Source organism: Peromyscus leucopus, chromosome 6 (assembly GCF_004664715.2).
Source record: "Peromyscus leucopus breed LL Stock chromosome 6, UCI_PerLeu_2.1, whole genome shotgun sequence".
NCBI classification, from domain to species: domain Eukaryota; kingdom Metazoa; phylum Chordata; class Mammalia; order Rodentia; family Cricetidae; genus Peromyscus; species Peromyscus leucopus.
Genome location: NC_051068.1, coordinates 116834420 through 117104565, shown reverse-complemented (window position 1 = coordinate 117104565; position 270146 = coordinate 116834420). Strand labels below are relative to the sequence as shown.

The following is a 270146-nucleotide window of genomic DNA, read 5'->3' as shown; positions in this document are numbered from 1 at the left end:
CACAGATGGTAGGTCCATGTTCTAAACACAAGATTAGCCAACTGAATCTAGAAATATGTTTTAATACATGAAGACCTGGGTGGATTTATCCAAGAAAACAATATTGATTTAACAGTAGAAAAATGAGTCAGAGATTGACTAAACAGAAATTTTAATGCTGATAGGTACAGAAAACATTTGTTTAAAATGTAACATTCATGACAACACATTCTTAGCTCCTATAGAGAAGACCCTTTTTAACCAATGAAGGGCATCAAAAAGGCATGGTCATGTCTGTCTTAGTGACTTTTCTATTCATGCAATAAAACACCATTGCTGTGGATATCGTTCATATAAATAAAACACTGATTGGCCAGTGGCCAGGCAGGAAGTAGGTGGGACAAGGAGAGAGGAGAATTCTGGGAAGCGGAAGACTGAGGAGAGAGACACTGCAGCCACCACCAGGAGACACAGTATGTACAGACTCTGGTAAGCCACCAGCCACGTGGCAAGGTATAGATTTATAGAAATGGGTTAATTTAAGATAAAAGAACAGTTAGTAAGAAGCCTGCCACGGCCATACAGTTTATAAGTATTATAAGCGTCTGAGTGATTATTTTATACGTGGATTGTGGGACTGCGGAGCTTGGGGAACCTGGAGAGAAGCCCTCCAGCAACACACCATGACCAAGGTAACTTATTAAAAGAGCACATTTAATTTTGGGCTCACAGTTTCAAAGGGTTCGAGTCCATGACCACCATGGCAGGGAGCATGGCAGCAGGCACTGGGCAGAAGCTGAGAGCTTACCTCTTGAGACACAACCATGAGGTAGCACACTTCCTCTAACAAAGCCACACCCCCTAATCCTTCACAACCAGTTCCACCAACTAGGGACCTGGTTATTCAAACAGAAGGGCCCATGGGAGTCATTCTCATTGAAGCCACTACAATGGCAAATATGTAAGAGATTTCCTCTAGGACGGGGAACGGCACTGTACTCATTTAAATAGTGCAGGAAACTGCACTTCTGGAAAACAAGGAGCCACACCATGACGCTCCCATCACCCTGCCCAAGAGGGTGGTTTCAGCTTGTGGCGGATTCACAGAAGGGCTAAGCAGGAAGGCGACACAATCCACTTTCCTCGTAAGAAGATAAGGAATGGACTAGAATGGAGAGTCCCCTAGCCAGAAACCCCCTTAGGAGCTCATGGTAATAGTTCAAGGTGAAAGATGAGATGGCCCTGGATGTAAAACATCGTGTGAAGATAGAACTGAGAAGCTCACTGAATGGGAAAGGGGAGACAGAGAAGGAGGCCACAGTTATAAGTCAGGTTAACGGAGGGAAGGAGACTGTGAAGTCAGCCAGAGATTGTCATTAACCAGCTGTGTGCCCTCCAACAGATGACAGGACTCTAGGAGAGCTTCATCCCCAACCAGGCTGAAGCCACATATTGGGAGCACACAGGGGCTGGAATTTATTGTTGTTTCAAAGCACCAGGCTGGTCTTGAACTCCCAGCCATCCTGCCTTGGACTTCATCCAAGGAGCTTGTGCACTCCTCGGTGGTTGCACCTTGAAGCACTTCACTGGGAGGTGGAATAGATCCGAGACAGATCCGAACCTGTGGAAGGAGAGAAGATAGGATGGAATACAGATAGACTGCACCTCAGTCTCCCAGCATCGCCTCGGTTACACATCCTCCCTCGGACGCCATGGCTTCTCCCTCCCTCCCTGCCTCCCTGTCTTCCTGCCTTCCTCTCTCTCTGTGTGTGTGTGTGTGTGTGTGTGTGTGTGTGTGTATGTGTGTGTGTGTGTGTGTGTCCTCTTGTGTATGTATGTGGGGGGGGGTGCGGTGCATGCACACACTGTATGTGCACATCTGCATGCCCATTTGGTCACATGGAGTCCAGAAGAGGACATCAAGTGTCCTGCTCTATCACTCTTTACCTTATCTAGTTTTCTTTTTTTTTTTTTTCAGAACATAACACTCTACTCAATAACTAGTCACCCAATGTTTGATTATTTAGATTAAGTGCAATTATCATTCACCTTTACAAATTGCTTTCTGCTCACCAAGAAATGTGTAATTGAGCCAGGATGTTTTCAGGCCCGCCGATAAGCACATCATTTGTGTGAACTTTAGGTGAAAAGGCAATTAACTCCAGAGGACTGTGGCCATGTCCTCTGCAGGTTTGCAGAGCCTCCATAGTAAATAATTAACAGCTCCCTGTGCCCTTCTGCCCCTGGGCATGGGCAGTGGTAGGTGACATTCTACCTTGTTGCTAGGCTGCCAATGCCAGGGCAGATACTAGGTAACAGAGCTGGGTCCCAGCAGGAAATGGAATCTCCGTGAAGGGCAGATTAAAGCCTGTCTGGTGAAGTCACTCCTTGCGTGATGGCTGAGGCGCTGTTTAAGGATCACTGTGGGCAGAATCCCACACACCTACTAAGTCAACCCGGGAAGTTCACTGAGGAAAAGACACTGAAGGGCCAGTGCGATTGCTTCCAAATGCCATCTCATTAACAGATACGACTTGAAAAGTGGCAAATAATATTGGTGATACTTCCTTGTACCATGGCAGTGCTCTGGAGCTGGGAGATCAGAGGGCAAAGTGTCCCTTCAGGCCCACCCCGCCAGTGTTCATGAAAGTCTGCCACATTTTGTTTTTTTCTTCTGGAGGAAAAAGAAGAAAAGTATAAAATGCAAAGTTTCACACTTTCTTCTCGACTAGGAAGGCATGCATAGTCTCAGTGTAGATACTGAATGGCCCCACCACTCTCAAGCCTCAGTATTCGACAAAATGTGTGTGTGTGTGTGTGTGTGTGTGTGTGTGTGTGTGTGTGTGTGTGTGTTGCAAGCATCTGTGGTATGCACAGGAATGTGCACATGCCCATGTTCACGCATGTGGAGATGAGATTAAGACTTCCGCTGTCTCCTATCGCCTCCCTCCTTGTTACCTTGAGAAGATCTCTCACTGAATGGGCGGCTCCCAGGCTAGCTGGCCTGGACTGCAGACCCTCACTGCCCTGCCCTGCTGTTCACATTAACGCTAAGGATCCCAGTTCAGGCTCAGTCCTTGCATTCACAGAGCAAATGCTCTTCCCCACAGAGCAGCCACTCTGGCCTCTGGATAATCATTTTGATCTTTTCTTCACTCAACATGTCCAGATAATAAGTCCCACTGCATGGAATTATAAAAAAATAAATAAATATGAGAAACTATGTCTCAGAGTCCTGGAAAGGTGAGGCACGGTCCCACGCTGTTCTTCCACCTGAGACTGTTCCAACATCCAAGTTCCACAAGGGAGTAAAGTGAGCAGCCTATGTGCATCTCCAGTCTTAAGGGTCACCCGAGCCATGCCTCAGGGGCAGGTACTTCAAAGTCATAGGTGTGTAGGACAGTTACATGCAACATCTCTGGGGGTGGTGCTTCAAGGTCACAGACAGACCAGCTATCCACTACATCACTACTGTCTAAGCTATAAAATGTAGCTGGGGCAATGTCAACAACACTGTACTACTTTGAATGCTGGGATGACCTGAATCACAAAGGTCTACACACAGTTACTACACTGTGGTGTGCTGTGGTGTGACTCCGGACAGTCAGTGGTTAACATTCACCTTATCAGGATGTTCCATTCACACACCCCACTGGATAAATAAGCAAGCAGCATCCATTCATAGGCAACTAAAACTCTGAACTTAGAAAAAACGAGAACAAATCAAACTTTTTGTTATAAAAGGTAGGGTGACCTTTTATATATTCCTCTCAATTCTGTGTCCACAAGGCAACCACATAACCATCTCTTGACTGTATTTTAGTCTTGTCTTTGTTCACATTTCTCCAACAGGCCATTGGAGCCCAGCACCAGGAAGAAGTCAACCCCACAGAAACCCACTGGCTCTAAAAGGGAACTTTCATCCATAGAGGAAAGTCTAAGAGTGTGCCCATCAAAATGTCGGTCATGTTTGCTTCTGAGGAATGCAAAGAGAAGGATTACTCTCAGTGAGGAGTCTGTTCTCTCCACCCCCTGTTCTGGCCACTGAACTCATGCCATCAGACTTAATAGGAAGTGCCATTACACACTGGGCTATATCACTAGTCCTGAAGCCCAGTTTTAACAAAGATCAGAACCTAAATAATCTCTTTACCTGCCACTCACATTGTTTCTAAGCAACACTTATTTAATAAAAGAATATTGTACTTTACATGTGTGAGTGTTGGTCTGCATGCAAGCATGTGTATCATATGTATGCCTGGTGCCTGAGAAGGCCAGAAGGGGACGTGAACCCCAGGAACAGGAGTTATGAATGGCTGTGAGCCACCATGTGAGAACTGGAAATCAAACCTGAGTCTCCTGCAAGAACAGTAAGGCCCTATAGGACAAGGAGCCATCTTGCCATCCCTTAAAAGTATAATTTTTTAATACTTGAATGTTTCTCTCATGCCTTTGGTGACTTGAGAAATCTTTACAGATTCCAAGGTTTCCTTCTAGCAATCTGAGATTTTTCTGCTTTATATTCAGGTCTATGACTCATTTTGAGTTAACTGTTACATATGGATGGACAGTTCTCCTCTTTTATTTTGTACATAAGTATCCAGCTGTTACAGTGTTGTTTGTTGAATAGGTCATCCTTCCCCTCTGGATTGCCATTGCTGTCCACATCAGTCTGCTCCTGAATTTATGGTGCTGATGCTCTGAGTAATAGACCTCCTTGACTATTACCACATCGGTCAACTTAAAGTCAGCTAGTGCTGGCCTTCCAATTGTGCTCTTTCAGTTGCTTTGGTCAGTTTGGGCTTTTGTGTGTAGATTTAATATATTAAAATAAATTGTATGAAGTCAAAATCATATATAACTCAATAACTGGCATGGGCAGTTGAGATAGCTAATAAAGAAGCCAAGGGATCTCACAGCTAAATGAATCAAGAAAAACTACATTTTCCTGTCACTTCCTTGGGAATAGTCTTGGAAGAGACTTGTTTCATTTTGTGATTCTTTTTTTATTTTAATGAAAGTAAAATGTAGCTGAGCATGGTAGGGGTTGTTTGCAATCCCAGCACCCAGGAGGCAAAGACAGAATTGACCTAAGTTTGAGTTCAGCCTGGTTTACACAATGAGACTCTGTCTCAACTATCTATGTGTTATTTTTTAGTTCAGAAAAGGCACACACACACACACACACACACACACACACACACACACACACACACACACATCATTAATACCCTAGGATTTTCATCAGAAAAGAGGCCATGTTCTTCTAGGTGAGCAGTCAGTGAGGGACAAGTGGAAGAGGAGGACAAGAAGGAGGCCAGAGGAGGAGGTAAAATCTCTTGGCATGAGAAGCAAAGCATTGACTATGTGAACTATCGGAGCTCAAGGTAGCTAGACCGGGCTCATGGCCACCCGTGCATCAGAACAGAAATATCCATCAGGAGAGGTGAAGAGATAATTAGCAGGATACCTCAGAGCAGCAACTGCTGGTGAGTGTTGGAAAACCATTGTTGGTTTTGGCCGATAACACAGTTCATCATTTCTGGTTTTTGCTCATCTTGCAGAGGCTTCCCACGTTTGGTCAGTCTAGGAGGAAGCAATAGGAGCAGTATGAGGCGACAGCTTCCTGCACTTTTCCTGTTTCCTCACAAGGGAAGAAATGCTAAATCCCGAGGCAGGAAAGGATTGCTTTCCACTTTGGCTCCCTCATTTACAGCACCCCAAGTCAAAGGCTGACTTACCTGAGTGAATGGAGGAGTTAGGTATCCTCCACACTGTCCCACAGCCAGCCTGCAGCACATTGTGTGGTTTGGGGTTTGTTTTTGCTTTTTGGTTTTGTTTTGGTTTGGTTTTTGGTTTTGGTTTGGGTTTTTTCGTTGGTTGGTTGGTTGGTTGGTTGGTTGGTTGGTTGGTTGTTTGGTTTGGTTTGGTTTGGTTTGGTTTTTCGAAACAGAGTTTCTTTGTATAGCCCTGGCTATCCTGGAACCCACCCAGAAGACCAGGGTGGCCTCAAACTCCCAGAGCTCCACCTGCCTCTGCCTCCTGAGTTCTGGGATTAAAGGCGTGCTGTTGCGAAACATTTGTACACTGTGTTAAGATGTGTTGCTGTGATCTGTGTAATAAAAAGCTGAATGACCAATAGCTAGACAGGAGGTGACAGGTGGGATTTCTGGGGAGAGAGAGGAAGAGCAGGAGGAATCTAGGCTCTGGGTTTCGACAGCAGACTCAGAGCAAGTTGGATGTGCCGTACTGAGGAGAGGCGACCGAGCCACGTGGCATGGAGTAAAAATATACATATGGGTTAATTAATTAAGTTATAAGAGCTAATCAAGAAAAAGCCTAAGCTAAGGCTACGCTTTCATAATTAAGAATAAGTCTCCGGGTCATTATTTGTGAGCTTGCAGCCCAAAGAAAAATCCGACTACAGTGTTTACCACCACTGCCCACTGTGTATATTTTTTTAGGATTTGCTTTAATATATATATATATATATATATATATATATATATATATATATATAATGTACATATATATACGTACATGTATGTATTAATGTATGTGCATGTGCATAGAGTACACTCAGAGGCCATAAAATCATTGTGTCCTCTGGAGCTTGAGCTATAGATTCTCAGCCATCCTATGTAATTGTTAAAAACTGAATTCCTTGGCCCTCTGAAAGAGCAGCAACCACTGAGCCATCTCTCCAGCCCTGGAAGAAGAATTGGTTTGTTTGTTTATAGAGCCAACAGGCTTTTGCACTAAGTCTGCCAATGAATAGGCAAGAGCAACCAAACCACAGAATTATGAAGGTCATTTGGGCTGGGATTTGCAACACAAGCTACCGCTCCCCTCCACCAGCTGTTTCCAGGTGTGCATACCTCACGCCTATGTCTTAGTTCTAACCTTAGGAGAGAGAATAGGTGTGTCACATGTGGGAGCCTAAATTACTCAGGGTCAGAGAATCTGAGCTTGCTTTACCCAGCAGGCCTGCGTAAGGAGAGGATTTGGCCACGGGCGTGGTTACCAGGTGTTTGGAAGGGTCTACACTTGGCTGTATGGTGTGCTTTGATCTTACAAAGGGGAGGTCTTCTGCCTCTCCCCTTGGCATATTATAAAAAGCCCTTTGGAATAAATGAAGGGGATGATGGGTATTGACCCAGGCCCTCCCGAAGCTATCCTGTGTCTCTTTCTCCTTGTCATCTAGATCTATCTTCCTATCTGATATTTTCCTATTCCTCTCTCCTCCACCTAAGAACCCTTCAAAAGGCAGGAGCAGGTCAGAGCAGAACTCCCACAGGCTCTGACCATTGTGGGTCTCCCAGCACCTTCTGTTAAAGTAGATTTAACTCAGGGAAAGATTTGCTGGGACACAATTAAAGTGTTAAATACCGAAAGGGAGAATGTGATACAGGCAGCAACCCTTGAAGAATTCCTGCACAGACATCCAGTCAGCAAGGACCAGGCTTCAGCTGTTTCTACCAGCACCCTACAGAGGTCATGAAGAATGAGCCATGCTGGGGACACAACATTGGATAGGCTACAGACAGACCCTCTGGAGTCTCCTGTTAGGAGACTTTCACCTCTGCATTGCCACCTCAAGATGAGACTGGATAAATATTTATGTGGACAAGGTGCACTAAAGCTTAAACAGCCTGGTAGCCATGTGCCCAACTGCAGGGCAGCTTTGACTTTTATGTCCCTCTTTTTTGTGATAGAAAGGAGGCAGGATTGAGACCATAACATTCCCTCAATTGCTGTGTGTATTCAGCTCAAGATGTATATCACCATACATTTAACAAGTTATGAATTTATTTTTATGTGTAGGAAAAATTATGCTTGTTAATGACAAGTGATACTGGTTTTCTACTCGGGGAATGATAAGGTTTACCCTAAATTTTACTTTTAAGGGATGTTTTTTAATTTTAAAATTACATGTTTCTATGTATGTATTGTGTACCATAATGTGTGTGGTACAAGCTGGAGGAGTCAGCTCTCTCCTTCTACCATGTGTGTCCCAGGGATCGAACTCAAGTTGCCCAGCTTGGACCAAGTGACTTTCCCTGCTGCCTCAGTCAGTGTTCTAATGCAGTGAAGAGACCCCAGGACCACAGCAACTCTCATAAAGGAAAACATTTAATTGGGGCTGACTTACAGTTCAGAGGTTTAGTCCATTGTCATCATTGCAAGAAGTATGGTGGCGTGCAGGCAGACATGGCGCTGGAGAGGTCGCTGAGAGTGCTACGGCAGGATCCGCAGGCAGCAGGAAGAGAGGGGGCCATTGGGCCAGGCTTGAGCTTCTGAAAGCTGAAAGCCCACCCTCGGTGACACGCTAACTCCAGCAAGGCCACGCCTCCTAATAGTTCTACTCTCTTTGGGCCTATGCGGGCCATTTTCATTCAAACCACCACATCCACTGAACCATCTTGCTGGGACTTAAAAAGATTCCTCAAAGAAATAAGTATATCAATCACAGAGGAGAGTGGTGGTGCACGACTTTAATCCCAGCACTTAGAGGCAGAGGCAGGTGGATCTCTGTGAGTTCAAGGCCAGCCTGGTCTACATAGTGAGTTCCAGGACACCCAAAGCTACATAATGAAATCCTGTCCCCCCCCAAAAAAAAAAATTAAGATAGATAAGGATAGAAACATGATCAAGTAGTCATATAAAATGTTCCTTTTTATGCATGAGTTTTACATGTATTATGTATGTATGTATGTATGTGTACGCAGTACATGCCTGCAAAGGCCAGAAAATGGCCAGATCCTCTTGGAACTGGAGTTACAGTTATGAGCCTCCATACGAGTGTCAGGAACCAAAACCCCATCTGCAAAAACAAGTGCTGTTAACCACTGAGCCATCTCTCCAGCCTAAAATGTGTATTCTTAGAGGTGGAAGAGTGTTCACCATACTGCATTCAGCTCTATATTTCAAGCTTCTCCATGCCCATTTTGCTTGGCTTTGAGCGAACGTAGCACCCAGATCTGTCATGTAGTTTCTTCTTCCACACTGAACCATTGCTAACTGGAGGAATGAGGAAGACTCGTCAGGAAGTGGGAAGTTTACAGGACTCAAGCTTGGACACCGCAAGGCTAACAAGACCGGATCCTGAAGTTTGTAAGTAGAAAACAGTTGCTGGAGGGAGGAGAGTCTTCACGGAACTGCCTGCAAGTCATGTAGGGAGCTCCAACGGTGCAGCTTCCTGAGTCGTTACCAAGGCAGGGGTGGGCTTTCTGAGGAGGCAGCTGCCTCTGAGTCACGCATGCTCCTGTATGCACGTAAGACTCGTCAAGTTACTTGTTGATCAAACCACACTAGTTGGAATCGGTTTTGTTTTGTTGTGGGTGCTACCTGGAGTGAACAGACGTTTGTTCATGTCTCCCCAGGAAAAGTCAGACAAGATCAAATGCAGATTCATAACCTTGGACGGCCAACGGTCTGTGTGCTGCCATTCCTTATCTGCCAGTCTAGACAAGCAGTCCTCACTTACCTAACCATTCAAACTCGCTCCTTGGTTGGAGTGAGTTCGACATGGCCACAGGGGGAAGAGGTTAGGCAAGAATGGACGGCAAGTTGGCAACCTATGTCTTGCTTCTTGAGCAAAGGTCAAGAACAAAGGGTTGCTGTTCGTTATCTGGAGCTGGGGAAGTACACAAGTGACAGGTTGCTCTGGTAATGTCAAAAAAACACGCTGGATGTGAAAGGGGGTTCCCTTGCTTGACTTAACATGAACTACACATTTCTACAGCTGGAATTTTAACTTCTCCATGGAACTTTATTTTGATGAGTGGAATTTCCACAGACCAAGATTTCACTACACCCAGGTCTCCATTAGGCAAAAACAGACACACACAAAGACTTGAAAATGTACTGAGAGGCAAAGATGAAGACAATCCAAGCCAGGGGCTTAAACACTGAACAAGGCATAAACTGTCAAACACAGTGTCTGTCCCCTGTATGGTTTCTCTGCCACTCTAGTAAGGAAGCATTCTACTTATAAGTTTACAAAACTACCTCCTTTTAAGAAAGCAGAAATTAGAATTTTACATTTCTAGAAAATAAAATCTATACAAACTCAAATGAGTTGAGCCAACATCAAAAGGGGTATATCTTACTACCGTTTGTGTAAAGAAAGATCCATTTAAATAAAATCTTCCTTAGAGACCTGTCTTGTGGTAAGATACACCTTTCCACTCACAAGTCATTTAATCGTTCTCACTCTGCAACAACTACTACCAAAACTTAGCAACTAACTTCTGTAAGTGACTAATTCCCTGTGGCCGTCTTCATCCCAAGATTCCCAACAAAGATAAGTCATCAAGACAAAAAGGAAGGTGCATAATGTATCATCAAGGAGCATCTTCTACCTGTGTCTGTGTGCCCATGTGTCATGTGTGTGCTAATGCCCATGGAGGGCAAAAGAAGGCATCAGATCCCGGGTGCTGGAGTTACAGGCCACTCAGAGCCAGGTGCAAAGCAACAAGTGTTCTTGACCACTGTGCCGTCTTTCAGGCCCAAGGAGTGAATTTTCTCAAGTCACATATGCAGCTGATAGCCCTTAGCTTTTGTCGTTCCTCAATAAAAAGACAACCACTCTAAAAGTATCTTTTGCAGTCATTCACTTTTTAATAAATAGCTGATTATCTTCTAAGTTATTGCCCTTCTAGGCATATGGCAATGAACTAAACATACAAGATTCTTGTTGCCATGGGAACACTGTTTACATTAGAAAGGCAGAGACAGATAACAAGATAACTTCAGATAAACACTTTGATGGAAATAAGCCAGTGCCAGTAGGTGTGATACAGCATATAATCTTTTACTTTTTTAACTTATTTATTGTGCACATGATACTATGCATTTATGGAAGTCGGAAGCAGTTCTCTCCTTCTGCCACATGATTTCTGGTAGTCACACTCAGGTCCTTAGGCTTAGCAGCAAGTGCCCTTTCCTGCTGAGCCATCTCCAGCCGGCTGTGGTTTGAATGAAAATGCCCCGCCCCCAGTTTGAATACTTGGTCCCCAGTTGGTGGCGCTGTTTGGGGAGGTTTATGGGGTATGGCTTTGATGAAGGAAGTGTGTCACTGGGGCCGGGTTTTGAGCTTTAAAAGCCACGCACCATTCCCGCTTTGCTCTCTGCCTCCTGCAGAGATGGTTCAAGATGGTGAGCTCTCACCTTTCAATTCCAACCACCACGTCTACCACTTTCTTGTCATATTGGCTCTTAACCCTCTGGAACTGAAAGCCCAACCACACCCTTCCTTCTATAAGTTGTCTTGGCCATGGTGTCTTATCACAGCAAAAGTAACTAATGCGTAGCCTCTTTGAAGTGACATTTCATCAGAGACAGGGAAGCCAAAAAGGAACTACCTAAGTAACAAGTGAATACAAAGCTTCCCAAGCTGAAGGGCAAGTGGAGAAACCCTGGAGCAAGTGACATCCCAGGATGACAGAGTACAAGGAACAACAATACCCAGGAAGTGATGTATCCTACCTTTCCAGATCACTTTAGTCCCCACAGGTAACAGGGGCTGTGGACACCAAGAGGGAGCAGTGGCAGCGGATATGGAATGGCAGAAAGACATTAGACTGTCAGCAGTGACAGAGCAAGTGACAGGTTGGAATCTATCACACTTGAATCTTCGATGGGGGATGTAGGGGTAGGTGGACAACACTAACGTGGGAGCAACCGGGTGAGACAAGGAATAGTGAAGGGTTGGGGACATTCGTCAGTTTGGCCTGCTTAGCATTCAGATTCTTCCCTTGTAGACAGAAAAGTTCACCACCATACACTTTGGGCCACAGTGGTTCTAAACCTGTGAGTCGCGGCCCCTTTGGGGGCCCGAATGACCCTTTCCAGGGTTTGCCTATCAGATTTCCTGAATACCAGATATTTACATTACAGTTCAGCAGTAGCAAAATTACAGTTATGAAGTAGCAATGAAATAACTATGGTTGGGGGAGGGGGTCACCACAGCGTGAGGGATGAATTAAAGGGCTGCGGCATTAGGAAGGTTGAGAACCACTGCTCTAGGGGAAGGATACAGCGAATTCCTAAGCCCTGGGGACGGGGAACCAAACTGGTGCCTTTGTCAGGAAATCCACTTCAGAAACGCTGCAGGGCAGTTCTGAGCACCGCACAGCATGGGGACGGACCTGCTTCCTCTTTTCAAGCTTGATTCCTGTGACTGCCGTTCTTCCTAATATACGTTGTTTTAAAAAAAAATTGAAGCATAACTTATAAAAATCAGAGGTAAGTGTGCAACTCGAGATACAATCACCTCTGAAACCAACAAGGCCAAGATGTAAGAGTGTGTCAACACTGCAGGAGAACCTGGCCTCTGACTCACGGCTTTAAAAGTTCCTTTTCTGCCTGAGTTAGCCGGTTAATTTTTGGCTAGGTCAGAGTGTAACCAAGAACTCCCACTTGCAGCAATCCACCGCTCATCAACCAGGAACCAAATGGACTTTTGCAAACTGGTCAGGAAATGGGGGTCAAAGGTCATTTCTCCTGTATTTGGGTGAATCAGAATCCAATTAGGATTTATGGGCATTTCTGAAACAGGGTTTAACTAAATAGTCCTGGCTGGCCTAAACTTGCATGCCGGGCGGTGGTGGCGCACACCTTCAATCCCAGCACTCAGGAAGTAGAGGCAGGTGGATCTCTGTGAGTCTGAGGACAGCCTGGTCTACAAAGAGAGTTCCAGGACGGCCAGGGCTGTTATACAGAGAAACTCTGCCTCAAAAAACCTAAACAAACAAATATAAAATTACTCTGTGATCAGGAAATGAATTCCAAACCCATTTTCTTTAGGGTCCCTAACATAAAACTACACATTCTGCCATTTTCCGTGGATGGTTAGTACATGAGATATAGCATCCTTAGAGATGCGCAATGAAGCCTTTTGCTTCCGGAGTCTGGTGGTGACTGAGCATCAGCACCAGATACAGGGAGTGTATCTCCCTTGTTAACAGAACATCATGAAGCATTTCGATAATGGCTGCTACCAATACCATCTAACCTAAAGACCACTTTAAAAGGAAATCAGTTTGGGTTTTTGGTTTTTAGACAAGGTCTATATAACCTGGCAGTCCTGGAACTTGCTATGTAGTCCACACTGGCCACAAACTCACAGAGATCCACCTGTTTCTGCCTCCTGAGTGCTGGGATTAAAGGTGTGTGCCATCATGCCTGGCCATTTTTTTTTTTTTTAAATGACAACTCCCTTCTATTGCTTGAACTATACTTCCAAAGCCTACAGGCAGGTTCTTTTGGCTCCTACTTCAAAATTTATCCATAATTCTCTTTGTAAGGTAATAGTCTTGCACGCATGCACGCAGGCACGCTACCTGTATTGCTGCTTCTCTTCTGAACAACCATGTTTCCGTCTTAGCTTACTATACAACTGGAAAGACTATTACCTAATGTGAAATGCCTTCAATGTTCTAACCTAGTTTCAACAGGAGACTGCAGCCCAATCAAAATGAAGAATGGGGAAGAAATGAAGGTCCATAAGATCTGGAGAGATTCCAAGTTTATCTCTGGTGTACCCTGCTCATGTTGCAGCAGATGCAGGACCCCCAGGATCTCAAGCAAGCACTCAGAGACTGTCATGATTGTATAGATCCAGAGGCTGATGTATGCGGGTCTTGTTCGGGGCAGTGACGGCTCACTGGGTAAGGTGCTTACTCCCAAGCACGATGCCTGGTTTGATCCCTAAGACTTCCACACACACGCCATGTGAAGTGTGAGTCTCTCCCACCCAGACACACACACACACATGCACACACACACACACACACACACACACACACACACACACACACACACACACAGTGTAATTGTTTTAACGCTTATGTAAAAGCATCTAAATCTGGCAATTCTGGAAGCAGCCATGCAATGAAAAAGGCCTGTAGCTCTGACACTGATTTAAACAAAAAATGTTTAACATAATCAAGGCTACAGGGACATATCAAGAACTATTCTCATTAAAAATAAAATAAAATAGGCCTTGAAGTATTTCAGACTCCAGAAAATTCCAATTTTGGACATATCAATGCTATATATATTTATGGATAACTCATGTAAGAATATGAAAATGAAGCCGGGTGGTAGTGGCGCATGCCTTTGGTCCCAGCACTGGGCAGGCAGAGGCAGGAGTTCGAGGCCAGCCTGGGTTGACAGAGTTCCAGGGCAGCCAGGGCTACACAGAGAAATTAGAATATGAAAGTGATCCTTAAAATCAATTATAATAGCATGACACTGTTAAAATATTTTAATAAAAGTTATAGTTCTGGAGCCACTTACTTGATTTATTTAGTGTACATGACACAAAAGGAAGAAAACAGAGATATTTTCCCTATAAAACATTTAAAACTACTTTGTTTACTCATGATATTACCCATTGCATAGTCTCTGGTATTTGTTACACAAAGTTTAAAAAAAAATGAAAGTCTCATATAAAAATAGTTATTTTTCTTTATACTAGTGGCTTTCAAATTAAATATCTGGATGTTATGTGTATGACATAGAAGAGGTTGTTACATTAAATACTTTCAGATTTAGGAAAACATTAAGAAACCTGTCACACTTTAAACTTGGTAACTCAACTTGCATTCACACTCTTAAAATTACACATTCTGTAAAGTATAAAAGCTCTTTTTAAACACATTGCAATTTAATTTTTAAAGGCTTTCTAAATTTACATTTTTCAAATGCCAGTATGATTTCTGTAACAACTATCCCATAGATGTTCTTAGCCAAAATAAGTTAATTTAAAAAAAAAAAAAAAAAATTTAACAGGTAGTATCCTGGCAAGAGGACTTCTTTAGAAGCAATGGCAGTTACGAAGTCAACATCTTAAGCGTACCACTACCAATAAATACTTGAAGCATAACAGAAGACAAAAATGCACAGGACAGGGGACGTTTCTGTCAGTCAGGAGTGCAGCTGCTTGATCCCTAAGTAGCTGAAGGCTTCGGCCTCAAGTGTGACTTTTCCCAGGGATACTGCGTCTATGGAGCAAAGTGGAAAGGCTAACATTTCTGCTTAAACATTTCTAGTGTGCTTTTACTCAAGTGGTTTTTATGTAACCTGTCTTTTAACTTAATCTTTCCCTGAAGAACACATTTTTAAGCTAGTAAATTTGGCCTCGTGACATCGAGTTTTTAAAATACATGGAATTCTACAGTCAACCCCTTCCCTCACTGTAAACCTATCTATACAATGTACTTATAAATATATACATATTCTCAGTCATAAAAATATTTAATTTTCATAAGCTTAAATAATTACTGAATGTTAATACAAAATACATCACTATCTGTATAATTTTACATTTATAAAAAGTTTTCTTATAGCAGCATTCGTATTGCAAATGAAATGTGACCAAATGACATTGCACAAGGACTCTGACTGCAAATCAGCCTGGCGAGTGGCAGGGTCCTCTGCAGGGACATCTGTCCCCACCACAGAAGAGCAGTTCTCACAATGCACCCAAGACTCGAGGGGAAATAACATCCCTGATCCTTAGAAACACCTCCAAGTTTCCTCCATGCAACCAGCAAGGTTTATTAAAATGTCCCCCAAAGTCCCAGTTACCTTTATGCCCCCTAACAGTTCTTAACTAAAATAATCCTATTAATGAAGAGTGTTTATAATTGAATCACATGAACTTATTAGGAATTAACTTAAGGTTTAAACATTAAAAAAAAAAAAAAAAAAGTCATGAGAGGAATAAGAAAGGAAATGGAGAGGCTTGACCTGAAACTTGATGACGTCATCACAAATTAGCCACCCCCGCCCCCAATCTCAAACACTCATATTCAGCTTGTTCTTGCTGAGCTCCCGTTCCAGATTGCCAATCAAAGTATCGATACTTTCTTGCAGATCTCTGAGGTTAGCTTTCTGATTCACCGCGGACTCAATCGTCTCCACTGTCAAGTACGTCTGAAATGTGCATGCTGCAGACATGGGGATTTGCTGCCCAATCATGACTTCTGCTCCATCCACTTTGCAATAATCTCTATTTTCTCCATCTTCTAAGGGAACATCATCATAATCCAAATCTTTGAAACTGTCTTTCACATTTGAAAAATAGTTTTCCCCACAGCTGCTCCAGTCTCCTGCATAGCGATTGCGGAGTGGACTCTCTAACCTGGCCGGCCTTGGCCTCAGCACCCCCGAGGAATCCGTACTGTTCAGATTCAATACACACGGTCGCTCTTTCTTTCGCCTCAGATAATTCAGAGATGACTGCTCCAGGCACAGGCTGTCTGTGGGTTCTTTGACAGTTAAACGTTGCACTAGAAATGAATACATGTACTTTAGTAACAGTCACTGTCCTGAGAAAGACAGCACACAATGAAGCCATTTAATTATCAACTACGAACATGCACTTGAGACATGCGTTCTATTGAAAGAAAGCATCCTATGGTAACTTTTCTACCACCAGATATAATTAAGATCAGGCATACAAGCTAGTAGAACGTTCAGTGGTACTACTTCATGCTAAATAAAAACACTCCCCAATGAAACTCCCAACGCTGATTAACTTTCTGTGCGAGTTAATTGTTATCTAGCTGTAATTCTAAGCCAGTAGCTTCTCTTACATTAAAGACTACAGCAAAAAGCAGGCAAGACAGGGTGCATGGAACAAGATGCTCCTTTTCTACAAACATCTAGCCCAGGCAAGGCGTCTACAGTGATCCTTCTGGCTCTGACCTTAGCGGGCTTTTTTGCAGTTAGCAGTGTGTCATCATTTACCAAGCAGGCCAAATCTCACTTTGATAAAATGCATGAATACTAGACTTGGCCATTGGTTACCTGAGTGATTATACAGCATTAGCTACTAATAGTCTTCAGGGGTTTTTTTGCCTGGAAATAGCACAGATATTTTATTTTCCAATTTTGGTTAGAGATTTAACAACCTCAAATAACGTTCTTTATATTCAGACTGTTTTCATCTGAGATAAGCTGCATTCTGCCATCTTGCATTGTACTGATCATGCAGGAGATGACAGACACACGTGACTTCATACAAAACAAGACTTACGTTGCTTACTTAGGACAAAATATTTGTCTAAGGTTCTTCTGCATATAAAATAGACTGTGTAAAATGCTAGGACATAGTTATTAAAGATTATCCACATTACCTATCTCTTTCTGCTTGTTTATTCTGTTCTACCTCTCCTTTATAGCTCCCTCACTAAGATAAGGAGCATAAACCAGTGATAACATCGATTTTGCAACATAGAATGAAGCTTGGTTTCCAAAAGGAAACAACTTAAAAATGATACACATATCTTAGTCTTCCACTTAAAATAATATTCCCAACATTTTGCAGAGATATTTTACATATTTCAACTTTTATTTTAGCAACTGTACATGGTATGTTTTTAACATTTCTACTGATTTAATTTTTACCAATTTACTTTGAGTATGAGTGTTGTGCCTGCATGCATGTGGATGTGCAGATATGTGCTTGGTACCAGTGGAGGAGAGAAGAGGGCATCTGGTCTGATCTCACTGCTTCCTCGCTTTCTTCCTGTACCCCCTGTGCTATTCCTGTTCTCACCCTCTGCCAAGCAGTCAACAGCACACTGGAAATCTAGAGGAAATCCACGTCTCTTCTGCTCAGCCAGGACTCTGCTGAAAACACTTTTACAGTTTCTTTGGCGAATACTCAAGAAACCATGAAATCCTTATTTTACATTAGACTACAAATTCCACTTCTGAAACATCGCTATGGCTGTCTTCTTAAACTACTGATACTGGGATGTTTTCCTATAAACTGATAAGGAAAATGGCTAAACTTCACCCTGAAAGAGAAGGTCTGCCTTTCACCATGCTGACTCTGACTGCCTGTTTTCAACAGAAAGTGAAGAGGCCGCCAATTAAGGGTGTTGAAAATGTAACAAATACTTCAAAATGTAATAAATACTAAGAAACTTAATTTTTCCTTATATCTTATACCAGTAGATTTTAGTTCACTATATTACTTTCATTTAGAAAACAGCATCTTTATTTAATAGAACTATATTAGGTGACGGTTAGTGCTGGGAACTAAGAACATGGGGTAGGTAAACATCATCTATGATCTTACAAATTTTACAACCTAGGAAGAAGTAGGAACCCTGCCCCAGATGTATTCATCATGAAGAATGAGGAAGAACAACATACATCTACATCCCCACTCTGAAGGTAAAGATGGACACACAACAGCATCCAGGGTTCTTCTCAATCGAAAACCCATTGTTTTTTAAATGCTCCAAACACAAGACATATAAAAAAGACTGCCCTTTAAAAGTGTAAATGTTTCTACCGTTCCAGGACCCCTTGCTCACCCAACTGCAAAGCCGCTGACAGAGAGAAATGAGCAGGGTGTGCTGGACAATGAGGGCAGGGTAGTGTTGTCCCCTTCAGGGGCTAATACAACAGGACTTTATGAACAGAAATCTCAAAGCAAACTACCTTCTTACCCCAAATAAGGGGGGGAAGATCAACGGTAACACAAAAAGCAAGATGTGTAGGAAACAGAAACAGAAGAGGATGAAGGCAACCCTGCATGGCCCTGAGCGGAGGAAATCCCCCGAAGAATAGTTAGGCTGTGCGCCCTTCCACTGAATGCACGGGACGGCTCTGGCATTCTCTGTCACGCCTCCGTTTTCACAGGCCCAGTAACTGCTCCTTATCGACATGATGTCCACTGTTCCTAAAATCCGTAACAGGCAATTTAAAGGGGAAAACTATTGTTTCCCCTCATTCTCTGCCGGGTTCTGTCTTTTGTCTAGGGTACTTTCAGGGGAAATAACAGGTTATAGAAAAAGGTTATGATTACAACCCGCAAGGAAAGTCTTTGGAATAAGATGCTGAACATGAGACAGTTGTTTAAGTTATCACTGAAAGACAGTCCAGGGCTGGAGAGATGGGTCAGGGTCAGGGGCACTGGCTGCCCCTGCTGTGCACACAGGTTCAACTCCCAGCACCCACAGGACTGCTAACCACTGTAACTCCAGTTCCAGGGGATCTGACCCTTCTTCTGGCCTCCACAGAAATGCACACGCAAGCAAAACGCACAGACAAAATAAATTAATTCTAGATAAAATGCAGTCAGTAATAAATCTATTTAAATTTACATATACAGATATGTGTGTGTGGCACAGAGAAGTGGGGGGCAGGGCTGAGAAGACGGCTCTGTGAGTAAAAGAGGTTACTGCACAAGGGTGGGAGACCTGAGCTCCATCCACAGGACCCACAAGCGGAAGGAGAGAAGCTGTCCTCTGACCTCAGATGCACGTACATATCTCCACACATACACACACAAAATAAATCAATGAAATATAAAAACCAAGTTTTAACTTATTACTTACGTATGTTTTTTCTGCGTGTATGTAATATGCACTATATGAATAACTGATGCCCACAGAGGTGAGAAGAGGCACCAGATGTCCTGGTGCTGGAGTCAGAGATGGCTGAGAGCTGGCATGTGGGTGCTGGGAACTGAACCTGTCCTTCGGGTCCTCCGGAAGAATAACTAGTGCTCTACCCACCGATTATCTCTTCAGTACCATGCAAACCAAAGTTTTAAGACCAAAATAGCAAAGACAATTGCCAGCAGGAGCTGAAGTAATTTAAAAATAACCATCTGTATAGTGATTCTGTCCGAAAGAATGGGCACGGGCTGGAGAGATGGCTTGGGGTGAAGAGCACTTGCTGCTCTCCCAGAGGACCCACATCTGCTGCCTCACAATTGCCTGTTTAACTCCTGCTGCAAGGGACCCTTCTTCTGGCCTTCTCAGACTCCCATATACATGAGCACATCACATAAATAAAAATAAAATAAATCTTAAGACCACAAAAAGAAAGAACAGACTTAAAAAGAAAAATGCATTTTGCTTCATAACAAATTAAATAAAAGGTGAGAAAATACATTAATAATTGAGTATTAGGTGCTAAAAACTGTGCTGTACCTTAAGTATACCCTTGTACTTAATTTTCACACAAAGTCTATAAACTCAGCTTGCCAAGGTCAGAGCACTGTATGTGGTCCAACCAGCATTCCAACCCAGGTCTAACTACATCCAAAATGTGTACAATGGCTCAAATGTCTGCCACATTATGAGCACACGCAAAATATAAACAGCAAACGCTGCAGAGCAGGTGTCAATTCTTCGGTATCGAAAACGCAAAAATCTGGATTTCCGCCCCCAATTACATCCAGGCACTTTAATCATCAGCTAACCCGCTATCCCATGGCTGCTAAAGAAATGTCCAGAGACTCCTTTACCTGGCCAGAGCTGGAGCAGGTAATGAAGAACTTCGATGTGTTTTTTAAAATCCAAAGCACTTGCGAGCTCTTCAGAATCGGTGAAGACTCTGTTGTTGTGGGTCGAAGTCTCTTGCCTCTGGTTAAGCAACACTGGTCCAAAGCACACAGCCAAATTCTGGCAAGTCATCTTATTCACTTCATGGTACGAAGCTACTAATTTCAGATGATCCAACAACATCTTTAGGGTTGCCTAAGTATGTCCAAACATAATTTAATCCACTGAATGGCTAGATGTCCACATAAAATATTAGTAATATATTCTAAATTCCAACTGGCCCCCTTAGGAACTCTCTCCTTCACCCTCTAAAGTGATAACAGCAGCTGCTGCTCGTTTAAACATAGATGACCCTGGGGTTACATGAGGGACTGCCACACGAGGAAGCCTGACGTTGGGAACGGGGCTAGGACCGTGGGGATCTCCTAGGAAAGGATGATTGTTAAAGGCCAACATGCTTCTCTTGTTTCCTCATCATGCTTTTTAACTAATATTTTAAACAGATAAAATTACAAAAAGGGAAAAAATAATAGAATTTATATATATGTCCTAAACTAGGCATGGTAGTGCATGCTCTTTATTCCCAGCACTTGGGAGGCAGAGGCAGGTGAATCTCTAAGCTCAAGGCCAGCCTGGTCTACAGAGCAAGTTCTAGGACAGCCAGGGCTACACAGAGAAACTCTGTCTCAAAAAAAAAAAAAAAAAAAAAAAAAATATATATATATATATATATATATATATATATGTATATATGTATATACATGTATTTTCTGAAAAAATACTGTTTTAAGTCTTTAATATAGGAAGTTGGCTCAAAAAAATTATTTAAGTTTTATGCATCTATGGAAAAGAGTGATTTTTTAAAGTAGTATATCTTATCAACATTTTAAGAAATGAGTTGTAATTCCTTTATAAATTATATTAATGAATGTGAATTTAGAACTGCTATTTAGGGGCTGGAGAGATGGCTTAGCAGTTAAGAGCGCTTGCTGCTTTTGCAGAGGACCAGAGTTCCGTTCCTAGCACTTACATCAAGCAGCTCACAATAGCCTGCAACTCCAGCTCCAGGGGATCGGCACCCTCTTCTGGTCGCTGTAGACACCAAGCATGCATGTGGTGCACATATACATACATGGAGGCCCTTGTACAGACACATAAATCTTTTTTATATATAATGTTCCTTAGTTCTCATTTGCTAGAAATTTCCTTCACTTTCATTCTGTGTTTTTTGTTTCTGTAGCTCAGGCTTTCCTGGAACTCACTTGTTCTCCAGGCTGTCCTCACAGAGATCCAACTGCCTCGGCCACTCAAGTGCTGGGATTCAAGGTGTGCGCTACCACTGCCTGGCTAATAAAATAAATCTTCTTTTCTTTTTTTTTTAAATGATGGGAACAAAAATATACCTAAAAGCGAAGCTTCTGGATAAAATAAATCTTTAAAGCAGGACTTAGAAGGCACATTCATGCCTGGGCTAAAGTCATACACAGAAAACATAAAACTGATTTCTAGATCTATTTAAGAAGTTTAGGCAGGACTAAACCCAAGTGCCACAAATGTCAGAGACCTAAAGACCATGTGTAGTGACGAAGCGTGAACAGTGACCTCGTGTGCTAGCTTTCAGGGAAAATGTCTACCAAGTATACTTACCTTCTCAACGTCCGGCAAGCAATTCAGGAGGCCAACGGCGAACTGGGAGTCACTGGACTCGTTCTCACAACCATTTGACGACATTTTCAAGGGACTTTTCACCATTGCATCTAACACGGCCTCATACAGCTGCTTTGTTATCAGTGGAGAAGGAAGCTCTCTTAGATAGTCCTTGAGAACACCTGTAAAAGTAGACCAGAGACAGCAGTGACGGTCTCCCAAGTGAAGTATGTGCAGTGAGTGCTTTAAAAATGCAAAGAGCATGGCAGTCAACTTTGTCAAGATCTGAAAACAAGACAAACAACAACATAAAAAGTGTCACCACACACTGACGATTTTCATTGCCTAAGTTTCCTTAGTAACTAACTTTGGAACATGCTAGAACACAGACGTAATTCCCATAGCTTTGTTCAGTCGTGATGAAAGATGTCCTTGATTTGTAAGCCCTACTGACTCTGCTCCCATGAGAAGATCCTGCATGTGCAAAGAAAGTAACACATACTAATCTTAGTTGTTAACCGCTCAACTATCCGAATTTTGAACTTCTAAACTTTTAATGGATATTGAAAGGGTACCAAATGTCCAAAGCCTTTGTAAATCAGCAAGGGACATCAACATATCTCCTCTCTAAAGCTGTTGCACTTGTATCTTAAACAGATAGATCGCTAGTCTCTAATGCTACACTGTCATACAAAAGGAAAAAGATCCTTCCTAATGCCAAGCAAATTAAAACAAGAGTCACGGACAGAAGCCATCGGACTTGTCATTTGTAATTCAGCAGCAAGGGGACGTGCTTCTTTGCCAGGCGAGGGCTTTACCATCAAGTGAGTCTTGGTGACATCGACTGAAATAGGGGGCACAAAGAGAAACTACCGTTCAGCAGGTAGGAAGGGTGTCTATGGGACATGGACGTTTGCTCCATACACAACTTAGGAGGCTTAGGAAGACATGGCCAGAGCTGGACCTGAGGATGCGCCACTTAAAGGTGACTGTGACTCTGGAGGTGTAAGGATCTGAAGTGCAAGCTCATCTTTTGTCACACAGCAAATTCCAAGACAGCCTGATAACCAAGTCCCCATCTCCTACCCTGGCCTGACCCCCAAAAGTGTGTACACAGGCATGTGTGTGTGTGTGTGTGTGTGTGTGTGTGTGTGTGTGTGTGTGTGGTGTGTGTGCGCACATGTGTGTGTATTTGTGTGACTGAGAGTATTGGGAAGCAAAATAACAGTGTCAAGAATGGACTAGGAAGTAACTCCAAAGGGAAGAGCTCTCTCAAACACAGCTAAGGAAGAGTAACAAAGATCCCATGTGGTTAGAAAAGGAGGTTTCAGGGATGAGTAGAGGCATATATGTTGCCAAGGAAGACGAGGAAAAGCTGCTTAAGACAGACCCTGAGGTATCACATGACACACAACAGTAACTAGGTTAGGTAAGACTGGCCATGAACGCCATGGGGAGCAGTCCATTCCAGCACCACCGCATCATGATCTCCGGCCTGGGCCCATGCCCCTGTATTTATAAACAAATTCCTCTGGGGAGTCCACTGCAAAGGGTTTTTGTAGCGAGGTCTAGGAGACAATGACCTAGAGGCAATTAGAGATAAGGACCAAAAAAAGAAGAGTCGTGAGAAAAGGAAATCAGCTGCCTTGGCAAGCAGTTACAGGGAGTAAAGGACGGAGATGAATGGTTAGATGAATGGGCAAGACAGCAGAGAGGTCTCCAAGGCCCAGGAGAGGGACTGTCATCATCTGGGGAGTCCCCAGGGAAGAAAGCAGAGACTCCTGAGAAAACAGGAAGGGACGGAACCAGTTCACGCTGTCAGGAATTCGTTTGTGTCCGACACCCCGGGAAGTGGGAAGGATGAAGAGAAGCACTAACAGCGGTCAAGGCAGAAGGCACTGCTCCCACCCAGGACCTCCATCTCTGTGACGTGAGGAGGAGACACCTGCACACTGGAGAAGGGGGGGGGGCACCGAGGAGTGGGGGGGAACCAGTGGGGGGGGAGAGAGGAAAGAGAAAAAAAAGGAATCCGATACATGCTTGTGGGAAACAAAACAGGTACAAAATTTTACTCAGAAAACTAACACTATCTCTTGAAAAAAATTATAGATCTTTAAAAATATATATATAACTATAGTCCGTGTTTACACACCTGAGGATAACACCCCCCCTTAATCGATTACAGAATCAATGCAGATCCTAACAAAATCCCAGCTAGGAACAAGGAGCATAACTCAGTGCAGAGTTTTTGCCTAGCATGTACAAGCCTTGGATTTGATCACCATTATCACCAAATAAATAAAACAAAACCCAGCTGGCTTTGTCACAGAAACTTATAAACTGATCCTAAAAATTATATATAAGAAATTCAAATAAATATCCTGGAAAGGAAACTGTGAGCACTAAAACCTGCCAATTTCAAATCTTGCTGAGTTTTCATCGTCAGTGTGACAGGAAGGCATCAGGATGCACAGCCCCGCAGAGCAGGAAGGAGAGAGCATCATGGGGGCTGCAGAGGAGGCTCAGTGGTCACAAAGCGCTTGCTGCTCTCCCAGCACCCATGTGGGAGCTCACAGCAGCTCTACCTCCAGTTCCAGGGACTCTAACTCCCTCCTCTGGCCTCGGCAGGACCCACACACGCACACAGTGCACGTGTACACGTACACACACGCACACACGCACACAGTGCACATACACACACGCACACGCACACAGTGCACGTGTGTACACACACACACACACATACACACGCACACAGTGCACGTGTACACACACAGGCACACACACACACACAATGCACGTGTACACACACACACACACACACACACACGCACGCACACACGCACACAGTGCACATACACACACGCACACAGTGCACGTGTACGCACATGCACACGCACAGTGCACGTGTTCACACACACACACACAGTGCACATGTGTACACACACACACACACACACAGTGCACATACACACACGCAAGCCAACCACTGACACACAAGACAAACAGGAAAAGAAGAAAACGGTCAAATGCAGCAGGGAAAAAGACTAACAGAAGCTAGAACAAGCCTATGTCCGCTTGCTAAAGACTAAAACACTCCTTACAAAACGCACAAAACTCAAAAGTGAGTGACTGATCTAAACGAGAAGTAAAAATCATGAAACTCAGAAGAAAATGATGAAAATTTTCATGATCTTGGGTAACAAAGCTTCAGATACAACAGCCAAAATTTTAAGTGGAAAAAAAAAGTTGGAATCATCAAAACTTAGACATTTTTGGTTTCAAAGGACACCATCAAAAGAATGGAAAGACAATCCACACAATGGAGAGAAGTACAAAATACTAGCATATCATTTATTAGATCAGGGATCTGAACCAGAACATACAACAAAAACTTCAGTTTTATAATATAGGCAAACGTAAAAGGAGCCAAAGTTCTGAGTCAAGAGTTCTCTGGGGTAAACAGTCAAAAGGGCCAATAAATCAATGACACATCAGTATTTGGAAATAACTAGAATAAAACGTCCAAAAGAACCATCATAAAGGACAGTAAACTGCTAAGAGAAGTTAAACACAACACTGACAGAGAATGGATGGTTTAAGGTAGATCATGTGATTTAACCTTAAGATATCAATTCTTCTCAAATTGATATTGTAATCATAATCAAAAGCCCAATAAGCTTTCCCATCCCCACCCCTCCCCCCTCATCCTGTCCTCTCCCCCCATCTCCTCATCCTGCCCCACCCCACTCCCCCACCCCCTCATCCTGCCCCCACCCCACTCCCCCACCCCCTCATCCTGCCCCCACCCCACTCCCCCACCCCCTCATCCTGCCCCCACCCCACTCCCTCACCCCCTCATCCTGACCCCACCCCACTCCTCTACCCCTTCATCCTGACCCCACCCCCTCATCCTGCCCACACCCCCTCATCCTGCCCACACCCCCTCATCCTGCCCACACCCCCACAGCAGAGGCCGTGCTAAGGATAGGAATTGAACCTCAGGAGGCCATCGCTTATCCACGAAGAGATTCCTGCACATTATATAGAACACAAAGTACCTATGCCAGCAAAAACGGAAAACAGTGAAGCTGGGATCTAGAGCTCCTCATCGGTTCCCACCACGGTGACAAAGTATCTGAGACAAGTCACTTTCTGCCATTGTGTCTGTTCTCTTGTTCCATGGAGTCTCTCTACACGGCCCTGGCTGGCCTGGAACTCACTATGTAGACCAGACTGGCCTTGAACTCACAGAGATCCACCTGCATGCCTGACCCGAGACAAGCGCTGTTTCAAAGAGAAGAATTTACTTTGGCTCAGGATTTGAGGGGCTTCAGTTCATGGCTGGCTCCGCTGCTAGGCCTGTGGTAACGCAGGAACACGACAGAGGGACATGGAGGAGGAGAGCTGCTACCCTCGGCTGTCGGGACACTGAGAGCGTGAGACAGACTAGGGACAAGAAGCAACCTTGCAGGCCACATACCGAAGACACAGTTCCTTCAACCAGGCCACGCTTTCCATTTTCCCACCCTCTCCCAGGAATGGTATCAAATTGCAAGTCCACCGTTGACTGAGCCAGAGCCCTCATGACTCATCACGGCCCCCAAGGTCCATCTCTGAACACTTTGTCTCAAGGGACACTTCCAATCCAAACCATAACAGTACCTGAAAATTCAAGTCTCACTGCGTAACTTAAACAATTCAGACAGTGTGGCTTAGGCATCACTAGACAGCCACAGGCTGATTACAGCTCAGGCATGAATGTTCACAGCAGCTTTACCTGTAACAACAACCCCAAACTGGAAACAAGGTAAATGTTGGTCAAGAGATGAAGGGATGCACCAATGGCATCATCCACTATATCCAAAGAGTGGAACACTGTCTGGCATAGACACTTGGAATAACACGGAAATTTCAAAATAATTTTGCTAGTAAACAAAGCCATGCACTTCTGTTTGATAATAAAAAGGAAAAGTCCCTCCTGCATGGTTCTATTCTAACTTCTAGAAAATGAAATCAATTGACACCAACAGAAAGATCTACGGCTGCCTGGTGATGGGGGCAATGGGTGATGGTGCCACAGGAGAGACACGAAGGACAGAAGGTGACACTCGCGATACTCACCGTGGCTACAGCTTCATGGTGCACACACATGTGAAGACACCCAGTTGTATACTTTACACTCATTTTATTTTATGCCTCAATAAAGCTGTTACGTAACACTAACCACTGGCATTGCAGGGTGGGAGCTTTGCCAGATGTGAGAAACCAACAGGGGCCATGGGAGGACACTCGGGACACGTGATGGCAGTAACTGAAATAATGGAACACTCTAACAGCGGGGACCCAGGAGAAAGCACGAGCACACGTAAACGAAAGGAGACTGACTTAGTGGAAAAGCGACTGGAAAATGCGTGAGCAAGCCTGAAGGTCGGCAAAGAAGAGAGCTGGAATGGAATCAGTTCAAAACGCTGGGGCAAATGGATTCTGGATGAGAAGAACCAGGTCAGATCTTAGGGGTGAGTCACTGAGTTCAAGCTGACGTCAAGGTCACCGGCACAAGGACAGGGGCACATGCCGATTCCCGCCAAGCACTGGAGAGGCTGAGGCGGGACTATACATTTGAAGCCGGTCTGAGCTATTTAGTGAGATGCCGTCTCAATAAACGAGCCACTTGGGATAACAAAGAGCGAAGAAGCTAGTGTTCTGAACTTGTTGTTTGCATGTTATAAAGTCATTTAAAATGATGGAAAACATAACCAAAGATTTAACTAGACAGACTTCACACATTCAATTCTGTACCTGTTCTAAAACAAAACGCTTTGTCTGGAGCATTCCATTCTGTTCCAGACAAAACAACTACTTAAAAACATTAACTCTGAACACACAGTGGCATTCACCTCATTCATCTCTTGTGTTTAGACTCACTTAGCTATTATTTTCCAAAATTTCAGCAGAAATGTGAGTTCATGTAGAGTAAACACATGAGGCAGCTTCATCACTGGCCAATTCCCAAGCCCACAGCACTCTCTCTTTGGAGGCACAGCGGCCCTGTGTGTAATTTATCCCAATTCCAGTGCTATTTCTCAGACAAATCATTTCATTGTTTTTTGTACTTTTAATCAAGAAAGAAAAGAGCTCCAAATTCTTTTGAAAAATAGCTTAGCTGAAATGGAACAGTGCAAATAACAGAGGCCATAACTATGTAGTTTGTGGCTTTAGACTCTCCTATTTAGAAAAGAATGCTACAAACCAGACCTTCACTAACCTATGTTCATGTCTACAAACATTGCAAGTACCCAAACCAAGGATCCCTTCTTAAACAGCCCACGCAAATCACACCTTTCATCTCTAAACACTCAGCATCACTCCGATTTTTAAGCTAAGGCTTCACTGAGACAAAAATTTACTTTTGTTTATATTTCCCTGGAAATAGCTATCTATAAAATTTTCCTTTCATGAATTCTTAAAGTGAATCCTTTGCTAATTTTACAAATTATATATTATCTCATTTTTTTTAAAAAAAAGTAATAAGCCTCTCTTGACCAAAACCTTCGTTTCTGGTTTGTTAAAAATTCACACGACCCAGGTATGGTGGTGCACAGGGGGAAAGGCCGGCTGATCCCTGTGAGTTTGAGGCCAGCATGGTCTGCATAGGAAGCTCCAGGCCAGGCAGAACTGCACAGTGAGACCCTGTCTCAAAAAATAAACTGAGGGGCTGGAGATGATGGCTCAGAGGTTAGGAGCACTAACTGCTCTTCTAGAGGACCCGGATTCCATCCCCAGCACTCATGGCCTGCTCAAGACTCCTGTAACTCCAGCTCCGGGGATCCAACACCCTTACACAGACATGCAGGCAAAACATCAATGCACATAGGTAACAAATATATCACTTCTTTAAAGTTCAAACAAAATACGTGAAATATTCATAAGAAAGGAAAAATATGTTCGTTTGCTTCTCTTAGTAGTGAACTGCTTGAGAGCAAAGTTACATCATTCAAGATGAGGGGAAACACTCCACAGAAATAAAGCCACTCAGCACCCTGAGCCAGAGCCTCAACTATTCCTAAAGCTGCGACCCTAAAAGTAAACTTCAATTACAATATCAATACATAGTAAGTGAATTTCCTTAAATTCTTACCTAAAATTAAATGTGTATAAAATAAGAAAACAAATTAGGAGAGGTAAACATCCCTACATCAAGAAAGAGACAATGTTAAGACAACAGAGCACACAAAACTACCAAGACACACTGCAGACAGAGGGACCCACGGACAAAAGGGTTTGAGGTCAGGTTTGCTGCTCAATAATCTTGGGTCGGAGAGGATCAAGTAAAGGGGGCAGAGGACAAGTCTGGTCAGGAGCTGTGAACTAGGAAAAGCAGGTGAAGGGAACGGATGGGCCTCCCAGGCCTCTGCTTCTGCACTGCCCCCAAACTTCAGTAATGCAGAAGTAAAGCCACAGGGAACTGTGGGTGACAAATCAGAGCCAGATCAGCGGTCTGGGTGGGAGCAACCTCAGACTCCACACCTTTCCCGCTCTCCTCTGGACGCCTCCACACCACAGCGCTGCCTCTCACCGTCCGTAACCTCTGCTGGCTCTGCCTTCCCAAACTTTCTGTCTCCTCCGAACTTTCCAAGGTTCTTCCTTCTTTGCCTGCCAGCAAAGTTTAGAGACTGCTCACGTCCCGTCTTTTCAAACTCTGATGGACAATCCCAGGACGGAATTTTCTGTGCCAGTTACTCGCAAGCTCCCATTTCCCAATGCCTCACAACTGCTGGTACTGTTTCCAATGCTATACACTGGGCTGTAGTCACGACTGGGACACAGAAGTCTTCTCATGCTGGGCATGGTGGCCCTGACCCATAACTCCAATACATGGAAGGCTGAGGCAGGAGGATTGCAAAGTTGAGGCCAGCTTGAGTTACCTAATGAGACCTTGTCTCCGGGAGGGGAAAGGAACGCCTCAATTCCCACTGTGGCTTTCCCTCAGCAGCAGATGAGAACTTTCAACTCTACCCGATCTCTCCATTCACATCTCCCACTTCAAAAAACTCAATGCATCATCTTTCGTAACATTTCTGGAGCTAAAACATTATCGCTGTTCCAACGGTACATGACCAACCAGGTTTCAGAATCATTTCTCTTTCTTGGCTTTGGATGACTGTCACCCCCCCCCCACCAACCCCCCTACCCACCCCCACCCACCCACCCCGCCACCTCATCTCATTACTGTGATGTTGGGAGATCGTCATGGTTCCCTGACCTTCCTCTCTTCAGTCCCCCACATACAGTTGCCAGATTAACTTCCCTCAAAACAGTCTTCAATGACTCCACTTCCCTACCCCAAATCCTTAATGGATCCCTTCTGCCTATTAAATAATCTCAATTCTCTAATCAGATAAGCCATTTTCTTCCCACCAATCACCTAAGTGCCAGTCAAACTGAACTTCCTGAGGCATTTTAGTTCTCTCCATGAAGACACGGGTCTGCTGTAGTGAATTTAATCCGGTCTCACTTCCCCCATCGCGGGCTGTTTAAGAATGGAGCCATAGTTTCATACCTCCCCTCAGAAAGTAACACTCAGTAGTCCATGGGGAAGGAAAGGAAGACCGCGGAACAAAACCAAGTCAGACACAGGCAGGCGAGAAGAGCGGATTTCCACTTCTTTCCCGCAGGTACGGTCTCTCCAGAAGGAACACAAACAGAGTCTATGTTTACCTGTTATCACATTGATATCTGGGTACTGGCTTTCACACAGACCGACAGCTTTGCTATCCTTCTCAAAAGCCTCCCGAAGCTCTTTCTTGACCGCTGCCGAACCACACAATCGGTACAGGCCTACAACCTAGAAACAAAACGCCATGTTACAGAGACGACAATGAAGGAGATGGCATAAATCACAGAAAGCTGGCGATCGAAAACACCCAAACGTCATTGTAACACCTCCAAGGCAGCTTCTGAGATCTCACACTAATTGATCATACAGTGATGGAAAGAAAAATAAAGCCTATTTTAGGTAAAACAGGTTAAAAAAAGGTAAAATAGAGTCTATTTTAAAATTCATATAAAAGTTACATAGTGCCCACTCCAAGACCTACAAAAATGTACTTATTAGGTAAACATTGCCAGTCCTTTTAATTATTAAGTCTTCAGAATTCAATACACACCCAGGGAGAGAAAGCCAACCTGGTCTCAAAAAAAAAAAAAAGAAAAAGAAAAAAACCCTGATTAATCTACTAGATTCTTTTGAAAGATTAAATCTCAAGAAATTTAAGGAGATAGGGATGGGGAGGAGTCCAGGTAATAGAATGCCCTGGGTACAATCCCCAGCACCTCATAAAACCTCGGAGGTGGGGGGGAGGGAGTTGGAGAAGGAATGAATTAAGGAAGTAAGGGGAGTCGCCTATACTTTCAAATCCAAAGGTTATTTTCAGAAGCAGTCACCCTGAGTGGAAGGAACAGTTACAGAAAACAATTTCACAATAACGAGACATAAACAATCCTCGAAGGCTTGAATTAGGAATCTGCATAGAGTATTTTAAGGGATCTAGAAGACGAGGAAGACAGATGAGATGACCAGGCTTCCTGATGACTACTCTCTTCTGAATCATTAAACAGCTAACAGACAACAGCAGAGAGGTGGGCGTGGTGATCCAGGAAATCATCACCAACAACACCGGCAGATGGGATCCAACTCAGACCACCAGCTGTACCATCTGAAGCATGGCCAAAACCTGAATCTACTTCAAGAAAATATTCATGTGAAGTGCGCCTGCCTGCAAAAGGATCAACAACACACAAAGAAAACCAAGGAATGTGCTAGAAAGACACTTCTCATTTTCAAAGTCGTAACTAATACTGAGAACAGCATGTTAGGGCTAGCATACCATCTCAAGAAACATGGTGAAGACACAGGTAGCTGAACACACATGGTGCACAGACATACAGGAAGGCAAAACACCATGCATATAAAATAAAAATAATTAAAAGGAAAATCCAGGTATCTGGCAGACATAAAATCTAGAGAAGCCACCTCTCTGTCATAGTCCTGACTAGCAAATAGAACCCATTTTTCTGGGAGAAACCCACAGTTAAAGAAAGTTTGATATTTCAAGCTAAGCTATGTTTTTAAAATGTATAGGACAAAGAAAATAAAGCCCAAATGATAAATAGGGTCAAGGGAAATGCTTCCATAGTAAAAGAAACCAACTTTCTTATAGTTCTTTTGATAAAGGCCCATTTAAGTATCATAAAATCCTATAAGAACGATTTATACCTACGAACTTGAATATGAAATAAACCTAAGACAGACTAAAGTACTATTTAAGACAGGAGACAATAAGTTGATCAAACGTTTTATCCCCAAAAGCTCAAATTACAAACACAGATTTTTAAAGGATAAAGAAGTAAAGATCAAAGCCAGGCGTTGGTGGCGCACGCCTTTAATCCCAGCACTCGGGAGGCAGAGGCAGGCGGACTCTGTGAGTTCGAGGCCAGCCTGGGCTACCATGTGAGCTCCAGGAAAGGCGCAAAGCTACACAGAAAAAAAAAAAAAAAGAAGTAAAGATCTGATGTGTACATCAAAGGAAGGACATTTAGGATACAGCCCTCAGTTCAGAGGCTGACTGAGTCACAAACACGCTTCAGCCACAGTGGACGGGCCATGACTGTGATCTCTGGAGTGACCTTTCCCATCGGAAGCAGCAGAGGCAGCAGTGTGCAGAGCAGCCACAAAAAGCACATCCATGCCACCTCCTCTCTTCACACGAATCGCAAGAACAGTTAGTAACAGAGGGCAAACGGAACTTGAGCTGTGGTCATGTGCAGCAGGCTGCACAGGACAGGCTTAACAAGCCTCTTAGTCTCTCAAAACAAAAACTTCTTAAAAATATGCAACTTTCTGAAATGATTCTTAGTTATTATTTGATTATGTGTATAGGCATATGCCTACATATATGTCTGTGCACTATGCAAATACCTGGTGCCCAGGGAGGCCGGAAAGAGGGTGTTAGGTCTCCAGGAAATGGAGTTACAGACAGTTGTGAACCACCATGTGATTGCTGGGCATCCAAGTCCTCTACAAGAACAGTCAGTGCTCTTAACTATTGAAGCATCTCTCTAGGCCCGACAGACTTGTGTGTGTGCGTGAGCGTGCGTGCGCGCGCACGTGCGCGCGCGTGTGTGTGTGTGTGTGTGTGTGTGTGTGTGTGTGTGTGTGTGTGTGTGTGTCTATGTGTCTATGTGTCTGTGTGTGTACATGAGTGCAGGTCCTGAAGTGTCAGGGGAGCTGGAGTTACAGGCAGAGATGAGCCACCAGACATGGGTGCTGGGAACAGAACTTGGGTCTTCTGGAAGAACAACAAAAACTCTTAACCACTGAGCCATATCTCCAGCCCCTCAAAATAATTCTCACAGGATACAGTGGTGTACACCTGCTATATCAGTACTTTGGAGGTGGAGGCGCGAGGCTCACGAGTTCTGGGCCAGCCTCAGCTCCCCACCTAGTTTAAAAACAACATATAATTCCAAATGCACTGCCGGAAGCTTTCAGGCCCCAGGAAATCTTTATTTGGTTACAGTCACTTAGTTATCTGTTCTGAGTGTGCACACATGTGCCATCTGTTACGCATGTGCGCCAGTGTGCCATGGTCCACATGTGAAGATCATTTCCTCCTTCCACCATGTGGGTCCCAGGGATCAAATCAGGTCAACAGCCTTTACCTGCTGAGCCGTCTCCCTAGTCCAGGAAAGCTTTCTTAAAACAAACCTTTCTAAACTTTTATACTAGTAAGAATCACTGCTAAAAATAGCAGTCTTTGTTTTTCCTTTTTGGTTTTTTGAGACAGGCTTTCTCTGTGTAACAGCCCTGGCTGTCCTATAGACCTATAGACTCGCTCTATAGACCAGGCTGGCCTTGAACTCAAGAGATCCACCTGCGTCTGCCTCCAGGGATTAAAGGCGTGAACCATCATCACCCGGCAAAAACTTTATGCATCTGCTTTATACACCTTTCAGAAGATAAACTAATAATATAGTACTGCTTGGGCTCCTTATTTTAATTTAAATTGAAAAGTTTCTATTTAATGATCTCTGAGCGTCTACACAAGGTGGGGGTGGGGACAGAAGAGGAAATGAAAAACCTTAGGAATAAAATGTATTTGACTGAAGTTGGGCTGTAATGTGAATGGCTTGCTCCAAAGAGACACCATAAACTAGACAGAATCATGTGTCTGGGTAGAGTTCTTCCAAAAGGCTACACACCCTACTTCTGGTTACCACTTTCAAACTGTGTTACAAATAAAAACAGGTTTTGTTTCTTCTCTGAGTTGCCTTTGCCATCCTATTTTAGAAGTGTGGAAAGATGTTTCTATGGTTCAGAGCAAAGGCTGCTCCTCCCAGAGGGGCTTGGGTCAATTCCTACCACTCCTATGGCCACTCACAACGGTCTGTAAGTCCACTTCCAGGGCCTCTTAGGCCTCCATGGGCCCCAGCACATCATGCAGGCAAAATACCCATACATGTGAATAATAAATTTTTTTTAAAGTAGACATGTGTTCTTATCAGTAAGAGCTTTCCTTATCTCACGTGCGGCCCCAGAGTAAAAGCCGGTAAGTCTGGACTTCTGAAGAATGAACTGAGAGAATAAGGATGAGGTTCATCTCAGGTCTGAAGCCAGATGCTATGACCCACTGTTGGAACGCCCCCAGAATTTCAAAGCACAAAGAAATGTGTCTTACAGGACTGAGCCTTTCTGTGTTATCAGCTTTTCTAGACAAGTCGTTGTAGAGAAACCTAGTCCTTTCTAGTCCTAAAGCCCATGTGGTTCTGTTTCACAACATACACCGTGGAATCGTCTAGCAGGCTCTCAAATCACGGGCAACGAGAGCTACGATGTGAAACATACTCCAAAAACCATGCAATACAGGTCCACCAGGGCTGGGGAAACGTCTAGATTTTTCTTTTCACCCTTCCCTTGAGCTCCTTTTCTCGAGACTTAACAATCAGTCAATAAAGGAGAGAGGAGAGAAAGGGAGTAATACCTGACAACCCCGCCTTTCAATTTCCACGATACATTTCTGTATCAACAGCGGCACCATGGAGCCCACATTTTCTTTCTCCACAACTTTCTGAATGTCAACACCAAACATGACTGATTCTCGGTTTTTATCCAGGCCATGCAGAGAATTCTCCCACTGTTCCATGAGGGTCACCTTGGCATAAATAAGGCCTCTGGGTTCCAGTTTGACAGCCAGGTGATGGGTCTTTGTCACCCTGAATAAAGAGGGCAGGACAACTGTACCATGACAGCACACTCGGTTTCTCCTTGGGGTGGGCTCCCAGCTGAACACCACCAGTTTCAAATGCTGCGCATTTTCGATCTCTATGTTGAAAGTGTGGTCCATGTCTAAAAACGTCGTCCGACAGGTGAGCAAAGCTGTCCTGGCTTTGTTGACCGAGTCTACCTGAATTGCACAAAAGACATCTTTTGAATCTAGCCGGGGTGGCTTTAAGCCCTCTGCGCCGTACAAGTGCACACTCATGAGCCCTGATATGTACTGGGAGCACTTGGGCTGGTCAGCGAAGCTGTAATGTCTAAAGGCGTCTATATCTATTTCATTCTTGCTACAACTGCTTGCAGTGCTTTCTCTCCCTTTTCCAAGTCTGTGCTCGGACGCGTGCTTGCTAGATTTGGTTCTGAGTTCAGGCGAGTCTCCGTCACTGAGGTAACCGCCCTTGCAGGCATACTTGGAGCTCCCAGTGGCTTTCTTCTGGAAGCTCTGCTGAGACGAGACGGTGGTATCGAGATGGTACCGGCTTATCACATTCCTGGTTGGGTTCCCAGAGGACAGGGAAACGCTATGAGGCAGCTGGCGACAGTTACATTTGGACAACGAAGGGGTACCATCCGGACTGCTTATGTAGTGCGAGGCTCCCCTGGCACCCAGCTTCCGGCTGAATTCTGGCAACCTCTTCATTTTCATGGAAAGTTTCCTCACGGTGCGTGGAGATTTTATTTTATCCGGCAAAGACCAAGTCATGGAACCGCCTTTCTTCACAGGGCTGGGGCTTGGAGAAGATGGCGCCAAAGTTCTCATTTCAGTCCTATTGGTAGGAACTAAGATCCCAGGGCCTTGAAAAGGAGACAGGAAAACATCATAAAGAGAAGAGCACCAACTTATTTCTACTCTATAAGCGAGCTGATTCTCATTTTCACATTTCCCTCTGCAGTACACTCCAGTGAGTGCAGATCCTTAAATGGTGGCTTAAGTTTTGGAGGAACTGGAGTAGCCTTTATCTCAGAACATTCAGCTAGAAACAACTCTTAACGTCACAAGGCTGCTCTGTATTTACACCCTCTAAAGCCAAGTGTTACACAGAGCAGTGTTGATTAAAAAAAAAAAAAAAAAAGTTAAAAACCCAAGAAGCCTGTAATTTGGGCAGCAAAGAGGCCTTCTTTGTTTTAAAAGTTTGTTAGGATATTCTATATCAACTAAACTTCCTGGTAAGCTGGTTCTGGCGAAACACTGATAGAATATGTTAAATGATAAACCTTTTCAGTTAAAAAGGACAGATTAATCAATTTCATTTTTGAGTCTGTACAGTTCTTACTATGTTTTCAAATTATTCAAACAAAATAAAAACATGTTCTCAAGCCAGGAGGCGGTGGTGGTGCATGCCTTTGATGCCAGCAGTTGGGAGGCAGAGGCAGGTGGGTTTCTGAGTTTGAGGCCAGCCTGGTCTATAGAACAAGTTCAAGGAAGCCAGGGCTACATAGAGGAACCCTGTCTTGAAAAAACGACCCCCCACTCCCAAATTCAGCATCATCCCAATTATTACATATTCAATTTTCAGATTTTGTCTACTCCTTTAGATAAAGATCTAATAACCTTAATACCAGAATCTAATCTGAGCAAAACGTTTCAGGATTAAGATGAACATGTGTATTTGCTCAGAATCAGTAGATTGAATGACCTTTCTTTAAATGGCTAACATGACAGCCGCCTTCCGTCCGTCCGTCCGTCCGTCCGTCCGTCCGTCCCGGTACCCTAACAACAAGTACTGTTTTTACACAGAAGGAGGACTATTGTAAGTATGCATGCTGAGCTTTCTGGTAAACAGCTAGTAAGGAACGGGGTGCCTGCATACCAGACAAAGCATCCCTTGTACTGCCCATCACCAACAGTCCTGCAGGCTCACTGGTCTAGAGTACGCTGTAGTAACCAGGCCCTGCTTTATGTAACATCAACCAGAAGGGCTGGCTACTCACCGTAGTAAACTGCTCTGGGCTTCCCTAAACTGTTAAGGCATTTAATCATCGGATTCTCTTTACAAACTGATAATAAACAGTCCCTAAGCTGTTAACTGTTAAGATGAAATATTTCATATGTTAGAGATTCTACTGCAGTGAAGAGGGAATTTGTTAAAACACAAAGTGTGGGGCCGCAGAGTCAGCTCAGTGAGTTACGTGCCTGCTTGATGCCTAAGCATAAGAACCTGAGTTCAAATCCTTGGAGCCTGTGAAACGTCAGGTGTACTTATGCGAGTCAGTCATCAGTGTCGCTACAGCGAGCCCGGGTGGGGGTGGGGGGGTAAAGCCCAGCCTGGCACATGCAGTGGTGAACAATGAAAAGAGACCTCCTGCCTCAGACAAGGTGGAAAGTGAGGACGGACACCCAAGGTTCTCTCTGACCTCCACGAGTGCTGTGGCATGCATGTGCCCTGACTCACACACACACAATTGCTTTGATTTTTAAAATTCGAGAGTTCAACTACTACAAAATTCTATTGTCACTGAAACTAGAATTATACCAAACAAATCACACAACAGCTATGAGAAGTAAATATAACATGAAAAATGCTTAAATATACACATGTATGTACCAAGCTAGAGTGCTGGATCCTCTGGGAGCTGGAACTACAGGCGGCTGTGTTGGGAACCGACTGGTGTAGGTGCTGGGACCCAGACTCAGGTCCTCTGCAAGAGCAGCCCACTCTTAACGCTGAGCCGTCGCTCTCCAGGCCCGAAACGTCTTCACTTTATAAGGACAAGGTATAACATACAAACAGCCGACATCATCTGCGTTTGTTTCAGGGACTATCAAAGACTTGACAGGAAAAAGAAAAACCAGGTGTACAATCACTCTTACCTGTAAAAGCAGATCTCAACACCGGGCTGTCCTCTGCCATCATGCCGTCTTGTGTCCTGAGTCGTGACCGTGGCCTGAACTGCTGCCTACCTCCTGCAGAATGGACGGAATCGACAGGATGAATTCCATTTGAGTGTGTGGTCTGGACATCACCTGTGTGGTAATGGGCAGGACACGGCAACTCTTCACCAGGAGGCTCAGCCTTCCTCAGGTCTCTAGCAGACAACATGTTCACACTGAGAGCAGAGAGCTTCACTGTGGCAGCATTCGCCTCCTCAAGACTCAAGACACTTGCTATGCCCAGCTCGTCTTCCTCGGGGATGGGGTTGTACCATATTTCTCCTTCGTCATCAGCATCGTTATCCTCGCTGAAGTCTAACGAGCAGGTTCCCGACACTGGAGAGCTGGCAGCGTCACAGGTCCCATGTGTGCAGCGGTCCTGGGGGGACTTACGGAAAGGCTGCGATGACCCACGTTTGGGGGCAGACACGGGGGAGAGGCAGAAATTCCTTCTGTCTTGACATCGCTTACTCTCTTCCAGACTCTGAGATCTCAGGGTGCTCTGATACAGCCAATTGCGTTTCTTTGAAACGGTGATGTGGTTAAGCGGCTGGTGACCTCTAAGCTCCGCATTATCCTTTACGTCTTCAGGTTCTCTTCTCTTCGAGGGAGAGCCATAGACATTTTCAAATAAGTCTGCTTCAAAGGAGAAACAGAGAACATAATAATGTCGGGTATAGCAGGAAAGGCATGTCACTTCAGACCAGCTATTAAAATGCTTAAAGATAAAAGTGATATTTGCTGTGGGAAGTTCTGTATGTCCTGTGGGAGCTCATTCTCGGATTCCTCGTGGCTTTACCCAGCAGGTCCGCATAGAGGATGATCAGGACCACGGGCCTGAGTGCAGGTGTCTGAGATGATCTGCACTTGGCTGTGCTGGGGGATGGTCTGTATGTCAAATTGCTCTGATTGGTCAATGAATAAAACCTGACTGGCCCGTGACTAGGCAGGAAGTATGGGCGGGACTAACAGAGAGGAGAAATAAAAGAACAGGAAGGCAGAAGGAGTCACTGCCAGCTGCCGCCAGGACAAGAAGCATGTGAAGATGCCGGTAAGCCACGAGCCACATGGCAAGGTATAGATTTGTGGAAATGGATTAATTTAAGATATAAGAACAGTTAGCAAGAAGCTTGCCACGGCCATACAGTTTGTAAGCAAAATAAGTCTCTGTGTTTACTTGGTTGGGTCTGAGCGGCTGTGGGACTGGCAGGTGACAAAGATTTGTCCTGACTGTGGGCCAGGCAGGAAAACTCTAGCTACAGATATTAACTATTTTCACAGATCCAAAGCAAATCACAAAAACTTCAATTTTTTTTTCCACTGAAATAAAATTTCAATTTAAAAATCCAAGTGGGTATACAAGTATTTTGAAATTCTAAGAGGGGGGAAAAATCCCACCAAGCTAACACTGCCTTTATTGTAAAATACGATAGTGCTCAAGTCTCACCCTAAGCAAAATATGTAATTTATAGAAAGTTTCTAAAGAATGCTTTTTTATACAGCAGTATGCTTTAGTTGATATCTGAATAATATTCAACTCATTGTTAAAAGGACCAGAAGTCATGAGAAAGCACAAGTAACATTCTTTTACTTTCATGAAGATTAATTTTTAATAAGTCTTTAAATTTTAACAAAAATTAAAAACTTTAATTAAAGCACAATCATAAGGAGTAGATAAATATTGAACAAAGTAACCCTTCCCCCAATCCAGTGAAGACCTCAGTTACCCACATACGGGTATGTGTCAATACAGTGGTACAATGTTCTAAGAATGCTACATTGCTTGCAATTAAAGAAGTTCATGCTTCCAAAGAGTTGTGTTAAGTGGCAGAGACTAAGCTAAGCAGACTTTATCAAAACAATGGTTCACTGCACAGAAAGCACAGCCACGCTTGTGGAAATCTGGGATCACGTCATGTTTTTAAATTATTACTGTTATTATTACAGTATTATTAAATTATAGTGTTATGACAGTCTGAATGTATATATGGCTAGTTCATCTTGTTACAGCAAATAAAACAATGATTTAAGAGCAGTGATAACAACACATTAAGCTATGAGAAGCTTCGTAACAAACAAAAAGTTAGGTCCATGTATAATCAAGCCTTCCATCTATTGAAAAAAAATCCTTTCAAAATGTATATTTACCATTCTCTTTTTATACCTAAACATGTACCCAAATGCAATTAAAACAAAACCTTCATCACAAACTGAGGTTCAAGTTCAAATATTTCCAGATGCGTAATCTAGACTAGCTTTTTGTCTGTTTGTTTGTTTGTTGTGTTTTTCGAGACAGGGTTTCTCAGTGTAGCCCAGGCTGGCCTCGAACTCAGAGATCTATCCACCTCTGCCTCCCGAGCACTCATTGGCTAGGCTAGCTCTTAAGGGCTCCAACTATGTGAGTCACTGGTCTACTCAATGAGTGACTACTCAATGCAGACAGCAGAGAGAAAGCTGCACCGTAACTCTGAATCCTGCCCCTCTACAACCGTCCTGACGCTGCGGCCCTTTAGTGCAGTTCCTCATGCTGTGGTGACCCCCAACTACACACTTATTTTTGTTGCTACTTCATAATTGTAATTTTGCTAGTTATGAATTGTAAGTAATATCTGTGTTTTCCAATGCTCTTGGGTGACCCTGTGCCCCACAGGTTGAGAACCACTGCTCTACAGCAATTCTGTGTGAGTGTGAGCGGTATCAAAACTAAGTCTGTCTAACCTAACACCAGCCAGCACTCCCTTCCCCCAGACCACACGTCCCACTAACAGTAGGGAAGCGCCTCTCTCTGAACATAAGACATTTGGCATTTTACCTTATAAGGTAGCTGCTCATAAAAGACTGCTGCTATGTCTGAGATACACTGAAAACTGTAAAAATTCTACTCAGAATAGCCAAGTTCTTGTCTGGGCTTACCTGGCTGGTAAACAGAAGAGGCAGCTCTCCAATCCTGACTCTTCCCTTGCAGACGCATGGGAAGAAAGACCATCTCCACCCTCCAGGACTGGAGACTCAGTAAATACCTTGAAATAATCTCCTTCTTAACATTTTGAATTAATGAAAACCCCACTCAAGCGTCTCTCTTTGGGGCTGGAGAGATGGTTCAGTTATAACAGAGTATTTACTGCTCTCGCACTAGACCTAAGTTGGGTTCCTAGCACCCCATCAGGAAGCGGAGAGCCCTAACTCAGCTCCTCTTTTGGCCTCCATAGGCAACAGTATTCACATGGACATAGATACATACACACATAATTGAAAAATAAACCAGGCTGTGGTGGTGCACACCTTTAATCCCAGCACTTGGGAGACAGAGGCAGGTGGATCTCTGAGTTCAAGGCCAGCCTGGTCTACAGTGGGAATTCCAGGGCAGCCAGAGTTACACGGAAGAAACCATGTCCTGAAAAACTAAAACAAAAATAAAATTTATATTTTAAAAAATTGTTTCTTCGGCTCCCTCTCCTTCACGAAATCCAAAGACAACAAGAACAAGGACAGAAGTTACTAGGGCTTTGGGCTCCCAGGGATCACGTGCTCTTGCCCAGTGCTCAGAAATCTAGATCTACCTCACATTTCAGTTCATGTCTCTTATGTAATAACATACCAGATCTGTCTGGGACACTGTTTACACATAGCTCTGACACAATTACGAAGTTGAAGCTAGTAAGTCGCAACTTGTTTATCTTCTCAGAGCTCCTTAACACCACCCAAAGATACATTATTTTGTTCTATCATTGTTTTTCACATAATATACATTCCACACTATTCCTAATGGGCATCAACATGTACTACATTCCAAGGAACTGCAGTAAGAAAAATAAAGCTATTAGCATCTTATATCTAAGCAAGTTGACGTGTTGAATCAAAGTGTAATACCACTAAAAGGTACAACTACATTGTGAGACACTCACTATTTTTGTTATCATGTGTGTGGTATATTAGAGTGTGCAAACATGTGTGTGCATCCACGCAGAAGCCAGAGGCTGGCATCAGGATCCTCTGGAACTGGAGTTAGAGAAGGCTGTGAGCATGGTGAGTACTGGGAAATGAACTGGGTCCTCCGCAAGGACAAGGAAGGCTCTTAACCACAGAGCCTCCTTTCCAGTCCCTCCCATCTTGCTTTATTGAGACAGGCTTTCTCACTGAACTTGGAAGGCTGTGTGTGTGTGTGTGTGTTGTGTGTGTGTGTGTGTGTGTGTGTGTGTGTGTGATCTCCTCTCCCCTCCCTTTTTATGCTAAAAAGTAATGCCTAATTCAACTGCACAAATTTTAGAGTTAAATCTTGATTCAGATCATATATGTACACAAGATGTAAGTAAACATAAGTATGACAAAGTTGCAGGGCAAAAAAGCACTCTATTGAAACTATACCTGTTAGTTGCTATAATTTCCAGGTTCTAACTAACATGATTTCATTTTGAAAATCTGTAAGAATGCAACAGTGGCAATTTTGGGAAAGTTTTTCACTGAGAAAAGCAGGCTGCACAGTAGTAAACTCACTTGAGCCAATTTTATTTTCTCAATAATTATTTCATAATGAAGACAGATGACACAGTATTACCGGGATTTAACTCTGCATCAGCAGACTAAGCAGCTTACGTATTTCATCATTAACTGGGATACAGCATCTGCAGGTTATCTTATCACCATTCTAAAATCTTGGGAAGAAAGTGGTGTCTTTCCTTCTCTTTAAAATCCCCAAATAAAAGCATTGTTATAAGCATCAGACACTGAAGTCTATGCTTAGGTTTTGTTTGTTTAAGAAAACTGAACCTGGGGCTGGAGAGATGGCTCAGCAGCTAAGAGCACTGACTGCTCTTCCAAAGGTCCTGAGTTCAATTCCCAGCAACCACATGGTGGCTCACAACCATCTGTAATAAGATCTGGTACCCTCTTCTGGCCTGCAGATATACATGCAGGCAGAATACTGTATACATGAGAGAGAGAGAGAGAGAGAGAGAGAGAGAGAGAGAGAGAGAGAGAGAGAGAGAGAGAAAAGAAGAAGAAGAGAGGAGAGAAGAAGAGAGAGAGAGAGAATTGAACCAGCGTGTGCATTCCCAGTGCATTCCCAGATAAATCTGAAAAGAGGTGGAGGGTAAGGAAAGACACATTTTCTTTTCCATTCCTTGTGACTGGCAATAAAAACCCTGGGGCAAATGATATGCTCACATTTGAGACTGAAAAAGTAGAAAGGAAAACTTTGAGACTCTTTTCTTTTTTGTTGTTGTTGTTTGTTTTCGAGACAGGATTTCTATGTGTAGCTCTGGCTGTCCTGGAATTCAACTTTGTAGACCAGGCTGGCCTTGAACTCAGAGATCTACCTACTGGGATCTCTGGGATTAAAGGCATGTGCCACCACCTCCTGCCAATAGAAGAAAAGGGGAGAAGAATAAGTAAGTATCGCTGGGGGTGGGGGGACCTCTCTAGTTCAGCCTCAAAGCTCCCCTAGGCCTAACTCCTCAATCTACTCACATTCTGGCTGGGTAAGGGAGTATGCTCACAAAGCCTGCCAAGTGCCTTCACTGTGCAGGATTACTTTAATATTCTCACAGCAGCCCAAGGAAAGCAGCTGAGTATTTTGTCTAAGGTCAAGGAAAAATTGAAAGTCTGTGGAGAAGTCTACAACCTATTAACTACGGTTCCTCCATGCCCACCTCTCTGGCAGATTCCAAAATCTCCAGTACTGATTGGTGGGATCAATTCAGACAACCGCTCAAATACATCACGTTATGAGCACTACCTACTGATTCATACAAGACTGAAGCAGAGAGAACTCTGTGCTCTTCTCTAACTGGGGCCAGTGTAAGTATCAGGTATTAAACAGGGAAGTCTTTCCAAAACTGAGGCACAAGAGAACTCCAGACTCTTACTAAGGAGTGGCCGGCCTCCCGAATGACACCATCTGTTTACTGAAAGCCTGTTAAAATGCAGAAGCTCGGGACCCTGCCCACACTCTACACTCTACGGAGGTTTTCCGGGAATCCACAGGCACATTGTTTGAAAAGCATCCTTCTCAAACAGCAAACACCAAACCTTCTGCAGCAAGGGCCTAGAAAACAGTTCTCAAAGGATCCACGGAAATCTCTTTGATTGGGAGTCACTGACTTATAATAAGCACAGAGCTTTCAAACCAACAGGACACCATTTTCTGCTGATTCTGTAACTCTCCCAAGTTTTCCAGTCACCAGCATCCAGTGTTCCATGGCACTCTTCCAAAACAACAAACAAAAAAAGCTGCACTTGCTTCCAAAGGCCAGAACGCCAAGCTGTCCCACACGGGATTTCAAGCGAGAAGACTCAGAAAACGCTCACATGATGCTACTAATGTTAGGGGTGCTGGGAGAGGGGGAGGGGTTGATGCAAAGACAATAACAGAACCAGAAAAGTAGTGGATGGGAATCTGTAAACTTCACTTAAGACGGTTAAAGATCATACCAGCAGGGGCGTCTGGAGAGACGACTGAGCGATTAAGAGCGCTGGCTGCTCTCCCAGAGGACCTGGGTTCTATTCCCAGCCCCCACTTCACATGGCAGCCAACAACCATCTGTGGGCACCCGGCACACTAGTGGTGCACAAACAAAATAGTCATACACGTAAGATAAAAATAAATAAATCTTAAAAGGGGGAGAGAGGGGAAGGGGGTGGGGCAGAGTCAGTCATAGTGGCACATGCCTTAACCTCAGCACTCCAGAGGCAAGCAGATCTGTGTTAAGTTCAAGGCCAACCTGATCTACATAGTGAGTTCCAGAGCTAAGACTCTGTCTTCAAAAAACAAACAAAAAAGATCGTACAAACCGAGATCTGGGGATGTGGCTCAGTGGGTACAGTGCTTGCCCAGTGTGTACAAAGCCCTGGGCATGATCCAATTGGGTATGGTCATGCACAGATCTGGAGTTCAAAACCAGCACTGGCTACAAAAACCACAAAAAAAAAGATCATGCCATCTAATTCACACTACCTTAAGATTTTTAGGTTGACTCATTAACAGCTGCATACCGTGTCTCTGCTCACAGGAGAAACTCCGGCGTGAAAGAGGCTCAATGAAGGAACAGCCCGAATAGCTCCACCAATGCCCCAAATATATCTCTAAAAATTAAATGCTAATTAAAACTAAGACTTATAATGAAGTACAGTTGGCAAATAAACTATGATTCCTTCATAATTTTAAGGCTTGCAGAAACTTGATAATATTTACTATGTGTAATGACTTTAAATTTCTTAAATAATCATCTCAATTAGGAACAAATTGGCCACTCTGTGAACGCTAACACACTTAAATGCATCAGACTGCCGGCATTATACTTCCAGCAAGAGTTTGTTTAATGGGTCCTGGTGGAGCCAGATATCAAAACCGAAAGCCACTTGTTTCCATGTCATATAGTCTCCACACATTTAAAAATACTCAGATTAGGTGGCTCCATCCCTTACAAGGCTACTATATTCTGAATTGTAATCTTATTTTGAAAGAAAATATCCTTATGAATCTTTAGAAAATGTGGCATAAACCCTTTAAAACACCTACCTTCTTTTGTACAACTAAGAATGGGCTGCTTCAAAACTAGACTTTGTATAATTTTTCAAAAGAAAACAGTTTTGAAATTTTTATTTTATTCTCTTTTTTGTGTTGGGGGAAGAACAGATCTGTAATCAAACCCAGGTCTGGACCCTAGTAAGCACATACTCTACCACTGAGCTATATAAACCCAAGAAAACAACTCAAAAGAGTACTCCAAGTAACATCAACTTTAAGTAAAGGGTATATACAGCAAGGTTGGAGAGATGGCTCAGCGGTAAGGACCATTTGTTCTTGCAGAGGACCTGGGTTCAATTCGCAGCCCTCACAAGGAGGCTCACAGCCACCTATAATTCCAGTTCCAGAGCATGTGATGCCCTCCAAGGCACCAGGCAGGCATGCAGGGCCCATAAATACATGCAAGCCCCTATATTCATAAATCTTAAAAAATATTTTAGTTAAAAAATGAACTAAATTAAATCATCACTAAATTCTTTTAGAAGTTTTAAAGACTGTCCTAGAACCCAGGCCCATCTTCTCTGCACTCTGAACTGTGTTTTATAAAACTCCATCCATCTCCTCAGGCCAAGCCATTTAATGAAATTAATTGGATCAAGCCTCTAGAGAATTCTGAGTCTCTTGGACCTTATATGGAGAGGTTTTTGAGTCCTGAGAACTGAGTTTGAATTCCCAGGGCTGTGTGAATCTGTGTACAGCAGTGATGTGAGTCTGTACACCAGCAAGACACCTTCAGCAAACTCCTTTCTGTTGAGTGACAATGGCCTTATCTTGGATGGGGACAGAAGATGAGAGTAAAACCGCTGTAAGGATCCAGAACGGTCCAGACCAGCACACCATCAAGAAAACCTTTTAACCATCCACATTCTTAGATACCAGAACAACTATTTTATTTTTACTTCCTCAAGAATAAATGTGCCGGGCGGTGGTAGTGCAGGCCTTTAATCCCAGCACTGGGGTGGCAGAGCCAGGAGGATCTCTGTGAGTTCGAGTCCAGCCTGGTCTACAGAGACCCACCTGCCTCTGCCTCCAGAGTGCTGGGACTAAAGGTGTGCGCCTCCACACCTGGGCCGGATGTGTATGCTTTCCGTGAAACCCTCAAATACTTCAAATTACTATTCTTAAAACTCTTCACTGAAAGTTCCTGTATTTAAGGGGGTATCAAGATGCCACTTGGTTTTGATCTGTTTCTTTCACGAGAGAATTTTGATATTTACAAGAAAATTGAGAGATTTCTAAAACTGATAACCTAGACCTTCAGTGATTACTAAAAACCACACGCATACCAAACCCAGGAGCGTGACTACTATATACGGACAAACAGACTTAAAAAGTTTTTTCCTACTATAAATAGTGTTTCCTAAGTTTTCAAGTGACCTTAGGAGCTTGGACATGGACCTGAGTGACGTTTATTTTCATTACAATATCACTACCCCAGGTTTTCTACAAGTGAATGAAATCTTAGCTCTGGGTTTAGTCTGGTTTGTGTGGTGTGTATAACCAGCATGCTCACAGGTATACCTGAGCTCAAGTAAGTGTGAGCGCCTGGGTGAGAAAAAGAGCCTACTAAGTAAAATGACAGTTTATGAACCCTGAAATTCTACCTTGGATCGAATTCAGGTTCACAAACTTCCCAAGTCTTAGAGTTTGCTTAGAGCTACAGAGAAAAACCAAGGCAGTGCCTGCCATTTCAAAACCTACAGAAAAAGCCTGAAAAGAACATTAACATTTACTCACAGTTGTCCTAAGGGAGGAGACACGCTGTCTCTTGGAGAAAAAAATCCGAGAAGGGAAAGGAGGAAAAGCAGGAAGGGAGAAAGAGGAGGGAAAGGGAGAGGGAGAACACTGATTTAATGCATGACATTGGCAGTCACGCGACCGTCTACAAAAACACTAGCAGACCACCTGATAAACACCTGGGCGGCGGTTCTCAACCTGTGGGTCGCGACCTCCTACGGGTCACATATCAACCAACTATTTATGATTCCTAACGGCAGCAAAATTAGTTGTCGAGTAGCAACGAAATAATTTTATGTTTGGAGGTCACACACATGAGTAGTAAAGAGTCGCAGCATTAGGAAGTGGCTCTGGAGGCTCACGGCGTTGCCGGCAAAGTGTCCTACCTGTCAGTGTGAGTCTTTGGTCCGCGGTCATCGAGAGGACGTGGTTTTCATGCACTTTCCAACTGCCCAAATTTGGAGAGGTTGCCTGAGCTCCGGGAACTTTGGGTGCTGTCCCACGAGCACGACCCTTCATCCCCAGGGACAGCAAGCGTCCTTTGTACATCCACCTCTGCAGCTTCTTGACTGTCACCGCGGGTGGCTTGAGGAGGGGAGGCCCCTCGGGACGATCCTCTTGGCTGCTGGATACCCCAGAGGTCACCGCAAGATCCCTATAGGGACGCACCGAGGACCGGCTCGGGTCCTGGCAGATGGAAGGCAGGAGGGCGGCGGAGGCAGCAGCCGAGTGGCTGCCCCGGCTCCAGCCGTCCATCCCACCTCCACGTGGCGGGAGCTCGTCCCTGTCCCTGTGCGCACCGCACGGGATCCAGCTGTCGCTCGCCCACCGCTGGAGCAGAGGCGGCTGGGGGCTGACGCGGAGGCTCTCGAGACTCCTGCAACTGGACAGCCTCATCCGAGGACTCGGCGGCCGTCCAACCCCCGACTCCTTCGGAGGCGACCGGGGCGGGGACACCTGCTGCGAAGGGCGGTCGCCGCCTCGGGGGCTGCAGGCTCGGCGCACGGCTGCGGCGTGGGGGAGAGGTGGCTGCTGGCCCCGAGCCCGGGCTCCCGCGGGTCCGCCCCGCCGCGTGCCCGAGTCAGGGGGCAGGTCGTGCATGGCCTGGATCAGCAGATAATAGGCCTCTCGCAACTGGGTCTGCAGCCTGCCCGTCTCCAGGCGGCCGCCCTCCACCCCCGGGGAGGAGCCCGCCGCTGGGGAAGGCGAGGCCCGCAGCGCCTCCGCCCCCTCGGGCGCGCAGCCCGCGGGCAGGTTCTCGTAGTAGTCGGCGCCCTCGTCCTCCCCGTCGTCGTCGCCGCTGCTACCCTCGGGGCCCGGGATGGCGTGGGCGAGCGCGCGGCCCAGAGCGGCGGCCTCCTGAGCCCCGCGAGCCCCTGGACCCCGCGCGCCTGTGCGCACCCCGGCCTCCCACGCGGGCTGCTCCATGCCCGGGCCCCCGAGCCCGCGGGGCGGCGGGCGTCCCTCGGAGAGCGAAGCCGCCACGGTGTCGGCGCGCAGCTCCAGCGCCCCGGGACCGCGCCGCTCCCGGAGCCGGCCGAGCGTCCTCCGCCAGGGCTCCGCCATGCGCGCCGCCTCAGCAGCCCGGCTCGCCCGGGGCGCGGGGCTGGCTCCGAGTCCCGCGCGGGCGGAGGCGGCGGCTCTCCATGACCGCGGCCGGTCCTCGCCAGCTCCTCACATACTTGGCATAACTCTGCCGCGGCGGGCCGGAGGGGGAGGGCGCGGGCGCCGCAGCGCGCATGCCCCGGAACTGGAGCCGCGACGGGGCGCGCGGGCCGCTCGGCTGCGCTGCGTTCCCGAGGTGGGCGCTCCGGGGGCGGGGCCAGCGGGGCGGCAGGGAGGGAAAGGTGGAGCGGGTCCGGCTGCCACCCCGCCGCCACCTTCCCACCTTCCCCAGCCCCTCCCCGCTGCCCCCCGCGTGAGGCGTGGCTCCGGTGCAGCAAGTCCTAGCTTGAGAGTTAACAAAGACTGTTTGGACGGATCGAGTGTGAGTGCAGGTGTATCGCACTGGAGCGAGGTTCCAGAGATGTTCCGATCAGTTCCCTCCCGCCCCCTCCCCCGAGCTGTTGCAAAGGAATCTGCGAGCCTGGAGAGGTGGCTCGGCTGTTAAGAGCGCTGGCTGCTCGTGTAGAGGACCCAGGTTCGATTCCCAGCCCTGGTGGCTCACAGCGGTCAGTAACTCCAGGACCAGGGGTTTGGATGCCCTCTTCTGGCCTCAGCGGGCACCAGGCATGCGTGTTGTAGACAGCCGTAGACGCAGGCAAAACAACCGTGTACATAAAAATAATGAAAAAGGAAGTTTGCAGCAATTCCTTTTTGATAAGTTTTAAAAAAAAATCCTTTATGTCTTAAATGACCTCGGTTTCCTCTCCTCTAAATCTGTTTTTCTTTCTGCAAAAATGATGAGAGCTCACCCAACGCTAATCCCTACATCAAACAAAACATGTTAAATCGAGCCACAGGGATCCGAGTCCTGGGTACAACTACCGAATTAAAAACACTAGTTTACAACTTTTAAATATAAAAACGCAAATTCTTCGTCTCAATTCAGTGTTAGGAGACAGCTGGATTGAAATAGAGAAAGGGTGGAATTTGGCCCATGTTCAGTGTAGGGATACCAAATACAAGTCCCTCACGCTGAATTGACCTTTCAGTGATATGCGCCAGTGTTACCATCATCCCTGATTTCAGCTATACGTTTTAGTTTTCATAATGCACAAATATCTAGCCCATACCTGCACTTAGTAGGTACTCAAGTCCTCAAAAAGCTGTGTTTTCTGCACCATCCTCTAAATTGGCTTAGATCTGTACTCCATTTGTTAGCACCTATCTTTCTGCCTCCTGGAATAATGTCTCCTACATCCGTATTTGTGGAAATCTTAACCATCCTAGGCGTGATGTGGTGGTATGCATGCTTGTGATCTCAGCATTGGGGAGGAGGAGGTGCAGGACGGGACACTTGGAGGACAGCCTGAACTGTTGAGTGAGACTCTCTCAAAAAAAAAAACTAAAGGAAATGACAAGATGTTTCGGCAGGCAAAGGTGCCTGCCTTCAAGCCTGATTATTTGAGTTTGAGTTATATCCACAGGACCCACACCCGGGAAGGTGGGAGCCCATTGTTTTCTAACCCCACACGAGCTGTGGCACACTCACTCAAAAACATAAGAATATAAGAGGAAGGGGAGGAAGGCTCTGCCCATCCTCATTTTCACCTGCCTTCTTCGCCATGAAGTCAACGCCAAGCAGGACATGAGCTCAAGTTCTACCAAACTCCAATAGTCCTTTATTACTATCCAGCATACACACCACACACACACACACACACACACACACACATATACACACACACGTCTTTGTCATATTTGTTGAAACAGATTGTTGTAGCTACTTAGTTTTACATAATTTCTATGGGTGTTTTGTCTCCTTATGAGAAAATTCAAAATTCACCCGCTTCCTAAGGACAGAAACTGCTATCCCCTGTTGCATTGTGGTGAATACAGCATCTTAAACACTGTACATGACGAACAGCGGTGTCACAGAAAACAAGTAGCCTCAGTTTCCAGTCTATTGCTCAACTCTCCACTAGACCATAGTGTACTGGTGTTGTTTTAAATTCTTTCAGTAGCAATTAGGAAAGACAGTTTTAAAAATAATCTTAATATGAAATGTTATGCTATGATGTTCATACATTAGAACTGACAATGCTGGTATATTTTTATTGCAGGAACCCAAGGCTGCTTCATGAATAAAAATATTCCCAGTGACTATTCCCACAGGAAATGGCTGATAGCAGAGCTGCCAATACTGCGTTCTATAAACACAATTTGATCTCTATCTCAGAAATTGTTCCCCTTCCAACTCTGTTGCACAATCTTTTTATTCTTTGTAGTTAACAGAGTTTAAAATGCCATAAGCTGCACACACACACACACACACACACACACACACACACACACACACACATCTGTATATTGAACTCTGTCCTGAATTCAACTTACTAACTTGTTCAGAAGTCATGAAATTCTCTGGTCAATGTAATATGCCATGCTTTGCTTTAGGCATTACTCAGAATATGGCACACCACAGTGAAATTCAATACTACTTAAAACTGAGGATGTGAACCGTATGGCTCTGTTGGTAGATTGCTTGCTGAGCAGGCACAAACACCTGGATTCTATCCCAAACGCCAAATAAACGGCATGTGGTGACCAATGCCTGTGATCTCAGCACGTGAGAAGAACAGGCAGGAAGAGGAGAATTTCACAGGTCAGCCTGAGAATGTTCTAGAAGGTGAATTCACAATTTTAACTCTATTTTGGGTCACAGAAATTAGTAATACAGCTGTGGCCATTTAACACTATTTAATGGTCTTAAATATATAAATCCTATTTTTCTATAAGTGTATTATACCTCAATAAGAAGTTTGTAAACATGTTATTCTAAGGCAACATGCCCACAGAACTGGCGTGATCTACAGTGTATTCCACCAGAGCAAGGTTCTGATCTTAGGTTGCTCGGTTATCTCCATCTCCTTGTCTGTCTAATCTTGCAGATTCCCGTGGAAATTAGGGGGTGACCAAGACATTTCCAGTGCTCATGCTTGTTTCTCAGAGGCTTGGCAGTCCCTTGGGTGCCTCGTGAATTGTCAGCCAGGGCATTGGCACTGTCACAAAAGATTTAGCGCTGGGATAACAGGGCTGGGAGAGGGCGGGAAGCCAAGCAGGCTAGGACGGCCCATCTAGGAGAAGGGAGCAAACAGGCAGGCTGAGGCACGGGTTCATGAAACAGTCGTGGAAGGGACTGTAGCTAAGTGTGTTACAATCGTTTTCCAGACAATCTAGTGTGTTTGTGTCTCACTCTCTCAGTCTTCCGTTGTAGCCGGAAGTTTCTCTGGTCCCACCTGGCCCCACAGTCCCACAGCTGCTTATAAAATAATCACTCAGAGGCTTAAGGTTTTTTTTTGTTTTTGTTTTTCAAGACAGGGTTTCTCTGTGTAGCTTTGCACCTTTCCTGGAACTCACTTTGTAGACCAGGCTGGCCTCAAACTCACAGAGATCCGCCTGCCTCTGCCTCCCGAGTGCTGGGATTAAAGGCGTGCGCCACCACCGCCGAGCCAGAGGCTTAATATTAATTACAAGCTGTATGGCCTATGGCTCAAGCTTCTTGCTAGCTAGCTCTTATAACTTAACCCATTTCTATTAATCTATGTATCACCACGTGTTCTGTGGCTTTACCTGCATCCCATTACATATTGCTCCTTGGACGGCAGGCTGGCGTCTCCCACCCTGCCTTTCTTCCCTCACTGTCTCTTTTGGATTTTCTGCCTGGCTCCATCCTGCCCTGCCATAAGCAACTTTATTATTAGGCAATTGGATCCACACATATTCACAGCATACAGAAAGACACCCCACAGCATTCCATCATACTTGTAAAGGAACCAAAGGCACCTTTAGCCCTGGAATTTTTGCAGGTCTCTCTTCCTAAATCACCTCACCGGAAGCCTGGGGTGCAGACCTGGCTGGTCTGCCATGCAGCTCCCTTGGTACTGAGTAAAAAGTAACGAGCCTACAGCTGATCACATTGACGCCTGACCTGGATGGCATGTTCTCCATACAGAGGTTTTTGATTAACATCTGGCAGCTTGCAAAATTCCTGTTGTTCCCCACCTTCCTGAAAAGTAATGAAAGGAAAACTTTTGCTAAATTTGCATGTGTTTTCTAACATTTAGAAACATTTAATGTTTTAGAATACTCATGGACATTTTATGTTACCTAATCTTATGTGATCTATATTTATTACTTGCTCAAGTTCACCTCGATGAGATGGAAAAACAGACCTGACATCTGATTGCAAAGCTGCTAAACTCCTGTGGCATTTCCTAGAACATAAATAGATCTAGCCACTCTTCCTGAGACAGTGCTTGCTCTTACTTGAACATTCCTTGCTATAAATATAAATAGTTTAATATAATATGATATAAGTAGTTTGATGTTTTATGATTTTGTGGGAAACACAACTGAATGTTTTAATTTCTCTTAAAGCAACCGTCATCATGGCTGTTAGAACTACAATCTATATTCCCATTTATCTGTGAGTTTATTTTGAAAAAAAAAAAACCCACAGAATAGAATTTCTTCCAGGAAAATGGAGTCTGATTTCTAAAGTAGGACAGTGCAGTTTAGTATTGTCATAGTCATGCTTGTGATTGTTTTTGTGGCCAAATACCCAGTAAGACGATGGCTGAAGGAGGAGGAATTTTGTTGGCTTACAGCCTGGGGGCACCAGTCTGCAGTGGGACATCCTCAGCAGCATGCTGCTTGCTCACATTTCAAAGCAGGGCAGAGATATGAGACTGGTACTCAGCCCACCTCTTCCTTCCTTCCCCCTCCATTACTCCATCCAATCCCAGAGCACACGGATGCGGCCACCAAGTTCAAGTTAAGTCTTCCCATCTAAGTTAATCTCCTTTAAATGTCCTCACAAATGCAGCCAGAGGTATGTGTGTCTCGGGAATCTCTCGGTGATTCTGAATCGGGTTGACAAAGAAAATTGGCTGGCCATCATAAGTTGTTTTTTGTTTTCTTTTAATTCACCTTACTTAATTTTGAAACAGAGTCATAGATCAGGCTGGCTTCAAGCTTCTTATATAGCCAAAGATGGTTTTTAACCTTCATCCTTCTGCCTCAGATTTCCAAGTGCTAAGATCATGGATATATGGGGTATATGCCACTTCTCCTGGATTGTCACATGGATTTCATTTTTATTTTATTTTGTTGTGGTTTTGTTTTTCATTTTTGTTTGTTTTGAGACATAGTCTCATTATGTAGTTCTGGCTGTCCTAGAACCACTATGTAGATCAAGCTGGCTTTGACTACACAGAGACCCACCTGCCTCTGCCTCCTGAGTGCTGGAATTAGAAGTGTGAGCCACCACACCTGGCCACACAGGTTCTTCTAAAGATTTATGTTTAGTTCTGTGTATGTGTGTGTGTTTGCTGAGTGTGTGGATGTACGTGGCGAACAGAAGGGGCAGTGAGGTGCCCTGGAACTGGAGTTACAGGTGCTTGTGAGCCACCTGATGTGGGTGCTGAGAACCAACCGGTCCTTGGAAGAGCATCAAGCACTCTTGGCTGCTGAGGCATCTCTGCAGCCTCAGTCACAGTATTTCAGAAGCAAAACATATGTAGCCCTATGATCTCAAGACTTCAGGTGAGTCCCCCGTCTCCATCTTGTTTGGAGAGTATTTCATTCTGTAGCTCAGGCTGGACTACAATTCACTAAGTAGCCCAGGCTGTCTTCAGACTTGCAACAATCCTATCCCAGCCTCTAGAGTACTGAGGTAACAGGTGTGAGCCACCATGCCCAACTCAGATGAGATTTTTTTAAAATTATTTCTTTATCATTTAGAAGTAAATATTGAAATATCTGTAAGGTGATATGAAGCCAAAGATTTACTTCAAATGATTGAAAAGGAAAGGAATGTAGGATGAAGATGGGCTTTGAGTTCAATCTAGGTGACAGGTAGATGAGGGCTTCATTGTTCTAGAATTTTTTCTTCAGGATGTTTGAAATTTTCCTATATATATATATTCAATTTTAACAGGAATAATATATATTTTATAATATATTGTATTAATATGTTATATTAATGTTATGTTAATATACTAATATATATTTTAACATTATATATATATATATATATATTCAGTTTTAACAGGAATCAGTCATTTACAACAGGTCCTAGCAGCCTTTTTTTTTTTTTTTTTTTTTTTTGGTTTTTCGAGACAGGGTTTCTCTGTGTAGCTTTGCGCCTTTCCTGGAACTCACTCTGTAGACCAGGCTGGCCTCGAACTCACAAGAGATCTGCCTGGCTCTGCCTCCCGAGTGCTGGGATTAAAGGCGTGCGCCACCACTGCCCGGCCCCTAGCAACTTTTTAAAGCAATAAAAGTTTGAAGTCAGACAAATGCACAAAGCAAAGAGAATCCTTGAGTCACTTTCCAAAGCCAGAATCCCAGGGCAGACCTCAAGTGACATAAGGAAATATTGGCAATCAGATGGAACTCATTCCAATCCTGTCTTCCCCAGTCACATGCTCCCAAGCCTCCAATCATGAAATCGAACCATGACTCACCTCTGCCAATTCCACACCATGATGATTCTTTCCTTCTAAAAATCTGCAGCACTTCTGAAATGCATGGCGTCCAGGCATGTCCAGTCTTTCCATATTGATATACAAAGTTCAGGCTAGAAAACTGCATAATCAAGTTACTAAAAACAGTTGAAGCCGGGCGGTGGTGGTACACGCCTTTAATCCCAGCACTTGGGAGGCAGAGCCAGGGGGATCTCTGTGAGTTCGAGGCCAGCCTGGGCTACCAAGTGAGTTCCAGGAAAGGCGCAAAGCTACACAAGAGAAACCCTGTCTTGAAAAAACAAAAAAACAAACAAAACAAACAAACAAACAAAAAAAAAAGTTGAAGAAAAATCTCAATATTTTCAAACATTACTAAAGAAAACTATTGAAGAAAAACAAACAAACAAACAAACAAAAAACAGGATCTCACTATGTAGCCCAAGATGCTTTGAACTCAGAGATCTGCCCCCTGACCTACTGGAATTAGAGGCTGGAGTCACCGCCCCTGACTAAAAATCTCAGTGTGTTTAGAACTTCGCGCTGTGCTGCATTCATTTGCCCTGCCACACGCTGCCCCGATGCCTGCACATGCTTTGGGGGCTGTCCCATGGACTTCACCTGCACATGCTTTGGGGGCTGTCCCATGGACTTCACCTGCACATGCTTTGGGGGCTGTCCCATGGACTTCACCTGCACATGCTTTGGGGGCTGTCCCATGGACTTTACCTGCACATGCTTTGGGGCTGTCCATGGACTTCACCTGCACATGCTTTGGGGGCTGTCCCATGGACTTTACCTACACATGCTTTGGGGGCTGTCCCATGGACTTTGGCTTTTTTGTAGAATAAGTCATGACAGCTTATTCTGCTTTATTCCAGCATCTACCTTATTATTTTATTTCTATCATTTCTTGTCATCTTGGTGATTCCATTATTTACATAAGGATACACCCAACACCCTGGCCTATCTTCCTTTCTTTCTCTCCTTTCTTTCCTAAAGACAGGGCCTCGCTTTGTAGCTATGGCCTACCTGGAACTCGGAGAGATCCTCCTGCCTCTGCCTCTCAACCAAGTGCTGAGATTAAAGGCATGTGCCACACCTCCCGGCCCTCCTCTTTTTTTTTTTTTTTTTTTTTTTTTTTTTTTTTTTAACTTTTCTTGAACGCAGTTCCAGAGTCACACTTTATCACACCTGGTCACAACCCATTAGCTACAACTCCACACACCACTTCCTCAGTTCTAGCACACCTTCTTGACACTCGGATGACATGTGCCTTGATCACCCAGTCCCTGTTCTTTCTTCCTCTTTCCCAGGGGAAAGGGCTCATTCCTTGTATATAATCCGACTCTTCCTTTTCCACTGCCCTGCTCACTCCGTGAAACCTGTTAACCCTGGTTCAAACTAATTTTTCTCCATTCTTTGCATTTGCACCAGAGGTCCACCAAGACCGCCATGCAACACCCCCAAATATCCAAATCCATCCTTTCTCTTGTGTGTCTCGACTCTCTGATAGACACCTCCCTATCTCCACCAACCTTTCATTCAGTTGTGACTTTTCTCCTTGTTACCTTGAGTCTTAGTCAGTGTTCTATTGCTGTGATGAGACACCATGGCCACGGGAACTCTTATAAAGGAAGCATTTAGTTGAGGTTGGTTTACAGTTTCAGAGACTTAGTCCATTATCATCATGGCAGAGAAAACAGCAACACACAGGCAGCCATGGGCTGGAGAAGGAGCTGAGAGTCTACATCTGGATCAGCAGGCAGCAGGAAGAGATAGTAAGCCACTAGGCCTGGCTTAAGCTTTTGAAACCTCAAAGCCCACCCCCCTAGTGGCTCATTTCCAAAAAGGCTGCACTTCCTAACGCCCCTCTCTAAGCATTCAAATATGAGTCGGTGGGGGCCATTCTTAGTCAGACCACTGCATTTGGTATCAAGTACTCACCAGCCCAGAGTAAGTTTTTCAAGTAACTTGTTTGGGAGCCTGGCCTATCCCTACAAAACACATAAAGAGCTAGAAGGGATGGCATGCACCTGTGACCCCAGAACTCCAACAGAGAAATGGGAGCCAGAAACAGAAGAATCTGCCAGATGCCTGCAGACTACCTAAGCCTAGCGTTCACTGCTGTGCAGCAGAAAGAAGAGAGAATAGGATGTCCGCCGACCTCCACACAAGCTCTGTGGCAATTCAAATCCACACTCACACACACACACACTCACACATATACACTCTAATTAATTAATTTTAAAAGTAGTAAAGTAACTTGTTTTCTAAGGGTAATAGATTCAAAGAATGAGATATTTAGATTTGTTTATGTTTGGGTAACTGTCGATGTTCTCCTACCAGGAAGTTCAGACTATTTCTTTGTGCTGAAAAATCCCATCTCTAGTTACCAAGCACATAACAGAGCAGTCATGACCAAGGGAATTTCCCCTGGATTATATTTACATATTCCTGAAATCATGTGTTACTCTTCAAATCTGTATGGCCTGCCAATTCAATTTTCGTATCCAGCTTTAAGCTCTGGACACCAGACTCAAGTTCCATTCCCATTCAAAAATGCACCTTCGTGCCCATTTCACTAGCCAGTTCATCCATGAATGAAAGTCCTTCACACATTAGTGATGAATCCAAGGCGAAGATTAGGACCATCTATTTTGTCATCATCATAGACAAAAATCACATCTCTAGTGACTCACCAAGGCAGATTGATGACGGTTTTCCACGATGCACCTAGAGATGCAAAACCACTTCAAAGCCTTGTCTCATTGGAGTTGCTATCACACTCCTCATTCTGGTTTTTCAACCGAACCTTCCATTCTGTGTATTCAACTAATGACTTCTTAATTAAAGACCTGGAGCCACCATGGCCACTGACAGCCACTACAAAGGTCAGAGTCCCTGTGAAAAGTCAGTACTTACTCTAAAAAAGAGGGCGGGGTTGAATTTTTTCAAAGATAACTTGATCTTGCGTTGCCATCATAGAGTTCCAAACTCAGTGCCTTCTGGGGCCAGACAGGCCCTGCCAATACGGGCACAGATCCAGGTGTGTAGCAACCAGACTGCCTAGGGAAAGGGAGCAATGGCTTCCTCAACCCCAGGAATGGAAACCTACGAGAGCCCATTCCTTATCCTGTCCTGTGTTCTTTTCTATCATCCTTGGCTGAGGAAGTGAGTTTTACATCCCTTTTGAAAAATATTTCATTTCTTTATTTTTAAACTTTATGACTATGGGTACCACATGGATACCACAATGCATGCAATACCTGCAGAGACCAAAGGAGAGATTTTGGATCTCTTGGTATTGGAGTTACTGGTGTTTGTGAACTACTGTGCTGAAAATTGAACCCAAGTCTTCTGGAAGAGCAGCCAGGTGCATTCAACAACTGAGCCCTCCAGCCCCTAAAGATTTTATTGTTAATTACATGTGTATTTGTGTTTGTGTATGGTTATGTGTACATGTGGACAGTGCTCATGGCCAGAAAAAGGTGTTTGATCCCCTGGAGTTATAGTCCTAGGCTGTTGTGAATTGCTGATGTGGGTGCTGAGAACCAAGCTCAGGTCCTGTCAAGAGCAATACACACTCTTAACCTCTGGGCATCTTTCCAGTCACCGTGTTTTGTTTTGTTTTGTTTTCGAGACAGGGTTTCTCTAAGTAGTTTTGGAGTCTGTCCTGGAACTCACTCTGTAGAGCGGACTGGGCTCACACTCACAGAACCTGCCTGTGCCTCCCGAGTGCCGGGAATAAAGGTGTGCGCCACCACCGCCCGGCTGTCACTGTTAAGGTTGCTGTACAGGATAGTGTGGGACAGGTCAACCACGTACGCATGCTACTTGCTACCTTTTTTTTTTTCTTTTTAACTTCTGATCTTCAGGAAGTAATGCATAGAAGTTTCCAGAAATTTTTTTGTTTTTTTGTTTTTTGATTTTTGTTTTTTGAGACAGGGTTTCTCTGTGTAGTTGTGGAGCCTGTCCTGGATCTCCCTCTGTAGACCAGGCTGGCCTTGAACTCACAGAGATCCGCCTGCCTCTGCCTCCCGAGTGCTGGGATTAAAGGCATGTGACGACACTGCCGCCTGGCCAGAATTTTTTTTAAAAGCACTAAAAACTAAGTATCACAATTTTAAATAATCTGTCAGCCTTCTGACCCCAAGGGCTAACATGCATGGTGATGAGCAGGTGTTCTCTTCTGGTCTTACTTGACCACAGCAATCTCAGTCCCAGCATGAAGCCCCGGGAGGTGCAGAACGCCATCAACAGTGCAGTATTTTAACTTTACCTCCGAGTCTCGCCCAAAAGTATTGAGGGTAAATAAACAGAATGAACAGGACTGTCACCATGTTCACATGTTCACGAGGAAGCTGAGAGCCTGAGAGCAAAGCCTGCTGGTGATGGCTGCATGGACCTGAGGAAGAGCCTGCCTCGGTTTCCCAAGCTGGGCATGGTGGTGCACACCAGTTATCACAACACCTGAGAGGCTGAGGTGAGAGGCTCTCTGGCCTGAACTACACAGAGGCCGCATCTCACAAAGGAGCCAACAGCCTAACACACACACACACACACACACACACACACACACACACACACACACCGCCTCTTAAATTCCATCACATTTGCAAGCATTGTTTTATCTGATGGTACAAGTATGTGTTAGGGCACAGGTAACTTAGAAAGGTGGAAAAACAGAACTGAGCAAAAGGCAAAAGCCCTCACGTAACCACTCCAACACACGCACAAACTCAGTCACTGAAGTGGATTCTTCTCGTGAGCAGTTGCTACTGGGAAAACATGGTTTTAAATGCTTCAGTAATATCATTAGCAGTATTCAAATAATATTCTGGTAATAAAGAATAATTACCTTAGAACACAGTGTTTTATTGTTAGCGTATTTTATCTAATATATATCTTTAAATTTTTTAAAAAAATAATTTAGTGATCCAATAGGGATGCCGTTTTTTATCAAGAACTCTGGGAGAAGGGGAGTGTTTTTCTTTAAATGGAGAAGACATTCACTAATCTGAAAACTTTTTTTTTTCACTATGCACACCAGTCGGCAACCTCATAATTACATGCCCAAAGATTGTTCAAATAAAAAGGGAACAAAGCCCCGACAAAGTTCAATGCCGAAGTCAAGACTGCCTGGAGGTACGAGAAGTTTTATGTCTCTGTTTACCCCAGGAGTAAATTAAATGGATGCGCGTTTAATACATGAATCATGGTTATATTTAGTCTACATGCTACAGACAGGGAGAAAACAGGAGAAATCTTTCTGATAAAATGTAGCAATGAAAACTGAAGGTACACCCACAGGTTTGGATACGTGCCCCGGAATGTAGTCATGACAAGTTCAGTATGAAATAACTGTGGAGCCGAAAGACAGACTGGGTTTTAGAGTATCTGGATATCGCTCAGTTATGAAGCCTAGCTGGTGTGCTTGCGGCCCCCACACGAGTGCTATAAAAAGAACAACAGCTGGATTGCAGATGTCTGGAGTCTTTCAGTATCTCTCAACCTGACTCAGGCCTCAAACCTGGAGCCCGCGAGGGGAAAGCTACCTTAGTCACCGTGCTTGTGACTGTGAGAAAATACCTGCCTGCCAGCAGTTCTTGACGAAGGGAGGGTTTTTTTGCCTCGCAGTTGGAGGGTACAGTCCATCACGGCAGAGAAGGCCTAGCAGCAGCAAGAAGAGGAGATGGCTGGTCATATGGCAGCCACAGCCAGGAAGCAGACTGAAATGAACGCTAATGTGGGGCTCACTGTCTCCTGCTCTCCAGACCGTGGACCAGCACCTCCCACATTTAGGGAGGGCCTTCTTACTCAAGTAACACACTTTAAGTCTTTCTCAGATCTGTTCCTAGGTTTGTCTCCTCCTGCGTGCTTCCAGTCCTTGCCAACTGAATGATCGACATTAACCATCCCGGCTCCCAAGGAAGCCCCTCTCAAATTCTCTTACAGAGCTGGGTGGGAGCTCCTGACAGATGGCCGCTCAGAGAAAGTGCAGAAATCCTCAGGGCTTCTCTCAGTTACCTTGTGCTCCAGCTTCCAAGCAGTCTGATGGTGATGGAGACCACCATGGGAGCCTCTGGTAAGAAATACTGAGAGGATAGGACAAGCCCACGCGGTTTATTTCTCTCTAGACTTTTGCTGCTTCGTTCTGAATGCAAGCAGTTACATAACTGTACAGCACAGCTCCATAACTAATTGCTTTCCCTTGACGGCAAGAGAACCAAAATGAGGAATAATAAGGACTTGGAAAGTACTGGAGAGGCCAAGGAGGTGGATTTTCCACCTGAGTTCACCACTGAGCTATGTACAACCAGGTCTGTGTACAACCAGAGTCTAACCCCCAAACGTTCTGCTACTCGGGTCTCACACTGACCACCAGGTCACCCATAGGCAGGGCCGGTTGAGTAACGCAGCAAAGTTTTACAATGCTGGAACCACAGTCTACAGTTCCTGGGTTGAAACTTTCGGACGTAACAAAACTGCGTCAGTTGCTGAGGCTGGAGAGATGGCTCAGCAGTTAATACACTTGTTGCTCTTGCAAAGGACCTGGGTTCAGTTTCCAGCACCCACAGATGGTTCATTATTTTCTCTAACTCCGGATCCCCGGTTCCTGAGGATTTAACGCCCTCTTCTGACTTCCACAGGAACTGTATGACAACCTCAGAATCTTGGAGGCATACAAAGAATTCTTTCTATTTGTGGATAGTCAGATCCAAGTAGTTCACTCCCAGGCAGTGTCTGCCACCTGGCAGAAGGTGAAATAGTTGCCCACAGCGTGCCTCTTAGGGCCCATGATATTCCTAGCCACATCCCAGTGGGCTAAGGAAATCATAAGAGCTTGGCTGTGTAAATTTCTCGGCTTTTTCTAGTCCTTGTACTTTGAATTCACAGACAGTTCCTTTGGACCCATGCTGTGACTGAAACAGTTTCCTCAGACCCTGCTCTTCACATTTGATATCCCCAGTATTCCGGTCTCTTAGACAGCTGCTGCCCACTTGCCTCCGTGATCTGCAACTTGGAAGTGTCCTCACGCTTCTCCTACCCAATGGTCTACTTGTCTCCCAACTGTATATACAGGAACCTCAGCAGAGGTTCTTTGTACCAGTAGGCAGTTTAGATCAGTCACTGGGCTCTCTTCCAATACAGCGAAGAAAAAATCAACATCTTTGGGGATCCTTTCTTCGACAAACACTGAATCCTTTATCATCTCACTGGCTGTTACAGCTCTGAGAAACCTGGTGTCCTCTCCCCACTTTACAGATGAGAAGCCCGAGGAGCAGAAAAGGAAGGTAACTCACACAGAATCACAGAATTGGTAAGTGGCTTTCAGAGTTCATAGCAAAAACTACAACTGTTTTCTTTCCTCCCTCCCTTTCTTTCCTGTCTTTTTTCTTTTCTTCTTGTTTTCTGTTTGTTTATCTGTTTATTATTGTTGTTTTTCTTTTTTGAAACAGTTTCTTTGTATAGCCATGGCTGTCCTGGAACTCACTCTGTGGACCAGGCCAGCCTTGAACTCAGAGATACGACTGCCTCTGCTCCCGAAGTGCAGAGATTAAAGGTGTGCGCCACCCATGCCCAGCTACAACTGGCTTCTAAACTGAGACTTCCCTTTCTCTCTGCCTGTTCCTTCCCCAAACAGCTGACTCCTTCTCCCCCATGCTGGTCACAGGCTATATCCTTTACCAGATCTTGGCTTCTATCGTTGTCTTTAGGAAGTCTGAACAGGTTCGTGTTAATAGCTCTCCTGTGTTAAAATTTTGTCCCAGGTTTGAAACATAGTTGTTAGTTCACAGTCTTAGGGGAAATACCCAAGGAGAAGTCAAACAGATTTCTGATGGAAGGGTTCCAAACAGACTTGGTATAGGAAGCAGCAGCTGAACGTTGCCTGGGGAGGGGAGAATGGGGAATTCCATACTTAGTGGAACAGCATTTGCGAAGGCGCTGAGGAATAGCTTGGGAACAGCAAGCTGTCTGCTTCGAGTACAACATGAAGTCAAACGCTGGGTCAGAGGACAAGAGAGACGAGGCATGGGAGAAGCCAGGAGGAAGATGTGAGGCAAGGCTGTCCATGAGAAGAAGAGGGAGTGCTTTCCCCATGATGGAAATCACACTGAAGTAAGTAGCAGTTCCTGCCAAGGGCTGTCATGGCTGAGGAGAAGCAAGGCTTGCATTCCATCGTGTTATGTTAACAAAATAATGAGCCAAAATATAAACTAATTCTCCATGCAGACATTCCAAAACTGCTCTTGGAGAAACAGAAGACCCAGAACATGTGTGAATGAGGTCAAGTACAGGCCAAGACAGATAGACAAGAGGTGTTAGCAAGATGACATAACTGTAGAGCCTATGAAAAAAAACACAGTCCGTCCCTCCCTTCGGGAAAATGTGAGGCAGATGGTGTTCTGTGCCACCAGTGAGGTGATTCACGTGGGATCAGAGGAAGTTCAGATCACACTTCAATGGAAAAGGCTTCAAGAAATACATAATGGTTGGAGTTCGCTCTAATTTCTTCAAAATCCTAGAAATAATAAAACTGTGTCCTCTAAGTCTGAATGAAGGATGACTGCACCTCGGTGACCACCCCCACCGTCATCCCCGACTGTGAGTTATTACGCTGACATTTCTGAGCCGGTCTCATAAAATCAATAAGCGCTATATGGCTTTTGATTTCCCATATCCAGGACAAGAAACGGGATGATATTATTTGTGGTCCTTTAAGATGCTCACTTGGCTCAAGTAGATTCTTGGAGCATGATCCGTCTGTTTCTGCTTGGTCCCCTGGGCACACTGCAGAGCTCAAAAACTTTGCTGTCATTTAATTTTTGATTAGTGACATAATTTTGGTGCAAAAGGCTGCTTGAGTTAGTTATGGGTTTCAATGCAAGCTTGTAATACGAGAAGCTCTTTCCTGAGCGTCAACAGATTCATCATCACACTGGGATGTCGCTGTCTTCAGCAGTGGCGACACTGATGGTGAATGTCCCTCCCCTGCCTAAGTCTTTTTGAGTCTTAGTGTTGACTGAATACATTCTGAATTCCTGAGCTCAGCCTATGAGGATGTGGCTTCTACCACCTTTTGAAAAGCCCTTACTGTGTCAATCTGTTCTGGCTGCCATAAAAACAAAAAAAAAACAAAACAAAAAAACAAAAAACCAAAAAACCCAACCAACCAAAAACCTCGTAGCTGGTGGCTTACAAGCAACAGTCACGTGCACAGTTCTCCAGGAACTCAAAGATGGAGGTGGCTGCTTTCCGGCTCACGCTCAGCGCTTTCTTCCTGTGTCCACACTTGGCAGGTGGGTCAAGAGCCACTCATGGCCTTCTTTTCTTTTAAATTATTTTGCAATTACATTTTTATTTTTTTTGTGTGTGCACACACGTCACTGTGTGCATGTGGAGAAGAGAGGAAAGGACAGCTCTGGCGAGTCGTTCTCTCCTTCGACCACGTGGGTCCCAGGGACGGAACTCAGGGTTGTCAGGTTTAGCAGCAGAGAGTACCTTTTACCCTCTAAGCCCGTGGTGAGCTTCTCCACCTTCCTAACGCTGAGACCCTTTAAGACAGTTCCTCAGGTTGTGCTGACCCCAGCCATAACATTATTTTCATTGCTACTTCATAGTTACAATTTTGTTACTGTTTTGAATTGTAACAAAAGTATCTGATATTTCCGGTGGTCATAGGTGACCCCTGTCTGCCCCAAAGGGGTTGTGACCCACACATTGAGAGCCGCTGCCCTAAGCCATCTTTTCCTAAAGACTCAGATCCCATTGGAAAGTCCCACTTCCTGATACCAACAGCTTGAGGGGTAGATTACTGCAGAGGAACTGGGGCGGCATTCAGACACTCAGACACTACAGTAACTTTTCCCCATTGCCAGTTTTCATTCTCTGAAAGGTTGCTGTTAACTGTCAGTTTGACGGTACCTGTGGGCGATTGTCCTGAGCTCCTTAGTTGAGGTGGAGGACCTACCCACTGTGAGCAGCACCATTTCCTGGCTGAGATTCTGGGCCAGGCGTGGAAGAGGAGAGCTGAGCAGCAGCTTGCACTCAGTGCTCTCTGCTTCCTGGCTGCAGACGCGGGGGACCAGCTGGCTCAGTCTGCGGCCATCGTGACTTCCCAGCCACAGTGGCCGTACTCGTGACCTGTGGGCCACTGTAAGCCCTTTATCCTTGAGTTTCTTTTCTCAGAGTGCTTTATCACAGCGACAGGGGAAGAAACTAAGACACCCTCCAGCCATGCTGGTTATCTTTCTATCTCTCAGTCCCGCCAGAGCATTTCCTGCTCTGAAGAGACTTTAGGGCTAGCTCCTGTCCATCCTTCAGAATGTGTCTCTGATGTCACTGTACTGACACAGAGTGATCACAGCAGGTATGATTAAACTGTAATAATCTTTTTTTTTATTGATACGTTATGTTTACTCTCTTTCTCACTAATATGCAAACTTTGAGAACATAGGGACCAAACGTAGGCAGAACCTAGCCTGTTTTCAAGTCTCAGTTCAAATATTGTTTGTTTGTTTGTTTTTGTTTTCTATTCTCGGGGCCTGACAAATAGTCAATAACTGAAGAAAGAATGAATAAATACAAAAGGAGACAAAGGGAAATAGTTTGAAAATAAATATATAAATACTAAGACATGAGGGGGAAATTATGAAACCACAGAACCCAAGCTGGCAATAATAGGCCATTTTTAAACCTCGTGGTTTAAATGGTAGAATGGAGAGCATCAGTTGCTTCAGGTTGTTATCAAACAACTGATTTTAAGTTTGTTTATTTGTTATTAAAACTGCAACAGCTTTTTTCTCAATCAGACAACTAGGCAATACTTGTCAATACTCTCCATCTCAGAGTTAGTAAAAATAAATATTAAAGCCAGGTGTGGTGGCACACACCTTTAATCTCAGTGGGAGGCAGAGGTAGGTGGATCTCTGAGTTCCAGGCCAGCCTGGTCTACAGAGCGAGTTCCAGCAGAATCAGGGCTACCGTTTGTTTTCAAAAAACAAAACAAAACAAAACAAAAAGAATAAATACTATAAAGTTCTTTCAACTTGAATATATGCCACTAAAACATTATCCTTAAAAAGCTAATCATGTCCTGTAACCCAAGCATTTGGAAGATGGAGACAGAAAGATTAGGATAGCCTCAGCTACATATCAAATTCAAAGCGAACCTGGGCTATATGAGATTCCCCAGAAGTCAAAACAAACAATTTTTTAAAAATTGGCATCTATAACCAAATGCTTCATGTTCGGGAAGCTGAAATAGGAGGATACTATGAGCTACAGTCTATGTAGTCATAGATGGGATCTTGTCTCAAAAATCAATAATCAAAATGACAGCAAAGAAAACCACCCCCCAAAACCAGTTATTTAATTATCAACTACCATAACAGAGCCAGTTCTATTGAAGTACATATATGTTGCTATGTACATCTGATGCTAAATGTTTGGAGTAGCTGTAGTTGTGAAGTTCTATTTGACTTTGCCTAGTGCTAACATTAATACATGGATTGATGAAATGCCATCAGGGAAAGGAATATTTTACGAGTCCTTATCATTCAGGGTAACAAACTGAACCTTGCTAATGTGAACACAACCAGCTGTCACTTTTGCTCACTTCAAAAGGGAATGCTATTCGCATGAGGACGTCATCACCAGAAAGTTGTAAGTACAGGTGCCATTTAAAATCGTTTTGCGATTTGATGAATGAAAGTCCAATCTTAACTTCTAATCTTCTTTATCCCTAGCATCCTGCCAAATGACCTCCATAGGAAGAATTTATATCTAAATATTACTTTCAGCCTTTTAGCCAATTTTCCTCTATTTTGAGAATAAAACAGGGCAAAACTTGCCTAGAAATTCATTCTATAATGGTGAATGTCAAAGATGACGCCAACTTGCTGGCATTTTTTTTTTTTTTCAATTTCACAAATTGAAAACAGCTCTCTCAACAATCAAGAAGAAACTACAACTTTTGGCACTAGAAGGAAGAGCATCCTTCTCCACAGGCAGAGAAGGGAGAGGTCATCTCAACCCAGTCCTTCCAGCGCAGAGCGCCTGAGTCCTTGCAGGTCAAAGGCTCTGGCTGGTTGGTTACTTTAGGACTGCTCTCCAGAGCTGAAGCTGTAGGAAAGGCCTCGTTCTCATTGGCTGCTATGAATAAAAATCGAATCATTCCATCATGTCTTGAGAGAGTTTTATGGAAATGCCAGGCATAGATAGCTTCAAGCACAGCAGCTCTCTGAATGCGTGCCTTGGGAGCAATGCTAAGCCACGTAGTAAAGGGCGTCACTATGGCTGCTGAGGCATATTTGTGTGACAGACTGGGCTGTTCAGGCTCCTACAGGTCAAAGCCTGCAGTCCTTGAAAGGAGAAAGCCGGGAATTCGCCCCGCCTGGCCTGCAGCTCTCCCCAGCTCTGTAACCCCACTGAACCTGTCTGGCAGCTCAGAGGCGGCAGCGCTGTGCCTGGCAGATAAGACCCTCTCGGGAAGCCTGATGGCTTCTGTCAATAAGGAAACTGCAGAGCGCCACTGGAATTTTCCAAACCATAAAGAAAAGAAAAAAAAAAATCTCCGGTTTGAAAATGTGCAGATAACCAATCATGACCGAGCTGCTGAATAAAACTTTTATTAAGGAACGATAGACCACAATTCTGTGCTTTCTAACAGTCAGTCATATGCAAATCCCACATCTTCTCCTGGACAGAAGCAGCTATTGTTTGCTTCCCGGTTGCATCATCACCAGAGACTTAAGATCTCCACAGCTTTCAGACGCAGTTCAGACGGGGCCGGCTCAGGTTTCACAATTAGAGAGTTAGGGCAGATTCCATTTAAGTACAACGAATGTTCTTCCCTCTAGAAAGGTCGATTTGGATTAGGTCAGGGAGCAAATGACTATCTCACCCATGGTCCATGAGAAAGGGAGGCTTCCAGCTGGAGGAAGGACTGCCTGGTGCTCTGGAAGCCCAGATGTGGGGGCTGACTGATCAACCCACCGCTCCTTACTAACCCTCCCCCGGGACCAGAGCACCTCCCCCCAAAAAGTGCTGCTGAGTCTAGACTTTCCAAACCTCCTAGTCACTGGGAGAGAGAGATTGATGGGCACTAACTGCCAATAGGTCCGTCACGGTGAGAGAAAGGAAGGGTTACTTGGAACTCGGTGCTAAAAAGGAGCACAGTAAGAAAAAGTAAGAAGTAAGAAGTAAGAAAAAGACTGGACAGACAGTAGAGGGAGGTCTGGCGCGTCTCAGAGAGCCCAGGGGAGCCAGGAGGAGGGGTCGGGGAGGTGCCGCTGGCTGCCCTGTTGAAAACAGGGGCCTGTCTCTTAGTGTCTTCAGTCTGTCAGGGTTTATTCCAGCCCGGCTTTCACTAGTGCCTGTCCTTTGCTGATGGCATGCTTCAGTGTAAGGTGGAGTTCCTCCAAGTTGTTAGCTTCTAGTTGATGGACTGTGCTTCGCTTGGTTCAAAGCAGTGATATATACGTATGAATCAACTCAAGAGAAGTTACGTGTGCTGGGGATACAGCTGAACTGATGTGGCTCAGTCCCAGAGAAAGCGAGTAGAAAGCCTGGGTTTCATCCCCAGCAGAACAGGAGGCCAGATGTGGAGGTGCGTGCCTGGGAGGTCAAGCAGAGGGCAGAAGTTCAAGTCCGTCCTTGGCTACACAGTGAGTCTGAGGAATGCCTGGGACACGGGAGACACTGTCCCAACAAACAACTGTCTGGTGACTCAGGCCTGTAGTCCCATCTTCACTTTGGCGGCTGAGGCAGGAAGATTGCCATCAACTGGGGGCCAGAGCATGGTAATTTCCAAGCCGGTCTAGGCTACCTAGTGAAACTTTGTCTTGAAAAAGCAAAAGCAAACAAAACAAAATTTAAAATATGGTAACAAAGCTCACAGATCGGGAGAGGACTCAGCGGAAAAGAATGCTTGTTCTGTAAGCATGAGGACCTGACTTTGAATCCCCAGCATCCAAATACCAAAAAGAAAACCCCACCAGAAGCACAGGCCAGTGGTGTGGATGCCTGTAACCCCAGCCCTGGCTGGAGACACAGGTCCTGGAGCTCCTGGCCAGCCTGCCTAGCTGAAAAGGCGATTTCTACCCAGTGGGAGACCCTGTCACAAGGCAATGAGGTGAAGGTTGACAGAGTTAGACAAGCCTCCCGCCTTCTTCCGGCCTCTGCCTGCACACTTACTCTACCATTTTTCCAGGCGAAGGTTTACTTACTTTTAACTTTTTAAAGATTTGTTTTAATTTTATTTATATGAATATTTTGCTCGCATATATATAAGTGTGCCATGTCCGTGCCTACAGATGGTTGTGAGCTTCCATGTGGGTTCTAGAAACTGAACATAGGTCTCTGTAAAAACAGTAAGTACTCGACCTCTGAGCCATCTCTTCAGCTCCTAGTTTATTATTTATTTTAGGATGGAAAACTTTAAACACTCAGACATTCTCATTGCTTTAAATTTGCTTTAAATAGATTAGGAAATTAGTCAATATTACCTAAGTATTTTCATGACACTTCAAGTTTCTTCTTAAATTAAAGTCTAATTTAAGTAGAAGCTAATTGAAAATTTTCTTTTCTTTTCTTTTTCTTTCTCTTTTTTTTTCAATTTTAAAAGGTGTATATTTCTATATTCAGGCAGTTTCCATCATTATAACTATGTAGGGACCTGACATGGTGTCACTCTGTAATTCCTGCTAACATTTTGGTGACTACCTGTTTCAGTTCCATTTCTGCTGTGATTAAATACCCTAACAAAAGCACCTGAGGGGAGGAGGAGAGGTCTACTGTAGTTCACCATTCCAGGGTACAGTCCATCAGTGCTGGGAAATCAAGCTGGCAGGAACGTGAAGCAGCCAGTCCAATCACATCCTTAGCCAAGAGCAGAGAGAAAAGAATGCACACATGTACTTAGCAGACTTCTCTGCTCTTAGTCCAGGGCCCAAACTTAGGGGGTGGTGCCGCCCACTTTCAGGTTGGATCTTCTCACATCAGTTGAGGCATCATCTCACCAGCCTTCCCTTTCTTAATATATGTCTCAAACCTTTCATGCTAAGTTTATCTGAAGAATTAATTTATAGTTGCTTTGTTCATGAGAATGAAGGCTTTTCTCTTTTCTATTTGTCAGTGGCTATTTTCAAAGTAGAAAAAAAAAAGCCATACACTTTTCTGCAGGGGGTGTTGAAACAAATTCTACGTGCATATTCCTTGCGTAGTAGCTGAGAGCATTGTAACTCTGACCCTTGAGTCTGACGGGATGGGGACAAATCCTGATTTCACTTCTTTCTTTGGGTAAGTTCCGGAGTTTCTCTGGCTGTCAGTTTCCTTGCTTACAGGGTTGTGAAAGGCATTATAACACATATTAGGCATGTTCTGGTCTTAAAGACTGAATATTCAGTGATACTCCAAACAGACAGACTCAGCCACAAGCATAGAACACTCTGCAGGGGGCGTATAAGAGAGCACTTTGAATTTTCTTACGGTGTGCAAGGAAGTAAGAGAGAAAATATATTTGTCAGTTGAAGTGGAAAGTCCTATTTAGCTGTTCATTGTGGTTTTCTAATTGGTTACGTTTATTTTTACTGTTTTGTCAGGTTTTGTTGTTGCCAGGTCTGGGAGTCATTGCAGCCCAATGGCCTTCCAACTGAAAGATTTTCAAGAGAGGACTAGATTAATGTACACGTACGAAGCTCTTGGGAAACATTTCGTATGTTCTAAATCTCAAAAGAATGTTAGCTCTTACTGGCCTGATTTCAATCACAGAGCTCAATATGGTGGTGGGTGATAGTGACCCCAGCACTTGGAAGGCTGAGTCAGGAGGATTTCCAGTTTAAAATAATAGCACCCTATCAAAAAACAAAAACAACAAGAACAAAAAACAAAAAAAACAAAAAAAACAAAACAAAACAAAACAAAGGTGAAAGTGTCATGGAAAGTTCTAGAAAGACCCCATTGTGATAGATAGTTAGCTATTGGTTCTTTCATTGACTTTCATTTCAAAGACTTACATATTCTAATTACATCCTGTATTGGGGAAGGACAGGGAATATAATTGTATAACCAATGCCAGCATAACAAAGGTTTATCTCTCATGCCACATGGCCAATGTGTTCCACAGAGCCCCTCCAGGACCCAGCTTAAGAGGGATTTGCAGATTAGCAAAGGGCTTGGAAAGTCATCTTCCAAGCAGAGAAGCGAGGCAGGCACAGGCAAAGAGTGGCGGCATTTACCACGTCCACGGTACACATTACACATTACCACCTTACACGACACAGCAATTTCCACTTGTGGTGAGGCCTTTATCCATTAACTTTTAGATTTGTCTTTGTTTGGTTTTTGAAACAGGGACTGGCCTTAAACTGGACAAGCTAGTTTAAGAAAGATGACCTTGAAGTCCCCATCTTCCTATCTCCATCTCTCAAGTGCTGGGATTAGAGGCACCTAATAGTACACCTGGCTTTTGTTCACTAGTTCATTGAAGGGATGGTTTAAAGCATATAATAAACATTTCCGTCAAAGTTGTCCACTTAAACAGCATTACCGTTGAGGTTTATATTCCCGACAAAGGTCACTCCACAGTAACAACACTGATAAAGAAACCGTTGGGACTCGTTATCAGTTAAGAACTCTAGACCCACAGAGAAAGAAGACAAAGAAGCAGGCCACAAAAGGACTCTTGCCTGGACTACCTCCTGTCGTAAAAGAGTTCCTAGGCTTGTCTCACGTTTAGAGATGAGACAATGAGGCTTAGAGAGCTTCAGCAGCTAGCTGGAACTTACGATTACTAAGGGACAGGACTAGAACACCAAGGCCAGGTACAGAGTAGCTGTGACATACGCTATGAATGTCAGGTCCAAAGGAAACTCCACGCCCCCCCCCCCCAAATTCTGGGGCTGTTCTGTTCCCCTCTGCCCAAGAATCAAATGGCTGTTGGTGGTGCCTATCAGCATGCCAAAGGGCATGCTGGTCTTCAGGCTATCTCAGTACAAGCAAGTACCTGGGGTTCTTCTCACTCATCCTGCTCCTACTAAACTTCTCCAGCTCATGGCCTTCCCTCCCTCAGCATCTCATTTCCTTATCTCAAACCCTGCTGTTTTGGCCTGTGCTCTTGGTTCTCTCTTTTGTCTTCTCTTGCCTGCCCCCACCCCTGTCATCTCCCTCCCTCTCTTACTCCCCTGTCCTCCTCTCATTGTCCATCCTGTCTGTTGGCCATGTTCAATTGTGGGGGACCCAAAACAACTTGACCACACAGCTGCCATGACAGGCTTACTGACAGGTACCACCCGGTCCCCAGAAAAAGCCACAAGTTGACCCCATCCAAGAGAGCCAGCATCTAAGGGGAAATATCTGACATTCCAAACATTCCCAGCACATACCTGTACCCCTAGAGAAATGTCAGCCAATCAGGGTCCTGAACCCTGGAAATCCCTTCACTCCAACCTCTGCTATGATAAAAAAAAAAAAAAAAAATGCTACCCCACCCGGGCAGGCCCGCTGCATCTGACTGACAGAGAGACCAAACTCAAGCTTGAATAATGGCTCTTTGCTTTTACATATGGGATTCAGTCTCTGTGGAGGTCTTTTGTGGGTCCCCTCCACCTGGGTATAACAGTAATTATGTCCTCACTTTATATAATAAACAATCTAGGATCCAAAGTCTATACAGTCCTTTCTAGTGGTAGGTAAAATGCTGCCTCTGTTCAAGTCAGTACTGGGAACTTCTTAGGGTTCTTGAAAAGAACTACATGTGTTAAGATATAGTGAGGCCAGAGCTGGAGAGATGGCTCAGAGATTAAGAGCACTCGTTGATCTTCCAGAGGTCCTGAGTTCAATTCCCAGCAACCACATGGTGGCTCACAACCATCTATAGTGGGATCAGATGCCCTCTTCTGGCATGAAGTCGACAGAGGACTCATATACATAAAATAGATAAATACATCTTAAAAAAAAAAAAAAAAGGTCTAGTGAAGCCATACAGTGATTGAGAAGCTGTTAGTTTCCTGCCGTATCCGTGACTCAATGTGAGTGAACAATCCATGTCTTCGGGGCAGATTTGCTTTTCATAGTCACTCAGGGACCTAGGCTTCTTTCTGGATGTTGTGCCCAGGTCACAAGACCCCCAAGCAAGACCACCACAGAGCTGATATCCAATGCAATCACACAGAGGTTTTTAATAACAAAACAAGCAAGCTTGGTCCAACATCCCACACAGCGGGTGGAGGAGAACGCCCTGAGCACTCACTTGAAGGGGTTTATATAGGAAAGGTTTACATGCAGCTTGGGATTGGACGAGGGGGCTAGGGTGAGGCAGTTCTTTGAAGTTACTGGCTGAACTATAAGCATGAGGTTACTGAAGGCTAACAGGATTCAGGGTGTCTACAGAGACATACATTTTTTGCTCCCTATGTTCTGCTTTTGCTGAACCCAGGATATATACATTCAGATTTATTGTTCCAGTCCTACTCTCCTCTGAGGTCAACTTCTGGCCAGTTGAGTCCATTACTCCCCATATCTTGTTTTGACAAGTCCAGGGATACATAGATTTATTGTCCCAGCCTCATAAGTTCAACTTCTGGTCACTTCTAAAACTGCTGGTCAGCAAATACCTTTGGAGGAGGGGAGGGGGAGGCGTCTCTCAAGATGGCTCCTGACTTTTCCCTTTCACTGGGAATTTCTGAATCACTTTCAGGGCTTGTCACCAAAATGAAACTACCACAGCCAAGGTCTAGCCAGTAAGACAGGGGAAGACACTGTGGAGTGGGTGTATCCAGGCTCTGGCCTTGAAATGCTAATGAAAACAAGAGGAAGGAAAAAAAGAGAGAGAAAATGACTTTGCTTTGTCGTTGGAGAGATGCTGAGTGGGAAGGAGGGGATTGAATCAGTCACAAACTTAAAAATCATTTCATCGGGGTAACAAATACCTAAGACAATCAGGTTACAGAAAGAAAGTGTGCTTTGACTTATGGACCAGAGTTTTCAGCTGGTGCTTACTTTGGCCCTGTCCTTTGGGCCCATGATGAAGCAGAACATCTGGGCACTAAAGAGCTAAGGAGCTGGCCCAGTGTTTCCTCCCTTCAAGAGCGCAATGCCGGGGACATCACTTCCTTCCATGAGGTCCTGTGTCCTGAAGGGTCCATCACCTCCCAGTCATGCCGTGGGCTGGCGACTGAGCCTTCCAGCACATGAGCCTTTGGGGACATTTAAGGTAATGTCAGGGTTCAGATTGCTGTCTTCCTGTCCTCTCTCTGCACCTTCTTTTATCACAAGTGTACTTAGGCATAGGAGAGCCAGAGGGCTTGTCAGGAGTGAGCACCCCAGGGTGGAGTGGAGAATGAGTGCTGGAAAGTCCTTACCAAGACATCAGGGCAGAGGGGATTCTGGGCCTGAAGGGGGATGCTGAGGCTGAGAGTCACGGGTAAGTTGGATTTCCTATTTAGCCATTAACAGTCAGAAAAATATTTTCTAAGCCACATAGAATGGCACACATTAGTAATCTCATCACTGACACAGGATGCTTGCTGACTGAGCACTGAAAAGCCGAGGCAGGGGAATTGCTAGTTCAAGGTCAACTGGTACTACAAAGGAAGTTTGAGACCATGATGGGCTACACATTGAGACCCTGTCTTAAAAAAACAACAAATCAAAAATATTTCACCTGTTTTAATAAATGCAATTTTTAAGTATACATCACTGTCATCGAGGTTAAAACCCAAAGTGGTATACAGAACGGCAGAGAAGTTTCACATAATTGTTCCCATTCCTGCTCTGGGCAATTAAAGAGGGGCTTTTATCCTGGCCACTGTAGAGGAAGAATTTCATTCGTAAGAAATGTTTCAAAGATAAGGCAAGGGTCGGAGAAGGAGGGAGCGCCCTGGCAGGGAGGGATTAGAGGCAGGCTCAAGCTGGTTTGATCTCTGACAGGATGGGACTCTCTGCTGTTTCCTGCCTACACTTGGGTTGTGGGATTTTTGTTTGGTTTTTGAGACAGGGTCTCACTCTGTTGCTCACGCTGGCCTGGAACTTGCCATCTAGCTCAAGCTAGCCTTAAACTCGCAGTGATCCTCCTGCCTCCCATATGGAATGCAAGGCTTTCCTGCACTCTGCCGAAGCCCTAAGCCAGTTAGGCAGGTATGATAGATGTGGCCAGCTAAGAGCCTAAGAGCAGGTCCCTGAACTAGTGAAATATGGTTCCCTGACCAGGATCCTGTGACTCCTCCTGGGAGATCCTGTCTTGTCACTGTGCTTTTTAACCTCCAGATTTAATTTCTGAGGAGCTGGGGCGTGGAGTTTCCCCAGTCCCACAAGCCGTGGGGAGCAGGCACCTTCCTTCTCTAGGAGGAGATGTGCTTTTCTCCTTTCCCTTCTTAGGGTAGCTCAGGTTTCCCCCTGCTGTGAGGCAAACCCAGAACTAAGGGACTTCCTAGGGCTCCAGGCAGTGGCATTTGTTCCGTAGCCTCTGGCTCCACCTAAGGTTTGTCTCTGCTAATTGCCGCACTGTTTTAGTAATATAGATGGAGGCGGGGGTGGGTGAGGTGGGTGGGGGTGAGGGTGGGTGTGGGGTGTGGCGGTGGGGGTCGATGGGTGGAGGTAGGAGCGAGCCTGCTTTGTTTCTTCCTGACCTTCTCTTCTCACCCCGAATTTGTCTTTCATCCGTATCAGTCATCAATTTCTCCTGCAAAACGGCCAGGTTGTCAATGGGAACCCTCACAAGTACCGTTTTTGGAGCAATCTAAAAACAGGAGTATAGCTTCTGAGAAAAGCTGAAGGAGGACACAGGAGAAACGCCACGTTCTTGTCATAAAGGGCTAGTTTGTGGTGAGAAGCCTGACATTTAGAATTTCAAGGTGTACAAAAACTTTGAAAGTGGCTATTCAAATGCAGCCTCAAGAAGTTAGGTGCAGAAGCTGGGCACGGTGGTGCATGCTTATAATCCCAACACGGGGGAGGTGGAGGCAGGAGGATCAGGAGTTTAAGGTCATTTAGCCATCACAGAGCACGTTGGAAGACCACCTAGGCTCCAAGTGACACCCCACTTCACCCCCAACAGGAAGTTAGGAGCTTGAATTCAAGCAAACCAAACAACTCTAAGTATTTATAATTTCATGTTGAAAACTGAGAAAAGCAGTTCTATGATCAACACTGTTACTGAAGACTGAAAATGTCCACCATAGTGTTATTTATAGTGGTAAAAATTTTTGGAAGTAATTTTATCGTCTGATAGCTAAATGATAAAAAAATGATACAATGAAGTTGAATAATCGTAAAAGTTTTAAAAATTATTTAGTGTGTGTGTGTGTGTGTGTGTGTGTGTGTGTGTGCACCTGAGTGTATATATGTGTACCATGTGCATGCAGGTGCCCTCAAAGGCCAAAAAGAAGGACATCAGAGCCCTGGAACAGATGATTGTGAGCCATTCACTATTGGCGGTAGAACCTGAACCCAGGTCTTCTGCAAGAACAGCAAGTGCTCTTAACTGCTGAGCCATCTCTTCAGCACCCCAAAAATAGATTTTTAAAGAATTCATGTGGTGCCAGGCAGTGGTGGTACAAGCCTCTAACCCCAGTACTGGAAGGCAGAGGCAGGTGGATTTCTGTGAGTTCAAGGCCAGCCTGGTCTATAGAACTAGATTCGGGACAGCCAAGACTACACAAAGAAAAACAAAACAAAACAAACAAAAAGAATTCTTATGGCACTGAAAGGTTACATGTAAGAGATTAGATATCTTGTCTAGCAGAAGTACATGATATATATAGAAAATTAAGAGAATATTGTATAATAGATTTTTTTGCCTATAGTTTTCCTGTTTCTGTTTTTAGAACTTCTACAGTGAGAAAGTACCATTTTCATAATCAGAAAAACTTTTGTGAATATTAATATTTCAAAGAATTTATATGTAACAATGATATAATGAGAATTAACTGAAGCAACTGGACTTAATAATAATGTGTATTTTTGGTACAAAGTGTTCTGGTTTTTGAAAAGACTAAATATGTTTGTAGCAAAAAATAATAAAACCAAAAAATAAAAAAAAACCCAAACCCAAGAGTGGAGGGCTTTGTGTGTGTGATTCTGTGACATTCAGGTCATTTCCCTAGCTTGTGACATCTCTGTGGGGACAATGATATGCATTCTCACTTATTTACCAAAGTCCCACAATTCTGATTGGAAAAATTAGTTGAAATCATGAAAATAACAAAAAAATTTGAACGCTCCATCAGCTCCTCTCTTCAGTGTCGGCTCATGGGATCTAAAACCCTCCAGAGCAAAAGAAACGAGGCGCCTGCTCTGGGCTCCTCAGCCTGGGTGACACAGGATCACCTTCTTCGGGTTACAGGGGAAACAGAAGTGGAAAAAGAGCAGACAAGCCAGGTAGCTCATAACCAGCCAGACCCACTGGGTGAATTCAGCATCCTCGAAGACAGGTAGAAATACGGAGGGCACCTACTGGTTTGCCTAGCAAAAGCCATTTACCATGTAATGTTTTAAGTTAGCATCTCTAGTTGGCTCAGGAAGGACCTGGAAATATGTTTTCAAACAGCACTAAAATCTCTTCCCACCCTGAACCAGCAAGGCTGGGGCCCGTTGGTGTGTGGTGGTGAATTCCATGCTTCGGTTCAGAGTTGAGCCACTTATGTCTGGGCTCCGGAGACTGGAGAGCCACGGTAAACCCCTTTTCTGGGTGGCAGCTGGGCACAGGGTGAAGGGAGCCTGAGAACCCAAGAGCACAAACATGAGGAGTTATTATCTTCCTTTCCCAACTACGGAGCAGTTAGGAAAAATTAACCCTCTCATTTGTTAACCTCAATAACAGGCTTTAACTGATCTGTAGCCACGGATGGCACAGATAATTGCACTAATTAGTTTGGTAGGGAGAGACAGAGGGGTAGGGTGCTTTGGGGAACACAAGCAATTAAGCTGAATTGAAGGAGGAGGAGGGGAGGGGACGGAAGGAGGAAGGAAGAAGAGAGGAAGAGGAAGGGAGGAAGGGGAAAAGGACAGAGGAAGACAGGAGAGAAGAAGTAGAAAGAGAGAGGAGCTGGAGGAGAAGGGGAGGAGGCAAGGGAAAGAGGGAGGAAGGAAGGGAGAAGGATGGGGAGGAGGGAGAGGCTAGAGTGAGCTGATTTACAAGTTTGATGTATAGGCTCCAGGTGGATGGAGGAAATTCTACTGCAGGGCTCTTGGGCTACTTTCCATAGTTAGGACAGAATCTGAGGTGAAGGCCCAAGGCTGACCATGGTGAGGAAAGGGAGCTTTCTATAGGTAGTAAGAGAGCCACCACAGGTGTGTGTGTGTGTGTGTGTGTGTGTGTGTGTGTGTGTGTGTGTGTGTGTGTGTCCAAAGTTAAAACTAGGAAAAATAGCAACAGGGTCTTAAAACTTCCACAGTACTGACACCTCTAGAGTTACTTCTGCGTTGGCTTGCTTGTCCTTTTCTGGCAAGATCACTTCCTTAGTTGGAAGTGATTCTTCTGTTATCCCATGGCACTTTCCCGTGGGATTCTAAATTTAAAGTGTGAATACAAACTCCAAGGCATGCCAGAGAGGGTTGCTGGGATCTGAGTGCCCTTTAGAAGCAGAGGCAGGTAATTATGCTAGGAAAACAGCTCTCCTCTTTCTTCAACGTTGTGCATCAAATCCTGTTTCTATTCTTTTTTCAGGAAACGTTAAACACAGGGCCAGAGAGGGGAGTTTCAGCCCCAGGGTACCAGAATACTACAGACATTTCAAGTCTGGGTTGTAAGCCTGTCATCTTATGAACCTAAAAGAGAGGTGATGCTCACACCCAAGACAATACCAGCTGCGGGAAGGCTGCCCTCACACATCCTGTGGGTACTGGTGTCTAGGTGCTACGACTTTAAACTCAAGCCCTAATTAGAAAGGAAAGGAATACCAGCAGACTTTCAGGGAGAGGTTGTGGTTGCCTGGAGACCTTTGACTTTGCAAGACAAAATAAGGGATAGTGGCAATCTACGTGTCAGCCCTGGGTCTGATCCCCAGCACTGCCATACATGAATACGTGAAATGCTGGATATGCATATTCACATCGTTTGTCTGTCTGTCTGTGGTAGAGATTGAACCCAGGGTCTTGTAGACTTTGTACACACCAAATAAGCACTACTGAACTACATCCCTACCCTTGAAAACTGTTATTGGAAGGAGGATATAGTCTCAGACTTGCTGCTTTAAGGCTCTAGTTAAAGATCTCTTTTTTTTTTTTTTAAATTTATTTTAAGTGCATTGGTGTTTTCCCTGTGTATATGTGTCAGATCCCCTGGAACTGGAGTTACAGACAGTTGGGAGCTGCCATGTGAATGCTGGGAATTGAACCCAGGTCCTCTGGAAGAGCAGTCAGTGCTCTTAACCACTGAGCCATCTCTCCAGCCCCCTAGTTAAAGATCTTTAAAATGAAAAGCCTAAGTCCTTGAAATGTGCATTAACTTTCCTAAATCATTTGCATGTTGACTTTGTGTTAAACTGGTCCATCTGAAAGAGGCTTCTGGCACATTAGATCAATACTGCAATATGGCTCCTATGGTCAGTTTTGGATTTGTTAATTTAAAAAAATTGATTTAACTTTATTTTATATGCATTGGTGTGAGGGTCAGATTCCCGTGACTGGAGATAGTTGTGAGCTACCATGTGGGTGCTGGGAATTGAACCTGGGTCCTCTGGAAGAGCAGCCAGTGCCTTTAACTGCTGAGCCATCACTTCTGCCCTGCTTTAATTCCTTAGTTATATGAACCAAATACACATGAATTAACTAGTTACAGGTGACTTCTGGCATTCACTTCTCAGTGTAGTGAGTGCTCTGGCCCTGGAGCCGCACTGCCCGAGTCTCCCTTGAATAAACTGCTTTTTGCTTTTTATTTTTAAATCTTTAAAAGATTTAAATGTTGATGTGACTGCCCCCCCTTTTAAACATAAAAAAAAAAAAAAAAACTATGGGGAGAGGTGCACATGTGAATGTAGACTGGAGGACAATTGTGGGAACTGGTTCTTGTGGGTTTTAGGGATTGAACCCTGGGTTGTCAAGTTTACAGTTTACTAAACCCACTGGGCTATCTCCTCCACCCATGTAAATTAGTCTCTGTACCGCATTTTTTTCCCTTGGGAAGTAGTCATAATCCCTCTTACCAGGTTAAACATGTTTGTGCATCTCGTGAAGAACACAGCACAAAGCCTGGCCCACAGTCAGGATCTGGTGTGTTTTGGCTAGTAACTTGGTATTGAGGAGTGAGGTAGTGGGCAGATAGAAATGAATCCAAGAACACAAAGGAGGGAACACTTGAACTCTGGGAAAGTCGCCTGGGTCTCCGGAGAAGAGCCAGACCAAGCAAAGGGTATAAAGCAGAACATAAAGATGCATCTGAACAGCACATCTGGGAACTGTAAACCATCTCTTGCAGCTGGATGAAGAGCTGTGTGAGAATATCATAGAAATGGGAGGATGTTTCCACCAGACCTATGAGATGGTACAGCATGGGGCAGAAACCGAAATGTGGGAGGTGGTTTTTGACAAAGCATGTGGGGCCTTTGAGACAAGTGGAGATAGATAGAGCTGGATATACAAGACTGAGGCAAACAGAATGGAGTATGCTAGTCTAGCGAAGCTGGAGGAGGACCCAGGGAATAAAGGGCCTAGGAAGGAGACAGACTAGAGATTCGTTTTGCACTGCTTGCTGTACACAGAGCATTGACAGGAGCTGGCCAAAGAAAGCATGCAGCGCAGCAGCCGCCAAAGCATTTACCTAGCATGGACAAGACTTGGGCTTCACCCCCAGCCCACAAAATAAACAAGGTGCTCAGTTAAATTGGAATTTCAGATGAATTTTTAATGTGTCTTATATCACATATACTCAGACTCAAATTTAACTGGACATGCTCTTCTTTGCTGAATCTGGTAATCTTTCATAGAAGAGCCTATCTTCAGCATATTTAATGAGGAGATGAAAAAATAATCACACTATAAGGCATGTATGGTATGTTAAGTGCAGCTGATAACCAGGGCAGGAAAAGACCGCCCCTAACAACAGAAGTGTATGTGGAAGAGATAATGTTCTTGGAAAATGCCTGAAGTCTGCTGAGAGGTCAGGTAGTTTAATCTGACTCTGGAGTCAGAGTCCTGAGTGAATCTGCTAGTCTCCACTCACTGGCTGTGTAGCCCTGTCCAGTTCTTCTAGCTGTCTTCATTACAAAATAGGATACTAATATCTACTTTACAGGACCATTGGAGAGAAGTATGCACAAGGCACCTAAACATGGGAGGCTCTCCCTACATGCTAATCCCTACCGTGAATTAAAAGGTCACAGGGCAAACAGGCTGCTTGTTACAAACACTTGTTAGTGGCATACAATAATAGCAATGTTGACGGAAGTAATTTTATTTCCATGATCATCTATTTACACTGTACAGACACTAATGAAGAGCACCCACAAGTTCACAGTACATTACAATATATTTACTTTAAAAATAGATTCCTTTATAAAAGGTCCAAAGAACATTGGCATGTCCATGTGACAAAACTCTCAAAGCCTGTCACCAATTCTGTGATAGCCAGAATGCTTCCAAGTACTGTCAGTTCACAATCACAGGTCACCATTAGAGTTGTAAATACACACAGGTTTTAAATAAAAACCTCAGTTCTACAGTGGAAAGTCTTGAGGCAATACTTGTTAGTTCATTAACATAAATACTCTCATGGAGATGTCTGTCATGAGAACCACAAGAGCAAACACTCCAGCCAACGACACATCTCAGGAGCTCTGTAGCCCAGTGTTCTCGCCACTGCCCCTCTACTTCTTCTTCTTGGCTGCTTCTGGCTCCACTCTTCGAGCTTTAGATGCACGCTCATCTCTGTCATCATCTTCAAGTAGGAAGAAGAGAGTGTCATTAGTGAGTCTTTAAAAAATCAACACAGAACACTCATTTATTAGCTTTATACCAAAAGCTCATCAGCTGTTTGAAAGCTTACCAATAAAAACTAAATACTAATTCTTAGAACCCTGATATTAAACTACATATGGAAACAAGCATTTTTTTAAATTACAGCAATACAACACTTGTAAATTAACTTCTTAGGGACATGTTAATGTGGCTTAATTTATCTTTTTTTTTTTTTTTTTGGTTTTTTGAGACAGGGTTTCTCTGCGTAGCTTTGCGCCTTTCCTGGAGCTCACTTGGTAGCCCAGGTTGGCCTCCAACTCACAGAGATCCGCCTGCCTCTGCCTCCCGAGTGCTGGCATTAAAGGCGTGCACCACCACCGCCTGGCCGGCTTAATTTCTCTTACTTCACAAAAACCAGCTTCTTCTGAAACAGCTGGTCGGTCCCAAACTTCCCAGTGCACATACTGCATCATTTAGACACACACCACACTTCGTGAGAATGGAGCAGTTTCCTTCTACAGAACATGCATCACCTGTTAGCCTCACTAAGTGGCCAGCAGCTGTACTTTTCCTCTCCGATTTCCTCTCCCAGTCTTATGATCAACCCACCGTATGTTCTGACGTTAAAAGCACAAGTGAAGGGTCAGAGAATCTCACAGGTATCTGTTCAAATTCTGGACCATTCCTTCCTAGACAGTCAGAACATCTTAAAAGCAACAGGGTAAGCAGGCTCCACCTTCACATTAAGGAAAATCTGGATGAGGAAGACTACAGAACCTTACAATAAACAGTGCCCGCTCCCCCACTGCTATTGTCTATGGCTACAGAAAATTTCCATGAATAAAAATGTCATGCCTGAAAAAGTGGACCTTTTCACTCTATTTGTAAAAAATTCAATTATGTGGTTCAATGTACACAGGCTGGCACAGACTAGCTGCTAATTCATATCTCCCTAAGCAAATGTGTGATGCAAAGAACTCCAGCCAGGTGTGGTGGTGGTAGGCCTACAGTCCTAGTACTCTGAGTTCTGAGACAGGAGGACTGCTAGGAGTTTGAGGCCAGCCAGCTATACATAGCAACATCCTGCCTCATCGGTGGCCCCACTCCAGAAGAATTCCGTATAGATACACACAGCTTCTGACTGCCTTACTTCCATGGTACCAGGGACCAAATCCCATAGCCTTATGCCTTCCAGACAACCACGCTATACTGACCACCCTTAGCCTTGACTTTACTCTGCTTTCTCTCCCCTCCCCTCCCTTTCTTTCTACGGAGCCTAGACTTGCCTGATTTCATAATTCTCCTAACCTCAAGCCTTCCAGGTATTAAGATTACAGACACAAGACTCCATGCCTGGAGGAACTTTATTTTCTTGATCAACAGCATACCTAAAGTCCAAAAGGTATAGTATGGTGACATATAAAATATTTTGATGCCTTAAGATCTTCACATTAAAAAAATTAGGGAAACTGCCGGGTGGTGGTGGCACACGCCTTTAATCCCAGCACTCGGGAGCAGAGGCAGGCGGATCTCTGTGAGTTCGAGGCCAGCCTGGGCTACAGAGTGAGTTCCAGGAAAGGTGCAAAGCTACACAAAGAAACCCTGTCTCAAAAAACAAAAAACAACAACAACAACAACAACAAAAAAAAAAAAAAAAAAAAAGGGAAACTGCCAAGGTCAAATCACAAATCATGTGACAAAAATCTGTAATCCGGGCTGGGTCCAAATGCCTGAACCTCCTGCTTCCTGAGTGTAGGGAAAATTGGTGTGAAGCCACCATACCCACTTCAAGCAAACAAACTATGGTTTTTAGCTGGAGTTTAATTATCAAATTTACCTTGAAATTATTTTCAGAAATAGTAATATAAAAGTTAAAAGCATTTTTTTGAAGACTACTATCAAGCCACACTATTAACACACATTAAAAAGGGACATTTCTGCTTTTATCCTGTCACTTAAAACAGGTAAATCTACTGATAAACACTGAAACCACTTACTACTACAATTGGAAAAAGGAGTTCCCATGAGTGATCAGAGCAGGAGAGCTCCTGTCCCCTAGCGTCAAAATAAGGTACTGCCTTAAAAACCAGCACAGAAATAGCTTTCTGCTTTTTTGTTTTTAAAAAACTAACCCTAACAGCACAGACACACTGGTGTGAAATATAATTTTCCTATTACACAACTTGAATCACCCAAGGTACACAACATTAACTTAACCTGTGAACTTTTACAATTAAAACAAAAGTTAAATAAAAATCACTTGCTCCATTAGCTGGCTTTACAATTATTTGTTAATAACGCTATGAAAATCTAAGTTTTATTTCTCTGTATTTCATGGTCACTAATCAAGCAGCCCTGGAAAACAGTGAGAGGCAAGGCTGGATCTAAACTTTCTCAGATCCTCTAAATTCTGGAAATCAGTGGCAAAGAAGAACAAAGGAAGAATATATAGGATAGCCATATAAAAGCAAGGTAACTCAATGATGAATTTAAAATATAATTAAGTGGGCAGACTTTCCAATACACGCTTCATTAATGACAAGCTATAGGTAAACAATGTTGTCAGGGGCTGGGGAAGTGGTTCTGGACATGAATTTGAATCCCTGTAGTCTCTGCAAAAAAGCCTGACCAGTTAAGACATCTATCTAACCTCAGTGCTCCCATGGCAATGTGGGAGGGACAGAGAATGCCCAGCTCAAAGGCCAGCTAGACATAGTATGCACGCATGCATATATACATACATAGCAGAAAGTCTCAAACAAGGCAGAAGACAAGGCTGACACCCAGGGTTGCCCTCTGACACACATACAAAAAGAAAATGACAGACAAATTAGCATGGCAGCCTGCAATGACAAAAAGTCACTTCTCAAAAGGAAACTAGTGGCTGGGGATGTGGCTAAGTTGGTAGAATGCTCACCTAGCATGCACATAATGTTCATGCAGGGTGGCACACACTTTTAATCTCATTTTGGGAGGTAGAGGCAGGAGGATCAGAAGTTCATGGTCATGGCTACATGCTGAGTTTCAGACCCAATCTCTAAACAGGTGGAGGCATTTATTACAAGAGTTAGATTCAATAACCAATGCTTAAATCCAAATTAACAATTTAAGATTTGTCAGCCGTTGTTGGCCCACGCCTTTGATTCCAGCACTCAGGATCCTGGGTCCTCATGCCTATGAGGAAAGCACTTTATGACTGTGCTATTTCCTCAGTCTCAGAACAACCACTGAGTCATATGTTCCAGCTTTAACCCAGAAAAACGTTTGGTCTTTGTGTCTTTTCAATTGCTGACATTCATTTTCTGATCAAAAGAACAGAATTAGCTATGGAAATGTGGGCGTTATTTGCCATTATTTGAATTTCTGGTAATTGAAGCCAAAAGTTAGAAAAAAGATAATCCTTGCTTACTTGACTATAATTCCTGGCCTTTATCATAAAGGTCCAGAGATGTAAGAACGCTAGACTACTGCAACCTGGATTATCAACTCTGGTCCCTTGAGAAGAATGATTACTTCTTAAACTGTGAAAACACGATGTGACCAAACCTTAGCTTAATAAGGCACAGATGCTATCTCAAGGTTGAATTTGAAGTCCTATTTTCTCAGTTCCCAATGGTGTGAACTCAGGCAAATTCTCTCACGTCAGACTGTTTCCTCATCTACAAGACAGTGATAATGAACTATGGGTCACTCTTGTGTCAGGCTGTCAATATTAAATTAGGAAACGTGTATGAAACATTTACTCCGACCTTGGACAAGTTATAAGCTCTCATTCTGTATTTCCCTGTTCTGATTTTATAAGACTACATAAGGATTCCTTATTCAAAAATACTTTTTAATCAAAGTGCCATACATAAGAGGTATTAAAATTCACACTTTGTTTAAGATCTTCAATAAAAACCTTGACATAGTATATGCCCACAGTCCTCGCTAGATGAAGGCAGGAGGGAGTTCAAGGTCATCCTCAGCTACAGCAGGAACCCATCTATTAAATGTCTCTCTGTAACGCTGGTCCTTGTAGTGGAAGATCAGAAATCTGTTTAACTAAAAAGGCAAATGGCCTTTAATGGTCTAAAATGCTGAGCTCAACTCTACAGTCATTCAGTCACAATGTGCTACTAACTATGGACCCACACAGAGGACCAGATCCGGGATTTCGTAAGGGAGAGAGCATATGAAGAAATAACCACACACAACTATGATGAATTAGCAGCACTGGCACATCCCAGGTAAAGGAGAAGAATTACTATCAAGAGTGTACTAGAAACTGTTTGCATGTTGGATTTTGTAAGATGAATGGCTTTATCAGCCCAGAGTTTAAAACGTTCAGTCTAGACTAAGGTGAAAAGTACATTAAAGCCAGGAACCCATATGAAAGTGTGCTCCACTCAGTTCTAAATTTCAACATCTTCAAATGCTGGAATGGAGCCCTTCAAAAGGATGGTGGTGAGGGGGACTGGGTGGGTCACAAAGAAAGTGCCAGCTCTCTTCTGTTGGTGGAGGTTTTGGGGCAAGCCAGTTACACAGTCAGATATAAATTTTAGAAGCTTGAGACACAGAGAAGCAGGGGTAAGAGTTTGCAGGCAGAGATTACTGTGGTAGTCCAAGAAAGAGGTGAAATTATGAGATTACCAACAAAGGCAAGAAAATCAAACCAGACTATGGCTGTCCCATGCACAGCTGATTACATTCTGACGTCCTCATTTCAGCTCTACCGCACAACTGTCTTAGTAGAAATGAAGCCTGCAGCATGTCCCAGCTGCAGTTCCCGTCACCCGTGAATTAACACCCGCCGCTCTAATAAGGCACCCTACAAGCATGTACCCTGGAGACTTCCGAGACTACTTTCAGGCAGGACACATTCTTAGATCTTAGCAGAGCAGAAGCTGGGAGTGGTGGCCCATACCTTTCATCTTACCACTGAGAGGCAAAGACAGGCTGGCCTCAGAGAACATCCAGGTTACACAGCCCTTGTCTCACACAACATAAAACAAAAACCCCGAAAGATGGAAACGACTTCTTGTTAGTATCCAAAGTCAGGTCTTCCAATCAATCCACCAGGGTCTCAATTTTGCTCCCTGAGTGCGCACTCCTTAAAGAAGCACCATGGGCTGCAATCTTGACAGCACTCTTACCCGATTCCACGGTCTCCTCCCCTTCCGGCAGAAGCCGGGCTTTCTTAGCATTCTGTGGGGCATCATCACCATTGTCCTCATAGATGTTCGACCATTTTATTGCCATGTCCAGCTCCGGCGGCGGCGGCTTCTTCTCAGTAGTGTAGGTCTCTGGGGGTGGCACATAGTTGGACTTCCAGACTTTGAATTCCTTTGGAGGCTGTTAAGTAAGCACATGAAGAGGCCCTGTGACGAACCGAGGTCCCCGCGATGGATACGAGCGCGCATGCACCTCCCTGCCGACTGCTCATCTTTCCGGCTGGCTTTTTTTTTTTTTTTTTTTTTAAATCCTTTAGGCTTAAAAGACACCCTTTTTTTTTTTTCTTCTCCTTCTATCAACATCACAATACTGTTCAGTGAAAAGTCACAGGGTTCCCTGGATAGATAAAGCTAATAACTTTTAGTTACCAAAGAAGGATCCAGTCTCAGATACTACGGCCAGGCTGACCCCTCAGGCGGCTGCGGCAGACACTGTCTTGGCGGCAGCAGCGCAGGCACTTCGGCGTCAAAGGGAAGGGGTCTCGGGGAGAAGCTGCAGCGGGGGGCGGGGAGTCACCACCGTTAGTCGTCGCCCGGCTGGGGGCCCCGAGCGCGGAGGGGCGGGCCCGGGCTGACACCCCCCGGGGTCCCGGGGCCGTGGGGACGCGCGGCCCCCCGCGGCGTGCGTGCGTGTGTGGGGGGCGGTCGCGGGGCCCCGGGGCGGCCGCGGGGCCGGGGACCTCACCTCCTCGGGCGCCTTCACCACGTGCCGCTCCCAGTCGATCTGCTTGTTGAGCGGGTTGTAGAGGAAGGCCGGCCGGGTCACGCTGCGGAACAGCTCCTCGGGGCCCGGCAGCCGCTTCTCCGCCGGCTTCCCGCGGCCGCCCGTCGTCGGAGCCGGCGCCGCCTCCTTGCGACCCCCGTCTTCCGGCTCGCTGTTCTCCTCGCCCGACGAGTCGGAGCTGCTGCTCCCGTAAGCCGCGAAGTAGCTCAGGGGGTCCTTCTCCTCAGCTGCCATGACGGCTGCGGCCGACCACCCTCTCGGCCGGAAGCCGGAAGCTGCGACTGGCCCCGCCCCGTCGCTGGACCGGCAAGTGATGCATTTGCGTCCCCTAGCGGCGGTGCTGCGCACCTACTCCTGGGCGGAGGGAAAGAGGCTGGAGGCGGGGATCCCACAATCCCGAGCAAGGTTACTTTTGCTTTTCCCCAGAGAACCCTAGGATCTGTACCAGTGGCCACAGCCAAACTCTCGGCTGGTAATTATGGCACAGAAAGGCCAGGCATAGTGAGGCATGCCTATGATCCCAGGTTGAGGCGGGTGGGCTGCTGCAAATTTGAGGGCCAGAGAGGTGTACACAAGGGGCTCCTTGCCAGCTTAGTACTATGTAGGAGACACTGTCTCAAAACAAAACGACAGTAAGAACAAGCATGGAGGAGTGGGATCGCACACTTCTCACCCCAGCCCTTGGGAGGATAGGGCAGGAAGATTGCCACAAGCTAGAGGCCAGTGTGGTAATTTTACCCCCTCTCCTAATGAAGTTGGTATCATTGTATCTATTTAGATCCCAGTTAAGGATCCCTGGTCAAAGTCGACACATTCATTAACAACTTGCCATTCTGAATGATTTTTTTTTTTTTTTTTCCTTTTTTTTAGACAGGGTTTCTCTGTGTAGCTTTGCGCCTTTCCTGGGACTCACTTGGTAGCCCAGGCTGGTCTCAAACTCACAGAGATCCGCCTGCCTCTGCCTCCCGAGTGCTGGGATTAAAGGCGTGCACCAACACCAGCCAGCTTTATTTATTTATTTTGGTTTTTCGAGCCTTTCCTGGATCTCGCTTTGTAGACCACGCTGGCTCGAACTCAGAGATCCACCTGGCTCTGCCTCCCGAGTGCTGGGATTAAAGGCGTGAGCCACCACCGCCCGGCCTTCTGTATGATTCTTAACTTTTTTTTTTTTTAAAGATTTATTTATTTATTATGTATACAGAAGAGGGCACCAATTCTCATTACAGATGGTTGTGAGCCATCATGTGGTTGATGGGAATTGAACTCAGGACCTCTGAACTCAGGACCTGTGGAAGAGCAGCCAGTGCTTTTAACCTCTGAGCCATCTCTCCAGGCTGATTCTTAACTTCTGAATTCTATGGGACAATGCAGTGAGTTTGATGATGGAAGGGGCTAGACTGCCTTGTTCATGTTTATATTCCTAGTATTTATTTTGGTGGCTGTCCACGGACTACATCAATGGATATTATTGGGTTATAATTTATGAGAAAATAGGTCTAAGTGTTTCCAAAATAAGTTCCATCCAAGTACCTAGACTGACAGAGACAAAAATGTTCTCAAAGTACAGAGTGCTGGCGTCCCCCAAATCATCCTCAGTTCTGGTGTGGAGGTGCGTATTTGGAATCTCAGCCCTGGGGAGATGACAGTGAATGCCTGAGGATCAGACATCCCAGGCCACCACAGGTTACTGCGAAATTCTGTCTCAAAAACCAACCAACCAGGAATGAGAGCAAAATGGATAAGTAAAACAACAGAATTTCCAGAAAACTCGAAAGCAGCATCAAGATGCTGGGATGGCAGAGTCTCTTGGACAGGAGATAGAAATCTCTAGCACTACAAATAAGGACTCAAAGAGTTGATTAGCAGGGGCTGGTGAGATGGCTTGGTCAGTGACGTGCCCGCTGCACACATCCGATCACCCAGTGTGGGTTCCCAGCACCACACAGAAGCGGGATGTAGTGGTATACATTTGTAACTCTAGGGCATGGGGGAACAGAGCCAGGAGGACGCCAGGATCTGCCAGGCTAGCCAAACGGTGAGCTCCAGGGTGAGCCAGTCGCTGTCTCAAAAAGTAAGATGGAGGGCAACTGAAGACACCAGACATTGACCTCTGGCCTCCATACACAGGCGCGCACGCGCGCACACACACACACACACACACACACACACACACACACACACTACACACAGTTATTTAATAAACAAGTGAAAATGTAAACAAAACTAAAAAGCTAGATTTAAAACAAAACAAAGAGCTAGCCTAACTTAATAACTGCCACCACCATCCTGGCCTGTCTAACCCTTCAAGTACTATGCTAAGGATGAGTCTCTTCATGGAACACCTTGAAAAGCCTGAAGAGCTGAAAGCAGCCCGAGACTGCTCTGTTCTTTATGCCCCAACAATAGACATTCTAGAAAAGGTCAATGCTTGCTAGGACTGGGATGAGGGGAGGCTGAACAGATGCACCAGGAAAGATTTTTTTAAAGCAGTGGAATTAACTATTTGGTTATGACACTTTTTGGGTAGATTTGTAATACATATTTCTAAAAACTTGCAACTTATACAATGGAGGACCCAAATATGGACTTTGGTTAATAACAATGTATCAATGTTATTGGCTCACCAACTTTAACAAGTTATCAACCCAATAAAAGAAGTATGGGAAACAGGGAGGAAGAAGTATTTAACAAATTATTTTGCTCAATTTTTCTGTTAAACCTACAACTGTACAAAAAGCATACTTTTTAAAAAAGCAATAAAAAAGTGAATGCGGAGGTATGATTTGTATACTGTGTTAATCTGGTTTTCCTGAAAAGTAACTTTTTACTACTGTATCCATTAACTTAGTAACAAACTATATCCAACTGAGTCACATCTTCTCAATTTATGTTCCCCTCTTCCTCCTCTTCTTCCCAACACTCCCTCACCCTCACCACTTCTGCAGACAGTCTAGACAGTGGACTCTGGCTGACCTTGAACTCACTGTGTAACCTCAAACTTACAACGCTCCTGCACCCAAGACCCTCCTGCGCCCAAGAATGTACACACACACATCTGGCTTTGAAATACTGTTTTCTACTTTAAAAACCAGTATAAAAAAGGGTCAGACATTTGGAAACCAGACATTTTGAGTTTTTGACTCTGAAACATCACTACCTTAAAAAAAATTTTATTGTTAATAGCAACTTTTCATTTCTTAATTTTTAAATAATAGAAATATACAGGAGGTGGGTATCAGGAAATATGTAAAATTATAATTTAAATGAAAACAATCAGCATTTTTTAAATGTGTAAAGTTAGTCAAACTTTGTAATACAATAAAAACTGATGTAGCTAGTGGCTGCTTGATGAAAATATTAAAAACACAATTGTCACACATTCCAAAATCAATTGTGCCAGTTACTTTATAGACAGACTGTGGATTCCAGACAGTCGCACCAATTGGCAAGAACAGTCCAGAGTGATTTTTGACCAACTGAGGTCACAGGTGGCTCAATGCCATCAGGTGTTTCTTTAGAACCCGAAGGCTTCTCAGAACCAAGGAGTGGGAGATCCTCCTTAGCGTTTGGGCAGCTTGTCCACGGCCTGGCTTTACTGCAAGTCAGAACAGCTTCCTGCTGAAATGTACTGCCAGGTCACTGGGAAATGATCTGAGAATTTGTAGCATAAGTGTGCTGAGAAACAGTATTCTCAGCCCATGAGTTGATTTCTCAAATTGAGAAGTATTCTGATAAAATTAGTCTTATAACATAAGAGTTAAAAATACTAAACATCTAAAAATTAAAAAAAAAAGACAATATGGAAAAGTGTACACCCGTGATTTACACCCAGCTACCCCTAGAGTGTGCTCTTTTACTCTAACAAATCCTATTTACAGAGAGTGTACACTGTGATTTAAAAGACACATATCGGATATGAGTGAACTTTCTATAAACTGTGAGTGGTTTTTATAAAAAGATCCTATCATTTACAACTTTTCCATCACTATTAAAAGACTAGGCAGTGATGTGTCACTGGCGTGAAAGAGCACGTGATCGTAAGGGGAGAAAGATTTCACTTGAGTTTCCACAAGATCCTCCTTCCAAGCGCAGATCTGGGGGCAAAGGGGGGGCCCCGGGGTCCCCAGGTCGAGGAAGGGTGGTTGAGGAGAAGCTGCTGTTTTCAGTTCTGCCAACTTCCAGGACTGGCAAATTCAGAGATGACTCGGTAGAGAAGAAGGGGGTGGTGCTGGATTCCCCCTCGGGATGGTACATGACAGTGGACGCCGCTCTCTGTTTTTCAGAGAAGTTGCTCTCATCTGAGTTGGACCTGGAAAGGTTGTTGGCTCCAGCTGCAAAGGGCTCACAGCTGCTGCACTTCAGGCCTGCAACAGAACAGAGAAATGCAATGAGAAAGCCTGCAACAGAACAGAGAAATGCAATGAGAAAGCCTGCAACAGAACACGCAGATGCAATGAGAGAGGAACCAGCAAAGGGACGCCCCCCACCTTGTAACTTCTCAACGACTGTGAGCTAGTCACAATACAACCCAAATTTGTTGTATGAGACAGGTCTCCTGTAGCCCAGGCTGGCTCCTGCCACCTCCTCCTCTGCACTAGGATTTCAGCTGCAATTCACAAACGCTGTCATCAAAATCCACTCCAGTCTCATTTGCTTTTCTAACAAGAACACTCCGATTTACATATTCAAGCTAAGGACACCATCTCAAAGCAGCTAACTAAATGCCCACTGTTCACATTCAACGATTACTTGCATAGTTAGTTAATGGCTGAAGGATGGTGGTGGGGTAGGAGGCGAGAGATGGCCAGATGTTACGAGCACTGGTTGGCCTTCTAGAAGACCGAGTCAGTTCCCACCATCCACATGGTGGCTCACAACCATCTGTAACTCCAGTTCCAGGGGATCTGATTTCTGGCCTCTGCAGGCACCAGGCACATAAATGAAGGCAAACAGCTCAGACATATAAAAACAAATCCTTAAAAAAAAAAAAAAAAAGCAGCTCCTATAATTTTTCATAAGTGACTTTCACAGCTAGTTTTTTTCCCCCTGTTGAGAGAGGGCTTTACCGTGTAGCGTAGGTTAGCTCTGCACTTGTTAAGCAGCCCAGGATGACCTAGCACTCTAATTCTTGCTGCTTCAGCCTCCTACCATTTTTATCTAAGAAACATTCATTAGCATTCTGCAAAAAATATTATTACTTGATAAAAATAAAATGTAGTCAGGCATATACTCCAATCTTACAAGCCAGTCAATGGCAATTAGTGCTTCTTGAGTACCAGGATGTTAGAACTGAAGAGGATTTAGTGGTCACCTGAGACACTCGCTGTTACTGTTAGGGTTGAGAAAACAGGCATGAACAGGTGCCATGCAGAGCGGGGACTGCAGGTAGACAGCGACTGTCCTATGCCTACCACAGAATTCTATCATGTCCTACGGGTCTACTGGAACATTAGCCCCAGCAGGAGAATGCAAACACCATCTTAGCACTTAGCACACAGTCAATGGAGCTGTCTACAGGCAGAGGAACCCCTGGGTTGACAATTAGAGGTAAACCCAACAAAGTCTAAAAGCGAATTTGCATGCCATCTTTTCTGCTGATAGTTTCAGTATTAGAGACAACCCTTCCTCCATGTCTCTCTCACTGGTTTTTTGAGACAAGGTCTTAGAGAGTAGCCCAGGTTGGCCTCAAAAAAATCAGTCCTTCTGCTTATGTGTCCCAGGTGTATACCAGCAAACCTGACTCAGACATTGTTTATAAAGCTCATGAAGGGGAGACATAAGGAAGACATCTAGATTTGAGTTTCTTATGGACAGCTCCTTAAATGACTCACCGCTCTATCATCAATATCAAGAACAGCAGGCGCAGTAACAGCCCAAGCTTACGTGTGTGTGTGTGTGTGTGTGTGTGTGTGTGTGTGTGTGTGTGTAAGTAAAACTCAGTGTTCTGGAGAAATGGGGCAGGGGTGGGAGGAGCATCTTGGGGATTTCAACTAAGCAGACAGTCCTACACAGCACCCCATCAGAGAGTGCCCTGGGCTGAGAGTAAAATGGGAGGTGACTTGCTCCTTTCTTGCTAGTCTCAGGTCCCATGCCTCTCACAAATGGACTGGTTTTAGGTTTAGAGTCACATATATTTTATGCATGAGTCTTATAAGCATGTGCCAATTACTGCTTTTGATCAACTGGTGGGAGAAATCACCAAGAAAAGCTCAGCTAAACTTAAAATTCATCACCTTTAGCTCGTTCTTAGGTTGTTAGTCAGGGTCTCTGCTGTGGAATAATCCATTTGACTGTGAAGATTTGGTGCTGTGATTTAATAAACAAACTGACTCGCCAATAGCCAGGTTAAGGTTAGGCAGGAGAGCCAGACTAAGAGAATGCTTGGAGGAAGAAGCAGAGGGAGCAGGAGATGAACAAGCCATACTAATAAAGTTACCGCCACGTGGCACAGCATAAATAGAAATATAGGTTAATTTAAATGTAAGCGTTAGCTAGTAATAAGCCTGAGCTATTGGCTGAGCGTTTATAAGTAATATTAAGCCTCTGTGTCAGTTATTTGGGACCAGGTGGTTGGGACAGGAAAACTCTGCACACAGGTCTCATTCTACATACCAGGCTGACCTGGAACTCACAATGTAACTCAGGTTGGCTTTGAACTTTTGGCAATCCTCCTGCCTTGGCTTTCTAAGTTTAGGAATACAGGCATAAGCCACATAGCTCCTTTTCTTAAAATGTAATGTAACCGTGTTTTCTGAGTTTATTTCTGAATGGATTACATTTATGGCATAGTTTAGAAATAAACTTCTACAAACACTACTGTTAAGTGAATATAAATACAGCCAACTGGGTTTCTATCACTTTTGTAACATGATAATATATCTGGCAAGAATGTAAATTGAATAGAATTCTGAGCCTTAAGCTTTTGGAAAGAAAAGGTCGCCTGTGACTTTTGAAAAGTGCTGTTAATTCTTTGCTGTACAGCATTAGTTACCTTTGAGATGCTCCAGTTTTATATTCCGTAGCTTTAGCACTTCATCTGTTATCTTCTGAATCAGGAAGTTCTGTGTTTTCTCCCTGCGAATGGATTCTACAAGAGTGTCCAGTCCCTTAGGGTTTTCCTGTAAGTAGTCTAACAACTTTCCAGCTCTTTTTCTACTTGAAGTTCGGCAAGAAATTTCCTCCGTGTCTTCTCTACTGAGTATTTTTTTTGCACGTAGATGATCAAAATGTCTCTCGGCTATGATTTTCTCACACAGGTAAACACGTAAATTTTCTAAAGCCTAAGAGAAAAAAGAAAACATGCTTCAACATTATTTTGTAACACGCAGGAAAATCACAGAGGTGACCGGTCATTAGTTAGGAATCTTAACTAGTATGAGGCAATGTTCTAAAGTCAGGAGGGCTGGGCCTTTAAAATGCATGCTAAGTAAGATGATGTCTAGGTGGACACAAGTGGGTCCCACACAGTCCTCACAAACTCTGCCCAGTTCTGTTCCATCTTTCATATTTCATAGCCCCTGAAAACTAAGACCCAGTAATGGGAAGAAGGCCTGCAGAAACAGGAAGTCTGCAGATTGTCACCTAGTTCAGGGTTAAAAATAAAAACAAACTTCTTTATATTCTAGTAACTATCAAGTAATAACTTCAGAATTAGTACCAGAGAGGACAACTTGGTGTGGAGTCTCACAATTTGCAACTTTTTAGTGTTTGTTATTAATTATTACAGCACTTCAGTATGAAACCATTAAAAACCCACAAATCTCTGAAAGGCCCTTATGTCTCCGCCTTGAGGTCAGTTTGGAAAGCTATACAACCCACTGAGTCAGTCTTTGTGGGAGGGGAAGAAAGGGATGTAAAGAGAGGACCATAGGAGGGCCTGCTGGAGAAAATCAAGAACAAGGAGACTAGAGGAAAGCCCAGATGAAGGGAAGCTAGTTCAGGCTGGTCTTTAGTTACGTTTTTACCTCCAGTCTTCATTAGTGTTAACTGAAACACAAAAACAAAAAAGTGCACACATCAGTGGGGTAGCATGTAATTAATGCTCATGCACACACTGTGGAGTGTTTAAATCAGGTCCACGTTTGTCATAACAAATGGGAATGATAATCTGACACATGACCCTGGGCAAGTCATTTAACTCCCCTGTGCCTGTTTCTGCATGTGACGTGATAGTTCAGAGGAATAAATTAATATATGCAAAGTGCTTAGAAATTGCATGGGACAGAGTAAGTGATTGGTTCTGTTAGGGACAATGATAGTGGTGATTAATTTGACTCACATTTTAATGAGTTAATAAGGCAGTGGAAGATTTCAGTAGAGCCTGGTTAGAAAATAATGGCAGGAAAGTTGTCTCATAGGTTTTTGTCTACTGAATTCCCACACGCATTTATTTATCCACACAGCAAACTTTTTATGTCTAAGTTCCTAGCATGGATATAAAAAGATGAACGAGATTTTCACACTGGATACAAAGGGCTCCTGGGGAATACACAGCACACACAAGCCAGTATGATAAGACCGTGTGATACAGCTCCAAAGAGAAAGATCTTCGATCAAGAACAAGGAGAGCACAGGTGTGCAGCTACCTCCAGGCTCTGGGGAATTTACTGAGTCATGAAGACGTGCAGTGGGAAGATGCTCAGCCACATGATGCATCTGAAGGTGGTAAGGAATGACGCTGGGAAGGCAAACTGGAGTTAGATCATGGAAGACTTTTATAACATGCTGAGCAATGTTTCTTGTAAGCCAGAGGAAGAGTCATCAAATGTGTATAAATAAAAAGCAATAGGGAAACTTTTAGAAAGGACTGGAGAACCAAAATTGGGGTCAAAGGAAACAATTAGAGAGTTGTAACAATGACAGCACAGAAAGCATTCTGAACACACTGAACACTGTGGGTGTGGAGTGAAAGATTGTATTTAAAAGATGAACTTGAAAAACTTCTCCTATGGTCATTTTATCATGTATGCTGGCAAGTCACAAATGTTTGTCTGTTTTCCACTTTGACATCTCAAGGCATTTCAACATGTGAAAACTAAGTTTATCTTCCTTATTATTTTCCTAGTCTCAACTCATTTGGAATTCCTACAATCCAATCAACCCCAGTTCTTCTCCTTCCCTCCTGCCAATCACCATCACTTCAGCACTACTGCTGACACTCAGGTCCTTATATCCTGTAGGGACCGTTAACAGAAAAGTAACATTTCCTAATTCCCTCCTCTTTCTCAACTCTCTCTGTCATACATCTACTAGAGTTTTACAAATTTTCAGAGAAAACAGAACTCTGAACTGTTATATACATTACAGCAACACTGTGTTCTGCCTATGACTTACTGGGTATTCCTGAACCACAGCACAACAGTTAAGGAGTTGAGAGCCCTGGGACTGGGAAGATGGCTGTGGTGAAGAGCACTTGTTCTTGCTGAGGACCTGGGTTTGCTTCCAAGCATCCACATGGAGGCTTACAATGATCCACAACTCTAGTTCCAGGGGATCTGACACAGAGGTCTGTCTTCTGACCTCTGTAGACACCAGGGACAAACATGGTATATAAACATTCACACAGTCAAAACATCCATATTAAAAAAAATCTAAGAAATAATTAAGAAGAGCATGGCTCTGGAATGAGATAAACTTCTGTTAAAATCCTGAATCTGCAACATACTTTGATAGGTGGTACAAATGACTTAACCACTGTACCTTCAGGATCTTCCTCGACAAAATACGGATAAAGAACTAAACCCATCTAGGAAGACTAACTGGGATGGTGTGTCCAATATCTCTCTCTCTCTTGTTTTGTTTTTGGAGACAGGGTTTCCCTGTGTATCCCTAGCTGTCCTAGAACTCACTCTGTAGAGCAGGCTGGCCTCGAACTCACAGAGATCAGCCTGCCTCTGCCTCCTGAGTTCAGCCTAGTCTCTTACATACAGTAAAAGTTCAACCACCAGTGACTATTGGATCATGGTAGGCAAGATTCTTGATAGTACGGTTCTGGCCTATCTCTCCAGCTTAATTCAGCAGTACTCTACCCAGGACTTTGGCTCCACCTACAATTGAGGACTGCCACTGTTTTACGCTGTTATGTGTCTGATTTTCTCTTTTCATACCTTAAGCTCCTCCTCATCTTTTAAGACTGAGGTCACTGGTCATCTCTCGAGAGCCTTACCTTAACATCCAGGATGAGCCAGACCCAGCTGTCTTGCAACACCAGATTCCTACTTCTTTCTCTCATCTCCCAATCCATCCCCAGACATTTCTGCTGTGTCTTAGTGCTCTTCCTGAAGTCACCAATGACCGCCCCTGTTGACAGAGCCTTTCCACCGTCATCTTATTTGGCTTCTCAGAGCAGGGACACAGCTGCTAACTCCTTCCTCCAGACACAATTTCCTTGCCAAACAAGTATGACACTGTCCCCATTTTGTTTTGATGTCTATGAAACTTTTCTCTGTACCTCTCATCCCCTCTCTGGGGTTCTGCTACATGGCCCACCTGGCCTGGAACTTGTGATCCTTCTGCCTTAGCCTCCAAATGACTAGGACTGCAGGACAGCACCTGAAAACTTCTTTTTACAGGGTCTCAAACACCTCATCTGCTAGTTCTCAAGTTTTTCAGCATCATGCTTGTATTTCTACTTTAGAGCTATCTCCTGATCTTCAGAACTACTCTTCCTCAATTTCAGTTTGTGGCCAAGTCCCATTATGCTCTTAAAATGCACCTTGAACTTCTGCCTTCACCCTGATCCAAACCATCATCATCTCTCAGTATATATTCACAGCCTTTTCCACTTTTACTCATCTTCTAGGGCCACAGAAAAGGCAGAAAGATCTTTGAAAGTCAAACAAACAAAAATCCTATTGATTCCTTAGCAAGCCTGTACCAGCAGAAAAAAAAAAAAAAACAAGTCCTTCATGAGTTTACTTAGACCACCTTCCTCATTGTATTTTTCAGCTTTAATGACCTATCTATTTAGAGCAGGTAAGAAGCAGGAATGTTATGTTTAATGCTGTAGACATTACACTCCAGAGTGCAGTGTTTTGGATGAATGAAAAAGTCATTACAATATTTTGAAATTATCATTGTATGGCTATTTCTCTTCATTCCAGAAATTGAGCTATTTTAAAAACAGGATTTTGTCTTGGTTCTTAATTTAACTGTTAAAATCAAATAACATGATTGACTTCAGAGTACCATGGAATCTCTATTTATTAAAATGAACAAAATTAAACCAAAAAAGGACACAGATGAAAAGGGGGAGGAGCACTGGAGACACAGGTGTCCCAGGGGATCCCCACTAACATGAGGAGGACACGTACCAAGACCTCAGGGGATGTCTGAAACCTCATGGTACCAACCCCATACCCAAGCTCTCTGCCATAAAAACTAATCCAACAATCAAGACAGCTAAGGGGCTGACAGGCAGGTAACACACAGTGTGACGCACCGGGGAAAGGTGCAGTGGGATGGTGGTACAAGATCTTACCATGCTACTTAGAAGAGTGCTCAATTTGTACCATATCGACTTATCAACGACTTATCAAATTCCTGTTATTTTGACAACAGCTGACTACACGCAACAGAAGCCACAGAAAGCAAACCCGGCAAATGACAGAGCCTTGTGTAAACAACTTCCCACCATTGATCAAGACAGACAATACAGAAGGAACACCAAACAGTTTTGGAGGAAAAATAATGAGAAGTTCAATTTTTGAAAATATAAGAATAACTTGTACAATACTGAAATGTGATTCCTAGTAAACACTTGGAAATAAAGGTCTGGAGTTTAGAAAGAAGGAAGTTGAAGTTATGTGGATGAATTTTTAAGCTTGTCATAAACACTTTTGACAATAGGATAAATATCGGAGAAACAATCGTTGCTATAGACACCTTGAAGCTCATCCATAGTTTCTCTACAGTTAAGAACATCTGACACAGGTCTGAGCTGGAACTGCCGGGGTGGGTAACGTCAGCGACCCACCTGGAGCAGTAACAAAGGTCTGGAGCACTCTTCTCCTCTGTAGCTGCAGGCAGGTCTTGTCCTGCTTTGCCAGCTATACAATGGAAAGCAATTCTCTTCCTTACAGGTTATTTTAAGGATTGTGAGAAAATTCCAAAACTGTGTGAAACAGAACTGGGAGCACAGCCACCACGCTTTAAGTGCATGGTTTACTGGCTTCTTAAATAAGACTATAGCAGTTATTAAAGATCTAGTCTCAAGTAGAATGTAAGGCTTTCCACAGTAAATGCCCTTCCAACTCCACTGAACAAGGAAACCACAGCACAAATCCCAGTCACACCATTTCCTTCTGGTAGTGAGCACGCTAATTTTAATTATGGGTACAGTGCAATAAACCTTACAAGGGGAAGGTATCGTAGAAAAAGGGATCTGAAGCAGACCAACGTCTTCAACAACCTGCTGTCAAGTTTGCAGACTTTCAATAGCACTATGGTGCTAAATTAGAACAACTATTGTTTTTAATGTGAATTCACGTATATTATCTAAATGGTGCTTATCTGATATTTTTTCTGGCAAAACACGTAGCTAAAGGAAAAGGAAAACCATGTCGTGCCTCAAGTCATTTTTCTCAAAGATTAATGTGTATGTGCAGTTCTGCGTGGTCTAAGCAGAGGAGCGTAATTTAGCTAATAACTGAGTATTTTCAACGTTTACCTGGGCACCAAGTCTCGCTAGACGCACGCACACCCCCTTCATTTAAATACGTGGGCGTCCCAGTACTAGGGGAATTCCAGGCTGACTTTCAGCTGGCGAGCTTTCCGCAGCCCCCCGGACAGACGAGTTTCACCCATCTGCTCCATCGCCTGGGGACACCTGCCCCGGCCGGCGTCTGCTCGGGACAGAGACCTCCGGCGGCCCGAGGCCAGCGGCTCCCGCGGGGGTGACGTGGGGTGGGGGATCAGCCGGGTGGAGAGCCAGCGGCGGGAAGCGGACGGCAAAGACACCCCCAAGCCGGCGCCGACAGGCTTCTCCGTGGACTCACAGGGCGCTGGTGGGTCGCCTCCAGCCAGCTCCCGGGATGCAGGCAGGTCGGCGGGGCCCCGACCTCGCCTTCTTCCGACCTCAAGTTCCTCGTCGCTCGGCTCCGGGTTTCCGCTTTCCTCCGCCCCCGCCCGCCCGCCCGCCCGCCCGCCGGCCCCGCTGCGCCCAGCCCGGCCGAGCTACTCACGTCCTTCTTCACTTCAGTCAGGTCCTCCTCGGTTAGGGACGGCGCAGGAGCCTCCATGGCCGAGGCCCGGATGGCGTCCTTCCGGCCCGCGCCGCCCCGCCCAGGCTGGAGGGCTCCGGTCTCCGGGAGTCAAGCTGGGACTTTGGGGACCAGGCACAGGTCCCGGGGAACGACCCGCTCCGGAACGCAGAGGTGTGGCTCTCAGCGCCCCACTTCCGGTTCCGCCCCTGAGGCCTGAGGCGCCACTCCCCGCACTCCTCAACGTCCCTAGGCTACAAGGCCCGGCTCAGGCGCCACCCCTCAGCGAGGCGGGTCTACGTTCAAGCCCCGCCCCACACGCGGACTAGCCAATCCGTGCTAGCCCGCGGTTCTCCTCGTCCCTTCTTCCGGCGGGGCTTCGCCCACGGAGGCCGTCTCTAACCACGCCCACTCGTTATTTGCATACGGTTGCGGATTGGTCTCCCAAGAAGGAGTCGTTTCCGTGGGCGGGGCCTTGGCCGCGTCAGTTTAGCGGGATCTCCCCGCCCTCGCAGACTCCTCATTTGGGTGGAGTGTGGGCTGAGCTGGCTTCGGTTGGCTTCTCTTTTCCAGATGTTGCGGAAAGATTTCCTGTTGTTGTGCTGGTCCAGGTTTTACAATTGCTTGATCGTACACAAACGCCTACAGATAGACAAAGTCTACACGCACACACAATATAACTCTAGTATTGAAATGTTTGAGGACCTGGTCCAGGGCCCACTGCCACCCACGACCTAGCACCTTCCAGGAGCAAGAGGATCATTGGAACGGAAACAACAACAACAACAAAGTAAAACAAACAAACAAGCAAATAAATAAATAACAAGAAAAGTGTTAAGATTAAAAAAACCTGCAATCCCACCATTTTAGCATCTAAAGCAATGTTTGGGTATTCTTAAATCACTGTTTGTTAGGAACATTTCCCCTTATTAACCTATGCAATAGAGATAACATTTAATAAGCTTCTAGGGCCTCTAAGAGTATATTTAAGGTTCGGAAGCTACTTGGAGCACAGTTGCACTCTCTTGTTCGTTTTTTAGGGCTCCTTGCTCACTAAGCAAGTGTTTTAGGCATCTTGTGGTGGGGAAGTTATTTTGTTGGAGGCCAAATGGCTATTTCCAGAATGCTATTCTAATCTGTTGTAGCAGCATGTGCAAAACATATGAGGTGGTGGATGAGGAGCTCCAGATAGAGTCCGAGGCCGGAAATGATGATATGGACAGTATGGTGACTCTGCCAGTGTAGGTTCAAATGACAAGAGGACCAAAGGAGAACTTGGGAACCCAAATCTTTACCTAAAACAAAAGACCCAGAAATGGCTTAGAGCCACACCCCTGTAGTTCTGATGAGAGCACAGGACTCTTGGCTTTTACATTACACGTCTTTTTTCACACCATAGTACAATAGAGTCGCTTTCTGTGTAGTTAGTCATTCAGTGTCTTGGTATAACCCAGCTTGCTTGATCATTTGCCTTTCCAGTAACAAGCATTTGTGGAATGCCAACTAGTCTACTACACCGTAGACATTCTTCTAGGTTTTGGTGAATAACACAGATCAAACATCCCTTTCCTTAAGCTGGGGTGTGGTGGCAAAAACTAGCTAGATGTGTTGTCCAATCAGTAGCCTGCATCTGGCCCCAGGATAGCTATATAAATTCGACTAAATCATAAACTTACTTAAAACATTATGAATTTTTTCTTTTTTACAATTTTTTTTTACATCTTGAATATGTGGTTTTTGTGTTTGAACTCTGTAGATGATATTATCCTGTCTTAAGATCAAAATATTGGACATAGGGGTCTGCAGTTGGGAGGCCAAGATCAGATTGGCCAAGTTCAAGGTCAATCTGGCTACTTAGTAACTTACTGGGCCAACCTGTGCTACATAGGCGCACCCTGTCTCCAACAAGCAGAAAAACAAAAATAAAATCTGTTTCCTCATGAAATTTATATTATAGCATGTGTATGTTTTGGGTAGAAAAGGTGAACCTTTGGAAAGTTTTTTGTGTAAGGTATTTAATGTGTTAGAAGCTCAGAAATGCTAAGAGGGAGAATAAAGAAGGGAAATAGGAAGGGTGGTGAGGAAGACCTCACGGAGGGAAGGGATACATTTCCCACCTGCAGGAAGTGAGGGAGGAGCCCTGCAGACAGATGGAGCAAGAGCTCTAGGAGTGGCAGCTCCACCAATAAACAGGCTCTGTGTGATGGGGCGATGAACTCTGGTGTGCCACGGTCAGAGTTTAATCTGACTTTGCTCTGAGTCATTCAGGTTTACTCTGAGTCAGAAGGGAAGCCACGGAGGCTTCAGAGCAGAGGAGTGACAGATGCAATCTATGATTTGAGGATCGCTTTCACTGTTCTAGGAGGGGAGACAAGCTGGGCAGCTACTGCTGGAATGTAAACCCCAGGAGGTAGAGGTTGGGGCTAGGTGCGGGCAGTGAGAGAGCAGAGAACACCTGGAAGAGAAGGGGCGAGGCGATTGGAGTTTGTTTTGAAAGGCTCACTGTAGCTATCAAAAGAGAACAGACTGCAGAAGGATGGAAGAGAGAAACTTCTATTCTCCATCTACCCAGGCACAGCGTGTTCGCCATGGTGAACACTCTCCATCATCACTTTTGGTCGTGGAAAATTGCCAAGCAATTTTCCTTTTTTCTTCCTTTGCAATAAGGTCTATATTGTTCAGGCAAGTGTTGAACTGGATTCGAGCCATCCTCCAACTTCAGCCTTATGCATGATCACGGCCTGCAGTTCTCAGCCCTCAATTTCTAATGCATTCTCATTCTTCCATTGGGAAACTCATTTCTTCTTTTTCGCTGAATCACAGGGCCAGACTATAATTGCCTCAAGCAAACATGCCTGGCCATTCTTTGTGATCAGTTCCTCTTCCCAACCACTAACATGAACCTGCATTTCCATCTCAACTTATACGTGTACCCATGGCCTACTCTGGAGCACGAGAGACCTGATCCATGTACTGAGGATGCAGTTTAGATGCTGCAAACACAGGCATGATGCTGGGACAGTGAGGAAATTGTTAACAAGTTTCTCAGAACGTTTCCTCATTGTTAAGGGACACAACACATGAATGTATTTTCAAAGAAGATCATGTCCTAGTTGGTGTGAATTTTGGGGAGATGCTGTCCAACTTACTACATAATTAGCTGTATAATCTTGGAACAATTAATAGTGATCAATAAAGGGAGTCTTTATAGGAATGCAGGGGAGGGAAGAATAAAACATTTACAGCTGAGAAGATGTGAGACAAGCAACATCTTAAAAGCAAAGCTTTAAGCTGAGTGGAGGGATTTTACCAGTGGAGTCTTAACTACTTAATGATTTATCCCAAACTTCCTGTTGGATATAAGATACTGTGTTGAACAACACATTTAATTCCAGGTGATTGTGAACTAGAAATCTCTTGTAAATAGAAGATGAACGTGACTAGCTTTGAGATACATAGATCTGTCTGGGTGTTAATGGCAAAACAACGTGTGGGGAAATTCCCCTGTCCCAGCATGGAGACTGGGTGAGGACACATCTCCAGAGGTGGTTCCTCACTTAGGAAGGAGGCCCAGAGGGTGCCAGACTGTGAAAATGGATGAACTTCCACAATTTTATCCTGATAACTGTGCCTCTAGTAGACTTCTTATCTTCGCTCAGTAGGTAAGAAAGCCGAGGCTTAGAAAACGTGATTTGCTTAAGGACGTTCTCCTAGCAGGTAGCAGAATCGGGATTTCTACTCATCTCTCATAACAAGACCGCTGCTCTAAATCACTAGTGGTACACTGACTGTCAGGACACAATTATTCAGAGAGACAAGGCAGCTTGAGCAGGTCCTGGAACAAGGCAAAAATGTGTAATGTATTCAGGTGTATTGTCTAGGCAGGATCTAGGAATAACAAATCCAGGAAAGTTATCATGTGGTTGTCCAACTTCCTAAAAGAGAAAATGAACAACTTAAGACTGCCTGGGAAAGGAGCCCTAGGTCCTTAACAGATTCCCGACTGTACTCTGACAGTCTCGCAGACTGTTGAGTAGAAGGGGCCAGAAGTGAGCTCAGGGCTTAGGAAGGTAATTGATGGAACAGGACACACAAAACATCGGCACCATGATGAGGAGGCCACAGCTTAAACTATGACAGGAATCAGTATTCCATGCATGGATATTTGTATCCCTCTGTGAACATTTGGATTGATTCTGCATATTTTGGCTACTAGGAATGACTATTATGAACACATGCATGAAGCTGGGTGAGCATGTGCTTTCATTTCTTTTGGGTACAGACTTAAGAGTAGAATTTCTGGGTCATGTGCTAACCATACTTAACCTTTTAAGTGGAAGTGGCAGTTTCAAAACTTCTCAGTTGGTCCTGGGACCTAGAACCAATGGCATCAATAGAGCTGTGAAACGAGGGATCCATCCTAACAACTTTGGGGAGACATTCACAGAGTCTCCATAATCACTGAGGATCTGTGTAGAAGAGGAGGTGGCTCTGAAGCTGATTTCTGGCTGATTCTAAGATATGAAGGACTGTTGGGCACAGGCGGCCAATGTGTCTTAGTGCCCACACTGCTTGCAGTTCTGCTTGAGCTGACATTTACACCAATGGCTTAGCAATGAATACCAGAAACAAGGGTTTTCAAGCTTTTTTTCTTTTTTTTTTTTTTGTGTATGTGTGTTTGTGTGTGCATATTTGTCTATGGCTCCATATTACATGTATGTGCCCATGCATGTGGGAGCCAGAGGGCAATGTTTCAGTGAGCGTGTGTGTGTGTGTGTGTGTGTGTGTGTGTGTGTGTGACATGATATAGTTAGTTCATGTGTAGAAGTCAGAGGACAACCTGTGGGTATTGGTTCTCTCCATCCACCATGTGGGTTCTGGGGATGGGATGCCAGTCAGGCTTGGAGGCCAATGCTTTTACCTTTGAATCATCTTGCTGGCCCCACCTTCTCTTTTGAGACAAATTCTGTGATGATTTTAGTGTCAACCTGACAGAATCTGTACATGCCTGAGAAGAATTCTGTGGATTAGGCTAGCCCCTGGGCATGCCTATGACAGATCGTCTTGATCGGGTTGATTGGGGTAGGGAAATCTGCCTGAATGTTGGTAGCACCATTCCCGGGACTGAACAAAAGGGACACAGGGGGCTGGGCGCTGATGTTCCCCTCCCTCTGGCTGCGACTGTGGATGCTCCGAGCTCCTTCTACAGTGACCTCTTCACTGTGCCGGGCTACAGCCTGGAACTATGAGCTAAGTAAACTCTTCCTTCCTTACGCCGCTTTCATTGGGGCATTTTATCACGGCAACAGAAGGTCTCTGGCTAGGATCCGGGGCTCACAGATTGGGCTAGATAGCTGGTCAGTGAACCCAGGAACCCACCTGTCTCCACCTTCCCAACACTAGGATTGCCACACTGGCTTTGTACAAGGCACTGGGACTGGAACCTAGGTCCTCATGCTTTCCGGGCAAGCACTTTGTGATTGAGCCGTCCCCTCAAGCCCCAATCTTTTTTCCTAATTGTAGGACCCCCTCTTCCAATAAAGTCCTCACAGAAGCTTAAAGATAAAACAGAAAGGATGGAAGTGATCCACATGTCACTGAGGAGAGGCTGGCCTGTGGCTGGGCCTGGAGAGGTTTTCTTTCTTGCCTACCTGCCCCTCCACCTTTGAGCCACCCCAGAACACCTAGTGCCTTACGAAACATTGCTTGGAACTGCTGGGGCATTTTCTCTAGCTTGTAGATGATGCAAAACTGAGAAGAATATAAAGTAATTTAATGGACAGACACGGGGTGAAAATGAGTTGTGATAGAGATCAGCAAAAAGCAAATGAAATGCAGTAAGAACTATAGTTCTTTGTGGTGAGTTACATCGAGAAGTGATGTTTTCTTCATGTAGGGCACACACAGAGACACAGACACAGACACACAACACAGAAAACTTGCTAACCCCCCCCCCCGTGTGTGTGTGTGTGTGTGTGTGTGTGTGTGTGTGTGTGTGTGTGTGTGAGAGAGAGAGAGAGAGAGAGAGAGAGAGAGAGAGAGAGAGAGAGAGAGAGGAGGGGGGATTGAGAGAAGGCAAATGAGAAGCCAGAAGGTGGAGTGTTTGGCCTTGGTGTTGAAGGTGCTTCCGGCTCCAAGCCTCTCTATTCCTCCTGTCAGAGCCACATGTACCCAGAGAACCCTGCAGAGGCTTGGCCTCAAGAGTAGAAAGCTGCTCGTTTTTCTTTATCCTAGCCTGGCACCACTGTGAGAGAAGTGGGTAAGAGCTCGCCTATTTGACTAATATTTAGTCTACTCCTCCACTAGACCACAGCCTCAGCAAAGCTGGCACCTTGTCCACCTTTCCAAGGATGCTCCTGAAACAGTGCCCAGCATGTTGATAAATAAATGCTGAGCTGAGTAACTAAATAGAAAGATATTCTTTTTTAAAATCTGGATTTGTTTATTTTGGGAGGTCTGGGGATGGAACTTAGGGTCTTGCTCATGCTGGACAATTACTGTAGCTCCAAACCGTATCTTCAGACCTTTCCATGCTCTTCTGTTTTGAGCCAAGGTCTCTATAGGTTATCTTGAATTCACTCTGTTACCCAGACTGACCTTGAACTCGAATTGATCTTCCCACTTCAGCTTCCTGGGCAGCCAGAATACGGGGCTATGCCAGAAGGCTCCGCTTAGAAAGGCATTCTTGATCCCTCTGGGGTAGCATGCTTTCCCCATACTCACAGGGCTCCGACCTTATATAATGACTTCTGTGACACACCAGGAAGACTACTGAGAATTCAGCATTCAGAAGCTCTTCTGGTCTTAGTTCTAACACACTTGCACCTACCCATCTCTCAACCCCTCCCCCACCCTGGACCCCTCCTCCACCCTGGGTCCCCCTCCTCCACCCTGGACCCCTCCTCCACCCTGGGTCCCCCTCCTCCACCCTGGACCCCTCCTCCACCCTGGGTCTCCCTCCTCCACCCTGGGCTCCCTCCTCCACCCTGGACCCCTCCTCCACCCTGGGCCCTCCCTCCTCCACCCTGGACCCTCCTCCACCCTGGGCTCCCTCCTCCACCCTGGGCTCCCTCCTCCACCCTGGGCTCCCTCCTCCACCCTGGGCTCCCTCCTCCACCCTGGACCCTCCTCCACCCTGGACCCCTCCTCCACCCTGGGCTCCCTCCTCCACCCTGGACCCCTCCTCCACCCTGGACCCCTCCTCCACCCTGGCCCCTCCTCCACCCTGGGTCTCCCTCCTCCACCTTGGGCTCCCTCCTCCACCCTGGACCCCTCCTCCACCCTGGGCTCCCTCCTCCACCCTGGGTCCCTCCTCCACCCTGGGCTCCCTCCTCCACCCTGGGCTCCCTCCTCCACCCTGGGCTCCCTCCTCCACCCTGGGCTCCCTCCTCCACCCTGGGCTCCCTCCTCCACCCTGGACCCCTCCTCCACCCTGGACCCCTCCTCCACCCTGGGTCTCCCTCCTCCATCCTGGGCTCCCTCCTCCACCCTGGACCCCTCCTCCACCCTGGACCCCTCCTCCACCCTGGGCTCCCTCCTCCACCCTGGGCTCCCTCCTCCACCCTGGGCTCCCTCCTCCACCCTGGGCTCCCTCCTCCACCCTGGGCTCCCTCCTCCACCCTGGGCTCCCTCCTCCACCCTGGGCTCCCTCCTCCACCCTGGGCTACCCTCTCCTCCACCCTGGGCTCCCTCCATCCACCCTGGCTCCCTCCTCCACCTGGATCTCCCTATCCACCCTGGGCTCCCTCCTCCACCCTGGGCCCCTCCTCCACCTTGGGCCCCCTCTCTGTGGTTTCTGACTCACACCTCATTTTCTGGTTTCCAGCTTTGCTTTCTTCTGTCTTGAGTCATTCCTTTACCACTCACTGTATCAAGTTCAGGCAAGTTACATAACTGCTCTGTGCCCAGGTTTCTCATCCACTCGGCTAACAATGCTCAAATAAGTGAGGAGTAAACCCAAAACACTGGGAATCAGAAGCACTGAAGCAGAAAGAAACTGCAACCTTATCTCATAAGGTTGATGGATGTAAGGAGGTAGCTAGTTTCTTGCATGAATCCCGCAGGCAGATGTCAGCCATTGCTACTGTCTCATTATTTTTGAGACTTACTATCGTTATTAACAATCTTTCAGATATTGTGTTTCTCAGTCCCATTTTGATGATGACCTTGATTCCCCCTCCTGCAGTTTTTCCTCTCTGCTCTGCTGCCTTGATCCTACCCTCTCTGTCTATACCAGTTCCCTCTGGCCAGTGCTCACACCACTGGCTGGCCCACAGAGCAGAAGCAAAAACCGCTGTTGCTAGTGCATTGACGTCGATCCCATTCTTTTGATGGAGCGGCGGTTGGGTATCTTGTTTGCTTTTGGCCGTGCCAAGCTGATGAATGTGAGGGTGTATCTGCAGCCCCTCAGCTTCTCGGCAGTGAGCTCTCTTTACACGACATAACCTGCTGGTACCAACTCTAAAAGTCAACCTGGGCTGCTGTCAATATTAGTTTCACTCTATCAACCACCGGCAGCCTTGTGGACTCGGCTGTTAGTTTAAACACATACACTTCCTAGAGGAAGTGTGTCAGCTTGCTTTTAATAGGGATAGCACTTTGATTTTGTTTCCTGAGCAAAAATGATTGCATGTGCTCTTTCTAGTAAGAGTCTACCCACAGATGAGCCATTGTTTCTCAATGCGTATGTTCCCGAGGGAGGGGTCTTTAGAAAGCATATCGCTGGGTTCTGGAGCGATAGCTCAGTAGGTAAGAGCAGCTGCTGTTTTGATTTTTTTTTTTCAGAGCTGAGGATCGAACCCAGGGCCTTGCGCTTGCTAGGCAAGCACTCTACCACTGAGCCAAATCCCCAACCTGCAGCTGCGGTTTTGTAGAGGCCCCGATTCAATTCTTAGCACGTATATCAGATGGACCACCAATTGCCTATAACTCCAGTTCCAGGGATTTGCCACTGTCTTCTGGCACTGCTAGCACTTGATGTGTGGGGTACACACACACACACACACACACACACACACACACACACACACACACACTTTTCTCTCTCTCTCACTCACACATACTTATAAATAAAAATAATTTAACCTTTCTTTTTATTTTCTGTGTTCTGCCTGCATGTGTGCCTGTGTACCACACGTATGCCATGCCTGTGTGCCACATGTACATCATGCCTGAGTAAGCCAGAAGAGGGCAGTGGATTCCCTGGGACTGTAGTTACAGAGGTTACAAGCTGTATGTGGGTGCTGAGAATCAAACCTGCATCCTCTGGAAGATTAACAACTGCTCTTAACCATGGATCCATCTCTTCAGCTCTCAGTAAAAATGATTTTAAGAATTAAGAAAACAGACTGTTGATTTAGGGTTCTTATTTAGAAGACATTTTAGTTTTTGAAATTTGTTCTTTGAAACTTTGATACATATATGCAATGAAATCAGCTCATATCCCCTCATCCACCACTCTCCTCCAGCTCCCTACGAGGCAGAACCCTTACGAGATGGGAGCCCCATGCAGACAGGAGCCTGAAAAGATGAGGAGTCATCTGAGCAGAATTTACTGCATGGGGCCAGTTGAGAGAAGAAGATGAAGATCCATGGGAGGGAATGTTTCAGAATCCTTTGTGAAGTCTAACCTCAACTCTATTACCTTAAGAAAGAAAAAAATGAAAGAAAAAAAATCCATTCACATCTATCATTTTGTTGTGCTTAGAATTTTCAAGGTCTTTGTGTGTGTGTGTGTGTGTGTGTGTGTGTGTGTGTGTGTGTGTGTACTTAAAATGGAAATCTCATGTTGCATCTTCTAGCCTTTCACTCCCATTTTCCTGACTCCAATGCTCAAGGCCTTCCTTTCAGCCCTGAAAAGGGCAGTTTGGTCTCCATATTATAAAACACACGGTTAGGTTTATGGCTAACAATCTGGCCTATTCTAGGAAGTAAGCACCACAAGGGACAGAGGTCTTTGTTTTATTTTTGGAGATATTTAAGATGTTAAGGACAGGGCTTGGTTTGCAATTATCTCTTAAATGAGTGCTGATCGAAGTGGAATGAGCAAAGGAAAGCTTGTTGGGTGTGCTGAACACTGCAGAAAACTCCAGTAGGAAGAGACCAAACTTTCTGTTTTCAAAACAGAAGATCATCGGTAACCTTAGAGAAAGTAATTTCAGTAGCATGCATGGTGGGAACAAAAAGGAAATGTTACTGCTGGTATTTTAAATTCACTGTTTGCCCAGAGTAATGTAGTTTGGGAATTATGGCTAGCCTTGTCTTATGGTATTTTGTTCACTTGTCTGGTTCATAGATATTGAAAGATATTAACTTTTATTTGGTGAAATAAAGGCTTGAGAGAAGCACTGTGCCTGGAAATATCTCAGAGGACTACTTCGTTTTGCATAAAAGAACTGGAAGGGGAGTGTAAATAAGAAGATTTCCATTTCATCAGGCGAAGGCATGACAGGAGATTTTGTTCATCTGTGAAGACATTTTGGGGTCAGGCTTCTTCTAGGGATATTTCAGAGCCAACTGACGTGAAATCACCTCTCAGCTTTGCTGCGCACCTCTCCGGAGCTGGCTTCCGTGTTTGGCATCCTTGTAGACCATGCTCTCGCTCCTTAGAGGGATATTTCTAGAGGACCATTCCGGCAGTGCTGGCGACAGCTGCGTCTCAACGGGCCACTGCTTCTCCTTACTGTTCTCAGAGATACAGATGGAGAGTTCCCGGAAGTCGTTCTGTGTGACAGGAAGAAGAAGCCTCAGTTCCCATGTCACTCAGGTGTCCACACCTTCCTACCCACACCTATCAATATTTACATTCCCATCTAAATATAAAATGATGATAGCTGGCACATCCCCGACCCTTTGGTTTGGTGACAGGAAGTGACTTCAGGGCCATCTTGTGTGAGTGAGAGGGGTCTTCAGCTGGTGAGTTTCAGATCGGCTCTTCCACATACCCTGTCCAAGCAGTACTGTGGCTACTGCCACCACCACTGTGGCTTCAGGGAGGGATGCTCCTCTCCTGTGTAGACTCAGAAGCAGCCAGCCAGAAGCTGTCCTGAGTTGTTGCAGTCCAGAAGTCAGCTTGCTGTAACTCACCAGGCAATACAGCAGCAACGGGAGGATGTGGCTGTCTTTGGAGCTCACGGGTTTAGAGTCGTCTGTGTTAGCCTGAGATCCAGACTCTGACTTGGGAGCCAGTGGTTGATTGGCCACACAATCCCAGGAATGGAGGAAAGAAAAGTCTGGATAAGTGCGTCGGTGGAAAGAATACCACAGCAGCCAGTTAGGACTCAGTCTCATGGAGAATGCTGTGGTGTGTGTGTGTGTGTGTGTGTGTGTGTGTGTGTGTGTGTGTGTGCATGTGTGTGACCCTGTGGAGGACAGAGGCCATCCACTTTGTTCTGAGACAGGGGTCTCTCACTGGCTTTGAGCTCATCAATTAGACTAACCTGACTGACCAGTGGGCCCCGGGAATCCTCCGGCCTTTCCCTTCGTAGAAGCTCACACCACCAAGCCTGGCTTTTTATACAGGTCCCGCGACAGAATTCGGCTCTTGTGCTTGTCTGACAAGCGCTTTACCCATGGAGCCGTCTCCCCAGCCTGCATGGGGAAGCTTTGACGGATAGGCTGGAACTTCTTTGACCACTGTGGTAACCATTAACCACATCTGGCTGGCAAACATTTGGACTGTAGTTACTCAGAACTGAGCTGTGTTCTAAATGTCGACTACACATTAGAGTCCTACCTAGCACAGTGCCACGAACAACGAACACCTCATTGTTAACTTTTACAACAACTATGTAACCTTGTTATATTTTAGACATGTGATGCTAAGTAAATGGCTGAAATCAACTTCAACTGGTTCATTATTTTTATTTTTCTCTCATATATTACACCCTGAATTCAGTTTCCCTTCCCAGGTCCACCCCCTACATCCACTCCCCCTCCATTTCTGCTCAGGAAAGGGCAGGCCTCCCATGGATATTAACCAAACATGGCACGTCAAGTTGCAGTAAGACTCCTTGTATTAAGGCTGGATGAGGCAACCCAGTAGGAGGAAAAGGGTTCTAAAAAGCAGTCAAAAGAGTTGGAGACAGCTTCTGCTCCCACTGTTACGAGTTCCACAAGAAAACCAAGCTGCACAGCCATAACTATATACAGAAGGCCTAGGTCAGACCCATGCAGGCTCCCTGATTAACGATTCAGTCTCCGTGAGCCCCTCTGAGCCCAGGTTAGTTGATTCTGTGGTGTTCTTTGGTGTCCTTGACCCCTCTGTTTTCTGTAATTTTCTTTTTTGCAGATTCCTGATCTCTGCTATGGAGGTCTCCTGTTTCATCATTCTGATGAACCTTCTGATGACAATTATACTAAGTATAGCAGAATATCATTAGAGATCATTTCACTGAATTTTTTCTTTTCTAATTGTCCTGTTTGGTTCTATCCTGGGTTTCTGACCATCCAGTCTCTGATTCCTGGCCCTCTAGGTGGTGCCAGGGGTTGGCTCCCTCTTGTGGCGTGGGTCTCAAGCTGGACCAGTCATTGGCTGGCTACTACCATAATTTCTGTACCACTTTTACTCCAGCATATCTTGTAGAAAGGACAAATTGTAGGCTGAAGGTTTGTGGCTGAGTTGGTGTCCCAATCCCTCCACTGGAAGCCTTTCCTGGTTATAGGAGATGGTCGGTTCAGGCTCATAGCCCCTATGAGTCATATCTAGGGTCACACTTGGAGATTCCTGGGAGTTTCTGTTGCACTAGGTTTCTAAGTCATCCCCGAGATGTCTCCAGATTCCTGTTGTCATTCCAGGTACTCTCCCTCCATCCTCCCCCATTTGATCCCTCCTGTTCCCATCCCCATCCAGCCCCAGTCCTCCCACAATGTCTATTCTAATTCCCCTTCCCAGGAGCTCCAAGCATCCCCACATCGAACCCTCCTTGTTACTTAGCTTCTCTGAGTCTGTGGATTATAGCATGGCTCTCCTTTATTTTACAGCTAATATTCACCTATAAGTGAGTACATACCACGTTTGTCTTTCTGGGTCTGGGTTACTTCACTTGGGATAATTTTTTTCTGGTTTCATCCATTTGCCTGCAAATTTCATGATTTTTTTTTTTAAATAACCAAGTGATTCTCCATTGTGTAAATGTACCATATTTTCTTTATCCATTCATCAGTTCAGGGACATCTAGGTTGCTTCCTGTTAGTTCATTTACTTTGTAAGTATGGTTACTAAATGTGAAATTACATAAATAGCTCACGTTATGATTCTATTCAACAGTGGTGATATAGAACATGCCTCAGAGTTATCCACTGAAATTCATATCACAGGAGCAGGGTCCCTTGGTCAGCTCAGCAGCAGGACATTCATAGTTTGTCCCTAATGGCTTGAAACTAAGCCAAATTCAGCTACTCCTCCCATTTCCTTTTACTCATGAAAGCCCACATCTGTCCTCTGTTCCTGTGAGAAATCACATGAGGCAGTTTGATTGAGAATGGCCTTCATAGACTCAGATGTTTGAATACTTGTTCCCCAGTTGGTGGAACTGGTGGGAAGAACTAGGAGGTGTGGCCTGGTTGGAGGGCGTGTGATACTGGAGGTGGGCTTGGAGGTTTCAAAAGCCCACACCATTCCCAATGAGCTTCATGGCTTCGTTCTCGGGTCTCAAGATGTGAGCTCTCATCTACTGCTGCAGAGCCATGCCTGCTTGTCTGCTGCCATGCTCCCTGTCATGATGGTTATGGCTCACCCTCTGAAACTGTAGGCCCCCAATAAACTCTTCCTTCTCTAAGTTGCCTTGGTCATGGTTTCTTAATACAGCAATTAAAAAGTGACTAAGATACCATGTGGACAGGAGGCTGTGATTTCACAGTCCTGATCCTTTCTGTGGGCCAGGACAATATTGGAAAGACCTAATTCTGTCTTCCCACCTCCTCCAGCTCTCATGCCCTTTGCAGGTTGGTGGTCTCTGGTTGTCTTCACTTCACCCTGAGGATCTTCCTCTCAGTTCAGAAAACCAGAGATGACTCACTCACAGTTTTAGGGGACTCTTAAAGAGTCTAAAAGGAGTAAATCTGTCATGTATATAAGTTCAACAGTCAGAGCTGGCAAGTGCTGGGTGCATAACAACAAAGTCAGCCTGTGGTGAGCGTTGTGCATGGGCTGCAGACACAGGGAAGATTAGCTACACCCCAAGACAACCACCTGTGCTCTACCCTTTTTCTTAGGTCCTCTGCTCCCCCACACCATGTAGAAAGGCCTCCTCCCCCACTTCCTTTCCAACAATTCTGGTCACTTGAAAGTAGCTGGATGGAAGATTTTGTGACCTTGATTTCATGGAATTGTTCCTGGGCAAGATGTGTTGGGCAGAACCAGTTTCGCCCCTCTCAACAGACCAAGATAGTGGTAGCCACACACCTGTGATGTACTCCTTAGAGTAAGGGTATTTCTCCAAAGGAAACATTTTCTTTAGAAATGAGATGCATCTCTCTGTAGTTATAATTTCTGACATTAATGTTGTATAACAGTATTTGCCACGTAGTTTTAAAGCCCCATCACCACGCTACCTCCTTGTCGGTCCTTCAGATGAGCTGCTCAACAGAAGGAAAGTTGACGTAAAGACGATATCAATAACAATTTACAAACCCCAGGTGGTGGGTTGATCTGGTGTCATCTTGTAGCATATACAGGGTTAAAACTTCAGCAAACCTCTTGAGTTCTGACTTAGTCATTGAGACAGGCAGAGGCTGTGTGAGCTGGCTTTGTCGCCCATGAGAAGTGTGTTCTCGATGCTTTGAGACTCAAGAAGACAGTGACCATCTTTGTTTCCGTCGACTTGGTCTTGTTTTGTTGAAATTGTTGGACTCAGATAGGTGCATTCCTGAAGTTGTTTTCTCAGGCGGTGAAAGTGATGAGAGAGGAAGGTGAAAAGCCGCCCGCAGGATTTCTGCAACATTTGGCTTCCCTGGTCCTGGTCAGGAGTTCAACAGTTCTCTGTCATTGACCTGTGATCTTTGCTTTAGTTTCACTAACACTGGAAACAAGTGTTTGATGACCTTTGTGCCCTGCAAATATTTCAGAGTGTGGCTTCTTTTATTCTAAAATTCTGGTGCTAGGCGACAGTGTGTTAATGACAGGGAATGGATGAAGAACATCTGGACATCTGAAATGAAATGGCAATAAGCTTCTCGAATATCAGAGCCTGAATTATCTCCCATCTGTTGACTAAAACAAAGATGGCCACTGTCTTCTTGAGTGGTTCCCAGCCAAATAGCCCTTTCTCTGAATTCCATACTATCACACCCAGACAATATGATCAGTCCTCCCTAGAGTGACTTTTTGCCCCTGTTCACAAATGCCAGTTTGTGTATGCAGAACAAATCCCATCTCTGCTGGCATACCTGTGGGCATCTGTTAAAAAATGCGCTTCTCATTGTCCCATCGGAAACTGTCTGTCCTTAACACAGATGACATGGCTGGAACCACTTCCAGGAAGGTTCCCTCCCAGGTCACCACATTCCTTATAGTATTCCTTTGAGTGTTGAAAGAAAAAAAAAAGGCTTGACACATTTCTCACTTTCTTTCTTTCTTTTTAGATTTATTTATTATGTATACAGTGTTCTGTAAGAAGAGGGCACCAGATCTCATTACAGATGGTTGTGAGCCACCATGTGGTTGCTGGAAATTGAACTCAGGACCTCTGGAAGAACAGCCAGTGCTCTTAACCGCTGAGCCATCTTTCCAGCCCCATTTCTTTCTTACATAATCTACCAGTAAAGATGCTTCTGGGCCCCACATGTTAAAAGGCCAGGTGGCCATGTCTACAAAGGGTCCAAGAGCATGGCTTCCTTCTAGGTTTCTGGGTGATTTAGTTGCTTTTGTGATCACTGTTGATAAGAGTACTTGATACAAACAAGTTAAAAGAACAAAGATTTATTTTGGCTCATTGCTTTGGAGGGCTCAGATCCTGGTGTTTGGTCCCATGTGCTTGGGCAGAACATTATGATGGAGGGATTATGTAGTGAAGAAGTTCTTTACTTTGTGGCAGACAAGAAACAGGAGGATACTGGTAGGGACCATGGACCATGGACCATGGACCTGGGACCAGTTATGACTTCATGAGATATGGCCCCTGTGGTCTCTCTTCTTCAGTTGAGCCTCACCTCCTAAAGCACCACCATATGAAAACTAGTTCCCCCATCTGAGAACAAAGCACTGAAAATAGGGCCTGTGGGGACGTTTCCTATTTTAATACAGCACGAGATCTCTGCCCTTGAGTGTGTCAACTGAATGATGTAAAAGGAGACATGGTCTTTCAGTCTTCCCTCTCCTTCTCCATCTATTCAACTGATACTTGTCAGGCACTTCCACTTGCCAGAACCTACTTGAGATCCTGAAGATAGGTTCTCATGGGATTTGTGTTCTAGTGGAGGGAGCCAGACAATCAACAGCTAAAATAGTATCAGACCAAGGAGACTGGGGAAGGGATTCAGAGTGACTGCATGTATGTACACATTGCCTGTGTGGCCATGCCTTAGGAAGGATATCCGGAAGTGGCACTCTGAGTGGAGATACTGAATGGAAGTGGAAATAAGAGAGAGGAGCCATCTGGAAGTGTTCGGGAGTAGCTTTCCAGAGAGGGAACTAGCGTTCAAGGATGTACTGCAGGATGCTGGGACTACCTCCGACCCAGCTTCCCTCACTTCTTTGCTCATCTCAAATATGATCTGAACTCTCCAGTCGTTAGGAGCCAGGTGGAACAAATCCAAAGATCAGGACAGCGGTGTTCCTGGGACAGATTCACAGACTGAGGAAGGAGAACGAGAAGTAAGTAATTAGAATATGGATGGTGTGCGCTTCATAGGAGAAAATATGCAATGTTGTTGCAAGAAAGAGGGGAACACAGACTGCCCTACATTCTTCTGAGCACCTACCTGTCTGATAGCTGCCTCCTCAAAGTAGGGGTAGATCTCTGAAGAACCTGAAGGGTCCTCCCACACCCAGTTCAGTTCTTTATGTCCTGAGTACCCTGAAAAATTCCACAGTGACAATGCAGCAAAGACTGTACAACCCCAGAGAGAACTGGAGTCAATTCAAGGTGCTGAGGAACAGAAACAGGAGGTGACTTTTATTTGCAGTCCCAGAATGCTGACATAAAACACACACACACACACACACACACACACACACACACACACACACACACCACATATAACACACATACAACACATACACACAACACATATACACAACACACACACAGCACACACACAACACACACAGCACACACATAACACAATACAACACACACACACACCACACACACACCACATACATACAATACACAAACACACAGCACACACACACACAACACAGCACACACATAACACAATACAACACATACACACACAACACACACACAACACATACATACAACACACAAACACACACCACACACACACAGCACACACATAACACAATACAACACATACACACACACCACACACACACCACATACATACAACACACACAGCACACACACAACACACACACACAGCACACACATAACACAATACAACACATACACACAACACACACAACACATACATACAACACACAAACACACACCACACACACACCACACCACACACACACACAGCACACACATAACACAATACAACACATACACACACAACACACACACACACACCACATACATACAACACACAAACACACACCACACACACACACACACACACACAGGTCAAAGATAGGCTGGGGGCAGAGGGAGTCACTGGCAGTCTTCCCTGGGAATGTGTGATCCAGGAAGGAAAGCTTCACAGACAAGGACAAACAGACAAGTGCAGAGTGAAGCTCTTGGTGTTTATGTAACTGATCAAAGGTTTAAAGCTGAACTATGTATTGACTTAAAAGTGTGACTCATTCAAATGGAACAGACTTTTAAACACACACACACACACACACACACACACACACACACACGCACGCACTCTGGGGGGGGATTAGGTTTTTCCATTTATTGTTGTTGGGCCATGTGACACTTAGTGACATTGAAGTCCAAAAATATGGATGCCTCCAACAGTGCACGTCTGTGTGAGGGCAGGTTGTATCCTTCACACTGCTTAAAAGGAAACAGTAGACTTCTCAAGGCACTGACCCCCTGTGCCCTCAGAGGACAGCTGGTGTGAGGAGGTGTTGGGTGTTAGGTAAAGGGGGGAAGTGACTGCAGTGCTGGGGGAGTGAGTGTAGCCAGAAAGGGCTCTAAAGAGAGGCTTTTACTTTCTCTTTCAGAACGCAACAGAATGCAAGGTGACCAGATGGCCGTCTTGAGGAACACCGATAAACACTGTCCTAAAAAGACTGGGAGAAAAGAAAGGTCCTTGGCTAGGCCTGGTTCATAGCAGATGTGCTTCTGTGCTCATGGGTTTCAGAAGGAAAGCCGAAAGTTTGGTCCAACGTTTTGCTTCCTCCTCTTGGGCATGTTCTTGTGAGTCCAGGTTTATTCAGCTTCCCCAGGTAGCCTCTGACCCCATAGGGATCTTGTCCTGGCTCAGCTCTGCCTTCCACAGTAATTCCTAAGTCTGAAGTTCCGATTGCTTATGGCTACAGGAAAGGGCTTCCCACTATGCTTTATCAGTACCAAGTACAACTCTTTGGACTTGAACTACTTGGGTGTATTTCTCAGTAGGTTTGGTATGAACTAAGGGAGGTATCGTCGCTGAGACACCTTGAGGACATCTCAGAAAGTCTTCAGATCAGGCAGAGTGCGAGTACCTGCTGATCTGAAGAGACTGTTCTTATGTTTGGGACAAAGGGTGTACAACACTATTTATGATTCACTTCTCAAGGCAAACATCACAAGGGCAGATGCTTGAGTGCTGGGTCATCACTTTGTGGTTGAGCTACTCACCAGAGGGGGTCACGGTAATATACACCAAGGGAAGAATCCTCACTCAGGAGAGTCATATCTGCATTTCAGTCATACTGGAAGAGCAGCTAGCTTCAGAATGCTGCCAGTTCCCTCACAGACTGGAGTGTGTATAGCAACTAGCATCAACCAACTAACTCACTAACCAACCCACTGGGCAACTATCCAACCAAAACTCCAAGATAAACCCAGCATTTTAACTGACGGTATTCAGGAACACAAAGGGTAGTTCCTGTTCCAAAAATAAAATGATGAAACATGGGTTAGTGTGTGTGTGTGTGTGTGTGTGTGTGTGTGTGTGTGTGTGTGCATGTGTGCTATATACATTGTATGTGAGTATCTGTCACTCTCCACCTTATTTGTTAGATTTTATCTACGTGTATGCATATGTGAGCATGTGCATGTGCATGTTGGTACCTATGGAGGCCAAAAGAGGGCAAGAGCAGCAAGGGTTCTGCTGAGTCGTCTCTCCAGCCCACATCTGGTGCTGGGGATCTGAACTCAGGTCCTTATGTTTGTGTGGCGAGCACTTTACCCATTGAGCAATCTGTTGGGGGACATTCGATCACACTCTGAACCCTGAGTTTCAATTTATGTCAATTAAATAAAATTAACCTTGGGTCAGGAGGCTGAGTTAGCAAATAAATGACAGAAAGTAACCATAGAGCATCAGAGGGCATCTGGAAGAGATAGAGAGATGCATGGGAAGTAATAGGGAGGGATTTGGAGTGGCATGGCTTTTTTTGCTTGGTGGAGCAGAAGGACAGAGGCACCAGCAAGGAGAGAAGGTCAGCTAGTTGCTACTCAATCTCTCTGAGCTAGCAGGTTTTCACCCCAGCCTCTGATTCTCGAGTCTTATTTATAAATAGAATGATAGAGATTTAGTTAAAGCTACCTTTAGTGGCAGAGGCAGAGCCAGTGCCTCTGGGAACAGAATTCCCACCAGGCTACAGCTTGAGTGGCCCAACCACTGCCGGAGAGGCAGACTGGTAGTTGTGGAGTCACGGTGGCTGGCTGAAATAGTAGTGGATTAAGGCACAGCCCCTCTGCTGAAGAGAAAACAACAGCAATCCTTTGAGCCTCCTGTTTGCTTTTCTGAGACAGGGTCTCACTAGGAATCCCAACCTGGCCTTGAATTTATAATCCTGTTGCTACAACCTCCTGAGTGCTGGGATTAAAGATAGGTGCCTCCAATCCCAGAAATCTTTTGGCATGGAGATATCTCACCTCCACACCCAGATATTCCACCCCACGCCCAGATATCCCAAGTTCTATATAAAAGTTTCCAGTTAACGAAGATCTATTAACACTCACTGTGACTTATATCAGAACCTTGTGGTATAATGGTGATTTCCATTCCAATGAGGAAACAGAAGGGACCAGACGGAGGACGTAGGAAGCCAGTTAGTTTATAGTCAGTCTGTGAGGCCAGATTCCTGCTATCCCCATATTCGACCATCCGTGGTTGCATAGCACACACTCATCCTTGTTTTATTTACCCCTCCTCGTTCCCATTCTTGGTAAGATGTTATCCTTCGCACAACAGGAGAGTAATATAAGAGCACTCCTCGTACTGTTGTGCAACATTTCTGCAAGTCTCAAAATAAAAATTTTAAAAAGGGGCCTGACATATTCGTTTACTGTGCGTGTTGAATTTTGCAATTCTGAAGAGACTCATAAAAGCAGTGTGTCTGGCTAGGAGCAAAGCAGCATTTTATTAAAGACCCTCCCTAGCCAACCTTGTGGTTGTTTTTCTTCTTTGCTGGGTCTCGGGATGTGCAGCACTACACAGCATGGCTCCTCTTGTCGTGCCCTGTCCCATGCCCATCATCATTGTCCTACACACTGACTTTCCGATAAATAGCAATAACCACAGTTCTTCCAGATCTAATTCCCTCAATGTTCTGATGACCATTTCTGCCATTCTACCTCTTCTCACCTAAGCCCCCAGTGTAGCCTGGTTCCCCAGCCCACCCTTTCTGTTCTTTCAACTTCCACAGGCCACTCTCCACTTACAATTCAGTCAAGGTCAAAGAGGCCCTCAGAGAGCCATACTTTCAATGACAGTAGATGGTACGACATGTCTTCAGGTCCAACCAGAGAAGCCTCATGATTTAATATCTGCATCAGCTCTCCTGCCAACAGCATGTGTGGCATTCTGAGTACATGAACCCTGAATAGGTGGTTGTGCCGTCTGTCTCTCAGCAGATCAAAGGGAAGGGTGGAACGGGGTAAGGTTAGTTTGTAGATTACGACACTTCTGTCAAGGAGAACTCCATGTCCATTCTTTCTATTGGATGATACTGTTAAACCTTCACTTCCAGCCTCCAGGCGCTCCTAAGCAGGCTGGCTGTGTTCCCCACCATCTCACTATTTGAAGCATGGCCATGAAAGAGCTGGGGGGCTGTGATAAAGAAGGGTGTGGGATACTATGCAAGCTCACTGAGTGTTTTGAGTGCGAAATGTCTCCATAGGCTCATGTGTTTGGACTCTTGGATCCCAGCTGGTGGGGAAGTTTTAGGAAGTTATCAAACATTTGAGAAGTATGGCCTTCCTGGAGGAGGTGGGTCACTAGGGGAATGGGCCTTGAGGATTATAGCCTGGCTCCGTTCCGGCTTGATTTCTCTCTGTGTGTGTCTCTTTCTGTATCTGTCACTGTCTCTCTCTCCACACTTCCTCTCCCTCTGCCCCTCCCTCCACCCTCCCGCCTCTCTCCCTCCTCAATGCTAGGGGGATGTAGTCCCCTGACTCTCTCACTTGTACAGCCACAAGCCATAGTTAGAAATATAAGCCAGAGCCTCTGCTCATGAGAAGCCGTGATGGCATTTCCTCCACCTTCTTCCTCTTCCTCCTCCGTTTCCTCATCCTTAGCCTCTTCACTGTGGTAACTATTTCTTGAGCACCACTGGTCGAGACATTCTATGTACATTGCTCTTGTCTAACTCCAATTCCAACCCCAGGAAGTAGGCTTTATATACCTATTTCACAAGTCTTTGTCAGCGCGTGCCTCTCAGGTCGCAAGGCTCTCTTCCCAGACGCATCTAAGTTGTGTTAGATGACAATTAGAACTATTGCAGAGATCACGGGTGGCTTTGGTACCGCAACCACCGTGATGGTTCAAGTAAATAAGGACCTGATTCTGGAGTTGCCTTCCTGACCACCTGGCTGCGGAGATGGCAGATGTGAGGCTTGCTGGGTCGGCGCTCAGCTCTCCATGCCTGGTGAAAGCCCCACATCTGGGTACATCCCGAAAGCTTCCCCATGTCTGGGCACATCCCGAAAGCTTCCTGCCTTTGCCTGGCCTTCTTGGTGCCATGTCCGCAGGTCTCACCGTAAAGCAGAATCAAGGAAAGCCAAAGACAAATTTCTCTTTCACAGCTTCCTGAAGAGCAGACTTCTTGCAGGTTAGTGCATTGGGGTTGGGATAGGCATCCCCTGTGGGTGGCAGCACCGGTCCTTTCCTGTTTCTCCACGCCAAAAGATCCATCGAGAAAACAAGCACGCCACCACCGGAGGGCGCCACAGCCCCACAAGTTTTTCCTGCAAAAACTGAAGTCCGCAAACATGGTTGTTCAGATGTCTTTTGTTTCTGAGGGGGAAAGGTGAGATATATATTAATACGGAAAAGCAGAGGAGAGGAATGTGTAATAAACACTCTGACAGTGCCTTGCTATGACATCGTTTGAGATTTTCAGCTCTATTGGAGCACTTGTTTTCAATGTCGGGCAGAGGACAATGCTGAGGGTAAGGGCTGTGCAGCCAAACAGAATTGGGTGACAGCCCCAGATCCATGCTCGTTAGCTCTATGATTACCCACTTTGCTCAGTGATTGACTGTGACCTAGAAGTGTAAGTCAAACAAACCCTAAGCGCTCGGTCTCAGTGTTTTATCATTATAACAGAAAGGACACCAGGACCCGTGAATCCCATCTTTTCCTTATGAACCCTGGGGTTCCAGGTGTGCACTCACACGCACTCACACGCACTCAACATTTACAGATGTGCTGGGACCCACACTCCAGTCCTCATTCTTAGGCAGCAAGGGTTTTATCCACTGGGCCATCGTTTTAGCATGTTTACAGCGTTTTGTTTTATTTCGACCAAGAAGGAACTGGCTGTTGCTGATGGTGGGTTGTGGTCCAAAGGTGAACAACTGGAAGTGAGAGGAAGGAGCACATGTGTGTTGGGGGAGGGGGTGTATTTTGAAGAGTAGGATGGACAGGAGCTTGCCATGCCAGGAAAGTGCCACTGGAGAGTTCAATGTGGCAACCGTCTCCTTTGCTTATGCAAAGACACTGAGGTTCCTGCACATAGGGACCCCCTGACCTGAACTGCTCCGCCCACACTTCCCTCAAATGCATCACTTCGAGCTAATTTCACTCCCATCCACTTTTGTTTCTTCAGATCACCGTTCACCCCAGAGGGAGGGGCACAGCAATGACCCACCTGTGATGCCGGGTTTCAGAACATGACGGGAAGGCAACCACTTTAAAGTAGCTGGGCTCCCATGTTATCACAGGGAACTTGGCATGCGCGGTAATTACATGCACTTGAATTTTAGAAAATGAAAGCGAAGTACTGTTTTCTTTCTTTCTTTTAGAAAGGGCTGTGATGGTAAGAAGCATTCCACAAGGGATCATTCATGTAGCCCTATTTTCAGAGTTGGACTCTGTCAATGCGTTTTAACCACGGAAGAGAAAGAATTCTAATTGGGGGATACGGTAGTTTCAGGAATGGCAGTTTCAGAGCCATGTAGTGGCAGGTGCTGGTGAAAAGCTGATTAATCCCATTCAGTGAATAAGAGGCTCCGTTGTACGGCAGCACAGAGGGCACCGAGCACTTGGGTATAAATCCTCTCGGCTGACGTTCCCAGCCATTCTGAGGTGTGTGTGTGTGTGTGTGTGTGTGTGTGTGTGTGTTCTCTGAGGGCCTAAAGAGGACATCAGATGCCCTGGAGTTGAAGTTTACAGGTGGTTGTAAGCTGCACAGTGTGAGTTGTGAGTGCTGGAACCCAACCAGCAGGTGCTCTTAACAGCCGAGCCATCTCCCCAGGCCCAAAGACTATTATTGTCACTAAAGTGGCTTTGTGAGATATAGCTCATCCGCTGAGAGTGTGCCCTTCAATGGTTTTAGGTATATTCACAAATACGTGCAGCCATCACCATGACTGGTTTTCAAACCTTTTCATCGCTTCATAAGAGCACCCCATCATGGAGTACCACCCACTCTGTCCTTTCCCTTCTTCTCAGCCCCCCCCCCACTCTGCTGATTTGTCCACTCTAGACACTTCACAGTAACGGAGTACATTAACACACGGCCTCTTGTAACTGGTTTCTTTCACTCAGCACAAAGTCTCCAGGCTTTGCTTGGGTTGAAGCAGGTGTCCTTTCAAAGGGAAATAATTTCACACTGTATGGATATTTTTGTTTGTCCATTCATCAATTGGCTTACATTTGGGCATTTGTATTCTGTTATTTTGAAGAGTGATAATGAAAACATGATGTACAAACTTTTGTATAGAGATATGCCTCCGTTTCTCTTTGGTACAGATCTAGGCATGGAATTGCTGGGCCATAGGGTGGTTCAGTGTTCCAGGGTTTGAGACCTGCTGGACTGTTGTCCAAACTGCATTTTACATGACCATTAGGAGTGTGCAAGGCATTTGATTTCTCCACATCCTTGCTTGTTATCTAAGTGTGTGTGTGTGTGTGTGTGTGTGTGTGTGTGTGTGTGTGTATGTGGTGTTGGATGGGCACATGCATGTTTAGGTACCCTTGCCTCTGAGTGCCTGGAGACCAGAGGAGGGCATCGGGTGTCATCTCTCCTGCTTTTTACTTTATTTTTCCCTGAGTCATGGTCTCTCACTGAGCTTAGAACTAGGCTGGCAGCCAGCAAGGCCCAGCAATCTCCCTTTGTCTTCTCCCAAAGCACTACGGTTTCAGGTGTGAGTACGGCCACATCTGGCTTTTTATGTGAGTATCTGAGATTCTAATTCAGGCCCTCACACTTGTGTGGCAACCCATACTACATGGCAATCTCCTCAATCTCTTGTCTGACTGTTTGACTCTAACCAACATCTAGTGAATGCAAAAGAGTATCGCATTGTGTTTATTTTTTTTAGATTTATTTATTTTACGTGTATGAGTGTTTTGCTGACATGTATGTCTGTATACCACCTGTGTGCCTGGTGCTTGAGGAGTTCAGAAGAGGGCATTGGATCCCTTGGAGCTGCAGTTACAGATGGTTTTGAGCCCCCATATGGGTGCTGGGAATTGAACCCAGGTCCTCTGCAAGAACAACAAATGCTCTTAACTGCTGAGCCATCTCTCCAGCTCTCGCTGTGAATTTAATTGGCACATTCCTGGTAACTAATGATGCCAAGCATTTGTTTACATGACTATTGGCTATTTATTTGTGTATCTTCTTTGGAGAAGCATCTCCTCAATCTTTGTCTAATTTCAAACTGTCTTTTTTATGATCAAGCCACAGGAATTCTGTATGTATTCTAGATATGTCTTATTTCTGGTACAGTTTTTAAATACTTTTATTTAGTAAATTGTCTCTTCATTTTCTTATCCACATCCTTTGAAAAACAAACACTTTCAGTTTTAATATGTCAAATTTGTTTGTTTGTTTGCTTATATGTTTAGTGTCATTTATAAGAATCTAATGACAAACCCAAGGTCATGAAGATTTACTTCTAGGTTCTCTTCTAAGAGACTTATTTATTGTGATACACGGTCTCATGTAAGCTATGTTAGCCTTGAACTTGTTATGTGGTTTATCACAGTCTTGAGCTTTGGATCTCTCTGTTTCCACGTCCCCAATGCTAGGATTATCTGAATGCACCACTAAGTCCAGTGAGTGCGGTTCTGTGACTCAAACCCAGGTCCTCGTGCATGCTGAGAGAGGGCTGTTAACTAGCTCACTCCCAGCCCCATCTTCTAAAAGGTTTATATTTTACAGTCCTTACATTCTTGAGTTTTGATCCATTTTAAATTAAGTTTTGTCTGTGATATGAGGGGAAGATATTGCCTCACTCTTTTGCTTATGGGTATCTATAGCAAATTTTTCTTTGGACCATGAACTCCAAAAGACAACATAGAGACGTATTATTAATTATGAAACCTCAGCCTATAGCTTAGACTTGTCCTACTGGCTCTTATAACTTAAATTAACTCATATTTTAAAACTACATTTTTTTTTCTTTTTTTCTTTTTCTTTTTTTTTGAGACAGGGTTTCTCTGTGTAGCTTTGAGCCTTTCCTGGATCTCACTCTGTAGACCAGTCTGGCCTTGAACTCTGCCTGGCTCTGCCTCCCAAGTGCTGGGATTAAAGATGTGCGCCGCCACCCCCCGGCTAAAACTACATTTTTTTTTTTTTTTTTAAATGTGGCTCAGTTACTGTTACTCTGTACCTCCCCATCCTGTTTCCTGACGTCTGGCTGGTGACTGCCTTTTTTCTTCTCCCCTGACCTCTGTCCCCAGAAGTCCCATCTAATCAAGGAGCAAGAAAAGGAGGAGCCAGCCCCCCAGCTACAAAGCCAGACGAGGAATAAGAAGGAAAGAAAAGAGATACAGAAAAAGAGAAAGCTCATCACACAGACTTTTAAGCACCACAACCAGCTGGCACAGAAGGCCTGGAGAGAGAAACGAGCGCGGCAGGAGACTGAGAGGCAGGAGAAGGCAGAGCGGGCAGCCCGGCTGGCCAAGGAGGCCAAGGCAGAGACCCTGGGCCTCAGATCAAGGAGCTGACCGACGAGGAGGCAGAGAGACTGCAGTTGGAGATTGACCAGAAAAAAGATGCAGAGAATCATGAGGTCCAGCTCAAGAATGGCAGGCAGCCTCGACTCACCAGGGAAGCAGGATGCTGAGGAGGAGGAAGATGAGGACAGAGGAAAGCTGAAGCCCAACCTAGGTAACGGGGCTGACCTGCCCAACTACCGCTGGACGCAGACCCTGTCGGAGCTAGATCTGGCGGTGCCCTTCTGAGTCAGCTTCCGGCTGAAGGGGAAGGACATCCAGCGGCGGCACCTCCGGGTGGGCCTCAAAGGGCAGCCCCCGCTGATTGACGGCGAGCTGTACAATGAAGTAAAGGTGGAGGAGAGCTCGTGGCTCATCGAGGACGGCAAGGTGGTGACTGTGCATCTGGAGAAGATCAATAAAATGGAATGGTGGAACTGCTTGGTTACCAGTGACCCTGAAATCAATACCAAGAAGATTAACCCTGAAAACTCCAAGCTGTCAGACCTAGACAGTGAGACTCGCAGCATGGTGGAGAAGATGATGTATGACCAAAGACAGAAGTCCATGGGCTTGCCCACCTCTGATGAGCAGAAGAAGCAGGAGATCCTGAAGAAGTTCATGGATCAGCACCCAGAGATGGATTTCTCCAAAGCTAAATTCAACTAACTCCTGTGCTTGCCTTCCTGAACTCTTGGAATTGGCCCCTAAATTTCCTCTCCCACCTTTTCCTGGGACCTGGGAACCTTAGGGCTGGGGCAGGCATGGGACTTCCCGGGCATGTGAGCTCCGGGGCTTCACCGGAGAAGGGCTGGGTCCTGGGGGTCCTCTCCTCCCCGTTTGGCCTGTTACACATTAAAACTATTTACCCTGCTCAAAAAAAAAAAAAAAAAAAAAGAAAGAAAGAAAGAAAGAAAAGCCTAGCTATTGGCCTTCAGCTCTTTATTAAACCAATCACATCTTTACACAGTGTAAAGGAATGTTCCACAAGAGGTATCAGTTTTTTCTTCCCCCTATTCCATAGCTTTGGTATTCCTGTTGAAAATAAGCTGACTGTGGGCCCATGGATTTATTTCTGGGCTCTCAAGTCAATCACTCATCTGTAGTCTACCTATATGCAATCCTACGCTGCCTTGTTACTTCTGAAGTTTTAAAATTGGGATGCATGAGTCCTCCATCCCCACCCCCACTATTTCAATAATGTTTTGGCTGTTTAGGGACCCTCGTGCTTCTACAGAATTTACCAAAAGTTCCAATTTTCAAGGTTGGAGAGATGGCTCTTAGCAGAAGACCCAGGTTCAATCCCCAGCACCCATGTGAGAGCTTAACCTTCTTTAACCCCAGGAGAGGTCTTTCCATTTGTTTAGTTCCTTCATTTCTTTCAGCAATGCCATGCTGTTCTCAGAGAATATGTTTTATCCTGCTTGGATTAATCGGTTAATCTTTCTAACTCTGTTCCAAGTGGAACTGTCCTCTTACGAGTGTGTCTGTTCATCCTGAGTGCAGAGGAACACCACTGACTCATTTAAATACTGGTCTTGCATCCTAACACGCTGAGCTCAATTGCTATTTTTAATACTTTTTCACCAGTTCCTGAGGATCTTCTGGATAAGGAGTGCATGATCTGCAAACAGAGGTGGTTTGACTGCTGCTCACTCTGTTGCAAATGAACTCAGTTGTTCTTTAGAAAAGGTCTGAACTCCTTCTTACGGTTCTTCTGCTAGACAAAATGTCTGAGCTGGACAGGGGTGGGGTGGGGAATGGGGTGTGTCAGGAAGAACCATCCAGTGTTCTCTGACACTCTGGTTTTGTTGCTGAGTGCTGAAGGAGGTCAGTCGGTAGACTCAGGCAGGAATTTTTTGCTTGCCAGCAGGGCAAAGATGTTCAAGGATACCTCAGTTCTTATTAGTGCCATTCCCTCAAAGCCCAGCCTCCACCCTACTGGAGGGGGTTGGGTGAAGGAAGACCATCCCCCCATCTCCAGACTACACTTTCCTGGGCTGGGACCAGGGCAACACTCACATCTTGCCCCTCTTCTGGAGGACAAACTTCACCTGGGGAGCTGTGTGATCCTGAGAGAGCCTGGTTCCTTACTCTGTCAGGTTGCAATGGGGTTCTGTCTCATTGAACTGGGAGCGGGGAAGGAAGGGTGTGGGCGCTGGTTCAAATCCCACAGTTGCTCACCGACCTCACCTGCCTTTTCATCCCTCCTGCCCTCTCTCCTTTTCATTTTCCTCTCCTCCTCTCTCTCTCTTCTTCCTTTCCTCCCTCCCTGTCATTCTCTATTGGAGGTCATACCCGGGGGTGTACACCCGCTAGGCAAGCACTCTGCAGCTAAAGAAACATTTGGTCTATCTATTCATGACTACTATCAGTGCCTTGAGATGCTGTTTTTCTCTTTAGAAGTAATTTTTATCATTTCTCCCTCAAAAGTGGATTCTTATACTGCAGGCCGAGTGTAGAGGCCTTAATATTGTCATTTGCTAGATGAAGACAGTGTGTGTCTGTTTGGAAGTCTGAGGTGATAGAGGGGACTGGAAAGTCACCTAGGGCCTAACTATGGACTCCACTCTGCTGGTGTTCATGCTGCCCATGTCCAGTGTTACTGCCTGGAACACTCTCTACCGCCACTCTCGCTCATGGGTCTTCTGTCTGCTCATGGACACCCCAATGACAGGGACCTCACTGATTTTAAACTAGTATCCCCATGAGTAATATGACCACATAAAACCAAAACAGCTAGTTTTCCATCCACACCGGCTGGATGTCTAAACAGGAAGTCAAACGAAAAAGGTAGGCACTTCAGAATTTTAAACAACTTCGTGTGTCCTGGAAACAGCTGCAAAATGGCAACCTGATGTTTGGAACCAAGTGCCCACGAGGTGCTCCTAAGTATAGAATTAACAGAGTGCTCATTACAGAGAGGCGGGACTTGCGGGTCTGGGACGGGGTGATCTCTCACTCCCAGGCCACCCACACTGTGCTCTGCGGCTGATTTGGATACAGTCATTTTCTGATACTGAGTGAAGGAGGACCCAGGCACAGAACAGGCCTGCAGCCCAGAACAGTGCCAAGAATTAGGATTTAAATGCCAGCTTGTGAGACAGTATTGGCAATGCGCCACCTCACACCCCCTCCCGGAGACAGGCTTGTTTTTCATCATAGCTCGGTGAGGATGTCCTCTGACCTCTCCAGCTCCCTCTTGCTTGTCTCTGCCAGCTCTTTGTTGTGGGAGGCTGGCCCCCTGAATCATCACCTGCACCCTCTCAGTAGCCTCTTGCAGCCAATGGAGTGAGCAGTAGATCAGAGCTCGGCAACAGAGGGGCTGCCCTGTGTCTTCTCTGCTTGGGAGTCTGCTGTGTTCCAGACTTGCCTTCTGGTCCTGCACCATCTCCTGTGCTTGCCCTGCTGAGCCTAGGAGGAGGGCTGCAGGTGGCTGGATTGGGGTGTCTCATTCAGCCTTTGTATAGTCTTCAGCATTTAGACCTCTGAACAAGATCTTCATGAAACTCTCTTCCAAGTTACTGTTATACTCGTCTTTGAAGTTAGTTAATTCCATTTCCTACTGGACTCCATTTTAAAAATTCACCCTTTTTTAAAATTAACTTTAAAATTAATTTATTTAAAAGGTAGGTTCTTACTAGGTAGCCCAGGCTGGCCTGGAACCCAGTGTGATTCTTCCACTTTTAGCTCCTGAGTACTGCAGTCACAAGTGGGAGAGAGCTTGCCCTGGTAACAATGTTCTCTCTGTCTTCCCATTATTTTTAAGCCAAAAGAAAGCACAAGAAAGAAGGCCTGATGTTTCTGTCCTGGTGCTCGCCTAGAGGATCTTATGTACTCATCTGGGTCCCCAGCAAACAAAATCCATGATTTGTCCACGTCCTGCCCTGGAATTTTGAACCTCTGTTGGGCACATGAATCAGTGTTTGTTCCACAAACTCCTTCCAGAAGTAATAAAGCTAACGTTTCTACAGAGCTGAGCTCTTGCTTGGAATAGAACTTGTTTGCTGTCTGAACTTTTTCTGGGACCAGTGTGGAATAAGCAGTTATTGTACTTTGCTGGGGTAGAGGGCATTTCAACACACAACATGTAGTATTCTGATTATATTTTGGAGATAGCTGTCCTCTTAGGGGAGAGCTCCAATTTCTATTAGTAAGCTTTTTTGTCCATGAGTAGGTACATAAAACTACCTTTAAAGGGAGAAATTGTTAAAGGACCAATTGATGATGTGGGTCAAGAGGTACAAATTTCAGATACATGAGATGAACAAGTTCTATATTAGCCACAGGATCACAGCTAACATCAGCCATAGGATCACAGCTAACATCAGCCATTGGGTCACAGCTAACATCAGCCATAGGGTGACAGCTAACATCAGCCATAGGGTCACAGCTAACATCAGCCATAGGGTGACAGCTAACATCAGCCATAGGGTCACAGCTAACATCAGCCATAGGGTGACAGCTAACATCAGCCATAGGGCCACAGCTGACATCAACCATAGGGTGACAGCTGACATCAGCCATAGGGTGACAGCTAACAATACTGCACTGCATACTTGAAATTATGAAAAAAATGAAAGATTTTAAACATTCTACATAGAGAAAGTGGCAACTATATTATGTAATTATTTTATAATTTATATGTACACCAAAATATGAAGTTATAAAACTTAAATATATACTGTTTGAATTTGTCTTTTATCTCAAACTCAACAAACAAACAAACAAACAAACAAACCTGGCTAGGGAAAAGCAAACTGCCTTCTTAGGCCCATGTTAACACACCAAAGCACTTTGAACTTAAAATAAAGGAAATGAAGGATCTATGTATAAATAGAGGGGGCTTTCCAACACCTAGCAATGTGCCGCGGCTTTCATGTCACAAGGCAGCCTAGGCTGTGTGCTACCAAGTGTCTCCCTGGCATAGTCCTTTGAGTCTTTCCTTTATTTATAGTGACAATAGCATACTTGGCAGCTCAATGGTCTCTAACAGCCGATAAACCCAGATACCATGTGCTAAAAGTAACCCAGCTTTCCCTACATTGGAAATATTGGCTTGTAGCGGGAAGGAGATAGGAACATTCCAACTTCTCTAGTGGAACAGGGGGATGGAGCCGTCACATCCTATGCCAAGGACACCTGTGAATTCACCATACAAGCTGTCAGGTCAGTTTGGCAGCATCAACGATGAAAATCCCCAGTTATTTCTGGAGTGGTTGATTGATGTTTCAAATAGAAGTTGACATTTTGATGGGATCCAAACATGCGGTGATAGGAGTTAATGAGGATAATGATGATGCTAATGTTATTTATATTATACCTTCCTTCCAAAGAAGCCCTTGGTTCCCTTATCTCATTTGCATTGAAAATGTCCCTTTGGAGTCGGGAGGCAGATGTTATTAATCTTTTTATTTTTATTTTTTTTCAGGAGCGCAAACGGGGGAAGAGTTAATTGCTTGGCTTTCAGGCTCCACTCGGATAGTAAGAAGAAATGTTGAAATAAACCAAACGTGGGGAAACCAAACAGAGAGAAGCATCAGTCTCTCTCAGTTTCCGGTTGTCAAGCTCCACTATGACTGGGTGACACAAATGTCCTGGGGGAACCCTAACAGACCGACAAGCGCTGTCCAAGTCCTGGACCTCAGTCTGCAGGGCCCTTGACATCCCGTCCTGTGCTGTCTCACCATGCTCTTATGTTTATCAATTTTAGCCAGATAGATCTACTTGCTTGACCCCACTGTCCTGCATACTCTTTCAGCTTATTTACCTTTTGCATGTCTATGGGTGTTTTGCTTGGATATGTGTCTGTGAACCATGCGTATCTCTCTGCACCACGCGCATATAGTACCTGCATAGGCCAGAGGGCACTGGATCCCCTGAGACTGGAGTTACAGACATTGAGACACCATGTGGGTACTAGGAATTGAACCTGGATCCTGTTGAAGAGTAGCCAGTGCTCGTAACCGCTGAGCCAGCTCTTCAGGCTCCTGGGTACCCTTTCGCCATGCCCATCACTCCTCTTGTGCCTTTAGTGCTTGTCTTCCTTGTCTTTTGCTGCATGCCATCTTCAAGAAGGCAGGAGCTGTGACTCTCCCTCTCGAGAGCACAGGCAATGTGACACATATAAGGAGCACCTGCTTCTGGAGTGAACACCATGTGCTCCCACTGTGCTTCTGCTCAAGCTGTTCCTTCAGCTTGGAGCCCTGGTGCTCCCGCATCAACCGGCTGAAGCCAGAGCAGACTCTGGCTCTCCCTAGAGTCTTCTGGCTCTCCCCAGCCTGGGAAGTTCAACAATGAGGAAAGGAAGTGCAGCAATGGCGTATCAGTCTAGGACCTCCCTCGGCTGGACCTGTGCGCATGAGCCTGGGCCCTCTGCTTGCAGAGAACCATGAACTGCTTGTAAACCTCATTGTAAGTCATGAAATAAGTTGCATCCTTATGTAACACAACTCTGTCAGTCAAAACATGAAGTCGTCATGCCTTGCTCCTTAGCAACCACATCTTCTTCCTCTTGGACCCGTAAAAGAAAGTCTCACATAGTAACCTGGTGCTATTTGCCACTCCAGCTCAGATATCCTGCTGGTCTCTGATAATGTATCTGGCTTGTACTTTTATTTTGCTTTTGAATAAAGAAAAATCTTTGCCTTTTCCTATTCATGTGCACATCATCACTTTTCTGAACAAGACCTGGAAACACCCAGTAAAGTCACCATCAACAACCCCTTGTCCTTTTTTTTTTTTTTTTTTTTTTTTTTGGTTTTTCGAGACAGGGTTTCTCTGTGTAGTTTTGGTGCCTGTCCTGGATCTCGCTCTGTGGACCAGGCTGGCCTCGAACTCGCAAAGATCCGCCTGGCTCTGCCTCCCGAGTGCTGGGATTAAAGGCCTGCGCCACCGCCGCAAGGCCAACTCCTTGTTCTTTAATGGTTCTTATGGTGCCTGCTGTTCAATCTGGAAATCTGTGCACTTGAGGTCTTACCTCCTTGCCCCTTCCATGCAGGCAGCTCTCAGAAGACAGGGACCGTGGCTGAGGGCCTGGCAAGGGTAGACACTTCCTGAGTGTGTGCTCACTTGTCTAAAATCACTATTGGCTAGGATTCTTCAGTACCTTCCCATTTCTAGAATTGCAGCTTATTGTGAGAAGGTATTTGTTCACTTGAAAAGCTTCGAGCGAGATCAGTTAGGGAGTCCTTGCTATGCAGGCTTCCCATAGAGAGAACCCCCTTTCCCTGGGTGAGGAGATCTGGACTCTGGCACTCAGTGCGGGTGGGGTTCATTTCCTGTTGGGTCAAGAGCAGGTTTGCTGAGATGGTACCTGGCATGAGCAAATTTTATGCCTATTGGAAATGTCAATGTCAACCTAAATAGTAGAGCATTCACGTAAGTACATCAATGGAGAAGGTATGAGCAGATCAACCACCGCCCCCAAGGAGATCGAGGACTGCTTTGCATATCTGGTGAGTACTGCCATGTAGCATCCCATATAACAGGACTGAACTAACTCCAGGGCTGTGTGGAAGCTTCTAAGTGGCAAATTTTGACAATCTGATGAGCGCTAATAACAATGTGAACATACCAGATGTGTGTGAGCTAAAGATGTCATTTAGAAAGAGTCATTCTGTAACTGTACTGTGGAAAACATTGGGGGATGTTACAGCGGATGATATACATGTGCCTTACTGAGGTCTAAAGAGGCCTTTAATCTATTGCTGAGCAAAGAAGACTCCAGAACATTACAAGGATGTTAAAGTATTCAAAATTTACATTAACATCCATTCATAAATGTGTGGTATCTTCTGAAATGTTAACAGTAGTTACCTATGGGTGATGAAATTTGGGGTAGTCTGTCTTTAAAATTTTAAACATATCTTATTATTAGCACCGTATTTGTGTGAGTACATGGATGGGGATGTGCACGCCACCTTGCAAGTGTGGTCATCAGATGACAACTTGTGGGGTCCGTTCTCTTCTTCTACATGGATCTTGGGGGTCAGATTCTGTTTTCAGGCTTCTGTGGTGAGTTCCTTGAACTGCTGAGCTATTTCGTTACCTCATCTTTACTTTTTTTAATAGTATTTTTTGTATTGCTTGGATTTTATTTCTACAGTTATTTTTTTTTAATAAAACACAGCTCTTTCAGATTAAAAAAAGTTATTGGAATACAAAAGCCTCATAAAAAATAACCTTCAAGCTTCCTTAAAATGATTACTGTAAGGCAAATGAAAAACAAAACTCATTTCAGAGCAATTTTATTGCTGTATATTCACTGTTCACAGAGCTGGGTTTCATAAAGACATTTTCTTGTAAGTATATCGTGTGCTTTGGCCACATCACTCCTCTATCTTCTCCTCTCTCTCCCTTCCTTCCTCTTGCCACTCCCTTTTATTTCCCACCATGAACAAACAAAGAGAAAGCATCAAGCTTAGCCACAAACTGAATGTCACAGCATGGGAAAAGAAGACACGGACAGCACTGGGCACAGCACAACTCACACTTTATTCTGTCGTGACTGGTATACATCAGGAGTGGGCAGCAGGACACTAGTATTGGTGCACAACTCCTCTGGATTAACGGGCTGTGGGAGGCATGGCTAGCGTTGGCACACAGACTGGAAAACCATACATTGCCCAGAAGATGACAAGCAAGAAGATAAAAAGCACAGACGTCACACGCCACGGAACTCTGGATTCTGTAGCATGTTAAAGAGCGAATAATTACAAGGACTGACATGCAACCCTACATCAGCCACACTGTTACAGTAGACTATTCTATTTTCCCTTCTTAGAGACGGAGAGGTGACAGCCTTAGTAACTGGTCCCTAGTAGCACTCAGGAGCAATTAACACACTGTAGAGAGATCTGCCACGGATTCCTATAGCAACCCACCACAGTTAGAGATGTAGTGCCAAATAATAGGTTCCTTCTAGATCTTCTCATTAAACCAAATCATACTGACTCAATAATTCTAACTCGACTTATACTGACTTAAATATAGTTCCTCATGTCTCTATAACGCCAAAAAGCAATTTTTTGTTAGTGTTTCCATCTTTGTAAGTCACAATGGACAAGAGGGGAACCTGGGTAATGGTGTCTTCTCTCTTCAGAGATAACATCACACTGAGGAGCACATCAAAGAAGCAAAGCTACTGTGCTGCAAGTATTTTGAATTTTCTTGTCATTGAAGTAGCCAGCCCAATTTGTGATGGAACAGAGCAGACTGAGATGGGGGAGAGGCACTGCTTCTGAACGATTTCTCAAAACGGACAAGGAAAGAGGGAGCCGACGACAGGGGATGGAAAACCACCTTTGGTAGAAGAAACCGTCCCAGTGAAAACCTATTCACGTGTAACCGACTACACAACTGAACGTCCTGTAACCAGGATGACAGAAGAACACTCGTGACAATCCCAAGTGGGTTAGGTCAGCTCACACTGGCTCAGCCAGTTGGTTTCCTGTGGTTGGTTTTGAGATGGTCACCTCTCACAGGGAGAATCTCTGCTTTTTGCCAGTGTAGAGCCAAATTTAATCTCAAGAGGCAACCATAATTGCTGAGAAGAATTTTTCTTTATTAACTCGGGCATGTGGTTCATATTCATTCACCCTGGAAAAAAACATATTATTCACCCATGATGAGATGTTTTGAAATATGATAGTGACCAAGATATGGTTCATTCACAGGATGTACTTAGATATTTGCATGTGATATCAGTGTAAAGTTAGGCAACAAGAAAGAGATGGACCAGACGTCTTCAGAAAGTTGTCAAATAAATGTAAAAGAGAAATAAATGAGTGGTGAATGATGTCTTGATTTTCACAGGGGTTACTCACTTCCATCGGCTGAGGGGGAATGCAGTAAAGGCAATTCTCTGTTGCTCATCAAGATAAGAACACTGGTCACAAAGAGAGGAGAGGAGAGGGAGGTCTGAAGTGGTCTTTCTTTGTCTTCCCAGCTTTACATATTGAATGACAAACTTAGGCTACACGGCCAAGGTAGAAGTGACCAGAAGTTTGATGATGTGCCTGGTTGGGTCACCACCGTTCCTTGTAAAGTACCATACTCCTGGCCTGATTCTTCCAATGTTAAGGAAAGGAATGCTCTCTTCCTTTGGTGTGACATTGTTCTTTGTAAGAGACCTGTTTCAGCCTTATAAGAGCTGAAAGTTGTGTAATTTGAAGGCTAGAGAGGAAAGAACGTTCAGCCAAATTCCACAGTAGACATTCATGGATATTTCAAAGGAGACTAATACATTGTTTGAGGTTGACTTTAGGAACCATTTCCTGATTGTGCTCCTAGACCATGGGTGGAGGCAGCTCCCTCTGACTCTTAATAGACCATCAACAATCATTTCAGATGCCATGCCTCTTTTGAAGGAAATGACTTTTCAAGATCATGATGATTCTAAGGGGGTAGATACAAGGTGAGTCAGAAAGAAGCTGAAAAGGGGGGTGGGGTGGGGTAGAGAAAGACTTTCTTCCATGCTCCTATAGAACCAGTCATGAGGCAAATTCACAGCATGTGACTCAGTCTTTCTAAGATGTGCCCTCGGGGTTTTTCCAGGCTTCTTGATCTAACAACCCATACCAACCACTTGCAGCTGAATTTACCTCCCTAGGTGTGGTAACTGTCTCTTAGAGCATTCCGGTTGGTGCAAACCCTATCAGGATGTGTCTCTGTGAGGTCCCCATTCCCCAACCAGCCACTCTGCTGCTGGCCACAGTTCTGCTGAGGACGCACTGTGCTTCTTTAGGGGGAGGGCGGGCTGGTGGTGCTGGAAACGTGGCCGTTGGGCAGAGGGGAAGGAGTGCACAGTGACATGGGGTGGACCTTCAGGACGGTCCAGCCAGAACGCAAGACCTTGGGTAAGTCCAAGGTCAAGGTGCCTGCGGAAGAAGGGGAAGGCCAAAGAAAGGCCCAGGAAGAAAGGGTTTTTAAAGTTTAGAAGAGAGGGGAATGGGAAAAACCTATGGGCCAGGGAATTTCACAGGAACTAAATGTGATTCATGATACGGGGAAGAAAAAAAGTCCCTGCTCACCTTGCTGATCAGGAAGATAGTGTTTAGAATACCCTGCAACTAAACTATTTCCACACTAATAACACAAACACCGAACTGAGTGTTTCCACACTATTTATCACATTTCAATAATTCGTTAGTTCTGGATTTTCTAGGTTGCTTAATTCATTTAGTAATCCACAGGTTAGGTACCACCGTGAGGTGAAGGAGGGTGTGGAAAATGAAGCAGTTAAAATCGTAATTAATTTTGTTGTCTGTAAACAAGAGTTAGTAGCACAGTGGCACAGGAGATTGTCAAGGAAAACAAGAGGAGAGGGGCAGAGTCATCAGCCTGGCCTGGGCCACCTCGCTGGCCACCGGGGAGCGGCTCTGCTGCTCAGGAGTCTGTCTTCTTGTTAATAAAAATGGAAGAGCAGGTGAGCAAACCGTCCACCTTTTCCATTTCCGAATTGCTCACAGGGATCAGCAGATGGTCCTTCAGCTTCTCGTAGACCTGCAGACACAGGGGATCAAGAGGGAAAGGGAGGGAGAGGGTCAGAGCCCGGTCTGTGTCACCACTCTCGGGCAGAGGACGAACTCAGTCTCTACATCTATGCTTCTCCGTCATTTGAGCTCAAGTCCACGTGTCCACGGTCCTACCCCACAGATGGTTGACCGCTGAGTCTCTGCTTTAACTTCAGGGTGAGGGACGGGCGGCCAACATGGCTGTTGCTAGAGCTGCCTTTACGCTGCCGCTGCCGTTCCTCGATTACGTGATAATCAAAACCCCGTGGCTGTGTGCTTAGTTTGAACGCCCCTCCCTCCCGTCACTTTAATGCACTCTTAACTACACCTTCACGATCCTCTCCTTACCAACTCGACTAGAAGACTGCGACAGCATGTAAGTGAAGTTCGCACTGCCGGGCACACTGGGTTTAAATTAAAGGTGTGAATTTTATAGCATCTTTCAACCGTAATGGAAAGTACGTGTCAAAACATCTAATTAACAGTCCACAGATTTTTTTCCTGTGATCAAAAACACACTTAAAAAAATAAAATTACTTGAAAACGCCGCTTAAAAAACAAGCTGCCCTGATTCTTTCAGAAACACCATGTACCTTAAAATTCAGCCACGCCTGTTAGAGTGCGGGAGCCACCTGGCACCACATCCAGTCCCCCAACTTGCTACTGCCATTTCCGTGAAGTGACATCCCTCCTGAGCTTGTTCACCACTTCTACAGGGCAGTCACAGGGACTAAAGACAATGTGTAAGGCACACAGCACAGTGTCTGACCCAGAAAGGCCCTTGGTGAACAAGGGTGTTACTGACGTTGTTCTACTGTTGATGGACACAGGGCTGAACGGAGAGGCAGTTAATGACATTCGGTTGCTAGGTGATTAGTGAGGCGGAGGAGGCATGAGGCCCTCAAAGTAGGCTGTGTGGACTTGCAGCTTGCTCATATTGCAGATTCTAGGCTGGGGGCCCTGGAACCTGCATTGTTAACAACCCCAGCACATAAGAGGGTTAAGATGCACTGTTCATCCAGGAGCTACTTTAGTCCTTGTCTGGGGTTGGGAGTCCTGTATTTTCTTTAGGTTTACACTTCTGCTATGGGAAGAGGACAAAACAGTCCTCTGCATTCCCCCAAGCCTCTTTTCCTGTACTAACAGAGTGACCTCGATTAGAGGATGAACCTGGTCTAATACAGTCCTGCCGACGCAAAACAGAGCGAGGGCTGGAGAAACAGTTCAGGCACGAGGACCTTTGCCAGGAACGCGTGTCGAAGGAACTGGGTGTGGGGATGCGCATCTGTAACCTTAGCACGGGGACAGTGGAGACCTGCGGCCTGATCCCAGGGCTGCTGGCCAGGCAGCCTAGCTTACTTGGTGAGTTCTAGACCTGGGAGAGACTCTGTCTCAAAAAACAAAACCAAAGAAACAAAAATAACAAACATAAGCAAAAAGGAGGTGGTCCCCGAGGTGAGATCAAGTTGTCCTTAGCCTTCCACATATGCGCGTGCGCGCGCGCACACACACACACATGTATACATACACCCACATACATGTGCGCACACACATGTACATACTCACAAGCCAATAGCATAAAACAATGTGCAGTATTTTCAAGGCATAGGACACAAAAAACAGTGTCAATGATCACTGAATGTTCTTCTATAGTATTTGTTATGAATGCCATATTGTTCTGCACAGAGATGATCTCAGAATGTCTAGAAGTTAGAGACCCTGAAGACTCAGTGACTAAGCTGGTTATGTACTCCATGATGAAACAGGGAAAAGTAATGAGACGGAAGACTGCCCTGAGAAAAGGGCGATTTCCTTAGTGGAGGAAGAAAAATCCAGTCCAGAGACGCTGGTTGGCTGATTACCTTCCTGCTCTATCTTCCTACCACTAGGAAGTGTGGTCCCCTCTTTTCAAAACCCATTTCTGCTCCTCTGCCTTGAGAAGCAAGTGACTCTCTGCTTAAGGTAGCTCCCGCTGGATGCATACTGGGAGCCGGAGCATAGATTTAGGGGGAGTTCTTTTTTTTTTTTCATTTTTATTTTTTGAGACAGGGTCTTGTGTAGCCCAGGTTAACCTCAAACTCTCACGGTATAGCTGAGGTCGGGCTTAAACTTCTAATCCTCTGCCTCCTACGCCTCAAGTGAGAGGATCACAGGTGTGTGTCACCACACCTTGCTTGTGCACAGTGCTGAGGATTCCACTCAGGGCTTTGTGCTTGTGAAGCCAGAAGCCAGAACTGCACCTGTTAAGCTATCTCCACAACCCTCGGAGCTCTTATCTGAACAACCTGACTGGCAGGCAGCAGCAGCAGCATCCCACACTGTGTACGTACGGCTGACCAACGGCATGGAGAAGAAGTAAACAAGCAGTTCCTCTGCTTTCCACGATCCTTCCTGCTGTCTCAGGGTTTTGATATGTATAGCAAAATGGACGTCCTTTTTGGTCTCATGGAGCGCCATGAGAAGGTCCTCAGAGAGGCTAGCAGAGGTGGTGCTTTTACCTTTGCACTCTCTGGGTATTCTTCTGGGGTTCGATGCAGTAAGACGTGCCCTTTGTTAGGGATATTTAGATATATACAGTTGGCGGCCATGTCGTCAGGCACGGTGAGCTTGTCATAGCGATGGTCACTCATTTGTTGCATGATCTATAAAGACAGACAAAGCAGGCTTAAGTGGAGCTTCCCACACTCACACGGAGGAAGGCATAGGATGGGACACAGACCTGGAAGGGTTGCTTTAAATCACGCCATATCCTGGATCACCTCTGGTCACCCGGAACCAGAAGAAGAAAACCAAGTGTTCTCGTTCTCTTAAAGCTTGTGATTATTTCTGTAGTTAAGGTTTGAAACTAATCTGTACTTTGGTTTATGCTCCCAAGACATACCAACAGTACATAAAATGGTCAGGTGCAGAAAGTCTGGCTGGAGGTTTGATGACATTCAGAGCTGAGAAAACATGGCTGCCCCGGCCTTAGTGAAGACAGATCATTACAACCATCAGAACGGTCATTAAGAGTGGCCATAAACATGCACAACACACAAAATTTGCCTCTCTGTGTACATTAGAGTCAATGCCCAGGTTTCTAGGACATCACGGTTTTAAGTAGGTGGTTACACTGCACTGAGAATAAGGTGGGGCACTGGGATAAACACTTGACACTTATTATTTAGTCTCAAAACTTGTATTTTAATGTTTTATCAGCATTCAGTAGATGTAATAAGGAATTTCTCTGTGACATGTCTATGCATGTAAATACTATATTTTAGTCACGCTCACCACCCCCATTACCTCCTCGTGTGCTGTCCGCTCCTGCTGACCTCCTTTCTCTTTCCAACTACTCTTCCTCCTCCTTTCCTGCCTCTTTTCTTTTTGATGAGCCGAAGAATTCCCTTAGCCTGTGCCCGTATTTGAAGTGCCGCCCATGTTTTCTTCTAGAAGTTATGAAGTTGTGGGTCTTACACTGGAGTCTTTGATCCATTTTGAGATTTAAACAAATTCTGTACTACTAAAAAGATCTTTCTTAGCCATCTGACTCTGTCTTTTCTTAACCTTCACAGCTGAGACAACACCAAAGATTACTAGAGAGAGGTCCAGTGACAGGAGACCTCAAAGAGATCCATAAAAGATATCATGTGACGGTCACTGCTACCTAGTCAAGCCTAGACACAAATAAACAAAACCCAGAAAATCCGCCTTGCTCACTGACTTAATTCCCTGAGTATCAGGGAGAACCATGAGCAGGTTTTGGCTGAATACATTGAGGTAGGGTGCTCCAACCTCTTTTGCTTTGTAGTTTAACTCTTGGTAAACAGATGGCTCATCGCACTATCTATCCACAGGAAAAGAAAACACAAGATGAACTGAAGGAGAAAGAAGCAGGGCTAGACTACATATCCGGGCTCTCACTTGATCTCCTCTCCACTTGAGCGGGGTGGGCAGATCTCCCACCCGTCCACGGGACTCCCGAGTGCCCCAGGGTGACTACAGGGCAGAAAGATCATTTTCAGTGCTCATTCCTCGTGTAGCAGTGAGGGAACACACTGCAGTCTCCGAGGTTGTGGACTTCAGGAAGTGCCAAGGAGAGAGACTAGACTTCCTTCCTGTCCCGTCCCTCCCCCACATCAGCTTCCTCAGGGAGCAGTCCTCTCTTCTCTGGCCTTTACTTCAGTTTTCTAGAGTTGATGGCATTTATTTGAAATTCTAATCTGCTTTTCCTCACTCTTCCTCATAACTTTTTCCTGAGCTTTATGCATTCTGGATTCTGAGGGGGGCATTCCAGAAATTACTGACATAAGAGTCACAAGCCAAACCAGAATAGTTTGAAGATAGTTTCATTTTTCTTTCATTATGGGAAGAAAAGAATAATTTTCTTAATGGGGAAATAATTTAATGCTGAAGATATATGAAGCAATTTACTGATAAATTCTGCTGAGAGTTATTCTTAAAATAAACGCCCTAACAAAACCACTAGAGCTACCTCAGGAGAAGCCTTCCAATTAATTTATCAAGGCCTCCTTGGTTATCGTTTTGTGGCAAATTATAAACCGTGCCGTAAGAAATGACTTTTAATAATGAACAGGCTATGGAGCTGTGAACAGCGTTGTTCAGCTCAAAGTACAAACAAAAGCTCCGTAGTCTGTCTTTCTAAAGGGCTTCGGAAAGGTAGCTGTAGACAACAAACAACTCTTCTTCTTCACGGAAAAGCCAAAGGCGCTTATTCTAGACATGAAGAATTTCTGCCACGTTAGCTGAGGACCAGGTTTCCTCTTTCCTGTCTGAGCCCGTTCCTTCTCATTGTTTGCGAGCTGTTATTGTCTGAAGGGTGAGATGGTTTGCCGTTTACTCACAGCTACTGGGTGTGGGAGGCACATGTACACACGCAATGCAGTGAATTTGCTGTTCAGGGAACTTAGAGAAGGTTCAGGGATCACATCTCTTCATGCCTTGCATGTGTGTGGGTGTGTGCACTCATTCGTGTGTGTGTGTGTGTGTGTGTGTGTGTGTGTGTGTGTGTGTGTGTACCACAGGTAAGCTTACACTGTCCACCCTGGTAGGGCAGCTCTTCAAAGGGCCCAGGCTCCCAGGGACCATGCAAAGGCAAGGCCAACCAACAGACTTTCTCCTTCTCAGACACTCAGTCTTGTGAAAAGGTGAACATCATCTTAAGCATCTCGAGAATGCAGCTGTTGGGGTGATTTGTGTTCCAGCTTTTTTTTCTTAAGAAGGATGGAGGAAGTGGCTGTGTTCCAGCATTCTTGGTAAAGGGTTCTTTTAACAGTAAGGACCGAACTTCCTGCTTGTCACAGCACCCCACACCAGAACGGAAGCAGAAAGCACCTAAAGTGTCCACACGTCACAAATTCCTCCTGGACCAGATTCCTCTACATCCTGAGGGGCCTCGGGCTCAATTGAGAGAAGTCCAGCTAAGTGCTGTGCTTTCCAGTCTGTGGGGGAAGATATGCAAAGGCAAGCTGCAGTTCAAATGCTGTTTCCAACTTCTACTTCGAGTAACCTATTTAGAATGGTAATAACTGGGATTGGAAGCTATTGACATCTGGTCCAGCATCATGGGGTGTCCCCTTGGGGGCCTAGGCACAAGGGCTGTGTAAGGCAGCAGATAGATGGATACAAGGATCCTCTAAGTGCTGCCTCCAGGAGGTGGCAATCCAGTGATGCCAAGTATCGGAAGGTCTACCCTTCTCATGCCACAGCAAGAAGGCACACAGTTCTAGAGAGGAAGCGGCTTTGGGCATTGTCCTGGCCACAGCAGCATCCTGTGTGTCTCTCACAGCTGCTGGCTTGGAGGCACTGGCCTTGCTCCTCAGAGTGGAGTTGTCACAAAACAGTGGGAACATTCTGGCTTTCAGCCTGAATCTGCATGGCCAGTCACATTAGCCAGGCATTTCCGGCAGTTTCCCACATTTCTGGGAATTTTCTCATTGAAAGGATTGGATGGCAGCCCCATTTTTCTGCTTCTTACTCATGCCTTCTTTGTATTATAGCAATTACATTAAAAAAAATCCTGGACTGTGTGGTTGGACAGAGCAATTTAAGACTTAATTGGTCAAATACTGAGGCAAAGAGATAGAGAAGGCATTTAAAGATGTTTAGGAAATATTCCAAACACATTTTTGGCTTGCTCATAATTGATCTTCCCATGTATCTATATGTATGTACCCATCTCAAAACATTAAAATGAAATCAATATGAAAAGCAACTAATTATAGAGCCCATCAAGAGATACAGTATACAATGCACAATCACTTCTCATTGCTGCTAGGTATCTGAAATAACTCTTTATTGATTTATCACGCATCAGGAGTTTATTGAAAGCCTGGCAATGTATAGTAGGCTCCACGTCCTGGCAATCCTTTTAGGGATGAGCCAATATAACTACAAATAATATTATAGAATTCCTACCACGTGCATTTTATGGGCTCTCAGAGATGCGCTCAGAATAAACCCATCCCGAGAGCCATGTTTCTAATTAACTAAGTAAACAACCGTACTGAGCACTAAACCCGGGGCAAGTGCTCTACAGCCAAGTTCCATCTCGTTCAAAGTTCTCTCTCTCTCTCTTTTCTGTTTCGAAACAGGGTTTTTCTGTGTAGCCCTGGCTGTCTTGGAACTCACTATGTTGACCTGGCCGGCCTCGAACCTGCCTCTTCTTCCTGAGGGCTGGGGTTACAAGTGTGTGCTACCACTGCTTGGCTTCAGATGTGTAATTTAAAAATATTTTTAAAATTTATTCTTTGAAGGTTTCATAATAAATATACAATGTATTGTGTTTGTATCACCCCCACACCCCTTTTCCTCCTTCTCCCCGAGACACTCCTCTTCCCAATTTTACTCTGCCTAAGAAAAAAAAAAGATAAAACCCACCAAATCCAATTAGTGCTATCCATATGAGCATGAGTGTGGATGCATCATGGACAACCTACCAGTGGCCATACTCCCAAAGAAAAATGACTCTCCATCCCACAGTAGCCATCAACTGCCAACAGCTCCTCAGCTAGGGGAAGCCTTAAGAGTTCTTCCTCATCCATGCTGGAATGTTGGCTGTCTTGATCTACAAGCAACCACGGCCTAGTGCAAGCGTTCTGTCACGTGATGAAGACAGCATTCCGCAGCACTTCTCCGTATCCTCTTTACATTCTTTCTGCTCCTCATTCTTCAGTGTTCCCTGAGCCTTGGTGGAAGGGTGACATGCATGTGTCATCTAGGGTGGGCCCTCACGGTCACTTGTTTTCAGCACATGTAATAGCTATGGCTTCCTGCCTTAACTGCTGCCCACTGTGACGTGAAGCTTCTCTGACCAATGCAGAAAGTATCACCTCCTTTCTGCCCTGATGGGCTCAGACAAAGCAACTTTCAGAAAGGAAGGGATCAGTCAACCAAGGCACAGAAGGCAAGGTACAGCGCTGTGGGACAGCAGCAGAGGGAGGTGAGTGCTAGAGCTCAGTCCTTTCTCCTTTACACACAGTTTGAGACCTGATCCCACCCATGCTCCCACCCACACTCAGGGCAGGTCTTCTCTGCTCAGTGAAATCTTTCTGGGAACACTCCCATCGACTCATCCAGAAGCATGTTGCCACGGGGGTTCTAAATCCTACAGGGTTGACAAGATAACCATCCTAGTGACTGAAATCCCACCACACAGCTGATCTTTAGGCATCTTTATTGGTCGGGAAGAATGGAAAACATTCAACTTCTACTTATTGGTGTGTTTATTCTCTTTCTCTTCTCAATTTGTTTCTCACAGCAACCCTGTGTATGGGGTAACATAATCTCTATTGTTATGTGAACGTAAGCCAAGGTGGGGAGAGATTCAGTCCTACGTCCGAGGTCATTTGCTCCTTTAGACTGGCAATCTAGGTTTCACGCCTGGTGTATGTGTCTTCAAATGCCTACCTTCATCCTGACATACAAAACCACCATCTAGTCACCTAAGAGACTACACTCACGGTATTCACTGGCAGCCTGGGGTGGGATACATTTCCTATAGAATTTTCTTGGCATTTGTGTATTTGTAGAAGTTTGTGTGTAAATGTTTTCTACACAGACTGTCTGGTATTTGAAGCCATCTGAATTTGTATCTGGCTTTATATGGTTTGGTTTCTTTGGAGCTATTCTTTTCTTTTTCTTTTTTTAGTAAAAGAAAGAGCAAAGCCTTTGAAAGGGAAGAAGGAGTAGGTGAAGGGCATTCTGACCTCTAGAGCAGAGAGGAGCAGGTGCCAAGGTGAAAAATGGCAAACAGCCAAACCCTATTCACAATGCACCCTGGATCAATTTGGCCATTGTGACACCACACTGGCAGTCTAGCCTGCCCGGCAGTGGAAGGCTTGCCTGGAGATTAGAGTCTGTGCACACAGAAAAGCCTTCTAATGGTATTGTGTCCACGTTTGCTCTAAGGATGGACATACAGTTTACAAGAAACACTAGAATGTTCGGTGCTCTTCACAGGAAATGTAATGTGTGATGGACTCTCACAGATCCTTTCGTTGAACTTGCAGAGCTTATGTATCCGAGGGAAGTGACAGATGAGTGTTGTGGCTATGAAGCTGCTGGTCGGCAGTTCTGTTTACGGTAATGAGTAATCCCAGTGAAACAAAGAAGAGATTTATGGGAATTTTGTTTGCGATGGTGGGAGTGAGTTCTCTGATGAATTGCACAATCGTCTGAATACTGGAAAAAGATGTCATCGTTTCTCTCTCCATGGAATGGCTAAACACAGAACACATTTTTAAGTTTTCTTTCCCCCCTTGGAATGGGGTCTTGCTATATGACTGAGGCCAGCCTTATACTTAGTAGCTGGTACTGCAGGCATGTATCACCATCTCTGGATTAACACAGTTTTTAACTGAACCTGCATCACTCAGATTTTCTCTGTCATTTACGCACAGACCAAAGAATCTTAAATTAAGGGTTTGACACCACCTGGGGTCATGTCACTGAAAGTGGGAGGCTCATTTATTATTTGGTTTCTAAACGCACAACAGCTAAAACTTAATTCAAAATCAATGTGTGATGAATCCAAGGTGTCTCTAGCAATGCCACCCACACTGTCTTGCTTGACTTCACTCTGAAGCCTTGAACTTGAACACAGAAATGTGAGCTCAGCACTGCACATGCTCTCGTACCACGCCCTGCCAACGAAGGCTGCATGGAGCGCCTCAGACCCGAGACAGCTGTGTGCTCCACACTGCAGGGTCTTCACTCTGCGATGCAACATCTTCTGCTCTGATAGAAACATAAAGGTTTAATTACAGGAAACAATGATGGTTACCATTTTGCTGCATGTAAGTATCAAATTATTTATCTTTGGGTGGCATTGTGTTAGACAAATGGGCACACCCATCTTGTCAGAGTGCAAAATTGCTTTGACCTTTTATTAGTGGTAAAACACAGGTATCCCAAAGAACTTTTAATTTTTTGGTGTTGTTGTCTTTTTCAAGACAGGGTTTCTCTGTGTAGTTTAGTCAGGAGTTTTTTTTTCTGGAACTCACTCTGCAGTCCGGGCTGACCAAGAACTCACAGAGATCTGCCTGCCTTTGCCTCCTGAGTGCTAGGATTAAAGGTATGTTCCACCACTGCCTGACCCAAAGAACTTTTAATATTTTTTTAACTTCATTATCAGCAAATGTTTAATTTGTGTACCTATTTCATATACCTATTTACCCAGGGCTGTGTAAAAACGTCTCAGGTGAAAAAGACTCATGAGTAGAAAAGCTTAGAAGCCCTGGTCTAGGTGGTCTATAAAACAAGTCAAATCCTGATTCATAGCCCTTGCTGATTCCTGTAGAATAAATATTTCCACTGGTCAGTTCTGAGTTACCCATGTGCATCAATGTCACACAAAGAGATAATATACACAAATAACCCCAAGAACACAGCCAATGGTACAATACAGTACCGGAACCAGGAAGTTAGAAGTTTGGACTATTTTTTGCCTGTTTTAACATACTTTGTTTAATTCTAAGTATATATAATATAATTTTCAAAATGTGTGTCTGTTCTGTCTGTATGCTTGTGTACCATGTGTGTACCTGATGTCTGTGAAGGCCAGAAAAGGGCATCAGATCCTCTTGGGAGTGGAGTTATGGGTAGTTGCGAGATGCCATCCAGGTGCTGGGAATTGAACCAGGGTCCTCTGGAAGAGCAACTAGAGCTCTTAACCACTGGGTGAGCCATCTCTAAAAAAAAATCTTTTTTGGGGGGCGGGCAATGCTGACATATGTAGGCCGTTGGCCTCCAGCTTAAAGCCCTCTTGTCTCTGCCTTTCACAGGCTGGGAGTCCAATTGTGTACACATATCCAGCCACAAAATTAATAGTTAACAGCAGTTATGTTTAACAGCCAACTTAAAAAATTCTCCCAAACTTTATAGTCAGCTCTGAGAGGCTAGTAGGAGCTCCCATCAGCAAAGAGCTTTATGAGACTTGGTTTCTGGATGTTAGAATAAGTGGCCTACTGTGGGAAGCTACTATACATTGATGTCAGTATAGGTGGCCTACCATGGAAAGTTACTACAAGTTGATGTTAGGCTAAGTAGCCTACCATGGAAAGCTACTATAAATTGATGTTAGGATTAAGTGGCCTACTGTGGAAAGCTACTATACATTGATGTTAGTATAAGTGGCCTACCATGGAAGGCTACCATAAGTTGATCTCAACATTTTATCAACACCATAATAACGTTAGTTTTGAAATCTGGCTTACAGAAATTTTGCTTCCCACAGACAGACTGTATTTGGGGACTAATGTTCAATAAGCTCAGGCAATGCACTGATGGGATGAAGTATTATAGTTACTGGAAGGTGAGATGATAAACTGGATTTACAAAATGGGATCCAAGACTCCTTGGAGCTTTCAAATACACAAGACAAGATGAAGTGTTTCTCCGTTGACGTGCAGTGATCGGATGCTTGAAGCTCAATTGTTCTATGGTTGAAAATAAAGCGAGAACCACAGGATGCTGTCTTTAACTAGGCTCCCACCTTCTCTACATCACCTTTCCCTTGTATTTCTACTCGCCATTTGGTTAGACTTGACATATTTTTATAATCATTTTTGTGAAATGGGGTGAAGTATTATATAATTTCAGACAGTTCTTTAAATCATGCTTTTTTAAATGATGAAACGATTATATAATATTTTTTCCTCTAGTATGCTTTTTTTGGAGACACCCAGAGCCTCACATTCAAAACTTATGTTCTACCAGTGAGCTACACCCTCAGCCTTCCACTACAAATATTTTGACCTTTGTCTCTTTACTGAAAGCTCTGGGGAGGCTCCTCACACAGAGCTCTGCCTGACATATGGTGGGCATCCAATCTATATTTGTTAACTGCTAAATAAAGCATGATCTTAAACAGTGCACTTCAGCATCTTGCCAACTCCTAATTCCTCCTGCCTCCTGCTGCAGCTAGCTCCCTGCAGGACACTCCCTCAGCTCCAAGCCTTCGGTGAGGAGCATGGAAGGGCCTCCAGCTGGCACTGATATCGTACCCTTTTGTGTAATCATGCTGGTTAGGGAATCTCGGACTTCAGTCAGCTCTGGATGCTTTCTAGAAACCCTCCTCAAATCCTCCCTGACAAGTATCAGGGGTGGGATTAACCTCCTTATCCAAAGAACTATTTGGGTTTCCTGCCTCCTTGTACTGCTCCTGCTTGTAACTCTGTATCTGCCTCTTTTTAGGCTGCAGGACGACAGGGCTGGAAAGGAAGGCAGACTTCCTTAAGGCAAGAGTCTGTCTCCATGCCTAATAACGACAAGTGAAAGAAGAATGCTCACCGCAGACTTATGCATGTTAATATGCAAATGCTACCAACCCAGAGAAGGGTGCTATACGGGAAACCGCATTTCCCATTAGAAGAAAAAGGAAAAAAAGCAGGAAATTTTAGAGAAAAGACAGCCCTTCACAACCACTTCTGTTCCTCTAATCTGGGGGAGCATAGCAACACAGTCTAAGAATGGAATTGTGTGAGGGGAATTCTGAGTGCTTGTAAGAAGACAAGACAAGAGTCTTGTGGCCTCAGTTTCTTCAAAAGCATGGAAATGCTCTTGGACTATGCTTTTGTGCCCCTTCTAGTTATAGCAGATAGGAGTGAGTAACTTCCGACTATTCATTACAACTGGCTATTGTTATGTGCCATTGTTACGTGTTATCGTTTATGTGCCATCGCAGCTTGCCCTTGTGATTGGACACTTTACTCATGTGACTTCCTGTATAAACTGTCTGATGCTCTGAATAAAGTTGACTCTTGCATGAGTCTCATGCCTCATTTACTGGCTCCATTCTTCCAGGTCTCTCTGCCAGCTAGAGTGGTGAACAGGAGGGCAATGACAATGTAGGGTTCCATTTATGAGCGTCTAGAGAGACAATCCTCTAGAGCAGTGGTTCTCAACCTGTGGGTTGTATGAGGTCGCATATCAGATACCCTGCATATCAGATATTTACATGATGATTTGTACCTGTAGTAAAATTACAGTTATGAAGTAGCAGTGAAATAATTTTATGGCTGGGGTCACCACATCCTGAGGAAATGTATTAAAGGGTTGCAGCATTACGGATGTTGAGAACCAGTCCTCTAGAGTAACTGTACTCAGTATGATATTCCTCCCTGACTTTAGGTGGTGTTTTCTGCTCAAACATGTAGCAGTTTACTGTAGAAATGCTTTTCTCCTCCTGCCCTCCAATGCTCAAACCAAGAACTGGTGCCTGGTGAATCCCAGACACAGCCAGTGTTGCTGAGAGCGGGCTCTATGGATCAATTTGCCTCAGAGCTCCATCTTGGTCCATCAGGATTTCTCACGGTGAACCTCAGCAATGTGGTGTGCAATTTAAAGGTGTGCTCTGTGTAATTCCTGTGTTCATGGCATTTCAGAGCCACTCATAGATTATTCAGATTAGAGTAGCATTATCCTCACACCTAAAAGGTATTATTACTGTTCCTCTGGATGATAAAACTACTAATAGCTGACCTACATTGGGCTCTTACCACTTGCTAGGTATGGGTAAAAATGAAACAAATGACTGGAAAACACAAGAAAATTATAAATCCTCAGTACCTTTGTTTAGTTGTGATTTGTCTTATTTTGATCTCTGTAACCATGAGTGGCCTCTGGGTATGTTTGTGGTCATAACTTTGAACTTGGTCCTACTGCGTGAAAGGATAAAGAGATAGGCTGCTGGGGCCTATCTCCAAAGCTATCTTTTATATCCTGAAGTAATGCTGTGAGAAATCCAGGAGTCCAACACAGTATAACCACCCAGGGTTCGTAACAGGAAACAAGGTTTACAGATATTCGTAAAGATTGCAGGGCTAACATGACATCTGGAAGATGGGAATAGAGAAGTAAGTGACTACTGAGAGAGGGGGCTAGCAGTGGGGGAGGGGGGCTGGTGGGAGTGCAGCTGCCCTGGAGAAGGAAGTTCTCCACAAGGACTGGCCAAGAGTTCACAGTCAAAACACCACCTCTGACTTAGTGCCTGCATTTGACCACACGCTTTACTGATGTGCAGCCAAGTCAGAGGGCACCCATCAACACCAGAGGCATTTAACACATGTGACTTCCTCAGAAGATCGGTAACCCAAAACTCAACCGTCCTCCTTCCAACCGAACCGACACATTTCCTAATCCCTTCAACACCAGAGGTGCTGCGCTTGGCATGGCCGGCGGGTCACTGAATACAGGGGTCACAGGGGCCACACTGTGATGTACAAGTTTAGCCCGTGAGACAGGCATCATCCTTTTATTTATAATTTAATCTTTTGCCAAGTCAGTTAGGCCAAGAAAACAAACCGGAGGCTGGTAAGGATAGAAGATACGCAACTTGATTTTTGTTTTTTGGATGGGCTCTGACTACGGGTAAATACAAACTTAAAGAAAATGATGGGAAAGAGTGAGGGGTGACAGAGACTCCACAGTTGGACAAATGCTGACCCCAGTGCTGCCAATGGAAACTGACGTGGAAGCCAGCCCGCTAGTGTCTTAGACACTGGATGTCCTCCAGAGCAGCTGTCCTCTGGACATGTCTGGGTATCACTCAGTTCCCAAAACATGAATCTAGGTCAGTGAAATGCAGCAACATCCTTTGCCCAGTGATTTCTGATGGTTTGTTCCTTTGGAGGAGATGGGGACCAGTTCAGAGGCACTGGGAAGGTTTAAAGTCTTTTCCAAATCCCCCCAAGGTTGCCCTGTTCTGGAGGTTTCTTCGGCTCAGTTTGCTCAGCACTGTTCTTTCCTTCGAAGTCCCTCAGCCACAAGGTCCAGTCCCTCCTCACCTGGCCTTGCCGTCTGCAGTGCCCTGTCTATCCTCACAGTGTCGTCCTTCTCAAATATTCCTGAAAGACGACATCTGACTAGTTTTACAAGAAGCAATCACTATTTCTGTTGAGTCATCACAGCACAGCATCTCTGAAGGACCACACTCTGATTTTACCCTTCTCCTAAAAATCCCTAGGGCTGGCCTGATGGTGCATTCAGAAGGTTGAGGGAGGAGGATGGTCAGCCCGAGCCGAGGACTGAGATACTGCCTCAAAAGACCAGACAGACAGACAGACAGACAGACAGACAGACACACACACACACACACACACACACAGAGAGAGAGAGAGAGAGAGAGAGAGAGACATCCACACCCAGACAGACATAGAGACAGATGAAAGACCCACAGACAGAGACAGATACACACAAAGACAGATACACACAGACACACACACACAACATTTTTAAGCTCTCCACAGACCATAGGTAAAAAAAAAAAAACCCAATTCCTGTGACCAATAAGGACAATAGCACATTAGGTGAAACAGTAGGCCTCCTTTGAAATAATCCTTATCAAATGCTTTACAATTACACAGATACTTTTTTTTTTAAAGGTGGTTTCAAACCCTCACATTTAATGGCAATTACCTTGACTGGCCATCATGGAGTTCCCAGCAGGAAAGAATGATGCTCTCATTTCTTAGCGAGGCTGATTCAACTTTTTTTTTTTCCTCCAAGAATAGACTGAGTACATGGGGTCACATGGGGAGAGCTAGAGGAACAGCCAGGATGACAATCCATGAATTTAGATTCTGGGTTCTCTGCTTTGCCCTGCTAGCTGGCTTGGCTCTGTGGGAATTCATGCTGCTTTAGTAAAATCAACATGGGATCACTTTTCAAATTCTCCTCTTCCATCAGAGTGGCTTGAAACTCACTTTTCCTGCAAAAATTTTCACACAGCAAGCTCAGGCCCTGATATTAGGTGTGTGTGTGTGTGTGTGTGTGTGTGTGTGTGTGTGTGTGTGTGTATGTGTGTGTGTGTTGGGGGAGCTGCACAAAAATATAGAAGTATGAGTCATACATAGGCAAGCTTCCTATTCTCAGAAAAATGATAACATTTGTTGAGTTTTGGTAAAATGGGATATTTTAGAAAGGAATTTTCGCATGTCAAATGGATGGAAAGCTGGACTCTAAATGATTATCTAGTTAGGTATTATGTTCCCAGTTTAGGTCATGTTGGATTTTTAGGCAGCAATTAAGGTTAGGATTTCTAACCCCCATGGCTTTAGTTTGCTGCTTTCTCTATTTTGTGTCCATGTCACCTAGACATGGCTTCTTCAGTGGCCCTTTATCTCTTATCTGGGATTCTAAGATAGGTGCCTAAGAAGTTGCTCATATCCTTGAACCAACATCTCCTGTGGAACTGGGATCTCTCCTAGAACCTGGATCCTCAGAATTTTCTGAGACTGGCAAAGTAATGTTTTCAGAAAGGCCTTTCGATGATGTTAGGAACTGCTAATTTGAGGTAATGTTCTGACTTTTACTTTTGTGAGTCTTGGATTGCAAAGCCCCATGGGAGGGCATGTGCCTGACCACGGAGAGATGCCTGAATTCCCCTTGCAGTACCCCCTGGAGTCAGCACAGTACTTTTGATGTTCCAGTGTGTAATGGACATACTGAACAGTACTTTCAGCATAATGTCTTCCCCTTTTCTCCATTCTGTCATTTTCCTGAAAGGCCAGTAGAAAAAAGAATGTGCATATCATTTTTCCCTTCCTCCCACTTGGCCAGTTTTTTCTTTTCCTGCTTGGGCTGTTTTAGCCTTACAGCTTCAAATTATTTATTGTCTTATCATGCCAAAGCATTTGATTTTGGCCACCCCAGCCTCGCTGGCACTCAGCACCGGGAATACTGTCAGCTGGGGAACTGCTGCCCAGAAGCACACACGGTTGGTAGAAGCTGTTTGTGTACTGTTTTAATTTCTCAATACAGATGTGGTAGACAGAAAGACACCACTGCTCTGTGAACCTGGTGAATCCACCTGGAATGGACGCCCAGAGAGCAAGGCTGAATTAAACCGCAAGAGGATGGACAGTATGTGTGCCTTTTACAGCAGAGGCTCTAAGTGGGAACGCTGGTGGCTGCCCCTGTAATTCTCTGGAGCAAGCGCAAAGACAATGTCTTTATTTTTCCATTTCAATCACTCGGTTAAGACTAGTGAATTTTCACTTGTCCGCTGGCTTTGCCATTGTTGCAGTGTCATTAAAGGAAATTCCAGACAGTGAAAAAAACATGTAAGTTCCAAACACATCCAGGGTTTTTCCATCTTAATTTTTATATGGCCATCTATAAAATGACATGGACATTTTTGGACATAAAAATCAATGGTGAAGCTGAGTCAAAACAAGAGGAAACATGGTCTGAGTGACCTGCATTATACAGTTAGTCATTCAGAGAAAAACAAGCTCTGTTCTACGCAATTCAAATGAGCTGCAAAGCAGGCCTGTCTTCCTTCTAGGAATCTTACATATGCATTCAGTTATTTCAGGAAGTAGACCAGAAGCCTAAAAGACGTTCCCATTGAAATGCACCCAGAGCATTTAATTTAACATTTCAAGCCTATTGGAATTCCACTCACTGTACTCCAGTTCATTTACATGCCAAAGATATGAAAAATGGAGTGGAGGTCTTATAGTTCTTTCTACTTTTAAAACAACAATTTATTATAATATAAAAACCAGAATTTTTATTTCTATGTTTTTGGAGACAAGGTTATACTATGAAGGCCTGGCTGACCTTGAATTTGAGATCCAAGGATATATTTCCACACCTTGCTAAGAACAAAATTATCAATAAGAAGGGAGGGAGGAAGGAAGGAAGGAAGGAAGAAGGAAGGAAGGAAGGAAGGAAGGAAGGGGGAGGAAGGAGGGAGGGAGGGAGGGGGGGGGAGGAGGAAGGAAGGAAGGAGAGGAAGGAAGGAAGGAAGGCTGGTTTGAATGTCCTAAGGAGAAAGCAACTGCTCTCCAGCGCAGAGTAAGAAGCTAAGAACACTGCTGTGTCTCCTGGCCAGCAGATGGCAGAGACATTCAACAGGCCAGTCCTGTGTCTCTTCTAGGCTGGGTCAGCAACTTCCTTATCAACTAATTTTCTGAGTTTTAGCTAAGAGCCATGTGGTGGTTTGAATAAGAATGTCTTCATAGGTCTCCAGTTGGTGACAGTTTGGAGAGGTTTAGGAGGCGCCACCTGGCTGGAGGAGGACCATCACGGTGGCAAGCTGTGAGGGTTCAAAGCCCAGCTACTTTCAGTTTCTCTCGTTGCTTCATGCTGGCTTGCAGTTCAAGATGTGAGGTCCGCTGCCATGCCTGCCACTCGTGCCGAGCCTCCCGGGCGCGATGCACTCTCATCCCCGTGGACTGTAACCCCAAAAAACCCCCCCCCCCCCCGTTCCTCTGTCAGTGCTATTGCTGTGGTGCTTCATCACAAGAGCAAGTGACCGCTACAGGTCACCACTTCTTCCCTCCGCTCTCTCTCCCCCTCCGCTCTCTCTTCCCCTCCTCTCTCTCTCCCCCTCCACTCTCTCTCCCCTCCCACTCTCTCTCTCCCTCCACTCTCTCTTCCCCTCCTCTCTCTCTCCCCTCCTCTCTCTCTTCCCCTCCTCTCTCTCTCTCCCCTCCTCTCTCTCTCTCCCCTCCACTCTCTCTCTCTCCCCTCCACTCTCTCTCTCCTCCCTCCTCTCTCTCTCTCTCCCTCCCCTCCACTCTCTCTCTCCCCCTCCACTCTCTCTCTCCCCTCCACTCTCTCTCCCCCTCCTCTCTCTCTCTCTCCCCTCCACTCTCTCTCCCCCTCCACTCTCTCTCTCTCCCCCTCCACTCTCTCTCCCCCTCCACTCTCTCTCCCCTCCACTCTCTCTTCTCCTCCTCTCTCTCTCCCCTCCACTCTCTCTTCCCCTCCTCTCTCTCTCCCCCTCCACTCTCTCTCTCCCCTCTACTCTCTCTTCTCCTCCTCTCTCTCTCCCCTCCACTCTCTCTCCCCTCCTCTCTCTCTCCCCTCCACTCTCTCTCCCCTCCACTCTCTCCCCTCCACTCTCTCTCTCTCCCCCTCCACTCTCTCTCCCCCTCCACTCTCTCTCTCCCCCTCCACTCTCTCTTCCCCTCCTCTCTCTCTCTCCCCCTCCTCTCTACTCTCTCTCCCCTCCACTCTCTCTCTCTTCCCTCCACTCTCTACTCTCTCCCCTCCACTCTCTCTCTCCCCCTCCTCTCTCTCTCCCCTCCTCTCTCTCCCCCTCCTCTCTCTCTCTCTGAAAGTTTCTTCCTTTTCTGTCCTTTTACTTTTCCTCTCTGACTGGAGGACTGAATGCTACCAAGGAGATTAAGTTAGAATTATTGCAAGTGTCTCCTGAGGGCGGTTATTAGAAACTGTCCTCCTGTGACAGATAGCATGTAATTAACCCAGGCTTGTGGAGAGGAAGGTGATTGATTTTAGATGGAACTAAAAAAAGAACACAGTAAAAGATGGCACAAAATTAATTTTCATGTCTTCCTTTATTAAAAAAACAAGCTAGTCTGTGAGAAAGGTGGGGATCATGTGGAGGATGAAGTAGGGGTGTGGGAGGTGGACCTAGGTTCACCTGTAAATTAATCATAGTCCACTTCCAACAACAGTTGTATTTTCATAACACACACTTAGAAATTGCTTTTGCTAAAAGTACTGACTTCTCACTTGGGCCCACAAGAAGACTTTATTAGTTATTCTTGTTGCTGTGATCAATCGCTTGAAAGGAGGATTTTGGCTCATGGTTGAGAGGAAGGCATGCTGGAGTTTATGGTAGTGGGAACTTGTGGCTAGCTAGGACTCCTCTCATCTTGGTAGGCCAGAAGTCAGAGAGTAAGTTGAAAGCAGAGGTAGGCTATAAACTTTAAGCTCTCACCACAGCTCAATTCTTCAGCTAGGCTTTATCTCCTAATAGTTCTACAGCCTCCAATAATAGACCATGAGCTAACAACCAAGTTTTCAAACAGCACCTGTGGAGACACATTAGCTGAATGTGGGGCAGAGCCTGGCATCTCTGAGGCCTTTCTGGGTCTGTGTCCTCTACTCTGAGTTATCTGCCTACCCTGCAAGCCAGCCTGTCACTCACTCACCCTCCTTTGGGCTGAAGGCACAGAGATCGGTGGTTGTCCTGTCCTTGAGGTCACCTTGGCTTGTAAGAGGAGAAGAACATCACAGTACAGACCGCCCCTCAGATGAGGACAACTATCCATGAAGGTAAGCTGTCCCCTGGAATGGCAGTAACTATTTCCCAAGAACTACCTTATCCTTGGAAGCAGGGAGGGCTTGCTTGAGTCACCTTGCTGAGTTGGAGTCCAGACAACACTCAACAAGCCCACACTTAGATCAAGGCAGATAACATATATGCTTCTCGTTCCCTGTCCCCATTCTTCCTCTGTTTAAGCCTGACACTCACGAGTCCTCCATATGTGGACTTGGGGTCACTAGCTCCCTAATAAGATATTCCTCCCATCATGATGGAATGTTGATGGGCGCTACCTTGTGCAAGTGACCTCTGTGCTGTGAGCTCTCCAGTGAAATGGTCATGCCATGTCCAGTAGACAGTGTTTTTCCATACTATTCTACAAGTAGATTTCTTATATAAATAGTTAAGCAAGTGCTCTGTATAAACTTTGTTTGCTTTACCACAAGACCTAGATTTATTCTAATCATGTAAATTGGATACAAACATAACAGTCCTCATCAATAAGACTGAATACTCAACTGAGAGATAGATACTCCCTCCTCCTGGTAAACTGGGAGAACTAGAGCCGTTAGCAACATCACTACCACCTACTGTAAAGCAGTCCAGTGTGCTGCACTCTCACAGACTCAACCCTTTACTACTAAGAGTACATGTAGTTTCCCTTGTTTGAATGTGCCCCCTCGAAGAACAGGTTATAGAATATGGACCTGTTTGTGCTCAGTGACCTTGCTCTATACAAGACCTCAAGTAGATCAACCAGGATTTGGGTAGTCTGTCTTTCTTTCTTTCTTCCTTCCTTCCCTCCTCTTATTGTTTTTTTGAGACAGGATTTCTCTGTGTAGCCTTGGTTGTCCTGGAACTGGATCTGAGGACCAGGCTGGCCTTGAACTTACAAAGCTCCACCTGCCTCTGCCTCCCGAGTGCTGGTTTAAAGGCTTGTGCCACCACCTGGAGTGGTGGTTTCTTTGCTGATCTTGAGAACTACACTGAGGGGTTTTCAACATCTCTCCCAAGTTTACGAGCTTCCTCGGAAGTGTGCCAGTGTCACTATGGGCACACCCTGGGGATTCTGAGAACTAGAATGACTCAAAGGGACAGACAGTGCACAGTGGATTTACTCACATCGTTTCCTACTGCCTCACAGGACCCAGAGCAGTGCAAATGGACCCCCAAGATGGAGTGACAACACCCCGGATGATACTGAAGCCATCAAAGCACTTCCAATGCCCAACACGAGAAAACAGAGCTTTCAGGACTAACATGTCGCTGTGGACTTTGGGCTCCTGGATATGGCCTAATGTTCCCTAGGCTTCTAGATGGATGAGCTCCCACTCATTTGAGGTGCTTTATGGGTGCCCCTTTTTTTATTTACATTTTTGCTGGAGGAGAGGCTCAGATTTGAAATCAAGTTGCATCTAGCCTCAGTGAATTCCAATAGGCTATTACAGAATATAGATCTCAGACACTGTTGATCTACTAACAACAAATGGAAGACGATTCTAACAGTAAGGATGGGTATGAATTAAAATTTACAAAGAAAGGCTGCAGGCCCAATAACAAACTCCTCTTTGGACAAGGCACCTTCTCCAACAGTGATCAAAGTAGAGAACTTACAACCGTTTTATCCTACCTAAGTTAAACTACAGAAAGAAGAGGCTAATTCACACCAAAATCTCAGTTTCACTACAACCTAGATATATACGATGACCACATTCATCAGAATGCACTTCATTAATCGAGAATAGATAGGAACTATGGCAGAGTGTTTCAAATACAGTAAGACTAGTCACAAACCCCTGGGCTCCCAGCTTTACATGAACATGTGAAAAAGAGGTTTCAGATTCAGCAGGAAGCAGATCAGAGAGGAATGACAGATAAAGAAAGCTTTTGGTGTATGTGACTCACCTCTGTTTGAATGGTTTGCCCTTTAAAGAAATGCCCAAGCAGCTGTGGCTTCTTCACCAAGACAATAACAGAGACAGCCAGGTTGGTGAGGAAAACAGTATTTGGAACCAAATCCTCCTCCCTGAAAACAGTCAGATTCTGGATACTGGCAAAAGTAATTGTGTACATACATACATACACACACATATATACATACACATACATATATATACATACATACACACATACATACATACACACATACATATATATATACACACACACACACACATATACATAATACACAGTAGTAAATAATTGGAGAGAGGAGAGGCTAGTGATCAGCAGAACCAACCTCTGGTTAAAATTAGATAATTAGAAAAGGTTTTCCAATAGTAGGGCCACTGAGTAGGGCAGGAGCTATGGTTTGATTCTGGGTGTCTCCCAAAGGCTCACGTATCATAGGCTTGACCACCAGCCTGTGGTACTACTGGGAAGTGGTGGAACTTTTAGGATGTGGGGTCTGGTGGGAGTAAGTTGTATCACTCTAAGACGGTGCTTTTGTGGGAGATCCTGGGTCCTTGGCCCCCTTTCTCCCAGCACCCCCACTGCCCTCAGGTGAGTGGCCAGGTTGCCCTGTGTGTGCCTCTCCATGGTGTTGACTTGCCATAGGTCAAGTGACCATGGATCAAAGCCACCAAAACCGTAAGACTTTAATGCTTTGAAGTTGATTTATCTCAGGTATTTATCACAGCACCAGCAGGCTGATGAGAACACAGTGGGAAGTCAAGGAAAGGAGAGTCAAGGTCCAGGAAATTAGAGCCTTGAGGCAGAAGACTCTACTCAAAATGTTTATTTCATCGAATCTTAGTATTTCCACCTATAATATGGGGGAACAGCACACCAGTAATGCTTCTGCTTTTATAAGTGATTTATAAGTGATATATGTGTTTCTATCTCTCTTCCTGCATGTCTTTATTAGTATGTCTATCTTCAAGCCAGCAATAGGACTCACCCTTTCTTAGTTTTATTGGCAGCCTTACACAGGAACCAAGCTTTTCTCAGATCAGATAAATGGACATCTCAGGTCACCTAAATATTATGTCACTGACCACCTGCTTCCGACCTGAGACCATCCCCTGTGGAAAAGCTCATTATTTTCCGGCTGAGTCTGTCATGTTCTCACTACAAAGTAAAAAGACTTTTTTTTTTTTTTTTTTTGATATTAGGAACAGGACAGACAGGCATTCACCTACTCCCCAGGCCCATGGTTTAGGCAGTACATTTGCTGATGGAAAAATGATCTCCAAAGAGTGCCCTTGGAGCTTGTGGGGGCTATTTATAGCTTCTGACACAGAGGGTTTCATGTGGAGGATGGCCATCATTGTTCATACTCAGATGAATTCGGCAGGAAGGACTAGGAAGTCTCCCTAGAATGTTCTAAGAGATACCATCGTACAGAACCTGCCAATGGCAAGAGAAGGATGAAGGAAAATGGGACACACACACACACACACACACACACACACACACACACACACACACTGAGACATTCGATGGGAATTGGGATGTGAATCTACTTTTTGGATGTTTGATTTTGCCAGCTTATCAGTGCTCCTCATTGCTGGCTGCAACAGAAATGCTCACCATTTTTGGAAAGAGGAGTGCTGGTCCAGTGTCTCTGAAGGAAGGACCTTTCTACTCAGAGATGTACAGGCACGCAGACTCTTCACATGACAACTTTCCTTCCTCCTCTGCAAATTACGACATCTGTAGATCCCACCTGCTCCAGCCAGAGGCTGGCAAGCTGCTCACACCTCATGAACACGCTTTGCTCAGTTTCAGCTTATATGATGTCCCCACCTGGAGCACACTCTCTCACTGAATCCCACCCTGGCAAATGCTACCCATTGCTTTTGACCTACTTCTAGTCCCATTTTTGCCAGCGGGCTTTCTCTGGGAAAGCTATTAGGGAGCTCTCTGCTTTGCTTTGGCCTTGGAGTAGCAATCCGCATCTTTCCAGACAACGGACCCTATCATATCATCTCTCACTCTGTTGTGTCAGTTCTCCAGACAGAGTCAGCACCCGCTGAGGCAGCGATCACCATGCGGCTGGAATTCGGACCTAGTCGACTCACAAGGGCGTAAGGGCTACTTCTTTTCTACTTTGTCTAGAAGGGTTCTTTGTGCTCATTTACACAAAGGCAGGGTTCAAGCCAGCTTAAGTTCCCTTTCCCTTATAATCGATTCCAAACACGTGCAGACCAGCTCGGCTGCCGTGGACAGATACCACAGTTACTCCCCAAGGAGAAATACCATCTTCCCAGGTCCCCTGGATGGTACCATTCATCAAATGCTTTCTTTGGAGACATTATCTTTCCTCTCCACAGAAAGCTGACATAGTTCTCCAGATGAAGCCAAACAAAAGGCATACTCTCCAGGAGACCAGAGAAGCCGCTCTCACAGAAATCAAAGCCAGCAGATAATTCAGCAACAGCTGTTAGAAGCCCTAGATGCGAATGCTGTCGCAGATACAGTTAGGGAAGAAAGGGGAAAAGGCTGGATAAGCAGCAAATTCCACAGAGGGGAACCTGCTCCAGGCAGTGCAGCTCCTGGGTTTGCTGAGGAAGAGGAGGAAAGATAGGAAAGAGCAAAGCAATACACAGCATAGACCGGGGACACAGGTCGCCCTCACTCTCTTTGCTTGAGGAGTCCCTGGTTTGGGGTTCATAGATGAGTCATGTATGTTGACATGAAAGGCCACTTCAGAGGAAGGGGCCAGTCTTGTGACCTCAGCAATGCACTCTAGTTTATCTCGTTTATCAGCTCAAAGGAGACAATGCCACTTTACCCCTCATCAGGATTAGATTCAGGCTCTGTAAAGGGCCAGACAGGAAGGAACTCAAAGGATAGATAGTAGGATCTGGTCTCTGTCCTTCCAGAGCCTGCAGATTATCTCCCAGGGTTGAAGCTACAGCCAGAGGAGTGTTATCACAGGGAAAACATGGCAACAATGGAAAAGCCCTCATCATCCATGGACTCATAGATCTAGTCTGTGACCTCAGAAAGTCACAATATTCCTGGGCTTTCCGGGATTCACCTAGAAGCTTTCCTGTGCTAAAGTTTATCATTCTAAATAAAAGTGAAGAAGGCAAGCTTTCTAGATTCTTCCGAGTCACAGCTTTCTAGAAGGTCCTTATGCAGTAGTCTAGACACAACAAAAGGATAAGAATATTGTAATAAGCCCTTAATGTACCAACTCCCCTGCCTGAGAGAGAGAAAACACCGCAAAGATCCCTGGCACATCCCCGGGGGTAGAAACGATGAATTTGATGTTTATCATTCACAAACCTGGTGAAGTGAGGAAACTTGACATGGGATAAAGAATGGTTACCACTGAAGAGCCCTTTCCACATTTAGGGGCTCTTGGCTCTTAGTGAGAATCAGAGCAGACAGTACAGGTGTCTCAGGTGCCCATCCATTCAGTTCTTGCTACCCCTGCCCGGTGTCTAGCCTGCGGCCAGCCACAGCCTGCTGCACCAGAAGCACAGTTTTGTGTTTACCTTGAGGGCCTTCTGCGCAGGTTCACTGGACCCTATTGCAATCAGGTTGGGCCCAGCCATGCTGCAGAAACTCTTCAGATGCAAAGAATCAGCCACAGGGACCGTGGAGACGGCGTAGTCCTATGCAGACAGACGGACAGAAAGACAAGTGGATTGTTACCGCAGGGTAATTCTCAAGATTGATTAAAAACTGCCATAACCACGCTTGCTCCTTTGAAAGCTGCCAGTCTGGGGGGTGGGGATGACTCACAGGAACTGGTATTGCCAGTTCAACGAATTCTGGAAGAAGAGAGCAGTTTCCATCCAGAGTTTGACCATGTCACCAGCTTTGCTAGTTCCTTGGGCTGTGGAGCAGGCTATTCTGGGAGGGCTGTTTGAGTCCCTTGTGGACATTGTGGGTCAGCCAGAGCCTCACATTCTCATAGGGAACAGAGGTTCTAGAACAGGGGGAGGGACACGAGCGAGTGTGTGTGTGTGTGTGTGTGTGTGTGTGTGTGTGTGTGTGTGTGTGTCCTTTACTAAGCAGGCTGGTGACCCTCTTCTCATGAGCAGTAGAGGGACCTTGAGGGAAAGCACAGGCAAGACCTGGCACAGTTTTCAGCATACAGTAAGCACCCAGCAGAGAAGACCCCACATTCTAATCTGAAAATCAGATTTCATGTCAGACATATCTGGATCGCCAGGCTTTACTTTTTTAAAGTGATTTTGTCAGGAACAAGTGATTATGTACAGGAACATGTGTTAGTGTCTGCATGATTATGCACAGGAACATGTGTTAGTGTCTGTATGATTATGCACAGGAACATGTGTTAGTGTTTGTTATGTATTTTTTTGATTTAGATGTTTGTTTGTATGATTATACCTTTGGAAAAGCCAGAAGGTGAACTCACTAACTTTCTTGTTCCTGAGAGAGCTCAATGGATCCTAATTACTGAGAAATTTGAATTTAATAGACTTTAAAATGTCTAGCAAATGTACAAATACTAAGAATAATTTTTAAAGCTGGTGAAATATAAACACAATTACTCATGACATATTGATTCAATGGGGCTATGAATATTTATTAAGCAATTACTCTGAGCCAGGCATAAACGATCCTTCACCTACCTTAAAAGTATCAGCCAAGATTTCAGCGCCTCGTTGATTTGTCCTTTTGGAAAGGCCCACAAAAAATTCTCTGCCTATAACAGATGTGATGGAACATAATGAGTCAGTGTCTAGGAGCTGGAAGAAGGGGTAAACGGGTAGTGGTCCTGAATGGGGATGGAGTTTCAGCTTGGGAAGATGAAGAATGTCTGGCGATGTATGGTGGTGGCTGTCCAGATATTGAGGGGACTCACTGCTTCTTTACTGTACCCTTAAAATGGCCATGAACATACAACACAACACCTATACCTATGGTTCACGGAACATCTCAGAAGATGGGCTGAAAGATTCTAAGAGCCAGAGGAATAGGACGTCAGCTGGGAGATAGTGTTCTTAGACACGACAGGGATGCTGCACTCAAGAAATCTCAACAATGTGGTTCAGGGAATCCAGTGACCTCTTCTGGTCTCCACAGGCACCAGGCATGTATGTGGTACACAGGCATACATGCAGACAAAACACCCATACACACGAAATGGTAATAATTGAATAATTCTGGGAGGATTTAGGGGAGGGAAAAGATCTGAAATATCCTTTTGTCTGAATATATTGTATGAAAAAAATTTAAAAACTCACAAAATGTACAAATAAATAAACAACCAAATCTCCTTTCCTCTCCTATGTCATTCACTTATAAGAGAAACCAGGGCTTTCCTCAAATCCACAATCCTACCATCCAGATTTGGCTGCTGACTTCCTAACACTGTTTATCATTTACACTCTTCCTTTACTCTTTGAATTCTCAGTAAATCGATAGTTTCCAAGAGACAGTTAATTACATTTTCTCTTTCTCCAGAGGGGTCCATTGCTTCACACAAGGCACGTGACCAATGGCAACAAACATTTCAGTGAGGTAGGACTAGAATGATCAAGTCCGTTACATTTTCCCATTAAGTTGCCACACAGTGGTTTTAGTCTCTGCTGATGCCTGGGCACAGATCCACTTTTTTTTTTTTTTTTTTTTTTTTTTTTTTAATTAGAGATCTGCATTTACATTTAGAATTTTAAGAAGACAAAAAATTGATCTACTTGAAACATAATTCATAAAGGAAATACAGGCTAAATGCTTTCCCTTCTACAACTACAGCAGAGCTGGTCATCTCCAAACTTACAAGAATGGCCACATTAAAAATAAATCCAGCCGGGTGGTGGTGGTGCACGCCTTTAATCCCAGCACTCGGGAGGCAGAGGCAGGTGGATCTTTGTGAGTTCGAGGCCAGCCTGGGCTACCAAGTGAGCTCCAGGAAAGGTGCAAAGCTACTCAAAGAAACCCTGTCTCGAAAAACCAAAAAAAAAAAAAAAAAAAAAAAAAAATCATTGTTATCTACTAATGAGTCAATGATTAAATCATAAAAATTTAGGAAACATTTAGAACTAAATAGTATTAGAAATACTCATGTCAAACAGAGATTATCACCGTGTGCGGTAGATTAAGTCTGTAATTCTAGTACTGGGGAGGTAGAGGCAGGAGGATTGGAAATTCAAGCTCATCATTAAATATAGAGTGAATTTGAAGCTAGCCTGGGCTGCATGAGACCTTGTCCTAAACAAATATACAAACAAACCAAAAGCAGAAAAAAGACTTAATTAAAGTAGCATTTGAAGGGAAATTATACATTAGAAAAGTGTACATTTCAAAATTGATAAGATGAAATGCCAATTCATTATGTAGGGTAAAAAGGGATAGAGTATAAATAAAGAAATTTAAAAGAAAGAGACAAAGAGAGATAGAAGAAACACAAGAGAAAGGGTTCACAAAAGCCAATGTTTAGTCCTCTGAGGAGAGTAATAAAGGTGACAAACTTCGTCAGGGGGAAGAAACCATGGGAGGCAGGAAGGTACAAGCATGGCAGATGAAAAGGGAGTCTAGTTATGATGGCTATGAAGTTTGAAGAGACATTAAGAATGATTTTATAACCAACATTTTGAACACTGAGGTAAAGGAGATAAAATCAGAAAACAGGACTCACCGACATGGGCCCAGGAAAGCCTAGATAGTCATACAATCATTAAAGTGACTGAATCAGGCTAAAATCTCCCCACTAGTGAACTGCCAGGAAGCGATACGCAATATAAATCGTACCAATTCCAGAGAACAGAAAAATATGAAGTATCCCCCAATACAATATTTTGAGAGTAACACAGCAGTTTAACCAAAACCAGATGAGGAAAACAAGAAAGAAAAAGTATAGTCCATGGAAGCAAACGCTTTAGATACATGAGCAAACTAAATCCAGCTCTGCATGAAGAAGTGAATAATGATGGGTTGATTTCATCCCTGATATGCCAGATTGATCATTTATCAGAAAGTTGAGATGGAAAAGGAAAATCATATAACTATCACAATGAAGCAGGAAAGAGTTTACCAGGTAACCCTGAATCCAAATGTTGGCCTTACAGAATAGCTCTTATGCCTGAGCCCAGCAGACAGGGACAGAAGTGTTGACAGTAGTAACAGACAAAATCCAAGAAGCACCCACACCACACACCACTAGCAAAATGAGTCAATATTTGGTGGTGTATTCCTTTCTACAGAAAACCACTCAACATAGAAAACTACTACATTTACATCTGTCAACTTAGGTCAAAAGCAGAAAAATCACACAAGAATTCATATCATGGACACTACAGCAGTAGGAACTTACAAGAAGAGCAACAATAAATGACACATAACTTAGAAATACATATACTGAGACAAACTCCAAAGAAAGATCAGGAAATGATCTACAGACTGAGAGAATGGTTTCCTGAGGCAGGACGAGGGGACCACATGGGGTTTCTGTGGTCCTGGCAGGATTCTGTTTTATAAGCCAGGGGTGGGCATGCAAGCGCTTATTTTATTATTGGTCTTTAAACACCACATACACATTTATAACTCAGTTATATGAAATCTATATTTCACAAAATAAATAAATAAGGGGACAAATTGATGTTATCTACTGAAGGGAAACGAGATGGAAACAATCTTGGCCAGTAGCTGCTTTCCTGACTGACAGATTTCCCAGCAGGAAGTGGAATTGGAAAGTAGCTCTCCTTCTGTCCATTTCCTGATAAATTATTAATGAAGCTTTGAGTCATGGAAAGAAGGGGGCAGAAAGCACACAGAAAGCGCCACAGGCTCTGTTAGTTACCCAGCTCTGCCGGGTCTAAAAACGGAGAGGCAAACTCACATATATTGGGAATGTAACTGGTGGTTCATGAGTTTTATACTTAAACATAGGAAAATTATAGATTTTATATTTTATCAAGGAGAGATGGAGGGAGGCCTGGGGGGAGACCATGGAGGTGCAAGTGCGGAGATGAGAGGACAACCTTGGGTGTTGATCCTTGAACTAATCACTCTGCATAAGGCGGGGTCTCCTGTGCAAGTCAGGCCCGCCAGCCCCCAGCTTCTGGGGTTCTCCTGTCTCTGTTTCTCATCACACTACAGACGTGCTACAGAGGTGTGGTACTGTTTCTAGCTTCATGTGGCTTCTGTGGATTACAGCTCAGGTCCTCACGCTCATCAAGTCATCTCCCTAGTCCCTTATCTCAGTTTTGAATAAAGTAACTCTTAGGATGTGAACTTACAGAATGTGAGAAGAAAGGCTCAGACAGTGTCAAGGGTAAGGCACCATGGTCAGCGAGCAAAGACAAGGGGCTTGATGTGCCGTCGAAAGAACTTTGACCAAAGGAAGAGATGCCTGATGTATGGTGTGGCCCACACAGCGGGGACTGTCAGGTGTTACTGTGCATGAGCTGATGGATCAGCTCTGCACTGTAAGGAGGTGGGGTTTACACACCTAGTGTTCCACAGAAGCCCATTTTCTAAGAGCAAACAGGCTGCTGCTCTGGTCTGTAAAAAAGAACGAAAGTACTGTCTATGAGAGGCATGGAGACCATTCAAAGGGGATCTTACTGGGAAGATTTAGAGAATGGCTGAGTTGGCTTGGACATAACCAGAGCTACGAATGTCCAGTCAGTTCCCTTGACTCCTCATTCTATGTTCTGAGGGCTCAAGGTACATGCAGCCCAAACTCCAGAGGCAGGGCCCTTGCCTATGTCAGGCAGTGCTGGCTGGGCTGCACACAGCACAGCTTCCTGGGGTGCTATCACAAAAGCCATGGTTTGAGTATCACCCCTTGGAGATGGGCAATACAACGGCTTCCGCCACAGGCATAGGACACCAGGCAAGGAGATGCTAAAATGTCACACAACAAAGCTGCTTCCTCCTCCCATTCCTCTTTCTCCAGGAACATTCATTAACAACAAGGTGGGGGTATACTTTGATTACATGTATATGGGATTCATGAACTAGACTCAGACTCACTCCCAAGAGTCCAATGCTCTCAGTGGTCATGTGAGGCTGCTTTCTCTAATCCTCCAGGACCACCATTTGTATTTGAACTATGGTGGTGAAATCTTTGACATTTAAGGGCAAACAAAATCACACTATAAATTAAAATTCTAGTAATTATATTGTTCTTCAGTATAACCAGAATGAGTCTGAGAATAGAGATTTTACTTAATAATCCATCATCAGAAAGAAATGGAAAGGTTAAATGCTATAATTATTGTTTCTTTAGTAGCCATCTGATATGGATTCTGGTTAGCTCAATAATAATACTAACATTTATATTTCACTGAGTTATGCTGACACAAAGCCAAATCAATTTTCATAGAAATTTATTTGAATTCATCTTGCTATCTGGAAAGAATTTATTTAAAAATGATGTTAATTTTGAATTAAGAATTTTTAAGTACAAACCCAGTATATGATTACACAATAGAAATACTATGCAACATATAAACTCAATTGTAGAAAACATGATACACATCAATAATATCCTTATAAAGAAAAACCAATTATGCACATGAATGTTCTGGTAAAAAGGACCTGAACTGCAAAGAAGCATGAAATATATCTAAACATTACAATGATTATCTCCAAATGGAAGACCATTCTTTCTTCTTTTTTTTTTTTTTTTTTTTTTTAAAGATTTATTTATTATGTATACAGTGTTTTGCCTGCATATATGGATGCAGGCCAGAAGAGGGCACCAGATCTCATTACAGATGGTTGTGAGCCACCATGTGGTTGCTGGGAATTGAACTCAGGACCTTTGGAAGAGCAAGCAGTGCTCTTAACCTCTGAGCCATCTCTCCAGCCCCATTCTTTCTTCTTTACTGTGATTTTCTGAACATTTTTAGATCCTTGCACTTAGCATTTATTAATTTGATGACTAAAGAGACATATTAATGAAACAAGCAAGTAGGAGTCAGGTATTAAAACAGAAAATCAATGTACGCATACCTGTGAACAAGACATCACCACCATCTAGGGTTGCGTTTTCGTCTTTCATCTCTACTATGTTGAGCTGAAGTTTTTCCAATGCCTCTTTCATCATGTCAACCTGTTGAAAGTAAAACAATTCATGTTAATATCGACAACTTCCTACTGTGAAAAACCGACTCTCCACAACTCAGCACCAAAGCACATTCCCAGATGTATGTACACACACACACACACACACACACACACACACACACACACACACACACACTCATTCTTTTTGTTTTTGTTTTTTTTAAATTATTTATTTTTATTTTATGGGTACTGGTGTTTTGCCTGCAGTTATTTCTGTGTGAGGGTGTCAGATCTAGGAGTTACAGACATTTGTGAGCTGCCATGTGGGTGCTGGGAATTGAACTCAGGTCCTTTGGAAGAGCAGCCAGTTCTCTTAACCACTGAGCCATCTCTCCAGCCCCCACACACTCATTCTTGTAGACACAAAAGTGCATATTGTATAGATATACAGGAGGCAGCATGACCAGTCATGATCATTTCTAAGAGGAGAAATTATTTGCTAGAATAATTTGTTTAATTATTGTTTAAAGAGTTGGGGGGGGGTGGCTCCCGCTTGCGATCCTAGCACTTCAGAGGCTAATTCAGGAAGACTGCTGTGAGTTCGAGGCCAGCCTGGTCTATAGAATGATACAGTGTCTCAAAAACAAAATAAAAACCTGTTCAGTTCCTTCTAGTGTAAGGTTGACTAATGGTATAGTCTCTTCTGCCTAAGAAGGTGAACTAGTTAGGGCACTGTTGGGGCTGACCAGTTAGGACAATGAGAAGCCAAGAAGGCAGGAGGTCCACCCAGTTCTCCTGTCCTTGCAAGAGAGCACAAGAATCAACTGCAAGCCTAAGTTAGATGGTCAAAATCATGCACACTGAGAGCAGTAACTGAAGACACAGTGATGACTAGCATTTCGGTCGAGAGGAAGGAGTCATTGGTTGCTTTGAAAATATTTTCTAAAATGGCATTTACCCAAAGCTTCTCAGTAAATATAAGCTGACCTGTTGTTAAAATTTATATTCATGTGTTTCTAAAAATTCAGTTCCTTAGAGATTATTAATGAATACAGTAACTGTTGTCAAGCCAAAGAATATTGGGAAATGATGGTCAGGGACTCCCTGGGTCTAGGGTTTATCTAGCATGGAGATGCTCTGGGCAGCATCAGGGAACACTACGATGGAGGCTTACTCTACTGTTAATTTTTTATTTTATTCATTTATTTATTTATTTGGTTTTTTGAGACAGGGTTTCTCTGTGTAGCTTTGCGCCTTTCCTGAAACTCGCTCTGTAGACCAGGCTGGCCTCGAACTCACAGAGATCCGCCTGCCTCTGCCTCCCGAGTGCTGGGATTAAAGGCAAGTGCCTTCACCGCCCGGCTACTGTTAATTTTTTAAATTATTCTATTTTGAGACTAGCATGTCACTAGGTAACCTAGGTTGGCCTTGAATTCATGACCCTCATACTTCTGTCTCTGAGTACTGGGATTACAGGTGTGTGCCCTCAGAAGTTTACACCTTAATTTATATCCCTCCAGTAGCTCAGCAAAAGCAATTTCAACATTTTCTAAGGCTTATACAACCTTTAAAATGGTACCAACCCATTAAGAAGACATGAACAGGGCTAAGAGAAGAGCAAGAGCTCACATCACACTGGGCAGGCATTCCTGCCAAAATGCTGAGTACACAGTGCAGACTGTCAGTGAAGAGAAATCACTACAGATGCTGCTTCTAAACTAATAAAAATATGGAAATACTCTGACAATACTGACAGTCACACATTCAAAACCATTTAAGCGTGTATAAAGTAGCCGGGCAGTGATGGCGCACGTCTTTAAGTCCAGCACTTGGGAGGTAGAGGCAGGTGGATCTCTGTGAATTCAAGGCCAGCCTGGTCTACAGAGTGAGATCCAGGACAGGCACCAAAACTACATAGAGAAACCTTGTTTTAAAAAAACCAAAAAAAAAAAAATGTACAAAGTAAAAGTAAACACATCATCTCATCCTTGTCCTGGAACTCAAGCTAAATTTCCACACAACAGAGTGACTCAGAACAATAAAAATTATTTCCATGGACAAAGTGGTCTTTATACAGTAAATACTCCAGTGACTTCTTTTAACAGGAAGGTGAATTGTCATGTCATACAAACTGGAGCAAAACAACATTTACCATGACTTGGGAGACTCGGAGCCCAGGCGCTCACACACACGTTCACTCCTGATGTCAGCTTTAGTGTGTGTGGAAAATTCACCGAGTGTAAGCAGAGAGGGCATGAGAACCAGGCCCCGGTTCCCCTGTTTCTATTGCGGACACTGCTGCTTCTGGCAGAACTTAATGTTTCAGTACCTGGGAATTCAGCAGCAACACAGATTCTGCTTGGAAAAACTCATCTGTAACTAGGACGCATCGCAACTGAGGAACTTTATTCAAACTCTTAAGAGTTAAAGGACAGAGACAAGCTGGGTATCAGCATTGCGCACTGGTTTCCCAAACACTTCCTCCTGTCTTTCACGTCCTCTGTCGTTCAAGAGTGAAGTTTTATTTTCTCCTGCTTTTGAAAAGCGATCAGTAAAGATCATGTATTAAGACATATTTTTTTCCGTTTGAAAACTCTGACTGCAAGTGTAGAGTTAAGAAGTTATTGGATATTTATGAAGATAATTCTAAAGGAAAAATGATTTTAGAGGATAAAATATTGTGGTTTCTTAAAAGTGAAACCAGGTATACTGACATTACAATAAGCCTGGATTTTGTGCAAGGGAAGTAAGCACCTTTTAAAACCTACTCAGTTGCTGTTTTATCACCATCACTGGGATGGACATTGACATCTGCATCATAACGTGGATGACATTAGATTGCTTTCAGAGACAATGTATGGAGAAGAGTTTAAGAAAACTGAAATATGACACAGACGGTTTTGAGAGGCCCAGGGCTGTGTGGCATCAAGTTGGGGATGTTAACACTGGGGAGGTTTCTAACAAAACAGAAAACTGAGCCCTGCAGGCTGTCCATTGAGAACTGAGTGCTCCTGGCGCAGAGTTCCAGGGAAGCACACACAGTCTCCTACAATAGTCCCAGCACTGCCCTGACACACAACCTGGAGCAAGCCAGCTATTCAGGCCATTAGACCATAAAGTGTAATGACAGACGGGGAAACTTTTACAGCAATCGATCCAACCATGAACCTTCAAAAAATCTTCTTGTTTCGTGGTTACACAGACATGGCTAATGTTGATCTAATTTATGTTCAGGAGGGGAGAGAAGAAAAAGCAACCAATTCTCCACCTTTCACAGACACTACCTCAGCAGTGGAACTCCAGGCTACTCAGAGAAGTCATCAGAGCCAACAGTATTGATTCCATAGGTTGAAATGAATGGGCCCCGCTAGCACATGTGATCAGAAATCAAAAGGAAAACCAGAGAAACCTTAGCTTATGATCCTACTCTACTCAAAAGACTGACAAGTGCTTTTTAAAACAGATTCATTTTATTAGATTTATTACATATACAGTGTTCTGCCTGCATGTATGCCTGTATGCCAGAAGAGGGCACCAGGTCTCATTATAGAGGCTGTGAGCCACCAGGTGGTTGCTGGGAATTGAACTCAGAACCTCTGGAAGAACAGCCAGTGTTCTTAACTTCTGAGTCATCTCTCCAGCACCCCAACAGGTGCTTTAAGTCACTAAGTCACCTCTCTTGTCTGGGTTAATGTGCATTCTGAACCTCTGTCTGCTCATCTTTAAAGTGGGTTTTTATTGGTGCTATCACCAACTTCTTAAGCTCCCCCGTGACCACTAAACTCGGGTAAAGCTCCTACCATACAGAACTGTAATCACACAATAAATATCAGATATGACTTTTGCTATCTTGGTGAAGTATCAGCCTGTGTGTACACGGTGACAGACATTTGGGCTGCAAATCTGACCCACGAGCAAAAAAGCTGCTGCTTTTCCTAAAATTCAGACAAGTTTCCATGTTTTACAAGTGTGTGACAGATTCCATTTGCGTTCCCCAAAATAAAACAGCAATTCTTCCCGCAAAGCCAACTCAGAGAGGGCGCGCGCACTACAACGAGGATAGGTTCGTGTTAAAAAACCTTGCAGATTTTATATCCTCCCAGCTCCAGGAAGCTGTGTGATGAGACCCATTTCTTATAATCTAGTCTTTGAGCTAACCTTCAGCAGGTACCACACCAAGAGGAAGGTGGATGCCCCACAGGACTCAAAGAAGCTGGATGCCATGTCTCTTGTCTTAAATCCTAGCACTCTAGAGGCAGACTCAGGGTTAGGTAGCAGGAGGACTGTGCGTTTGAGGTCAGTCTAAGCTACCTGTGAAGTTCTAGGCCTGCCGGAGTTACACACAGAGATTCCTCCTGACTAAAAACAAACCAACCAACTGCCAACAAAAAAAAAAAAAAAGAGACCCAATGCATCAAAACCAACCACCACCACCAACACACAAAAATCTCCTCAGTAACCTTTCCTGGTGCTGTGCTGAGACGTCCCCACCTTCAGCAGCTTAAGGGAGAAAGGACTAAGTTTGTCTCAGTTGGAGGTTACAGTTCACAATGGAAGGGAAGTCACAGCAGCTGGACACGAGGATGCTGTTAACTCCCACTGTCATCCAGCCCTGGATCCAGACCCGGGGATCGGCTCTGCCCTTGCGTGCATGCCTGCGTGCGTGCGTGCGTGCGTGCGTGCGTGTTCCCACTTCAGCTAACCTAGTCAGCATAATCCCTCACAGCACCCCCAACACCCCATCTTGTCACCTACATGACTCCAGATCCTGTCTAGGTCAGTTAACACTGTTTATTACACAACCCCAAAGGGCAACAGCCATGAAAACACACTGTGAGTAGGTTATGGGCACACGGCCACTTTAAACGATCTAATCAGTCAGCTCTCACTCTGGCCCCTTATCTGTCTGGTCATACTATATCATCATCTTGTCTTGCCTCTTCAATTCTCTGGGGCACTCATGGCCTTACCAGGAATTTGAAAACTGCTATGGAGTGATACAACTTGGGATCAATGACATCTTCAAAGCCTTGGTTTCCTGATCTGTATAGGGGTAATGTTTTCTCTGCCAGGAGATTATGTGATTCACAAGTGGGACCATGTATTGGAAGCACCTAGCTCAGTGCCTGGCACACTGAGCTCAGAAACCACACTCTATGGTATTATTATTTCACTCTAAAGTAACTCATTTATTGGTTTCAATTCTGGCTACATTTCAAAAGGAAAGAAAAGACACAAATACAGACTTTCATCACCATACAAAATCTTTTAACAGCAACCCTCCTTTTCTTGCTTTAATACAAACAAACCAAGCCCCCAAATGGTCCCTAGCATAAAATAAAAACAAATTAAACATAAAGCCTCACAGCATTGCCCTGGGAAGCTACATTCAGAATAGTTCACCATATGACCGCAACTGATGGTCTGGGTTTTATTCGGCGTCAGTATTTTCTAGAGGACCCGGGCACAGTTGACTTCTGCTGGGCATGCTTAGCGACATGATTTAGATGGTTTCACTTCTTCACTCTTGATGCTATGGATGGGCTCGAGAGGCATGATTTGCAACTCTGTGCTGTATTCATCCAGAATACACATTAGCCTCGGTCAGCGGAGCCTCCCTTCTCCTTCACGCTTCTGATGGACATGACCATGGACGAGCTGACCAGTCTGTAGCTGGCATGTCTACTCCACCCTCAGTCCTGCCCTATGCCTTCTCCAGCAACTTCACATGTTCATTATACTTGGGATTCAGAATGTCCTGCAAAGGCCCCTGGTTCCCAGACTGTGGTTCTCCTGGGAGGGAATAGGATGCTTGAGAGCTTGGGCTTAGCGGGGAAGGCGGGGAGTGTCTCCTGGTACTTTGGGGTGTGCACCCTTGAAGGAGATACTGGGACTTCAGTCCCTTCCTCTTCCTCATCCCAGTCATGGGGTAAGAAGCCTGCTCCGCACACACTCTTACCACTCCTACACACTCATGCCTGGGTTAAGGCTCCAGATGAACCCGCTGATCGGCAGCAGCGGCATGGCTTCCCAGATGGTGAGATGGTTCCCTTTCTTCTCTGGTGGCTGAGTTTGTTGTGTCTTCTAACATGGAGTGTGACAGGAGGGTAATGCTGAGGAAGCTACTGGAGAAGCTTATGTCATGCCTTTAGTGCGTCAGGGCACAGTTGGCTTGGGACCTGCTGATGCATCAAAGCCACACTGTGTCATCCATGGTAACATTTGAGAGGCCACATTTTCATTTCTTTATGCCACTTGAATATTCTTTGATAATCGGCACAGTTGTGGCCACTTGGTCTAGCACATTTAGCTACTTTTACGTCAATGCCTTTTGTCTGTGTCATGGATTCCTATGCACTTTCCTATGTGATCAACATCTTAGTTCAACAAACACTGGGTGGATACCAACCTCCTTTTATCAGACTACAGAGTTTTTTCTTTTTTTAAAAAGGGCAAAGCCCATACTCAGAAAGCTGAAGTTTTAGTGGGATAGACACAACTTGTGACAATAAAATGAGATTTTTGTGTGATGTCTGCAATTATTCCCAAAGGTAGCAAGGGGAGACATTAAGATACCTATTTTACACATGCGTTAAAACAAGGCTATGGGAGATTGACTGACTTCTGAGTCAAAATTTGTGAACCTATTCCCATTGCGCAGTCACTGCATTGTGAGAGTGATGTCCCTAGAATCAGTGTAGCTCCCTTTAGCAGTTGAACTGAGAATCTCAAGTTTTATACATTTAAGTGAATTTGGTATTATAAGACCATATGCCAAGGGGGTTTTAGATTCTATGATAGTCTTCATACAAGAGATAAATGGAGTTTCTGTGTATTTGAACTGTAGGATGTTAGGTTACAGAATGATTGAGGACATTAAGTAATATGAGTGGAATGTACAAACCACACTAGGAACATTGACTGAGGACAATCCACACATTAACCACCACCCTTCAATTTTGGGATGCCTTAGATTTGTTCAGTGGTTGATTTCTTAGCTTTTCCACATGTGTTCACTAAATTACTAAAACTAACCAAAATTATTAAAACAAAAGATCAAAGAGAGGTTTAATACAAAATTCATCCTTCATTCCTAATTGAAGCCACACTGGAATCTTCTCCAACCTTCTACTTTTAGGAGGGAATTAGTAATGGTGATCACAAACACACATCACTGTCCTATATGCCTGGTACCCTCAAGAAGAATGCATACTTCATTCAGGAGGTGCTTAAACCCTGCTGAGTCTGATGATACCTTAGCATTGTTCCTGTTTGACTGGTGAGGAAACTGAGCAGAGTCGACAGCCTGATAAAGTCACATATCAAGTATGTAAGAGAGCTCAGACAGAAACTTCTAGGGTGCTCTGAAGCTTGTATGGCTAACAAAAATAATCAGGGTGTCTACTCCTGTGCAGCCCCAGTAAAATCAAAGTGTCAAGGATGGGGAGGCACTAAGCACTCTCAGAAACGGGGGGGGGGGGGTTATCTTAACTATTATTTATTTGGAACAGAATGTGGACTCAGGCATTCCCAAGGCTAAACGACAACTTCAGGTTAGTTTTTAAAGATCCTGAATTTTGAACTTTGCTTTGCTAAGCATCACACCAACTAAACCTAGTAAATTTGGGAAGCTACTACTCCACTTATCAAATTATGAGGAGTTATTTGCACAAAAAAGTTTTTAAGTGATCAACAATGTATTTTAAACGCAATGAAGTTACAAAAACATAAAAATAAATGAACACACAGATATACTCCAAACCAAGACACTGCAAACATCCCTGAAACAGTATAATAAGTTTCTAAAGATGAGAAGGGTCTTTACCACATTGGGAAGGAGGCAGGTGGAATTCTAAGACCGCTGCTTTTTATATCTTTCAATATCCTGTGTAAACTTATCCTCTGTGAGTGGAAAAGACCAATATATAGGGCAGGCCTACCACTCCCATGATAAGCTTACGCTGCACAGAACAAGGAAAGATATTTTGAGGATGTAATTTAGATGACCAAACAGTTGACTTAAATGAATCAAGAGGGAGATTAGCTTGAGTGGCCCTGACCTAATCTGGGGCTCTTAAAAGGGCTTTTCACAGTTAGAGAGAAGCCAGGAAATGTTGTGATGCTCTCTTCTAAAAAAAGCAAGAGGCTATTTTTAGTTACTGTACCATTGCTGGGATAAAATCCCCAACAAAAGCAACAGTATCAGACTTTTTCTTTTGGGCCACCAACCATGTGGCCCAATCATGACACAGAGACTTCTTATTAGTTTTGAATGCTGGGCCTTAGCTTAGCTCTTATTTCAATTTGTTTCTCTTTAGCTACGTTTTGCCTTGGGTCTTTGAACTGTTTTTCTTTCTGTGTATCTTACTTTCCTGCTGTCTCCACATCTGGCTGATGGCTGCCTGGCTTCTGGCCCCAGGTGTGTCCTTCCTCTCTTTCTCCCTTGTTCTCTTCTTCTCTTCATCTCTCTCTCCTCCTATTTATTCTCTGCCCACCAGCCCTGCCTATCCCTCTCCTATTGGCCATTCAGCTCTTTATTAGACCCATCAGGTGCCTTAGGCAGGCAGGGTGAAACAAATGCAACACATCTTTATATAATTAAACAAATGCAGCATAAACAAATGTAACATATCTTTACATTGTAAACAAAGGCAGAAGAAGCAAATACAGCACAACTTCACACAGTTAAAGAAATATTCTGCAATATAAATAAATGTAACACACATTTACATAGTTAAAATAATATTCCACAACAAGCAACTTAAAGAGGAAGAGTTTATTTTTCCTCAGAGTTAGTCTAGTCTAGAGCCCTAGCACATAGGATAGGTGGGTCCACCTTCATTAATCTGATCTAGAAACTCCTTCACAAACCAGCTCAGAGGCTTATTTCCATAGTGATTCTAAGTCCCAAGGTTGACCAGATGGACCATCAGTGAGGCTGGTCTGTGGAAGAGGGCTCTGAGTGGCCTCTAGGAAAATGGAAGAAAAATGAAAACAAACCCCACAATAAGCATCCAAGCAGGGTTGGTGGCCCTACAACTACAAGGAACTAAGTCCTGGTGGCAACTTGAACCAGCTCAGAAGGGGATCAAGTCTCCTGATTGGAAAGAATGTAGTCCTGTGGACACTTGACTGTGGCCTTGTGTGACCGTGAACAAAAATTCCAGATACGCCATGCCTAAACCTCTGACCCCCAAAAACTGAGATAACAGACAGATATGCCCATGCTTAGGTAATTTACTATGCAGCAATAGAAAAGGAATACAGGGAACTTTTGAGTGTAGGCAGATTTAATTAAGCCTGTATTTGTAGAGTTGTTTGGTTAGAAGCAAAAAGAACATTATATGATTATTTCTAAATTGTTTCCTTAGACTATGGAATACCATTTGTAAGACATTCCTAATAAATTCCCAAGAAAACAATTTTTTTATGTTCAGGGGTCATAGACACAAATTTTTAGTCTATAACTCATTGAAATACAGTGAAATTAGAAAACACATAAAATTAGTTGTGGTATAACCTATGCCCAAAGAAATGAAAGTAAGAAAAATGTGTGTGTGTGTGTGTGTGTGTGTGTGTGTGTGTGTCTGTCTGTCTGTCTGTCTGTCTGTCTTCATCGTGTACCTTGGGTCACCCCAATCTACTTTTACTCATTCAGTTCAGTAAAAAATGAATGTTTGTTGAGAGCTAGACATCATGATAGATTGTGGCCAGTGACCATTAAACACAGGGATGGCTCCCCCTCTAAAGTTCAAGAAACATACACGATGTCGGAGCTGGGAGATGGGGGAAGTCCTGTGAAATTCTGACTTTGAACATATCATGGCTGTTGCCCTCACAAACTCACAGCAGCTGTGGTGACCTGCACAAGATTTGGCTCCGCACATATCCCAGCATGGATTGGGGAGAGTCTCATGAGGCCCCTTCCCTCAGGAGAGCTAGAGGCTGTCAACGGCTGCTGAGGGTGAGAAAGTCATTTTCTTCACTTCTGTAGACACTCTTAAGTTGCCACATGGCAGTAAAATGTCCCTATCCATGTTCATGCAAGCCACACTAAGTTCAGTGAATCACAAATTGTCCCCAAACAAATTAAACGAAAACATGAAAACAGCAGTATAACCTGCTGAGAAGAACTAGCTCAGTGGGTGTGGGTGTGGGGGGTGATGAGAGAGGGCAACGGGGCAGGAAAAAAGGATCAAATTACATTATACGCATGTATGGAGTTGTCAAATATTAATGATTTTTACTTTAGGAAAAATAGATATTGCTCCATCCCAGTCATACACACACACATATATACTTATCTGTATACACACATATACACACATGGTGCCTTTGTGATGACAAAAGCCCAGCCACACAAGTCATATATAGTTGGTTGTTATGATAATATCATGTGCGGGATACTTCCCGTTTGAGGAACAAGGCAAGCACATTTAGACAAGGGCTCTTGAAGAAGTGACATTTAAGTTAAGAAATCAAAGTGTTTACACTAGGCATTAACCCTGCTGGTAGGCTATCTAGCCTTAGTAACTCCCAGACTCTAAATAGCTCACCTGAATCTCCAATAAATCAATGAAGGAATTATTGTATTAGAAAAAGCGGCCTGTATAACTGGAAACATTTAATAACTGAGTATTTCAAGTCACCGGAAAGAGTTAAATAAATGTTATTCAATCTTCTAATTATTCTGGGAATTCCTCATATTTATAGAACAACTGATCTGTACAACAGTTGTATAAACAGTTCATTTTCCCTCTTACTGAATCTTTATTAAAAATAACCATTACATGAATAAGCTCTCTTAAAACATTTCCCACAGACTTTTAAATATCTGTTGCATCTTTCCTCCATTGAGTTCTTGGATTTCTAAACTTACTGATTTATTTCTAGTGACAAGCACTAAAAATTAATCAGAACATTCAGCATCTCTGTACCTATACTTGTAACACGAGGGGGCAGAGTTTAAGATGAGGTCATTTCCTGTTCTAGATTCTAAGTTGTACTCTCAAAACTGCTTTTGGCGGTTGCAAATGTGTACTCGTATTTTCCTCCCACTAAGTTTACTGAAAACAGCCCAGATGGTCATTTATGAGTCAAGTCTTCTGGTGTTTAAGCAAATTCAATCAGAAGCAAGAGGCTGAGTACATGGAGAGAAGAAAGATGGGATTAAAGCCAAAAGAGAATAGGAGCCTCTTCTTTCAAAGGTGAACAGAAGATCTCTGCTGAAACAGGAACCAGCTGGATAGAAAAGAAAGTGTGTGAGTGTCAGCCTAACGTTAACTGATAACTATATTCTATTTCTGGAGCCGTCCAGCACAGTTTCTTCATAACCTGTGAATCACCGGCTGATAGATCTTCTATGAGACGGAAAATAAGGTCCTCTTACTTGCTAACCTCTGTGTATTTTCATACATCTACACAACAGACAGACTTCATCAACACTGGGTTCATTTCTCACGACCAATCTTCTCAAGAGAGGAGGACTTAAGTAGCTCCATTCCACTACTCCGATACTCAGGATCCAATTACCTTTTCTGCTCAGTCCTCCCGCAGATTACAACCTTGGGTACCACTGTGGTTCTCCCCCTGGAGTTCTGCGCTACTAAAGCCTGTTCCTTCCCATATGGAGGATTCTGCTTGTGCCCTGAGGACATGGAGTCTTTGTCCTAAGACACAGAACTGTTGAAGGCCATCTTCGTCACCACCCCCTCTTCTCAACTTTGAATCTATGTCAGTCAGAACTGAGGAACCTATCCATCAACTGATCGCAACTTGGACTCTCATCTGATTTTAGTAGCACAGATGCTCCCTTATCAATTACACGTGAAATTTATGAAGCTCTTAAGTGTGTGCCACTGCACAGCTACCAAGACATCCCTCCAGGAACCTCCCAATCTAAGTCAACCATGTCAGTCCCATCTCTTTTCCAGGTGACCCAGTTTTGGCTAGTAACAGGAAATCCGTTGTATAGTTCCTGTAGCCATAGGAAGAAACAAAACCCCTCACCTGCCTTTGGATGTTGTATATATGGATGTGGTGCCTGGAACTGGTACAATGACCAAGCTGTTACAGGGTAGACAGATGGGAAGAATCTGCAGCTCTGACATTGTTGAGGGCTGGGATGTTGCAGTTTTTGTTATATGAGGACTTTTATTTCCTAATCAATTTTATTCACATTTTCCATTAGCTGTAGCTAACAGCAAAAGTTCTCACTCACTTATATGAAAAATATTGACAAGTAATATCCAAAGAGTTAGTAACAGACCACCACCTAACTAAGAGACACTAACTCTGTGTACAGAAATAATTATTAAAGGGAGATGTTTTCCTTTCTGTAAGTACATGGCCCATCCATGTCACACGGACTTTACACTCTGTAAGCTGTGATTTCAACTGTTACTGTCTGTTCCAGTGGTTGATAAGAATGCTGATCAAATGATACTTCTAACCATTCCCCAGAGTAAGCCCACAAACAGTAATCTGTAAAACTAAATGAGCCACAGGCAGGATTTTGCCTCCTCAGTTCTGTAGATCAAGTGTAACTGTGGCAGTTCTGAATGGCGGAATTTCCAGCTGAGAGTCTAGCACTCACCTGTGCACAGATCTGCAGGTGTCTGAGGCATTAAAGAGGGGTAGAAACGTGCAAGGAAAAGCACAGGGACCAGAGTGCATGGAGGTAAGAAAGACCATTCGGATAAAAAGATCTGCACTTCCGGGAGCAGAACAGGTAGTTACAAAGCTGCACAGCTCCCAGGGCCTCTCACGGTGACGTCATGCCGAGACCATCTCCTGGAAAAAGGCTCCAAGTGACATTCGGCTTCCCACTTGAAAAGCAAAGAGAATGCCAGTGGTCTCAACAGCTCTCTTGACATCTAACATTCACATTCAAGTGTTCCTGTTCCGTGTTGACGATAATGCCACAATGCATGCAGTGAGTGCCTAAGAGCCACGACATTCTGCCTGTGGAAGACAAATAAAACTGTGATCTACCACCAAAGGCCAAACAGAATTAAGAGTCAGCGGCAAGAGGCCTGCACAATTCAGTGACTTTAAAATCGGGAAAATGACAAGTGGCTATAATGTTAAGCTAATTTTCCAGAAATCTGAGAACCGTAAAAGTTTGCTATACATGCCATCCAAAACAAGCAACAGATACAGCAGTCAAAATGCCATGATTTTCTGTGAATTCAGTTAAGTTGCGCACTGCCATTTATAACATAAAAGCAAACAGTTCTAAAGTATGGGAAATATCTTGAATTTCAGTCCACACTTAATACGCTGTAGATCTTAAGACGTCCCAGAAGACCCCTACCCAGTTTTTAAATATTAAGTTTTTTGGGGGGCAGTGGTGTACATGTGCAGCTCAAAGTACAGCTTCCAGGACTTGCTTCTCCCCCTCTACTATGTGGGTTCCAGGGACTGAACTCAGGTCTTCAGGCCTGCACATCAGTGTCTTTACCTGCTATGGCACCTTGTGCGCGCGCGCGCGCGCACACACACACACACGCCCACCACAAAAAATTTTTTTTCTTTTGAATTCCACACTGTAACCCAGTCTGGCCTACAACTCACTGTGCTGTCCAATCTGACCTCAGATTCATGGCAATTCTCCTGTCTCAGACTCCTTCCTATGTATTTCTGCTCCTACCCCAATTATAGGCTCTAGTCATGGATGATACTCTTTCTGTGTACTCCTCTAACTTCTAGAAGAACCTGCCAAGGTAATAAATGGCTTGGACAACTCTCTGTACATGTTTATTGAATGAGTAGCTGAATAATTTTGTGAGTTAGACACAATTTCTAGAAATGTCAATAAAAAAACCTTATGTACAAGGTAAAAATATGCAATTTATTAAGCCATGGTATAGTCGTGGAGTGGCATGATATCTAAGCAACCTTATAACATGTCAAGGGTGAGGAGATTCATTCTATTCTAAATACTTCCCAGTGAGAGAAGTATCTTTTACTTATTTGTTTCAACAATCACAAATCCACCACTTTCTTTCACTCAGTTACCTAGGAATTTTACAAATATTGAGTCATTATTTTAAATATACTTGGTCCTATTATCAGACCAAGAATATATCAAAAAAGAAAAGAACACTGTGTCTATTTTGATGGAGAAATGGGGGACAGGCAATAAATAATAAACAGAAAAATATCTTATAGTAGTAAGTACCAGACAGAGATTTAATTCAGGAGATCTCAATATAAAATGAGTGAGAGGTCAGGAGAAGCCTTTCTGAAAATGTGGCTCTTGTGTCGAAGCCAGCATCACCAGAAGGGCCAAGTCTACGGCCAGTCAGTAAACCACCAGGAGCCACGGCAGAGGCTTTCAGGCAGGAACAGGCTCACCTCGTTCAAGGTGCAGAAAGACAGGCCGTATGAGGCTGAAGTGAGAAGGCGAACACTGCCTGCTGAGCCGTGCCCCTGCCAAGCGGACATGCTGAAAACCTCTAGTACTCCAGAAAAATATAGCCATAAGAACAGGCCCCACTAAAATGAGACCATTAGAGTGGGTCTCTACCTCCATGCCTGGTGTTCTCCAAGAAAAGGAATATAGAACACAGCCACGAAGGAACAAGATCATGCAAGGACAGTAAGAGGAAGAGTCTATTTGCAAGGCGAGGTGAGACACCTCAGAAGAAGCCAGCCTTAGGCTCAGCAGGTAAAGTAGCTGCCACCAAGCTTGTCTGTGACCTGAGTTCAATTTCTAGACTCACATGGTAGAGGGAAAAAAACGTACTCCTTCAGTTATTCTCCCATTTGCACACATACATGTATGCACAGACATGTGTGCGTGTGCACACACATACACATGGAGTAAATAAATAGACATTAAATGAAGAAGGAAAACAAAGAAGAAAAATGGGACAAAGAAGAAACCCAGCAGCTCTTTGGGCAGACACCTTTATTTCAGACTTTTAGTCTCCAGACCTGTGAGGAAATAATTCTCCGGTGATTAAGACCCCAGACTTTGGTTCTTCCTTCCGACAGGTCTAGAAAATGGTGAGTGTAGCAAGGGGTGAGGCCGCAGTGGAGCAGCACACGGGGCTGGAATTTTGAGTTATAGGAAGCCACTGGAGACCCTGCAGGAGAAGAGTGACGCGACCTAGTCTACGAAGACAGCTCTGGGTAGCTGCTTTGTAGAGAGTGGACAGGAAGACACAGGTGGAAGTGGAAGTCAGGGAAGAGGCAGCTGCCGTGGTCTAAGTGGGAAGAGACGGCGGGGAGTCCATACTGCAGTGGGGACAGTGGAGATGAATCAGCGAGCCTGGGCCAGGCCTGTGTTTTGAAGGGAGGGTTGACAGGGATTGGTGGGTTTTTGCTAGGCTGAAACACCATGACCAAGGCAACCTGGGGAGGAGAACTTACACTTCATCATCGCTGTCCAGCATGGAAGGAAGTCAGGACAGGAACTCAAACAGGGCAGGAACCTGGAGGCGGGAGCTGATGCAGAGGCCCTGGAGGAGTGCTGCTTACTGGCTTGCTCAGCCTGCTTTCTTATAGAACTCAGGACCAGTCCAAGGATGGCATCACCCCCAATGGGGTGGGGTATCACCCCCAATGGGGTGGGCCCTCCCACGTCAGTCACTATTTTTTAAAAAATGCCCTACAGGCTTGCGTACAGCCCAACTTCTGGAGGTATTTTCTCAACTGAGGCTTCCCTCTTACCCAGTGACTCCTGCTTGTGTCAAGCTGACATAAAACTAGTCAGCACAGGAAGTGTGGAGAGATATAAAAATTCTGTTTGGGCCTTGTTGAATCTGAAGTGTTCTCTATTCAAATGGAGAGATGTCAACAAATCTGAATGTGTTGGTCTGGGCTTATGCAAGGATAATTGTCAGCCTGGGAAAGAAAAGAGCCGGGTGTGAATGATATGCAAATGTACTACCAACCAAGAGAAGGGAAGAAGTAGACTGTGGTCTGCAGGAAGGGGTCAGAAACCTGCCTTATCCAGGCCGTTCAATAGTTAAAGTCTAGGGAACAGACCACACAGGCACTGCTCATTCACTGCAGAGACCCTTGTAGGCATTGCTCATTCACTGCAGAGACCCTTGTAGGCATCACTCATTCACTGCAGAGACCTTGCAGCATCGCTCATTCACTGCAGAGACCCTTGTAGGCATCACTCATTCACTGCAGAGACCCTTGCAGGCATCGCTCATTCACTGCAGAGACCCTTGTAGGCATCACTCATTCACTGCAGAGACCCTTGTAGGCATTGCTCATTCACTGCAGAGACCCTTGCAGGCATCGCTCATTCACTGCAGAGACCCTTGTAGGCATTGCTCATTCACTGCCTTTGTGGGGAGTGGGGGCTGCTGGTAGCAGTGCTTGGAAAAAGCCCCCTTTGGCAGGAAGGGCTACTTACTGCATACTCATTCTAATTGTGCAGACAGGATCTAGATCAGTGGTTCTAAACTTGTGGGTTCCATCAGAAAAACACAGATAGTTACGATTTATAACAGTAACAAAATTACAGTTATGAAGTAGCACAAAAGGAATTTTATGATTGGGGTCAGCACAACATGAGGAACTGTATTAAAGGGTCGCAGCGTTAGGAAGGTTGAAAACCACTCATCTAGATCAAAGGTCTCCAAACAAATAAATGGAGGGATGATCCTGGACTTGGTGGCAGTAACAGGCATCTTAAGGCTGCAAGTGCGATTGGCCAATTGTCTAGATACTTTCTTGTTAAACTCGGTTCATTTCGCAGGTGCTGTGCAACTGTAACGGAGCACAGAACTTTATTCTTTCAGAAACCAGGAATCTTGTGATCATTTGAGCAGGATGCAAGATGAAGCTCACTCAGCAAATCAGCTGAGTAGGCAAGATGATACAGGAGGTGCCGATTTCCTCCCTTCCTTCCTTCCTTCCTTCCTTCCTTCCTTCCTTCCTTCCTTCCTTCCTTCCTTCCTTCCTTCCTTCCCTCCCTCCCTCCCTCCCTCCCTCCCTCCCTCCTCCCTCCCTCCCTCCCTCCCTCCCTAGAGTTTCTCTGTGTTGCCCTGACTATCCTGGAACTCACTCTGTAGACCAGGCTGGACTCGAACTCACAGAGATCTGCCTGCCTCTGTCTCCCAAGTGCTGGAATTAAAGGCATGTGCCACCACCAGCTTAGAATGCATAGCTTTCTAACACATCACTAAAATTCTGGATCAACTGGTCTAAATTATAGTCACTCCATACAGCAGCCCTAGATGAAATGAATGCTTACTGTGCTAAGAAACATCCTTTTAAAAGTATTTAGTTAATTAATGTGTACATGTGTGTGCCCACATGCATTCTGTGTGCCATATGCATGCAGTGCCCACAGAAGCCAGAAAAGGATGTCAGATCCCCTAAATCTGGAGTTACAGACTGTTGTGAGCTGTCATGTGGGTGCTGAGAATTGAATCTTGGCCCACCGAAAGAGCTGCTGGTGCTTTTAAACTCTACACCATCTCTCCAGCTCTGTAAGGTTCTTGACTAAGAAATCCTTCATTAGAACATTCTCTGTAACTACTGTATACATTTTAAAAAGGGAGGGGGTATTTAAATATTTTAAAAATTCTGTACTTGTTAGTTTTTTACAAACCTTTACAAGCTCTGTGAGCTGATGCTTTTGAGTGCCCAGGGGCTGAACATGCTCTGCAGGATGGTTTTGGAAGGGTGGGATTGTTTATTTACTTATTTTTAGAATATTGGTTCTTACTTTTTTCTTCCTAACCCTGGATCTTCTTTGTGAACTGCTACTAAAGCTTTCAATGGAGAAGCTATGAAAGGCTCCAGTCAGGGTTAATCGAGTGCACAGTAATTGATTTTGAGGAGCTCTGTCTGCGTCCAGGCTGCAGCATAGGCACTCATATTTAATCATATATTCATAGCTTGCTTAAAAACTAGTTGACTAATCATAGCTTTATGGGTAACAAGTAAGGGTTTATTTTTAACTCTAGTTGTACAAAGTAGCTAGCTTTGAGGGCTGGGGAAGTGGTTCAGTGATAGAGCGCACACACACACACACACACACACACACACACACACACACACACACAGCGCTTCAAGAAATTGTCCTTGAAGGTTGTCCATGCTCTAACACAGTAGTAACAAAAACAGTGAATAATTTCCCTTTTCTGTTATCAAATCTGGGCACCCTTAGCTGACTGAGAATGGAAAAATGCAATAATATTTTCCTAACAGAAACATTCCAGTCGATGCTTTAGCAAGGAAAACTAATTATTGTTGAGCTAAGAAGTTTTGCCTTTCTCAAATTACTTTTGAAAAAATATGATAAGCTTCTTGCCTTTGTAATGTCCTCCCCTCCTCCCCCGTAGGAAAGACAAAGCCCTTTAATACCGCTTCCAACTTATCACTAGATATTAATTTTAAAATAAAACCCCATTTAAGGAAGAGCCACTGAAGATACCACACAGAAGGGACTTTGTGTCTGGCTCTTAGTAATTCTCCATGCACTGTGACTTTACCACCATCTACATACACTTCTGATGAGGCAGAACATGATGAAACTGATTCCCATAAATGTCACTGCTCCTATTTATTGTCTTCTTCCTTGAACCAGAGCTGCACTGGCTGGACTCCAGTCTGTCAAGCAGATTTATTGCAGCTCAGATGCATTCCAGTTCACAATAGGCATGCGCTCACTGTAAACACAAAGCCTCACACTCCAGCAAGGCAGACAATGTGCTGGCAAAACCCACTCAGCTGAACAGAGCTCACAGTCTCTGAAGTTTTCAGATGTTTCTTAACTGGATATAACATTGTATAAGTTGATCTTCAAGCCTGGAATGAATTCCAAGTGAACAGATTTGTTTATACTTGTCAAAACCAACTGTGTTTTAGTATTCTGCAAATACAGGACTAAAGTATTTCTTATTGACATTATATAGTTAGGCTGGATTTTCTTGTTGCTTCGGTTTCTCTTGGACAGTAACTCAGAGGTTCTGGAAAGCAGTTAACTATTTCTAGTCTGCGGGGCACACTTAACCATGCAGCCTCCTTAGTAGTGGAAGCCACTGGATATCTGTGCAGGGAACTGAGGAGCGTCCTGACAGCTATTCAGGGGGAAAGAAGAGAAAGCATGAGAAAGTGGACACACTTAACAGTTGACACATGCCAACACAAGCAGGAAACACCAACCAGGAATGCAAACAGTGCCAGTTGACAGAATAAAAGGAAATGTGCAAAAATAAAAAGAGCTAACGTTGACTGGCAGACAACAGCCAGAGCTTGCTGAGAACTACCTAGGACCAACAGCCTGCACACTGAAAACGGCATTCACTCTCTACAACTACAAAACCGCTGCCCGTTCCCAGGCAGAGCACTCAGCTAGTCAGTGCAGACTTCCGTTATTCTCACATCCAAATACTGTGTGCCTCCAGACATGGGACAGGGGACTACTCCAAGCTCTACTGTACGGGTTATTTTTGTTTGGGTTATTGCCCAAACACCTGTGGCTTATTCCACCCAAACTGTCACTACTGTTTCCATGCATTCCTGGGTTGTTGTCTTAGACTGGCCTGGGAACAACAACCATTAGAAACCTTGGCTATCACAGTATGTCAGTGCACACACCGTTCAGTGTTAACACTCTGTTACATAAGTTTATAGACATTTCTATTAAGTATGCTTATGGGTACACTTTTGGTAACACTACTATTAAATTAAACTGTAAACATGCACATTTTACATTTAAATGAAACACGGAGGGGGATTTGGGCTGAGGATCACAGCAGCCACCACTGCTCAGGGACCCTGCCATTATGGTAACATCTTTCATCTCCTTTGGTATAGAACCAGGGCCAGTTTCCATCATCATTAATAGGACCTTGTGGGAGCTTTGACATCCAATTCCACAGTGTCCTCACTGCTGTGCATTTAGGATTTTACTATGAAACAATGTATGTTCTTAGATACTCGGGTCTCACCTCCCAGTAGAGGCCACATTTCCTCACTCCAAAGTGATGGAGTTAGTAGAAATAGGACCTATAAGACATCTCGGTGAGGGAAGGTTTCTGCTGTGCAAACCTGGCGATCAGAATTCAACAACTGACTTCCGAGAGATGTTCTCTAACCTCTACACTTGGGCTGTGGCACACCACACACACACACCACCCCACCACCACCACCACCAACAACAACAAAATTTAAATTAGTTGAAGGACATGGAATTAGTATAAAGCGATTTAAAAATAAATCCATGGTATTTAATTTGGGGTTAACTTAGATTTTCTGAAAAATTATCTTTGAAAACAGTATTTTGTTGTGAGTGCATGTCAAGTGTGAGCAATCTTTTTTTTAAAAAGATTTATTTATTTATTAAAGATTTATTTATTTATTATGTATACAGTGTTCTGCCTGCATGTGTCTCTTCAGGCCAGAAGAGGGCACTAGATCTCATTACAGCTGGTTGTGAGCCACCATGTGGTTGCTGGGAATTGAACTCAGGACCTCTGGAAGAACAGCCAGTGCTCTTAACCGCTGAGCCATCTCTCCAGCCCTGCAATCTTTCTATACTATATTTTAGAATAATTCAAGACTTAACCTAAGTCAGATTCAGACTTTCATTGTGGTAAATGTATTTGGAGAACAACTTTATAAAATATTCATGCTGTTATGGGAATACTTAAGGATTCATGTAGGATATATATTAAAGTCTCAGAACTCAAAGCTATATCTGAATTCACAGATCCCTTCTACTCTCATGAATCAGCAAGAGAAAAAAACCACAATAGAATATTTAGCTGTTAAAGAAAGAAGCTGTCTCAAGATGTCAGGAAGGTGTGATGACATGAGGTTTTTAAGGCTTATGTCAAAGTACAACTGCAAAATAATTAGCTGGACATGCAGAACAGGCCCAGAATGCACCTGGCCAACCTGAATCCTCATTATCTTGAGGACACCTGATAGCCCGTGGCACTCAGTTCCTTGTCCACTCTGATTATGTGCCCGTGTACCCAGTTTTACAACTAAAGAGGATTTAAAATTCATGAGGCATGTTGAAAGCTCAGCCTTCACATTCTGCTCATTCCAAAGAGTATGGGAAAAAGAACAGAATAGACATTTCAGCCAAGGCCATCATTGTGTTTGAACAACCATATTCCATTAAATTGCTAATAAACCTGCTTGGAGATGTTGATCCCGTCACTCCTACAGCTGCATTCCACGCCTGTCTCCCAACTTGCCCGATGTCATTCTGGGCAGTATTACTTTCTCTATGCCCTTTATTCCAAGGTTGCCCAGAATTCAAAGCACTTATTCAGTGGGGTTGTAATCCAGTTTACTATGCTATTAACGGAATTCTTTAGAGCAGAGCACGGAAAAAGAAAATCAAACTTATTCTGGGGTCAATGACCACTTTTAAGGGAAACACATACTAAGCCAGTCTGAAGGAAAAGGTCAGGATCCATGAAGTATTAAGGAAAAAAAGAAAAGAAAACACCCATTTCCACAATTTTCCAATATTCCTTAAAAATAAAAACAAGCCCAAGTCTGGAGTGGTAAGATCCTGGCCTCTGAAGGAAAGGCACCAGGCACTGATATTCATGGAAGTTAGGAGGAACGGCCTTCCCTCCACACCCGGGAAGCTTTGCCTCTCTCCCCTCATTTATTCTGGGATGCAGAAGTGAACCTCACAAATGCTCTTTTTTTTTTTTTTTTAATGCACCGATCTTGACAGTCCCTCAGAGTGAGTGTAACATAGAAAGGATTGGAGCCATAAGCATGCTTTTCACTAGCATGCCCAGTTTTCTGTCTCCGTCATCAACGTCACTTCAAGCCACTGCTGTTACTAGGGCTTGAAGTCAAGGGAAGGCATGAGCAGAGTGGATGCCGTGTGGAGGCGTCACTTCCGAAGGACCGGATGCGTCACTTCCACGTCAGACGGCTCTGCTGGGTCATCCCCACGCAGCCATTAACTGAAGTGTACTATTTAAACAGACAACAACAACAAACTAAAGTGAAGGGGTAAATGTCTTCATTTTAAAATACTGTTATCAAACGGCTATCACTTCTTTGCTTCTTTTTCTAACTGTCTTAGAGGTTTGGAAGAAATGTCTTCCCAAATTCTGGGTAGGTACCAAACAATTGTCTCTCTACTGAGAGCTTCCAGTGAATGGAACTGGAGTGGTTTTTCTTCTATGGGGCAACTGGGTTGGAAAAAACTGCCAGTGTACCCCAAATGGTTGTTTATCAGCAAAATTAAGCTGAATGAATGTACTATTCGGGCCAGCGAGACGGCTGGAAAAGGTGCCTGCTAGCAAGCCCAGTGACCTGAATTCCATCCCCAGAACCCGTGGTGGGAGAGAACTGACGCCCTCCACAAGCACACCATCACACATACACGGTGGCACACATACACCCTCACATAAAAAATGTAATTAAAGTACTTTATAAAGTAGAATGAACTTCTTGAATTACTTTATGATTAGGAAAATATTTGGATCAATCTTTTTTTAGAGTGAGCAAGATTATGTATAGTTTCCTCTCTAAAACCCCTTAGTGAGGACACATTAAAAAAAAAAACTCTCAAAAACATGAATAAAGCTTTAGCAGAGGGGAAGTAAATGTTAAAGCAACAATAATATGATTCAACAAAAATAAAAATGAGCAATAGTTCCAATATCAAAAGCCATGGAATTACAGTAATTTCACAAGCCTTCAGAAACAGAAAAACACCATTCATTGCTTTAACAAGTGTTTATTGATTATCTATGTGTCCAAGCTAGATGTACATATATGTGTAGTAAATTTCTCAACTAGAGAATTAAGTAAAAACAAGTGAACACAGCATATTAAGCTTAAAGAATTGTGAAATGGGACAAAGAGGAGATTAATCCTAGTACTCACACAGACCAGGTGACCAGGCTCCAAACTTAAGGAACAGTCTCCAATCACAAGAAGAAAAGCTGAATTAGAACACAGGTTCCCTTTCATAACCTCATTACCAGATCTGTGATGAACTAGAAACGTCATTGAGAAGAAAAGCCAAGGTTAAGACTACTGACAAGAACTGGATTCTACTCAAACCATTTGGAAATAGCTAGTAAGTTATTACAGACGAACATGTATTTAAAGTGTCTCCTGAAGTTTTTACATCGCCTGCGATCTCACCCACTTCTGACACCAAATGAGGAACCATCTCCCATCTGACTAAACCCAAAGGCCATGGAATAAATGTGGCTTGGCATGTGAAGACAAGAGTGATCCACCATGGCATGTTCCAGACAAAGCCGTTTTGAGAAGTTTCCACAGAATGCAGAATTAATGGTCTAGGTGTTTTCCAACTGCTCTTGACAGGAAGTCTTAAAAATCAACACTATTTACAGCACTGTCAAGATTTTCCCTAAAAAGACTCTTTGGGGAAGCAACCTATTTCTTTTTCCTGGATTTGCCTCTCTCTCTCACACAAACACATTCAGACACAGACCATCAAAAACACACCCTGCACTCTGCCACTGGGAGTATGACTTTTAATTCATCTGAGGATTGAGAATTTGGCTTCCCAGGAAATTTGATAAGCCTTGTCTTGTCACTAATACCTGAAATTCTGTCTATCTGAAGACTTGGAAAATATGCAGACAGTGACACAGTTTACATTTGAGTATAATTTCTCACAGTGGATCACAGTGGAAATGTCCTTAAATGAGCAACAAGCTTTCGACATTAGAAACTCATGTTGGCTTCATAAAGCAACGTCTGTTTCTTGTAGTTGACTTACTGTATAGTTCATTCCACGATTCCCAACCATATTCTGTCATATTGGTATTTAGGAAGGATGTAAATGAAAGATAATCTTGCTTGGTACATATGAGTGGGTGCAAAATTTTGAAAAGCGGAAAGTGCTAAAAGAAATTAATGAGGATGAATGAAATCCACTCTACAGAGGCAGAGCTGCAGAGCAAATGAAAGGTGTTGTGCGAGGAGGTCATTTTTAATCCTCCCAGAGCCTCTTCCCAAATATGCCTAATGCAAACCTTTGTGTGTGTACTTAGCACGTCTTGATTATCAAAAGATTCTAGTAATGAAGAGAACTGAACTCCACAATAGTAGCAGTAAATTAGCATGTCTATGGAGCCTTTTTTTCTTCTTCTTCAACAAATGGAAATCCTGGCAAATCCAAGGCTCTATTGCTGCAAATGAAGCAGGTATCCAGACATGTGCTCTGTACCATCACTAAGCCAAGCACAACTGAAGACCGATAAGGTGGCTGCCCTTTATCTGAAACCCTGCAGACATTATACAAGGACAGGTGAAGAATAAGTCACGGTTGAAAATGCAAATTAAACAAGTCTCCAAGGCAAATTTCAAAGAGGTTTATGGCTTTGCCATTCCTAATCTCTCTTCCATTCCTAAATGCAAAAATGTGTTTTAGGCTTCTAGGTTGCCATCAGTGGGACAAAATCCCTGGTGAGAAGCAAACTTGTTTCTTTTCTCTCCCATTTGGAGAGTACAATCCATCCTTGCAGGGGAGTCATGGAGTGGGAACATGGGCAGCTGGTCACGTTGTGTCCACAGTCAGGAAGCAGAGAGAGATGAATGCTCCAGCTCACCTCAGTTTCTCCTTATTCTGTCTGGAGCCCTGCTCACAGATAGTCCTGCCTCTATTGGCTTAATTTAGGCAACTCCTCACAGTCATACGCAGAGGCTAACCTCATCTAGAAAATCTCTCACAGGCACCCCCAGTGGCTAAACTCATCTAGATAATCTCTTACAGGCACCTGCAGAGGCAAACCTCATCTAGATCATTTCTCACAGTTATACCCAGAGGCTAACCTCATCTAGATCATCTCTCACAGGCACTTCCAGAGGCTCTCACAGGCACTCCCAGGGTGCCTCATATAGATAATACCTCACAGGTACCTCCAGAGGCTTGTCTCCTGGGGTGATCTAGATCCCATCAAGTTGACAACCAATCTAAACCATCACAGTCAGAAATGCAGATATTTGAAGGTGTGCTGAGTTTAACCGATTTCTCTATTATCTGTGAGCGAATGACTCCGTTATGGCTTATCTGCACTGTAATGATGGACAGCTGGCTGGAAGCTACTTTCAGACAATTATCCAGTCTCACTTCACACAGGAACAAGCAGGCCCCACTGACCCTCTTGTTCAAATTCACCAGCCAGTTGTATTTCAGAGCTGTCTTTTGCCATTCAGAGCATGTGACATGCCGGGATTCCACTTTTTAAAAGGAATCCCAGGATCTGGGTGTGGTGGTACATTTCTGCAATCCTAGTATTTGGAAGGTGGAAAGAGGAGGACCAGGAGTTCAAGATCATCCATGTCCATATAGTAAGTTGGAAACTAGTGTAGCCTACAGGAGACTTTGTCTCCACAAAACCCAACCAACAAATCTACTAACCAAGGGTGCCAGGCTCTGAGAGCCAGGGCACTCATTTACCCTTCTGTTTTCTACAAAAGAGTGCAATCCTCTTCTCCTTATGTTCCAGAAACTTCTGTTAATCAAGACAAACAAGGGAACAGTGCCCTTCCGGAACATCCTGTCACAGCACTGTCCTCACCACCAGCAGCTGCTGTAGCTACACTTGGTAATGACATCACTCTACCCCTTCCTCCTGGATGACCTAATCGACACTCAAGCTCTAGAATAAAGCCATGGATTTTGTGCTATTCTTACCACTCTTAAAGATTTATTTTATTTTTATTTATATGTATGTGTGTCTATCTGCACATCTGCCATGTGTATGCATGTCCCATGGAAGCCAGAAGGGGGCATCCGATCCCTTGGAGCTGGAGTTATAGATGGTTCTGAGCCCCCGGAGGTAGGTGCTGAGAATTCAACACAGGCCCCTACAAGTGTAGCAAACCATTTCTCCAGCCCGTCTTTTCACAGCTCTGCGGAGGAAACTGAGGCACTTGTACATCTTGTGCAGGAGTCACACCACATGCCCTTTCAAACCATGACAACACCATCGACCTTCTCAGCTCGTCCACCCGTCCGCTGCCCCTCCCTCTAGTCAACACACTCTCAGCTGCACGCCTCCATTCCCTAACCTGCTGCTGCTCATACTTTCCGACTCGGTCACAGGTCAGCACAGTCTTTGTCACCAACCCGGGAAAGCCCCTCCCTGACTGTCACCTTTCTCCAGGCCTCTACCCTGGGAAGGTCCTGCTCTGCTGCTGCCTCCCTCCACTGTGGCCAGGAAACTGCCACTGGAGATCTGCTTCAGTTCTCTCTTTCCCACGGACCACGGTCCTGTTTCCTGGTACACACTGTCTGCAAACTGTTGCCACGCAGATTTGGCCTGGCTTCATAACTGTTTACAGCAAAGGGGAAATTCCTTGGACCATTAATCTTTCATGCACAGAAGTGAATTGCTCAAGTCTATATACTGTTCCTCTGCCTCCCTGACAACCTCTGTGACAACATTATGTAATTTCTCGTCATTCAAGCGAGTGTATTTTCTCATTACAACAATGAAGACTGGCGTGATCTCCCCACAACAAATAACAAATCAATAGACAGTCTTGCAATTACTTCTGTCAGAACAAGGGATGGATCAGCAAATGAGACATTTGTGTAATGTTAGCTAAAATGTTATGGTATGATATGGCTGTCCACTCTAACTGAGACCCTAATTAAGGAGACCATCTGTAACCTTGTGGCTTCCATGTCTGGACTCTGAGGGGGGGCGGGAGTTGTATCTATAATAGCAAGGTGATTAATGAACAAGTTTAACCATTATATTAAAATTACGAGCCAGAAGCACAATTTATGAACCACTGCTGACTTGTTCCCCCTCGCCTCTGCAGTATCTGTTTAAGCTCCTGAATAAGAAGGCCCGCCAGAGCAGCTTGGTAGGACTCAGAACCACTGGTACAGAGCAGAGCAGCCGGGAACACAGAATCACACCATAGCTGTGCAGCTTTTCTGCTTGAAGCAAAACCACATCTAGAATGTCTTGGGAGAATATAGTCCATTTGTCCAGAATCATCTTAGAAAAAAAAAATGAAAAGATTAGTTAAAACAGGTACTAAATCGTGTTCTTTAACAACATGGTTTGAGGAACGCCCCCTGATCTGAAACATATTTTAGAAGAATGTCATCACATTGGAAAGCCCATCAGCCTTTTCTCCAGAGGGAAACCTACTTGGCTGGAGCACGGGATGTCACCACTTATCTGATACAGGCTACTCTGCTGTCAGGCCAGTCAGGAGGGAGGGGCCCAGGACAGTGGCTGAGCCTATGGATACCGGGTGGGATTGCACAGATTTCATCTTCAGAACAGGATCTGCTACATGTGACACTGAGATACTGTTCAAATTCTGCAGCTTCTGATTCCTCATTTCTTTCTTTTTTTTTTTTTTAGCCATTTAAAGACTGTATTTGATTAAATGCAACAAACAAATCATGGAGCACCATGAAAATGTGCAAGATAAATTCAAAAAGTTTATTGCACCAAATGTCACAGAAAAATGGATTAAAATAATACATGAATGTTGTTTTAAGAAAAAATTTCCACACACTGACATGGGTATCCATTCAACTGATTTAAAAAACAGTCCTATAAATTTCTCTTAATGAAAGTTCAATAATAATACATCCCAGGATTTTCTCATTTTTAAAACACTGAAATTTAAACACAATGCAAATGCATGTCCCAGATGTTCACCAAATTTTGACATTTTAAAAATCAACATTCAGAGGGGGCTGCTTTAGGCAAAAATTGTAGAAAATGTAGTTTTATATTTCGTAAGTTGCTAAGTGATATGAATGTATAGGTGATTGTGTATGTTTTAAAAAAATGACAATGAAAATGTAAAAGGTAGCTTCCATACTTGTGTGTAATTCCAAAGTATCTTATTTGATCAGTGTTAAATAGCTTTTGTACAGCTTTAGTCCATTTTTCAGAGGTGTGCTGTTTTATACAGAAAGAACTCATCTTCTCCCATCTCCTGGAGCCGCTGTTTACACATCACAACTTTTTAACTTACCGTATTTTTCAGAATTAACTTTTTTGGAGGGAGGAAATTCCCCACTTGCTAAATGATACTAAATTGTTGTCTGGGCTTTTAAAATCAGGTCTTTGGGTTTATACACTAGCCTATAGCTCTTCAGGTTCTTCGTTAGTTGGATGCACATAAAGAATATCAAAGGACCCTTAAATTCTTTAAAATGTCTGGAGTCTCCACCAGCGCACACTCTGGTATTGTGTTCACAAATACTTTCATCATTACATGGAAAAGGCCCGTAGCTTCTCTTAGTTAATGTGAACCATTTGTTGTTGTTGTTTATTTTTACTGTGCTTGGTGGAGAGGACATGATTCCTCATTTCTAAAGTGGAGGTAATAGTAGCAACGGTCTCATAGGGTTGCCCTTATGATTAAATGTGAGAATGCATGAAAAAACCTCAGGACAAAGGCTGGCACACAGCATGCTCTCAACTTTAGCCACTATTGCTGTTACTTCTATGGTGTTTTATCTTTTGTTTTTCTTCTTGTAATGCCAGGACCAAACCCTTGCATATGTTAGGTAAGTCCTCTACCTCGGAGGAGGAGTACTCCCAGCCTTGCTCACACAATTGTTAAGAAGAAACAAGCTGCCTCTTGATCATCCACCTTTGAAATACAAAGTAAGTAAAAAGAGTAAATATACACAATATTTACATAAAACTACAAAGAGAGTAAATGTCATAAACTGGTAGATTCCAAAAATATACACATCTCTGAACAAAAGTATTATAAAAATTATTTTATGGGTTAGCAAGATGGGTAACGGTGCTTGTCATCAAGGCTGTCCTCTGGAGTGTGATCACCAGGACTCACATGGTGGAAGGAGAAAACCAGCTTCTGAGAGGTGTCCTCTGACCTCCACACTTGCCCCGTGGAGCACAGCCACAGAATAAATAAATAAGACGGAACAAGACATTTTTAAAGCCTGACTTTAGCCATGCCCGCTGTTTATCCTGAGGAATACTACTGGAAGCATGGGTGGCACTGGTCTACTTCCTCTACCCAGTTCCACTCTGGATCTGCCATCTGGCATGATCAGGACCCACGACAAGGATGAGGCTACACCTTACGGAAGAAGTTCACTGCCAGGAGCTACAGATGTCCCCTCTTGGAGCACTTGGGACCATCCCACCACAATGACCGTTGCAGGAAACGCTATGGCTCCCTGAGAAGTGAAGGAAAGGCTGTCATTTTTGTTGCGCTTCTCCTGAAGCTACCTTTGACTTTTAATACAGAGTGTTTGGACCTAATATAGAATCTCACTGGCCCAGTATCACCAAAGGAATACAACTCCCTGGATGCTACATAGCCATGTAGGTAAGTTTGTGTGTTTTGGAATGGAACAACTTGGTTCAAATCCTTGCTCTGATTTCCTAGCTGATCAGGCAAGCAATTTCTACTCAAACCTGTTTCTTAAACTGTAGGCTGTACATTAAAACTGGCACAATAAACATAATGTATAGAAAGCACTCAGAAGGCTGGGGATGTAGCTCTGTGACAGCAGTCAGCGGGATTCCTGCTCAGCAAATGTTCGTTACATGGCCATAGCTTAGTATTGAGTCTTTAAGCAGGAGTCTAAGACACAGAAAACTTCAGAACGTCAGCTGTGTGTTTCGCCTTCATCGCTGGTTTACACACACACACACACACACACACACACACACACACACACACACTCACACACACGGCAGACAGATGTGGGCTGAGCAGCTGTGCTGTGGGAGGCTCTGTGTTGGATGCTTTAGCTACCTACTTGAAATACTCTTCTTGGTACCTTCTTCACTACAGACTGTGGCTCAGTGCTAGGTCGATGGCCACATCGCAGTGCTTACCTGACCAGTTAAAGTACTGGCATGGCACTGTATGTACCCAACTGGAGATGCCAACATGCTTTTGTGGAGTGATTAGCAAGGGTGAGTGAGTGACAGCCCAGAGAGGATTCGGATGCATTTCCTGACCTGGAAAGCTCCCGTTCTAGCCGAGGGTGAAATCCACCCACTCCCACAAAAGGAATGGAGGAGGGAGGGAATCCCAGGCAGTGGGATGACAGTTAGAAAAATATCCCAAATTGCTTTACAATTATGTCACATAATTCAGTAATAATGAAAAGAACATGTAGTCAAACTTGACACTTCCAGAAGACTTTAAGAACATTTTTATTACTGAATAGAAGAAACTCAAATCAATTTTATATTGAATTCGAAAGTAAAGAAAGAGAGAAAAAAAGAAAGGACCATGCCCTCCCCTCATATAACCTTAGCTCAAGCCCCAAACTGTCCCGCTGGAGAAGGGCCAAGGTCTACTTCTGTGTAGATCCAGCATCGCCTAATCTTCAGGGTTGGTAAAGCTGACTTAACAACCCAATGGTACCTTTCTGTTCAACTCTCCTGTCCGCAGGCATTTCACAGGGAACCAGGAAACGGGGCAGAGGAAACAACAGAGCCTGCTTCCTACTTGTCACGTGGAGCTGCCTGCCCACTCCAATGTGTGGCTGACTCAAACTGTGAGACATCCCTGCGCACAAAGGACCAGGATAGTCCACTGCAATAGAAACGCTAGAGAGACAGGGGCCCCTGCCCCCCACGTTCTATGCACAACTGTCTTTTAGGGGGGAAAGGAAAGGGAGAATGCAAAAGAATAGAAGACTGCAGACATGTTCTGCCTCCATTTCTTTTTAACTTCTCTCTAATTGATCCCGAGTCACTTTTGGACTCAGGAGATGTGTTGTTTTCTGCCATAGGGAGCCTTAGTATTATATATATATATTTTAAATTGGTCTTTGCCTCCAGTTCCTGGCACAGAACCTCTAAGGACTTTAGGATTTCCTGAGTGATAAGTGTCTTTTGTTATTCATAACAAGCCTCCTTCCTTGGCACCTGATTTATAGCTGGCCGGATGGGGGCAGATTTAAATGGAGCTGGTCAAAACACCAGCTGATTGTAGGGTTGGAGTGTGGACACTCATCCAGTGATCTCCAGGAAAAGGGTGGAGATTACATGCTGCAACAAATATTCAATGATAAGATTTGGTAAGTTCCAGGGTTAGTGAACACCCTGAGGTGCTGGGAGGACGGTGCATTCAGAAAGCATGGAATTCCTGGCTCACCTTCATATGCTGGCTTACACATCATTTCCCCCAGCTACTCCTAAGTTGCATCCTTGATCACAAATTGGTAAATGTCAGCCGAGTGTTTTCCTGAATCCTGTGATCCAGTCTAACTAATTATTGAACACCAGCAGGTGGTCACAGAAACAATGCAAGAAGTGCAAGCTTGGGATCAGCCTGAGAAGTATGGGCAGTCCTCAGGAACCACGCCCTTACCTTATGGAATCTGAGGCTCACTCCAGGCATGTCAGACCTGAAGTGAACAGGCAGATGGAAAAGATCGATCTGAAAAGGCCCTGTACATTCAATATTGTTCCTGGAGTTTCAGGGCCATGTCTCGGCTTAGGGAGTCTCAGTGACCAGACTGATCAACATGCCAATTAAAGAGACGAGTAATGGGGAAAAGTAGAGAAAGGAGTTGGAGTGATGCTGCACACTGGGAACAGGAACGCATAGAGTGGCCTAGTGACTCAAGTCCGTCTTCAAGGTATTGCCATGAGATTTGGGATTAAACACAATTAGAAGTGGAGCAGGGTAAGAGCTATGCATAATTAGACAGACTTGGTCAGTTTCGTCCTTCCTACCCAGGCTCTTCAATGTAGCTTGAAGAAATCCTTATTGCTTGAGGATAGCGAGGGATCCTGCTCCAGGACGCAGCCTCAGCACCACGGACAACTGCCCTCATTTTTGAGGAGTGGTCCATCAGCTAACTGATGCTTCAGGGGCAGGAGAAGGTAGGATTGTTTCCTTGTCATAAAGGTGCTTTTCAGTCAGAACTGCCATTCCTAGAATCCAAGGTGACTGCAGATTTAGAACAGAAACTGGAGAACTCCAGGTGACATTTAAGGGGCTGGAACAGGACACTGTAAAAACTGATGAGAGTGACTTAAAGAAGCAGACACAGCAAAGGCAGAGATGGCCAGCATTTGCCTCTTTTTAGTGACTTTGCTGGCCCAGAGGAAGAGAATGCTTTCTAGCCAAAGCAGTTTTGAAGTGCGCATTACAGTATTCACTATGAATACAGAACCTCTAACTAAAAATGGATCCAGAAGATCAATTTATAAACTGATATTGACCAAAAAGGGGAGGGGGCTTCAGGTAAAATTATCATAAAATCAGTGCTGGGTGTGGTGTCACATGCCTTTAACTCCAGCACCACTCAGGAGGTAGTGACAGGTGAATTTCTGTGAGGTCAATGCCAGCCTGGTCTACATAGTGAGTTCCAGGACAGTCAACGTTACAATAAATAAACAACCCTAAAATCAAAGTTGTTTTATTGCTGCTCATTTCACTAGTTTAGTGCCTGGGTGCGTCTGTCATTCATGGAGAGTCACCTTAGAGTCCGAATCAGCTGACACTGCCTAACTTCAGCCGCTGTTTGACTGAGGTTAATTCCATTGAGACTGTCACTGTGCCAATTCTGTTCAATGGACTAGTAGGGCCATGATGGCCTACTTTTATCTTCATGTGTGTGCTCTAGAGGACTCAAAGGATTCAACCCATCCCATGCATTGGAGAAGCTTGGCCTTATTTTGCTTTATTTCAGCCACTTCAAAATAAAATATTGAGTTTACTAGAACAATCCAGGAAGACTGTCTGAAAACATAGTCTACTCTTCCAGAAATTATAAAATGTACACCTGAATTCGGAGGGCTCCTGTGTCATAATCTTGATTTCAGAGAATTGCTCCAAGTGTAGACATTTATGGTGCTATTGCTTATATCATCGTACACTGTCCATGTGAGGCCCCAGGAGGTGATGCCACCGAGCACTTCATGCTAAGTGTATCTTCTCAGTAATGTTCCTGGAGGGCTGGAAAATCACCTGATTCTTGGGTGAGATGGCCTACGGTTAGGGACACCTCTTATAAAACACCTTTCCTGACAGCCACAGCGAATGGAGGCCAGAGAGAAGGTGAAGAGAATGTAGGGGGAGAAGGTAAGTGTGTCAAGGGAAGGAGCAAGGTAGGTGGACCAAAGAAGAACAAAGAACCGTTCACCTCAAGTCTTCATCTGGTGAGGCTTTTATTGAGGTAGGTATGAAAACTGGGCTGCAGATATGGAAAAGCCTGCTAGCATGAACGAAGCCCATGCTCAGTCCCCAAAGCCACATATCTGTACCACCAGGTATGGGGGTTGACGCCTGGAGTCCCAACACTCCAGAGGTAGAAGCAAGGGAATCAGGAGTTCAAGGTCACCCTCAGTTACATAACAGGTTTGGAGCCAGCCTAGGCTATGAAGCCAACCTGGGCTATTTGAGACCCTGCCTCAAAATCCAAACAAAAGAAAAAACCCTCACTTCATTTGACTCCAGAAGCAAAAACTCTACACTACTTCCTGGAGCCAACACAGGAAGAACTAATCTCAATCCACTAATGTTCATTTAACTTTGCTGTCAGTTAAAGGGTGTTCTGTGGGGCTCCAAACTTATAACAGGTATGTTACACAGGAGCTACAAGTAAACGTGAATCTTATCACCCCAAGTTCAGCTTCCAGCTTTTGTTAGCGTTGGGTCAAGAAGGAACAGTGTTTACTGTCCTCATTTTACACGTTAGCTTTATGGCCAGTTCACAGGCCCTGCTACTGGTTCATATTTAACCTCAGACTTAAAGCTCCCAGCTGCTCGTCCAGTTCATCGTGAACTGCACAGTGACAGACAGTGGGAAGACTGCTTATGAAATGTTAAGGCTTTGAAAGTGGCCAGCTGCTTCCATGAGAATCGGCCTCTCTTCCCTCTCGCCAGCTTGCTGGTTACCCCAAGAGGCACTGATTTGCTTATCCGTTTGGTGTGCCCAGGCCCATCAAGGTCACATCTATACGCCACTGAAAAAGCTAAGAGTGAACTCTGTGACTCATCTCCAACAGTGGGTCGGGCCTGCATGTCATCACCATTCCTGGCTCTACCTGATGGTAATTATTTGTTTATCTCTTTGTCCATCTTTTTGATTGATTGTCCTTATATTTTATATATCCTTCTAAGCTGCACTATGATCGTACATAAATGCAAAACATAAAAATGTCACCAGAGCTGGGCGGCGACATTTAATCCCAGCACTCATGAGGCAGAGGCAGGCGGATATCTTTGAGTGTGAGGCCAGCCTGGTCTACAGAGCAAGTTCCAGGACAGGCTCCAAAGCTACACAGAAAAACCCTGTCTTGAAAAAATCAAAACCAAACAAAACAAAACACAAAGTCATCAGAAATTTGATTTAACCCAGATTTGTGATGTGATTACATCTTTTAAAGATGCAATAGACAGACATCTGGGGTACTCGAACTTTATCTACCCAACAAAGCACACTGGACTACAAAATGCTAACATTTCTAAGGACAGTAAATGAATACTGTTTATCATTTGATTTTGGTGCTTCTAGACATGGCATTTAAGGACCTAGGAGGATGTCCTGTGTTGATACAGCCCAGCACTAAAATCTGAGAAGCATTTCCTCTCTGCAAGGGTCCAGAGCTCCCTAAAGAAGGAAGCCTACAATGAGACCTAGAAACTTAGGGAAAGTTCAATCTGTCATTATGGACATTTTCTTCATGTACCTAGATTTATCCATTTCCTGGGAGCACTGGAGAATGACTGAACAAATCAGGTAAGGACTAAACTGTGTATGCAGAATACCATAGCTAACAGTTACCTCAAGGAAAAGGAGTTGTGCAGAGCTGAAAAATCATTTTCCTTGAATTTAAAAAAGAAGCAGCCCTGAGATGTCTTAAAAGACTTGCCATCCAGCTGCAGAATCAGACACTTAGTCATATGATATTAGTCATTTGATAATTTTCAAGTGCACTATTAAGGGCTAGAGAGAAGGTTTAGTGGCCAAGAGCACATACTACTTCTGCACAAGAACCATTTGTTCCCCAGAACCCACGTCAGGCAGTGCCCACCTGCATAGAACCCCACCTCCAGGGCATCTGACACCCTCTTCTGGTCTCTGCAGGTACCAGCATTCACACACCTATACCCACAGAGACACATTTTTTAAAGTGTACTAATACTATTTTGCCTGAAGAAAATAGTTTTCACAAACTGTTTAGCATATTTTTAATGTGACCTGGATGTGTGTGTGTTTCTTAAAGTCCATCTCTAATTTCTTTATTGACATTAGGGAGATAATATGATCTTCCCCCATTCCCATTAAGAGCTCATGGCAACGAGACAATCTTTTTCCCTCTCAATTAAGAGATTACGGCAAAGAGACTGCTTTGCATTTTTTTTTTATTTTAAAGCAAGAATGCTCAACAGTGTGCATGCACTTCCTACACTGTTTTAGCTGCAGATTAACTTATGTTTTCTTCTGGACTCTATCATTTCACTTATAAATAATAAAATTGCTGTGTGGGTTTCCTGTGAAATACTCACAACCTAAAGTTTCATGTCTAGAAACACAACTAATAAAAATATTCTCATGTTTTTGCTCCAATAACATCAGCTTAACCACCACAGATACCCATTCTCTTAAGAGAGCTGTGTACATACCCACGGTGGAGTGTCTGCTCCCAATGATAAGAAAGATGTGTGTGTATTGGCTGTGGTTTGTGAGACCCCCTGGCCCCGCTTAGGGCCTGCTGGTGTTTGATCTAGTGAGTAATGAGAATGAGTCTGAGGGAATTTTTCCCTTGGGCATGTAAACACCTAACTTTATCAAGCCAAATTGCAGAAGGGGGAAAAAAGAAAAATGAAATTCAAGTTGCATCCAAGAACTATCTAAGAAGGATCATTCAGAACGTTCGAGACACAGTGCCTAAGATTACTTGAAGGCTTGTTCCTGTGAGGGCCGCCTCAGCATCCCTGAGCCTGGCTCTTCAGGAATCTCATCGCAGGCACAGTGGCCTGGAGCTTTCACAATTTATCAGCCGTAACTCTTAGCACTCTACTTTAAAAAATAGTCTCAGGTCAGAAACTCAAATATGGATCTATTTTTCCAACTCCCAAGTTGCTCCTTAGTCAATACAGCATTAAACAGTCTGAACAAAGGGTTCCTCAGGCTGGCCGTGGTTTGGTTTTACAGTTATTAAGGGGGAAAATAAACTATCCTCAAAAGGAGAGAATCATGTCTATACTCTGTCAGAAAAATATCTACTCCCCTCCCTCATGCTGAATTATGTATTAAATCAGTTTACATTTTATTTTGGACCATTAATCTGTAATTCAGCACAGCTGTTAAAAAAATCAAAGAATGTTTCACTCTGTTTTGTATCAAGTTGTTTACCAGAAAAATAATTCATTCAGCGAAAGACGTAAAATACAGTCGTCCCCACTGTGATCACTTACAAATGGATATGAAATGTCTTCTTGGCAAAATTTACTTACTAGATTGTAGCAATATATCTGGTGACGGTAAAAGAACATCTACTGATACAAAGCAATTTCTGTATCTCAAAAGTTACAGCTCTTCTCTTCCTTCTGCTACTTGTAACAGGTTAAGAAATTCTACATTTTTTAACATTTGAAAAGTATTTTAAGCATACACATGCAAAGGTTGATAGAATTTCCCCCTCCAAACTGCAATTCACAACTAAAAGTGCAGGCCAACATTAGAACTCACGGGTATTAAGCATTCAACGACATCTACTTTAGAATTCACTTAGAGGCTGCCACAATGGCTCATAATGAGCGTCTGGAGGGGAACTTTGCCTACAGACCACGGGTGACAGGAGGTACAGCTTCAGTTGTCCTTACCATAGTTGAGGCCATCAAACTGCCATCCAGAACTGCCTTGGGGAAGCAGTCCCTTGCAATCCTTTCAACAGACTCCCTGTTTGAACATCCGCTGGTGACTGAAGAACTCTGACCTAGAGTGAGCCATGCAGCAAATACTACCAACGCCACCACACCTCCAGACAGAAAAAACCAGGAGTCGATTTTCCAGACGCTTGTGGGAATATAAGAGCATGTCTGTGGAAACCAAATCCAAGAGTGCAATGGCATTGTAGACTCAAGTATTTCTTTATACTCTATGTAATGGCTTTTCCGTTCTCGGTGTTTTATAACACATTTCTGAGCCATGATTTAGAAAGTGAGGAGAATTCCCTCCCTCTCCTCTCTCTTCCTCAGTTGTTCCATGGAGTACTCTTGTTGAATCCCAGCACTACAATTTGAGTCACTTTGTGTTGATTTTCTTTACTTAGGGAAACATCATTCTTTAGCCATTAACCCCAAACTTCTCTCCTTTGGATTCTCTTTTGCTTCATTTTTGCCAGAGACTGACTGACTCTGTGGCCCCCTGAGGAGTGTATCACAGTGTAACTGCTGTAGGTAAAGCATGCTAGCCGACACACAACAGCTTCTATATCTTAAGCTGTAACTACATTCTTCTAATACCTTTAGTAAGTTAAAAGCATCTTACAAAATAATTCAGGCCTGGTGGCACAGACCTGTTATCCTCAGAGGAAGGCAAGTTCAAGGCCTTTTCTAGGCTACAGAGTGAGTTCAAAGCCAGGCTGAGCAAGAGAGTGAGACTGTGCGACCCTGCTGAAGAAGACTGAAAGAAGACTGGGGATGTAGCTCGGCGACAGAGCACTTGCCTAGTGTAAGTATAAGCTGGTTCAACTCGTAGCACCGGAAAGAAAACCACCTTACTGTATCACTGGATACATGAGTTTCTGGAATATTTTAAGCCTTCTCCCAACAAAATTCCAATTTATGAACCCTTAAGCACTAGATATTATGACCCACAAGTAAAGTTAATGAGGATAATCCAGGTCAACATTATAATTCACCAATACCACAGCCTTACTCTGTCATCCTCCTTCGTCTTCTACAAGTGTTTATGAGGCCTTTCCTTTTCTATACAGAGGCTACAAGGTTCTGTGTCAGGACTGTCTAATGCCTCCTTCATGCTATTCTGAGAGCGAATATGCTGGCAGTTCCCTTCAGTTTAGTTAGGTGGTTCAGGTTGGTATCGTTCCACTTGATCTACTGCCTAGCATAAGAAAGACTATCTAAAAGAAAGAGTATCTAAACCATCTCTGAGATTACAGAGGGAAACAGCCAAAGGCCTGAGGAACAGGTCCTGCTTTTCTCTGCTACAGGAAAAATGTACTGCAAAAGTATGGGTGCCTAGTTGTTCAAAGGGTGTGCATCCCAGGTTATCAATGCAGACATGGAGATCTGGCCTTCAAACACAGGTGTCCAGCAGCCTGGGTGTGTAAGTGGGGTCACTCCTTATTCTTTGCTGGGCTTGGCTTATGGTCTTAAAAAACAGTGCTGTGCTACAGCAACTAGACTGGAAGCAAGGTTCAGTCCCGACCCTGCCGCACAACTGCTGTGGTCAGAGCTAGCGTTGAGACGGAAGTCTCCAGAGAAGGTGAGGTCATCCATAAAAAAAGGATATCTGGGAGAAGAGGGAGGCAGGAACCTAAGAGCCACCAGTACTTTGCTTCTCTGCAAAAGAGAGGGTGTAGGTGCGATGCTCCTTTGAGTCCAGGAGCCCCACATGCAGCAAATGTCCTTCCTCACCACGCCCCAAACACATGTCTGTTGGAATGAGACACAGAACACTCACACCATCAACCTAAACAAACAGGGCTTGGTTGTGAACATACAGGAACATGCTGACATGAGCCCTGACCATCTGAGACAAGCAGAGAATTGGCACTCATCCTCGAGTCCGCTGCTGGGGCTACTGAGTCCTATAACTACCTGGGATTTTGTGGAAGGCGGGGCCCAAAGGGGCCTAAACAGACCTTGAAGCAGCATCTGCCACTTGGAGCACCTAGGCCTCTCTCACTCCAAGGCCCAAATTCCATCTCAAAAACTCCTTCTAGGATGTCTGATAGAGTTTACACGAGATGTCCACAAAATGCAGTTTCATTTTGGGAAACTAAGGAATGTGGAAGGGATGGAGTGACCCAGTTTGCTTTCTATTGCTGGGATGAAGCATCATGTAGTTTGGGAAGGAACAGGTTACTTGGATTGCATGTCCTCATCATGGTCCATCATGAAGGGAAGTCAGAGCAAGAAACTCAAAGCAGGAACCTGGAGGCAGGAACTCAAGCAGAGACCATGGAGGAGTGCTGCTTACTGGCTTCTTCCTCATGGCTTGCTCAGTCTTCTGTTTTATATAACTCAGGACCATCTGTCCAGGGTATGTTCTGTGTATATTGGACTGGGCACTCCCACATTAATATTAATTAAGAAAATGTTCCAAAGACATATCCATAGGCCAATTTGATGGAAGCATTTTCTCAGTCGACGCTACCTCTTTTCCCAGATGATTACAGATTCTGTCAAGTCAACAACAGAAAAAGAAGCTAATCATCACAGTAAGGTTATTTCATCATGAACTCTGAACTTGTATGTGTGTGTGTGTGTGTGTGTGTGTGTGTGTGTGTGTTAGGGGGTGCTAGGCCATATGCTAGGCAAGTGTCCTACCACATTTTTTAACCCCTAAACATTTTGCTTGTAAGTTGAGATACATTCTACTCAATCTCTATTTTTAAAAATGATAATTAATTGATGTTAATTGATAATTAATTGATTTCTAATTATCACTTTCAAATCATTAGAATAAAATATAAGCTTCCAGTATTAAGAAAAGCAAATTCAATATCATGAAATCATTATCAAGTTTGCAAAGAAGATCAATAGAACAGATGCCAGGCATTCATCAACATTTATGAAAGATTATACAGAATACAATAAACTTTATATTTTAAGATTTACTTCTTCATAATCCAAGAAACAGAAATTGTGTTTATGGGAAATAACATGCTTTAAGATACATCTATCCTTTATGGAGTGGTTAAATCAAGTAAATTAGCATGTGTATTACTTTATGTACTTACCATTTATTTGTGGCAAATAGACTTAAAAACTACTCTCTTAGCAATTTCTATAAGTATTGAATGCATTGACATTGTAAAACAAACTGTAGACATTTATAAAGAACCAGTTGGGAAAACAACACTCTTATGATGTTTTTCATTCAAAAACCAATCACATCAAAGACTGGAAATAATATGCTAAATTGCAAAGAAAGTATATAGATGAAAGGAGAGCCATCAAACCATATTCAATAAAAATTGTCATTTGAAACATAAATGCAAATACAATATATTTCTTTAAGGGTTTAGGCCTCCCTTGCTGAGTTTTTCTACGGCTGTGTCCACTTCTTGGATATTCCCATTTCCTATATACATGTGGTTTTTGTTTGTTTGTTTGTTTGTTTTCCCTGAGGTGTTATGGGCAGGCCATTTTCTTTCCCCCAAGCAAAAATCCCCCAGCTACTGGTAGACTTTCCATTGCTACCAATTAAACCTCTGGCAAAGTTTTAATTATTAATTTAAGAAAGATGAGACATTTGAAGGTTTAATACATTTTGCCCTTTCTCAGACCACATAGAATAAAATCTTAGTATGCTTGAAAAATCTCTTCGCAGCTGAGAGCAGAGCTGGCCCACAATAGTTGATTCATTGATTCAGCCTGAGTGTGCAGGAATGTCTGCCCAGAGGTCTGAATAAACTCACATTGCTAGACACTATGGTAAAATGTACCCTGACCTCTTAAAACTCTGTCAGGGTGGAAAGCTAAGCTCACAGCTTTCCAGCAATTCACCAGCATCTGGAAAGATGTTTGAGTTTTATAAACATCTTGCTTTTATAGCAACTGATAGACTTTCTTAGATGATCATTTTCACCTAATTAGACAACAGCTGCCATGAATGAGCGATTTCCAAGGGGCACCACTGTGATTTTAAGGAATAAAAACAAAGGTTGTCTATTCCATTTAAATCTGAAAGAAGGCTTTTTGAAATAAAAAACTCAAAGAACTGATTGTGTTTTTTTTTTTTTAATACTGACCCAGGGATTTTGTAAGATTATCCTAAATAATGATTTGCACCTTTATAGTTGATAAACAATATGTAAGGTGCACCCAGTATTTGTTAGTATGTGTCTACAGTCTACACATAGACAATATACTAGGACATACCATATCACATTTAAATAAGACTCAGAAGGTGTCAGCCACTTTGCTTACAGACATCTTGTGTCTCTCCTGGCATCCTTTTTACAGGCAAGTTTTATTTCTTCTGCTGTAGAAATGAAATACCAGGCACATGGGATTTTAAACTGTTAGCTTGAAATCAGCTGTCCTAGGTCCAGGTTGCAATATGGATTTTTCTAGTTTAAAAAAGGGTATTAGATTCATGACTTTCCAACTGCTCACAACTTTAACAGCTGTAACTAAAAAACAAATCATTTGTGAAACCCAATCCTTCTTCTCTAGTGTTAGACAAAGACATCATGATTTCTTCTGCCCTTGATAAATGCATGCCCCAAAGAATTTTCGGGCTTGAAAAGGCTTTGTTTTGAGTTGCTTTGCTTCATCTTTATACTCTCTACCTTTCTCTTTCATAATAAAACAGTGAAACAGTAAGTTTTTAAAAACTGTTTTAGTATATGTGTGTGTGTGTGTTTATCTATATAAGTGTATGTACACCTGTGTGTGCAGGCACCCATGGAGACCAGAAGAGGGCGTTTGATACTTTGGAGCTGGAGTTGTAAGCATTTGTGAACTGCCTGACAAGGGTATTAGGATCCAAACTCAGGTCCTCACGACAGAGCAGCAAGCACTGCTGAGACATCGTTTCATCCCCAAATAAAGACTAACTGAGAGATTATGCCCTCCACTCTTGGTTCTCCCAGAAGAAATCACTGTTATCATTTTGTGTTGTTTCCTTTCAAACTGTTTTCTATGCATATTCACAATTCTACATATAAAAATATAGTTTTGATTTGTGCTTTTCTCCCTTTTAATATACTGTCATGTATTCTGTTCTTTTTTTTTTTTTTTTTAAGTACTTCTTGGAAATCTTACTATACCTATAAAGCAACTTGCTTTTAAAAAGTAGTAAGTGGGGCAGGTGGGAGAGACTGTGCAGCAGGTAAGAGCATATACTGCTCTTGGAGAAGACCCAAGTTCAGTTCACAGCACCCATGTCAGGCAGCTCAAAACCGCTATTAACTCCAGCTTGCCAACACCCTCTTTTGGCCTTCAAGGGTGTCTGCATTTAATTGTACACACACACACACACACACACACACACACACACACACACACACACATCTAAAAAAAAAAGTATTTTGTAGTACATGGCTTAGTATTTAAAATGGGGCAAATTACATATATCTATTAAAATATTGGTATTCTCTTATGATGACCAAAATGAATCAAAGAAAACCTAGTATATGAAAATGCAGATGAGGAAGGACATTTAATTTTTTATTTACTTACCCCCTGATAATTCTATGTATCTACCAGCAATGGTAGCAACAAGTGGGCTTATTACATTGGATAAGCAGGAAGGTCGGAAGAAAGAGAGAACAAAGACAACCTTATGCTCTGCCCTTCTGGAGCTAACAGCTAAGCATCCTCCACTTTCATATTTCATTTCCTGTTCTCACAGTCACAGCTGGACTTCTCTGGTATGAACTACTACAGGACCCCTTCAGAGCATCCCTGAGTCTGGCATCTTCATCTTCTGATCAACAACAGAGATACGTCCAAAGGAAAAGATGTGCTTGCATTGTGGCCCAAATGAATGACTTCATTATTTTTCCTTACTGGGGCCAACCACAGTCGCTCCACTCTGGTATTCACAGCCTCACTTCCTAGTCGCCCCCCCCCCTTCAACTCTGAGTTCCAATCACATCAAGTCTCTTACTGCTCTGTGGAGATTCTGTGTACTTCCTTTCTTCTTCAAACACTGACTAACACAGCCTCGCCTTCCTCCAAGCAGGCCTTCTACACGTGGTTCTAGACCTAGTCCAACACGGCCTCCTCAGCGAAGGCTACCTTATCCCTCAGCAGGTATCCAGCTCTTTGATGGTCCTAAAGCAGGTGGCATTCACTTCTGTAGTAACACCTGATGCCGAAAATATTGAGAATACCAATATTTTAATAGATATGTGTAATTTGCCCCCATTTTAAATACTAAGCTATGTACTACAAAAGAAAGACCCTTTTCTACGGGGTGCAGCAACCTTGGGGACAGGAGCCAACAAGGAGCCTGCACTCTGATGATGGGAGTGGGGAGGAAGAAGATTCCATGGAAGAGCAGAGTCCCTATCAATGGGGTCTAGCTGTTGGGGCTTCCATTGTTCATCCATGGGCTGAGATGGTCCGTGGGAGCTAAGCATACCCACAGATGTTCTTTACAGCTCCACAGACGGGGTCTCTTGGCCCGGACCCCTGGCAGCCATGCCTGGTCTCACCCACGCTTTACCACATTATCACAAAAATCACTCAGGACATGTGAAAACATTCAGCTACTGTCACCCATGAAAGAAACCAATAGCAGGTTGATAGAGAGGTGGGAGTCTGAGAACAGCAATAAATGGTTATGAACTGACTGGATTAAGCAAGCATCTGGGAAAGTGGAACCTGGGTGCTTTGGAACAGACTGGAAAAAACAGATCAGGAGCAAAGGCCAAGCAAGCGAAGAGAATTCCTACCAGTTAGAAAGGCAGGAGACGCGCCTGCAGTCGATGGTCCTTTGCCAGGCAAGGCAAATGGGGGAGCCGAGGCTGTTTCTTCACCACGCGGTGCATTCCTTCACTCAACAGCAGGGGCTCATTTGATGGCCAGCACTGCCATTCATTTCTTGATCCCTACCCCCAGCCAAACGACCAGTCATGGAACTTCTGTCTAGCTCCAGAAGCTAGAACAGCAGATAACCAATTCTCCTACGTCTTAAATGCAAGGATCGTGAGAGACACCTGTGCAGCTCCTGATCGCTGTCATGATGGCAAGCGCTGAGTCATCTGAGGGCAAATGCGGAGCTCCCCTGCCATTCTGAGGCTCCCCGCAGAGTGGATTGCCTACGTGTATTCTAGCCATGATGGTTTCTGCTGAATGGAGGGGTCTTTGGAAACATAAGGATCAGCTGACACCTTGGGCCAATCAAGAGCTGGGACAGGACTTAGGCAGATGTAAATGTAAAGCCTATAGCATACTGCCCAGAGAAATTCTCCGCACTGCTATTGTGGAGGCCCAAATTACTTAGGGTCCAAGAATCTGAGCCTGCTTTACCCAACAGGGCTGCATAATGAATGGGATGACTGGACCACAGGCATGGTTACCAGGTGTGTGGAAGGGTCTACACTTGGCTGTATGGTGTGCTTTGATCTTGCAAGGGGGAGGTCTTTTGCCTCTCCCCTTGGCATGTTATAAAAAGCCCTTCTCAATAAAGGATGAGGCCATTGGGTATTGATCCAGACCTTCCCGAAGCTATCCTGTGTTTCTGTCTTTCTCCTTGTCACTATCTTTCTAGCTATCATTTCTTAATTCCTGTTTCCTCCATCTAGGAACCTTTCAAAAGGTGGGAGTGGGCTCCCACATGCTATTACAGGCCTTCCTTCTGAATTACCCAGCCAATGTAGCACCTGCTTGGCCAATTTGAGAGGAAGAAGACTGGGCTGGGGAGAGGACTTGGTTGGTAAAGTGACTGCCACAAGCACAGAGACCTGAATTTGATCCCCAGAACCCATGTAAAAATGCTGGGTGTGATGGCAAACACCTGTAACCACAGCACTGGAGAGTTGGAAGCAGGCTGACCTCCAGAGCTTGCTGGTGAGCCAGTCTAGAGAAATCAGTGAGCTTCAGGCCAATGGAGAAGCCATGATTCAAAAAAGGCAGGAGAAGGGGAAATGGGTTGATCAGTAAAGTACCTGCTGCACAATTACAAGGACCCAAGTTCAGCTCCCCAGTACCCATGTGAAAGAGAAGCTATGGGTATGCATGTCTGTAATCACAGCACAGAGAATATGGCCCCAGAGCGTGCTGGCCTGTCAGTCTGGTCAAATGGCAAGTACTGAAGCCAGTGAGAGGCCCCATCTCAAAAGACAAGATAAAGAGCAAGAATGACATCAATGTGTGTATATGTATACAACTCACATACACACACACCTGAGGAATGACACCCCATGTTGGCCTCTGGTCTCCACAGGCCAGTGCACACACATGCACATGTACCAATACACAATAGTCACATGTCTACATAAATAAGTGAATAATATATAAAAGTAAATACATACTCTTTTTTTAAACAAAGAGGATTTTTTTTTTTTAAATCCCTATATGCACCAAATTCCTGGGACAGTAGCAATAGCAGGGAATTCAATATGTCTTTGGAAGCCAGTTTAAAATGTTTGGAAGGTTTTGTTTTAGGGTTTTGGATAGACTCATTGCAAACTATCTTCCTAATTCAGTTTGGTCTGACAGCACAGGTTCTGTGAGGTCGAAGTCCAGCATGTATCTGTTCCATTGTTATTTGTTATGTGATACAAACAGAGAAATGGCCTGCAGTTGGAGCCCACTGGATTCTACCTAATGGGAAACCGAGTACTTGTTCATTTGCCTCTTCTGATTGGACCTTCCTAACAAATCTCAGTGTCTCAGCCAACCAAGTGTGGTGGCACACGTTTGCAGTCCCAGTATGTGGGAGACAGAGACAGGAGGATCAGGGATTCAAGGTCATCCTTGACTATAAAGCAACTTTGTAGCCAGTCTGAGCTACAGGAAGCTCCGTCTTTAAAAAAAATGAGTGTAATGTCCCTCCATTCAGAGCAATACAATCTCCCCACGGTGGCCAGTTTCTTATCATTACTATCTCTGCCTTTGCCTGGTATTTCCCCAATAGAAAACTCTTTATGTCTAGTCAGTGTGGTATAATCCAAAGGTTTCCCCCATAAGTCCCCTCTTTCTGCCCTCAAGATGTTGAGAGGACCTCCCTTCTCTCCATCCTTGGGAAAGCACAGTATCAGTTTCCTAGGCAAATAGTATGTACACAATATTTCAGTGAAAGGTTATTTTATTAGTGTTTCAAGGAATCACGATGTAACTAGAGTAAAATGTAAAATAAAACCAGCACTGTAGAAGTATTGGTAGAGGAATTGATAAAAAAAAGAAAGCAAGGCATGAAGACGCTTTATAATCTCAGTATGTGGGAAGCTGACGTGGGAAGACCTATCCTAGTTCAAGGCCGGCCTAGGGATACACAGTGAGAGTCTGTCAGAAACAAAAGTATTAAAATAAAAAATATCACTGGAAACTTTTACCTGTGGTATTTTACAGCAGAACTCACGTGCCAGCTTGCAGTGACCGTATCATGTTCCAATGAGTTCTGATAGAATCACGGATTTCATATACTTTACACGTTTGACTGAGTCTTTGACAAATTGGGAGGAAAGCAGCTTGCTTACAGTTTTATCACACAAGGGCACTGCGTCCCAGTCCTGTGAACCTGGGCCTTTGCACATATTTTTTGCAGCTGCCGTTCCAGTTCTGAGCCAAAGCTGTGCTTTGAAAGCTTGGATTCCTATGTGTTATGATAATAGGCCAGAGTCTAGAAATGCCTTGGAAAATCTAACACTCTGGCTATTTAACAAGGCTTCTGAAGAAACAGTTTAACATCTGGACTCAAGCATTCTGTGGAAATCTAAGAACAACAGAGCAAAGAATATTCCTTTCAGTAACAGGGAAAATGTAGCACTTCTCTCTCGTCCGTGTTAAATGGGTTTCTTTGATAAAGCACCTGTGCTATGTGCAGATTCGTGGTGGAGAAAATGGGACTTCTGGACAGTTATCACTGAACGTATTTCCTGAACATGCTTCTTCAGGCTTTCAGCATGACTGCCTTCCAAAACTCAGCTCAGAAAACCAAACAAACATCCAAGCAAAGCCTTGTTCCTTCCGAACCCTTCCAAAGGATGTTGACTGAGGACAACGACTCTGTAGTGTCATCATTACCTACCTACAGATTCTGTGGACCACATGGGGCAGGAAGGCTCCTCACCTCTTGGCCATCAAAACAAAGACGAGGCTAATGAGAGAGGTGTGTGAACAAACCTACTCCACCCACATGTTCCACAGCACAGAAGCCATCAGAGCTGAAGACCCAGAGGCCCGGGGAAGCCTTTTATGTTTAGGTAGAGCGAAGTTAGACAGCTGCTGTTGAAATGTGGTCGGACTGTTGAAATGTGGCTGTGATGGTGGATGAGGAGGGACCGAATAAGGCCTGCCTGTTCAGAGTCTACGTGGCTTCTCTGGAGACCACTCTTTCACGAGAATGGAGAAAGAACTCTCTGTGAGGACAGTCTTTAAGGGAGAATGGAGAGTGATCTTTCTGGGAGTCACAGCTACTCTTGAGATGGAGTTCTAGTTCCCTATGACCCATCTCGAGATGCAGAAATGCCATTTGCTCTGACTCCCTTGGGGGTAAAGCAGGTTGAAGGGACAAGAGGAGGGGAAGGTCAGAGAGATTTCACCTCAGAGGCCTCCCGATATCCTTTAGTTCAAACTCAGCATGTATGTCTCATACACTTATGCACTGTGTGTAGAGCCCCAATAGGAGCAAAGGCAATGGCTGAATAGCTAGCTGCATTTATGAAATCTCCAAATAGCCACAGCAACACAAATCAAATGCAAAAGTGGTTATTTTCCACTGAATTTCTACAAACTTTATCTACTAAAATATGTACTTTACTACGATAACGAAGCTAGTTCAGTATTTAATGTGTCAGGCTCTGTGAGTTTAACTTTGAAAATGATCATCAGCCCTTTCTGCTTATGAGTAACTGAAACATTGGCACACTGGCATGGAGGAGCTAACACTCGGAAAAACAGAAGAACTCAGAAGCAGATACATACATATGTAGGATATTACAGGGGTGGGGGGGGTGAGCGCATAACTCAGGACAAAGAAAGCATTGTAGACTAGTGAGCAAAAGACAGCCTATTCAAAATGGTGCCGGGAGAGTCAGTTCTCCATGTGGGAAAAAGAAAGAAATTGGACTCCTTGTTTATATAATACACAAGAACATATTTCAAGTGAAAGTAAGGTCTTAAAAGTGCAAAGTCTAAAGTTTTTAGAGGACAGTATCAGAAATGACCTGCCTATTTTAAAACAGAGTTTCCATTCATCAGAAAACACCACAAAGCAAAATGGCAAACCTCAAACTTAAGAGATGACCACTGCAACATGTATGACATGGGAAGTTTCTAGAACACACCAAGAATTTCTCTGAAGAAGAAAACCAGCCCAACAGAAAACAGGCAATCAGTAGACTGAGGAATTCCAAGCAAGCAGAGACTCAAAGAGTTCTCAGCGTATGGGGAGTACCCAAAGGTACTCTACTTAGAAGCAGACTGAACAAAAACACAAACAGCCCATAAACATACAAGAAGAGCAGATAGCAGGAGAAATAAAAGCAAAAGCCACAGATGGTGGTGGTGCACACCTTTAGTCCCAGCACTCTGGAGGCACAGGCAGGTGGATCTCTGTGAATTCGAGGCCAGCCTGGTCTACAGATTGAGTTCCAGGACAGCCAGAGCTACACAGAGAAACCCTGTTTCGGGAGTAAAAACAAACAAACAAACAAACAAAAAACCGAAAGCCACAATGGGATACCATTCCATGTTCACTATGCTGGAAGATACCAAAATCAAAGAATTTGGAGTCTCAGAGGATGTGATGCCTCACAGGCACCCTCAGCCTTTGCCTGTATGAACATCAGCGAGGCAGTCACTTAAGAATATGTTTTAGCCTAATTTAATATATCTGAAAATCCTACAACCCAGCTCTGCTCCTAGGAGTCGATCTGAGAATCTCCTACACACATGGCCTAAGTGACAAGTGAAGACTGTACTGACTGCGGATTGGTCACATCAGCAAAAACCTAGTGACCACACCAATCTAAATCAGCAGGAGAATGGGTGAGAGGGATGCATCCACACACAAGAATACAGGGCAAAACACAGCCGTGCAAAGAAGGAAGTCACACAATCATGACTCTAGGTACATTAAGCTCAGTGACACTAAATATTATTTGGGGCAATACATAGGTCATCAGTTATAATGAAAAATAAGGACAGGATGACATAAAATTCAGAAGAACAGTTCCAGAGACATGTGGGAAAGGATATGCTTTAGGGAAGGTACACAGGGGCTTCCAAGTTTTGATTACTTCCTCGCTGCACTAAGAACAGAAGTGTTTATTTTGTTTACTCTTCTTAGGCTACTTACAGCATTAAATGTCTGTATATATGCTTTCTTTTTCCTTCTTTTCTCCTTTATTTCCTTCCTTCTCTCTTCCATCCTTCCCTTCTTCTCTCTCTCCCGACCCCTCCTTTCCCTCTTCTCTTTTGCCCCTCCCCCAATCAGTGATCAAACACACAGTAGGTTGGGTGCTCCACGCCTATCACATCATTTTCCTCTCTCTGTGTGTTATGTGTGTAGTCATGTCCATGCACACAGGCACAGGCATGTGTCTGTACACACAAGTGGAGGTCAGAGGTCAATGTGGGGGCTGTCTCTGCCTCCCCAGAGCAGAGATTACGGGTGTGTACCACCTGTCTGGGTTTTTACATTAGGCGCTGGGGATCTGAACTCTTTCTTGTCCATATGTTTGAGCAGCAAGTCCTTCACCAAGACATCTCCCCAGTCCCGATTTGTTAATTAAGAACAGCAATTTAAAATACAGTGAATTAATTAAAATATTTAATTAAATAACTTAAATTGAAATAATCAGTAACCCAATAGTTGAAATAATCACAAAACAATATTAAGTGAAATTAAAATCAAAATAATTAAAAATTTATGGGTAATTTTATAAGATGATATGTGAACTTCATTATGAAGGAACCAAACTCAATCTAAATCTTACCATAGGAGCTATTAATATATTTCTACCACAAAATGGTACTATAATAAACAAAATAACCTCATAGATTAACTTATGTTTATATTTATACTTTCTGAGTTTTGACTTTGCTCATGTTGGGACATAGTTGCATATTTATAGATACATGTATATATATATATATACACACACACACACACACACACACAAATACACACTATATATGTGTATTTGGTGTGACATTGGTGGTTTAGGGGTGAACACAGCCACCTTCCTCTCTCCCTCATATATATGAATATGTATTTTAATCTTTTATTCTAAAAATATCACTTGTATTGTTGTGGTCTTTATGTAACTGATTTTTTTGTTTTCCTTTTGTAAATGCTATTTGATTAGTTTGATTATCTGCATGGAAATGCTTATGCAGATAACAATTTTCAAATTTATTTTTATAAACAAGTGTCTCCAGTTTCTGCAGAGGAGTTCAGAATCCTGGGGTCGGCTCTGGAGAAGGCAGGACAGCCAGTGTTTCCTAACCAAGTTCTTGAAGAGCTTTCAGCGGGTAGTGCCGTCCTGCATGGAACACCATGAAAGATCACACTGGATTTTATTTTTTAATAATGCAATCTTTGTGGATGAAACCCACTAGCTATGAAATGGGCAAATTACTAAACTGGAGGGAAAAATCTGATTTAGTGATGGGACACTCCTGGCTCCTTGAGAGGATTTGCAGCTCCCCCAAAGCTGAGCTGTTTGGGCTGGATAGCTGTGTGGAGCACAGCATGCAGCCAGGAGCTGGCTGGGGCCAAGGAAAGCCACCTCCCAGCAAGGCTGGACGAGTCTGCCTGATGGGGGGGGGGAACAGGAGTCGGAGAGAAGCCGGGCCAGGCCATGGCCAGGAGCCCCATTCAGAGAAGCCAGTGGGCTCAATAGTCTTGCTTTCTAAGAATTTTAAGTTCCATCTCTTCCATCATGCCAGTCTCTGGTCCCCTCCCCAGTGCTGACAGGTCCCTCCCTCAGCTCTGCTGACCATTGAGTCCAGTTATTTTTTTCTGAGGATGTGAACAATGGGTTCGTTGCAGAAAACCACAGTTGGTCTATGAATCCCATCTCACTCTACGGAAATCTGAACACCCTAAAAGCGTCTGTCTTTATCAGCTCCCTCTGTGCTTCTTCCCGTAGTCAGTACCATCTTCCCACACAAAAGAGAGAGAAACAATCCCTAACTGTCATCTCTATGTCCCAAATGGCATTGGTTTAATTTATCTACACTGTAAAAGTTGTGCTGCTCATAAACTGTAAATGGAGGTAACTGACTGCAAATAATTGCAAAATATTCCAATCTGAGGTCACTTTAAAGGGTGGCCTTCAGGGGTGTTTCCAGTCTTTTATTTATTTACTTATTTATTTTGGCAGTACTGGGGACTGAAGTTATTTGAGGCCAACAATATACAGCTGAGATATGTCCCCAGGCCTCTAGGATGTCTTAAAATGTAAGTATTACACACATTAACACACCACATTCCATTCTCCTAACGATTACAAATGATGCTCTCGCTGGGGCCAGGCAGGAGGAAATGGTGGCAGATGATAAGCGTTCAAAGAGGTTGAGCGGGGATGGACATAATGACGAAATCTGTGGTGCTCTTGGAAAACATTCCTGTGAGAGGCCCAAACACAGGCTGCAGCTCTTTGAACCTCATTTGTCATGAAGCTGCAGTTGCTGCTGTGGACAGATAAGATCCAAGAGCAAACACAACCGCAGAGGTCTGGTTCGACACGAGCCTTATCTCTGCAGCTGGCCCTCCTCTATTCACAAAATTGGCCCAAGAAAAGCATTTTTCCTGACAATTCATGCTCTCCCGGAATTGCAACCAAAAGAGAAAGCATGAAATGTTAATTTTTCTTCCCTTCTATTAAGATAAGACTGAGAAACATCAGTAAAATAAGAAATTTATTAAGTCCTTTAAAATACAAATTTTCTTATATATGGTTTTCATTACATATAATTTGACACTCTGGGGTTTATAATTTATAAAAACAGAAAGTAAAAGACCATTAATTTGGTCTGGAATGGGGGCAACTTTACAATCTAAAGCTCTGGGGGGACATAATTTATGGACCAACGCTAAAAGAAGGCCTCACAATTTATGGGGATTAAATATCTCATTTACATAGCTCAATTTAAGTGCCCACATTTTCAGAGGAATCAACAAAATGTTTTTGTCCTTCAGGTTCTGTTCAAGCAGTCTGAGTGTGAAGCAACTCTTTGGTCATTGGAACCTTCTCTCTCAGTTCTCTGGAAAGCCACTGACATCTCCTCTCAGCCCACGTCCATACACATTATTCTCATTGCTGGTGCTGGGCGCTGAAGCCCCAGGACATCCATGGATGCCATGCTGAGGTTCCTGGCTCTCGCTGAGGTCATTGCAGAGTAAAGGCATACACAGCATGAGCCAGGAGTAGCCCGTCACATGTCCCTAGCTGGACTCTGTCTTCTTCTGTGTAGCTGGATGAAGAGATTAGTGTCGTGTGTGCTGTATTCGTTACTTTGCCATTGATGTGACCAAACACTGGACATAATACAACTTAATGGAGAAAGGTTTATTGTCCATGAGGAGGCTTGCTTCCCTCAGGGAGGATCAGGGAACAGGTGGGACAGGAAATGGAGATGGGCTATGAATCATAGGGCTTACCCCTCGGTGACCTACCTCCTCCAGACAGATCTGACCTTTCAAAGGTTCCCCAATATCTTCAAACAGTACCACCAGCCATTGACCCAGTGTTTGAATACATGACCCCATGGAGGGTATTATATATGCAAACCTTCACACATTCCTCTGAAAAGGGAGCCTCGGATTCAGCCCAACCATCATTCTGATCACAGCAATGAGGTAGGTTCTGTAATTATGGGGTGCAGAGGATCACAGGGAGACTGTTCACCCCGAATTTCACATGAATAGTCTCTTGAAATTAAGTCATGTCACAGGGTGGGAATGAAAAAGTCTAGGGAACACATTTTTAAAAATCTTGTTTTAAGGACAGTTTTAGACTTACATAAAAATTGTAAGCCAGTACAGTGTTCCCATGCACCCTGCCAGTTCCCTCAGTCACTGACACAGTAACTATTATGGTACATTCAGTATCATACATTGCTACATTGTCAATGATGAACTAGCAGCACAAGAAGAATCAAGGCCAGATTAGGACATTATCCATTTCTCACCCTATCTCCCTAAGGCGTCTCTCGACTGTAACATTTCTTTTAAATTTCACTTACGTGGATAACCTGAACAGCTTTAAGGAGTGCCAGTCAGCTTTTATGTTTTCTTTGGAGAAGGTCCCTAACTCTGGATCTGATTGACATCCTTTCCTCCTGAGAGGTCACCTTTACAGTTTGTGGGAGGGCGGAGAAGAAGGAGGTGACGACTCACCTCTTTACACTAACCACACCCTCCAGGCAGGGACCTAGCCTGCTGACAGTGGCCTGGACCACCTGGCTGAGGCAGTGTGTGTCCAGCGCTCCCTGCAAAGCTTCCTCCTTGATCTCCTCCGCCCACTTTTCCATAATGTCTCTCTGGAAGGAAGCTGCTCCGTGCAGTCTATGTTTAGGGAGCAGTGAGTTTTGGGTTACCTCCCTGAAGGCAGAATGTCTGAATAAACGTTTCCAAATTCTTATGTGGGGGAGATGTGTCTGTTCTCCCACATATGTATTTGTTCAGTGACTTGTTTACATGAGGAGAGCCTCAAGGATATTTATGTCACACTCTAGGTTACAACCTAAGAGCACTTGATTTTGTTGCTCAAACTGCTCCTTGTTTGGCCATTGGGAACTTTTCAGTCGGCTTCTGGGTGCCCCCTGACACCCTGGACCTACTCACTACTGGGGTACTGCTCCTTCTAACCCGTCAGTCACTAAAGCACAGAAATATACGGGTATGTGTATGTGCACATACAATACTTATTATATGAACTCAGAAACATCGGTGAGCGTCTCCACATGTAACCATCTGCATCTCCATAATCAAATGTGGCTTCACAGCAATACCTTCAAGTCTAGTCCACTGCTGTGTGGATCTGTAAACTCGCTGGTTCCCACCATCTGCTGTCTACTCACTCAACTTTTCACTCCGGCAACATCGGAACCCAGGCCACCACTAGTCACACTGTTTAATAGTTGCTTCTGCTTCTAACCTGAGGGTTTTCCCTCATTTCCAAAGTGACCTAGGTCAGCAGTTCTGTCCCTCCCTCCCTCTCCCTCTGCCCCTCCCTCCTTCCCTCCCCCCGTAAAGTTGTTTCAGACACTGTAATATAAATACAATTTTAATGATTCTGCTTCCCATTGGGAACTCCCCACCCCTTAAATGCTTTCTTGGTTTGCATACATCAGTATGCTCGTTTGCATCTTTTCTGTGGTGCCATGCAGTGCCGTAGGTGATTACAGAGGCATGCTATCACGTAACCATAACAGAAACGCCACACAGAACGGTTCCACTGTCCCACCAAATACCCAGGGCTTCACCTAGTCACTCTCCACCCCAATCACTAATCCTTTTGTGCTGCTGTGGTTTGTGTCTTCCGAGAGGTTATATAGCAGGAATCATTGTATTCAGATGGATTTGTTTCAGTTAGCAAGGCATATTAAAGGTCTGTTTGTGTCTTACGCAACTTACTGTTCATTTCTTCTTATTGCTAAATAATTTCCCCTTATATGAATGCACGTAATTAGCTTATTCCTTTACTTACAGGATATCTCGTTGCTTCCAGGGTTGGGTGACTATGTATACACTACAATACATAATCAAATGCCAGCAACTGTGTGGACATAAATTTTCAGTTGATTTGAATGACTGGCCAAGGACACAGTTGCTGGACTGTAGGGTAAGGTTGTTCAGGCTTCGAGAGAAGCTGCCACAGTGGCTATGCTGGTTTATGTTCCTGTTAGCAGTAGGAATTCCTCGTTTCATATCCTTGCCACGCAGACGATAGCAACATTTTTTTATTTCAACCATCTTGTAAGACAAGTTATGTCCCTCTTTTTAATTTATAATTTGTTAACAACAAATGACATTGAATATCTTCTTATATTTTTTATTTCCATTTTGTATGTTTTATTTATGGAGAAATCAACTTATTAATCATACTTTTTTATTGTTGAGCTTTGTCGTTTTCTTGTTTTTTTTTTTTTTCTTTTGGTTTTTTTTTGGGGGTGGGTGGGTGAGATAGATCTCTCCATGTAGCCCTGGTTATCCTAGAACTTGCTATGTAGACCGGGCTGGACCTGAAATCCACAGAGAGATCTGCCTTCCATTACCTCCCACATGCTGTGACTAAAGGTGTGCACCAAGCTCACCTTTATTGTTGAGTTTTTAGAGATCTTTGGATATTTTGTATAGAAATCCTTGACCAGGTACGTGTTCTACAAATATTTTAACTCCACCTGTAGCTTATCTTTTATTCATGTAACAGAATCCAGCCACATTGGCACCCTTATCTCAAACCCACAGCCTTTAGATCTGTGAATGACCCCTCACTGTTTAAGTAGCCTAACTGTGGATCTTGTTATGATAGCCCAAGAAGACTAACCTAAGGGCTTTTTAAAGATCCTTGTCAAAGATCAGTTACCTATACTCTTATGGCTTTATTTTTACATGTTTTTTTTTCTAGATTAAAAATTCCAATTGCTGGTAGAGAAGTAGCTGACTTTGTGTATGAATAGTGTGTCCTGAGACTTTGCTACATTTCTTTTTTAGTTCTTGGAAATTTGTGTGTGTGTGAGTGTGCACATGCGTGTGTGTGAATGTCAATCCTTTGAAATTTTCCTATGTAGAAAGTCATGTCATTTTAAAAGGGCAGTTTAGTTTTTCTTCCTTCTCTCTCTCTCTCTCTCTCTCTCTCTCTCTCTCTCTCTCTCTCTCTCTCTCTCTCTCATTATTTTCTTGTCTTAGTACTAGCTAGGACTTGCAGTACCTGCTCCTAATCTTAAAGAGCAGATATTTAGCTTGTTACCCATAAGTATATATTTGCCATAGGGATTTGGTATGTGCCATTTTAAAAGGAATTTTGCCATATTTTATTATTTTAGTGTGCTCAGGGGTGGGTGGGTGGTATGCCTGCCACGGTGCGTGTGTGGAGGTCGGAGGACAACTTGCAACAGCTGGTTCTCTCCTACCATGTGGGGCCCAGGAGATCAAATCCGGGTTTGCTGTTGACTTCACCCTCTCAGCCATCTTGTTGGCTGCTGGCTGGAAGTTCTTTGTCTAATCAAGGCAGCTCCTCTCCAGTTTTGGCTTGACGAAGCTTTGCTTGCTTTGTTCTTGTTTGTTTTTGTATTGTGAAAGGGTGTTTCCTCACATAGTTTTTTCTTTACATGTGGATATGAATGCAAGATTTTTCTTCTTTTTGCCTACTGATCTGGAAGATTATGTTGATATTCAAGTGCTGAATTAGCCGTGTATACCTGGAATAAATGCTACTAGTCATGGTATATAATTGGTTCATATATTATTGGATTCAGTTTGTTAGTATTTTGAGGACTTTAAAAATTATTCATTTATTTTATTCCCCAGTGTATGTGTGTGTGCCACGTGTATGCAGGAGCCTGAGGTGATCAGAAAAGGGCATCAGATCCCCTGGAACTAGAGTTATAGGCAGTTGTGAGGTGGCATGTAAGGGTTTGGGAACTGAACCCAGGTCCTCCATAAGAGCAGCAAGTGCTCTTAACCACAGAGCATCACTCCAGCCAAGAGAGTTATATTTAAAGTCAACGTTCATAAGAAGTGTTGGCCTTAAAGCTCTTCATACAATGTCTTCATCCGCTCAGTAATAGGATGACGTTAGCTTTGCCGGGTGAGTTAGCATATGTTCTCTCTGCATCTGTTTTACGGAAGAAATCATGGGGGACTGCTGTCTTCTCTTTCCTTCAAAGTTTGGTAGAACCCAACAATAAAAGCAATTTGGCTTGATGCCTTTCACTTTTAAGATGATTAATTACATGGTGCTGGAGATGGCACAGGGTCTCTGAAACCGAGACGAAGTCTGAAATATGGGTTTGCAGCCGTGCACAGCTTTGCTTTCTGCATGGGTATAAAGGAAGGTGTTTCCGTCCACACACGATGCAGGAAAAGGGGTCCTTCGCAGGTGCTTTCAAAGACCCGTTCGCTCACTTTCCTCCCTTAGCCAGTGTCGCTGTCTTCTCAAACACAAAGGGCCATCATTATCAGCTTACAGTCTAGTCTAGTCCATGCAGTGTGTAATTACAAAGCATCATTCAAGTTTCTGAGTTCCTAAGACTTCATAAAGGGATATAGGAAGCCACCCAAAAGGAAATATCTTAGCTTTGAGATTTTAAATTAAAAATTTTTGTCTTTCAAATTTTCTTTAGTGATTGTATATTAATTTTATCACCATACAAAAGTTATAAAGTAGATGGGAATCACTGTTGCATTTCCTTTCTAGAGTGTCAACATAAAACAAGAAGAAAATATAAACACACAGGACATTAGTTACATAAACAATTAATGAAAATGATCATTCGTTAGGTTATTGTCACAGGCTGCAAGAATCTGTAGCTCTTGTGCCGAAATATTTATTTGTGCTCTGCTAAGAGACTTCCAATGTTTCAATTATTGAGGTCATGCAGTACATTTTTAAATTAAACCTTCCTTTGCAGTTCATTTTCAGGTGAGCTGTCAAGTCATATCAACTGCTGGGTGTAATTAGGTGCTACATTTCACACTTCAGTTCTTTCATGTTGAAACTACATCTCACTTCAGGACTGTAGTTTTAGATTTTCACTTTCAAACACAATCTATCGCTTTTCATATATATATATATAAAATCACTCCTTTCTTTCTACAAGCTACAAACTTCTCTGGGCTCTGGGCAGGGAGAATGTGCAGCTCGTTGGTAAAGCAGGCAAAGGGCCTGGGTTCAATCTCCAGGGCACGAAAGAAGAGAGAGAGAAAGGGGGATAGCAAGGGATGGGGAGAGGAAAGGAGGAGAAAAGGAAGAGGGACAAGAGGCAGGGAGGGGGAGAATAAAAGCGAGGAAGAGAGAGAAAAGGAATGTGCTTTCCTCTTGTAAGCCCCAACCCCAGATTCTACAGATACAGCATTGTATTTCTTTGGTGGGTAAATGGAGTTATACTTTCCTACTTTTATAATGAGATTGGCTAAAAAAAAAAACCCGAAAAATCCAGAAATTGTCAGACATATTACAGAATGCATTTATGTGTATGTGTGTGCATGGCATATGTGTGTGGTGTATGCACACGTGTGTGCACAGGCATGCGCTCCCTTATCCACTCCTGTGTATGCAGCGGCCAGCAGAGGACAACAGGTGTACCGCGCTATCACTCTCACAGAACCTGGAGCCAAGCTGAGCATCCGCAGAGATCTTCCTGTCTCTTCCAGCCCACAATAGTGCTGCTGTGTGTGGTTGCTGGGATCTGAACTCAGCACAGCAAGAATGCTCTTTTGTTGTTGTTGTTTAAGACAGAGTTTCTCTGTGTAGCATTGGCTGTTTTAAGAGAGACTATGGCTCTTGCAGAGGACCTGGACACTCACATCAGGTAGCTCACAATAACTTGTAACTGCAGTTCCATGGCGCTCCCACATCTCTGGCCTCTGAGGGCACTGGCAGCGCATACCCATACCCAGATCCACACACATACACATAGACATGATTAAAATACGTCTTTAAAATACTTAGGGAGTGTCAGATCTTGCTCTAACTACTACAGGTATGTGTGAATGAAATAGTTTTTAACACAATCCAGTCCCAGTGGAGCCTGAGCTAGCCTTTCCTGAAGGAATGGTGTTGAGATCTCTGTGACATGAATTAAATCAGCAAACACACGTGAAACACTCAGAACAGTGCTAGGTATATAGCAAAAACCCCCAGGGGCTGGAAAGATAACTCAGAAGGTAAAAGCACTTGCCTTGAAAGCCTGACCACCTGAGTTGGGTCCCCAGGACCCACATAAGAAGAGGAACGTGAAAACCAAAAACAAACAAACAAACAAACAAAAAACCCTACAAACCAAAATCCAAGCCATAAAAACAAAAGCCAGGCAGTGGTGGCACACACCTTTAATCCCAGCACTTGGGAGGCAGAGCCAGGCGGATCTCTGTGAGTTCGAGGCCAGCCTGGTCTACAAAGTGAGTTCCAGGAAAGGTGCAAAGCTACACAGAGAAACCCTGTCTCGAAGAAAAAAAAAAAAGAGGGATGTGATGGCAAATATCTGTAACCCTAGCTCTCTCCCATGGCAAGATGGGAGGGTAGAGACGAAGAATCACCAGGAAGCTGAGGGACCAGCTGGCTTGGAGAAAGAATATGGTCAGGCGGTAGAAACAACGACAACTGTCTCACGAAAGGGCAAAGGGAGAGAACTGGCTTCCAGAAGCTGCCCTCTGAGCTCCACACATGCACCCGGCATGCCCGGCCCCCAGGTATATGAGCTGGCATATGCACACATACACATACAGCTAATAAATATATTTAAAATAACCACCATCATCTTCAATACTGCATACATAATTTCCACAATTTTTTCCTTTGATTTTTTTTTTTTTACCCATTTCTTATCACTGTGAAACACAGACTGAGTCACAGCATTCTGTGTGACAGTGCTGAGCCTCAATTTCCTTACGGTGGTAACATCTGCCTGCCATTCCAGAACTGGTAATCATATCAAATGAGATGATTTATGTGAAAATGCCTTGTAAAGTATTAAGGGCTACGAAGATCAAAGGCATCATATCGTAGTAGTTGGCATCACGCTACACCATCTAGAGTCCTCCAGTACAAGTTAACTGAACTACTAATTTATTGCCAATGCACCCGCACAGCTCCTGCACCAGCAGTCCAAGCTGTGCTGGAGTCGCTGTGCTGGAGGCTTCACACACCAGCCTGTGCCCAGCCTGTGCCCAGCCTGTGCCCAGCCTCCAGCTCACTACAACACTTTCAGACCGCCTGCCCATAGGTTACTGTGGCTCCGCAGACGTGGTGCTCATGTTTGGAGGTCTAGCACCTGGGAGGTGGAAACAGGAACATCAAGAGTTCAGAGCCAGCTGGGGTAACACAGGAACTCCAGTCCAGCCTCAGCTAAGACTCAGCCTAAAAACAAGAAACAAAACATGAGCAAAAAAAATGATCTCAGGTTATTTTTATATATTGGTTGAGTCAGGGTGCTAGGATTACAGGCCTCTGTCACCACACCCAGCTTATCGGAGATCTTACAAGTCTTGAAAAAGACTACATTTTCCTGGCATGCCAACTTAGACTAAAATTTCTAAATTTCCTTTTTAAGTCAAGGGTAAGTTTCATTCAAATTCCCTGTTTTATAGTGGAGTCAAACAAGGCTTGGAGAAGTGAGCTACCCCCGGGACCCGTGAGAATCAGTACCTGCTGCCATTTCATCCTCAACCCAAGACAAGTGTGCCTCATGCAGAAGAGGTCCCAAATCCCAACTGAAATACAGCTTAGCCCCACAGTGTATCAATACCTCATCTTTCTGGTGGGGCTTTTATTTTACTCCCGCCCCCCTTGAAAGTAAGCTTGGTATGGGGGGTAGGGAGTGGGGAAGGAAGAAACTAGAGAAGAGGGCATTCTGTTCAAGGCATGTTGAAAAATCTGTTCACTTTCTGGAAAAACAGTGTTTGCATATGCGCTGCTTTATATTTCTGTCCAGGAGCCTGCACGGAAGGAACAAGCTAGCCACTGAACTTTGTTTAGGGTTTTTATGCCAACTGGTTCATATGGTAACTTGGATCCAAGCAAGACTTTACAGCTCTGAGCTCTCAATATAGACACAGCATGTGCAAAATGCTTGAGTGTTGCCAGTCTCCGCGGAGCCAGCTTAGAGGGACAGACCGGGACAGGCTTCTATCTTCTGGCTTGATCACTAAACTGGGTGTGTTTATATGACTGTCAACTGCTCTGGAAAAACACATAAACACAGTGTAAATATTGTGTCGTAACCGTGAGAAAGAGCAGAAGGGAATGGCGTCACAATGGGACCTTTGCTAGCTGAGCATATTTTCACACCCATTCCACCTTGTAAACACTCATGTGTTTGCAAATGAATTGTCCTCAGAAATATCACAAAGTGTGTGTGTGTAGCCAGGCGGTGGTGGCGCACGCCTTTAATCCCAGCACTCGGGAGGCAGAGCCAGGTGGATCTCTGTGAGTTCCAGGCCAGCCTAGGCTACCAAGTGAGTTCCAGGAAAGGCGCAAAGCTACACAGAGAAACCCTGTCTCGAAAAACCAAAAAAAAAAAAAAGTGTGTGTTGTGTGTGTGTGTGTGTGTGTGTGTGTGTGTGTGTGTGAGAGAGAGAGAGAGAGAGAGAGAGAGAGAGAGAGAGAGAGAGAGAGAGAGAGAGAGCTATTCTAGCTTTTCAGATGTCAAACACCTAACACTGAGAGCTGAACATGGGGGAGACAGGTATACATTGAGGTACATTTATAGCACCCACCCATATCCCAATTCTTACCCCTTAGACAAAGTAACAGGTTATGGTGCTAACCAGCTGAGTCACAGCTAACTACACTGACTTATCTATTTTTATTAGAACCCAAGTAGTTAAAGAGTCACTCAGCGTCCTCTGGGTTACCCATGTGCCCTGAATCCAAGCCTCAGAATGAAAGCTCAGGAAAGGGATACTGTTGCATGTGCAGAGTTCTGGTTGGACACCGATGCTACTTAACAAGCATAAGGTTGTGGCCAAGGTCAGTGAACTGATATGTGAGAAGGCAGTGGGAATGGCCTGTTCTCCACCAGCTTCCTGCATCAGACTCAAGAAAGGAGCTCCAGACAACACAGAGAGCCAGCAGGGTGTCTGTTTACCCAGGCTGGTCTGGGCAGTAGACAGTCCAGAGCTTTCACTCAGGACGATCAAGCGTTTCCGCCTCAGAGGACCAGAGCACTGCTGGCCTGCAATTTCTGGTGCAGCTTTCTCCTACCCAGTATGGAAGATAAGAGGGGACTGTAGCCAAAGGACTAGAGAGAGCAGCACAGGGAAGTGAGCGGATGATGAAGGCGAGGGTTGGAAGCCCTCCACTGTAGACAAGAAGGCTAGGGAACTGGGGAGGGCCAGTCACGGGGGGAGGGGGGCTTTTCAGACTGGCTAAGGACATCAGCAGGACAAAACAGGCTATGAGGCAAACATTTACTTCCTTGTATGACAGTGAGAGATTAAAACAAACCAACAAAAACAACCCAGGGGATTGGAGGGGAAAAAACCATTCCTTAAGCTGAAACTCTCCCTACATCTCATAACTAGAAGTCTGCCCCATGCTCCCTCCCCCACCCCCATTTCAGTTCCACTTCTGTCGTTGTGACAAACGCCCTGACAGCAGCAGCTGCGGGGAGGAAGGAGTTTGTGTGGCTCGTGATTCCAGGTTACAGTTCATCATGTAGGGAAGTCACAGTGTCACAGTGTCAAGGATTTATAAACACCACATGCAGAGGAAAGAGCAGACAAAACATCCCGCTTCCTGCTTGCTCAGACTTAGTCCTCAGGGTCCAGGACCCCTAAGCAAGGAATGGTGCTGCCCACAGTGGACTGAGTCGTCTTATGTTCATCAACAGTCAAGACAATCACCAAAGACAGGCCCCCAGGTCTCTTCCCATAACTGAATGTGAGGGTCATGAAAGGTTTGGCAGCAGTAAAATGTTTCTGAGCAGAAGTGTAAAAATTAATTTAAAATCAGGCAATAAATGAATCTGAGGTATTTCTGTCATTCACCCGTGCTGCATCAAGCAACCTCATTGCAGCCTTGGTTAGGAAGACACAGCATGTTTACTTTGCAGCATGCATGCATGCTATCTCAGCATGCAACACCACAAATGCTCTATGAGATACCTTGACAAGGATTCAAGACTATTGGATGTTTTTACTGCACCTATGAAGTCTAACAGTTAAATTGTAGAAAATAAAGACTTTTGATATTTTCTTATTGTTATTCCCCAGTATGTAAGCATCAAATTAGCATACCTGTGGACTATATTGTGTTAGAATGTTTGATTTTAAATATTCAGCCAAGATTTATTTCTTTATGTAAAAAGTAACAAGCACAACTATTTCATTAGTATGCAAACTGGCTTTCTTCTTCCATGAATGGTAAAATTACATGTATACCAAAGACTTGTTTTAAAATAAATATATGTGTGCAATGTGTGCATGCTCTGTGGACATGTGGACATCAGAGGCCAATCTGGGCTATCTTTCTCCATCAATCCCCACTTTATTTCTTGAGACAGTTTCTCTCACTGCTAGATCTTGCTGTTGGGGCAGGCTGGCAGGCCAGGGAGCCCCCAAGACCTGAATATCTCCACAGCCCTAGCACTTTGGTTACCAGTCCACTCCACCATGCCCAGTTTTATGACGTTGCTAGGATCCAAATCCAAGTACTTACGTTTGTGCAGCACGCACTTTTAGCCACTGATCCAGCTCCCACCAGACTAAATTTCCCTGAGCTTTAGGGAAAGTTCAGTGTGTAATGGTGCCTGCTGTCAAGGTTGATGACCTGCGTTTGATCCCCTGGATCCACCTGACAGAAGGAGAGAACTGATGTCCACAAGTTGTCCTCGGTCCTCCGCATGCTGTGGCTTGAGCATGCCCACGCTAATACACACACACACTCATATAATCAATAATAAGTTAATGCAATAACAAACACTAATTTTCTTACCATTTATTATCAGTAAATGTTTGATTTGAATGTCCACGTATATAGGTTATGTAAAAGGTTATGGCAAAATTTCTAAAGTGAAAATGGGCAACAAGTGAAGAAAATCCAGAAGTCCTGCGCTAGACTGTGACACCGTGGCATCGTGCCTGGTGGTCCCGGAGCACGGTGGAAAGGATGCGGGGTCACACGGCCAGACTGAGCAGCACCACACAGCAGGCTCCTTCAGTGTCTCCCCTTCCCCTTTCCTCTCCACGGGCTCACAAAAGCACTGCCTCAGCTAACACGTGCAAAGACCCCCCTCCCAGATCGTGACTCTGAGGTGCCTAAGCAGAACACAGGCCGAACTCAAATCCTGTTGTTCTAGGCGCTTCTGAATATGATTTAATCTACCTGATTTTTGTGTGGATTATTCATGGCCAGGTTGTGCTCAGAGTGGATTCTGTGCTGCCCAGGATGATGAAGGAACATTACATCCCTTAACAGCACAATCCAATTGCACTCAGGAAATGCAGTTATTTTAATATCATTGAAAACCAAACATAATTAAGAATGTGAATCTTCCCAGAAAAACATCACATGACATATTCCAGAAAGCTATCTAAATGCCTGTTAGTTGAGCTGATGATGTGGCTTATCTAAGCTACTTCAAATATTTAAAGTATAAATATTAATTCAACTGTTCTTCAAATGTTTAACGTGTAATGCATTTAGAAAAGTAACTGGATTTTTCACATTAATTCTGGCATTTTAGCATCTTTTTTTGTTTGTTTAGTTTTTGTTGTTGTTGTTTGTTTGTTTACGAGACAGAGTCTCACTATGTAGCTCTGGCTGTCCTAGAACTCACTACGTAGACCAGCACGACCTTGAACTCAGAGAGATCTGCCTGCCTCTGCCTCCCGAGTGCAGGGATTCAAGGCATGCACCACCATGTCCAACTACATTTTAGCATCTTGAAGATGTGGTATGGTGAAAGGAAATTAGAAACAAGATGGGACTGAGGCTTAGACTGATGCCAAAACACCAAAACAAAATAGACCTCAGTCCTGATGGATATCTCCCTCTCACCCCCCGTAATACATATGCAGAGTATTTGGTTTGCTTTGTTTCCTCTGTGTGAAGCTCGGTGATTTCTCATGCAACAGTGTGGTGCCAAGAGGGTTGTAACGAGAAGAATAAACACCATAAAGCTGGCAGGGGCCTTCAAGACGAAGAGCCAGAGGAGGGCCGCAGAAGAGCAAGAGGACTGGGCTAGGCAGTGGGCAGGCTTTCCTCTTCCCCTCTGGCATGAAATCTACCTCCTCCCAGTGACTTCAGAAAAATGCTCCAGCTAGTTCATTTTTTTATTTCATTCTTTTGTTTTTGTTTGGTTTTTCTAGGTAGGGTTTCGATGTGTAGCTTTGGAACCTGTCCTGGAACTTGCTCTATAGACCAGGCTGGTCTTGAACTCACAGAGATCCATCTGCCTCTGCCTCCCAAGTGCTGGGATTAAAGGCGGGTGCCACCACTGCCTGGCTTTAGTTCATTGCATAGAAATTCCTGCTTTAACTCTAAGCAACACTGACCACTTGGATCTTATATATTGAATATACATATAGTCTGAGGACATTTCTAGGGAAAGCTCGCTAATATTCCATTTTTAAGAAATTTCTAAGTATTATCATCAATCTAACAACGGAGCAAATAAAATATGTATAAATTTTAAGCTGAAAAAATTGAGCAAATATCTTAAAATTTCGTATTTTTATGCTCTGTACCATTCTTTTGTAAGAACATTAGAACCACTTGTCCTCTTCCATAAAAACAAAAGCCGACAACAAATGGACAACCACTCAATGTAATCTACACAGATGTGTGATCTGCAGCCCAAACTATACTAATTACAGAGACCTATAAGAAAACTTCAAATGTAACAAATAAAATACCTCATTACTTCTAATTTAGCTAATGAACAGTCCATATGTGTAAATATTTTTGACATTTGATTCTGTACAAAAGAAATAGACATAGATCTCATGTATTATTTGTTATTTAGGTCCACCGTAGCATTTGAACAAAGTAATGGATCATTTTATGTGGTTTTTACTAATTAAGCTTCTCTCGGACTTCTGGCGTAGTGGTTGTGAAATGTCATCGGGGCAGCTGCTTTCCACTGTGACTTCTCTCCCTGTCCACACTGCTTCGTCGTGCCTTGTCCTAACACACGGCTTTCGGGCTGACTTTTTTGCTATGGTTTTCATCACATGACATTCAGATATTTCAAGTCATCCTATTTGGGGAGCAATAAAGAGCACGTTAAATATAACTTCATCTAGCTGAGTTTGGTAGCACATGCTTGCCACCCTGGCCCTGGGAAGGCTGAGGAACGAGAGGGTAGTGCACATCTGAGGCCAGCTTGGACGACCGACAAGGTACTATCTCAGAAAACCCACGCTGTTTAAGCAGACAGTACGGAGGGCACCCATAGGCAGAAAAAGAAAGAAGGAGGGGGGAGGGGAGACACAAGTGAACCTTGGCTTACACCTCACACTTTATACGAAAATGAATTCACAAACTTGGCATCCAAGTTAAAACCTTTACTTTGCAAAAGAGGCTCTTGAGAGGACGAAAACTTCAGTGAGCTGTGCTCTTGTCCTGAGTCCTGTGTAAAGGTAAAAGGAGAGGACCGAGTCCACTAGGTTGTCCCCTGACCTCGACACATGCACTGTGGTGTGCCCGCCCCACCACCATGCACACACTATAATAATAACTTTCACAAACGTAAAAACTCAGCAGTGCAAAGCCAAGCAGTGTAAGCAGAAAGCAGGCCAATAATACAAGCAGGCTCTTCGCCTATCAGATAATAGACATGGCCGACAGGCAGGTAAGAAGATGTTCAATGTCATTAGGAGCTAGGGCAATGTAAATTAAAACCACGTTGTGCTCTCACTGTAAACACGCCACAACCGTTGTAATACATGGGTCAGGCATGGTACCGGACGCCTGTATTCCTACTACTCGGTGGTGGAGGCAGGAGTATTGGTCATTCTCAGCTACATAGTGAATTCTAGGTGAGCTTGGGTTATATAAGCTTCTGTCTCAAACAAGACACACACACACACACACACCAAAAAACAACCTTGAGGAGGACATGAGCAATTGGATCATTAATTAATTACTGGTGAGACATAAAATGGCAAAGCTAGATGAGCAGTGGTGGTGCACGCCTTTAATCCCAGCACTCGGAAGGCAGAGCCAGGCGGATCTCTGTGAGTTCGAGGCCAGCCTGGTCTACAGAGCGAGATCCAGGACAGGCACCAAAGCTATACAGAGAAGCCCTGTCTCAAAAAAACAAAAATAAATAAATAATAAATAAATAAATAAATAATAAAATGGCAAAACTGCTTTGGAATAGCTTGGCAGTTTCTTTAATGAAATAACCCCCATGAAAGTAATACAATTATCTTAAACCTATCCCCCAAATAACCAGCATCCACCTCATTTTAGATACCACCATTACTACTGATGCTGGGTCTTTTTAGATCTATCTACCTGTTTGGGTGGGGGGCCTAGTCTAGTTTCATTTCTGTAGCTGAGATGAAATATCCTGACAATAAGCACAGAGGAGAAAGGGCTAGAATTGGGGGAAGTCCCAATGGAAGGAGCCCGAAGCAGCTAGTGAAATCACGTATACAGTCAAGAGCAGAGAGAAACGAATGCACACATGCTCACTTGTGTAGTGGGTAGCCATTCCAGCTTGGATCTGGAAGTTCCAACCCCCATTGAGACTCTGGCAACTGTCACACCTATGAGGCGGGGCGAGGGGAGGCACCTGGAGACCCGAGAGCTGGATGGGCCAGCGCTCTCTCTGTGCGCTCTCTCTGTGCCAGGACGCTGAATTGTGCAGAGCTCCGGAGAACACCGCTGGACTGTGATACACCTTCCCCAGACCCTGCGACCTACCTTTCACTTAATTTGTGAGTTACGCCATTAAATAAATATCCTTTTAACTACGTGGAGTGGCCAAAATAATTTCTTCAATACACTTGCTTTCTTGCGCTTGCCTTGGTTTCTCTACTTTTAGGCAGCTCAGGACCACTTGCCTAGGGAATGGTGCCTCTCTCACTGTGAGCTGGGTCTTCTCATATCAATTGTCTTATTTATGACAATCCCCCAGACATGGCCACAGGCAACTCATTATCCCAGGAAATTCATGGTTGTGTCAAGTTGGTAAGTCAAGCTAACATCACTATAGGCCATTTCTCTCAGGCATGATCCTTACCACTGTTACAACTGTCTCCTTATCCTCCTCTTCCCCATTCTCCTCCTCCTTCTTTCCCCCTCCCTCTTCTTCCTCTCTATAAACCCAGTAGACTATAGTGAAGTACCTAGCACACTGTCCCCAATATGGAGCTGGCGGGTCAACACCACAAGCTACCATCAAAGAAAATGATCAGTAGAATGTAAACAACACGAACCTGTGCCTGACCGCCACCCACTCTCCAGTCAGCTGGCTAAGCTTGTGTCCTGGCTTTCGTTGCTTCTGTGGAGGCTGGATTGGGAGTCCTTCCTTTCTTTAGCAAACTTCATGTGAGGTTGAGAAATGCTGTTCATTCCCACTCCAGCTTTCTCATATTTCCAAGGTATTCTTGCTCAGTGTTATTCCTTTCACTAAAGTGTCTCTTTTGGTTGACGACCTACTGGACTCTGCAAAAATCCTCCACTAGCTTTCTCCTAAAATACTTTCAACTCTCAACAAGGGAGTGGAGGCAGCTTGGGTCCTTTCTCCTTATTCTGCAGCTACAACCTAGGCCCGACTATCAAGTCCAGTGCTTCCCCTGAATTCAATTCAATTATAAAAATATATTCATCATGTCTCAACAAAGTATCCTGAGTCCCAGATTCTTCTCTGAGCTACACACAAAGAAAAACTGCAAACTCTCAGACTTCTGTTTGGATTCTCTTATTATGTGTATTGCCTTTGGACACATGAGAAAAGCATTTGTCTCCTAGCAATACCATTGAAAGGAAAAGCATCCTTCAGCAACTGGGAGCATTACATACTATGCTGAGACAGTGGAGGAGGTAAAAAGATGGAGAGAAATGGTTGTTGGGTATCAAGAATGGATGGGGAATCAGATGACCCAATTTAGAACAGAATTTCACCATATACAAGAGTACATTCTTGGACAGATTAACCTCCGAAAGCTTCAGCTTTGCGCCTGTCAATACAGATATTAATGTATACCTCCGGGATTAGAATAGCACATGGTTGGTGCCTCACACAACAAGCTATCCCTAAGTGGTCACAGTCAATGGCATCTGAACCTCGTAAACCAGTACTGCACTAAGTCCCGGGTCTAGGTTGCCGCAGGCCCCTGGGGCACGAGCTCTGGAGACAGCTGCTTCTGGACAGGTTCTGTGGCATGGTCGCTTGTTCACATCTGATGTAATGATTCCAAATTTAAGAGTTCAGGACCATGTGTGTACTCCTCAAATCAAGCAATATGTTTGAAAGTCAGAAAATGCACCTGGCTGGTTCCTGCATAGGCTACAGTGCAATTCAGAACACAATTAAGGTACAGAGTCACTGGCTATCATGGCATAAATTTTGCAGAGTACTTTCACTTGAAGAGAACAATGAAAATACGATGTTTGGTTAAGGAGACAGAAGCTATTCCAGACAAAATAACAGTAATGTCTTTTAGTAGCCCACAGAACAGCTTTTCCTGTTACTCCTCAAAGCATTAAGAAGCTTTTAGCTTTGAAACATGTTTTCACAAACATGGGGAAAAACAGGCAGTAGGGGACGTGTGCACACGGAATTGCGGGACTCTATTGTACAGTGCTGCTGAAGTCACCAGGGGCGTCAGACAGGCAACATCCTGCCCTGTTCTGGCTACTTCTCTCTTCTTTCCCAGAAGCAGACCCAACCTCTCTTTTATGCTTTAGATCAGCTTATTTCCCAAACCATAACATTTTAAAATTATTTTATTTTTTCTTATGTGTGTATTGTACATGTGTGTGTTGCACATATGTGTGCAGATACACATGCATGTGTTTATGCAGGTGCACAGTGCCTATGTGTACGTGTGTAGAGGCCAGAAGGGGATCGTGGGTGCTCTCCTCTCTCATTCTCCATATTACGACCTTGAGGTAGGATTTCTCACTGGACCTCTTTCCACTGGGCTGCTGGCCAGCAAGCTCCCAGGATCCATCTCCCAGTGCTGGAGCTGCAGGTGCTCCGGGCCACACCTGGCTTTTTACACGGGTCCTGGGGATCCAAACTCAGGTCCTGTGTTTGTGCAGGAAGTGCTCTTACCCAGTGAGCCATCTCTCCGGCCCAGATTACCTTTTTTTTATTAATGCTACTAATGATGAGTCGGTGTTTCTGAGAACTCGAAGGTGAGGTGTACTAAAGCAGACAACGAAGCTTTTGAGTGAAACACCCTAGCACAGCTGCGGTACGGCACTGACAGGAGAGAGAAACGGATTGTGAGCACCGTGAAAACGTGGTACAGTAACTCCGGCACTGTGAGCCTCAGTCAGGGTTGGTTCAGGCAGTCTGCGGTACTGATGCTGCCATGTGAAGGCTACCCATCCCTCTAGACTGCATGGTCCAGGGCTGATTAATCGAGCAGGTGAATCCTATGGTCTGGGGAGGAGGCTGTGGAGTGGGGGAGCTGGAGAGCTCTGGGTTTGGGAGCAGAAACGTGATGGCCACATAAGGTATTATATGGTGGGAAGAGGGAGCCCCGAAAGTGGGCAAGTCACTGTTGTAGAACAGTGAATGCTGTTGAGATCTCTCTTTTTTCTACATTACTGCCCAGGACCAAACCTGTTGCATATAAATTGAGAAAGACATCAACAGACATGCAACTTCATCTGAGTTCACAGGTATCACCGTGATTCTCAAACAAGTTCACAAATTCTTGGATATGCTTCCCACTGAAGGCAAAGGTTTGTCTGTTTCCCTAACCACGAACATGCTGGAAGTGATTCTGCACAATTTCTAAGGCTGCTCAGAAAAGGCGATGTAACTTTCTCTCCTCCACACCCTGAGACCACATGGAGGGCCCACACAGGGAGTCCCCAGAGGAATGGAGAGCAAGGCCTGGACAAACACAACTGTGCCAGCCTCCAACTAGTTATCTGAGCCTTCCCTAGATTCCCCCCAGAATATAGGGCATGTAAATAATTATTGTATTCCTCTCTACTTAAGAAATAATGGTTTTTAGATTTTATTTTACTTCAAAAAAGATGTATTTTATGTGTGTGTGTGTGTGTGTGTGTGTGTGTGTGAGAGAGAGAGAGAGAGAGAGAGAGAGAGAGAGAGAGAGAGAGAGAGAGAGAGAGAGAGAGAGGGAGCCAGAGAGAGCCAGAGAGAGCGTGTGTGCTTGCATATGCATGTGGGTAGCCACGGAAGCCAGAAGAGGGCATTAGATCCCCTGAAACTGGAGCTAGAGACAGTTTTGAATTGTTTGCCGTTGGGAACCATACTGTGGTCCTCTGTAAGAACAGAATGTGCTCTTAGCCACTGAGCCATTTCTCCAGCCCTAAAGAAGTAATTTTTAAAAGAGCAGGTTCAACAGCATAGATTCAGTTCCAAGAGCTAACAGGACCCTAGTGTTTTAATATATGTCCTGAAAACAGCTGGGGGGCCAGTCTTTGACAAGAGCCTCATGGCTCCTCCACCCGAAGAGGCTGTGCTTTCTTGAAAACATCTCAGAGTCTGCTGCAGGACTGGGAGGATTGTCCAGGTTCAAACCAAAAAAAGCCACCGTGGGCTTTTAGCATTTAGCATCACATAACATCTGCCTAGCTCATTAAGATGTAATATTTTAATTGTTCTCCACAGTAAGGACTAACTGGTGTTTATGAGCATTATATAACTTAAAACAAAATGCAGAATATTATTGTGTAATGGAGATCTTCAAAAATTTTTTATTATGATTGTTTTGAATCAAAAGTACTTTTTTTTTCTTTTTTGGTTTTTTGAGACAAGGTTTCTCTGTGTAGCCCTGGCTGTCCATGAACTTGCTCTGTAGACCAGGCTGACCTTGAACTCACAGAGATCTGTCTGCCTCTGCCTCCCTCTGGGATTAAAGGTATGAGCCACCACTGCCCAGTTTGGAAAAGCACATTTTTTAAAAAGTCAAAGGTTATTTTTTCTTATTCCTGAGTCTGACTTTCTATCTCTTTTTCTCTTCTGAAAACCTCCATCCTCACTGGCTCTTAGACTCCACTCCATGCCAGCATTGCTCCGAAGTTGACATGTTCTACCTGGGTTACCTCGTGGACTTACAAGGCTCTAAGCAGAGGTCGTAGCTAGGAAGGACTGAGTACAAGCCTGTGAACTGTCTCCTAGAGGTTCATTTATCATCTCTGACTCTATACACTGTTGTTCTTTGAAGGGCTGGAGGATATTACGTAAAGTCTTTCCAACTTCAACTTTTCATAGGTCAGAAACACCCAGGGGTTTTGGGTTTTTAATGTAACTTCCTTAGATAAAAGTCAGTTTCCGTTTTCCAGTCCGGGAAGTGGATGTCTGTAATACAACATAAATTACACAGTTTCTGATTTTACTGTCTAGACACCATCAACCTCCTTAACACTGCCTTCTCTGTCAAGAATCTGGGCAGAGCCCAAAAAAACTGATGTCCAACTAAGCTCGGAAATATATTTCTTCCAATGAAAGCTGGCAAGGCTCTGCTGAGAGTGTTTGAAGCCAAGGAAAAACAGGACTGGAAAATCAAGAGAGGGAGGGAGGAGAAGAGGGAGAGGAAGAGAGAGAGGGGGAGAGACAGAGACAGACAGACAGACCAATCGCTTTCACAGACTGACAAGGCTCTATAGCACCAAGAGCTTGAAAGGCTTTCATTTCTCCCCCGGCTTCTGAATAAAGACAGGAATCATCCTGCAGATGAACACTGACATCTGTAGAGCCTCCCTCACTAGTGGCAGCCTCAGGAACACAGAGAAAAAGAGAAGGGAAGCACACACTCCAGGAGGAAAGAACGCTCGCCTGGACTTCTACAGCTCCTGTCTGAGCTGAAATCCATCCTTGTACACAGTAAGAATGAGAGAATTACAGGTGACAAGTTCTGCAGGGTTCACTGGGCTGCAGATCCTGCATAAGGCTCAAGATTCCCTGCCTCCCCCATGCGCGCGCGTGCGCGCGCGCACACACACACACACCACACACACCAGCACGCACACACACACACACAACAACACACACAGACACACACACACAACACACACACACACACACACACACACAGGCATGCACAGGCACACACGCGCACATGCACACACCCCACACACAGGCACACACATGCACAGGCACACACCCACACTCACCCACCCCCACCCCTCCCTCTCACACACACACCTGTAGCTGCTCTCTTCCCAGCTGGCTGAGGGACTGCTGCATGACCTTGGTGATGGAGATGACCGAAGTCATACACTGCACTGGGCCAGTATCTCGTTCCCCACTGAATAACTTCAACTCTGTGATGCCTCTGTAGAGCAGGGTTCACAGGAAGAGGTTTGTCCTCAATCCCACTTAAGAAGGATTACTTTCTGAAGTTCCATTCGGGTGCGCGTGGTGATATTTTGCTTATAAACTGCACTCCGTTATCACAGTCCCCCCCCCCTTCATTTTCACGGGAACCACTATTCTATCTACATATGAGAAAACTCAGGCTCATGAGGACCACGGCCACAGCCACATATTCAAAAAGAATAAAGAGAAGCTTAATAGATACGGGGCTCCCGACCTCAAATCTTCCATTGCTCCCGCAATTCTAAAGCTGTCACCCATATAACAGCACCCCCCCAGCGGATTAATGAATGTGAACCCTAAACTGTACTGACCACAGTTTACCTGATTCACCTAGAGGTCACTGAGCACTGACTGTAGGCCGTAGGAAGAAAGTTGATAGTGGACAAAGGAAGACCATCACTCAATAAATACTACAAGGAAGTAGCTCACCAAGTCCAAAGACACAGTGACTCTGGGAGTCTGTGAAGGTGACGCACATCTGAGCCGTTTAGTGGGATGAATCCAGCCATTAAGAAAATGATTGTTGTTTCTGTTATCATTATCATTCTTGATACGGGTGCTCCTGTAGCTCAGGCTGATCTAAACTTGCCATGTATTGGGGGAGGACCTTGAATCCCTGGTCATCCTGCCTCATCTCACAAGTGCTGGAATTACAGCTGAGTCGCTACAGTTGGCACACAAAACATACTATTTTTAAGTCCAGGAAAAAGGGTGTGGTGGGGATGTGACCTGGGCATAGAAAGGCTGCCTAGCATGGGCACAGAGTTAGACCCTGTGTTCAATCCCCAGCACAGTGTAGTGAACGGAAGGAAAGGAGCTAGGGAGGAGAGGACAGGGCACAGAAGAGAGGAGGAGATGCAGGGAAAAGGTGTTGGTGGGGAAAGAGCGGTAGATTGGAGATCTGTGCAGTTTTAGCCCTGGACCGGGTATTTAGGAAACTTGACATCCATGGATCTGCAGGCAGACCGTCTGCATCAAATTAGGAGAGACGGTTAACATTAAAAGCACAATTAAGATACACAAAATAAAGAGGTCCATCTGTCCTCCCCATAGCGTGTGATGACATGATGTTACATTTTAGAGCCAGACGAATTGACCCCATAGCTAAACGCCATCTGCCACTCTGACCACTTTTAGAATGGAACCTTAAAGTAACACAAGCCAGTGGAGACATCTGGAACACGCCTCCACTTTCTCCCCGGACTTCTCTAACTGTGGCTGGTTAGATGTTGACACATGCGCTGAGCTGTCCTGCCTCCGCCGTTGCTTGTTATCATGACTGAGTGAGTACTTTCAGGAAAAGGGAAAGTTAAGCATCAGCCCAAGGACCTAAGCCCAGTTTTGGTATGACCCTCTGGCAACACCACGACCAAGGCAGGAATGGGGATGCCTTCCAAGCTCAGCACCTCAAGTCCGGTCCTTCTTGTTTGCTCCTGTGCATTCGCCCGCCCCACCTCCTCCATCTCTAACTCCGTCGATTCTTCCCACCAACCTCCAAACCTAACTTACATCTTAACACACCCTCCCCCACCCCCGCCCCAGACAGGTTTCTCTGTGTAACAGTCCTGGCTATCCTGGAACTCACTTTGTAGACCAAGCTGGCCTCAAACTCAGAGATCCGCCCGCCTCTGGCTCCTGAGTGCCTGGATTAAAGGTGTGCACCACCACTGTCCGGCTTACCACAGTTCTGAGTAGAAACTGAGGGTTTCTTTTCTAGTCAGTTCCTCCCCTTTTTCCTTTGGCTTCCCTTTGTCCCTGGTATTCCTAGTGTTCACTCTCCCTACAGCGATAGCTTTTAGATGACGTCTTATGTTTCACCCCAGGGCAGGCTACCTTTGAACAGGAGGGAAAGGAAGGACGTCATCCCTGCATTTCCAGAAAGACAACGACGCTATGGCCTACTCACCCACACTGTCTTGCACACAGTTGGGTGTTTGGATTCATGCAACAGGAGGCCAGAAATACATGAGACACTGTCTGCCTATTTATACACAAAACCATGTCTGCGGGCAGACTCCATTATAAGCAAACCCACTTTGACCTTTGAACCTTGAAACTAAGCTGATGGAATCTAGGTTGGGAAATTGTCTTAAACCCAGTGTACTCACAGGTTGGCCAGCTACCAATGATTTGATTTTGTAGCTTGACTCAGCAAATTAATAGAGGCCCATGAGGCCGGGGTGGGCCACAAGTTATTAGCAGCTCAAGTATCAGATAAATGGGCAGAAAGAACCATAGCGATCCCTAGAGAGAAAGAGGTGGGAAGTCAGACTCCATGATCCTAAGGATCGTGTGATTTCAAACAGAGTGGAACTCTAATTGTTCTCTTTCTTAAGTGGGCAAGGGTAGTTCTCTGTTGTTTTCAATCTAAGAGAAAAAAACATTCTGACTAGAACATAAAATCAGTAACTCAGTAATATGACTGCTAGTCTTAGCCTGGAGGCCAATCTCTTTCATCCCGAGGCTTGCCAAAGATTCAAACTGAGTTACCAGGAATCCAGTTACCGAGAATCACAGGTTTAGTCAGTCTGAATTATGCAAAATGTGACCCTGGCCTTTGCTCTCCGAGTTTCCTCATGCACACGCCAACTCTCGATGCAAATGCTGGAACGGTTTCTTCTTGGCAAATCCACTCTCTCCTTTCACAAGCACCAGCCAGAGGAGGCGGCTGCGCTCCTGTCTCCGTCTCTACTTCCGTCATCCTGAGAAGACCGTGGAGATCTCACATGTTTTTCGTATTCAGCAGTAAACATCCAGCAATTATGATCAGGAGCTGCAATCTCATTCCCCTCTCTTTGCGGGGCCATTATTTCAGGTTGCTATCCTGGCTAACCAGATCTGTGCTTTTATCATCCCCGGGCACACTCTTTAATTCTCTCAATCAACTGTGCTCTCAAAGACACAGACCAGCAGGGATTCTTGCCAAGAGTGAGAGGTTCTGAGAACAGGTTTTATGTTAGAGGTCTGTGGAGTGTTCACTTCCTCCTCACACTGCCCACCTGTGTTTACAAGCCAGCACGCCTCTGCAGATTGCATTCGGTCCAAATCATGAGAAGAGAAATTCCACGTGAGTGACTGGCATCTTCTTATGAAGGAATGTTCGGCAGCACAGAGCAGCCCTACGTACACTCCCACCACAGCCTAGGACAGCCCACCACGCCATTGACCTTTCTGTTCAAGGGCCTGCATCCTTCCTTTGTTCCATTCTTCAGTGTATGGAATTGCAATAATGTGAACAATTTTTCTTTTACAAAAAAGTCATAGAACACAGGAAATCTACAGTAACAGTTTTGACAACTGAGATGTTCATATTTTAATCTGCTTAATTAAACATGGTAAAATTGCTTTTCCATCAGCAAATGTCATTCTGCTAAATTGCACCGAAGTCAGTTTAATGAGAGATCCAAGTTCCTTGATTAAACTTGGCCAGAAAGATAACATGTGAGTGATCGCTACCACAGGAGGGGAGAGACAGAAGGGAAAAGGAGGCGCGTGCCTCATTTGTCACGTGACTCTAATCTTCCCCGTAGGTTTAATCTAATGCAAAGGCCTGCTGGTCCAGAGTCCAGCCACTAGACTGGCTCACAAGCCAGTGCCCAGGGATGGTCATAACTCTGGACAAAGGAAGAAGAGACAGAGTAGAGACTGGCACCAGAGACTCTCACAGGAGGGCACAGGCTGGCACCAGAGACTCTCACAGGAGGGCACAGGCTGGCACCAGAGACTCTCACAGGAGGGCACAGGCTGGCACCAGAGACTCTCACAGGAGGACACAGGCTGGCACCAGAGACTCTCACAGGAGGACACAGGCTGGCACCAGAGACTCTCACAGGAGGCACAGGCTGGCACCAGAGACTCTCACAGGAGGGCACAGGCTGGCAGGTATACCCAGCATAGGGTAGGCTGGTATGCAGCCCAGGGATTAACCAAGCAGATGCACAGGAAGGGCTGGCAGAACATGGCACCAGAGGTCTTGGCAGGAAGTTTTAGGGATTCCACAACTTCAGGGGTCAATCTTTGGGTCTCGTGTTGGAGACCCTGACAGGAAACAGCAGAGGGTGGTAGTAAGTGTAAATCCAGCTAATAAAACCAACTGACAATCTGAGCATATGGAGGAACAATGGCCACCCCAGGGCAGCCCAAACAGCAGAAATGACCAGGCTGACCAACTGATCTAGAACAGAGACCTCATTTCCTCTGTTCTTAGCAAGACATTGACTGCTCCTAGAGCGTGGATCAGGGCCAAGCCAGCTGCTGAGAGGGCTGAATTTACAGTCCTGGTGCAAATTAGGGCTGCACATGAGACATTGCTGCTTCCTCCTGTGGGTGGAAATCTCACCGGGAGAAGGTGGGTTACACCTGAGGGCCTCTGCAAACCTGGGGGCTGGACCCAAGCACAAGAGAGTGTCATGTTTGGTCGTGAGAAATTCACACTGGTGGGCGGAGTCTTTGGAGAGACGGGTGGTCTTAGAAACAAGTAGGAGGGCTTCGAAAGGTATGAGAGTGTGAGAGAGTGAATGAAAGAGAATGGGACATACACACACACACACACACACAGAGAGAGAGAGAGAGAGAGAGAGAGAGAGAGAGAGAGAGAGAGAGAGAGAGAGAGAAGTCAGAGCTGGCCAGAGACAAGTACCTGTGGGGTTAGCATTTGGGGCAGGATTTTAGTGTCCTCCAGCATTTTAATAAGACGAAAATCAGAACTGCAGCAACAGCACAGTGTGATCCCCCAGTTTCTTCTGAGCACAGGAAACATCGGTCGAGCCCATACAGGATTGAAGAGAGAGGCGTCGGGAGCCAGGAGTTTGCCCATGCCTTCACGGACGGGAAAGGACTTAGTTATGGGGTTAAGGGAGCTGGGACTCAGGGCCAGGCATGTCCCCCTGCCTCCCTCCTGCCACACACGGGGCCCACGGGGCCAGCTGTGTGCCCTGCGGTCCCTCACCACGCCACAGGGGCACAGAAGCGAGCTGAGTGCGGCTTTTGTTGCCGGGGTCTGTGACGCCAGCTAAGCCACGGACGTAGGGTGGCCGCTGTTTCACAACAGAACAATCTGTGTCTCAACCTCCAAGTGCTTTTCAGAGAATCTCTCCTGGATCGTCCATGCAAAAGTCACACTAAAAGCTGGTGTGGAGGTGAAGGTGGCATTAACTCTGAGGGGGCAGCTTCCTTCTCGGAGCAGGAAGCTTCTCAGTACTCCTGCTCAAACCGGTTTTCATCACTCCTCTGTACTCACAAGTTAAGGTCAAGACCCTCCACAAGCTGTCTAATTATTTGGACTAGATCTCTGCCAGTAAATATTAAGCATGGCTAGAGACAGCGGCAGCCTTCTGCGTTTCTCCTGGGTGTGGAAGGTTCCTGAGCTAGCTGTATGGATGAGGGGCAGAGAGAGGTAGCTGCTGTCCAGAAACTGTGTCTTCAGCAGGAGAAGGCCATGTCTCGGTGTTCTAACATTGGTCAGCTGACTCTCGGGGGTATCAAGCTGTGGTTATAGTATTTATATTGATAGTGTCTTAAGAGTCCTAATCCCCTAACAATGGGCTGGGTGTTCACGGCTGCTCTCTGCCAAAGTTACCAAATGCCTTGGCTTTGGAGAAGAAACATTGGCTCTTCGTCACAACCTTAGGACTGCTATGGTTGGCCCTGGTTTGAATGTAACCCTAAAAGGTCCCTGGTCTGGAAGCTTGATTTCTGTGTGAGAGGTGACTGGGTCACAACTACTCTCATGAATGGATTAAGAGCATCCCATGGGAGATTAGCCTAAGTTAGCTACCAGGAGAGCGGAGGTTTACAGTGAGAGCAAGCTGGTCCAGCCCCGGTATCCTGCTTTGGATTTTTATCATCTTCCCTCTTCTGCTTTCTTACACTTGGGCCTCTTCCTGGCACAGAGCCCATTCCCTGCTGGAAGAGCACACTCTCACATGCACGCTGGCCCACGACATTTAGACCATCCACCCGATGGAATTGTGAACCACCTCTGTGTTTTAAATCATTGAGACTCCAGTGTCTCTTTTGTCCTAACAAGCTGGATGACCTTGTAACTAGCTATTCAACCTTAAGATAACCATGCTCTCTTGTTTGAGGAGATAAAGGGAGCAAATGGGGTGTATTGGGGGTGCTGTCCTGGTGAGATGAGATAGAGGGGTACACACACAGCACACGGAGCCTGATACCTGACAGGGCTTGGAGCACACCTAGCTCTGAGTTCTGCTAACGAGGTGCTGCTACTGTGACGGTGGCTCCTCTCCCGGTTCACCCCTAACCTGAACATTTGCCATTTGCTCAACAGTCCCTTAGCCTGGGAAGATTCCACGCTCAGAACTGCCCCCAAAGACTGAGGGGCCATCTCAGGCAGCCATTGCTGGCTACTGGGGAGAACCACAGGGCTGAAGGTCCATCTTCAAATGTCCTGGCACAGCAGGCTGTAGATGCTGAGTTTAGTGTTCAAAGGCAACCACGATCCTTACAGACTGCCTTTACACTCACGTCTTCATTCAAACTTCCCTAGTTACAGGCAGGAATTCTGAAACCCACGGCATTAGCCCTCAGCAACGTGGCAGTTACTAAAGACATAGGGGGCTGATGAGATGGCTCAGTGGGCAAAACCTTTGCCGCTCCAGCCAGAGGATCTGAGCTTGGTCTCCAGTACCCACATAAAAAGCCGGGCATGGTGGCAAATGCCTAAAATCCCGGCTATCATCATATCACCCTAACCTAACTTGATTTACAAATGACTGGATCACTTCTAAGTGCAGATTAACCCCACGGTGTTGTGTGAGCAAACCTCCATACGTGAACCTGCCCGGTCACTGGGAAGAGTCCATGGCTCTCTCTACTGAGAGCTTGCTTTTCTTCTTCTGCCTTTACACTTTGCCACACATAGATAAGTGATTTCTCTTCCTACATGGTAATAAGGGCCCCCAACCTGACACCAAGCTTCCACCTACTTAGCTGCTTTTTGACCTGTCCTAAAATTTCATTGTTGAAACAGCAAAGATTGACAACAAAGACTAAGATGATAATGTTCAAGTTTTATTTGGGTCTATATACATAGACTTCAAACCTCTTTACAAATTACAAGAAGAGATACACTTTACTGTGTGGTCTACAGCACACAGGGAATATGCATGTGTATCCATGTATAAATGTAACAAAGTTTACATCCAACTATCTTTGGCTATACTGTGAGCAGCAGGCGTACTCTGTCATGTCTCACAATACTCAAGTTCATTTGCTAATAAACAAAAATACTGGCATGACCCATTCAAGGAACTCTATAATCCAGTTATGAAATGAAAGTTGTCATTGAACATAACCACCAAAAGCCACAGTATAAGGACCAATCCACAGTGTTCCGGGAAGTATCCTGAGAAGTAAGGGGGAATAAAAAAGCCCTAGATGCTGCATGGATCATCTCTCTTTTATAGACAGTTCCAGAAAAGGCCACAGGAAGGATGACATCAGAGAAAGGAATCAGCAGGCAGGGTTACCAGGAGCTTGTGAAACAGCAACTCATTTTATAAAAATCTCTCCTGGCTTCAGCACCACATCAGAAAATGGAACTCAAGAAATCCTTCAAGCATTTTCTGTGACCCACATTGCCACTAAACATCATTCACAAGGCAGAGGCTGTGAGAAACTGATTTTATTCCAACCTTATTCTGAATATGTTCGTGTGTGTGTGTGTGTGTGTGTGTGTGTGTGTGTGTGTGTGTGTTTTAAAGCAAGCTGAGGGACAGTAGTTGTTATAGCTGTGGCATTGGCAGTCATTAGGTGACCTCAGGACTGGACAGGGTTTGGAAGAGCATGTTCAGAATCCTGATTGAGCTCTCAGCTGCACTGAGGCAATGGCCTGTATTGTATGTTTTTCCACATTTACTCTCAAGAAAAGGCACTAAACTAAATCCTTATTACTCCTCCCCCCCTCAGTGAGAAGCTTCTGTGGGATCCAGAGTAGAGACAGTAGTAATACTCAACAATCATGCAAACAACTGAGGCTCTATGAATAAAGGAAAACATAGACATGGACGTAGCAACACTATCAGACACGTTTTAAAGCTACAGGCTGCACAACTCCAAGCCCCTTTTCTGACAGACATACAATGTCATCACCACAGTTTGCCCCACTATTAATCTTACCAAAGTCTTCAAAAGACACTTGAGAGGATGGCATTGCGTGTGAGGATATATAATCCACTCTTAGGAGTGGGCAGCTCAGCTAGAAATGGGTTACCAAGGGAACCAGGTACTGCAGCTTCCTATCCCTAGCAGTAGCCCATCTCATCTCTGAACAGTCATGTATACTGACCTATACTTCAGTCCTAATGTCTCACGCTTAACAGATTCCACAATCAACAAATGCAGAAACTGGCTATTTAGGGGGAGAAAACCCTAAACTTTCTATAGCCGTCTGTACAGAAAAGCTGGACCTCTACCCATTTAGTATGGAAAGAATACGAAGAAAAACTTATGAAATGAGTGATTTTTCAAAGTCACCTCTGGGTTTCTGGGCAGTGATCTAAGAATGACATGAAAATTATAATTATGCTGTAGCATTCTATGTTTGGATATATGTTGGAGTTTTTAGAAATGAAAAATAGACTCTGAGTTTCCATCTCCATTGTAAGATGATATTGGATTCTGGGGCATAACCTCCAAAGCCTGTGCTGGGAGAAGGGCTGCCTCCTGCTGGGTGCAACCTCTTCGTGGGGATCAAGGTGGGCTGTGACTGCTGAATCTACTCTACACAGGATGCAAGGACGCCAGCTCCAATGCAGGAGCATGCTCACCCAGCTCACTCCGTGTAACTTTTCCTTAACTGGTTTGAAATGTCACCCAAGAGGAGAGAGAGAACCCCCCTCGCATTCTCAGTGACATCCACTAAGTCACCATGGGATGGGGGTCTTACCATTGGTAGATGGACATGGTTCCAATAGTAAGGAAACCATCACCATAAGGACTCAAGCCAAGTGAGTGGGAATCCAGAGTGGCCTGGTGTATGTGGGGGACCTTCTGAGATGTTGGTTGTGATCCCCAGAATCTACCTGGCCTGTAGACATGACCCTCTATTTCTACAAAAAGCCTGAGTGGAATAATCTAGTTGAAAGGAGATGCAGTAGATTCCTGTTTTCTTTTCAGCCTGAACCAGAATAAGAAATATATTTCATTTACTGTTAGTATACACACACACACAAAATGAGCCAAGTTTCATGAAATAAAAACTTTTTCACATAGCAATAATATGCTGACTTTAAAAAATTAATTCTATTATTGCAAAAATAAAAGATCTAGTCATGATCCATTAGTGAGTCCAGAAGAGTTGTCTAAAAAAAGGGGCAAACAGTACAGAGCATCTTGTCTTCCAAGTGTGCTCTGTTGATGGTTAAGCTGGTTATATATTTGGAAAGACTCAGAGACAAGGTTTAATGTGAGAGTAACAGCGAAATATGAAGATTCAGTGATGTCTTTTCCTAAGGACCCTCTATTTCCCAACATCGTATTTTTCAGAGAAAGGGAGCACACCAGGACATCTGATGGAGAATTAAGACACCACAAGGAAATTAGAAAATACAAACTTGAGTTGGTGAGAAGGCTCTGCGGGTAAAGGCGCTTGCCACCGAGCTTGATAAGCTGAGTTCTATTCTCAGAACCCAAGGATAGAAAGTAAGACCTGACCCCAAACCTGTCCTCAGCCTCCATGTGTACCGCTCCCACATAACACAAACAAGGGACTCCTGAACCTTGAGTGTCTTATAAAATACAAAGTCAAGAGCAAAGATACTGTGAATACTTTAGAACAGAGTATTAGCTTTGAATTTCTCACATAAATCTCCTGAACTGGAAAACATGATTAAAATATAAACAGCCTGAAAGTGACCCACAGCCAAATTGGAGTCATATTATTCTTTCTTCCTGAGTCAAAAACTTAAGGAAAGAAAATGGATGTGTTTGCCTTCTAGTATCATTTCACAGTTGTACCGTGATGAATTTGCTAATTTCAGTATAAAAACCTAATTTCAGGATAATAATTTCTAGATTTACCACCAGCATACACCCCTGTTCCACACCAGGCTCCAATCACAGCTGCACAGCCACTGAGGGGTTTCCTGCCAGCCTGGTGGGTGGATGGGGTCACCATAAGGAGTCAACCCAGCTGAGCAGCAATCAAACGTGTGAAATCTTCTGAGATTTTGGTGATTATTCCAAAAATCCATTAGGATTTTTAACACAATTATGCCTATATTATACTAATAACAATCTTTCTGTGTGTACAGCTAACTACATGAAGGGAACATTCAAACAGGTATTCCCTCTCTTTATGTCTTTATTTAGAAAAATAACTTCATCACACACTTTCAGAAGACAAAAGTTAAAATTATAGAGACAACACTGGAAGTCTAGAACCAGGAATAGAATACACAGAGTTCACAAGTCAAGAGGCGTGCAACGGAAAACCCCCGGGAGCTCACTCCGTCTCTCTGTGTGGCCTCACACTTTCCTCTGGCCGTTGCTGTCACACTTACCACAGAACACAACTCGCAAATCTGTGCGAAAGGGGTGGTGGGCGTGCAAATCGTGTGGACCCGGGGGCTTGGCTATTTCACTGGCTTTTTATTCAACCTCTTCTACGGGGAAAAACTACCTATCGGATGTGCTATACATGGTTGAATACATAAATCCTTTGAAACAGATTTAGCAAATTCAGCCTCATCTGAATATATTATATAATAGATAATAAATATATAATATAAATTATATAATATATTGTATAATATTAAATAATATAAATTATATAATATATTATATAATATAAATATATTATGATGTATATTATATAATTATAATATAATTATAATGGATGATAATTAGCAAGGCATAAGTTTATACTATAGGTTAAGACCCTGTGTTTATTTATGCAATTTTGTCTTCCTCACAGAAGTAAACCCTCATCACCTCCCCATGTTTTCCCAATACCTCTCTTCCTTTCTACACTTCCAACCCCATGCAACCTGAGTTTCAAAAGGAAAAAACTGCATCTTCCAGCTAAAAGAATGTTGTATGTGGGGTTGGGGATTTAGCTCAGTGGTAGAGCGCTTGCGTAGCAAGCGCAAGGCCCTGGGTTCGGTCCTCAGCTCTGGAAAAAAAAAAAAAAAAGAATGTTGTATGTTACTATCATTTCAGAAATCAAAACTAGCATCCTGCTGGGCAGTAGTGTTCTCTGTCATGCTACCTACTGCAGTATGTACAACATTCAGCCCATGATTAGGGATGTAAATCCAGGGCTACTTTATCTTACTATGGGGTTCAATGCTGAGTGCTGCTAAGATGAGTTCTGTGAACAAAAATACATTTTAACACCAAATAGAAATGAAGATTTTTCCTTACCTGTCATTGGCATAGGTAATATTGCATACACCAGGCATGGACAATCCTGTATACATAAGGCATGGACAATCTTGTATACAGTAGGCATGATTAATATTGCTTACAGTATGGGATCAGGTTTGCTTGATATGTACTAGATTGGATAACTGTGGGCCAAAGAGGAAAATGACTGAACAGCAAAGAATGCACTGATAAGAGGACCAAAAAGAGAATGCCTTTCTAGAGTTTAAATAGTAACTGAAGAAATGACTCTCAGGCCTAAGGTGGGCTTGAGTCCATGGCAGGGTGGGTTCAGAGTCCCTGAGGTGTGCTACCTAAGAGTCCCAGGGGAGCCAGACCATTACAGAGCATTTTGGCAAGAGAGAGGGAGGAAGAACACTTAGAAACAGGGTCTGTGTGCTAGACAGTCAATCTCTCCAATACCAAAATAAGAGATACAGTTATAGATGTGGTAGTGAACTTGATTCAGTGCCTCAAATCTCAAGAGCAGAGAGCTCCTGGCAACGTGGCTTTTCTCCATCCGGCATCTTTCCCAACACACATGGAGTTATTTTCCATTGGCCTGTCCCTCCCATTCTGTCTCAAAGTGCTTCATGTATCTGGAAAGGCTGCCTCTACCTTCCCTGGTTAATTCTTACATGACAACCATTCCTCTGGGAGCCCTAGAATGGGCCAGACACTCCGGGAACATGCCCAGCACCCACCTGTCCTATCACAGAACCCAGTGGTCAACTTTCCTAGCTGGACAAAGGGCAGTGGTGTTATCTAATGCATCTCTCCAGCATTAAACATCAGATCTGGCACGTACAGACAGGTGCTTGCTGAAGACACAAACATGACTGATTCAATGATCTCCTCCCTTTCGGGAGCGAAGTTGTTTTTAACATGGTCATCACACTCACATCACAATCACTACCATGCAATTTAAAAAAAAAAATTATACTTATTAAGCAATATAAGAACAAAGAACTAAGGCAAAAGTATTTTAATGAGGGCAAAGGTTACTTATTTGCATATATTTAGCTTAATCAAAACACCTCTTCATTGACATAACAGCTCACTCTTATATGCCCATTGGGCTCAAAGCAGCTGCAATGTCCCATCTGACTTGCAGCCTATACAAAGTCAGGCCCACCACAACAATCTGTCAGTATATTATATCTGTAGCTCTTTGTTCTTTAATCTTATACTCTGCTGTAGTGGTTCCTCTGTCGTTCCTGCTTGGGTCTGAAGTCTGGTGACATATGTCTTCCTGTGGGATGTTACTGCTCTTTCTGTACTTGGCTCCAGGAAGACAGTGGGCATTATTAAATTATTTGACAAAGACAAAGTCAACTAGGATGGCAACAGATCCACACATCTTTAAGTAGGATTTGTTGCTTGAGATTACTCTTGTTTATTTGGATAGAAAGTGCCACTTGGCAGTGGTGGTGCACATCTTTAAACCCAGCACTCGGGAGGCAGAGGCAGGTGGATCTCTGTGAGTTCGAGGCCAGCCTGGGCTACAGAATGAGTTCCAGGATAGGCACCAAAACTACACAGAGAAACCCTGTCTCAAAAAACCAAAAAAAAAAAAAAAAAAAAAAAGAAAGAAAGAAAAGAAAAGAAAAGAAAAAATATGAAAGTGCCTGCTCCTGAAATAAGCCTGAGGACTGATTTAATATTTGATATCAGTTTGAAGAACACAGCAGGAGCTAGTGTTAAAGGTTGGCTGATCATCTTTATGGAACACTGGGGGAGTCAGTCATGGTAAATACATATTTAAAGACAACCTGGGGTGAAGTGCACGGGGTGTGTAAGGTATTAATGAAATCATTCTCTGCTTTAGTTATTTTAACGTTGTGATTCCTTCTTGGTAAGGAAGAATGAATGAATAGCTGCTGAATCTGCAGATCTCCATTCAGAACATGCCACCTTCTGAATGATTTCAGATCTCTCATTTAGAAGGTCCACAAGGCCGAAGGCCAGCGCACACTCCCATAAACAAGCACCTCCATGGGCTGAAAGATGACTCAGTGGTCAAAGCGCTTGCCCAGAACATGTGAGGCCCAGAGTTTGGATCCCCAGAACTCACACAGATGACGAGTGGGTGTGGCGAAGCATCTGGAAATTCTAGCCTCAGCAAGCAGAGATAGAGGGTCCCCTGAGCAAGCTGATAAGAGGGACAGATTGTATCTGTGAGCTCTGGGTCTGACTGAGACCAGCCTCAGTGAACGAGTGGAAGAATGATTGAGGATGATTCCAGACATAAAGCTTGGGCCTCTGTGTGGTTGCATACACACATGCATTTGCACACCCACACAGTGTGCCCACACACTTTCAAGCATGCATACATACACATGCATGTGCACACATACACACAAATAGAAAAACAAAACTAAGTACATCTCCAAATCACAGCACATTATGGCCGAAAGGTAGTTGAAGACAAACATTCCCCTCCCCAAATTTTAGTTAGATTTTTCTCTAGTGGTGACTTGTATAATAATTCCTACCATGACTATAATAAAACTAATTTGGAAAGAAATTTGAACTTAATAAGAATTCAAATACATGCAGAAGCCATGTCCCAGCTCTAGAATCACGGCAGGAAGCTCTTTTCAGCTAATGGTCTCCCTAATGGAAGACAGTTCCCATTCTTCAGCTTGTTCTTCATTTCCAAAACATGTGAGATCAACTGTACAGGAACAGGTTACATCATGGGACACACGTCTGTCTCTGATAGACACCAACTTTCAAATGCTATTGCCAAGCGTACACACAAAGAAGTTGATCAAGAAAACACCCTGAAAAGAAACGCGTGTTCTAACCTGATGGGAAGGGGCCACACTGCAGGCTGCTCTCAACAGCGAACCATCTCCCCCAACTGAGATTACGGTCGGGGCCGTCCTCGTCTGAAGTCACACAGAAGTCTGAGGAAATGTGTGTGTTGAAGAGGCAAATACCTACTCTGCTGGCAAACAACAGACCGTTATGATCAGCCTCTGCCTGGGCAATTCAGGAGTCTCGTGCAAATGACGGCGACGACGATGATGATAACAGATTCATTTATTCTATGTGTATGAGTGCATGAACATGCCTGCATGTGTGTGTGAGCACCAAGCATGTGCCTGATGCTAGAGATCAGAAGATGGGGTCGGATCCCTGGAGTGGTTGTGAGCCACCATGTGTGTGCTGAAAACTGAACCTAAGACCTCGGTAAGAGCAACATAATTGTTGAGTAATCTTTCCAGAGTCCAAATTATTACTTTTTAACTAAAATGAAAATAAACTCCTCTTATTTATGAGAAAAGGGAAGAAAATGATTCACTTAAGTTAAAGTCTAAGCTATTAATGAGTAAATGAAATCCGAGTAGATCTTCTGCATCTGTTCAATGCTCTGTGAGGATTGACCACTGGCAATAACCACTTCAAGCAAACAACCTTCACATTTTCAGGAAAATTCATTTCTGGAACTTATAAGTTGTCTGCTGAGACTTTGGTCTCTGTGGTAGTTTGAATATAATTGGCCCCCATAACCTCATAGGGGGTGGCACTATTAAGAGCTTTGTTAGAGTGGGTATGGCCTTGTTGGAGGAAGTATGTCACCGTGGGGGCAGGCTTTAAGGTCTCCTATGCTCAGGATACTTGCCCAGTGTCTTGACTTCTTGTTGCCTGTAGATATATAACTCTCAGCTACTTCTCCAGCACCATGTCTGCCTGCATGCCACCGTGCTTCCCACCACAATAATGGACGGAACCTCTGAAACTGTAAGCGAGCCACCCCAATCAAATGTTTTCCTTTATAAGACTTGCCATGGTCATGGTATCTTTTCACAGCAATAGAAACCCTAACTAAGACAGTCTTATTACTTAACCTGGTTACCTGAATCTAAATTTCCTTGACTTTTAAAGAGAGCGGCAACGTCATCTTTCAGGATCCATACACTCAAGTACTTGATGCTGGTTATCTGCTACTATTCAGCATAATCTTGGTGTTCCCTTTGCCTCTGAGGCAACATAAGAAAAAACTCAGGACCAAAGCATACAAGTCCTGATATCTAAGTGTCCTTATAGAAAGGGACCACTGACCTAAACATACATTCTTTTAAAATGTTTTACTAATCCCTCGAGAATTTCATACAGTGCATTTCTATGATATTCACCTTCAACTCCTCACCTTATCTCCTTGCCAGCTCCCTAACCCCGCCCCCGCCCCCCTTCATGTTTCTTCTTTTTTGATACAGTAACCCAGTGACTCCAGTTAGTGTTGCCCATAGACTCCTAGGCATGGGCCATCCACTGGACTGTGATCAACCAACCTACCAGGAACCACACCTTTAAAGGAAACTGTGTCTCCCTCCCTGGAAGCCCTCAACTGTTCGCAGCTCCTCAGTCAGGGGTGGGAGCTCATGAAACACTTCCCCCTCTGTTTGAGAGTGTGACTGTCTTGGTCTTGGGCAGGCAACCACAGCCCTGAGTTCACAACACAGTGGTTCTCTCGTGGTCAGGAAACACTGATTTGTTCGAGTCCTCCCCGGCCTCTGGCTCTCACAGTCTTCTGCCCCTATTCCATGATGGTCCCTGAACCTTGGTGAGGAGGTGCGATACTCTATATTGTCCCCTCCTTCCATTTACGTCTCCATTTTCCTACTTGTCTCCTCCTCTTCTGGGGTTTATTACCTTATGCTAAGCACTGTCTTCTTCCTAAAGAAGGCCATAAAGCTGAAAGTGACTGAGGAAAGACTAATGAAAGCCATTATCCGTCTGTGAGAAGAGATTGGTGTGGTTTTTCTCCTGGACAGAATTATCCCACGTGTCTGGGAAAGGATAAAATCGATCTTGGGGGGAGGAGAGGGCAGAGGATACATTTCACAATTTTGTTTAAGTAAGCGTTGTCAGCTAATCATTTATTAGGTGCTAAAGCCCTTCAGAGTAGAAACTGGAGAAAATGGCTTAGTAGTTGGTACAAGAGTGGAGGTAAGGCTGGGCACCACACACCCTCTGGTACACCCTGACCTTAGGAAATCATTATCTACACAGATAATGTAATCATTAAAACACCCCTCAGCCCCTACACGGTCTTCAGCCCTAGTTTGGCTTTTAGATGGTGTGTTTATAGGACTTTGACACTCAAGAGTTGACCTTTCCCTTAAAAAGAACACACTGGATTAATTTGAAACATGATTGGCTTCTTCAAGCTGATTTGTTTCCTAAATATTAGCCCTATTGAAAAATATCCCAACTTGGGGAGACTCAGACTTGTCCATGGATATTGTTGACTGACTTTCTGTGTATACAGTCATCTTCACCAAATCTGCAGCTTCCTGTACACGGTGTCTAAGCCCCAGGAATCGCTGGAAACCTGACCGAGGCAAACACTGGGTTTTCTCAGAAAAGCTCTGAAATTTGGGTCTTAGTTGTTTCTTCTAAGGAGGAAAAGCCATGCAGTCCAGCACAATGCTTTGATTAAGGAGTACTTTCTCAAGACTTTTATTAAAAACAAAGCAATAATAAAGGACAAGAAGAGGCAGGGAGGGGCAGAGGGCTAAGGTTATAAAGCACCCATGCTCATAATGAAATGGCTGGGACTCAAGCGACTTGGAATGCTTGTGAAACACCACATAGATCCCTAGAACTGGGTGTGGGGGATCATGCCTGAGATTTCAGCAGTTGGGAAGCTGAGGCAGGAGGAATGCCACGAGCTGAATATAGCCTGGGGTACATAGTAAGCTGCTGACCAACCTGGGCTATGGTGTGAGACCCTATCTCAAAAAAAAAGTCCAAATCCCTAATAAAAGAGAAGAAACAGAGTTGGGCTAAATCATGGATACATTTGTCCATCAAAATACTTTCTGTGTGTCTATTTTGTACTAGGCTTTGAAAACAAAATATGAAACAATGTAGACAAGATCCCTGCTCCTACAAGATAGTGGAGGGTGGGAGCTGTAGGCAGACAGTCACAGGGTATGAAAGACATTGGGGGGAGGATGGGGATATGGGAGTGGAGGGCACTCATAAGGAGAAAACAGTTCAGGAAGGAAAAGGTGACGTCTAACATCTCAGAGAGAGGGACCAGAGCTTTGGAATCCTGCACACCTGAGTTCAGACCCTGGTTCCATTGGTGCCGCTCTGTCACCCTGAGCGGTTTATGTACCTCTCTCTGCTTCATCAATAACGATACTGTTGAATGAGCACTGATGAAATGCGCATCACAGACCTGGCAGTTTATAGCCAATGGCAAGTACCCAATAAATGTTAGCTAAAATGGTATTAATGGGGACAGCAGGCCAAGAACAGCCAGCTAAAGGAAAGAGAGGAAGGAGGTGTGTGTCCAGAAATGTCGATCTATGAATGAAAGAGCCAAGTCCCAGCGAAGAGATTGGGGGAAGGTGCTTCTGAGAAAGAGGTGCAGAACCTGGCTCAGTGGGTGCTCCTTTAGAACTCTGTTCAGAGGAGGATCAAATCCGAGGTAACCACCTCGGCCTTGGTGTGGAGATGTAATGGAGAGTGACATGACTGAGGGCAGGAATATCAACATGAGATTTTTAAAACCACTCCTTGGCTGCTGCAGGTTTTCACACATACAAATGTACCTCAATCCAAAAAGAATCCTGGAGTCACCATTAGCTGGTCGGCTTAGCATTTCACTCACTGACTGATGGATTCACTCATTCACTCAACAAGCATCTATATTTGAAGCTCAGCATTTCTTTCATCCACCCATCCATCCAGTGAGCATCAATACCTGAGTATCAGCTTGTCTCTTCGGGACTTCATCCATTCATTCATTCATTCATCAAGCATCCATACCTGCCAAGGCGACAACCTGTGCTGTGAGAGACATTAACAAGCATCACCCTGCATAGCCCTGTTCTCCAGAAGCATCACATCCAATCTTGACAGCACACAGCCTCTCAAGCGAGGAGGCACTTTAGCCCAGGTGCTTTGTAGAAAGGTCGGATGGCAGTGCCACAGAACAGATTAAAATGAAGCCCCAAAGCATGAGAGTGGCTTGCCTTCACCCGGGGAAACAGAAGCATTACTAACAACATCAGTGTGTAGCTGGCTACATCCTATTCATGGAACATAGTAACAGCCAACATTTACTAAACATCTTGTCTTTGGATTTCAGGTGAATTTACACATTTATCAGGACATTATGAAATCTTTATGCCCATCCTAGAGTGAGAAAAACGAGTCAAGGACACATCCCCAGAGACACAAAATTAAAGCAACAGAGTTGAGACCTGGCCCAATGTTCTCTATTGTTCTACATACTATGTGATCTCTGTGGCTGGGGCTGTAGCTCAGTAGAATGCCTACCTACTACAGGCAAGGTCCTGGGTTCAATGCCCTACACAGAAAGAAAACACAAGAGTTCTGTGTGACACTCTGGCAACTGCGGGCCACTGAGCTGACAGCAGAATCCAGTCAAATTCTGACTTCTAAAATACCAAATCTTTCCAGGAGAAAGATCACTGGTTGTTGCACAAATCCTAATTGGTCGTATAATAGAAACCCAGAGCCAGATATCAGGGTGAAAGCTGAAAGATCAGAGAAGCAGAGCAGCCAGCCACTACGGAATCCTCAGCCTGCAAGGGACTGAGTTCCTGTCTCCTCTTGTCTTATATTCCTTTCTCCAGTCAGCCACATCACTTCCTGTCTCAACCTCCCTGGTGCTGGGATTAAAGGTGTGCACCACCACTGCCTAGCTCTGTTTCTCTTTTAGAAATCTTGTGTAGCCCAGGGTGGCCTTGAACTCACAGAGATTTGTCTGCCTCTGCCTCCCAAATGTTGGGATTAAAGGTGTGCGCCACCACTGCCTGGCCTCTATGGCTAACTAGTGGCTTAGCTCTGCACTCTGATCTCCAGGCAAGCTTTATTTGTCAGATCACAAACAAAATATCACCACAACTGCTAGCTCTTGTGTTGGAAAAACCAAACTTGGAAAGTTAATTACATGAATAATATCTTATTTGTGTTACGCGAAGAGATGCACCCTTGAAGAGGTCAAATGAAATGAATAAGGATGGTGACGGTAAAGGGAAGAAAGGAAGACTCTCATCAAATGAATACCATCTTGAGAGTGTTTGAAGTCGATTTCACCCTTTTAAGTACTGCTGTACCATACGGCTACACTCGTATTAGGTTAAAACCTTCTGTGAGAGTGGGAGCTGTTTGCACACGTCAGTCTGAAAGGTGTGAGGAAGGAACAGCGAACAGCAGAGAAGGAGGCCTGTTGCTCTGGGTGTTCTGGCAAACCAGAGTGTGGGAAGAAAAGTTGATCGCCTAAACGACAAATAGGTGGACTTGGATTACACTCAGAATCCGTAGGGTTTCACCAGGCAAGCAGAGCAAGTGTGGACTACGCATATTTAAGTCGTAAGCCCTAGGAACTATTTCCAAATTGACAGAAGAGGTGGGGGAGACATCCCTCCAGATAGGAAAGAAACCACCTGCGTCGTGTTACACTGCTGGACGCCGAGAGTGAGGGGGAATCCTGAGCCTGGGCTCTTCCCCGGCAGTGAGAACCCCGGGCCAGATGGCATTTTAAAATCTAATCTCGCTCTACGTGCCTCTCCTCCACTAACCTACATTATTTTTAAAGCAGTCACAGCCATTTCCACAAGATACGGTAATTTGTAGGCACTGCCCCTCACCCCTCGAAGAACACAAACAACAGTCTTAATTGCTATGAGACAGACAGACAGACGGCGGGAGGGGGAGGGGGAAAGACAGAGACAGAGAGAGAATGAAAATTACGGGAACTTGTACAAACTATCACTCCTAATGAAACGCACACGCCCAACATCTCACAGTGAGCACAGCTTTTCAAACACGGCCCATTCACACACACATTTAAACACAGCTCACTAACAAAACATTAAACACACTCGCTCGCCAGGCGCGTTCTTCAAGACTCAGTCGCCACCACTGAAAAGTAACTCGGACGCCCCAGGTCGCTGGGCACAGGCTCTGCCTGATGTCACCTGACCCGTTCTGCCAGGAGCTCCCTGCAGGACTTGGGGGACCCCCAGCCTCCACTGGTCCTCTAGGAAGACCCCTCTCCGTCTCCACTGGCAAGGAAACAGAGTGGCATTGTCTTCGGCCCTGTGTGATTTGCAAGAGAGACACGCTGGCGAGATGGGTCCCCAGCCCAGCCACCTGCCCGAGTCCGCGTCACCCCAGTCCAGGGGAGATCGCCTCGAAGGCTCCCCGACAGCCAGGAGGTGTGAACAATGAACTTGTCTGCCTCGGATCTCCCACACCCAGCCAGGGCGCCCCGCGTCCCGCAGTGGGAAGTTAGGAACTGAGCCCGCGGGGTCGGTTCCACGCGCGAAAGGGCCCACACGCGTCCCCCCCGCCGGCCGCGCCCCTCGCGTCGCCTGTTCGGGGCTGGCCCGTTACCTCCTTCCTGCGGCTGGGCGCCCCGGGGCGGGTGATGAGGGCGGTCTCCTCGCACACCACGGCCACGTCCTCCACGAACACGCAGTCGGGCAGGCTCTCGTCGGCCGGCAGCTGCACCACCTGCAGCCCCAGCTTGCTGCCCAGCACGCCCACGTAGAGCTGGTGCTGGCGCTCGGCGCGAGCGAAATCCACCTCTTCACCCTGGGAGCGCCTCAGCGCGTGGCGGCACAGGGACTCGGGCGGCGCCCGCACCACGGCGTGGGTGGCCCGGCCGAAGGCGGAGGGGTGGCCGAGGCCGGCCATGGCTCGCAGGCAGAGGCGAGCCGGCGGCGGGGTTTGGCGCGGCGGCCGGGTCCTCTCGAGAGCAGCGCGCTCCTAGCGTGCGAGCCTGCGAGCCTGCGAGCGCCCGGCGGCTCCTCTTGGCAGCGGATGAATGTGCTGCTGCGGGAGCCCGGCTCGCGCCCCGAGCCCTGCCTGCGCCACTGAGCATGCCCAGAGCTCGGGGCGCCACTCCTGCGCTCCCGGCGTCTGCAGCAGCCCGGCCTGGGTCAGTCAAGATGCACAGGAGGCCGGCGACTTCTCAGCTCTGACTCCCTCCCTGGGCCTAGGTGTGTGTATCCCACAGCAGGTGCACACCTCACATGGTCCCCCACGGGGACCTGAAAAGCAGGTAGTGCCCTACTGGACCTGCTGGAAAGGTCTTTATGGTCAGGGCACGAGGGGAGAGGTGATTGTAGATAAACTTTCCCACTTTCGCCTTCTGCGGCCACATGGGACCTAGGATCCCAGCGTGGCAGCCTGTCTTCACCCAAATTGCCTTGACTTTCTCCAGAATGACCTCTTGCCCCACGTGCAACTCAATATTGTACAAAGAATGCATTGCTTCCCACTCACGAGAAAAAATAATTCAGGAGACAGACACATGGATATGATGTACATTTAGAAACCTCTTTTCAAAACCAAAACCAAAACCAAAACAAACAAACACGGTTACTTCAAGCCCACAGGGCAATTAAAAGAGGGAGGAAAGCCTGGGTCTCTGCGTTGGTCTTGTTTATCAGCATACCAGCATACCTAACCTATCTCATCCTCCTCAAGGCTGAAGGCACAGTGATAAGCCTGAGGCATGTCACTGTGGGCTTTAACAATGTCCTGCTACAGACTTCCCAAAATGCACTGGAAAGTCACTGGTATAATAAATCAGTGGTCACCTTGAATGCCAGGAACGGCAGGGCTTGGTAGATGTGTCACCCTTGATGAGCTTACAGCACCCCACCCCACCCCCACTCCCTTCCCCACGCCCAGCCAAACAGGAGCAAGCATCTCCTGCACTCCTCCCAACTACCTTAAACAACCGAGTCTGCAATAACAACAACCGGCCACATCTGGACAGATGAATTGTGCAAACCTCTCATCCCACCCCCAACCCTTCCTCTAGAAGTTTTTGTCAGGATCCCAAAGATCCTGGGGGTCTCTGAATTCCTTTAGCTGTACCTCTAGCCACATTGATTAAATCTCCTTCTCGGGCTGGAGAGATGGCTCAGAGGTTAAGAGCACCAACTGCTCTTCCAGAGGTCCTGAGTTCAATTCCCAGCACCCACGTGGTGGCTCACAACCATCTGTAATGAGATCTTGCGCCCTCTTCTGTATATACAATAAATAAATAAATCTTTAAAAAAAAAATCTCCTTTCTCTACCATTCACCACTATTCTTCTCTTGGGGAATGTAGCCCACGGGGACCCCCAGAGCTGGGGACTTTGGTTTGCCCTAAAACTCAGGTAACATAAAAAGTGAAGCTGGAAGACTTCTCTAACTACAACCAGTTCTGAAGAAAATGTGACTGTAATGTGTTTGTCTCCAGAGCCTACAGAGCCAGGAGTAAGCAGCAAGCATATTGTTCCCACGATAGAAATGTGCACACTGTCATATGTAGCTTCACAGTTTGTTCCTTGACCTTGGGGAAGAGGTCCCAGTTTCCTTGCAGCCTTGCCCTTGCTGTGGGCACACACACTGTGGAGTCCCTGTTACTTCTCGGCCTTGCTTTTCTTTCTCGGAAGAGTCCTTCCTTTGGTTGAGAGCAATACAAAGCTTCCGGGTTTTTTTCCTCTCTCACACATCACAGCTTAAATAATCCAGTGGATAGCTCTGTTCAAGTGGACCGTCTTCGCAACGGAGGCTGCACCTCTAATCTCTCACATGACAGCATTCACATATGTGAAGTCAGTTCTGCTCCGCCATCTATCCCGATCCTGGCACTCTTGAAGCCTGACCCAGCAGAAGCAGCTGCAGAGTTGGTTTCAAAGTCCCTTTAGCATCCAGTAGTCTTCCTTTTGAAGACTACCAGTTTGGCCCTGTCCCTTCTAAGGCACGGCATTCAGACAAGGGATGATTCCTCTTGTGTCAGCTGACAGGCACTCTGGCAGTTTAATCCAGGGGGTATGCTCTGTTCAAGGGGACCATCTTCACAATGGAGGCTGCACCCCAGAAAGAAGGCTATTGCCTTCTCCCCTTACGTTCGTTCTGTAACATACTACTGACTTAAAGATCATTTGATCATTGAATATTATATTTGAACCAGATGCGGTGGCTTGTACCTGCAATCCAACTACTAGCCCCCGAGCCATGTGCCAGGCTTCTGTGGACACTGCATTCATTTCCTCAGCGATCTTGCCTATGCTCCAGCCATCTTCTAGAACTCCGATCCTAACTCTTAGGAAGTCTGGATATCTAGGAACAAGTTCATCTGGGCCATCCTACAGTGATTGTCCCAGCTGAACCCGGATGGATGGGGAGTTCCTTTTCTCCCTTTCCCCAAGGATGACTTGAGTTTACAACTGATATAGCACCTTCCAGATTCTAAAATGAGAGGGCTTCCATGAAGGACAACTGTGATTAGTCACTAGAAGCAAAATCTCTAAGACCTTCTAGGTTCTTCAAAGGCAAAACTCTCAAAGGGCCCAGCCTGCCCTTAGCACTAGCTTAAAAATTAGAAATCACTCAATAGTTTTTAGATGATTCTCACCAGTGTTCAGAAGGTAAAAGTTCACCCATATGTCTAGCTTACTCGGATTAAAATGGAAGGTTTTGTTTTCCCTCCTGTCCCTTGTTACCGTGGACTTTACTCAACACAGAGGCTGTACCACTTCCGACTGGGCATCACCCAGCCGCCATTATTCATGTCTGTGCCTCACTGGAGACTCAATACTTTTCCGGCACTCAGTACCCTCAGTCTAACTGTGAACAGGGGCCTGTGTGTCACTGAGAGCTCGTGTTAGCCCAGCATATGATCAAAATGGGTAAATCTCCCCCATAAATAGTTGTTTTCTACACTGAAATGGTACAGCTTGTTTTTTGCAAATCTAATTTTGTAGTTTCTCCTTACTTCATGTCATCTGCTTCATTCCAGCCTATCTAAGTTTGGTTCTGTCATCCTGCACATTATTTATTACTTGTAGTCTATGCCATCTGAAATTTGATAACTGTGCCTGCTGCCTCCTCTAAGCACTTGTCAAGAAACGTTAGAATGTGTATACTGCTGAAAAGAGTAAGAAAAACACCCCAGATCCAGGAAATTATAGTTTACATGCCTCGTGCTTCAGCAATGAAAGACTGTTCTCAGGAAAATGGACTTTATTGAAGCTAACACATCCATGAGTTCATCTTCCTCATGCATATTTATCAAAAACTCTTGAGGCACAGCACCACACCATATACTTCAGAGCAATGCAAATAGCATAAGATGATCTTTGACCTTGAAGTGCTCAGAATCTTCCCAGGAAAAAAACCCAAGCTCTGCAGAACGGGAGCTATGATGAGCACACGAGAAGGCTGTAAATGACAAAGCACCACAGGCAGCTGGGGAAGGAGCGGTGCCTGTGGCCGGCAGGAGTGGAGGTGGTTGGACTTGGTTTGGGAGTTGGATAGCATTTTAGGATGTGAGTTATTGAAAGAGGGGAAGAGAATTCTCAGGGAAGCATGTGCTAGAGACACACTCAAGAGGACAATGGCTAGACCAACTCAAGGTTATGAAATACTCTAGCTGCTGTAACAATGACAGCAGAGCCACCTCAGCATATGTCTTGACCTCTCAGCCTAATACTGGTGTTCCTTGGTTTGCAGCTCTTTTTCCAAGCAGCATCAAGGACCCATCTTTTATTCTGTTGGTCCAACTCTTTAGTACATGGTCCCAGGTCCGTGTGCTTACCTTCCTCATGAGGAAGAACATAGGGTACCATGTGTAAAAGGTATGATGGGTCAGGCCTGGAAGGGATGTACAGTCTTCTGGTCACAGTCCTCTGGCTAACATTCATTCACCCAGTTATAACAAACATGGAACAGTCTGGGAAATGCAGTTTTGTGTGGGTCCAGAAAGAAATAAGAGGTGGGGAACCAACCGGCTAATGTTTGTTTCTAGCACAGTGGGCAGAATGGGAAACAGGCAAGCTAGGTTTCTCTTTAAGGAGCAGTGGAGAGACAGACGTGGTAGAGAAAGTAAGGCTAGGTCCTGGTGCCAGACTATGTGAGTGAAAATGAGGAGTCGTTTTCCTTCCTGCATGATCTCAAGACATAACGGCACTTTGCCTTAGCTCCATCCTCATTTATAAAATGGAAAATAGTGAACCCATTATCAGAAGGTCACTTTGAAGGTGTTACTAAGCAAAGAGCTTTAAAAGTACTTAAAATAGTGCCTGCGGCCCATCAGATGTTCAGTAAATATCATCCATTAACACTCTGTGTGTGTTCAAGTATGCATGCGGTGTAAAATGTGAGCACCTGGGGCAGAGGTTGGCCCCAGGTGTCATTTATTAGGCACCATCCTCCATGTCTTTTGAGCCAGGATTTATCATTAGCTTGCAACTCACCTAGTAGGTGAGGCTGGCTAGCTGGTCAGCCAGTGAGCCCGAGGAAGCTGCCTCCCTAGCAGTGGGTTATAAGCATGAGCCACCATGACTGGCTTTTGACATGGGTTCTCATGTCAAATTCAGGTCCTCATGCTTGCATAACTGACTGATCTCCTATGGCCATTCAAGGAGACTTTGAACGTGTTTTCTTATCGAAGGCCAAACTGCATCTGCCCATCCACTGACTTATCAAATCATGCAGTGTCCTGCTTTCCAACAGAATAGAGGCTAGACTGACGGTCACAATCTCATCATGGTTG

The 270146-nt window shown here is 44.6% G+C and overlaps 4 protein-coding genes, 1 long non-coding RNA gene and 1 pseudogene across 7 annotated transcripts; 2 read left to right on the top strand and 4 right to left on the bottom strand.

The window, feature by feature from the left end:
* Window positions 1-14233: 14233 nt before the first annotated feature.
* On the bottom strand, window positions 14234-49098 carry Syde2 (synapse defective Rho GTPase homolog 2). The gene is made up of 7 exons (XM_028876883.2): window positions 47807-49098; window positions 38099-38794; window positions 34991-36081; window positions 30669-30795; window positions 21948-22129; window positions 20264-20495; window positions 14234-16280 (listed from the first exon to the last, which is right to left on the bottom strand). Exons 1-7 carry the CDS (start codon window positions 48984-48986, stop codon window positions 15787-15789), a joined length of 4002 nt encoding a protein of 1333 aa, XP_028732716.1. The 5' UTR covers window positions 48987-49098; the 3' UTR covers window positions 14234-15786.
* Window positions 49099-81374: 32276 nt separating this feature from the next.
* C6H1orf52 (chromosome 6 C1orf52 homolog) lies at window positions 81375-88872 on the bottom strand. The gene is made up of 3 exons (XM_028876884.2): window positions 88346-88872; window positions 87583-87781; window positions 81375-82427 (listed from the first exon to the last, which is right to left on the bottom strand). The coding sequence occupies exons 1-3, from the start codon at window positions 88616-88618 to the stop codon at window positions 82357-82359; spliced, it is 543 nt and encodes a 180-aa protein (XP_028732717.1). The 5' UTR covers window positions 88619-88872; the 3' UTR covers window positions 81375-82356.
* A 3297-nt stretch (window positions 88873-92169) lies between these two features.
* Window positions 92170-101824, bottom strand: Bcl10 (BCL10 immune signaling adaptor). Of its 2 annotated transcripts, none has more exons than XM_028876885.2 (3): window positions 101566-101824; window positions 95376-95664; window positions 92170-92748 (listed from the first exon to the last, which is right to left on the bottom strand). In XM_028876885.2, the coding sequence occupies exons 1-3, from the start codon at window positions 101620-101622 to the stop codon at window positions 92396-92398; spliced, it is 699 nt and encodes a 232-aa protein (XP_028732718.1). In that variant the 5' UTR covers window positions 101623-101824; the 3' UTR covers window positions 92170-92395. The 2 variants fall into 2 exon arrangements, with proteins under 2 accessions (XP_028732718.1, XP_028732719.1); XM_028876886.2 differs by lacking the exon at window positions 101566-101824 and adding an exon at window positions 101052-101469.
* Window positions 101825-124082: 22258 nt separating this feature from the next.
* Window positions 124083-129108, top strand: LOC114698251 (annotated as a pseudogene).
* A 7628-nt stretch (window positions 129109-136736) lies between these two features.
* On the bottom strand, window positions 136737-265457 carry Ddah1 (dimethylarginine dimethylaminohydrolase 1). Of its 2 annotated transcripts, none has more exons than XM_028876887.2 (6): window positions 264985-265457; window positions 171184-171283; window positions 165852-165925; window positions 164745-164864; window positions 142274-142417; window positions 136737-139764 (listed from the first exon to the last, which is right to left on the bottom strand). In XM_028876887.2, the coding sequence occupies exons 1-6, from the start codon at window positions 265285-265287 to the stop codon at window positions 139648-139650; spliced, it is 858 nt and encodes a 285-aa protein (XP_028732720.1). In that variant the 5' UTR covers window positions 265288-265457; the 3' UTR covers window positions 136737-139647. The 2 variants fall into 2 exon arrangements, with proteins under 2 accessions (XP_028732720.1, XP_037063068.1); XM_037207173.1 differs by lacking the exon at window positions 264985-265457 and adding an exon at window positions 258405-258833.
* LOC119088234 lies at window positions 147131-152056 on the top strand. The gene is made up of 3 exons (XR_005091863.1): window positions 147131-147216; window positions 148286-149071; window positions 151470-152056. It is a non-coding gene; the product is annotated as an uncharacterized LOC119088234 (long non-coding RNA).
* Window positions 265458-270146: the final 4689 nt, after the last annotated feature.

What these genes read in the sequence shown, in the direction of transcription:
- Syde2 (XM_028876883.2), bottom strand. Translation starts at nt 48,986, where the DNA reads ATGGCGGAGCCCTGGCGGAGGACGCTCGGCCGGCTCCGGGAGCGGCGC. An exon ending in TTGAAAGGCGGGGTTGTCAG is followed by an intron (nt 30,796 to 34,990) that starts GTATTACTCCCT and finishes TTTTGTTTCTAG; the next exon opens with GTTGTAGGCCTGTACCGATT. An exon ending in CCTGCTCCAGCTCTGGCCAG is followed by an intron (nt 16,281 to 20,263) that starts GTAAAGGAGTCT and finishes ATTCATTTCTAG; the next exon opens with TGCAACGTTTAACTGTCAAA.
- C6H1orf52 (XM_028876884.2), bottom strand. Translation starts at nt 88,618, where the DNA reads ATGGCAGCTGAGGAGAAGGACCCCCTGAGCTACTTCGCGGCTTACGGG. An exon ending in TGGTGAAGGCGCCCGAGGAG is followed by an intron (nt 87,782 to 88,345) that starts GTGAGGTCCCCG and finishes CTTACTTAACAG; the next exon opens with CCTCCAAAGGAATTCAAAGT. An exon ending in GGAGGAGACCGTGGAATCGG is followed by an intron (nt 82,428 to 87,582) that starts GTAAGAGTGCTG and finishes TCCTACTTGAAG; the next exon opens with ATGATGACAGAGATGAGCGT.
- Bcl10 (XM_028876885.2), bottom strand. Translation starts at nt 101,622, where the DNA reads ATGGAGGCTCCTGCGCCGTCCCTAACCGAGGAGGACCTGACTGAAGTG. An exon ending in TGACTGAAGTGAAGAAGGAC is followed by an intron (nt 95,665 to 101,565) that starts GTGAGTAGCTCG and finishes TTTTTCTCTTAG; the next exon opens with GCTTTAGAAAATTTACGTGT. An exon ending in AAAACTGGAGCATCTCAAAG is followed by an intron (nt 92,749 to 95,375) that starts GTAACTAATGCT and finishes GTTCTGTTGCAG; the next exon opens with GCCTGAAGTGCAGCAGCTGT.
- Ddah1 (XM_028876887.2), bottom strand. Translation starts at nt 265,287, where the DNA reads ATGGCCGGCCTCGGCCACCCCTCCGCCTTCGGCCGGGCCACCCACGCC. An exon ending in TCTTGGCTGATACTTTTAAG is followed by an intron (nt 164,865 to 165,851) that starts GTAGGTGAAGGA and finishes CTGTCTGCATAG; the next exon opens with GACTACGCCGTCTCCACGGT. An exon ending in CTGCGCAGAAGGCCCTCAAG is followed by an intron (nt 142,418 to 164,744) that starts GTAAACACAAAA and finishes CTGTCTTTATAG; the next exon opens with ATCATGCAACAAATGAGTGA.